Consider the following 211,506-nt stretch of genomic DNA (forward strand, 5'->3'; position numbering starts at 1 on the left):
AGGGGCTTGTTTCTTTGTTTGCAAAATAATTCATCTTCCAGGACCCGCACCCTTGTCCCTGGAGTGTTCGTGTTAAGGACCCTCTTTCTCAGTGGGGACCTCCTCCTCTCCTTACCTGTGTCCCCAGGTATCAAAAGTATGACCAGCCCGCAGATGCTGAAAGCAAAAGTTTGTTTTGTCTAAGTAGGTGGAGGAATTATTCAATTGCAATTGTTTCACCTTTAGTAGACAAGTTTTATTTTGCCAGTACAGCTTTTGTTGTTCAACTCTTTTAAACTGTTGAACTTTGTTACGCTCAGAATTTCTGAGTTGGCTATAGGGAATTCAGTGATGATGCTGTCTCTCATTAGAAGTTTGTGTCACAGAAACTAGTGACCTTCAGTTGTTCATTCAGTCTACGTATTTCTACTGGGCTTATTTGTTTGTCCATCTCTGCCTCGTGCTCAGAACGCAGAGCAGTGAGGCCCAGATTATGTCAGAGAGAAATAGCCTGGTTTCCTTTACTTATTCACAATGTTTTGTTTTAAATTTAAATAACAACCAAAAAAATTTAGGAACTTATTTTTTACATAGTGATTTACTGGCCATAGTTACTTTCCATTTCATCCTGAGGTTAATAAAATGGGAAGTAAAAGAATGGCAAAGGGGTTTCACCTTATTTTCTATGATTTTCAAGACTTGAGATTTTTTGTTTCTCATTTCAACTTTCCTAGAAAGCAAAACTTGAGAGCTGTTTGTGGGCAAAAATAAAACAAAGGTAATTCTGAATGTCATGAAAGTGAAAAAAGAGAAGTGACGTTTCTGCTGACAAAATGGCAAAGTGTAAGTTAAACCTAAAAAAAGCATCAACCAAAGAATAGAAGGAATCATCGTATTTGAAAGATGTTAAGCAGCCACAAAGACAGAGCCAAGTGAGTCCAAAATTGTCCATGTTGTCCTGCCCTGAAATGGGCTCCCAAAGTGGTGAAGGAAGATAGAAAGACAAAGGACAAAAATTATTTAACATGTAAATTAGAGAGCCCTCTCATCGGTCAATTGGTTACGAAGTCTGTAACCTAAAGCAGAGATTTGAGAGATCTAGGCTAAATTGAAGCCCTTCCCTGCTACCTGAGCAATTCACACACACACATACACACACACACACACATGCATGCATGCATGCACACTTCCTGGTTAACTTTGCCAATTACAATATTGGATTACCTTAATAGTTCTCAATTCTATCTAAATAGACTGTCAGTTGGCAACAGTTGTATTCTCTGAAATTCCTTTATGTATGTCTGTGTTCACTCTTACTACTGAGTCAATGTGGAAGGGATGCAAGTGCAGTCATTATTCAAAGGGACATTGAGAATTTTCTCCCAACTGTAAAGTCAAGCAACATGATCTCATACTGGGAATGGATTTGAAAAACTGACAACATACTCTTAAGAAAGAGTTAATGCACCTTCAAACAGGAGCTATTTCCTCTGATTCCCCTTGCAATTTCACACCCAGAATGGCAGGCTCTAAGCCTCCAAGAGTCCTACAGTATGTAAAGCGAATAATGATTCAGGAGGCTGGGCCAGCTGAGCAGCCTGGAGGCAAGGAACACATTCTGACCCTTCTCTCCACACAGCTGCCTTAGCCCAAAGACACGTCCTGCCTGAAGCTGGGAGTATTTTCCCTCTCTAAGATGCAAAGCTAAGGAAGCAGGCTTAGCCAAGTTATTGGTGTCAGTTCTTTCCAGGAAAGAGCCTCTTTTAGCTCCGAAGAAAATGCTAGTGGAAGAAGAGAGACTTCTGCCTAGAACAGAAAGAATTCTGCTCTGCAGACTTGGTCAATATCCTAGTCCATCTTGGCCAGTAAGTGGCACTCTTCCTCCATAAGTGTTTTAACAGCCTCCAGAGTAAAATGGATCCTGCTTTCCAGTTCATTTTTGCTACAGCTGCTGTCACAATATTGTAACAAGGACATCCCCTCATTCCCAAAAATATTCATCAGAAGAAAAACAATAGCCTCTTATATAGGAGTTTCTGAAAAGTCCAGAACTTTCACTCAACTTTTGCTTTTAATTTGTGGCTTTGTACTCTTAAGGGGAAATTGGTGGCCAGAACCACAAAGGAACAGGACACAGCTGTATGAATGGCTGGTGCAGGTGAAGGAGGAGTGAATGAGGGGAGCATACTGCGAATTTCTACATTGGAGAGGAAGTACAGGCATACTTTGCTTTATCGCACTTCACAGATAATTGCACTTTTTACTAATTGACGGTTTATGACAACCCTACGTCAAGCAAGTCTATTGGTGCCATTTTCTAACAGCTTTTGCATACTCCATGTCTCTGTGTCACATCACCTTAATTTTCAGGAGTGTTCAAACCTTCACCGGCAGAAAAATTCTGACTTGCTGAAGGCCCAGATGACCATTAGTAGTTTATAATAATAAAGTCTTTTTAAAATTAACGTATGTATGTGTGGTCAGGCCACTCAAGATGGCTGCTCTCTTGCTCTCTGTACATCCCCTGCCCCACCAGTGCCTGCGTCTTCACCTACACCCTATGCACATGACTGACCTCCTTCTGTACTTGCACCAAGCCCCAGCTAGTTAGTTATCTTATCAAAGGGGCGGTGAGGGGCGTGTCCCTCTAATGGTTTCCCTGGTAACTAATGAGCCCACCTGATGTCAATTCCCCTAGAACTGGCAATCTCCCCTTTGTTAGGGGAACCACTGACCAAAACTGCCCACCCTGGCCAGGCAAGATAGTAGCCACTTGCATGAGTTATCTTACAACAGCAGGTCCTGGTAAGGAACGTGGAACTAACAAGCTACCACCAACCAGAAGATTTCCGGAAAGGTCAAAAAGAGAGAGGAAATGCCAGTCCATATGTCCTACCAACCTCCCAGAATCCTTCTTACTGGAATCCATCTTGGCTGAACGATAGGCGCGCCACCACGAAGGACCCTGAGTCAGAATGATTGCTCAGAGACAACCCAGAAACTAACCCCATTACCATAAAACCTGAGACTGTGAGCCACGTGGCAGTTCTCCTGGGTTCCCTTACCCTGCTGCTCTCCTTTCGAGCACCCCTCCCCAATAAAGTCTCTTGCTTTGTCAGCACATGTGTCTCCTTGGACAATTCACTTACAAGTGTTAGACAAGAGCCCACTCTCAGGCCCTGGAAGGGGTCCCCCTTCCTGCAACACTTTCCCCCCCCCAGGATCGAAGACTGCCACCAAGTCTGGCCCACTGCGCACCGCACACGGTGGGGTGTCACTCCAGGACCTTGCTTCAGACGTGTAAGCTCCCCCGTCCATTAAACCATTGATGTCTCTGTTGCTGACTCTGGGCTCTTCAATTTTGAAGCTGGGCAAGCACAGGACTTGCAGGCCTGTGAGGTGCAGCCCAACAATTGGCGGAGCAGCCAGGAGCCCGAGGAAACTGCCATGAGCACAGAGATGTTGGAAAATATGGGAAGGGTAATGGAAAGTTGCAGAGGCTGTCCACTAGCATGCAGGGCCCGAAAATTGCAGGGGTAATCGTGTGGTGGCTGTCTACTAGTTTGTGGTGGCTGTCCTTGGTTAATGGGGGCTGCCAAGAGATATGGAGAACAATGGTCTCTAATGGCTCTGCTGTTGTCTCAAAGTGAGCCTTTTGTAATTGGTTAAGCCAGCTTTCTAGAAGGAATTGGTATTTCTCTTATGCCTTTGAGATGTAAATGATCTACCTGGGCTCTCTGGAACCTAATCTTATGTGATCTCTAAAAGTAAAGGAGAAAGAAGAGCTTTTAGGTAAACTGTGTAGAAACAAACTATGTTTGGGGAATGTCTATATAAAATAGTCTCTCCAGATTTTGGTAACTTGAAACTAAACGAAGTTAAATGAAGAGAATTCATTGACTATCTGGGTCATTTCAAATAGGATAAAATATTGAAACATTAATTGCTGGGCAGGCCTAAGATTATCTACCCTTGCCTTCTTAGGAGAGAAAGACTAAAGTGTAAGTTTCCAATCAGGAAATGTACAATTACTTGCTTCTTGGTTTTTGCGAGAGATTAAGGTTTTTAAGGGTTAAGATTATAATCGGTTATAATTCTAGTTATTGTAACCAAGTTTATTTATGGATTACATTGTAATCAGGTCCTTAACCATGGCTTTTTAAGTCTTCTGTCATTCATAGACAGTGTTTGTTGTACTCTGATGTGTTTGCAAAAGTGCTTCATCTTCAAGAAGATTCATAGGAAGGACTTTTTGAAAATAACAGGTCTCTGATAAATGTCAGATTATACCGCTGAACAGGGTAAGAAATTAAGGTATCCTAATGGAAAACCTGATGGCTTCATAAAAAGAAAACAAAAAGATTGGTTACTGAGTGAACTGGTGAATATGGTTATAATTTTTATGGATTTTGTCTGGAAAATTACTGGTATTTGTGTTTTCCAGATAGAAGGAAGCCCTTCCCCTCAAGTTGGTTACGATTTACAGCAATTTTGGTAAACTACACCTGTGGGTAGAATTAAAACATTTTTCTTTTCTCTCTGCCTGGTCCCTCCAGAAATTGGAGACTCGGGTTCTGAGCAGACTTATCAGGTGAATGGGAAAGACTGTCTCCGGGCATGTGCAAGAATCTCAATATTATGGGGACTAAGAAATCCACTGAGGCAGAGCCTGATGGCAGGCCTTGGGCATGACTTTCCTGGCCTTGAGAAGCCTGTTGGGAATTCAGTCTGAGACTCCTTCTGAGGAGTTCTACCTCAGCCAGTTTGGAGGAGCCTATTGACCAGACTTGTTTTGCAGACAAATTAGGCTTGATTTGTGGAGATGAGGGTAATTTTAGAGAGAAAAATATATGTTTTAGTGGATGTTAAATTCTAGTTTTGCTAATTGAGGTCTAGATTTATTGTGGTGGTCTGGAACTGAACCTACAATACTCTGAGCTATGCCTGTAAGTAACTGTGGTATGTATGAAAATAAAAGAATGTGATTCAGAAAAGCAAGGAGGGGAGGGCAAAAGGAGCCAGATATCAAAATCTGCAAATTAATACTATACATATTTCACTTCAGTTTAGAAAACTAACTTCTCTTCCAGATGTTTATGCAGGCCGCCATTTTGGAACTGAAAATACACATCAGTTACCTTTGATGTGAAGAGTGACTATATTTCAGCCTTCTCCAGAACACTTCACAGAATTCCATTTTTCAGACTGTCATGTTTTTGCAGGTGTTGAGAAAGAAGTGGGAGACTTCACTATTCTGATAGATATCTATATGAAAAAATAAGAAAATAGTTACCATATTTAAGCCCTAACTCTGTGGAAAATAGCCTAAGTGTTTTAAGATGTTAGTTTAGTACAATAATTCTTAGAATATTTTCACTTTATTGTACATTTGAGAAAATTGAGGCTCAGAGAAGTTAGGATCACACATAATTGCTGGCAGCGTCAAGAGTCACTACAGAACCCTATATTGCATATTATAGGCAATTGAAAAAGTTTCATGTTTTAGAATTCTATTCAGGTTTAAAATATGCTTTGATCCCAAAATTAAATAAACGTCTTGCTCCCTTGTTTTCTTTTTATTGGTGCATACTATTTTATTTCTTTTTTGCTGGTTTCCACCTATTCTTTACCTTAGATATTGTGGAAGAGAACTTCCTTGATCCAGTTTCAGTCTTCCATCTTATGAAGGAATTGTCCCAGGCTATTATACTCATTGCAATTTGGTTATCTGTGCATCCCCAGGAGCCTGTGATTTTCATAAAATTGATGCTCCACATTGAGGAGGAAATATAAATTTAATCAGGAAGAATGCAAATAATGTTAAAGAATAGAAGAATTCTTAGCATACCTATCTTTTCTAGAAAATGAAATGAGATTATAGTAGTAATACTAAAAACTGTGATAAAGGGAGAAATTAGGTAAACAGATTATTAAATTTCAATTCTGAAATTGAATTATCAGTATTAATTAGATTTAAGATAAAAGATATATCTGATGTTAACATGATGGAAAAACATTTCAATAAATGGTTCTAGGTTGATTAGTTAGCAATCTAGGAAGAAATCAAAATAAAATCTCATCTCATACCATATGTGATAGTAAAATCTTGATGGAATGGAGAATTGACAGTAAGATTAGATTTAAAAAGGAGAGAGGAGGCCCACAGTAACCTTGTAAGCTCATGAGAAATAGCTAACCTATTAAAAAAAGTTGGTTATTTTTTAATATATACAAAATTTTAACTTCAGATGAAACAGGACATGGCTACAGAGACTTGCCTGGCAAGATGCCTGAATGAAGCCTGATCTCAGAATTTCCTCACCCTGAAACCAACAAAATAAGGAAAATTAAGTAAAATGTACAAAATACATAAGCAGCCATCAAAGAATGGAAGAGGAATAATATTTGAAAAGTGTTAAGACATGAATTAGGGAGGAACAATGGAATAGCTCATTTTATATGTCAGCTTGGCTAGACCATGGTACCCAGATACTTGGTCAAACACTATTCTAGATGCTTCTGTGAAGGTAGGTTTTACATGAGATTATAGGAATTTGACATTTAAGTCAGTAGACTTTAAGTAAAACATATTACCTTCCATATTACAGGTGGGCCTCATCCAATCAATTGAAGGCCTTAATAGAAAAAGACTGACCCTCCCAGGAATAAGAAGGAATTCTGCCAGATACTGCCTTTGGACTTGAACAGCAACTCTTCCCTGGGTTTCCAGCTTGCAGCCTACCCTGCAGATTTTGGACTTGCCAAGCCTCTACAATCACCTAAGCAAATTCCTTAAAATATCAATCTCTCTCTTTCTCTGGTTCCCGCTGGTTCTGTTTCTGGAAAACCCTGACCAATACAGGCTGGAAGCCAAATGTTTCCAAGCCTTCTCCATCTGCTGAATGTTTCCATCTGCCCCTCCTCCAGAGGGGAGAACAAGATAGCAAAGGACAAAAGTCTGTTGAAATTTTACTAAGGCCCTGGCCAACGCCAAGTTGGAGAACAGCAAATCCAAATGTTGAGTGAGTAACCTCAGGAAAAGATTGGAGACACACACACAGTTGCAGACCCTCCCTGCTACCTTAGCAATTTACACATACTCCCCAGGGAAATACCTCAATGAAGATATTGATTACAGAAATTCCTCTCAACTTATACGAAAATTGATACATTTGAATTTTTAAAAATGTCACTAAGCTCTCAGATACTATTCATTCACGCTTCTTAGTTTCTCTCTTTTGCTACCTAGGCAGAATTTTTACTACTGAGTACAATAGATGTCAAGATTGTTATTCAAAGTGGCAATGAGAATAGTTTTCTATTTAATAATAGTTGAAGTCTCATATTTGGAATAAATCTGTGAAACTAAAATTTTATTTTTGACAGTTGTTTAATGCATTATAAACCTGAGGTTTTCCTGGTTATCATTGAATTCCATGTCCAGGTTGGCAGCTCTGCCTGTTTTGTTGTATGTGGAAGGAGTAATTCAAAGGGAGGCTCTGGTCTGCATAGTGGGCTGTAGGAAGGGAACACATTTTTGTCCCTTTGCCTGATCCCAAAGAGTCCATGCCCTGCCTGAAGCCAGAGACTGGAGACTCTTTCTCTTTATAACAGAGAGTAAAGAAACAAGTTTATGACAGCATTAGAATTAATTGGTGCCAAGAAGAAGCCTTTTTGTAGCATGAAGGGACATCCCCAGGAAGTGGTAGGATTTCTGCATAGATCAGAGGCCTGTCCTCCAGTCTTGGTCGCTGCTGTTGTTGCACTTAGCCACCTGAGGGCTGTCTTCCCTGAGAGGAGCTTCATCTTCCCACCCATAAGCTGGATCCTGCTTTGCTTCCTTTTAGCTACAGCTACTATTACATCATACTCAGCTGAAATTAAGGAAAGCCTCTCTTGCAGATGCTTCTGCAAAACCTAGAAGTTTTATTTAACTTTTGCTTTCCACTTGTGTTGTTCTGCTTTTTAGGAAACCATTAAGCTGAAAAAACAGCAGAAGGGAGTTGTGTGAATGGTGAAGAGTTTAAGTGAATAAGAAGGATGGTGTGGGAATTTCTACCTTGGAGGGGAAGGAAATATTGTGATATGGGAGTGTATCCTGGAATGATGAGAGGGAGGGAGTGTGCCAGGTGCCAGAACCATTAAATAGATAGCATGTTCTTCTGCCATTTATCTAAATATTTATTCCCATCTCTCAGATAGCAATACAAGCCACCATTTCATCTCTGAATGTAAACAAGACACTTCTTTGAAATGAGGGACGAAATGACAATTTTTCAACCTTCTTTAAAATTCACGACAGAATTCTGTTTTTTTTAGGCTGCCTCCTTTGGAGGTCAGTTACTGAAAAGTAGGTCACAGTTCCTGAGAATTTTATAGAAAGAGACATATAATATTCTCATATACAACTGTCTGAAGGAAAACAGGAAAAAACCTAGTATATTTTAATTCCTTACTCTAATATATGATGCTAAATGCTTTAAAAAGCATGAGTTCATTTAATATTCATAAAAAATGTATAAATATTTTGAACCCATTTTATTTATGGAAAAACTGAGGCTTAGATTAAATGGGTTTCGCGACATAACACGTGTACAAGCAGAATGGAATTTCAATGAAAAATTTTTTATTGTGAGTTACGGGTGATTTTTTGAGCTTTGTATTCTGGATTTCTGTTATCATTGTTAAATCTGTTTTTTACTCCTGAATTATACACAACACTCTCTTGCTCTATGGATTTCCATGGTTCGTGTTATATTTTCAGACGGTTTTGACTATTTTTTTTCCTTTACCTTAAGTATTGAGAAAGAGGTTGCCTGATCCAGTTTCCCACTTTCCTTTTTTGAAGGAAGTCTGTCAGTCTTTATGTTCAGTATAATCTTTGTTATTTTGGAATCCACAGAAGATTGTGATATTCATAAAATTAGGAAAAATTACCAAGTAGTAATATAAAAGAATTCTTTTCGTATCTAGCTCTAATATAAAATGAAATGTGTGTAAAGTTGCTGTAGTAACCAGTGTCACAATGATGAAAGTTAAGTAATGTAACTAATAAAGCCAATAATTCCAGGAAACATTACATTATCAGTAGTAATTAGATTTTTTGATGAGGGATTGAATTAGTTATCTATTCCTGCCTAATGAATTTTTTTAAATGATGAGCAGCTTACTGATATACAAAGTAGTATTAACTTAGATAAATTATCATTGTAAGTAATTAAGTCATGATTTAAAATAAATACAATATTAAACACATTAATATGATTTGCCAGTACATCGATTACATAAAATCATTTAGAAAAAAGATATACTACGTAAAAAGGAAAACTATGCACAGAAAAACTAACCGACATTATTTACGAGATCCCATACTATTTCCTTCTCTACCTCAGAGTCACTAACTTCTCTGATTTACGCTTCTACCTACTCCATTGTGGTTTCCGCTTATTCACTCCACCAAGCCAAATCTCATTAAGGTTGCCAATGCCATCTATATTCCTGATGTGGTATGTAGTTTCAATCCACATCTTCCATGAATCCACTGATTTCTTCTAAGCACCTCATTTTCTTAAATACACTCTTATCACTGTTCTGTTATTGTCCTTGTAATGTATGGCCATTCCACCTCTGTTTCCTTTGTGGCTCTTCTCTCCCCTCCCTTTAAAGGTGAAAGATCCTCAGAATCAATTTTAAGTCTTTTTCTCACTCTTCACTATCTCCCCACACAACTGCCTCCATTTCCGGCTTTCATTTGCCAGATAAGGTATCTCCAGCTACAGCATTCCTTTTAAATTATAAACTCACATCTCCAACTTACAAATGACATTTGCACTTAAATGTCTTCCAGTCAACTAAAGAGGATATCTACTGCTTTTATTTTTATTTCCTGACATTCTCCACTCTTGCTTCTGGTGAGAGAATTCATTTGTTTTTCCTTCTTCTCATTATAGCATTAAGTATGATTATTATTTTTAGATTTCTTTCCCTTCAAAAATCAAAGAAACAAGAGGGCAGGAGCTGTATTTGTTGTCTTCACCTTTATATCCTGAGGGCAACATCCAACCTGGCTTACAGAAAGTCAGTTGTTACTTTTAATTTGAATATAATGTGATGGGTAAATGAATTGTGACATCCATTTCTTTAATCAAGTTGCACAATCAGGCTTGGTGTTTCTTTTTAAAGAATAAACAAATACAAGAAGTTTTCTATAATAAAAATTTAATAAACAAGACAAAATAAACTAATTATAAAGAACATATTTTATTATATTACACAATTTAAGGTACACAAAATATTATAAAAATAAAAATAATTTAAATCTTATAAATAGTTAAATAAATAATTAAAATAGATAAATATTTAAGTACATAAATAAATATATCAGCATGGGCATCTGTGAGGGAATAGTACCTGTAGAGTAGAACATCATGTTGCTTAATATTCCTGAAGACATTTGACAAATTAATTCAATTCAGGGCATGATGAGAGCAGAAATGAGAGTCTTTGACATGGCAGCACAGGTGGAAGTGTGGTCTCGTTAGTGAGAATCATTTCGGTGTTGAACCAGGTGTGTGTCATTCCTTCCTCCTGAGTCTTTCTTGCAAGTTTGTTGATGAAGAGAAGGATCTCATGACTTCTGCTCTGACAATCTCCCAGGCACAAGGGCTGTACTTCTTCTCTTGCAGATAGACAGTGATTCTGTGGAAGTATTTCCTCACAGCCAGGATGGAGTCCTCCTTCAGCAGGGGAGTCCCTTCCAGCCCCGCCTCCTGCATCAGGCAGGCTTGCAGGTCAGTGAGCTGCTGATAAAGTGCAGTGCAGAACTTGTCCAGGAGGGTCTCATCCCAAGCGGCAGCCGAGCCCTCTGTGCTGAAGAGCTGGAAGGTCTGCTGGATCATCTCATGGACGACAGCGATGGCTTGAGCCTTCTGGAACTGGTTGCCTCCAAACGCCTCCTGGGGGAATCCAAAGTCATTTCTGTCCTTCAGGCAGGAGAAGGGGGAGATTCTCCTCATCTGTTGCAGGAGCATCAGGGCCCTCGTGTTAGCCAGGCTGTGGGTCTGAGGCAGGTCGCAGCCCAGAGAGCAGTTGGAGTTGCAGCTGAGCAGCACCAGGGCCAGGAGTAAGGACACGGTTGGGGCCATCGGGGACCCTGCAGATGCTGCCGGCCTGGCTGAGGTGGGGTCTCTGTGAACCCTGCTCTCTAGGTTCTCTGAAGACCTTCCTTCAGGCCTGGGTCTTAAATGGGAGCGAATTGGTTTCCATTTTCTGAATGTTCCCTCTTACTTTCTACTTCTGTTTTTGCTTTTCATTTTGCACTCTCCAGATGGGTTAGGACAACATTTCTCAACCTTTTTTTCATTATTGCCTCTCTTTCCTCTGCCCACAGAGCCTTTTTAGATAGTTTTTTCCTAATTGCCCCCAGCATGAAATTTTGATACCACAGATATACTGTGTATCTATTTTTGTACTCCATGTATATCTTTACTTTATACATAGAAAAAGAAAGTGAAAATCTTACTCTTTCTATTCAGTGCAGGGTTAAGAATATGTAAAATTTTAAGCTATAATTTAAATTAAAAGCTATTGAATTTTAATTTAACTTTATAACTAAGTTTTCAAAGTGATTTTAATGTAATATATTTACTTATATAAGTAGGAATGTATCAAATTATATATTCAAATAAAATTTAGATACTTTATAATAATACCAGTGTACAGACATACTTAAAAATCGTTCAAAGCTGTTCAAAATCATAGCAAAACTAAATTATTTCTTTAATATTTATTTTTAGGTACTTAACTTTTAATTTTGCTTCATATCAGAAAATAATTTTTAATTATACTGACTGCTAGATATTCATCTAGGTATTGTCAACATTTTTTTCTGTTTATCACTTGCCATAATTATGGATGTGTTAAACAACTTTAGTAGAATTAAATAATAAAATATCATATTTTTTGTATTTTACTTACAAATACAATTTACGACTTGTATTTAATTTCCCGATCCCAAATCACGCTGACCCTCAAACATAAGCAACATCCACAAGACAGCCAGTGGCTGCTCGTAAGTATGTAAAGGCCACCTCTCACAATATGACTCTGAGATCAAGAAAATGATGACGAGAAAGTCCTCCAATGAACCATCAAGTCACCTTAGGTCGTAACACTGATTTGTATACAGTGTGTTTACCTTCCCTGAAGTCAATGTCAATACTTCTCTTATGTATGATACACACAAAAAAATCCCAAAGACAAAAATGAATACAAAGGAATAAGGTTTTGTAGTATCTGGTTGAGTTTTGGAGTGCCACAAACCATTGTAATAGCAAGATTTTCATACTCCTAAAAACTATGTTTGCACCCATGGAAGCAGTATCATCCCCAGTGAGAAAGCATGATTTAGCAATCATCACCAATTTGAATCTTTCTCTGTATTTTTGCATTAAATTTCAAATTTCCCAAAGACTGTCAAAGGTTCCAATCCAAGTCTATTCAAACAAAAGGAAACCATCTCTGTAATTAATTGAGAACTGGATAAATATTGATTGGTATCATGGAAAGAATTAACTTTCAACTCTGATCATGAATTCTTTTATTTTGCAGTGGATGTTCTGTGACCTCAGCCCTCTCCAATTCCGATCTTTCAATAAATAATAGGTATGTGACCATCTTTGGCAAATCAGCTCTGTAGAAACTGAACTCTGTCATATTCTCTGTGGTATCCTCGGCACCAGGCCCACTGTAATCACGCAACAGGTACTTTTAACTAAAGCAGTTTCTCAGATGTTCTCCTTCCACTGGAAGGCAGTTACGAATGACCAAGCTATTTTCCTTTATCACGGTCATATTTGCTGGGATTATAATAGACAGTGGCTGGTATTCCCACTCTATTCCTACTGGTATCAGTCATGCCTACTGAGTTTGTTGCTAAAACCACTAGGATTCTCTTTCCTTTAAGGTGCCTATGGCTCTGGGGATTCAAGTTGTAAGAGCAGCACAATTTTCAGCCGTTGCCCGGCACTCTATTAAACTCAGGAGGATGGCCTCGTCGCTAATTTGTCCTCTACTTGGTCATGACAGAAAATAACCAGCTTGATGTCACATACAGAGCCATGTATCTGAACTCAGAGTCTCCCTGATTCACACAGGTCACAGCAACCAGACAATTAACCACGTTACTCTTCGGTGGATCTTTACGGATGTGGCAATGACTACCTATATCCTGAGATTCTTTGGAGACTCCTCACAAAGACTGATGAATGATCATTTTCATCCTGTATCTTCATTCCCTTCCATGGGACAATAGGCTCCATTCCTGATTTATTTCCAAAAGTTGACACATAATAATTAAAGCATTACTGCAGGTCGAAAATCAAGAGTTTGGATTCTGAGTCCTTGGCCTACACTTTTGGCCAGATAAATTGCTCATTCTTCTTTATTTACTCAGCATGAATATATTCTCTCTTCCAGATGCCAAGCATGTAGCTTTCAATGACCTTTCTGGTTTGAATATTTCAGTCCCCACAAAATTATTAGTTTGAAGTCCTAACCCCAAAGTGATTGTATCAGGTGGCGGACCCTTTGGGACTTTATTAGGGTGTGGGGATGGAGGCCTCACAAATGGAATTATAGAAGAGGTCTTGATAAATGCCTCCCTCTCCTGCCCTGTGATGAAACAAGAACTCTGCAGTGTGAGACCTGAAGCAGGCTCTTACCAGAACTGGACCACGTGGGCACCCAGATCTTAGATTTCCAAACTCTAGAACTGTGAGCAGTACATTTCTGCTCTTTAGAAACTACCCAGTCTATGCTATTTTGTTGAAGAAGCCCAAATATTAATACATGACCTGATCTAGTATCCTCGGAATACCTCCCAGAAGTCTTTAAAATACCTAAAGGGAGAGACACCATCTTACCCAACCCCGTTTCCTAGACAGCTAGTCCAGTCCCTGTCATTTCAGGAGCTCGATCCATACTCATGATGATAATAATAATAGGAGAAGAAATAATACCAACATATATTAGATAGATATGATGTGAGAGGACAATAATCTACAGAGAATTTGTAAATTCTTCATGGTTCTACAAGGGAAGTGATAATGGAATATTGTGTGAGATATTTTTTGAAGATCGTCTGCAGGAATGTTTTCTTCAAGTTTGTATTTCCAGTATTTAGAAGATCAGGATGAGAATCACAGGCTTGGACACAAATGGAAGACTCGCTCTCCACTTTTTCTTCAGTCATCCTCAAGTACTTGCAAGGAGCTGCCTGATCATACTTTTCTTGTCTCCCTCAGGAAATAAGGAAACAACTTGTAATGTGTCTACACTTGTGGATATTTTCCTTGTAGGCTATGCCTTTGGGCATCAACTTGAATGCTTCTTTCAAATAGTCTATGATGCTGTGAACTCTGAGTGACATCCGTGTTATCTTCTCCAAGCTGAACTTGTGGAATAAGAATTTGAGTCTGATTGCAGTTTTTTTTTTCCTTCTCTTTATTCCAGCCAATGAACAATAAAAATACATGAAATCATAATATCACTAAGTCTGAGAATAAACATCAAAACTTGACTGTTTTATTTCTTTTAAGGCAGAACTAGGGGATGAGATTTTTTTTTATTTAAAAAAACTTTTTATTTTATATTGGAGTATATTTGATTAACAATGCTGTGCTAGCCTCAGGTGTACAGCAAAGTGATTCAGCCACACACATACATGCGTCCATTCTTTCTCAAACTCTCCTCCCATCTAGGTTGCCACATAATATTGAGCAGAGTACATACACAGTATGTTCCTGTTGGCCTCCATCCCAAATATGGCAGTGTGTACATGTCAATCCCAAACTCCCCAACTATCCCTCCCCCTCCCTCTTCCCCCCAGGTAACCATAAGTTTGTCTCTAAGTCTGTGAGTCTGTTTCTGTTTTGTAAGTAAGTTCATTTGTATATCATTCTTGTTTAGATTCCCCATACAAGAGATATCATATATTTCTCTTTCTCTGAGGGTCAGATTTTTCTTATACATCTTTATTGGAGTATAATTGCTTTACAATGTTGTGTTAGTTTATGCTGTACAACAAAGTGAATCAGCTATATGTATACATATATCCCCATATCCCCTCCCTCTTGTGCTTCCCTCCCACCCAGATTGTTTCTTAATGAAGTGTGTGCAAGCAAGAACATTACTTGTTCCCCTCCACCCCACCCAGAACTTCATTAGGACAAATAGTGTAAAGATGAAAAGTGGACTTATGCACTGAACTTGTTTCCTTGACCATTAATCATCCAGTAGTTTCCCAACTTCTTTGCAATTAGTTTCCCACGAGGATAAATCCAGGCCATGTAATATGAGCAGAAGAAGTGCTCTTGCCTTGTATAGCCCTGGCCCTTGAAAACATCCCATGTGATCCACCAGACTTTTTACCTTTACCACCGAGTGGAGTAGACTCAAGTACTACAGGCAAATTTGGAGTCACCTGTTGATGATGGAAAAATCCTCAAAACAGGGGGTACCCATGTCTCCGAATCACTCTTTGGAGGAGAGCAAACCAGAACATCCATGTGATCAGGAATGCCTGCATTGTGCTCTTATACCAGGGAAACATAACATTCTATTATGATCAAATTCCTGACAGCTTTCTGTTTACCTGTTACAGCAGCCAGCATTAAGTTAACTGACAAATATCTCTAACACCACACTATCTGAAAAACCTTTCTATAAAAAAAGAAACTTCATATGTTGAAAATAGCAAATACCAGCCCAAAACTTAAAGTGATCTTTTAAATTACATTATGAAATTATACAAGAAATAATGTGTATAATGTACAATTATTTATACAAGAAAAAATGTCTAGACATTTTTTTAAAATCAAGTTTTTCATTTCAGACATTTTTCAACTTGTGGAGAAACGTAAGTTGAGATTGCTTTGGAGCACTCAGCAAACACTAATGTAATTGAATTAAAAAGTGTCACAAGTATAAAAAATATTCTGTATTTGTTGACATTTCTTTGAGGATTCTTACATGAGGGAAAGGCACTTTTCAATTTCCACTCTGACAACCTCCCGGGCACAGGGGCTGTATTCCTTTGCCTTCAGGTAGACATGGATTCCATGGAAATACTTCCGGGCAGCAAGTCCCAAATCAGGACAATCCAGATTGTCTTCTTCCATCTGCTTTAGTCAGTCCAGCCTCTCTGATCAAGGCTAGGGAAGGGTTTATCGAGGAGGGTGTTGTTCCAAGCAGCACGGCTGTCCTCTGTGTTTAAGAGTTGGAGGATCTGCTTGAGCATCAGATAGTGGTAACAGGAGCCTTGAATCATCTGGATTTGAGTGATACTCTCTTTAAACTTTTTAAATTCGCCAAGCAAATTTGAAGTCGGCTCTGTCCTTTAGGGACCACTGAGAGGGGATCCTTTGCATCTGTTCCAACTGTTGGAAGACTTCCTTGTTGTCCTGACTATGGCTCCTAGGCAAGTTCCAGCCAAGAGAGCAAGCAGGGATGGAGCAGAGCATCATCCTGCTACTAGCAAAAGAACTGGGCCATTGAGAATTTGAGTGATTCACTAGACGGCCGCCAGGGGGCGCGCGGGAACCTCTAAACAATTAGCTGGAAGGTTCCTTCCCGCTAAACAATTAGCTGGAAGGTTCCTTCCCTGGAACTGTGGACAGCGTCCTTCCGTAGGCGGCCGGTAGAGGGCGCAGGGTTTATTTGGGAAAACGCCGACTATTGAGTTTGCCGTCTGCAGCTGTCTCCTGCAGCTCGAGAGACAGGGCGAAACGTAGTCACTGAGGCTACTTTAATAATCAGCATAGTGCGCGAAAAACCTTCGTTTTCTCGGTGCTGAGTGTTGAAGAGGAAGCCTTGTCGCGGCCTCGCCAGAGACATTTTTGTCTGGTTGGGAACCGGAACCTTGCATTTTCGGGGCTTCCCCTGAGTTTTGCGCTTTATTTTCTCACAGAAACTTGAGCGAGGCAATTTTGGGGGAAATAAGCCGTTTTCCGAGCGGTCTGAAGTGGGGAATCAGAGCGATTCCCAACCTCAGAGAAAGGGGAGCCGATTTTTCAGATTGGGGCTCGTTTCTGGCGCGAGACAGCGAAGGCCCAGAGAAAGGGGAACGCGGCGGCGGCGATGGGACGACAGGACGGTGTTGGGGACGCCCTGAGGGGTGAGTCGGAGCGCGGCCACCACCGGGGCCGAGGACGCGGGAGCTGAGCGCCCCTGTAGATGGCTCTGGGACTTTCAAGGGTCTTTCAAGGATACAGCGTTAAAGTGAGGGAGAAAATATTGAATATCTGAAAAGTAGGAATATTAAAAAACACAGCATTTTACTTTTTATATTTTAAAATTAATGTTATATTTAAATTAATTCATATTATATTTAATTTAAATTAAATATTTTAAATGTTTCGTGCTTTTACAATATATTTATATTAAAATATTTTAAATAGTAAGCATAGAATATTAAAATATATTTTAATATTAAAACGTGGGTTATTAAACTTTATTTAAACTATATTTTCGTTATACTAAAACAAGTATTTAATATAGTTTTAGTTTTCTATATTTAATGGAAGCAAAATCAGTGATATTTTCAAGATTACTTCTTCACTTGTTTGTAATTAAGGGAATTACCATGTTTGACAATTTCTAATGACCCCGTGATAGTCTTAACTGATTTGTTGTTTTTTTTTTGAAGAAGATGTTGGGGGTAGGAGTTTATTAATTAATTTATTTATTTTTGCTGTGTTGCGTCTTCGTTTCTGTGCGAGGGCTTTCTCTAGTTGTGGCAAGCGGGGGCCACTCTTCGTCGCGGTGCGCGGGCCTCTCACTGTCGCGGCCTCTCTTGTTGCGGAGCACAGGCTCCAGATGCGCAGGCTCAGCGGCCATGGCTCACGGGCCTAGTTGCTCCGCGGCATGTGGGATCCTCCTAGACCAGGGCTCAAACCCGTGTCTCCTGCATTGGCAGGCAGATTCTTAACCACTGCGCCACCAGGCAAGCCCCTTAACTGATTTTTAACTCATGTTCCTGAAATGTCTTTCCCAGGAGCTCACTTTGACTATATGGTTAGAAAGAAGAGTTGCTGTGTACAAGCAACTGAGGACATTTAGCAGGTCAGACTTTTTCATTTTCTTTAGTAAGAATTTTATAAACTAAATGGAATTTGCCCAAATTTCAGTTGCATCATGAAGGCTTACTTTGTAAGACTTTCAGGGACCTGCAAATGAAGGGTGATTTCATTTGTTTATTTAAATTTAAAATTTTGGTATTTTGTTCCTCGTGCATGTTTTGGTATTAATTTTCATTTTAAAATATTACATTGAAACATTCTTTATCTTGATGACTTAGATTTGGTGCCTCTTTAACATTCCGTTTTTAAGGGAAGTACTAGCTTACTTTACCCTAACACTGACCCAGGAAATAGCTTTTGAATTAGAGTATTGTGCTGTTCCATGGCTGAAAATCTAGGACTGTTTCATTTCTCATCACCCTCTCATCCATAAATATATTTCTTACCATTTTCCTGGTCTCTACAATATTTTAATGTCTTTTTTTTAAGGAAGAAAAAAACCCTTTTACTGCCTTCATCTGATTTCCTCTCCCCCCACCCCCTTGCCTATGGTAACCACAAATCTGATCTCTTTTTTTAATAGGGTTTTTTTTGAAAACATCTTTATTGGAGTATAATTGCTTTACAATGGTGTGTTAGTTTCTGCTTTATAACAAAGTGAATCAGCTATACATAGACATATATCCCCATATCTCCTCCCTCTTGCATCTCCCTCCCACCCTCCCTATCCCACCCCTTTAGGTGGTCACAAAGCACCGACCTGATCTCCCTGTGCTATGTGGCTGCTTCCCACTAGCTATCTATTTTACATTTGGTAGTGTATATATGTCCATGCCACTCTCTCGCTTTGTCACAGCTTACCCTTCCCCCTCCCCATGTCCTCAAGTCCATTCTCTACGTCTGCGTCTTTATTCCTGTTCTGCCCCTAGGTTCTTCAGAAGCATTTTTTTTTTTTTTTAGATTCCATATATATGTGTTAACATACAGTATTTGTTTTTCTCTTTCTGACTTACTTCACTCTGTATGACAGACGCTAGGTCCATCCACCTCACTACAAATAACTCAATTTCGTTTCTTTTATGGCTGAGTAATATTCCACTGTATATATGTGCCACATCTTCTTTATCCATTCATCTGTCGATGGACACTTAGGTTGCTTCCATGTCCTGGCTATTGTAAACAGTGCTGCAGTGAACATTGTGGTACATGACTCTTTTTGAATTATGGTTTTCTCAGGGTATATGCCCGGTAGTGGGATTGCTGGGTCATATGGTAGTTCTATTTTTACTTTTTTAAGGAATCTCCATAGTGACTGTATCAATTTACATTCCCACCAACAGTGCAAGAGGGTTCCCTTTTCTCCACACCCTCTCCAGCATTTATTGTTTGTAGATTTTTTGATGCTGTCCATTCTGACCCATGTGAGGTGATACCTCATTGTAGTTTTGACTTGCATTTCTCTAATAATTAGTGATGTTGAGCATCCTTTCATGTATTTGTTGGCAATCTGTATATCTGCTTTGGAGAAATGTCTATTTAGGTCTTCTGCCCATTTTTGGATTCGGTTGTTTGCTTTTTTGATACTGAGCTGCATGAGCTGATTGTATATTTTGTAGATTAATCCTTTGTCAGTTGCTTCATTTGCAAATATTTTCTCCCATTTTGAGGGTTGTCCTTTTGTCTTGTTTATGATTTCCTTTGCTGTGCAAAAGCTTTTAAGTTTCATTAGGTCCCATTTGTTTATTTTTGATGTTATTTCCCTTTCTCTAGGAGATGGGTCAAAAGCATCTTGCTGTGATTTATGTCATAGAGTGTTCTGCCTATGTTTTCCTCTAAGAGTTTGATAGTGTCTGGCCTTACATTTAGGTCTTTAATCCATTTTGAGTTTATTTTTGTGTATGGTGTTACGGAGTGTTCTAATTTCATTCTTTTGCGTGTTGCTGTCCAGTTTTCCCAGCACCACTTATTAAAGTGGCTGTCTTTTCTCCATTGTATATTCTTGCCTTCTTTATCAAAGATAAGGTGACCATATGTGTGTGGGTTTATTTCCGGGCTTTCTATCCTGTTCCATTGATCTATATTTCTGTTTTTGTGCCAGTACCATACTGTCTTGATTACTGTAGCTTTGTAGTATAGTCTGAAATCAGGGAGCCTGATTCCTCCAGCTCCATTTTTCTTTCTCAAGATTGCTTTGGCTCTTCGGGGTCTTTTGTGTTTCCATACAGATTGTGAAATTTTTTGTTCTAGTTCTGTGAAAAATGCCATTGGTAGTTTGATAGGGGTTGCATTGAATCTGTACATTGCTTTGGGTAGTATAGTCATCTTCACAATGTTGATTCTTCCAATCCAAGAACATGGTATATCTTTCCATATGTTTGTATCATCTTTAATTTCTTTCATCAGTGTCTGATAGTTTTCTGCATACAGGTCTTTTGTCTCCTTAGAAAGGTTTATTCCTAGGTATTTTATTCTTTTTGTTCCAGTGGAAAATGGGAGTGTTTCCTTAATTTCTCTTTCAGATTTTTCACCATTAGTGTATAGGATTGCAAGAGATTTCTGTGCATTAATTTTGTATCCTGCAACTTTACCAAATTCATTGATTAGCTCTAGTAGTTTTCTGGTAGCATCTTTAGGATTCTCTCTATATAGTATCACGTCATCTGCAAACAGTGACAGTTTTACTTCTTCTTTTCTGAATTGGATTCCTTTTCTTTCTTTTTCTTCTCTGATTTCTGTGGCTAAAACTTCCAAAGCTATGTTGAATAATAGTGGTGAGAGTGGGCAACCTTGTCTTGTTCCTGATATTAGAGGATATGGTTTCAGTTTTTCACCATTGAGTACGATGTTGGCTGTGGGTTTGTCATCTATGGCCTTTATTATGTTGAGGTAAGTTCCCTCTATGTCTACTTTTTTGGAGTGTTTTCATCATAATTGGGTGTTGAATTTTGTCGAAAGCTTTTTCTGCATCTGTTGAGATGATCATATAGTTTTTTTTTTTTTTTTTTTTTGAAGTTGGAAAGGAGTATTTTAATGGCTTTTTGAAACAATTTTGGATATTCTTTTTCACTCTATCCCACTTACAAGTGGTCATTTCTTTTTTTTTTTTTTTTTTAACATCTTTATTGGAGTATAATTGCTTTACAATGGTGTGTTAGTTTCTGCTTTTAACAAAGTGAATCAGTCATACATAAACATATGTTCCCATATGTCTTCCCTGTTGCGTCTGCCTCCCTCCCACCCTCCCCATCCCACCCCTCCAGGCTGTCACAAAGCACCGAGCCAATATCCCTGTGCCATGCGGCTGCTTCCCACTAGCTATCTACCTTACTGCGTTTGTTACTGTGTATATGCCCATGACTCTCTCTCGCCCTGTCACAGCTCACCCTTCCCCCTCCCCATAACCTCAAGTCTGTTCTCTAAGAGGTCTGCGTCTTTATTCCTGCTTTACCCCTAGGTTCTTCATGACATTTTTTTCTTAAATTCCATATATATGTGTTAGCATACGGTATTTGTCTTTTTCTTTCTGACTTACTTCACTCTGTATGACAGACTCTAGGTCTATCCACCTCATTACAAATAGCTCAATTTCGTTTCTTTTTATGGCTGAGTAATATTCCATTGTATATATGTGCCACATCTTCTTTATCCATTCATCCGATGATGGGCACTTAGGTTGTTTCCATCTCCGGGCTATTGTAAATAGAGCTGCAATGAACATTTTGGTACATGACTCTTTTTGAATTTTGGTTTTCTCAGGGTATATGCCCAGTAGTGGGATTGCTGGGTCATATGGTAGTTCTATTTGTAGTTTTTTAAGGAACCTCCATACTGTTCTCCATAGTGGCTGAACCAATTCACATTCCCACCAGCAGTGCAAGAGTGTTCCCTTTTCTCCACACCCTCTCCAGCATTTATTGTTTCTAGATTTTTTGATGATGGCCATTCTGACTGGTGTGAGATGATATCTCATTGTAGTTTTGATTTGCATTTCTCTAATGATTAATGATGTTGAGCATTCTTTCATGTGTTTGTTGGCAGTCTGTATATCTTCTTTGGAGAAATGTCTATTTAGGTCTTCTGCCCATTTTTGGATTGGGTTGCTTGTTCTCTTGTTATTGAGCTGCATGAGCTGCTTGTGATCATATAGTTTTTATCCTTCAATTTGTTAATATGGTTTATTGCAATTGATTGATTTGCATATATTGAAGAATCCTTGCATTCCTGGGGTAAATCCCACTTGGTCATGGTGTATGATCCTTTTAATGTGCTGTTGGATTCTCTTTGCTAGTATTTTGTTGAGAATATTTGCGTCTATGTTCATCAGTGATATTAGCCTGTAGTTTTCTTTTTTTGTGACATCTTTGTCTGGTTTTGGTATCAGGGAGATGGTGGCCTTGTAGAATGAGTTTGGGAGTGTTCCTCCCTCTGCTATGTTTTGGAAGAGTTTGAGAAGGATAGGTGTTAGCTCTTCTCTAAATGTTTGATAGAATTCGCCTGTGAAACTCTCTGGTACTGGGCTTTTGTTTGTTGGAAGATTTTAAATCACAGTTTCAATTTCAGTGCTTGTGATTGGTCTGTTCATATTTTCTATTTTTTCCTGGTTCAGTCTCGGAAGGTTGTGCTTTTCTAAGAATTTGTCCATTTCTTCCAGGTTGTCCATTTTTTGGGCATATAGTTGCTTGTAGTAATCAATCATGATCTTTTGTATTTCTGCAGTGTCAGTTGTTACGTCTCCTTTTTCATTTCTAATTCTATTGATTTGAGTCTTTTCCCTTTTTTTTCTTGATGAGTCTGGCTAATGGTTTATCAATTTTGTTTATCTTCTCAAAGAACCAGCTTTTAGTTTTATTTACCTTTGCTATTATTTTCTTCATTTCTTTTTCATTTATTTCTGAACTGATCTTTGTGATTTCTTTCCTTCTGCTAACTTTGGGGGTTTTTTTTGCTCTTCCTTCTCTAATTGCTTTAGGTGTAAGGTTAGGTTGTTTATTTGAGATTTTTCTTGTTCCTTAGGTAGGATTGTATTGCTGTAATTTCCCTTTTTGAACTGCTTTTGCTGCATCCCATTGGTTTTGGGTCATCATGTTTTCATTGTCATTTGTTTCTAGGTATTTTTTGATTTCCTCTTTGATTTCTTCAGTGATCTCTTGGTTATTTAGTAGTGTATTGTTTAGCCTCCTTGTGTTTGTATATTTTACAGTTTTTTCCCTGTAATTGATATCTAGTCTTATGCTGTTGTGGTCGGAAAAGATACTTGATGTGATTTCAATTTTTTAAAATTTACCAAGGCTTGATTTGTGACCGAAGATATGACCTATCTTGGAGAATGTTCCATGAGCAATTGAGAAGAAAGTGTATTCTGTTTTTCTGGGTTGCAATGTCCTGTAAATATCAACTAAGTTCATCTTGTTTAATGTGTCATTTAAAGCTTCTGTTTCCTTATTTACTTTCATTTTGGATGATCTGTCCATTGGTGAAAGTGGGGTGTTAAAGTCTCCTACTATGATTGTGTTACTGTTGATTTCCCCTTTTATGGCTGTTAACATTTGCCTTATGTATTGAGGTGCTCCTATGTTGGGTGCATTAATATTTACAATTGTTATATCTTCTTGAATCGATCCCTTGATCATTATGTAGTGTCCTTCTTTGTCTCTTCTAATAGTCTTTTTTTAAACTAAAGTCTGTTTTGTCTGATATGAGAATTGCTACTCCAGCTTTCTTTTGATTTCCATTTACATGGAATATCTTTTTCCATCCCCTCACTTTCAGTCTGTATGTGTCCCTAGGTCTGAAGTGGGTCTCTTGTAGACAGCATATATATGGGTCTTGTTCTTATATCCATTCAGCCTGTCTATGTGTTTTGGTTGGAGCATTTAATCCATTTACATTTAAGGTAATTATCGATATGTATGTTCTTACTACCATTTTTAAAATTGTTTTTGGTTTGTTATTGTGCTCTTTTCCTTCTCTGTGTTTCCTGCCTAAAGAAGTTCCTTTAGCATTTGTTGTAAAGCTGGTTTGGTGGTGCTGAATTCTCTCAGCTTTTGCTTGTCTGTAAAGGTTTTAATTTCTACGTCAAATCTGAATGAGATCCTTGCTGGGTAGAGTAATCTTCGTTGTAGGTTTTTCCTTTTCATCACTTTAAATATGTCCTGCCACACCCTTCTGGCTTGCAGAGTTTCTGAAAGATCAGCTGTTAACCTTATGGGGATTCCCTTATATGTTATTTGTTGCTTTTCCTTTGCTGCTTTTAATATTTTTTCTTTAATATTTAATTTTTGATAGTTTGATTAATATGTGTCTTGGTGTGTTTCTCCTTGGATTTATCCTGTATGGGACTCTCTGTGCCTCCTGGGCCTGATTGACTATTTTCTTTCTCCTATTAGGGAAGTTTTCAACTATAATCTTTTCAAATATTTTCTCAGTCCCTTTCTTTTACTCTTCTTCTTCTGGGACCCCTATAATTCTAATGTTGGTGCATTTAATGTTGTCCCAGAGGTCTCTGAGACTGTCCTCAATTCTTTTCATTCTTTTTTCTTTATTCTGCTCTGCGGTAGTTATTTCCATTATTTTGTCTTCCAGGTCACTTATCCGTTCTTCTGTCTCAGTTATTCTGCTATTGAGTCCTTGTAGAAAATTTTAAATTTCATTTATTGTGTTGTTCATCATTGTTTGTTTGCTCTTTAGTTCTTCTAGCTCTTATTAAACGTTTCTTGTGTTTTCTCCATTCTATTTCCAAGATTTTGGATCATCTTTACTATCATTATCTGAATTCTTTTTCAGGTAGACTGCCTATTTCCTCTTCATTTGTTTGATCTGGTGGATTTTTACCTTTCTCCTTCATCTGCTGTGTATTTCTCTGTCTTCTCATTTTGCTTAACTTACTGTGTTTGGGGTCTCCTTTTCACAGGCTGCAGGTTTGTAGTTCCAGTTGTTTTGGGGGTCTGCCCCCAGTGGGTGAGGTTGGTTCAGTATGTTGTGTAGGCTTCCTGGTGGAGGGGACTAGTGCCTGTGTTCTGGTGCATGAGGTTGGATCTCGTGTTTCTTGTAGGCAGGACTGCATCCGGTGGTGTGTTTTGGGTATCTGTGAACTTATTATGATTTTAGGCAGCCTCTCTGCTAATGGGTGTGGTTGTGTTCCTGTCTTGCTAGTTGTTTAGCATGGGGTGTCCTTCACTGGAGCTTGCTGGTCATTGAGTGGAGCTGGGTCTTAGCGTTGAGACGGAGATCTCTCGGAGAGCTCTCGCTGACTGATATTACATGTGGCCAGGAGGTCTCTAGTGGTCCAATGTCCTGAATTCGGCTCTCCCACCTCAGAGACTCAGGCCTGACACCCGGCCAGAGTGCCAAGACCCTGTCAGCCACTGCTCAGAAGAAAAGGGAGAAAAGAAAAAGAAAGAAAGAAAGAAAAAATAATAAAATAAATAAAGTTATTAAAATAAACAAATTTTAAAAAGTAATAAAATAAAAGAAGAGAGCAACTAAACCAATAAACAAATCCACCAATGATAATAAGCGCTAAAAACTATGCTAAAAAATAATTGACAGACAGAACCCTAGGACAAATGTTAAAAGCAAATGTATACAGACAAAATCACACAAAGAAGTATACACATTCACAAAAAGAGAAAAAGGAAAAAAATATATATATATATTAAAAAAAGGAAGAGCACAACTAAATCAATAAGCAAATCTACCAATGATAATAAGCTGTAAATACTAAACTAAGATAAACATTAAAGTAGAAACAAATTAGACACAGAAAGGAAACCCCATTTCTACAGTTGCTCCCAAAGTCTACCACCTCAGTTTTGGGGTGATTTGTTGTTTATTCAGGTATTCCACAGATGCAGGGTACATCAAGTTGATTGTGTAGATTTAATCCACTGCTTCTGAGGCTGCTGGGAAAAAATTTCCCTTCCCCTTCTTTGTTCACACAGCTCCTGGGGTTCAGCTTTGGATTTGGCCCCACCTCTGTGTGTAGGTTGCCCTCTGGCATCTGTTCTTTACCCGGACAGGAGGGGGTTAAAGGAACAGCTGATTTGGGGGCTCTGGCTCACTCAGGCCAGGGGGAGGGAGAGGTATGGAATGTGGGGCAAACCTGTAGCGGCAGAGGCCAGTGTGACGTTGCAACAGCCTGAGGTGCACCATGTCTCCTCCTGGGGAAGTTGTCCCTGGATCCCAGGACCCTGGCAGTGGCGGGCTACACAGGCTCCCGGGAGGGGAGGTGTGGATAGTGACCTGTGCTTGCACACAGGTTTCTTGGTGGCTGCAGCAGCAGCATTAGCATTTCATGCCCGTCTCTGGTGTCCACGCTGATAGCCGCAGCTCATGCCCATCTCTGGAGCTTGTTTAGGCAGTGTGCTGAATCCCCTGTCCTCATGCACCCTGAAACAGTTGTCTCTTGACTCTTAGGCAGATCCAGACTTTTTCCCGGACTCCCTCCTGGCTAGCTGTGGCACACTAGCCCCCTTCAGTCTGTGTTCACGCAGCCAACCCCAGTCCTCTCCCTGGGATCCCATCTCCGTACCCTGAGCCTCAGCTCCCAGCCCCCACCTGCCCCGGCGGTTGTGCAGACAAGCCTCTCAGGCTGGTGAGTGCTGGTCAGCACCAATCCTTTGTGCGGGAATCTCTCCACTTTGCCCTCTGCACCCCTGTTGCTGCGCTGTCCTCTGTGGCTCCAAAGCTTCCCCTCTGCCCACCCGCGCCCCCCGGCTCCACCAGTGAAGCGACTTCCTAGTGTGTGGAAACTTTTCCTCCTCCACAGCTCCCTCCCAGAGGTGCAGGTGCTGTCCTTATTCTTTTTTCTCTGTTTTTACATTTTTCTTTTGCCCTACCCAGGTACGTGGGGAGTTTCTTGCCTTTTGGGAAGTCTGAGGTCTTCTGCCAGCGTTCAGTAGGTGTTCTGTAGGAGTTGTTCCACATGTAGATGTATTTTTTGATATATTCGTGGGGAGGAAGGTGATCTTACTCCTCTGCCATCTTGAAGGTCCTCTCTCTATTTGTTTGTTTTTAAAGTATAATTTAATCTGTTTCTTTCTTTTTTTTTTTTTTTTTGTGGTACGCGGGCTTCTCACTGTTGTGGCCTCTCCTGTTGCAGAGCACAGGCTCCAGACACACAGGCTCAGCGGCCATGGCTCACGGGCCCAGTCACTCCGCAGCACATGGGATCTTCCCGGACTGGGGCACGAACCCATGTCCCCTGCATCGGCAGGCGGACTCTCAACCACTGTGCCACCAGGGAAGCCCTAATCTGTTTCTTAAACATTAACATCAAAGGTGGTCTGAAACAAAATCAAGATGAGGAAAAGGACTGTTTATCTCATTTATACTATTCACAGAGCAGTGAATAGTATTTTTTGGTCAGAAAACTTTCTTAGATGCTGGTTGTCTCCAAAGAGCTTCAGGTGCTGTAGGGTTTCTCTCCTTAATGTACCAGGTACTGCTCTAAGGGTGGAAAGGTGGGCTCTGCTCCTTTACAGTTCCACAGGCAATCCCTCAACTACAGTTTGCATTTGGGGGCCTCAAGATGCAGACCCCTGACAGTGTTAAGGGACCTGTAGTCAGAGCTTCTCTTGGCTGGGCCAAGAGTGGACTATACAGGTTACTATTTGTTATATTAATACAAAAGGCTGCTATCATTCAGTCTGTTCAAATTCTCAGCCTGTAATTTGCAGGTTATATCAGCTGGAGCTTTTCTCTTTAACTTATGCTTTCTCAGAGAAAGCATGTCTAATGGTTTTTTTAATTCAGCTTCAGCATTTGCAGGCTCGAGAAACTAAAGTGAAATATATTGTAGAATCATGGAATTTAAACTTCAACAAATAAGTAGTGAATATGTCTTCCATTTGTTGGTACTGTGGTGGGTGCCAGGTACAATGAAAAGAGTAGATGCGTTGCCTGCTGTCACAGAGCTTGCAGTCTGGTGGGGATATGGGTAACTAGGCATTCAATTAAAGCAATGCTAATGCTGTGACAGGGAAAGTACAGGTTCTTGGGAGCATGTGGGCTTGCATGGATCAGGGAAAGCTTCTGCAAGAGCAGTTGGTAAGCTGGCATCCCAGGGGTCTGCAGGAGTTTGCCAGGTAATTGCATCATGGTCAATTTTGGACATGTTGTGGAGAGATAGTCTAGGGAAGCAGGTAGATATAAGGGTTTGGAGCTAATGACATTTGTTTGGAGATGTGACCCTAGGGAAAGACATGCATATGGAGGTCACAGTCATAGAGAGGACATTTGGAACTATTTGGGAGGTTGAGAGTGTATGTGCAGAGAGGATGAAGTGTGGGACTAGCACAGAATTTTGAGGAACACCAATTCCCTAAGATGAGAGGGAGCAGTCAACAAAGGAAGGAGAGGAGGAGGGGCAGAAAAGCAGAGGGTGGTGGTGACACGGAGACCGGATGAGCATCAGACCTTAAGATGGAGGGCGTGGTAACAAGTGTCCAATGCTTCTGAGATGTCAGCTGAGGCTGCCTGACAGCGATCTCTGATCTCAGTAACATGTATTGATAGTTTATTATAAACTTTGGCTGAGCAGTTTTAAGAGAACAGGGAGGTTGAAGCCAAATTATGGCAATTGGAGGAAGGAGGTGCATGTGAAGAAGTAGAGGCAAATATTGCAGAGAACTTTTGTGTATGAACAGAATGACAGAAGCAAGATAATACTTACAGGTGGTCATGTTTAGGATGAAGAAGATGAAAATTAAGCACATTTAATGTTGATCAAAACTAGCCTTTGGGCTTCCCTGGTGGCGCAGTGGTTGAAAGTCTGCCTGCCGATGCAGGGGACACGGGTTTGTGCCCCGGTCCAGGAAGATCCACATGCCGCGGAGTGGCTGGGCCCGTGAGCCATGGCCGCTGAGCCTGTGCGTCCGGAGCCTGTGCTCCGCAATGGGAGAGGCCACAACAGTGAGAGGCCCGCGTACCGCAAAAAAAAACAAAACTAGTCTTTGAAAAGGAAGATGTTGATACAGCAGAGAGAGGAAGTAACTGATAAAGCATAAGCATCTTATTGTACTAAGGCCTTCTCTGCTTTGCATCAAGGGAATCTCTCCCAAAAGCTAAACCTCCTGAAATTATCCCTCTGTGTGGTGACACAGAGTTTTTTCACCCCGGGGCAGTGAACGATGGGGAGGCTTGGGATGAGTAAGAGATACTTTCTTTTATTAAGATATAAGTTCCAAATGTGAGAATGGAAGTGGAAAGGGAGATGCACCAAACGTACATCTCTCTTCTCAGGCAGATGTATTTTATGCAGCATGGTTGTCAGTGTTGACAGTGTTAAAAATCTGCTTAATGAAAAATGTAAATAGACTTTGATAACTTTTTAAATGAATTAACTTCCAAATGATTAAAAAATACAACTATTTGGCTTAGGAGAAATGGAATTTACCTAATCTTATCTGTAAGAACTTACACATAATTGGGGGACAGGATTTAATATTAGCGTCATGTAATAGTAAACTCACACAACAAATTAAGAGAGATTTTTTCTTTGATACCTGTGACAGTTACATATAGATTAAATCTTTATATGGTTGAACATTTATATTAATTTTAATCATATTCAGAAATATATTGTACTAAGAAACAGATCTTCAGTTCAATATATTACAAAGTATAAACTTTTTTTAACGTTTAAATGTTAATGAGTCTGCATTCATCAGGATATCCTTTCTTTATTAATATGCATAGTACATATTACACATCCACTTTTGTTTTTTGGGTTTTTGTAAATGTATTTATTTACTTTTGGCTGTGTTGGGTCTTTGCTGCTGCGTGCGGGCTTTCTCTAGTTGCGGCGAGCGGGGGCTACTCTTAGTTGTGATATGTGGGCTTCTCATTGTGGTGGCTTCTCTTGTTGCAGAGCATGGGCTCTAGGTGTGCAGGCTTCAGTAGTTGTGGCATGCGGGCTCAGTAGTTGTGGCTCACAGGCTCTACAGCACAGGCTTAGTAGTTGTGGCTCATGGGCTTGGTTGCTCCATGGCATCTGGGATCTTTCCGGACCAGGGATTGAACATGTGTCCCCTGCATTGTCAGACGGACTCTTAACCACTGTGCCACCAGGGAAGTCCCTACACACCCACTTTTGGATTAAAGTGTATGTGGGTTTACTAGTAAAAGAGGTAAATTGCCAACTGCCTTAAGAATATTTTTCCCTGAGTGTATTAAATGTAAATGTGATAATGTCTTCTTACTGGCCTATTAAAGAATAACAGGAAAATAGATGAAGATAAGTTAGGTCCTAGAATCAAGTAGGTTAATTTTCTTTACAACAAGTTGAGAGGGGGATCAAGATGGTGGAGGAGTAGGAAGCAGAGTTCAACGTCCTCCACAGGAACATTAAAAATACATCTACAAGTGGAACAATTCACACAAAACAGCTACTGAGCGCTGACAGAAGACCTCAGATATCTGAAAAGACCGGGTAGGACAAGAGGAAAAAGAAAAAGAAAGAATCAGGATGGGGCCTGCGCCCCGGGGAGGGAGCTGTGAAGGAGGAAAGATTCCTGAACCTTGGGAAGGCTCCTCATCAGCGGAGAAACTAGACTGGATGGAGGGGGGAGTTTTGGAGCCTAAAAAGGGTAGAGCAGCAACTGGTTTGTGGAAGGCAAAACAGAGAGTAACCTGCACAGAGAGTCGGCACCGCCACCCTGTGCTCCCCAACCTGAGATACTCCTCTGTTGGTGAGGGTGGGAGTCGGGTGCTGAAGCTCACACTACAAAGCTCAGTCTCAGGGAGAGGACCAGGATTAGGTGCGGAAACAGCCTGAACAGTTCAGGCTGTGGCAACTGAGGGTGTATTAGGAAGAAGCCTGGGCCCTCCAGAGAGGCAAGGCACCATTATTGGGAGAGGCATGAGGAGAGGGGCAGGACCACCATAAAATCTCCTTTCCCTGTGAGCACTCCCAGGCAACAGGACTCCACCTACAGGAGCTCTGGGAATGGGAGCGAACTTCTGCCACCATCTTGGGCTGCAGAGGCTGGCACTGGCTGCCTCTTCCAGGCCCTGCCCCTGCTGACCTGGAAGGGCGCAGACAGTTCCCCAAACTAGAAATTCTGCCAGTGGGTCGCAGGGCCCGCTCCACTGACCCAGAATGGTGCAGACAGATTCCCCTACTGGGAATTTTGCCAGCGGGCCACAGAACCTGTCCCCACTGACAGACAGATCCAGCCACTGGGAATTCTGCCAGTGGGCCCAGGACCTGCCTGCTGTCCTGGAAGGGCACGGATAGTTTTCGTGACTGGGAAATCTATCAGTGGGTGCCAGAACCCACCTAACTGTCCTGGGAGGGGACAGATAGCTTTCCCTGCTAGGAGAGCTGTCAGTGGGCGCCCGGACCTGCCCCGCTGTCCCAGCAAGGTGTAGAAAGCTTCCACAACTGGGAAATCCATCAGTGGGTGCTGGAACCCACCCTGCTGTCCCAGGAGGGCATGGATAGCTCTCCCTACTAGAAAATCTGTCAGTGGGTGCTGGGACCTGCTCCACTGCCCTGGGAGGGTGCAGATAACTCCCCCCACTAGGAAATTCATCAGCAGGTGCCAGGATCTGTCCCGCCATCCCGGGAGCACGCAGAAACCTCTCACTACTCGGAAATCTGCCAGTGGGTGCCGGGACCCACCCTGCTGTCCCAGGAGGGCATAGATAGCTCCTCTCACTAGGAAATTAGCCCAGAGGAGGGACTGAAACCACAGCTGAGCCCCAGGGCTATGTGACTAATGAAGAAGAGCTGAAATCTCTCCTCGTGGCTGTGTGAACTGCAGAGTTACACTTCCACTACCAGCTTCCTAAATTCAGCACCTGCAAAACAGATGAAAGGACAAGTGCTCCTGCAGCTGGGATGGGTCTGGAGTTAGCAGCTGTGGGCTCTGTGGGCATGTACACATTGGGGGTAGGGGCAGACCAGAGTTCAAGCTGCCTCCATAGCTCCCACAGCGGGTCCAGGTGCATGACCACTATAGTACTGGGACCTAACCTCAGTGGACCTGCTCCAGTGGGCAGGTGAAACCAATGCCTAAGAGTCACCAGGGCCAAGTTCTGGCATACTCACGGTTAAGGCGGGACCGAGAGCGGTGCCAACAACAATATACTTTGTGAGCCCGCACAACAGGCAAAAGGGGACACAACAGAGCACATTCACAGGTAAACAGCTCCAAAGGAGGAAAACTCAGTGGCTTCCCTCCAAGTGGGAGTACTCCAGTCCCACCTACCTCATACCACAGATCAGAATCACAGCTAAGAAACAGATCTGGGGACCTCTACTACAACAACTAGGGAGCAGACCTCACCCCTGACAAGGCAGTGACAACCACAAAGCAAAGAGGAGGCCTGCTCCATATCTAGGGTAGGATCTGATCACCACAACACCAATCAAACCCCCATCAAGGGGATAACAGCACAAGCCTCTGGACCAAACTCACCCACCAGGGGGCAGACTCCAGAAGCAAGAGGAACTGCAGTCCTGCAACCTGTGGAAAGGGGACCACAACACAGTAAGTTTGACAGAATGAGGCAACAAAGAAATATGTTGCAGATGAAGGAGCAAGATAAAAACAAGAACAACTAAATGAAGAAGAGATAAGCAATCTATCTGAAAAAGAATTCAGAGTCATGATAGTAAAGATGATCCAAAATCTCTGAAACAGAATGGAGGCACGGATCAAGAACATAAAAGAAAAGTTTAACAAAGACGTAGAAGAACTAAATAACATACAAACAGAGATGAACAAGACAATTACCAAAATGAAAAATACACTAGAAGGAATCAATAGCAGAATAATTGAGGCAGAAGAACAGATAAGTGACCTGGAAGGAAGAATGGTGGTAATCTCTGCCACAGAGCAGAAGATATTCCATGCTAATGGAAATCAAAAGAAAGCTGGAGTAGCAATACTCATATCAGATAAAATAGACTTTAAAATAAAGACTCTTACAAGAGACAAGGAAGGACACTACATAATGATCAATGGATCAATCCAAGAAGAAGATATAACAATTATAAGTATTTATGCACCCAACATAGGAGCACCTCAATACATAAGGCAAATGCTAACAGCCAAAAAAGGGGAAGTTGACAGTAACACAATAATGGTGGGGGACTTTAACACCCCACTTCACCAATGGAAAGATCATCCAGACAGAAAATTAGTAAGGAAACACAAGCCTTAAGTAACACATTAGACCAGATAGAATTAATTTTTATTGGACATTCCATCTGAAAGCAGCAGAATACACTTTCTTCTCAAGTGCTCATGGACCATTCTCCAGGATAGACCACATCTTGGGTCATAAATCAAGCCTTGGTAAATTTAAGAAAATTGAAATCATATCAAGCATCTTTTCTGACCACAATGCTATGAGATTAGAAATAAATTACAGGGGGAACCCTCCTACACTGCTGGTGGGAATGTAAATTGATACAACCACTGTGGAAAACAGTATGTAGGTTCCTAAAAAAACTAAAAATAGAACTACCATATGAGCCAGCAATCCCACTACTGGGCATATACCCTGAGAAAACCATAATTCAAAAAGAGACATGCACCGCAATGTTCATTGCAGCACTGTTTACACTAGCCAGGACATGGAACCAACCTAAATGTCCATCGACAGATGAATGGATAAAGAAGATGTGGCACATATATACAATGGAATATTACTCAGCCATAAAAAGAAATGAAATTGAGTTATTTGTAGTGAGGTGGATGGACCTAGAGTCTGTCATACAGAGTGAAGTAAGTCAGAAAGAGAAAAACAAATACTGTATGCTAACGCATATATATGGAATCTAAAAAAAAAAAAATGGTACTGATGAACCTAGTTGCAGGGCAGGAATAAAGAGGTAGACATAGAGCATGGACTTGATGACACAGGGTGGGAGGGTGAAGCTGGGGCGAAGTGAGAGTAGCATCAACATATATACACTACTGAATATAAAATAGTTGGCTGGTGGGAAACAGCAGCATAGCACAGGGAGATTGGCTTGGTGCTTTGCTATGACCTAGAGGGGTGGGATAGGGAGGATGGGAGGGAGGCTCAAGAGGGAGGGGATATGGGGACATGTGTATGCATATGGCTGAAATGCTTTGTTGTGCAACAGAAACTAACATGGTATTGTGAAGCAATTATACTCCAATAAAGATGTATTTAAAAAAAGAAAGAAAAATCAGTTACAGGAAAAAAGCAGTAAAAAACACGAACACATGGAGGCTAAACAATACACTACTAAATAACCAATGGATCACTGAAGAAATCAAAGAGGAAATCAAAAAATACCTAGAAACAAATGATAATGAAAACATGATGACCCAAAACCAATGGGATGAAGCAAAAGCAGTTCTAAGAGGGAAGTTTATAGCAATACAGTCCCACATCAAGAAATAAGAAATATCTCACATAAACAACCTAACCTTACACCTAAAGCAACTAGAGAAAGAAGAACAAACAAAACCCAAAGCTAGTAGAAGGAAAGATCAGAACAGAAATAAATGAAATAGAAATGAAGGAAACAATAGCAAAGATCAATGAAACTAAAAGCTGGTTCTTAGAGAAGATAAACAAAATTGATAAACCTTTAGCCAGATTCATCAAGAAAAAAAGGGAGAGGACTCAAATCAGTAAAATTAGAAATGAAAAAGAGGTTGCAACTGACACTGCAGGAAGACAAAGGATCATAAGAGAATACTACCAACAGCTATATGCCAATAATATGGACAACCTGGAAGAAATGGATAAATTCTTAGAAAGGTATAACCTTCTAAGACTGAACCAGGAAGAAATAGAAAATCTGAACAGACCAATCACAAGTAATGAAATTGAAACTGTGATTAAAAATCTTTCAACAGGAACTTCCCTGGTGGCACAGTGGTTAAGGATCAGCCTGCCAATGCAGAGGACATGAGTTTAATCCCTGGTCCTGGCAGATTCCACATGCTGTGGAACAACTAAGCTGGTGCGCCACAACTACTGAGCCCGTGCGCCATGACTGCTGAAGACCGCACACCCTAGAGCTCGTGTGCTGCAACTACTGAAGCCTGCGTACTCTACAGCCTGCATGCTGCAACTACTGAAGCCTGCGTGCCTAGAGCCTGTGCTCTGTAACAGGAGAAACCACTGCAATGAGAAGCCCACGTACCTCAAGGCAGAGGAGCCCCCACTTGCCGCGACTAGAGAAAGCCCACGCACAGCAACAAAGACCCAATGCAGCCAAAAAAACAAACAAACAAACAAACAAAATCTTCCAACAAATAAAAGTCTAAGACCAGATGTCTTCACAGGTGAATTCTATGAAACATTTAGAGAAGAGCTAACACCTATCCTTCTCAAACTCTCCCAAAAAATCACAGAGGAAGGAACACTCCCAAGCTCATTCTATGAGGCCATTATCACCTTGATACCAAAACCAGACAAAGATATCACAAAAAAAGAAAATTACAGGCCAATATCACTGATGAACATAGACACAAAAATCCTCAACAAAATACTAGCAAACAGAATCCAACAACAAATTTAAAGGTTCATACACCATGATCAAGTGGGATTTATCCCAGGGATGCAAAAAGGTTCTTCAATATACACAAATCAATCAATGTGATATACCATATTAACAAATTAAAGAATAAAAACCATATGATCATCTAAAGAGATGGAGAAAAAGCTTTTGGCAAAATTCAACACCCATTTATGATAAAAACTCTCCAGAAAGTGGGCATAGAGGGAGCCTACCTCAACATAATAAAGTCCATATATGACAAACCCACAGCAAACATCATTCTCAATGGTGAAAAACTGAAAGCATTTCCTTTCAGATCAGGAACAAGGCAAGGATATCCACTCTTGCCACTGTTATTCCACATAGTTTTAGAAGTCCTAGCCACAGCAATCAGAGAAGAAAAAGAAATAAAAGGAATACAAATTGGAAAAGAAGAACCATATTCCCCAACACCATACACAAAAGTAAACTCAAAATTGATCAAAGACCTAAATGTAAGGCCAGACACTGTAGAACTCTGAGGAAAACATAGGCAGAATACTCTTCAACATAAATCGCAACAAGATCTTTTTTGATCCACCTCCTAGAGTAATGAAAATTAAAACAAAAATAAGCAAATGGGATCTAAGTAAACTTAAAAGCTTTTGCATAGCAAAGGAAAACATAAACAAAACAAAAACCCCTCAGAGTGGGAGAAAATATTTGCAAACGAAGCAACCAACAAGGGATTAATCTCCAAAATATACAAACAGCTCATGCAGCTCAGTGTATCAAAAACAAAACAACCCAATCAAAAAGTGGGAGGAAGATCTAAATAGACATTTCTCCAAAAAACACATACAGATGCCCAACAAACACATGAAAAGATGCTCAACATCATTAATTATTGGAGAAATGCAAATCAAAACTACAATGAGGTATCACATCACACTGGTCACAATGGCCATCATCAAAACATCTACAAACAATAAATGCTGGAGAGGATATGGAGAAAAGGGAACCCTCCTACACTGTTGGTAGGAATGTAAATTGGTACAGCCACTATGGAGAACAGTATGGAGGTTCCATAAAAAACTAAAAATATAACTACCATACATATGACCCAGCAATCCCACTCCTAGGCATATACCCAGAGAAAACCATAATTCCAAAAGATACATGCATCCCAATGTTCATTGCATCACTATTTACAATAACCAGGACATGGAAGCAACCTAAATGTCCATCAACAGAGGAATGGGTAAAGAAGATGTGGTACACATATACAATGGAATATTTACTCAGCCATAAAAAGGAACAAAATAGTGCCATTTGCAGAGGCGTGGATAGATCTAGAGACTGTCATACCGAGTGAAGTAAGTCAGGAGAAAAATATCGTATAATATTGCTTATATGTGGGATCTAGAAAAATGGTACAGATGAACTTATTTGCAAAGCTGAAATAGAGACACAAACTTATGGATACCCAGGGGGGAAGGGGAAGGGGTAAATTGGGAGATTGAGATTGACATATACACACTACTATGTGTAAAATAGATAACTAATGAGAACCTACTGTATAGCACAGGAAACTACTCAATGCTCTGTGGTGACCTTAATGGGAAGGAAATCTAAAAAAGAGGGGATATAATGTATACATATAAATGATTCCCTTTGCTGTACAGCAGAAACTAACAAAACATTGTAAAGCAACTATACTCCAATAAAAATTAATTAAAAAAAACAAGTTGAGAACTTCCCTGGTGGTGCTGTGGTTAAGAATCCGCCTGCCAATGCAGGGGACACGGGTTCAAGCCCTGGTCTGGGAAGATCCCACATGCCATGGAGTAACTAAGTCCATGCACCACAACTACTGAGCCTGTGCTCTAGAGCCTGCAAGCCACAACTACTGAGCCCACATGCCACAACTACTGAAGCCTGCACTCCTAGAACCTGTGCTCCACAACAAGAGAAGCCACCAAAGACCCAATGCAGCCAAAAATAAATAACAAATAAATAAATAAATAAATAAATTTATTTCTAAAAAGTTGAAAGGAAAACTGAGATTATGAAAAATACTTTGACTCTCAAGGTATTGAGCATCACTGACTTTCACTGGTAAATGAAGTTCAGCAAATTGGCAAATTTCATTGCCCCTTTTTCTGACTGTTTACTGATTAAAGGAATGGTTGCTGCAAATATTTACACCAAGACATAGTTAGGGAACAGTTGGTTAAGTGGCCTCCAAAATATTTTCAAAAACTAGAATAAGAATAATTTTACAAACTTATTTGGGATTATGCCTTGGAAGGAACCAAACACCAGTGTACTCTTTCTTGTAGCCTCAGTCTACTTCTTGCCATTTCCTTTCTCGCATTAATACTCATATCTTTTAGATGGGCCATGGTTCCTGTCTCTCTTTGATTAACCTTCTATGATTTTTAACCTGTGAGCACAGATATCAGTTCTTCTTTTCAAGAAAGGGATTGAGAATAACTGTACGTGACAATTTCTCTCGGTCATGTATGATTTAAACTTGAACTATTTAGGCACAACCTCAGCTAGTGTATTCTAGGAGCTAACTGAATGATGCTGTGTGTCTTAGTTCAGGCTGTTCTACCAAGGTACCAGAGACTGGGTGGCTTATAAAGGGCAGAAATTTATTTTCACAGTTCCAGAGCCTGGAAGTCTGAGATCAGCATGCCAGCAAGGTTGAGTTCTGATGAGAGTCCTCTTCTGGGTTGCACACTGCCAGCTTCTCTTTGTATCCTCACATGTTGGAGAGCAGAGAGAGGAAGCAAGCTGTCTTGTGAGTCTCATGAAGGCATTAATTCCATTCATGAGGGCTCCAGCCTCCTAACTTCATCTAACCCTAATGACCTCCCAAACACCCCCACTTCCTAATACCATCACATTGAGGGTTAGAGTTTCCATGTATGAATTTTGGGTACATACAAACATTCAGTCTGGTGATAAGATCCCAAGGTATTGTGGTTATGGCAGGTATTGTGGTCATTAGAATATTTTTCATTCCCAACATTTATTTGAGGATAAAGAACACATTCCTTGTTGCTGCCTTCATTTACTATGGCACATTCATCCTGAATTGATTACTAATTAAGTGTTACAATGCTACTGTGAACAAGATCACCAAGGACCTACCAGACAGATTCCACGGACTTTAGTCTTTATCAAAAATGATGATGATACCAGCTACAAATTCCTTTGCTTTTTCTGAGGGACTCATTTAATCCTTCCAACATAGTTGAAACTGACTTGTTAATATTCTCATTTCCAAAGAGCCACCTGCTAAGGGTTTATATAAATAAAACAATCTAATAAGTAAATGGCAAATCCAGGTTTCAAAACCTAATATGTCAGATTCCAAACTCCACCTCCCTATCCACACCATAGACACCTGTGCAAATCACATGTATTGAACCATCACTTATTTTCTGGAAAGCCCTATACTTTACTTCTAACACACTAATGTTCACTTGTCTCAAACCTCGCTGTTACAAATTCTCTATGTTTTCAGTAATTTATCATCCACTTCCAATGTGGAGATGAGTTGGCCAAATAACAAATATTCTGATTATTTTATACAACAAATAAAATGAAATTATCAACTGGCAATTACTTCTGAGATCCTAGTGATCAATAAAATTAATAACTCTAATAATTATAAAATAAACACATTTAATTATCCCCGGTGATTCATGTAGATTGCTCCATTATTTCTCACCATAAATTTATGAGATGCGTGATAGACAAGACCCTTGAGAGTTATGGCCCCTGCACCAGATAGTGATTGAATTACAAACATTTCAGGGAGTCCTCTGTGGAAAACACAGAGCTAATGGCTCTGTGGATTCAAGGTAACAAAAACCTATCTTATGCTACCAACTTACATGAATATGGGAAATGATTGGAGGAAGAAATTAAGATGACATTCACTAATGGGTAAAATGTGGGGGAACAGAGCAGAGCATCACCAGTGCCATCAGCAGAGAGACCAGAAGTCCAGAAGTTCAGCACTTCACCTGGACCACAGTGAAACTAAGTGCATGCCCTCAACTCAGCAATGTGCTCAGAGCTCCAAAAGATGGGTTTTATTTACTGCCTGATTCACAGCACAGGCTGATTACTATGAGTCCATGAGCTTCTCCCATGTTTCCTTTCCTTCTAGAACATGTTCCTTCATGTCTATGTGGTTATGCTGCAGGGGGACCACAAGGTCAGGACTATTATAGACCTTGCCCTTTCTTTCTGCCATTTTCTTACTGGAGACCTATAGTCCTCCACAGGCTGGTCCAGCATCCCCAGGAATACTGGTTCTTTTCAGGAGAATATGGGTGTGGAGGTCCTAATTCCAAGAGAATTGTATTTTCTCAGCAACACCTCACTCACAAGGGAGAGATCACATCTAGTCACACCCTCTCCTCTAGAGTGACAGAGTCCCCTTCCTAACCTGGACTCCCTGCCTGAGGGCACGCTCACCACATCCCTGCCCCTCAAGAAAAGCTGAAGTCACAGCCCTCGTGCTGTGTGTTATTTTCAGTGGACAGCTTTGGCGAACAAGGAAGGGACCCAGAACAGACTTCTTTCCTTCACCTCAACTCTATGAGGATATGGAGCATTGGTACCAGTAGCGCCTCTTGTGCCCATCCACCTTCCTGGAGAGTCCAGATGAATCTGGGTGAGTGTCTCCTGGTTCTTGAATCTCCCAATTCTTGGTTGATGATCCTGAGTTTTATTTGGCAGTATATACCAGATACCTGCCCCTCAATTGAAGGATCCTCGGGGGGAGTGCCCCCAACTGAAAGAAACTTCAGAGCCTGTTTGAAAGACACTGGGAATAAAGTGCCCCCCTCCCCATTTGAAAGATACTGAGATAGCCCAGGTGAAAGATACCAGGATTTGCTCAGTTGAAAGACACAGAGCCTTCTGGGCTGACTGGTTAGGTAGGAGGCTGACCTGACATCTTTCCTCAATTCAGCTACCCTAACAGAATTGGTCAGGATAAGAGTGAAGATATCACATAATAGCTTTGCTCCTAAGAAGAGGGACTTCTTCTTCAATGCTTTCTGAAGATCGTTCTTCCCTGGTTGACTCCTAAGTGCACTGACTGCTCCATCTCTGTGCCCTTTCCAGGCTTTTCTTCTCTGTCTCAGTCATAAAAGTTGAAGGTTTTCAGAAGCTTAGGTCATCTTCTCATTCTACCCGTCTACTCCTAAGGAAGGACATCTGTTACCATGTCCTGATTTCCAAATAGGCAACAAACAGTTGCAAATTAATATATCCAGGATGTACATTGTTGTAGTTTCCAGATCCACATGTTCATCTATCAATGGGAAGTCTGCTTTTAGATGTTTCTTGGGCACTTTATAGACTACATCTGTTTTTCCCCTTCTTGACATCCCTCCCTTCTGTTTCTGGTGAGAGAATCCCTTGTCCTCTACTTATCGTTGTAACATGAGACATAATTGAAATTCATTGATTATGATTACTATTTTTTCATCTCTTTCTTTTCCAAACTGAAAGCTCCAAAGGAAGAGGCTTTTTATTTTTTCAACTTTTGTATTCAACTTTGTATTCTCAGAACGATCACATAATCTGACATAGAAATATGAAGTTTTAAAACATAACTGACTGGAAAAAATGAATGAGCTAGGTGAATTCATCATAGTTTTTCAATATTGGTTGCATATTTAAGCTATTTCTTTTTTAAGAATAAACAAATCCAAGATGTCTTCTGGGGAAGAATTTCATCAACTAAAGAAGAAAGTAATTTGAGAAAAGATGAAGTTGAATATACTTTGTTACATTTGAGTATATTATGAATGTGAACATGGTATCATATGAACAAAACTATTTTAAACACCATACATAGTATGACTGAGATAAAGTAGATAACTACTACATGAATACATTAGACACCTTAGCATATTAATCACTGTCACTTTAAATTCCTGTCCTGATAATTCCAAAATCTACTATATCTGAGTCTAGGTCTGATGCTTGCTCCTTCTCTTCAAACTGTTATTCACCTTTTGGTAAGACTTGTAAATTTCAATTGAAAGTTGGACGTGATGTACTAGGTAAAAGTAACTGATGTAATCTGGCCTTTAGAATGAGGTTTTATATTTATCTTGCTAGGAGTTGGGATGTGTTTCCCGTTTGCCATAGCTGTAGAAGTCAGAAGCGAAAACTTCCTCTTTTGTCGATGATTTTTTTTCTCCCCTGTTGTCATGTGGTTTCCCTAGAGAATTCTTATATAAAATCATACACGTGCAGTTCTTTTCTGTTGTAATCCCCTGTTATACAGGGATCCTGTTGATGTGATGGTAGGTATGGGGAGGGGAAGTGTTCTATAATCCTATGATTAGGTCTCAGTCTTTTAGTGAGCCTGTGCCCCTGGGCTGTGACTGTCAAAATTTCAGATGTTTCAAAAAGTGGATTCAGTTCTTTCAAATGAGGAAAGTCTTTTTGTTAAAGTCAAACTTAATGTAAATAATGTTCTTTCTAAGAATGGCATTTTAATTATGACCTGGTCTCTGTTTTTGCCCTCTTTGTTTTATACGTCAGCCACGCTGCCTTATCCTTCTGGATTGGTCTTCTTGAAAATCATTCCTTAGACCTACTCAATAAGTAACCACCATGGGAGAAAGGTCTACGTCTTGTTCACTATTGTATCATCATTAGCACAGAGTACATAATAATTACAAAAGGTATAAATAGTAACAAATAATATTTTCAGATTTTCCATTAGACCTCTCTTCAGAAGCTTCTGCTGACCTCCCAAAAGAACCTTATATTAAAGCAATTAATAGGCATCATTAGATTATTTAGTACATTTCTACTGAGCCTCTTGGTTCATTACTCTCCATCTCACAGTGAAGATGCCAAGCAGTGAAGATGTATGGCATATGATGCTAGGTAAAATTAGACTTCTTTGCTTTCCTGATTTGAGTCTTTATAATTGTATAAATTCTTTCTCATTTAGTATTATTCTGGGCAATGGTTGTCCTGCTGCTTCTGAATTATTTTATGTTTCATCTTGAAACAGAAACCAAAGTAGAGAAGTAAAAATAGAAACATAAAGGGGCCATACCATTATTTTCCATAATTTTCGTTACACATTTTTGATTTTCTTTCTCCATTCACCTTTCATAGAAAGCTGTCATTGCATTGGATGCACTGAGGCAAAAGGAAAACAAATGCAACTCTGACTATGATGAGAGTGAAAGAAGTAAAGTGACTCCCCAGGTGAAACAATGACAATGGGAGTTCTTCTCTTCTCTTATTACCCTCCACCTACTCCAGTATGGGTTCTGCTGATTAATCCCACCAAATCAGCTCTCAGTAAGGTCAGTGCCATCTGTTTCCCATGTAGTGGATGATTTCAATCTACAGAGCAGCTTAGTGACATTCAACATCCTATTAATCAAACTGATGGTAAATCATTGTAAGTAATTAAATATGTCATGATTTATAGTATATCAAATATTAAACATGTTGATGTGAGTTGTCAATACATCAAATCCATGGAGTCTCTTCAGAGACAAAAATATTTCAAAAAAGGGAAAACCACGCCAAGAAAAAATAAACCACTTCCATTCTAGGTCCCACCCTATTTCCCTCCTCCACTTCCTAAGGAAAACCTCTCAAACCAATTTTCTATACAAACTGTCATTCGCTTCTCTTATTCATCCTTCCACCTTCTCCATGATGGTTTCTGCTGATTAATTCTACCAAACAGGCTCTCACTAAGGTCGCCAGTGCCACCTATTTTCCAATGTAAGGGACAACTTCCATCCATACTTTTTACAAACGCATTGAGTCTTCTAAGCAGTCTCAGTTTGTAAACATGGTCTTATCACCGTCCTCTCTCCTCTGTTATCATATGGCCACTCCACCTCTGCTTCCTTTGTGGTGTTCCCTCCCTTTTAAGGTTGGAAGTCATAGGACTCATTTTATTTCTTTTTAAAAATTTATTTATTTAGGCTGCATTGGGTCTTTGTTGCTGCGCGCAGGCTTTTCTCTAGTTGCGGCGAGGGGGGGCTACTCTTTGTTGCGGTGCGCAGGCTTCTCACTGCTGTGGCTTCTCATTGCAGAGCACGGACTCTAGGCATGCAGGCTTCAGTAGTTGTGGCTCATGGGCTCTAGAGTGCAGGCTCAGTAGTTGTGGCGCATGGGCTTAGTTGCTCTGCAGCATGTGGGATCTTCCCGGACCAGGGCTTGAACCTGTGTCCCCTGCATTGGCAGACAGATTCTTAACTACTGCACCACCAGGGAAGCCCCATAGGACTCAATTTAAGTCCTTTTCTCATTCTATACTCTCTTCTCATTTGACCTCTTCTGTTCCTATGCCTTCCAATTAATGGAATTGCTTGTAAATTGCAAACTCAAATATCCAACAGACATTTGTAGTTAGATGTCTACCAGCCAACTACAGAGAATATGTACAACTTTTGTGTTTATATCCTCACATGGACTGATGTACCTTCTGCAGAGAGAAGTCAATTTTTTACCTTCTCATTATAGCAGTAAATCTAACTGATATTAATTTCTAACATTAATTAGTATTAATTTTAAATATAATAAATATTATTTATACTGTCTTTAGGTTATTTTCCCTACAAAAATCAAAGATACAAGAGAGCATGAGCTGTATTTGTTGTGTTTACCTCTATATCTGGAGGGATACAACCTGGCTTAGGGGAAGTCTATTTTACTTCTAACTTGAATATAATACTGATGGGTAAATGAATTGTACCATCAATTGTTTAATCAGATTGCACATTCAGCCTTGGTTTTCTTTTTTAAAGATGAAACTAATACCAGAAGTTTTCTATAGAAAGAATTTAATGAACAAAGAAAATAATAAATTGACTAAATACAAAGAATGTATTTTTTCTCTGAAACTACAGTGTAAATGTGCACATAATATTGTATGAACAAAAATAATTGTAATCTTTATAAATAGTTAAATAAATAAATATTTAAATAGATAGATCAGCATGGGCATCTGTGAGGAACAAGTGCCTGTAGAGTAGAACATCATGTTGCTTAATATTCCTGAAAACATTTGACAAATTAATTTAATTCAGGGCATGATGAGAGCAGAAATGAGTCTTTGACATGGCAGCACAGGTGGAAGTGTGGTCTCGTTAGTGAGAATCATTTCTGTGTTGAACCAGGTGTGTGTCGTTCCTTCCTCCTGAATCTTTCTTACAAGTTTGTTGATGAAGAGAAGGATCTCATGACTTCTGCTCTGACAATCTCCCAGGCACAAGGGCTGTACTTCTTCTCTTGCAGATAGACAGTGATTCTGTGGAAGTATTTCCTCACAGCCAGGATGGAGTCCTCCTTGAGCAGGGGAGTCCCTCCCAGCCCTGCCTCCTGCATCAGACAGGCTTGCAGGTCAGTGAGCTGCTGATAAAGTGCAGTGCAGAACTTGTCCAGGAGGGTCTCATCCCAAGCGGCAGCCGAGCCCTCTGTGCTGAAGAGCTGGAAGGTCTGCTGGATCATCTCATGGACGACAGCGATGGCTTGAGCCTTCTGGAACTGGTTGCCTCCAAACGCCTCCTGGGGGAATCCAAAGTCATTTCTGTCCTTCAGGCAGGAGAAGGGGGAGATTCTCCTCATCTGTTGCAGGAGCATCAGGGCCCTCGTGTTAGCCAGGCTGTGGGTCTGAGGCAGGTCGCAGCCCAGAGAGCAGTTGGAGTTGCAGCTGAGCAGCACCAGGGCCAGGAGTAAGGACAAGGTTGGGGCCATCGGGGATCCTGCAGATGCTGCCGGCCTGGCAGAGGTGGGGACTCTGTGAACCTTGCTCTCTAGGTTCTCTGAAGACCTTCCTGCAGGCCTGGGTCTTAAATGGGAACCCATTCGTTTCCATTTTCTAAACGTTAATTTCTACTTCTGTTTTTGATTTTCACTTTGCACTCTCCAAATGGGTTATGGCAACATTTCTCAACCATTATTTTTTCCATTATTGCCTCCTCTTCCCCTGCCCACAGAGCCTTCTTAGATAGCTTTTTCCTAATTGCCCCCCCATGAAAGTTTGAAAACACATAGGTACTGAGTATTTATATACTCCATGAATATCTGCATACATAGAAAAAGAAAGTGAAAATTTTACTGGTTTTATTCAATGCAGGGTTAAGAATGAAAAAAATTTGAGCTAAACATTATATTTAAAAGTTGAGAACTAGGGACTTCCCTGGTGGTCCAGTGGTTAAGAATCCACGCTTCCACTGCAGGGGGCACGGGTTTGATCCCTGGTCGGGGAACTAAGATCCCACATGCTACGCAGTGTGGCCAAAAAGAAAAAATAAAAAGTTATTGACAACTAATTTAACTTTATAACTAAGTTTGCAGAGTAACTTTTTTTTAGTCAAAAGATATATTTGAAGAAGCTTACTGATTTTCTAAATTAAGCTCTATATTATAAACATTTTCTCATGCCATTAAAAATTACTCAGGGACTTCTCCGGTGGCGCAGTGGTTAAGAATCTGCCTGCCAATGCAGGGACACGGGTTCGAGCCCTGGTCTGAGAATATCCCACATGCCGCGGAGCAGCTAAGCCTGTGTGCCACAACTACTGAGCCTGTGGTCTGGAGCCCATGAACCACAACTACTGAACCCCGTGCGCCTAGAACCCATACTCCGCAACAAGAGAAACCACTGCAATGAGAAGCTCGGGCACCGCAACAAAGAGTAGCCCCCGCTCGCCGCAACTAGAGAAAGCCCACACGCAGCAACAAAGACTCAATGCAGCCAAAAATAAATAAATAAATTAATTTTTTAAAAAAAAGACAGATTTAGATAAAAGACAACTTAAAAAAAAAAAGAATCCGCCTGCCAATTCAGGGGACACAAGTTCAAGCCCTGGTCCAGGAAGATCCCACATGCTGCAGAACAACTAAGCCTGTGCACCACAACTACTGAGCCTGTGTGCCACAACTACTGAAGCCCGTGCGCCTAGAGCCCGTGCTCCACAACAAGAGAAGCCACCACACCACAACGAAAAGTAGCCCCCGCTCGCCGCAACTAGAGAAAGCCTGTGCATAGCAACGAAGACCCAATGCAGCCAAAAATAAATAAATAAATAAACTTAAAAATATTACTCAAATAGAACATCTACAATGACTGTATAATGTTCTAGTCTATGGATGTAGCCTTGTTTAACATTTTACTTTTTTTAGATGAAGAATATTTCAAAATTTCATAATTACCAATCATGTTGGGAGAATGTCGTTGGGTATAAAATTGTACCCGATTTGACAAAGTATAATTACGAAATCAAAAGACATCACCTTTTTTAAAGTTCTTGAGACCTAAAACTAATTTGTTTTCCAAGGAGTTGCTGAAATTTATGCTAGGACTGTGGTAATGTCCATTTTATTGCTCACTTGCTAATCTTTTTTCCAGTTAAATAAAAATTTGATACTGGTTTTACTTTGAATTTGTATAGGGTATTTGATATAGAGTGAAATTTACCTAATTATGCAGAGTAACTTTTAATGTAATATATTTCCTTATATAAATAGTAATATATCAAATTATAATTTCAAATAAAAATTTATATAAATATTTCATAATAGTACCAATGTATAGATATATTTTAAATAAAATCATCAGAACTGCTAAAACCACTGAAAATTTAAATTATTTACTTAGCATTTATTTTTAGGTAATTAACTATTAATTTTGATTCATATCATAAAATTTTTAACTTCACTAGCTGCTAGGTATTCATCTAGATATTGTCAACAGTTTTCTGTTTAGAAATAGGCATAATTAGTGATGTGCTAAATAACTTTAGTAGAATTAAATAATAAAATATAACCTATTCGTGCTTAATTCCCAAAGCCCAAATCACACCAAGGCTCGAACATAAGCAGCATCCGCAAGACAGCCAATGGCAGCTCATAAGTAAGTAAAGGACACTTCTCACATTATGACTTTGAGATCAAGCAAATGATGGCGAGAAAGTCCTGTAATGAACAGTTAAGTCACCATAGGTTGTAGCACTGATCCTGCGTGACATTTGTTTATATTCCATGAACTCAGTGTCAATGCTTCTCACATCATATACAAGAAAACCTGAAGAGCAAAATGAATACAAAGGAATAAGACTTTGTTGGATAAGGTTGACCTTTGAACACCAAAGCCATTATAATGGCTGAGATTTGTTCATACCCCAGAAAACTAATGTTTGCACCCATGGGAGCATCCCCAATGAGAATGCGTAATTTAGGCAACATGAAAAATTGAATTGTAGTGATGTGGTTCGAGATTCTCCCCGGAATTGCAGTCATGGCCGCGTGCTTGTTCATCCCGGGAATGGCCACTGCACGCATCCACAGGTTCACTAATGGGGGCAAGGAAAAAAGGGTTGCCCATTATTCATAACAGTGGAATTTGATGGAAAGAAATAGGCGCATCTCTGCAGTTAATCGTTACTATGTGTCAAAGGGTTTGGAGAACATTGATTAAGGAAGCATTTTCCTGATTGATGAAAAATAACTCAGTTATGCTTGTCTACCCCTGCTAGAAGGTTATGTAGTGTATTGTGTAGCATGCAGTGTATCTTGTAGTGTGTACTAAAAATAAAACAAAAAAGTAAAAAAAAAAAATTGAATCATTCTCCATATTTTTTCATTAATGTTCAAATTTCCCTAAGGACCTCCAGAAGTTCCAATCCAAGTCTGTTCTTTTAAACGGAATGAATACATCTTTTTATTTGACTCATAACTGGATAAATATTGATTATTATCATGGAAAGAATTAACTTTCATCTCCCATCTTGAATTCTTTTATTTTGCATAGGAAGTCATGTGGCCTCAGCCCTCTATATTCCTGCTCTTTACATTGTAGTATGTGATAATCTTTGGCAAATTAGCTCATTAGTAACTGGACTCTATCCATTCCCTGTATTATCCCTGGCAGCAAGCCCAGTGTAATCACGCAAGTAATTTTTTTTAATAGACTCATCTATGTATTTTATTTTATTTTCATTGAAGTATAGTTGATTCAAATGTTTGTTAGTTTTTCTGGTGTATAGCAAAGCGATTCAGATATATATATATTCTTTTTCAGATTCTTTTCCATTATAGTTTACTAGAAGATATTGAACATAATTTCCTGTGTTATACAGTAGGACCTTGTTGTTTTTCTATTTTATATATAGTAGTTTGTACCTGCTGATCTCAAACTCCATTTATCCGTCTCCCCCATTTCCTTTTGGTAACCATAAGTTTGTTTTCTATGTCTGTGAATCAGTGTCTGTTTTGTAAATAAGTTCATTTGTATCATTTTTTGATTCCACATATAAGTGATATCATGTGATATTTGTCTTTGTCTTACTTCACTTAGTATGATAATCTCCAGGTCCATCCATGTTGTTGCAAATGGCATTATTTCATCCTTTTATATGGCTGAGTAGTATTCCATTGTATATTTATATACCACATCTTCTCTTTCCATTCATCTGTCGATGAACATTCAGGTTCTTTCCATGTCTTGGCTATTGTGAATAGTTCTGCTATAAACATTGAAGTGCATGTATCTTTTCGAATTAGAGTTTTCTCCAGATATATGCCCAGGAATGGGATTGCTGGATCATATGGTAACTCTAGTTTTCTTTTTTTAAGGAACATCCATCCTGTTTTCCATAGTGGATGCACCAATTTACATTCCCATCAACAGTGTAGGAGGATTCCCTTTTCTCCAAATCCTCTCCAACATTTATTGTTCGTAGACTTTTTTTTTTTTTAACATCTTTATTGGAGTATAATTGCTTTACAATGGTATGTTAGTTTCAGCTTCACAACAAAATGAATCAGTTATATATACACATATATTCCCATATCTCTTCCCGCTTGCGTCTCCCTCCCTCCCACCCTCCCTATCCCACCCCTCCAGGCGGTCACAAAGCACCGAGCTGATCTCCCTGTGCTATGCGGCTGCTTCCCACTAGCTATCTACCTTACGTTTGGTAGTGTATATATGTCCATGCCTCTTTATCGCTTTGTCACCGTTTACACTTCCCCCTCCCCATAGCCTCAAGTCCATTCTCTAGTAAGTCTGTGTCTTTATTCCTGTTTCACCCCTAGGTTTTTCATGACATTTTTTTTTTTTAATTCCATATATATGTGTTAGCATACGGTATTTGTCTCTCTCTTTCTGACTTACTTCACTCTGTATGACAGACTCTAGGTCTATCCACCTCATTACAAATAGCTCAATTTCGTCTCTTTTTATGGCTGAGTAATATTCCATTGTATATATGTGCCACATCTTCTTTATCCATTCATCCGATGCTGGACACTTAGGTTGTTTCCATCTCTGGGCTATTGTAAATAGAGCTGCAATGAACATTTTGGTACATGACTCTTTTTGAATTATGGTTTTCTCAGGGTATATGCCCAGTAGTGGGATTGCTGGGTCATATGGTAGTTCTATTTGTAGTTTTTTAAGGAACCTCCATACTGTTCTCCACAGTGGGGGTATCAATTTACATTCCCACCAACAGTGTAAGAGGGTTCCCTTTTCTCCACACCCTCTCCAGCATTTATTGTTTCTAGATTTTTTGATGATGGCCATTCTGACTGGTGTGAGATGATATCTCATTGTAGTTTTGATTTGCTTTTCTCTAATGATTAGTGATGTTGAGCATTCTTTCATGTGTTTGTTGGAAGTCTGTATATCTTCTTTGGAGAAATGTCTATTTAGGTCTTCTGCCCATTTTTGGATTGGGTTGTTTGTTTTTTTGTTATTAAGCTGCATGAGCTGCTTATAAATTTTGGAGATTAATCCTTTGTCATTTGCTTCATTTGCAAATATTTTCTCCCATTCTGAGGGTTGTCTTTTGGTCTTCTTTATGGTTTCCTTTGCTGCACAAAAGCTTTTAAGTTTCATTAGGTCCCATTTGTTTGTTTTTATTTCCATTTCTCTAGGAGGTGGGTCAAAAAGGACCTTGCTGTGATTTATGTCATAGAGTGTCCTGCCTATGTTTTCCTCTAAGAGTTTGATAGTTTCTGGCCTTACGTTTAGGTCTTTAATCCATTTTGAGCTTATTTTTGTGTATGGTGTTAGGGAGTGATCTAATCACATACTTTTACATGTACCTGTCCAGTTTTCCCAGCACCACTTATTGAAGAGGCTGTCCTTTCTCCACTGTACATTCCTGCCTCCTTTATCAAAGATAAGGTGACCATAGGTGCGTGGGTTTATCTCTGGGCTTTCTATCCTGTTCCATTGATCCATATTTCTGTTTTTGTGCCAGTACCATACTGTCTTGATTACTGTAGCTTTGTAGTATAGTCTGAAGTCTGGGAGCCTGATTCCTCCAGCTCCGTTTTTCATTCTCAAGATTGCTTTGGCTCTTCGGGGTCTTTTGGGTTTCCATACAAATTGTGAAATTTTTTGTTCTAGTTCTGTGAAAAATGCCAGTGGTAGTTTGATAGGGATTGCATTGAATCTGTAGATTGCTTTGGGTAGTATAGTCATTTTCACAATGTTGATTCTTCCAATCCAAGAACATGGTATATCTCTCCATCTATTTGTATCATCTTTAATTTCTTTCATCAGTGTCTTATAATTTTCTGCATACAGGTCTTTTGTCTGCTTAGGTAGGTTTATTCCTAGATATTTTATTCTTTTTGTTGCAATGGTAAATGGGAGTGTTTTCTTGATTTCACTTTCAGATTTTTCATCCTTAGTGTATAGGAATGCCAGAGATTTCTGTGCATTAATTTTGTATCCTGCTACTTTACCAAATTCATTGATTAGCTCTAGTAGTTTTCTGGTAGCATGTTTAGGATTCTGTATGTATAGTATCATGTCATCTGCAAAGAGTGACAGCTTTACTTCTTCTTTTCCGATTTGGATTCCTTTTATTTCCTTTTCTTCTCTGATTGCTGTGGCTAAAACTTCCAAAACTATGTTGAATAAGAGTGGTGAGAGTGGGCAACCTTGTCTTGTTCCTGATCTTAGTGGAAATGCTTTCAGTTTTTCACCATTGAGGACGATGTTGGCTGTGGGTTTGTCATCTATGGCCTTTATTATGTTGAGGAAAGTTCCCTCTATGCCTACTTTCTGCAGAGTTTTTATCATAAATGGGTGTTGAATTTTGTCAAAAGCTTTCTCTGCGTCTATTGAGATGATCATAAGGTTTTTCTCCTTCAATTTGTTAATATGGTGTATCACGTTGATTGATTTGCGTATATTGAAGAATCCTTGCATTCCTGGCATAAACCCCACTTGATCATGGTGTATGATCCATTTAATGTGCTGTTGGATTCTGTTTGCTAGTATTTTGTTGAGGATTTTTGCATCTATGTTCATCAGTGATATTGGCCTGTAGTTTTCTTTCTTCGTGACATCCTTGTCTGGTTTTGGTATCAGGGTGATGGTGGCCTCGTAGAATGAGTTGGGGAGTGTTCCTCCCTCTGCTATGTTTTGGAAGAGTTTGAGAAGGATAGGTGATAGCTCTTCTCTAAATGTTTGATAGAATTCGCCTGTGAAGCAATCTCGTCCTGGGCTTTTGCTTGTTGGAAGATTTTTAATCACAGTTTCAATTTCAGTGCTTGTGATTGGTCTGTTCATATTTTCTATTTCTTCCTGATTCAGTCTTGGCAGGTTGTGCCTTTCTAAGAATTTGTCCATTTCTTCCAGGTTGTCCATTTTATTGGCATAGAGTTGCTTGTAGTAATCTCTCATGATCTTTTGTATTTCTGCAGTGTCAGTTGTTACTTCTCCTTTTTCATTTCTAATTCTATTGATTTGAGTCTTCTCCCTTTTTTTCTTGATGAGTCTGGCTAATGGTTTATCAATTTTGTTTATCTTCTCAAAGAACCAGCTTTTAGTTTTATTGATCTTTGCTATCGTTTCCTTCAGTTCTTTTTCATTTATTTCTGATCTGATTTTTATGATTTCTTTCCTTCTGCTAACTTTGGGGTTTTTTTGTTCTTCTTTCTCTAATTGCTTTAGGTGCAAAGTTAGGTTGTTTATTCGAGATGTTTCCTGTTTCTTAAGGTAGGATTGTATTGCTATAGACTTCCCTCTTAGAACTGCTTTTGCTGCATCCCATAGATTTTGAGTCGTTGTGTCTCCATTGTCATTTGTTTCTAGGTATTTTTTGATTTCCTCTTTGATTTCTTCAGTGATCACTTCGTTATTAAGTAGTGTATTGTTTAGCCTCCATGTGTTTGTATTTTTTACAGATCTTTTCCTGTAATTGATATCTAGTCTCCCAGCGTTGTGGTCGGAAAAGATACTTGATACAATTTCAATTTTCTTAAATTTACCAAGGCTTGATTTGTGACCCAAGATATGATCTATCCTGGAGAATGTTCCATGAGCACTTGAGAAAAATGTGTATTCTGTTGTTTTTGGATGGAATGTCCTATAAATATCAATGAAGTCCATCTTGTTTAATGTATCATTTAAAGCTTGTGTTTCCTTATTTATTTTCATTTTGGATGATCTGTCCATTGGTGAAAGTGGGGTGTTAAAGTCCCCTACTATGAATGTGTTACTGTCGATTTCCCCTTTTATGGCTGTTAGTATTTGCCTTATGTATTGAGGTGCTCCTATGTTGGGTGCATAAATATTTACAATTGTTATATCTTCTTCTTGGATCGATCCCTTGATCATTATGTAGTGTCCTTCTTTGTCTCTTCTAATAATCTTTATTTTAAGGTCTATTTTGTCTGATATGAGAATTGCTACTCCAGCTTTCTTTTGGTTTCCATTTGCATGAAATACCTTTTTCCATCCCCTTACTTTCAGTCTGTATGTGTCTCTAGGTCTGAAGTGGGTCTCTTGTAGACAGCAAATATATGCATCTTGTTTTTGTATCCATTCAGCCAATCTGTGTCTTTTGGTGGGAGCATTTAGTCCATTTACATTTAAGGTAATTATCGATATGTGTGTTCCCATTCCCATTTTCTTAATTGTTTTGGGTTCGTTATTGTAGGTGTTTTCCTTCTTTTGTGTTTCTTGCCTAGAGAAGTTCCTTTAGCAGTTGTTGTAGAGCTGGTTTGGTGATGCTGAACTCTCTCAGCTTTTGCTTGTCTGTAAAGGTTTTAATTTCTCCATCAAATCTGAATGAGATCCTTGCTGGGTAGAGTAATCTTGGTTGCAGGTTTTTCTCCTTCAACACTTTCAATATGTCCTGCCACTCCCTTCTGGCTTGCAGAGTTTCTGCTGAAAGATCAGCTGTTAACCTTATGGGGATTCCCTTGTGTGTTATTTGTTGTTTTTCCCTTGCTGCTTTTAATATGCTTTCTTTGTATTTAATTTTTGACAGTTTGATTAATATGTGTCTTGGTGTATTTCTCCTTGGATTTATCCTGTATGGGACTCTCTGTGCTTCCTGGACTTGATTAACTATTTCCTTTCCCATATTAGGGAAGTTTTCAATTATAATCTCTTCAAATATTTTCTCAGTCCCTTTCTTTTTCTTTTCTTCTTCTGGAACTCCTATAATTCTAATGTTGGTGCGTTTAATGTTGTCCCAGAGGTCTCTGAGACTGTCCTCAGTTCTTTTCATTCTTTTTTCTTTATTCTGCTCTGCATTAGTTATTTCCACTATTTTATCTTCTATGTCACTTATCCGTTCTTCTGCCTCAGTTATTCTGCTATTGATCCCATCTAGAGTATTTTTCATTTCATTTATTGTGTTGTTCATCATTGTTTGTTTCATCTTTAGTTCTTCTAGGTCCTTGTTAACTGTTTCTTGCATTTTGTCTATTCTATTTCCAAGATTTTGGATCATCTTTACTATCATTATTCTGAATTCTTTTTCAGGTAGACTGCCTATTTCCTCTTCATTTGTTAGGTCTGGTGGGTTTTTATCTTGCTCCTTCATCTGCTGTGTGTTTTTCTGTCTTTTCATTTTGCTAGATAAGCAAAATGTGTTTGTGGTCTCCTTTTTGCAGGCTGCAGGTTTGTAGTTCCCGTTGTTTTTGGTGTCTGTCCCCAGTGGCTAAGGTTGGTTCAGTGGGTTGTTTAGGCTTCCTGGTGGAGGGTACTAGTGCCTGTGTTCTGGTGGATGAGGCTGGATCTTGTCTTTCTGGTGGGCAGGTCCACGTCTGGTGGTGTGTTTTGGGGTGTCTGTAGACTTATGATTTTGGGCAGCCTCTCTGCTAATGGGTGGGGTTGTGTTCCTGTCTTGCTAGTTGTTTGGCATAGGATGTCCAGCACTGTATCTTGCTGGTCGTTGAGTGAAGCTGGGTGCTGGTGTTGAGATGGAGATCTCTGGGAGATTTTCGCCATTTGATATTATGTGCAGCTGGGAGGTCTCTTGTGGACCAGTGTCCTGAAGTTGGCTCTCCCACCTCAGAGGCACAGCACTAACTCCTGGCTGCAGCACCAAGAGCCTTTCATCCACACGGCTCCTTAATTTGGGATGATTCGTTGTCTATTCATGTATTCCACAGATGCAGGGTACATCAAGTTGATTGTGGAGCTTTAATCCGCTGCTTCTGAGGCTGCTGGGAGAGATTTCCCTTTCTCTTCTTTGTTCTCACAGCTCCCAGGGGCTCAGCTTTGGATTTGGCCCCACCTCTGCGTGTAGGTCGCCGGAGGGCGTCTGTTCTTTGTTCAGACAGGAGAGGGTTAAAGGAGCCGCTGATTCGGAGGCTCTGGCTCACTCAGGCCAGGGGTAGGGAGGGTCACAGAGTGTGGGGCGGGCCTGCGGCGGCAGAGGCCGGCATGACGCTGCCAGCGTGAGGTGCGCTGTGCGTTCTCCCTGGGGAGTTGTTCCTGGATCCCGGGACCCTGGCAGTGGCGGGCTGCACAGGCTCCCTGGAAGGAGGTGTGGATAGTGACCTGTGTTCGCACACAGGCTTCTTGGTGGCGGCAGCAGCGGCCTTAGCGTCTCATGTCTGTCTCTGGGGTCCGCACTTTTAGCCGCGGCTCGCGCCCGTCTCTGGAGCTCCCTTAAGCAGCGTTCTTAATCCCCTCTCCTCGCACACCAGGAAACAAAGAGGGAAGAAAAAGTCTCTTGCCTCTTCGGCAGGTCCAGACTTTTCCCCGGACTCCCTCCCGGCTAGCCGCGGTGCACTAACGCCCTGCAGGCTGTGTTCACGCTGCCAACCCCAGTCCTCTCCCGGTGCTCCGACCAAGCCGGAGCCTCAGCTCCCAGCCCCGCCCGCCCCGGTGGGTGAGCAGACAAGCTTCTCGGCTGGTGAGTGCCGGTCGGCCCCGATCCTCTGCGCTGGAATCTTCCCGCTTTGCCCTCCGCACCCCTGTTGCTGTGCTCTCCCCCGCGGCTCCGAAGTTCCCCCACTCCGCCACCCGCAGTCTCCGCCCGCGAAGGGGCTTCCTAGTGTGTGGACACTTTTCCTCCTTCACAGCTCCCTCCCGCTGGTGCAGGACCCGTCCCTATCCTTTTGTCTCTGTTTATTTTTTTTCTTTTGCCCTAACCAGGTACGTGGGGGGTTCCTTGCCTTTTGGGAGGTCTGAGGTTTTCTGCCAGCGTTCAGTAGGTGCTCCGCAGGAGTTGTTCCACGCGAAGATGTATTTCTGGTGTATCTGTGGGGAGGAAGGTGATCTCCGCCAATGGTTCATTTCTTATACAACGTTATAGTAGTTTAAAAGTATTGAAAAGTGGGTGTATTAAAACTCAGATTACTGTAGCTGTAAACATTTTACTTATACCAAAACCACAATTTGTTAAAATGTACTGGGCTTTTGAAAGCAAATTCAACAATAATTTTGTCAGAATTACTTCTTATCTCATTTTCAATTGAGAGAATTACCATCTTAATTTAATTTTAGCTTACTGAAACAGTTATTGAGAAACAGCATATAAATTTCTGATTTATATTAATTATTTTCTCCATCTCATCCCTAATGCATTTCCAAATTATAGGGGATATTCTTCCTGTCCCACAGTTTGAAAATAAGATTCTGTGGCAGGCCAATATTTTGATATTTCTTCTTTGATTGACAACAATAATAACCACCTTGTTGGCACATTTTTATGGGGCTACCTCTTTCTCTTTTGACAGAGTCAAAATTTTCATCAAGTGCTTCTGTATGTATTGAGACTGAAAAGTGACCAAAACTTTTCACTATAAAAGCTTCAGTATCACAGGTAAGCACATCACACCCTGTTTTAGCAGTGTTGTCTGAAAGGTGTCCAGATATTTAGCAAGTAAGTACATTTAGGTTTCTTTGGTCACAAATGTATAGAATGCATGGCATTTGTCAAACTTCAACTTTGTGCTAGAAGCCCTCCTCCCTCCCCCACTTGTACAACTCTTAAGCTTTTGTAATTGTGGTGCCAGATTTTGTCTTCATTTATAATTTTTATATGTTCATCAAGGGTTTTTTATCATTAATTCTAATTTTTTAAAACATTGCAATAATATATTACTTTTCCATATTACTAAGTCACTTGGCACCACTTCTCTATTTGTATCTGAGGCAAGTTTCTAGCTTGCCTAAATCTAATCCCTACACTGGAAAGAGTTTTTGAAATGAAGTGTTGTGATTTTCCTTGGGTGAAAATTATGTCTGAAAATCAGGGAGCATCCCTTTCCCCATCCCTCACTTTATTGTTTTTTTTACAAGTTATCTTTGTCTTTATAACATTGTTTTACCTATACCTTAAACACTGTCACCAGAGGTAGTCTGAAACTAAGTGAAATGAGAGTCGCGATTATTTATATCATTTATTTATACATTTCACAGAGTAGCTATGATCTGCCAAACAACTTGCTAAGATTCAGGTGCTCTAGAGAGAGCTTCAGGTGTGCTGTGTGATTTCTCCTCTGTGCTAGGGACAGACTTAGCAACGTAGCCTGGGCTCTGCTCCTTCGCATTTCTGCAGACAACCCTTTGTCCAGGAGTTCCCATTTGGGAGGTGCTAACTTCTCTGATCCTTAAGTTTAAAAACACCTGAAAAAATTGTCAAGTAGTCAGTTAAACTATGTCACACCCCAAATACAAAATTAGGTCAGTCTATGTTAACTGCCCTGGAAAGATTTCCATGATAAATATTATATAGAAATAAACTGTACAGTGATGTCTTTGATATAATTATATAAAAGCATATCCAAAAAGAGCATTGGTCCTGTAGAGAGTTTGAGATACCAACCCCTCAACTTTAGTGGAAAGGGGCCACTTTGAGGTCTCACTGAGGCAGTCTTGATATTTCTAAGGCACTGGGACTCTGGGGGGCTCTGGACAGTGTTATTTGCCAAGTCCATGTGGCAACTCTAACAAGGCCAGGCCTTAAATTTGTATAAAGTGCTTACCTGTTTGTTCTGTTCTTCATGACTATGTTATTAAAATATATGAATATTCTCCAGTTAGTAGATGAGATTTGGGGATTAAATATGCAGTTTTCTGTATTAAATATCATAATCGTTACTACCACTGTTATCTTCATGGAGCTGCAGCAGAGAAGGGAGGTCCTGACTGCAGCAGGCCCAGACCACGAGCAGCCCTTGGAAGACATTCTGAGGCTGAGGCTGTGCCTAGGGGATCTGAGGTTCCAAGCTTCTCCTGGCTGGAGCAGCCTCAGAGGCCCCCAGAGCTGAGCCCTGCCCGCTGAACACTGATAGAGGAGCTGGCAGAAGAGTCCCTTTGGCAGGGGCACTGCAGGGTTCCCAGCATGTCCAGAAAGCTGTGCTAGAACCTCACATGTGAGGCTAAATCTCCAGCTCTTGTCTTCCAGAAGCCACAGGGGCAGAGCAAGTTTCCTGAGGTGAAACCTGTGGTGGCTCCCAATAGACAGCCTAAGGGGGCATCCCTCAGACTCCTGTCCTTTCTGGTGGCTCTGTCCTAGGACATGCTGTGGGTGCCCTCTCTCCAGCTAGCTCTCTCATTTCTCATTCATTTCCCAAATGGCTCTTGAGTACCAACTAAATCCTAAGCCCCTAAGGCTAGTGATAGAGCAGCGAATACCTGTTCTGGAAGAAAATAGATAATTAAGCCAAAAGTCACAACATAGACTAAACTGTATGCCTGGGGAAGTAAAGGCACCTTTCCCAACTGTAAAAGTCCAAGAAGGATTATCCCCTGGGAAACTTTTTTCACTATAACAGGAAGGAAGGAGGAAGGGTGGCAAATGTTTTAGAGTTTGGTAACAAAAAGTTCTCTTCTAATGGCTTTTATGTCCTCTGAAGTGGCATCCAGCACATCTGCTGAGGTTGGGGGACAGAAGTTTGTCAAAGTGGAGAATGTTTGAAATCGTTTCGTTAAGCATAAGAGAGTTGACAGTGGAACCAGTGATATAAGCTCCGAAAAACAGGGAGCTTTGTCACCTTTGTTCACTTATGTATCCTAAGTGCACATAGAAGGAACTTACCAAGTATATAGGATGAATGAAAGTATGAATTCCATGCAGTATTGGAGATGCCCATTAGTTGCAGACCATAGAACTATGGTAGCACAATATAGTCGTTTGTGTAATTTTATCTAGTGGGTCTCCAACACTTACCAGAGGTCAGGCGTGGAAGAGGCAGAGAGTTTGGACTTTAGCCGGACAGGAATGATGAAACAAGAATGATGTGAGGGTGTTTAGAATGTTGCTTAGCTGATGAACCATGAAGACCACTCTGTTAGTTTGCTAGAACTGCCCTAACAAAATGCTGCAGATTGGGTGGCTTAAACAACAGAAATTTATTTTCTCATAGTTCTGGAGGCTAAAAGTCCAAGATCAAGGTGTAGGCAGATTTGGTTTCTCCTGAGGCCTCTCTTCTTGCCTTGCAGATGGCTGCCTTCTTGCTGCGCCTTTCTCCATGTGTGCCCATCCTGGTATCTCTTCCTTTTATAAGGACACCATTGGGACTTCCCTGGTGATCCAGTGGTTAAGACTCCATGCTTCCACTGCAGGGGACATGGGTTCGATCCCTGGTCAGGGAACTAAGATTCCCCATGCCACGGCACGGCAAAAACTAAAAAAGACACCAGTCATACTGGATTAGGACCCCACCCTAAGGGCCTCATTTTAACTTAATCACCTCTTTAAAGACCTTACCTCCAAATACCATTACATTCCTAGGTACTGGGGGTCAGGACTTTCGTATATGAATTTGTGCAGAGGTCACAATGCAGCCCATAACATCTATGGAGAGAGAGAGAGAGAGAGAGAGAGAGAGAAGACCAGAGGCTGTTGATGGAGAAGGAGAAACCGTCAGGACCAACGAACTTTAATTCCTTGACAAATTGGCCAGTGGAGGACAATTTGGAAACTGAAGGTGGAGGTCAGAGGGTGGAATGCTAGACTGTATTGCTTTATTACTTCAGAGTGCAGAGCAGCTCCTAGTGAAAAGCGAAGATCTGTGAATCAGGTGTAACTTGTCATATGACCCATGGCCAGTCATTGGCACTTCTGAGCCACTACCTCTCTGGATGAGTAGTCTTTGTCTATGGGAGCATAAGGAAGGTCACCGTCTTTAGAGTCACCTTCCAACTCTACAGAAATAGAGTTCTCTGGTCCTGGATTTTCTACTTGTGTGGTTACTCATCCTATCTGAACTTCAAGTTAGGAGAATCACATTTTTTAAATGAGTGGGCAGTGTTATTAATTATATAATAAAAAGCAGATAGTAATTTTCCCCAGGCTTTACTTGCTCTGTAAGTGTGGACTTATCTGTAGGAGATAAAGGTTGATTCTCAGGGCCTGGATATGGGAGCCAAGGCAGCTGAAAAACTGGTGTGGCTACATTGACCCCAACCTCCTCTCTCCTCCAGGTGCAAATGGCACAAGGTGGCTCAGTGGCTCCTTTCTCTATTTCATGGGGACTCCTCCTTTTGCGTGACTCCACTTCTTTGTGGCTCTTCTTTTTCAGCCATCACTCCACTCTGCCCTTTATTTATTTATTTTTAAAATTTATTTACTTTATTTATTTTTGGCTGTGTTGGGTCTTTGTTGCTGCGCACGGGCTTTCTCTAGTTGTGGAGAGCTGGAGCTACTCTTCGTTGCGGTGCACGGGCTTCTCTTGTTGCGGAGCACAGGCTCTAGTTACGTGCGCTTCAGTAGTTGTGGCATGCGGGCTCAGTAGTTGTGGCTCGCGGGCTCTAGAGCGCAGGCTCAGTAGTTGTGGTACACGGTATTAGTTGCTCTGCAGCACGTGGGATCTTCCTGGACCAGGACTCTAACCCATGTTCCCTGCATCGACAGGCAGATTCTTAACCACCGCGCCACGAGGGAAGCGCCACAGGGAAGCGCCACTCTGCCCTTTAATGGCGTTAACCAAAGCCATTTGGATGTGGAGGGATACGGAAAGTCTTAAAATGTTTGGCCACCTTGGCTTCAATGGGCTGAGTAGTGGTCCAAAGTGAGCCCAGAAAAACTGCACCCTTGTCATAAATTGCAGAACCACCTGTGGTGCATGCACTTTGTGTATCCTGAAGAAGATATCCCATGACTGTAACTAACGACCACAGAGGACACCTCAACCCTGATAGGCCACCTGCTTGCATTGAGTACAAGATCCTGCACAATGTCAGAAAGAATGGCTGAAAGGAAGGCCAGAAAGGAGTTTGGCAGGCCTCAGAACATCCCTGAAGGCATCATTGTTTTTGTGCTCAAAGACAAGCTCTCCCTCTCCACTACTTGTCCCAAGGACACACATACACACATTCTTGCCAGGATGGCACCAAGTCCATCTTACTTTGTCAGTGTTCTAGTAAGTCACCAGCAGGTGGCGCTCGAGTCAAGTAGTTGGGGAGTGAGGCAGGGAGTGGGAGTAGCTTGATTAGTGATTAGTGATAGACACTCCTGTGCCTTCCCACCCACTGGGTCATTCTTTCCCCTCTGTTAGTTTCCCTCCTTTCCACACATTCAATCCTGACCTTTTCCTCATTGTCTCCTCATTCTTCCGCAGGCCCTGTGTGGCCGCACTGTGAACATTCCCATCATTGAGGGCCATTTGACCCACATGCCTTGCACTGATGTCATTGAGTCAGGCAACATGCAGTCCCAGTGAGGAGTTAAATCCCTGTACAGGGTGACCAGCCAGCAGGGAGAATATATTTATTTTTAGTTCAACGTTTGTTTCAAAACAGATAAATATCACAGCTATAGCAGATGTTTAAGTAGCACCTACCGTAGTATTAGGCCTTAGCATGTCCATCTCAGTATCCAAGCACAGCAACATCCCTGTCCTCCACCCAGTTCTGCATCCACTGTACAATGGATACTTTTCTAATATCTAAAAAAGCCACTTTTAAGAGGGAACTTATCCTGTTTCTGAACCCCTTCAGAGCTGGACTGCCTGGAGGGCAGAAGGTGGGGTGACCCAGCTCACGGGTCCATTTTCAGGTCCCTAGCTTTGAATCCAGTTCCCCTCCAGTGGCTAGAGAGTGATGGGAGTGTTACTTGAACGTACATGGAGATTTCCTCCCCAAACCTGGACACAGTGTATTCTCCTTCCCCTCCAGCTCTGCTGAGGCCTTTCACGGCTCTCCCTTCCCTTTAGCCACCTCCTGTCGGGAGGGGCAAGAGCAGAGGACTCATCTTGCTTTAGCAGCACCACCAGACCCTGGGTCCACAGTGCCCCACAGTCAGAGAGTTGTGGTGACTACACACATCCGTGCCCTTGTACCACCCACTCAGGGCTTCCTACCGCCCCTCTGGGATGGAGGTAGGAAAGAAAGGCAGGTAATCTGTGAACACTTTTCACAGGAGCAGGGAGGTGAGCCAACACCCACGGCAGCCTTGCTGAGAGCTCCAATCCCTGCCAACACCACTTCCCAAAACACAGAGCCAGGGGTTCTGTGTCCCCTACTGGCATGTCCTCCTACATTCCATCCGGCGCAGGTCACATGGGGAGAGGAGAGGAGTTGTGGTGTGATCAGCTGTATGTTTTCCTTAAGGTTGAGAAGGGAGTAAGGGCACCCAGCACTGCAGCTTTCATCAGGAAGGGTGTGGGATCTTTGGTGCAGATGGAATCTATGGCCCACCATAGATTCATGGTCATAGATTTTGTTTTTTCCTCACACTTGTGAACTCAGGGGCTCACTGCTCCAAACTCTTGAGCTCCACTTTGGGGATTTGTGAAGTTTATTTTCTCTTACTATTCCTAGATGCTCAGTGGGGAATCTTTGGCCCCGTGAGGCATGTATAACCTGATTCACTCCATGCCGTTACTACGTAATGCTCAGGGTAATGAGGAAGCAAAGGAGAAGACTGACGGGTCCAGATACTGTGCTGTGGTCTTTGTTACAATTTCTCACTTTTATAAGCATTGAATGATTGCTGAGTAGTTACTTGTTTTTCCAATAAGAGTATTATGGAAAAAGTAATGAATTTTTAAAGTGGGCTATCTTCACAAATACAAATGAAGGAAACCAGGATGGTGGTGTGTCAGCAACGCCATCATCAACTTCTCTCCCTAACCTTTGTCTCATTTTATAAGCCAAAGCCCGCTCTCAATAAAAGCTGAAGGGACCCCTTCCTTTCCCTAAATCCAAGCTCATAGCATATTCTATTTCCCCCTGAACACAACAGAGACAGATGGCACCATCCTCCTTTAGGAAAAAAACAAGCATATATGGGGGAATAATAATTATCCTTGCTGACGAGAAACAGACACCATCCTTACCAGAGGATGTGATATAGGAGCTACCTGATGTTCTCTAAATGTAATAAAACATCTTTGGGAGGGAAAGTTTCCTCTAAGGAGATTATTGAAGAGCAATATCGGGCTAATTGGCAGTGTCACCCCCCCTCCCCCCATAGACAAAGCCTAGGGCAGAGTTAAGGACATCCAGGGACCTGGCATCGTGGCCCAGGCCAGGGATATAGACTCCCTGGGAAGCATTCAAATGCAGATCAGTTAGAGGGGGTGAAGCATAGTACTCGCTTCCACATAGCGCTTTGCAGGTGGTTTCACAGTATTCTTTGAGTCTTATCCACTTTCTTGTAGCTCAGAAAGGTGTGGAGAGGCATGAGGGTCAAGAAGGGAGGGGACTTGCTCAAGGGCCACAGCTGGTAAGGAGCAGAGTCAGACGTGAGCACAAGACAGATTGGGACCATTATTTTCTTCTCCATTTCACAGACAGCAGGAGATAACTGAGGCTGGGTGGGTTGTATAAGTTAGGGTCCCTTCCCTCCAGTGGGTCCTGCTCACCCCTTTGCAGGTGGTTGGCGCTAAACCTGTATGAAGTCCTAGAATGGTCTTGACTCGGCACTGAATATTTAGAGGCTACCTGAACCCTGAGACTCCTCAAGGGAACCTGAGATCTTACTGTACTCATGCTGGTGATAGATTAGCTACTTACCCAGGCAGATAATGTAATAGGATGAGAGGAGAATTAGAAGTGAGACATAGGGTGATCAGGGCAGGGACTGTCTGTGAACCCAGGTTCTAGAAGGGGTGACTTGCTGTTCCTGTGACCCAAACAAAACTCAACTTTCAACAAATATGTGGAATCCCAGAGACTGTCCACCCATATTTTTAAGTGGAGTCCCCAGGATTATGGAGATATAAGCCCTCGGTATTTCACCTTCCACCCCGCTTGGAAAAAATGTTGAGCACACACCTCCAATGTATTTATTTTATTGATAATATACCTAGGTATTACAGTTATAAAATACTGTGCATATTATACAGTATACATTTGTAATAGAAAATTTTAAATGGATAATCTATGATAAAACATTTTAAAATTGTATCTTTTTATTATTAAAGGGACATCATGACGTCCTCAAAAAGTACACACACACTTCTAAGAAGATGTGACAATCTGCATCGATATGAGCTGCAAGGTAACTATTCCAGGAATACTGTGATAGCTCACAGAATTCAAGTAGAAGTTAAACAGTAAAGCCTGAGAAGAGGTAAGAACTGTATAAACTCCAGCAACCTTAGAACATTCTCATTCATGTGACTCTGCTCCTGAGTCTCAGGTTCTGGCTTTCTTTAGTCAGATTCTTAAGATTAGCTTTCTGATTGGCTCACACTGGCTTTATCATTCATAGCTTCCAGGTCCGGATATCAGGGCTGGAGGGCAGTTCTTAGGGAAGGGCTGTGAAGACAGATAACGTATCCTCCTACATTCCATCCTTGGTTTCCCAGTATCTACATCTTTCCCATTCACAGGGAAGGTGCCCAATCCAGTTACCCCATCTGCTACTATAATGCCCTCAGGTAGAGACAACAAATATCACATCCATAAACTGCTTATAATAAACATCAGAGGGCCACTGTTTTCAGAGTATACTTTGTCCATCACACTCTTGTTAGACATTTTTGCAAATTATGGACCCAGCTGAAAGTTTGAGTATGACCATACAAAAGAAGAAAAAGGAAGAGAGAAAACAACAAAGCAAACAAACAAAAAAAACCCCAAAACTTTTTTAAAAAGACATTTATAATAGACATCTGATGCACCATTCACAGCTCCCTTTAAGACTTGAGAACTTACTCCCTTTAGCTGCTGATAGAGCTTCATGCTGAGAGCATGCAGGTCTTCTCTGGAAACTGCTCTTGGCTAAAGTGACTCATTTAGCCCAAAGTTATTTCCCCCTCCTGGGTCAGGCTGCATCCAATTACCTGTCAATGTGGGGATATAAAGGCCTGGCCCCTTCTCTCTACCTCCACAGGGTCATCCCAGAGTCAGAGCTCCCTTGGGATTGGCTAAAGCCCTGCTGTGACTGCACTGCAGCTCAACTTCTGCTCAAATTCTCTTTGCCACAATGACTGATCCACGAATTCTCCAGTAAACTCCTTGCATGCTTATCTCTGTCTCAGAGTCTGCTTTCCCAGGTATCTGACCTACAATAGCATAATATATGAGATCTTCTATTTTAACCCCCCAGACATTAAAAATAATGAATGAACCCTGCTCATATGGCTCTGCTAAGAAATTAAGCTATTTTTTAAATTTTTTAGCCTTTCCACTCTTCCCAGATGGACCATTTGGATCAGCTACTTCTTGGAGTAAAAAATGAAGTATTTCTCTTTCTCTGATGAAAAGTTAGTTTATATCATTAGACAGTAAGGGCACAATAACATAATGATCAGATATATAGGGCAGAAGACCAGGTGGGGTTTCTCTTCTGATTGATTGTTCTGGTCTACTTAGACAACCGTTTCTGAATACACCCTTTTTTTTTGCCTTTGGTCCCAGTCAAGTTTGTGGGGCTGCTCGTGTCTTCAGCTGACGGATAATATAGGCACCACTGGCACTACCTTAAGTGGGAGTGGGACACATTTTAACTTATTAAAAACAGAATCTTTTGAAAAGTATAGAAAAGAAATACATGTATAAGGTGTATATGATTCAATTTATGGTCTTATAAAGTGTAGCACTCTTTCCACTGGTCTAATCCAAGATCACTTGTCTTTTCATTGGGTAGCATGGAAGCTCACTGGACTAGTCTTTCTATGATGAACAGTATTAAATTTTTGTAGCAGTTGTCCTCATTTTTTTTGTATTGTGTACTTGAAACATTGCAGGTTGGTAGAAGACAGCCAGCATGTAGCAAGTGTATTTAAGGTTAAATATAACCAGTATGCAGGGAATCAGCGAAAAGGCAAAAACAGTTCATGAGTCTACCTTCAGTACAAGAAGAATCCAGTTCCTTAGACATGTGGAAGTTTTTAGGCAGCAAAGGTAAAGGTGTGTACCTCTTGGAAAGCATGTAGTGAAGTTTGGGTAGAACAAATGGCATGGATGGTCGGTGTACTTGGGCCCTCACACCTGCTTGAAGGCTGCAGGATGTGACACTCAGCCCTTACCTTTCTTTGGGGGAGGAGGGAAATTCCATCACAGGAATTTCTATCTTTGGACTCTGTTGGTCCTTGAGTTCCTCCATGGGTGGACTGTCTTTTGTTTCCTTAATTCATGCATAAGCCTCAGTTTCTTCTCTAGGATCTGACCAGTATCTGACTTGTTCTTCGGAGTTTCACTACCCACTTGATCCATAAACACTGCTCTAATTTCTAGTAGGTTTAGGCTGTCAACAGAGGCTGACATCACTATGGATTTGTGCTGTGGATCTTCCTGTACCTTCTCAGTTTTCTGTGGATGAAGCATCTGACACAAACATTTCATCCGGTTTTTAAAGTTATTCTTTCATGGAACCTGTAGCACAAACTGAGGAGACTTGCTCACAGGGATCTCTGCTAATTCCCTGTCCTGGGCAAGGTAACTAATCTGTAATGTGGAAGGACCCAAATTCCTACATGCCCTCTTTAATACTGTCCTTCTAAGAGTCTCCTAGGGTATTCTCCATCCTGAGTAGATTATAGATTCTTGTCCTATTTGCGATCCTTCCCACTCTGAGGGACTAATTCTGCAAGCCTATGAGAAGAATTAGAGCAGGCCCCTCTCATGGTCATCTGGCCTTCCTTTGCCACAGGTGAGGGTGAAGGGAAAGAGCTATCCAGGCTGGCGACTGAATTTCTTTTCCCTAATCTGCTTGAGAGTTTCTTCCGAGGAGCTTTGCAACCTTGGCCATGGAGTTAGTCTTTGAAACATGGGTGACGGAAGAGGGAAAGATGGACTTGGGAAGTGTAAAATGATCCTTGAGTATTGTGGCATCCAGTGATAAAAAGGGATTTGGAGGCTGGCATGGAGCAGGACTGCGACCTTTTACTACTGTGTCAGGAGTAGAAGGGGCTGTTGCAGTCCTTATGCAAAGTTACAATGAACGTATTTTTCTAATGATAAAGTTAAAAGGTCCTTAATAAAAAATGAATTTGTGAAACTGGGAATTTACTGTTAATAGAGAAATTTAGTGCACCCTCAAATATGAGATTGTACTCAGATATACTGTTGTGGGTTTTACCCTGAGATTTTCAGGGCCTACCCACCTGCCAGTGTCAGTATGTGGATCAGATCATTAATCAGGAGCCCTGGGTCTGCCCAGCAGGTTGGAGGAAGGAACCTCCTTTTGGCTCCTTTTTCTCTCACCATACCTGCTCCTAGATCAAAGGAGCCATGCCCTGTCTGAAGTTGAAGACTTGTTCTCTTCATAACAAAGACTATGGCAAGAGGCTTATTCCAATATTAGGGTCAGTTCCTGCCAGGAAAGAACCTCTGATCAGCTCTGGAGGAAAATTCCCTAAAAGGAGCACATCTGCACAGGCCAGAAGACTGCCAGACTTGGTCTCTGGCCCTGTTACACTTGACCAGCAGGGGCTTCTTTTCCTGGGAGGGCTTTGTAGCCCACCCAGTTACTGGACCCTGCTTTCTGCTTCCTTTGAACTATGTGGGCCCTCATGTTTCAAAAGTATTCAACATAAAAAAGGAAGACTTCTCTTATATGTGTTCCTATAAAATCTGAAAATATCATTCAACTTTTACTTTCTATTTGTGTTCCTCTGGGAAAACTTAAACCAGAAATCACAACAGAACAGGAGGTAGCTGTGCAAGTAGGAGAGGGCAGTGCAAGGAAAGGGAGTGAAGGAGGAGGGCTCCCTGGAAATTTCAGCCCTGAAGGAAAAGGAAAGTACTGTGAAATGGAAGCCAAAGAATAGATCCAGGAAAGCAGGGAGAGGTGCCAGGCGCCAGAATCAGCAAAACAATACAGTATATTTTTCCCATTCCAGCCTAGGAGATTCCCTTCAATTTCAGATATTGATTTAAGCCATTGTGCTGACTGAATATAAATCAAACATGTCTTTGATATGATCATACCTATCTTTCACTCTTCTAGGTTCTCACCAATTCAGTTGACTTTGTCAGTCAGCTATCAAGAGTGAGATGGTACAGTTTCAAACCAGTTTATAGAAAAAGACACGTAATATTCTCATTTAGGTTTATATGGAGAAAATGAAGAAAAGAGTTACCACTTATGGTTAACCCCGAGGAAGGAGCCATTCTAAAGAGCTTTTTATTTTTGGTTGCACTGCCTCGGCATGTGGGATCTTGGGATCCAACCTGCGCCCGCTACAGTAGTAGCTCAGAGTCTTAACCACTGGACCGCCAGGGAAGTCCCTCTAAGAGCTTTAAAATATATTTACATCAGCTCTACAAATATTTTTCATTCCATTTTCCATTTGAGAAAACTGAGACTCAGGGAAGTTGAGTTGCCTCCGAGCAGAATAAGGGTTCCATGCAGAACCTCACATAGTACATTGTGAGTTATGAGTGATTCTTTAAGCAATATGTTGGATTTCTGTGCGGTTTTTTAAATCTAATTATTTTTACTTGCAGAATTATTCTTTTTCTTTTTCCCTGAGCTTCTCTTTTTGGTGGCTACATTTTTACTTTCTGATGATTTTAATCTATTTTTTGTTCTTTACCTTAGATTTTTGTGGAAGAGAAATTCTCCTATCCAGTTTCATTTTTCCATCTGATGAAGAAAATTCCTCAGAATTTTATATCCACTGCAATGTGGTTATTATTTTTTAAAAATAAATTTATTTATTTATTTAGGGCTGCATTGGGTCTTCGTTGCTGCGTGCGGGCTTTCTCTAGTTGCGGCGAGCGGGGGCTACTCTTCGTTGCGGTGTGCGGGCTTCTCCTTGCGGTGGCTTCTCTTATTGCAGAGCGCAGGTTCTAGGCACATGGGCTTCAGTAGTTGTGGCACACGGGCTCTAGAGTGCAGGCTCAGTAGTTGTGGCGCACGGACGGGCTTAGTTGGTCCACGGCATGCGGGATCTTCCCGGACCAGGGATCGAACCCGTGTCCCCTGCATTGGCAGGCAGATTCTTAAGTATGGTTATTTTTGAGTCCACAAAATTTCATGATTTTTATAAACCCAATGCTGACTTCTGTAGAACAATTCAAAAGTTAATTAAGAAAGATCACCAAGCAAAAATATCAAAGTGTAGAAGAGGAAAAATTCTTACATATATAGCTTTACCAGAAAATGAACTGTATTATAAAGCAGCAACAGTATAAATACAGTGACAGTAAGGAGTTAGGTGAGCAGAGTAATAAAGAAAATAAATCCCAGGAGAGTTACCTGGTGGTCCAGTGGTTAGGACTCCAAGCTTTCACTCCTGTGGCCCGGGTTCAATCCCTGGTCAGGGAACTAAGATCCTGCAAGCCACATTGGTGCAGCAAAAAAAAAAAAAAGAAATCCCAAAAATTGTTATATAATCTGTAGTAATTAAGTAAAGGCTATCTTAGACGTTAATATGGAAGAAAAAAAGTTTCAGTAAATGGTAACAGGATAAATGCCTGGCAACCTAGACAGAAATCAATTTAGATTCTCATCTCGTATTATAGATGAAAAAAAAATCCTAATATACTATAAAAAATAAATGTGAAAGATTTAAAACATAAAAGGGAATTGATAATCCATACGATCAATTGAGGAATGAAAATGGGAGAGGATTGGTTCTACATGTTCAACATTCTGGCATTAGCAGAAAATATAAATAAAATAAGCTATTATTTGTAAACATAAAATTGACAAATAGTTGCATCATAGGAATATAGCTACCATCTGCATAAATGGTTTATATGTACTTTTAAGACTTAAGGATACATAAAGACAATTCACAAGGGCAGTACGAAACTAGTTAATGTCGTAAACTGAAACACAAATAAAAGAACTAAAAATAGCAAACAAAGCATATGAAAAGGCATTCCAGCCTACTAGTATTTAGAAATGATTTAACAATGATGCTTGACATTTTAGGTTGTTATGTAAGCAGTTATTTAAAAAAATAAAATACTGATTTTTATGTGCTTTGTGCTACTACATACATTTCTTGAAATCTGTCCCCAAAAAATGTTTGTAAAAATTTTTTTAAATTATATCCAGTAATATAAACACACACTTTTATTCTCCAGGCGCTACCCTAGTTCTCTTCTTCTTTTCACAGATAAACTTCTCAAAAGAAGTTTCTATTCATTCTGTCTCCAAAACCTTTTCTCTTATTTAACCTTAGTCAGTATATTCCAGTCCGGATTCTGTGGAATTAACTTTGCCAAACCAGCCCTCATTTTCCCTGAATATAAGATATCATGTTTTAAATGTATTTCTTCCTTGAAGCGTCCTCTCATCACCACTGTCTCCTGGTTGTCCTGCTGTTGTGTTGCATACCATTCCAGTGTGCTTTTCAGGCTCCTTATTCTCTTCTCTTCATTAAAATATGAAGGTCCCTAAGGTTTAGTTTTTGGTTCTCCTATTCTCTATTTCTAAAAGACCTCACTCCTTCCTGGGCCTTCAGAGACAAGGATAACCCAGCTTCTAGGTTAACACTTCTAGCCATAGCACTCTGAAAGTTCTAGAACTGTACATCCAGCGTCAAGTCTTAGAATCTCTGCATCCTCCAGTTTCTGGTGACAGAAGCCACTTTTCTTTTGCCTATGGTGTTAGTATATAATGTAGTTGAAATGAATTAATTGATTGATTAATAGTTTTATGTTTCCTTCTGGCAAAAAGGGAAGTTTCAAGAGGGCCGGCACTTCATTTTCTTTCTTCACTTTTTTTTTTTTTTTTGCGGTACGCGGGCCTCTCACTGTTGTGGCCTCTCCCATTGCGGAGCACAGGCTCCGGACGCGCAGGCTCAGCGGCCATGGCTCACGGGCCCAGCGGCTCCGCAGCATGTGGGATCTTCCCGGACCGGGGCACGAACCCGTGTCCCCTGCATCGGCAGGCGGACTCTCAACCACTGCGCCACCAGGGAATTGAGGTTGCAAAATCAGTCTTGGTATTACTTTCTTAAAAATAAACAAATGCAAAAAGATTTGAAAGTAAAACTTTAAATAACTTAAAAATATAAAGATGAACACTTGTGTAATTAGCACAAATACAAGCAAAAATACTGAAATATAATAAATATAGTAAAATAGATATTTAAGTACATAAGTACATTAATAAGGTTATCTGTGATGGTCTGGTGCCCCCTATGAACTAGATGCTTTTACTTATAGTTGCTTAATACTACCAATAAATGTTTTGACAAATTTAATCCGTTTATTTTATGATGAAGGCAGAAAAAAACAAGTCTTTTTAAATTACTAAACATGTGGGAGTACAATGAGTTGTATCTGTCCATAATTGTTTCTTTAAGAGCATACCTCTAGTCCCTTAGTCGGAGGAGAGCTTAAACAAGCTTTATTTGGGAATGCTCCCGGGCGAGGTTGACTGGTCCGAGAGAAAGGGGCCAGAGAAGTCGCGCCCGGGGGAGGGTTTGGGCAGAATTTATAGGGAAAGAAGGGAAAGGGGTGTGGTGAATCCGGGAGGGCGCAGGGTATTCGTTATTTGGTGGTCTTTTCGGGTATCGTGGCAATATCCGGTGCCGGTCGCATCAGTCTTGGGGCCATTAGTCCCACCCCTCGAAAGGCGGGAAGGCTGGGCAGGGTGGAAAGTCTCCAGGTCAGTTCCTGGAACTGGGTGGTCTGGAAAGTCTCCAGGTCAGTTTCTGGAACTGGGTGGTCCGGAAAGTTTCGGTCTGATGCAACCTGTGAGTCTGATTGCGTTCCCCTTGCCTCGGGCCAGTTGGCCTTACACTTAGCTCTTAATCGTTCTTGCAAGCTTGATAATAAAGAGCAGGATTTCATGATTTCTTGCTCTGACAACTACCCAGGTGTAGCAGCTCTGTTCTTTCTTTAACAGAGAAAAATTGTTTCCTTGGAAGTGCTTTTTCACAGCCATTATGGAGTCTTCACAGCTCAGGGGAGTCCTTCCATCCCCAACTACTGCAACAAGCCGGTCTCCAGGACTTGCCAATGCCGATGAAGTCCAGTGAAGAACTTCTCCAGGCCAGTCTCATTCCAACCACCGCTTATGCTGAACAGTTTGAAGATTTGCTGAAGCATCTGATGGAGGAGAGCAGTGATTTGAGCCTTCTGGACCTTGCTGCCATCTACCAGAAACAACAGAAGACCATTGGAACCAGCTAAATGTCCATCGGTAGGGGACTAATCAAATAATGTAGGACACACCCATTCAATGGGAAACAGTACAGCTATTTAAAAAGATAAAGCAGTTATCTATATATGAATGAGAAGATCTCCAAGTTAAAAAAGATAGATGCAGAACAGTGAGTATAGTATGCTATCTTTTATATTAAAAAAGGGGGAGAGTGTAATAAAATAATGTACCTATATTCTGATCAGTTGACATATGCATAAAGAAACTGGAAAGATTTAAAAGACAGTAATAACTTCAAACTGTGGAAAAGGTTGGAAGCAGTTGTGTCAAAGTATACATTTATTCATATGCCCAAATTCCAATTTACTAGTAATTTAAAAAATGTAAGTTAGCAAAATATCCATAAAGGGAAAAGATCAGTAGCAGGGAAATACACACTCAAACATTGCTGGTGACAGTATTTTGGAAAAAAAAATTGTCTTCAATCAGCATTCTGCCCTTAGGATCTATCCAAAAACAGGTAAAGTTTTGTGCTCAGATTTTATAAAACAGTGGAGAACAAGAAAGTATATATTCAGGAACAAATGATGGGCAAGGGAACTATAGTATGTGTAGTTATGAGACAATTGTGTATCCATTTAAAAATTTGTGAGTAGAAAACAAAAGCACGAAAAATTTACTGATGATGGAATTCCATTGAGTGGCAAAAATTCAGGCTAAATTACTTACATAGCATAGTCACAATTTGGTATTTTAAAAGAGGCAAATGACATGTTTTAAATGATTAAAATTTGAAACTATGAACCAAAGTTATAACTGAAGTATCTATTAAATTGTGTGGGATGTTTTTTTTTTTTTTGGGCTGCGTGGCTCGTGGGATCTTGGTTTCCGGATCAGGGATTGAACCCGGGCCACAGCAGTGAAAGCGCCGAGTCCTAACCACTAGACCACCAGGGCATTCCCCTGTGGGATAAGAATTTTAAAGTTTTTTTAATAGAGAAAAAACTTTAAGCATTTTCCCCCATGCTGCCTTTCAATTTCTACAAAAGCCGCATTTCATTGTCACTCAGAAGTAACAAAAGGAAGAAGCCAGGAAGTGTAAATCTCAAAGTATGCATTTAGGGGGACAGCTCAGCTGCCGTGAAAGGTTTAGGTCAAGCATAAGATACATGCACCCATTCCAGCCCATTTAATGCCACATACAAAGTACCCCAAGAGGCCCCGCGGGCCCATCCTGCACAGCCCCGCCTTGCCCAAACCCCGCCCTTCCAGTCCCCCGCCCACTTCCTCCCATCCCCCACACGACCGCCCACTGGCGAGGTCAGGCGGCCGCGCAGCCGCAGTAGCTGCCACGGCCGCTCCTAGCCCGGGGGATCCTGGGAGCAGGCCTTTCCGGAAGGACCGGTTCGGCGTCGGGGCCTCGGCCCGTGTTGCAGCCCAGTGTTCCAGGCCCTTGCTCCACGACGGGCCCGTAGCCGCGGCGACGCTCTAAGGACAGCGGAGGGCGCGGCGGGCCGCTCGCTGAGGTGCCCGGCTTCGCCGCCGAGCGAACCCCGGGGCCGCAGGACGTGGCGGCACCTCCCCCTTGGCCCGGAGCGGAACTGCGGGAGGAGCGGCAACGCAGGCCGGACGCGGTGAACCGGGTCACTAAACTGCCTTCAGGTGATGAATTATCTACATAATAATCAGATTTGAGGTCCACAGCCCTCTGTGGTCCTGCTATAGAACAATTTTCAGAGAGTGACTGGTGTGTTCTGAGGTGTGCCACAGTGACTGTTTGCCCTTGATAAGGAAAGCAAGCTCTCTTGCTCTTGGGACATCCTCATTTCCTTTAAAGCTTTCAGGTCATAACCTCTTTGGCCGGCATACATCTTTGTGCAAGAGGAAGGCTTTCACATGAAAGTGTCTCTTGGTAACGGTGAAATGGGCGTCTCCGCCCATTTACAGCCTTGCAAGGCAGGAACCACACGTTTTTTTACCAGCAATACTCACAGTTCGGTGGTTTTGCAAGGCTTTGATCAGCTTAGAATAGAAGGATTGCTTTGTGACGTGACCCTGGTACCAGGTGATGGAGATGAAATCTTCCCTGTTCATAGAGCTATGATGGCGTCTGCTAGTGATTATTTCAAGGCTATGTTCACAGGTGGAATGAAAGAACAAGATTTAATGTGCATTAAGCTTCATGGGGTGAACAAAGTTGGTCTGAAGAAAATAATTGATTTTATTTATACTGCAAAACTTTCTCTTAATATGGACAATCTTCAGGACACACTTGAAGCAGCCAGCTTTTTACAAATTTTACCTGTTTTAGACTTCTGTAAAGTGTTTCTTATTTCAGGAGTCTCTTTAGATAACTGTGTTGAAGTTGGACGAATTGCTAACACCTACAATCTTATAGAGGTAGATAAATATGTCAATAATTTCATCCTGAAGAATTTTCCTGCATTATTGAGTACTGGGGAGTTTCTAAAACTCCCTTTTGAACGGCTTGCCTTTGTGCTTTCTAGCAATAGTCTTAAGCACTGTACTGAACTTGAGCTTTTCAAGGCTGCCTGTCGCTGGCTAAGGTTGGAAGACCCTCGGATGGATTATGCTGCAAAATTAATGAAGAATATTCGATTTCCACTGATGACACCACAGGATCTCATCAATTATGTGCAGACAGTAGATTTCATGAGAACAGACAATACCTGTGTGAATTTGCTTTTGGAAGCTAGCAATTACCAAATGATGCCATATATGCAGCCAGTGATGCAGTCAGATAGAACTGCCATTAGATCTGACTCAACCCATTTGGTTACATTAGGAGGAGTTTTGAGGCAGCAGCTGGTTGTCAGTAAAGAATTACGGATGTATGATGAAAGGGCGCAAGAGTGGAGATCTTTAGCCCCAATGGATGCTCCTCGTTACCAGCATGGCATTGCTGTCATTGGAAACTTTCTTTATGTAGTTGGTGGTCAAAGTAATTATGATACAAAAGGAAAAACTGCCGTTGATACAGTTTTCAGATTTGACCCTCGGTATAATAAGTGGATGCAGGTTGCTTCGTTAAATGAAAAGCGCACATTTTTCCACTTGAGTGCTCTCAAAGGACATTTGTATGCCGTTGGTGGGCGAAGTGCAGCTGGTGAGCTGGCCACAGTAGAATGTTACAATCCGAGAATGAATGAGTGGAGCTATGTTGCAAAAATGAGTGAACCCCACTATGGCCATGCTGGAACAGTGTATGGAGGCTTAATGTATATTTCAGGAGGAATTACTCATGATACTTTCCAAAACGAGCTCATGTGTTTTGACCCTGATACAGACAAATGGACACAGAAGGCTCCAATGACTACAGTCAGAGGTCTGCATTGCATGTGTACAGTTGGAGACAAGCTCTATGTCATTGGTGGCAATCACTTCAGAGGAACAAGTGATTATGATGATGTTCTAAGCTGTGAATACTATTCACCGACCCTTGACCAGTGGACACCAATTGCTGCCATGTTAAGAGGTCAGAGTGATGTCGGAGTTGCCGTCTTTGAAAATAAAATCTATGTCGTAGGTGGATATTCTTGGAATAATCGTTGTATGGTAGAAATTGTCCAGAAATATGACCCAGAAAAGGATGAGTGGCATAAAGTTTTTGACCTTCCAGAGTCACTTGGTGGCATTCGAGCTTGTACTCTCACAGTTTTTCCACCTGAAGAAAACCCTGGGTCACCTTCCAGAGAATCACCTCTTTCAGCACCTTCAGATCATTCTTAGGACCAAGGTGTAAAATACCTTTGCAGTGCATCATGGATGATCCCATACTTCCCCTTCAGTTGTATCTTCCTACATTGATTGGTACAGTTATTAGATAAAAAGGTAATTGATGTTATTTGTATTGCTTGGCTTAGTATGTTTATCAAATGGTTAACAAATGTATTCTGAAAATGTATTCAACATAGCCATTTTAACAAATGTAAAAAGATAAGTAGAAAAATGTTTGTTAGATGTCTTTTTGTGGTGGTGTGTAAGTCAAAGTGTAGGTGATTGTAGTAAATGTATAATTATATTCATTATGCTTCAAAGTTGAAAGTTTTCATCTTTGACTACAAAACATCAAAGGGAGGCTGCCTGCTCTAACCTAAAATAATAAACAAATAAGGTCTCCAAGCCTTATTAGCTACCTCCCTTTTTTCATAGAGTTTTTGACATAGCTGCCAACTCACCAGATTGTGTGGGTACATTCAGAATATGTGACGATTCTTAGGCAGACCAGAGAAATAATAAATTCAAAAATATTAACTCAAAAAATAGTACAACCCTAAGTCAGGATTTCATATCTTTCTGGGGAGAGGGAGAGAGAAAATACACACACACACACACACACACACACAATGTATATGCATGCATACACATAATTTTTAAATCAATTGGCACTTTAGCTATAGTGAAATTGTTTTTAAATTTAAGTTCTTTTCTGCCTAGCAGCTATTTCTATTCAAACGGGAATTCAGTACTAGAGAATAAATGTCTGTGTTGTCTTACTGAATTGATGTAGATAAGAACTACAACATTAAATTGACAACCAAATTTGTCATTTGACTGAATTGTTACTACAGATGAAACTTGTCACTTTTTCTGCTTGTATATTGTTTTCTGTAGAGTTGCCTTTATACAGGTTATTTAGCAAAGTTCAAGTCTCAGAGAATTGCTTCTTCTCAGTAACTTTAGGCTCTGCTACATTCCACCTTTTTGTTCAGTAAAATTTATGAACAAGACAAAGAAAAACATACTGATCAAAGCTATAGGTTTTAAAGTTCAGTCTCCCAACTTAGTCATTCTAACACGACTGTTTGATTTGAGGTGGTTGCCCTGGTGCTGCTCCAGCCCATGTGCATCCTGAGCTTTGTGTGATCTGCCTCAAGGCTGTAATCTGAGCAAGCAGAAGATGTACTGTTTGGCATCAGGTCAGAAAAATGTCTTTTTGGCTATGTCTAAAGGACAGGACCAACTTCAGATTCCCTAAGAAGCCAGCTGTAGAAAGCCTAGGACACTGCTGTCTTGCATGCAGTACTAAAGTAGATCTTCAGCCTCTTCAATACCAAGGGCATCCCTACTGGTTCAGAACCACATGGGGAGATCTTAATGGGACCTTATCCGCAAATGGAATCATAAGAGTCCTCCGAAGTGAGTGATTCTGAAGAATCTGAAGAGTTACTTCCCTGGAATAATTGTCTACCTGAAGAAAAAATTTACATGTATACATTTACATACATATGTTTATATTTATATCCCTATACTTGGGAGATTGTCATAGTGTAAATCAGGAACAACCTTCTCTTTATTGACAACCTCATAATAAAACTCAGGAACCAAGACAAAAGGAATTGGCTTCAAGGGATCTGAACCTCACTGCCCATACAGGTATTGATTCATTTTAATGCTTTTATGATTTCTGCATTGGCAGAAAATTTCATACTTCCTATTTTTTTTAAATGATTCAATTTTTTATTACTAAAAATAGCACATTTGAGAACATTTAGGAAATAGAAAAAGTAGAAATTGCTAATAACTTTGTACATTGAATAAGCAAGAAATAGCATCCCAATTATTTCCTTAATTATTAATGAAGTTAAATATTTGTGTTTTTTGAGTAGCTGTGTTCCTCTTTAATCGAATGTTAATATCCTTTGCCCTTGTAATACCTATTGGAGTTGCTTCCTTTTTCATATCCAGTTATAGGATCTCTTTATATAATAAATATAATTTAACTGGCATTTGCTTGCATTGACTTTTTTTCTCAATCTGTTAGAGGTTTACAGAGGCAGGGCCGTTTAGTTAATTTTTGAGATCAAATTTGTCCATCTTTTTGCATTTTGACCTTTTGGGTATAATTTTGCTATGGTTCCTTTATTTTTTACATCATTTTGATGTATTACTTTTTTGGTGCTAATTCTGACGTGCTGAGATGGTATTGCCCCATGTCTGCTCTGCATAAGCTTTTCTCTTTCCCTTGTTGAGAAAAGGTTTCTGCCTTCTATTACATTTGACTGTGTTGCTTTGTAATTAACTAAATATTGTTCAGCCAGGTAAGTTAACTGCTCCACCTTTACCCCCTGCCTCCAGCCTCACACATCCCACCTCTCATTCTTTTACTGTATAACTTTCTGCAATTGACAGGACTCTTGATAATCATAAAACAGCTGACTGGTGTTATGCTAATTAAATCTAATTAAATCTGGAATTCCTTCCTTACAGATAAAGAAATTTGAGGTGACTAAAATGATTGGAAAGATATCTTTATTTTACAAGCTGATAGTTTTTTTTACAGAACATTTAGAAAAATATTTAAAAGAGGATAAAAGCTGCAAGCATGTAAAGCATTCTGTTAACATTTTATTTCTTGTTTTAGTTTTTCTGATAGTTTCAAAAATAAGCTTTTGTTAAGTTTCCTGATTATAAAAATAATTCCTATTACAGTAAGTACAGGAAAATGAAAGTGAACAGAGGGTGTAAATTATCAGTGATTCCACATGTCAAAAGTAACATGTTAATACTAGGTATATTATGAATTTATATATGTACAGACATTTGTCAAATACTTTGCAAATATGTCAGAACTTAAGCTAAAATCTGGATGATAAAAGGAAGTAAGTTCAATTTCCAAAGGCACACATTACTTTCATTATGGCTTTCTCCAAGTTTTCTAAAATCTGTATGTATTAGAAAATAATATGTAAGGTGCTTTTTTCCTAATTATCAAATGCATGTGCATTAAGAAAAACATTCCATTTTAAAACCAGATAAAAATCCATATTTAATTTTTTTCCCACTTGCCAAGAGTAGTATTTCTGTAGATTACCTGCAAAGCAAACATATTTAATCATGTTCAAATTTTTCTGGTTTGTAATTAAAATTATCTTGTTCTGATTATAAAGACAAAATATACTCCTACAGAAAATTTCATTCAAAACTACAGAAGCATACTATCAGAAGTAAAACCAACGTTCTATCCGCAGCTCAACGATTGAAAGACCTTAGGGTAAGTTAACCTAAGCTTCATTTTCTCATTTGTCTATGGGATTGGTGGTGGGCATTAATAATTGTTATCTATATCAGAATTGGAAGGAGATAATATTATAAAGTGATTAGCATGAAACATACACAGAGAAGCATTTAGTAAGATATTTGTTACTGTCATTGTATTGCATAATTTTTTACTTTAGTTTTGTCTTAATGATTTTCACAAGTTCTTTTATTTGAAAGTGTTAAATGTCTATACAGTATTTCACCCATGAATGTGCCTTCATATTTTTTTTCCATTTCCCTATGGTTATATATTTAAATATCTACCCCCAATTTTTTATCATAAATTAAGCAAATTTAATATTCTTTCAAAAAATTTTCTCTCTTATTACCCTGTGATAAGTTCTAAGTAAAATCTGAGTCAAATAGTGTAGGCTTTTTTAGGCTTTTGAAAAATATTTCCAGGATTGTGTGACTATGCGTTTCCACCAGAATGTGTTTAGTGACTATTTCAAAGGCAATCTTGGCAGTTCCAGTTATCTTACTGTTTGGATTTATATTTCTTTAATTATTGGAAACACTGAATTTTTTGCTTATTGAGCATGTGCATTTTTTCATATGTGAATCATTTGTTCCTGTCTATTATTTTAAGTATCCTATTAGCTACAAAGCCTTTTTCCTCAATTTATGTCATTTTTGGGGGGGCTGGGCTATTCAATTATTAAAAATTCAGATATAATGATATTTGTTTCAGGCATACAACATAATGATTCTATGTATATATTATGAAATGATAAGTCTAATTAACTTCCATTACCACACATAGTTAATACAATTTTTTTCTTGTGATGAGAACGTTTAAGATCTACTCTTAGCAACTTTCAAATATACAATACAGTATTATTGATAGTCACCATGCTGAACATTATATCCCCAGGACTTATTTGTACCTTTTGACCACCTTGACACATTCAGTTTAATAGTCAAATATGTCTGTCTTTTATTGCATTTTGACCTTTTGGTGATAATTTTTTTTACATAGTACTGATGTCACGTTCCTTGTCCTCTATTGCTTTGTCAGTGCTTATTCTTAACGTGCTAAGGTAGCATTTACTGCTTGTCTCTTGTTCAGATAGCTTTTCTTTTTTCTGGTTGAAATGAAGATGAATTTTTAAAATAAATTTATGAAAATTCCTTTTATATTAAGACTATTAATCTATCTTTACAGCAAGTATTTTCCCATCTTTCTTTGAGTGCATGTCTTAACATACAAGGTATTTTTTTTTTTTTTTGCGGTACGTGGGCCTCTCACTGCTGTGGCCTCTCCCGTTGTGGAGCACAGGCTCAGCGGCCATGGCTCATGGGCCTAGCCACTCTGCGGCACGTGGGATCTTCCCAGGCCGGGGCATGAACCCGTGTCCCCTGCATCGGCAGGCGGACTCCCAACCACTGCACCACCAGGGAAGCCCCCAAGGTATTTTTTGTAATGTAGTGAAATTAGTTTTTCCTTTGTCATTTTTTTAATGCTGTCTTGCACAACTTCCCTCCATCATGTGAAGGTGTAATTACCTTGGTATTTTATGTTATTGTTATGGATACAGCTTTTTACTAGTATTCTGTTTCCAAGTTATTATCCACTTGTTCCATCACAACTTTTTGAATAATCTTTACTTTCTCACTGAATTTTTATGCTTTGTAAACATCATGTAATAAAGGTCTTATTTATAATATGGGCAAACTAGGGTCTTTTTCTTCAGTTATAATGATATTTTATTCAAGTTGTCCTTGGCATGTAGATTGCTGTTTTGAATGGCGTTTTGTTTTCACATTATATTTCAAACTATTGCAGTAGTAGGAAATACATGATTTTACCATGTTTTTGTTATTACTCTCATTGATTCTTAACATTTTGAGGGGATTTTGGGGGATTCTCTTTTTTTACCTTAGAGAGTCATGTTATCTGCATAGTATAAAAACCTTGTTTCATATTATTTGTATCATAATTTAAAGCATTGGTTAATATTTCCAGCCGATTATAGTTGTAACACGAGGCATTGTGCCTTGTAGGTAATTTTAATAGGGATAATTCTAGAATTAGAATTTTAAATTCTTTTGTTAAAGAGAGGTATTCTTTATTTTTTTTTAATTAAAAACAATTTTTTTTATTGGGGTATAGTTGCTTTACAATGTTGTTAGTTTCCACCGTACAGTGGAGTTCCCTGTGTTATGTATATAGCAGGTTCTTATTAGTTATCTATTTTATACATATTAGTGTATATATGTCAAGCCCCATCTCCCAATTCATCCCCTCCCACCCCACCCCCCACTTTCCCCTCTTGGTGTCCATATGTTTGTTCTCTGTATCTGTCTCTATTTCTGCCTTGCAAACCAACTCATCTGTACCATTTTTCTAGATTCCACATACATGTGTTAATAATTTTTGGCTGTGTTGTGTCTTTGTTGCTGTGCATGGGCTTTCTCTAGTTGCGGCGAGCAGGGGCTGCTCTTCATTGTGGACTCAGTAGTTGCAGCACGTGGGCTCTAGAGTGCAGGCTTGGTAGTTGTGGTGCACAGGCTTAGTTGCTCTGTGGCATGTGGGATCTTACCGGACCGGGGATCAAACCCGTGTCCCCTGCATTGGCAGGCAGATTCTTAAACACTGCACCACCAGGGAAATTTCCATACTTTTAAAAATGAATGTTTTGGAATTTCTCCCCCGATTTTGATACCTAATCTGTGTTGGCTAGTATCCATTTTTAAGCATATATTTGAATGGCAGAATGATGGTTGAAAAAAGACTTAGATATTCACTAAAGATGATTGCGTACACTACAGAACTGCTTAAGTTGTGGTCCTTAACCAAATGCACTAATAATAGATAGTTCCTCTATTTTCTTGGTAACAGTCTCTGAACAACTACTTTCTAGGGGTTGATGTTATTCTGCCACCTACTGGTTGTAAGTCAAAATCCTTAGTTAGATGGATTACAAAAAATGGTAGGCTTTTTAAAAAAACAGTAATGACAAAAACCAGCAGAAGTTTTTATTGTGTATGTGAAAGTTCTGTCTTCAGGTGATACTCAAATAAATGAATACAAAATCCCTATGGTAACTCTTAGTGTATAGAGAGGGTCAGATATTCAGAGAAAAAAAATTTTTCCTGTGGTTCCATTAAAGAAATTTTTTAAATTGAAATACAGTTGATGTGTAATATTATATAAGGTGTACAGTATAGTGATTTATAGTTTTAAATGTTATACTCAATTTAGTTATTATAAAATATTGGCTATATTCCCTGTGTTGTACAATATATCCTTGTAGCTTACTTTATACGTAATAGTTTGTACCTCTTAATCTCCTATCCCTTGTATTGCCCCTTCCCCCTTCCCTCTCCCCACTGGTAACCATTAGTTTGTTTTCTATATATGTGAGTCTGCTTGTGTTATATTCTCTAGTTTGTTGTGGTTTTTAGATTCCACACGTAAGTAATACAGTATTTGTCTTTGTCTTATTTCATTTAGTGTAATACCGTCCAAGTCCATCCATGTTGCTACCAATGGCAAAATTTCATTCTTTTTTTTGGCTGAGAGGTATTCCATTGTATATAGATACCACGTCTTTATCCATTTACTTCTGTATATTGGCAATTGTAAATAATGCTGCTATGAACATTGGGGTGCATGTATCTTTTTAAATTATTTGGTTGCATCTTAGTTGCAGCATGTGGGATTTTCGTTGCGGCATGTGGGATCTTTGTTGTGGCATGTGGGATCTTTCATTGCAGCGCGTGGAATCTTTCATTGCAGCGCACGGGCTCTTCATTGCGGCGTGCAGGCTCCAGAGCATGCGGGCTCAGTAGTTGTGGCGTGTGGGCTCTAGAGTGCATGGGCTCAGTAGTTGCGGCATGCAGGCTTAGTTGCCCTGTGGCATGTGGGATCTTAATTCCCTGACCAGGGATCAAACCCATGTCCCCTGCATTGGAAGGTGGATTCTTAACTACTGGACCACCAGTGAAGTCCCACACGTATCTTTCTGAATCGGTGTTTTTGTTTTTTCTGATATGTGTTGCTGGGTCATATGGTAGTTCTATTTGTAGTTTTTTGAGAAACCTCCGTACTGTTCTCCACAGTGGCTGCACCAATCTACATTCCCGCCAACAGTGTACAAGGGTTCCATTTTCTCCACAGCCTCACCAACATTTGTTATTTGTGTTCTTTTTGATGATAGCCATTCTGACAGGGGTGAGGTGACATTTCATTGTGGCTTTGATTTGCATTTCCCTGATGATTAGCAATGTTGAACATCTTTTCCTGTGCCTCTTAGCCATCTGCATTTCCTCTTTGGGAAAATATCTGTTTAGTTCTTCCCATTTTTAATCAGGCTGTTAATTTTTTGATGTTAAGTTGTATGAGCTGTTTATATATGTTAGATATTAACTCCTTATAGGTCATATCATTTGCAAATATCTTCTCCCAATCAATAAATTATCTTTTCATTTTGTTGGTGGTTTCCTTTGCTGTGCAAAATCTTCTCAATTAGGTCACATTTGTTTATTTTTGCTTTTATTTACTTTGTTTTAGGAGACAGATCAAAAAAAAGATTGCTACAATTTATGTCAAAGGGTGTTCTGCCTATGTTTTCCTCTAGGAGTTCTGTGGTATCCAATCTTACATTTAGGTCTTTTTTTTTTTTTTTTTTTTTTTTTTTGCAGTACACGGGCCTCTCACTGTTGTGGCCTCTCCTGTTGCAGATCACAGGCTCCGGACGCACAGGCTCAGCGGCCATGGCTCACAGGCCCAACTGCTCCGCGGCATGTGGGATCTTCCCGGACCGGGGCACGAACCCGCGTCCCCTGCATCAGCAGGCAGACTCTAAACCACTGCGCCACCAGGGAAGCCCCTTACATTTAGCTCTTTAATCCACTTTGAGTTTATTTTTGTATATGGTGTTAGAGGATGTTCTAATTTCATTCTTTTACATGTAGCTGTCCAGTTTTCCCAGCACCACTTATTGAAGAGACTGCCTTTTCTCTATTGTATATTCTTGCCTCCTTTGTCACAGATTAACTGACCATAAATACATCAGTTTATTTCTGGGCTCTATATTTTTCCATTGATCTATGTGTCTGTTTTTGTGCCAGTACATACTGCCTTGATTACTGTAGCTTTGTAATATACCCTGAAGTCAGAGAACATTATTCTTCTAGCTCTATTCTTCTTTCTCAAGATTGTTTTGGCTATTTGGGGTCTTTTGTGTTTCCATACAAATTTTAAAATTATTTGTTCTAGGTTGATGAAAAATGCTCTTGGTATTTTGATAGAGATTGCTTTGAATTGTAGATTGCCTTTGGTAGTTTGGTCATTCTAACTATATTAATTCTTCCAGTCCAAGAACACGGTATTTCTTTCCATCTGTGATGTCTTCAATTTCTTTCATAAGTGTCTTACAGTTTCTGAGTACAGGTCTTTTACCTCCTTAGCTAGGTTTATTCCTAGGTATTTTATTTGTTTTGGTATGATGGTGAATGGGATTGTTTACTTAATTTATTGTTCTGATAGTTCGTTGTTAGTATACAGAAATGTAAGAGATTTCTGTATATTAATTTTGTATCCTGCAACTTTACCGAATTCACTGACTAGCTCTAGTAGTTTTCTGATGGCATCTTTAGGATTTTCTGTGAATAGTATCATGTCATCTGCCAATAGTGACAGTTTTTCTTCTTTTCCAATTCAGATTCCTTTTATTTCTTTTTCCTTTCTGGACTTTTCTAGGACTTCCAAGACTATGTTGAATAAAAGTGGCAAGAGTGGGCATCCTTGTCTTGTTCCTGATCTTAGAGGAAATGCGTTCAACTTCTCACTGAATATGTTAGCTGTGGGCTTGTCATATATAGCCTCTATTACCTTATGTTCCCTTTATGTCCACTTTCTAGAGTTTTATCATAAATGGATGTTGAATTTTGTCAAAAGGTTTTTCTGCATCTACTGAGATGATCATATGGTTTTTATTCTTCAGTTTTAATGTGCTGTATCATGTATCACATTGATTTGTGGATATTGAAAAGTCCTTGCATCCCTGGGATAAATCCTACTTGACCATGATATATGATCCTTTTACTGTATTGTTGGATTCAGTTTGCTAATATTTTTTTGAGTATTTTTGCAACTATCTTCATCAGTGATACTGGCCTGTAATTTTGTGTGTGTGTGTGGTATCTTTGGTTTTGGTTTCAGGGTGATGCTGGCCTCATAAAATGAGTGGAAGTGTTCCTTCCTCTGCAATTTTTGGGACTAATTTGAGGACAGGTGTTAATCCTTCTTTAAATGTTTGGTACAGTTCACCTGTGAAGCCATCTGGTCCTGGACTTTGTTGGGGGTTTTTCAAATTATTGATTCAGTATCACTATTGGTAATTGGTCCGTTCACATTTTCTATTTCTTCCTGATTTGGTCTTGGGAGATGGTACCTTTCTAAGATTTGTCCATTTTACTGGCATATAGTTTTGTAGTAGTCTTTTAGGATCCTTTGTATTTCTGTGATCTGGGTTGTAACATCCCCTTTTTCATTTCTGAGTTTATTGATTTGGGCCCTCTCCCCTTTTTTCTTGATGAGCCTAGCTAAAGTTTTTCAATTTTATTTATCTTTTCAAAGAACCAACTCAGTTTCATTGATCTTTGTTTTTTAGTCTGTATTTCTGCTCTGCTCTTTCTTTTCTTCTACTAACTTTGGGTTTTGTTTGTTTTTTCTCTAGTTCCTTTAGGTGTAAAGAAAGATTGAGACTTTCCTAGTTTCCTGAGGTAAGTTTGTATCACTATAAACTTTCCTCTTAGAACTGCTTTTGCTACATCTTGTAGATTTTGGATTGCATTGTTTTCATTTTCAGTTGCCTTTAAGTATTTTTTGATTTCCTCTTTGATTTCTGCAGTGATCCATTGGTTGTTTAGCAGCATATTGTTTAGCCTCCACGTGTTTGTGTTTTTTTGCACAAAACACAACTTTGTAGTTGACCTGTAGTCTCATAGTGTTGTGGTCAGAAAAGATGCTTGATATGATTTCAGTTTTAAATTTACTGAGGTTTGTTTTGTGCCCTAGCATGTGATCTATACTTGAGAATGGTCCACGTGCACTTGAAAAGAACGTGTATTCTGCTACTTTCGAATGGAATCCTCTCTATATATATCAATTAAGCCCATCTGCTCTAATATGTCACTTAAGACCAGTGTTTCCTTATTGATTTTCTGTCTGGATGATCTGTCCATTGATGTAAATGGGGTTTTAAAGTCCCCTACTATTATTGTGTTACCATCAACTTTTATGTCTGTTAATGTGTGTCATACATGTATATAGGTGCTCCTATGTTGGATGCATATATAGTTACAATTATAATTTATTCTTGGATTGATCCCTTGATCATTATGTAGTGTCCTTCTTTGTCCCTTGTGACAGTCTGTTTTAAAGTCTATTTTGTCTGATAAGTATTGCTACTATGGCTTTCTTTTGACTTCCATTTGTGTGGAATACCTTTATCCATCCTCTCACCTTCACTCTGTGTCTCTAAATCTGTAGTCTCCTGTAGGCTGTGTGTGTGTGTGTGTGTGTGTGTGTGTGTGTGTGTGTGTGTGTATACACACACACACACACACACACACCTGCCTTATTCTTGTGTCCCTTCAGCCACTCTGTGTCTTCTGATTGGAGCATTTAGTCCATTTGCATTTAAGGTAATTATCAACATGATATTCTTATTGCCATTTTGTTAATTGTTTAGGGGTTGTTTTTGTAGGTCTTTTTTCCCCTTTTCTTTTGTTCTCATGATTTGATGGCTATCTTTAATGTTGTTTGGTTTTCCTTTGTGTGTGCATTATAGATTTTTGGTTTTTGGTTCCCATGAGGTTTTTATATAGCAATCTGTATATCTCTCACACACACACACACACACACACACACACACACACACACACACACGATTAAGTTGCTGGTCTCTTAATTTCAAATGCATTGTACTTTCCTCCCCTCACAATTACTGATTTTGATATATTTTACATATAATTGTTTTGTGTATCCCCTAACTGCTTATTGTGGATATAGACGATTTGATTACTTTTGTCTTTTAAGCTTCCTACTAGCTTTGTGCTTGGATGATTTCCTACCTTTACTGTATGTTTGCCTTTACTGGTGAGCTTTTCATTCCATAATTTTGTTTCTAGTTGTCACTTTTTTTTTTTTGCCTAGAAAAGTTCCTTTATCATTTGTAAAGCTGGTTTGGTGGTGCTGTACTCTTTTAGCTTTTGCCTGTACATGAAGCTTTTGATTTTGCCACCAAATCTGAAGGAGAGCCTTGCTAGATAGAGTATTCTTGGCTGGATACACCCTCCTCAAGTACCATAGCAAAGGTTTTTCCTCTAGAGCCTTGCTAGATATTCTTGGCTGCAAACACCCTCCTCAAGTACCATAGCAAAGGTTTTTCCCTTTCATAATTTTAAATATATTGTGCCACTCCCTTCTGGCTTGCAGAGTTTCTGCCGAAAAATCACTTGATAGTCTTATGGGGATTCCCTTGTATGTTTGTTGCTTTTCTTTTGCTGCTTTTAATAGTCTCTTTAATTTTTCTCATTTTAATTACAATGTGTCTTGGTGTGTTCCTCTTGGGGTTAATCCTCTATGGGACTCTGTGCTTCCTGGACTTGGGTGACTGTTTCCTTTCCCAGGTTAGGGAAGTTTTCAAGTATTATGTCTTCAAATGTGTTTTCAGCTCCTTTCCCCCTCTCTCTTCTCATTCTAGGACCCCTATAATGCAAATATTAGTGTGCTTATTGTAGTCCCAGAGGTATCTGTAACTGTCCTCATTTCTTTTCATTCTTTCTTTCCAGTGGCAGTTACTTACATGACTGTCTTCCAGCTCACTGATTCATTTCTCTGTATCATTTAGTCTGCTGTTGATTCCTTCATATATATTTTTCATTTCAGTAATTGTATTCTTCATATCTGTTTGGTGGTTCTGTATATTTTCTAACTCTGTTAAAAACTTCTAACTTCTCGCTCCATTCTTCTCCCAGGTTCTTTGATCATCTGTACCATCATTACCCTGAATTCTTCTCCTCAGGTAAGTTGTGTATCTCCACTTCCTTCTTCCTTCGTCTGGAACATGTTCCTCAGCAACCTCATTTTGTCTGTTTCCTGACCTTGGAGAAGGGGCCTTCTGTAGGAGATGTCTTATGCATCCCAGCAGCACACTCCCATCTCATTTCTCATGCTATATGCTCTAGGCATTTCCCCCATGAGGACTGTGTGGGTCTTTCTGTTGTAGTGGGCTGACTATGTGGGAGGTCTGGTAGGCTTTGTTAGCCCGCAGTGTGGTTGGTTGCCAGGCCCTGCCTGGTGCAGAGGCTGCCAGCTGCTGGTTAGTGGGGCCTTGTCACTGGGAAGCTGACTGCAAGACCCCAGGGGGGACACAGGGCTAGTGCTGGCTCACTGGTAGGTGGAGCCAAGGTCCAGAAGACTCTGGGGCTGTTGCCTGCCCATGTCCCAAGGTTAGTGCTGGACTACTGGCAGGCAGAGCCAGGTCCTGGAGTCTGGCTGCAGGGCCCAGGGATCACACAGCTGGTGTCAGATCATTAGTGGGTGTTGGGGGAGGTGGTTCCTGACACAGTTGGGTACAGGGTCCAGGGTGTCCCCAAGCTTGTTTTGGCCTGCTAGTGGGCAAGGCTGGGGACCAGCTTATCCCAGGGCAGGGTGTAGCTAGCTGTGGGTAGACTGGGTCCATTGGCTGGAGAACTGTGGTTTTGAATCTGGTGTCTGCCTCCCTAATGGGTAAGGCTGGTCTAGAGCACAAGTGCTTGCCCACTGGTGGGTGGAGCCATGTCTAGAGGCCTCTGTGAGCTTAGGAGTTCCTTATACAGCCTGTCTGCTGTGTTCCCACCTAGTAAGTTGCTTGGGCTGAGGTGTCCCAGCACTGGCATCTACAGGCTGTTGGGTGGGGTCAGGTCTTGGCACTGATGAGCTAGAGAGAGGATCCCACAACAGTGCTTGCCCGCACCAGTGTCCACGTTGTAGAGCTCCCAAGTATGGCTGCTGCCAGTGCCCATGTACCCAGGGTGAGCTGCAGCCCCCCGGCCCCCCACTGCCACCTCTCTCAGACTCTCCAGGACCAGCAGGTAGGTCTGGCCCAGGCTTCTGTCAATTTACTGCTTTTTCCCTGGGTCCCACTGCAGGGAGATTCTGTGCCCTTTAAAAGGGGAGTCAATGTTGTGAGCCTCAACTGGTGGGGAAATAAAGCCCCACTGCCCTTCAAAGCCAAATGCTCTGGGGGCTCGACTTCTTGGTGCAGGACCCCCTGGCTGGGGAGCCCAACATGGGGCTCAGAAGTTACTCCTAGGAGAGAACCTCTGCAATACAACTCTTCTCCAGTTTGTGGGTCTCCCATCCCGGGGGGTATGGGACATGGTTATATCTAAGTCTGCCCCTCCTACCCATTCTCATCGTGGTTCCTCTTTTATGTCTTTAGTTGTAGAAGATCTCTTCTGGTTGGTTCTGGTCTTTTTCATTGATGGTTGTTCTGCAAGTACTTGTGATTTTGGTGTGCTCATGAGAGGAGGTAAGCTCAGGGTCTTTCTACTCCACCATCTTGGCCAAAGAGAGTATCTTTGATACAACACAAAAACACAGATTTAAATATCTTTGACCTTTATCTTATTGATAAATTCATATAATTTGAGTTTTATAAAAAATCTGCACCATTTCATCTGGATTCTAAGCATTCACACCCACTACTATGTGGTTTTTTTAATGGATTGTAAACTAAAGAGCTTCAGCTTACAAAGTATCACACTAACAGAGTAAATCTTTTCAGTGGCAGAAAGAATTTAATGTGCAAATATCCAGGTATAAGTAAACTTGATTAACTTATAATATTCTGAGAACTTTTATATATTGGATTGCCCATGCAGATGCTAGGATCAGATCACTGCTCTACCCACAAAGCTTTCATCCACCCCAGACAACACATACATAGCACACGTGTGTGATACAGAGTGGCTTCTGGACCAGCTGATCCAAATTCTTTTTAGTACCATCCCTGGGTTCCAAGAAAGCCTATTTCTTGGCTAGGGAACTACCCATTTCCTCTATCTCCAAAACACTGTCTCAGAGCAGAATATTCTCATACTGAGTATTCTTTCTCCCAGGATGGATATGATTGAAAACAGGTGACCTCTTAATTGTGCCTCCTGAAGCCTGTCAAAATGCACTTTCTATAACCTTCCTTGTTCCTTCTGTTCTATTTAATACAGTATTAGAACAAGATGAATATAAAGCTGCTGATGGCAGTTAAGGTCTGTTACCTGAGCTCAGATGTTTCATTGTGTATACAGCCCTTTCCCAATTTTAAGTTCATGCAGTATTCTAGCTCTTTATTGGCCCATCTTCCAGAAGGCTGTGACTATAGAGGTAGAGGTTTATCATTTTTTGCGTCGTTTCACCTAAGAGCCCATCAGCAGAGTCTATATTTGTGAATGGAGGGCAAGTCTAATTTCTACTGACTGAACTTTTATCTTAGTTCGGAAGGATACTTTATCACTTAGAAGCCAACACATTCCAGCCAGGAATTAGTGATCCATAAAAACAACTCATTTCTTCCTACTAGGCAGAGTGTTTGGTTATTAATCCCTCCATCCTTCTCCAGATAACACAGATTTCACAAACCTTCTATGCATCCTATGTATACAGGCACACTCAAAGGCATCACTTAAGCTCAGAGAATGGGGAAAGAGGGTTTTCTAACTTTCCAGGCTGACTCTCCATTAATGAGCTAACCTGTGCCCTCAACTTTTCCTACTTCATCCTGTAAGGGGAGTGGGTTATGGATTCCATTACATTGTCCACTTAGTTTACTTCTCCATCTTCCATATCTGCATTTCTCATTCACCCCCACCACTTACCTCATAGTGCACTTACCAGCCATGTGCAACACGTTCCTGGCTATCATTTGGGAGGAATACTGCTGTGTGTAGACCAAGCTCAAAGAGATGCCTCTAGTTAGCCCCCAAACTCAGTGTCCAGAAATGGGTTTTTACATATCCTGCTGGGTGCTTGCAGCTGGTCAAAGCTCCCAGTGGACAACCTGCTGATGTGGAGTACCTACTGGGGCACAGTCGAGAAGCCCTATCAAGATCTAGGTAGCCATCAGGATTATAACTTTGAGAATGACCTAAGTCTGCTGAAGCATTGGTTGTGTGCAGAGGCAGGAGCTGCAAGGGGACTTCGTTCAGGACAGTGGTAGAACTGGGGTCATCTCGTTACTGCTACTAACCAGTCTCGAACTACACTCAAGTCACTAGCTGGATGTTTGTTTTGTTAAAAAATCATTAAAACTGATTATTCTCCTATCCATAATCTCACTTCCCTGGGTTAGTTACTACATCAGTGATGTTGCTGGACCAACACCATTCTATTTGGAAAGATGTACAGATGACTGAAGATGGTGGTATCAGGCACAAGAAAAATACATAACCTGCCACTCCAATGCTCTATCCCTGCATAGAAAGAGTGGTTAATTTTTCTCTAGTATCCTTTACTGTCACCATCCCACTGCTGGCTTTCAGAAGAGCATGGTCAAAAGAAAAATCTCAACAGTACTACAATTTAACTCTTAATAGCCTTTGTCCATCCCATAGGAATGACTTTACACCCCAGACCTTACCTCTACCACAGTCTCAACAGTTCTCTTCTACTCAAGGTGACCTATAAAAACGGCTTTTATTAATACCCAGAATATAATGCTGAGAAACACTGTTCTCTCACATCATAGACTATTATCTATTTTCTCATACATCTCTAATCATCATCTTAAAGGATCTGAGCCATGTGGTCACTTTGATACAACAGAGCAGCAACCTGATTCCCAAACCAGATGCAAAGCTTCATACACTGGGTTTTCATACGCTGCAATCCTCATTTATCCTGGCATTATATTTTCCAAAGAAAAACAGGAATGGGATTCTCCTTAGTTCCCTTGCGTGGGGGAACACAAGGTGATCTTCCTAACATTTCTAAAGAAATGTGGCCAACAACACAACCCTCTCAGCTTTAGAGTGACTGTAAGAAAGCAACAAGGGGCTTCCCTGGTGGCGCAGTGGTTGAGAATCTGCCTGCCAATGCAGGGGACACGGGTTCGAACCCTGGTCTGGGAAGATCCCACATGCCACGGAGCAACTAGGCACGTGAGCCACAACTACTGAGCCTGCGCGTCTGGAGCCTGTGCTCCGCAACAAGAGAGGCCACGACAGTGAGAGGCCCGCACACCGCGATGAAGAGTGGCCCCCGCTCGCCGCAACTAGAGAAAGCCCTCACACAGAAACAAAGACCCAACACAGCCAAAAGTAAATTAAAAAAATAAAATAATTTAAAAAAAAAAGGCAGCAAGGACTACCCAAGCTCCACTGTGTTCCTAGAACCTTTAGAAAAAACACTAGTTCACATGAGCTCAAACATTTCAATCCTGAACTGATACCCTCTTCCCTGAGTTCCTTAGAATCAGGTAACCCAAGCTCAAACCATGTACAAATCCCGTTACCCCTCCTTCCTACTGAGCCTCATCATGGTTCTTCATGGTGAGTACTCTCACTTGCTGCAAGTTAGGACACCTGACTTGGGTTAACTGTAGAGCTGATCATGGGGCGTCTAGCTGGGCTTCATTACAACTCCAGCAAAGAAAGTCACGTGAGAGCATCCAGAGAGAACTAGCAGTTTTCCAACTGTGCTGTTAGTGGTCAGAGAGAAGAGAATTTGGTGTTAATTCAGATCCCGCATGCCATGACACAACCAGATCCCGCATGCCATGCCACAACTAAGAAGTTCACATGCAGCAACTAAAAGATCCCGCATGCCGCGACAAAGATCCCACATGCCACGACGAAGATCCCACATGCCATAACTAAGACCCTGTGCAGCCAAAATAAATAAATATTTAAAAAAAATAAAGAATAAAAATTGTTTAAAAAAGCTCTTTTGGACTGACCTCTAGAGGGGAAACAAGGTCTCAATTTTTTCCAAAACCACAAATTTGATTCTATTTGTTTGTGCTCCAAAGAAAAGAGATTCCAGGTGAGTAAGTAAAGACAAGTGAAGCCACTGAATACTGGTATCCATTATATATCAGTGTTCAGGGACTTCCCTTGTGGTCCAGTGGGTAAGACTCTGCACTCCCAATGCAGGGGGCCTGGGTTTGATCCCTGGTCAGGGAGCTAGATCCTGCATGCATGCCACAACTAAGAATCCACATGCCACTACTAAGAAGTCCACATGCCGCAACTAAAGGATCTCGCATGTCGCAGCAAAGATCCCGTGCCACAACTAAGACCCAGCGCAGCCAAAATAAATAAACAAATATTAAAATATATACATATATATATATCAGTGTTCAAACCTAGATACTGGTATCCCTGAGGGTACATGATTATTATCCAGGGGCATGCAAGCACATAGATTTTAAGAACACATTTTTTACATCCTCAGCATCGATAAACATCCGTGATGAAACTGATCAGCCAGAGAAGAGAGACGGAAGTTTGGCCCATCGCCATTCTCACATTTAGACTTTACATCACTTTGTAAAATAAAGTCCTTCTTACCCATTCCAAGCGTCAGCCTGGTGCACTGCCTCAGGGTGCAAAACCTCTGTGACACCAGAGGGACAATTCCAGAAGGCTTAGTTCTTCAGAATGATTCCTTTGATAGAAAAGCAGAGGGGACTTTAATAAGATGTTCATGCTTTATCAGTTACATCCTCTCTCTCCTGTATCAACATCTTTCTTTTTATTGGCTAGTTCTGATCAACGTTAAATGTGCTTAATTTTCATTTTATCCTAAACATGACTATTCCTCAGCCCTATGACCACTTGTTAGTATTATTTTGCTTCTGTCATTCTGTTCACACCCAAACTTCTTCAACGTTCTCTGGATTATCTGTCCCTATTTCTTCACATGCACCTCCTTCCTCCAATTGCCATAATTTGGCTTCAACCTCCCTGTTCTAATAAAACTGCTCAGCCAAAGTTTATAATAAACTATAATACATGTTACTGAGATCAGAGATCGCTGTCAGGCAGCCTCAGCTGACATCTCAGAAGCATCGGACACTTGTTACCACGCCCTCCATCTTAAGGTCTGATGCTCATCTGGTCTCCATGTCACCACCATCCTCTGCTTTTCTGCCTCTCCTCTTCTCCTTTGTTGACTGCTCCCTCTCATCTTAGGGAATTGGTGTTCCTCAAAATTCCGTGCTAGTCCCACACTTCATCCTCTCTGCACATACACTCTCAACCTCCCAAATACTTCCAAATGTCCTCTCTATGACTGTGACCTGCATATGCATGTCTTTCCCCAGAATCTTATCTCCAAACATTAGATCCATATTTCTACATGCTAGAATATCTAGAATATCTCCACTTCACGTGTTCAAAATTGAATACATATTTTCCAAACTTTCTCACCCTTCTATGTTCCTTGTGTGAATGGGCCCCAATCATTCTGCAGCCCAGGATAGAGACATGGACATTATCATTGAGTTCTCAACTTCCTCAAAGCCCATAGCCAATAAATCATCACAGATTCTTCTTCTGACATCATACTCATGGCCACCCATCATCTGTACAACAGCCTTTCTACATGAAGGGATATGCCTACCTTATGAATCCTATTTCTTTCATTGCAGTTGTTTTAAAATATAGTCACAGACTGTCTCATACTCTTTCCTGTCCCTTCCCTTCACTATGTGCTTGATGTAGCAACTTCCCTCTAATCAATACACAACACAGGTTGAAGTGATGGTGTGTAACTTATAAGACTCTGTCATAAAACAATTTACTGCCTTCTCCACTTCTGGTTTTCATCACTCACTTTGGTAGAAGCCAGCTGTTGTGAGGACACATCACAAAGCTTAGTGGAGGGGCTCAGGTGACTGTGATGAGGAACTGAGGCTTCCTGGCAGTGGTCATGTGAATGACCCATGTTAGAAGCAGATCCTCCAACCCAAGTCAAGCCTTCAGGTGACTGCAGGCCAGCTGACATCCTGACCGCCACCTCATGAGAGACCCTGAGCCCACTGAAAGTGCTCTCAAATTCTTGATTCATAAAAACTGTTAGGTAATAGACTAGTGGTTAACGCCACTAAATTTTTAGGTTATTAATTATGCATCAATAGAACACTAATTTACCAATGTAGGAGACCCAATGCAAATTTCTAGCCTCCTTTGCAGATAGAATGCAGGCACTTGAATAAGACTTTGCCAATCTGAAGCACCTGTGTGACATTTTGATCCAGAGTGAAAAATGAGAAGATACAGGCTCTGTGTGGCGATTCCATGTTTGCTGGCTGAAGCAGTGGTTTCCCATGGTGGCAAGTTCAACTTTCCAGGAAAGAAATGGCATCAAAAAATGGCATTTCCTTTCAGTTCCTACTGGGATATCGGCAAAAACATAAACAGAATTGACGAAACTATTTATATGCCTTTTGGATTTTAAGGGTGACTGAAGGTTTAAGGGCACTGTGCACCTCTTTAAAAGCAAAAGAGTGAAGTAAGCCAGAAAGAGAAAAACAAATATCGTATATTAACGCATATATGTGGAATCTAGAAAAATGGTACAGAGGAACCTATTTGCAGGGCAGGAATAGAGACGTAGACATAGAGAACAGAAGTGTGTACATGGTGGAGGGGGAAGGGGAGGGTGGGATAAACTGGGGGATTAGGATTGATGTATATACACTACCAAGTGTAAAACAGATAGCTAGGGGGAACCTGCTGTTTGGCACAGGGAGCTCAGCTCGGTGCTCTGTGATGACCTAGGTGGGATGGGGGATGGGTGGGAGGGAGGTCCAAGAGGGAGGGGATATTTGTAGACATATACCTGATTCACTTCATTGTACAGCAGAAACTAACACAACATTTTAAAGCAATTATACTCCAATAAAAAAATAAGAAAATAAAAGCAAAAGTAAGATTCAGCGGATTTCCCTGGCAGTCCAGCAGTTAAGACTGTGGTTCCACTGCAGCGGGCATGGGTGTGATCCCTGCTCAGGGAACTAAGATCCCACATGCCGCGTGCGGCCAAAAAAAAAAAAAAGTTAAGACTGAGCACTTAATATATAAAGCAGCCCCACAAAGCAAAATAAAACAAAAGGGAAAGCTTGTCATATTATAAAATAAATAGTAAAATTTGCAAATATAGCAATTATCCTAATAAATACTAATTATTACAAATTGAAATTTCTTTCTATTCAAAACTACAGTTTCTTATTATTGATAAAAATCTGCCAAAATGACTCAGTATATTTTTTAACGGAAGCAGACAAAAAAGTCTTTGAACTGAGTAAATATTTACAAGATTGAGGCCACTAATAAGTGCAGTCAGCCCTCCAAATACATGGGTTCAACCACTACAGGTTGAAAATATTTGAAAAAAAAGTTCCAGAAAGTTCCAAAAAACAAAGCTTGAATTTGCCATGTGCCAGCAACTATTTATAGCATTTACATTGTATTAGGTATTATAAGTAATCTAGAGGTGATTTAAAGTATATGGGAGATGTATGTAGGTTATATGCAAATACTATACCAGCTTATATAAGGAACTTGAAGATCCAAGGTATCCGTGGAGGTCCGGGAACCTCTCCCCTTCGGGTACTGAGGGAGGACTGTAGATGAGACATATTGTGGAAGCTAAAGTCTCCTTTTCAACTTCCTGAGTTTTCTGATGAGCTTATTAATGCAAAGAAATCATTTACTAATTTTCATGTCTTAACTTCCAGTATGACAATGTCCCAGGCACAGCAGTTGTGTACTTTGCTTCTCAGATCGACCCTGGTACTTTGCGTTTATTTTGGGTTTTTTTTTTTTTGTCCTTTTTGTTGTTTTTGGCCACGTCCAGCAGCTTGTGGGATCAGGGACTGAATCCGAGGCACAGCAGTGAAGGCGCCGAGTCCAAACCACTGGAGCACCAGGGAATTCCCTGAGCCTGGTACTTTGGAAGGAGTTCTTCAAAGTCTGGCTGGAGTCCTCATTGCTCAGAAAGTCTTTCCATCTCCATTTTCTGCACCAAACAGGTCGCCAACAATTCTAGCTGCTGATCAGTCCAATGAGGATTATCATCCCTCTCTGCTGAAAAAGTTGAAGATCTGCTAGATTACCACATGGAGAAAGAGGTGGCCTGAGCTATTTGCAACTGGCTGCTCCTGGAGGAACCTGAAAACATTCTTGTCCTTCAGGCAGGAAAACAATGGAAAGATTCTTCCATTAGGTGCAGAACTTGTGAGGGTCTCCTGCTTTGGCAGGCCAAGGTTCGGGGCTGGTCACAGCTAAGGGTGCAGACAGGGCTGGAGAACATCATCCTGGGTGTCCTCAGTGAGGAGGGTGGCAGGCCCCGGTGAGCCTGGTGATGCAGGTGTCTGGCTGTGGGAGCCTGTATCCAGCTGCTCTGAGTACCTGCCTGCAAATGAGATTCTTAAATAGTACAAGGTTCTCAATTCTGTACTCATGCCAATGTTCTTTCCACTTTTTCCAATTTCTCTTCCAATTTATCGGCAACAGATAATGTCGCAACTTCAATGCCTTTTTTGTGTATTACACTGGAAATTAAACACATTCATGGAAAAGGACAGAGTATAAATCCAATAGGATGTACTCATCCAAATGAGACCCAAGGTTGAAATAAAATCTGAGTCTCAATCTGTGTCTTTTAAAATTCTAATAAGAGTACTTAGACATTTGACATTTTACTGTACGTTCATGCTTTGTAATGCACCAAAATACAACTAGCCTCGCCTCTCTCCATTTCCCATTTAAGGGGCTAAGACATTAGATTTGAATTCTTCCACATGACTTTATAGGAGTCATAGCTCATGTTTCCAGACATAGTCTATGGATAAGAGTGGCATAAATGTTAACACTAAGGTCTAATTCATACCATTCTCTTCCTTCTGTCACCAAAAGTGTGCTCACCACATATATATGTGACAATGTGCTTGGCAATATGGATTCCAGAAAAGTAAGGCAGGGATGGTGACTGCCCTCCAGGGAGCAGGGAAGACAGACTTTAGAGGCAGGATTAGGATGAGGGAAGCACCACGTGCTCAGTGCAGCTGAGGGCCAGTGCTCAGAGCTGATGAAGAGGAGGGCCTGGGAGCAGCAGAAGGCTCCACTCTGACAAAAATCTGGGGCTCCTCAATTTAAATGACATCAGATTTTGATTTCCTCTTCTAAAAAACTGAGACAACTCAAGTAGTTGTCACACAGGCAAATGTAAAGATTAAATGAAGTTTGCAAATTATAGTCTGAGAATCTGAATTTAGTGAACATAGCTGCCTTTAGCATTAATGTGACATATAGTAACTTGCAGAGTCCATGATCAGCCCCGCCAAGAGAGGCTTTGACTGCCGCTCCCTTAACACTGTCAGGGGTCTGCGTGTTGAGGCCCCAAATGCAAACTGCAGGAGAGGGATTGCCTTCTGGACTGCGAAGGAGCAAACCCCAAGTTTCCAGGCCTAGAGCAGTGCCTGGTACATTAAGGAGAGAAATCCTACAGCACTTGAAACATTTGCAGAGAACCAGCATCGAGGAGAAATGGCTGCTCTGTGAATAGTATAAATGAGATCAACGGTCCCTTCCCTCATCCTCAGTCTCAGGATGAGACTATTTTATTATTATTTTAAGACAAAGGTGTTTTTAAATGTTATGGGGACCAGGAAATGGGTTATAAAATGTACATGGGGCAGAGGGTGACGAGAAATGGGCCATTCCTATATTTTTAGCTATGGAAGATCACAACATTACTTCGAAAGCTATTTCCTGGCTATTTGGGTAAAGAAAGGGAGGGCTTCCCTCAAGCATGGAATGTAAGAAGGCACCAAATCTAAGTGATCAAGATAAATCATATTTTAACGCAATATATAAAAATGGAAACACCACAACATACATGCTGAAGAAAATGTCAAAATTTTAAATAAAGACAGAAATGACCCTGCATTTGGATGACGCTGACAGTCTTACAGAGGAAGGCTTCACATTGCCAGTGAAATTTGGGTAATTTCTGTTTAGTCTATAAAATTCTTACCAGAGAAAATGAGAAGATCAGACCTGGTAAATGTCCTGAGCTTCTTGTCCAGGACACTAATAACTCTTCTTTCTACACTACAGTCAAGCTGGAGTCCTGGGAAAGGGGTTTCAGAAACTCGAGTTAAATAAAAATTATTTAAGACTTCATAGAGTCACAAGAACTTGTCAAACACTGCAGTTCTCTCAAACAAGTAAAGAAGTAGTCTTGAAAATATTAATGAGTTTGCTTCCATTAAAGCTAGGAAAGTAAAATTATATTAAATTCTTGTTTTAGTATAAAGAAACTATAGTTTAAATAGTTTAATAAAATGCTGTTTTAATACCCATATATTTTAATATCCTACCTTCAAGATTTAAATATTTTCAGAAAATATCTTAAAATATAAAAACTTCTAAAATATTTAATTTTAATCACGCAATGTAAGTTTAATTTAAAAATATAAAAAATAAAATGCTGTGAGTTTTTTTTTTTTTTCCTGCGGTACCGGGCCTCTCACTGCTGTGGCCTCTCCCGTCGGGCCTCTCACTGCTGTGGCCTCTCCCGTTGCGGAGCACGGGGTCCGGACGCGCAGGCCCAGTGGCCATGGCCCACGGACCCAGCTGCTCCGCGGCATGTGGGATCCTCCCGGACCGGGGCACGAACCCGTGTCCCCTGCATTGGCAGGCGGACTCTCAACCCCTGCGCCACCAGGGAAGCCCCCTGTGAGTTTTTTAATGTTCCTACCTTTCAGTTATTCAGTACATCCTCCCCCACATTAACGCTGTATCCTTGAAAGACACCATGAAGTCCCAGAGCATCTACAGGCACGCTCAGCTCCCGCGTCCTCGGCCCCGGTGGTGGCCGCGCTCCGACTCACCCCCAGAGCGTCCCCAACACCGTCCGGGCGTCTCATCGCGGCCGCCGCGTTCCCCTTGCTCTGAGCCGTGGCAGCATAGCGCCAGAAACGAGCCCGAATCTGTAAAATCGGCCCCAACTCGCTTCCCAGCTTCAAACCCGTCAGAAAACGGCTTCTTTCCCAAAAATGGCCTCGCTCAAGTTTCTGCGCGAAAATAAAGCACAAAACTCAGGGGAAAGCCCGAAAACGCAAGGTTCCCGCTTCCAACCAGACAAAATTGTCGCTAGCGCGGCCACGACAAGCCTCCCACTTGAGAACTCAGCATCGCGAAGACAAAAGTTTTTTTCTCACTATTAAATCAGTATAAAGTTGCTCCATGAGGATGCAACTCAACCTTCTCTCGGGCTGCCCAAACCGCGGAAACTGCAAACTCTCATAAGTCAGCCTTTCCCTAGCCGAACCCATCAAAAGACATCCGGCGCCCATTAGCCGACGCCTAGAGAAGCGCACTGTTCCGGGGTCCAGGTAAGGAACCTTCCCGCTAATTATTTAGTGGTGCCCGCGCGCCCCTCGCGGCCATCTCGTGAACCACTGAAATTCTCAATGGCCCAGATCTATTTGCTAGTGGCAGGAGTGATACTCTGCTCCATCCCTGCTCGCCCTCTTGGCTGGAACTTGCCTTGGATCCAGAGCCTACAGAACAGGGAACTCTTCATACTTTTGAGACAGATGAAGAAGATCCCGTTTCAGTCATGCCTAGAGGACAGAACCGACTTCAAATTTCCTTGGAAAAGAGGGAATATCACAGAAATCCTGACGACTCAAGGCACCGGCTACCACCATCTGACGCTCCAGCAGATGGTAACTTCTTCAACGAGGAGGAAAGCCAAGCTGCTTGGAACAACACCCTACTCCATAAACTACCCTCTAGCCTTGATCACACCTTGGAACTACTGCATAAGCAAGTGGAAAATGACAATCTGGACTGTCCATATTTGGGAATTGTTGTCCCGAAATATTTCCAAAGAATCCATCTCTATCTGAAGGAAAACGAATACAGCCCCTGTGCCTGGGAGGTTATCAGAGGAGAAATTAAAGTGTTCCTTTCTCTCATGTAATAATTCTCCAATTACTGTCAACAAATAAAGAAGAAAGGTACACCTGTGACACTTCTACTCAAATGATTGTCTGTTTAGTCCTCTAAGATACGTCCACTCATATTTCTGCACATGCTGAAAAATATCTGAAGTATCACGAGTTTACAAAAATATATTTACAAAGAAGAACACAATCTATTTTCTTATACAAGTAATTTTACAATGTGCTTTCTAAAATCTGTGTAACTTCTTGGAGGGTATTTGGATTTCCAACTATGACGTTTATTTTAAAATGGAAAGGTTGTTAGCATAGTATGCTGTTCAACACATTTGTCAGTTAATTTCATGCTAGCTGCTGTCACAGAGAAACAGAAAGATGTCAGTAATTGGGTCAGCATAGAAATTTATCTTTCCATCCTTAAGAGAAAAATGCAGGCATTCCTAATCAGATGAATTTTCTAGCTGGCCTCCTCTAAACAGTGATGTAGGGACATGGGTGCCCTCTATTGTGTGGCGTTGCTCTATTCAACGTGTGATTTCCGATTTGTGGTGTGTGAGTCTATTCCACTCAGTGGTAAAGGAAAAAGTATGGGGATTACATGGGATGTTTTCAAGGGCCAAGACAGTATAGGGCAATATCACCTCTGCTCACATTAGTTGGTCTGAATCTATTACCATGGGAATCTAAGTGCAAAGAAGTTATTGGGTGACTAATGGAAGAGGAGACAAGTTCAATGAATAAGACTACTTTTCAGTTTTATACTATTTGTACTAATGACATTCTAGAGAAAAGAAACCAAAACAATGTTCTTGCTTACACTCACATTATAAAAAAAAGTTGACTTGGGGTCTGACTACACAATTTCAACTTAGGTATGATGACATGGATGTCACTCATCAGAGTTCACAGCGTGATTGACTCTTTGAAAGAAGCATTCAAGTTCATTCCCAAAGGCACAGACTAACAAGGAAAATATCCGCAAGTGTAGACACAAGTTGTTTCCTTTTTGCCTGAGAGAGACAAGAAAAGTAGGGCCACGTAGCTCCTTGAAAGTACTTGAGGATGACTGAACTAAATAAAAGTGGAGAGTGGGTCTTCCATTCATGTCCAGGCCCGTGATTCTCATCCTTATCTGCTAAATACTGAAAATGCTAACTTGAAGAAAATAGTGCTGCAAAGTCTTTTAAAAAATACCTCACACAATATTCCATTGTAACTTCCCTTGTAGAACCATAAAGAATTTTAAAGTATGTGTAGATTACTGTCCTTTCACGTCATATCTATCAAATATATCTATCAAATATATGATTGAGCTCCTGAAATGATAGGGACTGGACTAGCTGTCTAGGAAACGGCGGTTGGGTAAGATGGTGTCTCTCCCTTTAGGTATTTTACACACTCCTGGAAGGTATTCTGAGGATACAATAGGTCAGGACATGTCTTACTATTTGGGCATCTTCAACAAAATAGCATAGACTGGGTAGTTTGTAAAGAGCAGAGATTACTCACAGTTCCATAGTCTGGAAATCCAAGATCTGGGTGTCAGCGTGGTCCAGTTCTGCTGAAAGCCTGCTTCCAGGTCACACACTGTCCACTTCTCCTTGGCAGAGACTGGGGGATTTACCTGAGACCTCTTTTAAAAGGGCACTAATTCCAATTGTGAGGCCTCCATCGTCATGACTTAATCACCTCCCAAAGGGCCCACCACCTAACACCATCACTTTGGGGATTAGGACTTTAATGAATCTTGTGGGGTACCAAACCTTAAGAACATAAAGGTCTTTAAAGGCTACATACCTGTCATTTAGAAGTAAGAATACATTCATGCTGAGTAAATAAAGATGAAAGGGCAGGTTAGCAGAAAAAAAGAGCAGACCAAGGACTCAGAATCCAAACTCATGGTTTGGGACCTGAAGTCATGCTTTAGTTATTACTGGCCAAATTTTGGAAATCAAACTGAAAGGAGCCCACTCTCCCATGGAATGGAATGAAGATACAGGATGCAACAGATCAGTCGTCATTCTCTGTGAAGAGTCTCCAAAGGTTCTCAGGAGAAACGTAGTAATTGCCACATCAATAAAGATCCACTAAGGAGTAATATGCGTCTGGTTACTGTGAGCTGTGAGATTCAGGAAGAGTCTGAGTTCAGATAGGTGCCTCTGTATATGACACCAGGCTAGTTCTTTTCTATTATAACCTAGTAGAGGGCAAATTAGAGATGAGGCCATCTTCATGAGTTTAATATAGTGCCAGGCACAGGCTGAAAATTGTGCTGCAACTTGAATGCCCAGAGCCATATGCACCTTAAAGGAAACATAATCCTAGTGGTTTTAGCAATAAACTCAGTAGGCATGACTGATACCAGTAAGGGAAGAGTGGAAATATTAGCCATTTCGATTATAATCCCAGCAAATATGGCCCTGATGAAGCAAAACAGCTTGGTCATTTGCAAATGACTTCCAGTAGGAGGAGAAAATCTAAGAAATTGCTTTAGTAAAAACTACTTGTTGAGTGATTACACTGCGCCTGGTGCCCATGATACCGCAGAGAATAAGACAGAGTCCAGTCAGTTACTGCAGAGCTGCTTTGCCAAAGATGGTCACATACCTATTGTTTGAAGATGGGAATGTAGAGGGCTGAAGCAACATAACTTCCACTGCAAAATAAAACGTATTAAAGATTGGAGCTGAAAGTTAATTCTTTCCACGACATAATATTTATTCGGTTCTAAATTAATTATGAAGATGGTTTCCTTTGGTTTGAAAAGGATAGACTTGGATTGGCACCTCTAAAAGTCCTTAAGGAAATTTGAAATTTAATGCAAAAATAGAAAGATTCAAATTGATGATGACTGCTAAATCATGCATTCTCACTGGGGATGCTAACTGCTTCCATGGGTACAAACATTAGTTTTTAGGGGTATGACAAATTTTGCTATTACAATGCTGTGGCAGTCCAAAGCTTAACCCTATACAACAAAATCTTATTCCTTAGTATTCATTTTTGTCTTTTCTTGTGTATCATACATCCAAGAAGCCTTGACACTGAGTTCATGGAAGATAAACAAACTGCATACACGATCAGTGCTCCACAGTATGGTGACTTGATGGCTCATTGGAGGACTTTCTCTCCATCATTTGCTTGATCTCAAAGTAATATGTAAGAGGTGGCCTTTACTTACTTCTGAGCTCCCATTGGCTGTCTTGTGGATGTTGCTTATGTTTGAGTCTCAGTATGATTTGCGCTATGGGAATTAAATACAAATAGAAAATTGTATTTGCATATTAAATACGAAAAAGTTTATATTTTATCATTTAATTCTACTGAAGTTGTTCAACACATCCGTAATTACAGCAAGTGCTTAACAGAAAAAAATGTTTACAATATCTAGATGAATATCTAGCAGCAGTGAAATTAAAAATTATTTTCTGAAAAAATTTTATTGTATGATATGAAACAAAATTAAAAGTTAAGTACCTAAAAATAAATATTAAGAAAATAATTTTTTTTTTTTTTTTTTTTTTGCGGTACACGGGCCTCTAGCTGTTGTGGCCTCTCCCGTTGCGGAGCACAGGCTCCGGACGCGCAGGCTCAGCGGCCATGGCTTACGGGCCCAGCCACTCCGTGGCATGTGGGATATTCTGGGACCGGGGCACGAACCCGTGTCCCCTGCATCGGCAGGTGGACTCTTAACCACTGCTCCAGCAGGGAAGCCCAAGAAAATAATTTTAAAATTTCAATGATTTTGAATGATTTTTAAGTGTATCTATACCTTGGCAGTACTATAAAGTTTATAAATTTTATTTGAATATGTAGTTTGCTACATTCCTGTTTATATAAGTAAATATAGTAATTAAAAGTCACTCTGAAAACTTAGTTGTAAAGTTAAATTAAAATTCAATAGCTTATCAATCAGTGTGATACACCACATCAACAAGTTGAAGTATAAAAAGCATATGATCATCTCGATACAGAAAAATCTTTTGCCAAAATTCAACACCCATTTATGAAGAAAACTCTCCAGAAAGTGGGCATAGATGGAACCTACCTCAACATAATAAAGAGCATATACAACAAACCCACAGCAAATATCATTCTCAATGGTGAAAAACTGAAAGCATTTCCTCTAAGATCAGGAACAAGACAAGGAGGTCCACTCTCACCACTATTATTCAACATAACCTTGGAAGTCCTAGCCACAGCAATCAGAGAAGAATAAGAAATAAAAGGAATGCAAATTAGAAAAGAAGTAAAACTGTCACTGTTTGCAGATGACATGATACTATACAGAGAAAATCCTAAAGATGCTACTAGAAAATTACTAGAGCTCATCAATGAATTTGGTAAAGTTGCAGGATACAAACTTAATACACAGAAATCTCTTGCATTCCTATACACTAACAATGAAAGATTAGAAAGAGAAATCAAGAAAACAATCCCATTTACCATCAGATCAAAAACAATAAAACACCTAGGAATAAACCTACCTAAGGAGGCAGAAGATTTGTACTCAGAAAACTATAAGACACTGATGAAAGAAATCAAAGATGACCCAAACAGGAGTTCCCTGGTGGTGCATTGGTTAAGAATCCGCCTACCAATGCAGGGGACATGGGTTCGAGCCGTGGTCCGGGAAGATCCCACGTGCCGTGGAGCAACTAAGCCCATGTGCCACTACTACTGAGCCCGCATGCCACAACTACTGAAGCCTGTGTGCTAGAGCCCGTGCTCTGCAGTGACAGAAGCCACCGCAATGAGAAGCCCACACACTGCACCGAAGAGTCACCCCCGCTCGCCGTAACTAGAGAAAGCCCTTGCACAGAAACAAAGACCCAACACAGCCAAAAATAAATTAAAAAAAAAAAAAAAAAGGCAGCAAGGACTACCCAAGCTCCACTGTGTTCCTAGAACCTCTAGAAAAAACACAAGTTCACATGAGCTCATACATTTTAATCCTGAGCTGATACCCTCTTCCCTGAGTTCCTTAGAATCAGGTAAACCAAGCTCAAACCATGTACAAATCCCGTTACCCCTCCTTCCTACTGAGCCTTGTCACGGTTCTTCATGGTGAGTACTCTCTTGCTGCAAGTTAGGACACCTGACTTGGGTTAACTATAGAGCTGATCCTGGGGCGTCTAGCTGGGCTTCATTACAACTCCAGGAAAGAAAGTCATGTGAGAGCATCCAGAGACAACTAGCACAGTCTTCCAACTGTGCTCTTAGTGGTCAGAGAGAAGAGAATTTGGTGTTAATTTTTTTGGAGGCTACTGATTTTTTTGGAGGGTGAGGGTGGAACATGCTCCCTTTTACTTTATGCATATAAGTAATGTTTTTAACTGTTCAAAAAATATCTGAAAGATTTGAGAAAAGCTCTGTTTCCTTCAACTAATGTGACAAGAAAAAAGGTCCAGAGATTTAGGTCTGTCCATAATATTCTCATAGCTATAGTGTAGACATGTTGTACATTAAAAACTCAGCATTGTTGTGACCACCTAGAGGGGTGGGATACGGAGGGTGGGAGGGAGACTCAAGAGGGAGGAGATATGGGGATATATGTATATGTGTAGCTGATTCATTTTGTTATACAGCAGAAATTAACACAACATTGTAAAGCAATTATACTCCAATAAAGATGTTAAAAAAAAAGAAACACTGGCATCAAAGCATAAAAAAAAGTAAAAAAAAAAAGAAAAACTCAGCAATGTGAACACATCTTGTACCCAAGTCCCTTGAAATAAGATTATCAAAAGCACTGATTCTGAAGACTTCCTGGAAGATAAAAACACATTTCATAGTCTTCGCTCTAAGAGCAGAACGCACAACTTAAAACCGCACAGCAAGAGAAATAGAGCAAGACGCTGACAGATTTTATCTTCCAAGGACAGCAACAATGCTGACTCCCACCCCAGGTGTGCCTTGAAAACTATGCCATTTCTCACCAACTTGAGGTTGGTCTACTTCATCCCTCTTTAAATATGGAAAGGCTTGTATTGGGCTGCACCCCGAAGGCCTCCAAGACCCGTGGCTGCCCAGCCTGAAGACCTAAGAAAGAGCCCACAGACAGCGGAAACATCAATGTCTTACTGGACAGGGAATCTTAAGAAAAAGGTCCTGCAGCGACACCCCGTGGACAGCAAGCAAGACGTGGCAGCAATCTTACCTATTTGAGGGAAGCTACTATTACACAGGCAATTTTCATCAGATTGGCTCATCAGTTACCAAGGAAACCAGTAGCAGGGGCCCTTCCATCACAACCCCTCAGGTTAATGACCAACAGCAGATACTGATAGTTCCCTTTTATGAGCTAGCAGGTGGAGCCGTTTTGGCCTAAGCATTAGAACAATCACTAGGCGGGCCCGGGGCGAGCACGCTGGTGGGCGTGGGGTGTGAGGGAAGTGGGGGCTGGTCTAGCGGGGGATGCACGAAGAGCAAGAGAACAGCCGTCCTGAGTGTCCTGACCACACACCCCACCCCTACGCACCCTACACGACCCTTACAATCTCCGTCCGCCCCTCTTCCGAGACACCCCCGGGGTCAGGTACATAGCAGCGCACCGCAACCAGATACCACAAATGCAATACACACAACAGCTGCTAAGAAGTGTCAAGAGTAAGCTAGGCCCTTGGCACACAGGGCAGGAAGATGGCAAGAGTCTTCAGTTGCCCCCCGTATGGCGGCATGAGCCAGGTGGATTTCCCATGGCATCTCACTGCACACCCAGCCATCAGACTCATTTTGCAGCCTGGCCACCACGGTGGCCCAGTCCACAAGCTGATTCCCTGCCCTCAGGCTAGCGAGGAAGTCTAGCAATACAATACAGGGAGGTCGTGACCAGTAAGCAAAATACAAGCCTTAACAGCATTCTGAGATAATACCACCCCTACCTGTGGTTTCTGTCCTGGCCTGCAGTACCATACTGCCTGTCCACCCTCAGTCCCCACAGCCGGCGCCAAATAATGGAGCCTTTCAATTAGCAAGGCATCAGCAGGGTTGGAAGGCAGGTGGAAATACCGGCACTTATCTTTACCAGCCCATTCCTTAAGTGCATGGCCAAGAAAGTGGGATTCCTTGGTTGATATCGATGTCTATGGTGAGAAAAGAAAACAAGAAAGAGTACAGTCATTCTGAAAAAAAAGGCCACACAACGGGCAAAACAGGTCTTGCAAGCTAGAGAACAAAGGCCAAGGGGTCCTGAGTTCTGGGGGTGGGATAAGAGAGGGGGGGAACAGCCTCCCAGGAATAAATGATCTCTGTTACATTAACGAGTATACCTAGTTGCCACAAGGGAACAAGCTCAACTGCAGATTTCAACCTTACCTGTTCCGGGGCTCTCTTGCAGAAGCTCCTCACGCACCCCTTTCCCCTCCCAGAAGCGTTCCCTAACCTGAGCGCCACCATGGAGCCTCCTGCTGCTGAACGAAGATGTGTGACTATCTCTGGAAACTGTCAGGGATCATGAGACAAACCCTCTCCTTTGTTATAAAAGCAACTCGCCCCTTCCTCTCAGGAAGCTACTTTTTTTCCTCCGCCCCACACCCCAACCTTCTCCCTTGTGCACACGGTGTCTTTTTTTTTTTTTTTTTTTTTTTAACGGTACACGGGCCTCTCACTGCTGTAGCCTCTCCCGCTGCGGAGCACAGGCTCCGGGCCTGCAGGCCCAGCGGCCATGGCCCATGGGCCCAGCCGCTCCATGGCATGTGGGATCCTCCCGGACCGGGGCACGAACCCGTGTCCCCTGCATCGGCAGACGGACTCTCAACCACTGTGCCACCAGGGAAGCCCAAGCTGTATCTTTTAATAAAAATCTTTGCTTGCCTAAGAGTCTTGTGGAAGTGGTATCATTTCTGTGGTACTGCTGCCCAAGAATCTGGAAAGGGCCGGTAACAATGGGAGTCCTGTTTCTCTCCCACAGCTGTTCTAGGTCCTGAAGAGTGGTCCTTTGCGTTGCTCTACGCATCATGGAAGCCTTCTGTAACGGCTTCCACCTGTTGTAAGACACTGCAGACTGCATAGAACTGTCGTTCCAAGGCACTGCATCATGGCTCTGTCCCCTTCCACAGCTGGGCCCAGAAGTGCCAGGGTATTAGTACTTTGCCATCGCCAAAGGCCCAAACCACACCCTGCCGGGGAAGTGGCCACACCCAATTCACAAGCCTGTCCTTAATATCCCTGAAGCCTGTGGCTTTTAACTGTTTAGGGGTTTGGGGTTGGGGGTACACTCCATTACCCAAACAGATAACCCCCAAACCATCTGATAGGAAACCCAGGTCCTCGCGTTTTGCCTTCACCAGCCAGTCCCGGGAAGTCAGATCGCCAACAAGCACAGGGCTGCTACTTTTAAACTGCAAAGAGCCTCTGAGGTTAACAGGATATCATCAGTATAAGGGTCGAGAAAGACATGCCTCATGGTAGACAGCTGCCACAGGTCCCACTTGCCAGTGGATGGCCACCTTGGGATTATCCCCCCACCCTACCCCGTTATCCATCATTATTTCCCGACATCTCAGCACTCACCGGAGTATCCTCGGCCTCTGGGCTTCTTGGCTGGCTCGCCAACTGTTGAGCTGCACCCTGCAGGCCTGCAAGCCTTATAGCTGCCCAATCTCCAGGCCCAAGAAAGAGCCCAGAGACGGTGGCAGAGACATCAGTGGTCTACTGGACAGAGGTCTTACGTGTCTGTATTAAAAGGTCCTCAAAGAACACCCAGCCGTGAAACGCAATCGGCCGGCAGCCATGTTTGCCACTCCCCCCGGACACAGGAGACTACCATTTGTAGGGAGAACTGACCTCTGGTTCGCTCATCAGTTACCAAGGACACCAGCAGCTGGGGCAGGTCTCTCACAACCCCTCAGGTTAATGACCATCACCACCACAGATATTTCCCTTTTATGAACTAGCAGGTCGAGCTGTTTTGGCCTAAGCTTTAGAACAATCACGTGGTGGGGCAGGGGGCAAGCATGTTGGTGTGAGCGGGGTGTGAGTGAAGCAGGGACTGGTCTAGCACGGGATGCACAAAGAGCAAGCGAACACCCATCTTGAATTGACTAACCATACAGAGTGTCAATTTTTTACAAAAAAATTTGTTGGAAATAATATTCTATGACTTCCAAAGGTAGGTTAGGGTTTATCAAGCCTGGCAGTGCACACATTTGAGGCCAGATAATTCTTTGCTGTGGCTGCTGTGCTGTGGGTACTGTAGGGTGTTTAGCAGCATCCCTGGCCTCTATCCATTAGATGCCAGTATCAGCCCTCATCACCGGTTGTAACAACTGAAAACGTCTCCAGACATTGCCAAACGTGCCCTCGGGGACAAAACTGCCCTCACCGAGAACCAATGGATTAGGTCATAATAGCTTGCTTACTGGGCCACTCACTTCTGAGCCCAAGGCGCCTTTTAAAAAGTTCAACTACACTGAGTCTACCACACTCACAGAAAAACCAGACCACAAGGAGAGTCATTGTGAGGTGCTTCTGTACCCAGTACCAGCTGAGGTCCCAGCTGAGATTTATTCGCATCAGACAGGCAAGTGAAAGTGCCTACCACATGCCAGGTCAATCCCAGCCACCCAGTGGAGTGTGCTCCTGACGCCCTAGAGATGGTGAAACACAGACCAGCCCTTCCTTCCGTGCCCTGTGGGAATCCCTGGCTCACAGAATCTGTGAGATGAGACATTGATTATTTTGGGTGATAGACTTTGGAGTCATTTGTTTCAAAGCTATAGTACTGGGGACATTATGTTAGTTTGTATTGTGAGTGGAGGGCTACAACAATAAACAAACAAGCCCTATTTATCAGATCAGACTGAGTATGAATGTAAAATCCTTTAAGACTTCAGAAAGATCTAGGTGGTGTCTCAGAGAGTCTTTCAAACAAAGGGCCTTCTGAGGATCCTAGGGAATGCCTCACAGATTCTCTCCATTAAGTGACAGGGCTCTAAAACACCAACTTGCTGTCTCACTGGAGACTCATGGGTAGCCCAAGGTGAAAAAGGGTATATATCTGAAGAGATTTGTGGGTGTGCCTCTTATCCAATGGCATTCATTATAAACGGATATACAGCAAACCCAGTAAATGGTTACAGTAATTATATCAGTTTAGACTGAAAGTAATAGCATACACAATAAAGAGAGCTTCAGATCCCCAAACTTTTCCAGAAAGGAAGCAGGATGAGAAGTCTACACGATGTAAAACATAAGCACTTCTTGTGGAAAAGGAAGGATAACTTAAAAGGCAGAGCCAAGAAGCCAGAAAGGAGAAAAATCAGCCTTGGAGAAGAACTCCCAGAGACTTAGAACTGAGCCCTAATCCGAACATTGACACCACCTGCCCTAATAGGGAGCCGAATTACAATAGGCCGGTGACTGCTATGGGCTTTCTGCTTTACACCATTTTGAACGGGACTATTATAGTATCTTATGCCTGCCTCACCACTGCATGTTGGGAGTAAAGGAACAAATAACCTCTCTATTTAGATTACAGGGCTTCACATTGAGAAGAATGGCACTCAAGGAGCAGTGCTAGAGGAACTGTGCCTGAGGAACTCCATCCACACCTTGATCTGACGGAGATGGTGAAACTCTGGACCTGGATTTTTGCCATAAGATGAGACTTTGGAAGGTTTTGAGAAGTGATGAATGTATTTTACATGTGAAAGGATGTGACGTTTTATGGACTGTAGCAGATTGTATTTTTAAAAGATGGCAGCAACATTTCCCTCATTTCACATATTTTTCTGGAATGTTGAAAATCCTCCAGTAAGAGATATATTGTCTAATTCCTCTCTCCTTGAATCTGAATGGGTTTGTGACATCTACAATACATCAAAATGATACTGTGATTTCTGAGGCTTGGTCATAAAAGGTAATGCTGCTTCTGCCTTGCTGACCCAGCCTTCATACGAGAAGTGCTATCACTCTGAGTATCACTCTTAGCCACTGAGCCACCAGGGAAGTCCGTGTAGATTACATTTAAAAGAAATATCTTCCTTCTGACCTTTTCAAAGATAACAGGAAAATAAATAATATATAACTTAGACCTTCGAATCAAGTGGGGTCTTTTTCTTCATTAACAACTTGACAGGAAAACTCAGGGATTAAGGGAAAATATTTTGACTCTTGAGATACAGAACTTCACAGACTTTCACTGGTCATGAAGTTCAGCAAGCGGTTATTTTCACTGCCCTCATTAAGACTGGTTATTGATTAAAGGAACTGTTGATGCAAATACTTAGACCAGTCCATGCTTAGGGTACCATTGGTTCAATGGCCTTCAAATTTAAAAAAAAAAAAAAGAATAAGTGGGACTTTCCTGGTGGTCCAGTGGGTAAGACTCTACACCCCCAATGCAGGGGGCCTGGGTTCGATCCCTGGTCAGGGAACTAGATCCCGCATGCCATGCCGCAACTAAGAAATCTGCATGCAGCAACTAAAAGATCCCGTATGCCGTGACGAAGATCCCACATGCCACGACGAAGATCTCACATGCCACAACTAAGACCCTGCGCAGCCAAAATAAATGAAAAAAAAAAAAAGAAAATTGTTTAAAAAAACTATTTTGGACTGACCTCTAGAGGGGAAACAAGGTCTCAATTTCTTCCAAAACCACAAATTTGATTCTATTTGTTTGTGCTCCAAAGGAAAGAGATTCCAGGTGAGTAAGTAAAGACCAGTGAAGCCACTGAATACTGGTATCCATTAATATATCAGTGTTCAGGGACTTCCCTGGTGGTCCAGTGGGTAAGACTCTGCACTCCCAATGCAGGGGGCCTGGGTTTGATCCCTGGTCGGGGAGCTAGATCCTGCATGCATGCCACAACTAAGCATCCACATGCCACTACTAAAGAGTCCACATGCCGCAACTAAAGGATCTCGCATGTCGCAGCAAAGATCCCGTGCCACAACTAAGACCCAGCGCAGCCAAAATAAATAAACAAATATTAAAATATATACATATATATATATATCAGTGTTCAAACCTAGATACTGGTATCCCTGAGGGTACATGATTACTTTCCAGGGGCATGCAAGCACATTGATTTTAAGAACACATTTTTTACATCCTCAGCATCGATAAACATCCTTGATGAAACTGATCAGCCAGAGAAGAGAGATGGAAGTTTGGCCCATCGCCATTCTCACATTTAGACTTTACATCACTTTGTAAAATAAAGTCCTTCTTACCCATTCCAAGCCTCAGCCTGGCGCACTGCCTCAGGGTACAAAACCTCTGTGACACCAGAGGGACAATTCCAGAAGGCTTAGTTCTTCAGAATGATTCCTTTGATAGAAAAGCAGAGGGGACTTTAATAAGATGTTCATGCTTTATCAGTTACATCCTCTCTCTCCTGTATCAACATCTTTCTTTTTATTGGCTAGTTCTGATCAACGTTAAATGTGCTTAATTTTCATTTTATCCTAAACATGACTATTCCTCAGCCCTATGACCACTTGTTAGTATTATTTTGCTTCTGTCATTCTGTTCACACCCAAACTTCTTCAATGTTCTCTGGATTATCTGTCCCTATTTCTTCACATGCACCTCCTTCCTCCAATTGCCATAATTTGGCTTCAACCTCCCTGTTCTAATAAAACTGCTCAAAGTTTATAAAAAACTATCAATACATGTTACTGAGATCAGAGATCGCTGTCAGGCAGCCTCAGCTGACATCTCAGAAGCATTGGACACTTGTTACCACGCCCTCCATCTTAAGGTCTGATGCTCATCTGGTCTCCGTGTCACCACCATCCTCTGCTTTTCTGCCCCTCCTCCTCTCCTTCCTTTGTTGACTGCTCCCTCTCATCTTAGGGAATTGGTGTTCCACAAATTCCACGCTAGTCCCACACTTCATCCTCTCTGCACATACACTCTCAACCTCCCAAATACTTCCAAATGTCCTCTCTATGACTGTGACCTCCATATGCATGTCTTTCCCCAGAATCTTATCTCCAAACATTAGATCCATATTTCTACATGCTAGAATATCTAGAATATCTCCACTTCACGTGTTCAAAATTGAATACATATTTTTCAAACTTTCTCGCCCTTCTATGTTCCTTGTGCGAATGGGCCCCAATCATTCTGCAGCCCAAGATAGAGACATGGACATTATCATTGAGTTCTCAACTTCCTCAAAGCCCATAGCCAATAAATCATCACAGATTCTTCTTCTGACATCATACTCATGGCCACCCATCATCTGTACAACAGCCTTTCCACATGAAGGGATATGCCTACCTTATGAATCCTATTTCTTTCATTGCAGTTGTTTTAAAATATAGTCACAGACTGTCTCATACTCTTTCCTGTCCCTTCCCTTCACTATGTGCTTGATGTAGCAACTTCCCTCTAATCAATACACAACACAGGTTGAAGTGATGGTGTGTAACTTATAAGACTCTGTCATAAAACAATTTACTGCCTTCTCCACTTCTGGTTTTCATCACTCACTTTGGTAGAAGCCAGCTGTTGTGAGGACACATCACAGGGCTTAGTGGAGGGGCTCAGGTGACTGTGATGAGGAACTGAGGCTTCCTGGCAGTGGTCATGTGAATGACCCATGTTAGAAGCAGATCCTCCAACCCAAGTCAAGCCTTCAGGTGACTGCAGGCCAGCTGACATCCTGACCGCCACCTCATGAGAGACCCTGAGCCCACTGAAAGCGCTCTCAAATTCTTGATTCATAAAAACTGTTAGGTAATAGACTAGTGGTTAACGCCACTAAATCTTTAGGTTATTAATTATGCATCAATAGAACACTAATTTACCAATGTAGGAGACCCAATGCAAATTTCTAGCCTCCTTTGCAGATAGAATGCAGGCACTTGAATAAGACTTTGCCAATCTGAAGCACCTGTGTGACATTTTGATCCAGAGTGAAAAATGAGAAGATATAGGCTCTGTGTGGCGATTCCATGTTTGCTGGCTGAAGTAGTGGTTTCCCATGGTGGCAAGTTCAAGTTTCCAGGAAAGAAATGGCATCAAAACATGGCATTTCCTTTCAGTTCCTACTGGGATATCGGCAAAAACATAAACAGAATTAACGAAACTATTTATGTGCCTTTTGGATTTTAAGAGTGACTGAAGGTTTAAGGGCACTCTGTACCTCTTTAAAAGCAAAAGAGTGAAGTAAGCCGGAAAGAGATAAACAAATATCGTATATTAACGCATATATGTGGAAGCTAGAAAAATGGTACAGGTGAACCTATTTGCAGGGCAGGAATAGAGACGCAGACATAGAGAACAGAAGTGTGTACATGGTGGAGGGGGAAGGGGAGGGTGGGATAAACTGGGGGATTAGGATTGATGTATATACACTACCATGTGTAAAACAGATAGCTAGGAGGAACCTGCTGTTTGGCACAGGGAGCTCAGCTTGGTGCTCTGTGATGACCTAGGTGGGATGGGGGAGGGGTGGGAGGGAGGTCCAAGAGGGAGGGGATATTTGTAGACATATACCTGATTCACTTCATTGTACAGCAGAAACTAACACAACATTTTAAAGCAATTATACTCCAATAAAAAAATAAGAAAATAAAAGCAAAAGTAAGATTCAGCGGACTTCCCTAGCAGTCCAGCAGTTAAGACTGTGGTTCCACTGCAGCGGGCATGGGTGTGATCCCTGCTCAGGGAACTAAGACCCCAGGTGTTGTGCACGGCCAAAAAAAAAAAAAGTTAAGACTCAGCACTTAAAATATAGATTAAATCACACCCACAAAGCAAAATAAAACAAAAGGCAAAGCTTGTCATATTATAACATAAATAGTAAAATTTGCAAATATAGCAATTATCCTAAGATAATAAATACTAATTATTGCAAATCAAAATGAAATTTCTTTCTATTCAAAACTACAGTTTCTTATTATTGATAAAAATCTGCCAAAATGACTCAATATATTTTTTAACAGAAGCGGACAAAAAAAGTCTTTGAACTGAGTAAATATTTACAAGATTGAGGCCACTAATAAGTGCAGCCAGCCCTGCAAACACATGGGTTCAACCACTACAGGTTGAAAATACTTGAAGAAAAAATCCAGAAAGTTCCAAAAAGCAAAGCTTGAATTTGCCACGCGCCAGCAACTATTTATAGCAATTACATTGTATTAGGTATTATAAGTAATCTAGAGGTGATTTAAAGTATATGGGAGATGTATGTAGGTTATATTCAAATACTATACCATCTTATATAAGGAACTTGAAGATCCACACGGTATCCGTGGAGGTCCGGGAACCTCTCCCCCTCGGGTACTGAGGGAGGACTGCAGATGAGACATACTGTGGAAGCTTAAGTCTCCTTTTCAACTTCCTGAGTTTTCTGATGAGCTTATTAAGACAAAGAAAGCATTTATTGATTTTCATGTCTTAACTTCCAGTATCACAACGTCCCAGGCACAGCAGTTGTGTACTTTGCTTCTCAGATCGACCCTGGTACTTTGCGTTATTTTGGGGGTTTTTTTTTCCTCCTTTTTGTTGTTTTCGGCCAGGTCCAGCGGCTGTTGGGATCAGGGACTGCATCCGAGTCACAGCAGTGAAGGCGCCGAGTCCAAACCACTGGAGCACCAGGGAATTCCCTGAGCCTGGTACTTTGGAAGGAGTTCTTCAAAGTCTGGCTGGAGTCCTCATTGCTCAGAAAGTCTTTCCATCTCCATTTTCTGCACCAAACAGGTCTCCAAAAATTCTAGCTGCTGAGCAGTCCAATGAGGATTATCATCCCTCTCTGCTGAAAAAGTTGAAGATCTGCTAGATTACCACATGGAGAAAGAGGTGGCCTGAGCTATTTGCAACTGGCTGCTCCTGGAGGAACCTGAAAACCTTCTTGTCCTTCAGGCAGGAAAACAATGGAAAGATTCTTCCATTAGGTGCAGAACTTGTGAGGGTCTCCTGCTTTGGCAGGCCGTGGTTCGGGGCTGGTCACAGCTAAGGGTGCAGACAGGGCTGGAGAACGTCATCCTGGGTGTCCTCAGTGAGGAGGGTGGCAGGCCCCGGTGAGCCTGGTGATGCAGGTGTCTGGCTGTGGGAGCCTGTATCCAGCTGCTCTGAGTACCTGCCTGCAAGTGAGATTCTTAAATAGTACAAGGTTGTCAATTCTGTACTTATGCCAATGTTGTTTCTAAGTTTTTCCAATTTCTATTCAATTTATCGGCAACAGATAATGTCCCAACTTCAACGCTTTTGTTTATTACGCTGGAAATGAAACACATTCATGGAAAAGGACAGAGTATAAATCCAATAGGATGTACTCATCCAAATGAGACTCAAGGTTGAAATAAAATCTGAGTCTCAATCTGTGTCTTTTAAAATTCTAATAAGAGTACTTAGACATTTGACATTTTACTGTACGTTCATGCTTTGTAATGCACCAAAATACAACTAGCCTCGCCTCTCTCCATGTCCCCTTTAAGGAGCTAAGACATTAGATTTGAATTCTTCCACATGACTTTATAGGAGTCATAGCTCATGTTTCCAGACATAGTCTACGGATAAGAGTGGCATAAATGTTAACACCAAGGGCTAATTCATACCATTCTCTTCCTTCTGTCACCAAAAGTGTGCTCACCACATATATATGTGACAATGTGCTTGGCAATATGGATTCCAGAAAAGTAAGGCAGGGATGGTGACTGCCCTCCAGGGAGCAGGGAGGACAGACTTTAGAGGCAGGATTAGGATGAGGGAAGCACCACGTGCTCAGTGCAGCTGAGGGCCAGTGCTCAGAGCTGATGAAGAGGAGGGCCTGGGAGCAGCAGAAGGCTCCACTCTGACAAAAATCTGGGGCTCCTCAATTTAAATGACATCAGATTTTGATTTCCTCTTCTAAAAAACTGAGACAACTCAAGTAGTTGTCACACAGGCAAATGTAAAGATTAAATGAAGTTTGCAAATTATAGTCTGAGAATCTGAATTTAGTGAACATAGCTGCCTTTAGCATTAATGTGACATATAGTAACTCGTAGAGTCCATGATCAGCCCCGCCAAGAAAGGCTTTGACTGCCACTACCTTAACACTGTCAGGGGTCTGCGTGTTGAGGCCCCAAATGCAAACTGCAGGAGAGGGGTTGCCTTCTGGACTGCGAAGGAGCAAAGCCCAAGTTTCCAGGCCTAGAGCAGTGTCTGGTACATTAAGGAGAGAAATCCTACAGCACTTGAAACATTTGCAGAGAACCAGCATCGAGGAGGAATGGCTGCTCTGTGAATAGTATAAATGAGATAAACGGTCCCTTCCCTCATCCTCAGTCTCAGGCCACCTCTGGTGATATTATTTTAAGACAAAGGTGTTTTTAAATGTTATGGGGACCAGGAAATGGGTTATAAAATGTACATGGGGCAGAGGGTGACGAGAAATGGGACATTCCTATATTTTTAGCTATGGAAGATCACAACATTACTTTGAAAGCTATTTCCTGGTTATTTGGGTAAAGAAAGGGAGGGCTTCCCTCAAGCATGGAATGTAAGAAGGCACCAAATCTAAGTGATCAAGATAAATCGTATTTTAACGCAATATATAAAAATGAAAATACCAAAACATACATGCTGAAGAAAATAGCAAAATTTTAAATAAAGACAGAAATGACCCTGCATTTGGATGACGCTGACAGTCTTACAGAGGAAGGCTTCACGTTGCCAGTGAAATTTGGGTAATTTCTGTTTAGTCTATAAAATTCTTACCAGAGAAAATGAGAAGATCAGACCTGGTAAATGTCCTGAGCTTCTTGTCCAGGACACTAATAACTCTTCTTTCTACACTACAGTCAAGCTGGAGTCCTGAGAAAGGGGTTTCAGAAACTCGAGTTAAATAAAAATTATTTAAGACTGTCAGAGTCACAAGAACTTGTCAAACACTGCAGTTCTCTCAAACAGGCAAAGAAGTCATCTTGAAAATATTAATGAGTTTGCTTCCACTAAAACTAGGAAAGTAAAATTATATTAAATTCTTGTTTTAGTATAAAGAAACTATAGTTTAAATAGTTTAATAAAATGCTGTTTTAATACCCATATATTATAATATCCTACCTTCAAGATTTAAATATTTTCAGAAAATATCTTAAAATATAAAAAATTCTAAAATATTTAAGTCAAGCAATATAAGTTTAATTTAAAAATATAAAAAATAAAATGCTGTGAGTTTTTTTTTTTTTTTTCTTTCTGCGGTAGGCGGGCCTCTCACTGCTGTGGCCTCTCCCGTTGCGGAGCAAAAGCTCCGGACGCGCAGGCCCTGCGGCCATGGCTCACAGGCCCAGCTGCTCCGCGGCATGTGGGATCCTCCCGGACCGGGCCACGAACCCGTGTGCCCTGCATCGGCAGACGGACTCTCAACCCCTGCGCCACCAGGGAAGCCCCCTGTGAGTTTTTTAATGTTCCTACTTTTCAGTTATTCAGTACTTCCTCCCCCACGTTAACGCTGTATCCTTGAAAGACACCATGAAGTCCCAGAGCATCTACAGGGGCGCTCAGCTCCCGCGTCCTCGGCCCCGGTAGTGGCCGCGCTCCCACTCACCCCCAGGGCGTCCCCAACACCGTCCGGGCGTCCCATCGCCGCCGCCGCGTTCCCCTTTCTCTGGGCCGTCGCAGCACAGCGCCAGAAACGAGCCCGAATCTGTAAAATCGGCCCCAGCTCGCTCTGATTCCCAGCTTCAAACCTCAGAAAACGGCTTCTTTCTCCAAAATGGACTCGCTCAAGTTCACTATTTCTAAATACTGAAATAGCGCCAGAAATGAGCCCGAATCTGTAAAATCAGCCCCAACTCGCTTCCCAGCTTCAAACCCCTCAGAAAACGGCTTCTTTCCCAAAAATGGCCTCGCTCAAGTTTCTGTGCGAAAATAAAGCACAATACTCAGGGGAAAGCCCGAAAATGCAAGGTTCCAGCTTCCAACCAGACAAAATTGTCGCTGGCGCGGCCGCGACAAGCCTCCCACTGGAGAACTCAGCATCGCGAAGACAAAAGTTTTTTTCTCACTATTAAATCAGTATAAAGTTGCTCCGTGAGGATGTAACTCAACTTTCTCTCGCGCTGCCCAAACCGCGGAAACTGCAAACTCTCATAAGTCAGCCTTTCCCTAGCCGAACCCATCAAAAGACATCCGGCGCTCCGTCGCTGCCGCCTAGAGAAGCGCGCTGTCCCGGGTTCCAGGGAAGGAACCTTCCCGCTAATTATTTAGTGGTGCCCGCGCGCCCCCTCGCGGCCAGCGGGTGAATCACTGAAATTCTCAAAGGCCCAGATCTATTTGTTAGTGGCAGGAGTGATACTCTGCTCCATCCCTGCTCGCCCTCTTGGCTGGAACTTGCCTTGGATCCAGAGCCTACAGAACAGGGAATTCTTCATACTTTTGAGACAGATGAAGAAGATCCCGTTTCAGTCATGCCTAGAGGACAGAACCGACTTCAAATTTCCTTGGAAAAGAGGGAATATCACAGAAATCCTGACGACTCAAGGCACCGGCTACCACCATCTGATGCTCCAGCAGATGGTAACTTCTTCAAAAAGGAGGAAAGCCAAGCTGCTTGGAACAACACCCTACTCCATAAACTACCCTCTAGCCTTGATCACACCTTGGAACTACTGCATAAGCAAGTGGAAAATGACAATCTGGACTGTCCATATTTGGGAATTGTTGTCCCGAAATATTTCCAAAGAATCCATCTCTATCTGAAGGAAAACGAATACAGCCCCTGTGTCTGGGAGGTTATCAGAGGAGAAATTAAAGTGTTCCTTTCTCTCATGTAATAATTCTCCAATTACTGTCAACAAATAAAGAAGAAAGGTACACCTGTGACACTTCTAATCAAATGATTATTGTCTGTTTAGTCCTCTAAGATACGTCCACTCATGTTTCTGCACATGGTGAAAAATATCTGAAGTGTCATGAGTTTACAAAAATATATTTACAAAGAAGAACACAATCTATTTTCTTATACAAGTAATTTTACAATGTGCTTTCTAAAATCTGTGTAACTTCTTGGAGGGTATTTGGATTCCCAACTATGACGTTTATTTTAAAATGGAAAGGTTGTTAGCATAGTATGCTGTTCAACACATTTGTCAGTTAATTTCATGCTAGCTGCTGTCACAGAGAAACAGAAAGATGTCAGTAATTGGGTCATTATAGAAATTTACCTTTCCATCCTTAAGAGAAAAATGCAGGCATTCCTAATGAGATGAATTTTCTAGCTGGCCTCCTCTAAACAGTGATGTAGGGACATGGGTGCCCTCTATTGTGTGGCGTTGCTCTATTCAACGTGTGATTTCCGATTTGTGGTGTGTGAGTCTATTCCACTCAGTGGTAAAGGAAAAAGTATGGGGATTACATGGGATGTTTTCAAGGGCCAAGACAGTATAGGGCAATATCACCTCTGCCCACATTAGTTGGCCTGAATCTATTATCATGGGAATCTAAGTGCAAAGAAGTTATTGGGCGACTAATGGAAGAGGAGACAAGTTCAATGAATAAGACTACTTCTCAGTTTTATACTATTTGTACTAATGACATTCTAGAGAAAAGAAACCAAAACAATGTTCTTGCTTCCACCCACATTATAAAAAAAAGTTGACTTGGGGTCTGACTCCACAATTTCAACTTAGGTATGATGACATGGATGTCACTCATCAGAGTTCACAGCGTGATTGACTCTTTGAAAGAAGCATTCAAGTTCATTCCCAAAGGCACAGACTAACAAGGAAAATATCCACAAGTGTAGACACAAGTTGTTTCCTTTTTGCCTGAGAGAGACAAGAAAAGTAGGGCCACGTAGCTCCTTGAAAGTACTTGAGGATGACTGAACTAAAAGTGGAGAGTGGGTCTTCCATTCATGTCCAGGCCCGTGATTCTCATCCTTATCTGCTAAATACTGAAAATGCGAACTTGAAGAAAATAGTGCTGCAAAGTCTTTTAAAAAATACCTCACACAATATTCCATTGTAACTTCCCTTGTAGAACCACAAAGAATTTTAAAGTATGTGTAGATTATTGTCCTTTCACGTCATATCTATCAAATATATCTATCAAATATATGATTGAGCTCCTGAAATGATAGGGACTGGACTAGCTGTCTAGGAAACGGGGTTGGGTAAGATGGTGTCTCTCCCTTTAGGTATTTTACACACTCCTGGAAGGTATTCTGAGGATACAATAGGTCAGGACATGTCTTACTATTTGGGCATCTTCAACAAAATAGCATAGACTGGGTAGTTTGTAAAGAGCAGAAACTACTCACAGTTCCATAGTCTGGAAATCCAAGATCTGGGTGTCAGCGTGGTCCAGTTCTCCTGAAAGCCTGCTTCCAGGTCACACACTGTCCACTTCTCCTTGGCAGAGATTGGGGGATTTATCTGAGACCTCTTTTAAAAGGGCACTAATTCCAATTGTGAGGCCTCCATCGTCATGACCTAATCACCTCCCAAAGGGCCCACCACCTAACACCATCACTTTGGGGATTAGGACTTTAATGAATCTTGTGGGGTACCAAACCTTAAGAACATAAAGGTCTTTAAAGGCTACATACCTGTCATTTAGAAGTAAGAATACATTCATGCTGAGTAAATAAAGATGAAAGGGCAGGTTAGCAGAAAAAAAGAGCAGACCAAGGACTCAGAATCCAAACTCATGGTTTTGGACCTGAAGTCATGCTTTAGTTATTACTGGCCAAATTTTGGAAATCAAACTGAAAGGAGCCCACTCTCCCATTGAACGGAATGAAGATACAGGATGCAACAGATCACTCATCATTCTTTGTGAAGAGTCTCCAAAGATTCTCAGGAGAAACGTAGTAATTGCCACATCAATAAAGATCCACTAAGGAGTAGTATGTGTCTGGTACTGTGAGCTGTGAGATTCAGGGAGAGTCTGAGTTCAGATAGGTGGCTCTGTATATGACACCAGGCTAGTTCTTTTCTATTATAACCTAGTAGAGGGCAAATTAGAGATGAGGCCATCCTCATGAGTTTAATATAGTGCCAGGCAAAGGCTGAAAACTGTGCTGCAACTTGAATGCCCAGAGCCATATGCACCTTAAAGAAAACATAATCCTAGTGGTTTTAGCAATAAACTCAGTAGGCATGACTGATACCAGTAAGGGAAGAGTGGAAATATTAGCCATTTCGATTATAATCCCAGCAAATATGGCCCTGATGAAGCAAAGGAGCTTGGTCATTTGCAAATGCCTTCCAGTAGGGGGAGAAAATCTAAGAAACTGCTTCAGTTAAAACTACCTGTTGAGTGATTACACTGGGCCTGGTGCCGATGATACCGCAGAGAATAAGACAGAGTCCAGTTACTACAGAGCTGCTTTGCCAAAGATGGTCACATACCTATTGTTTGAAGATGGGAATGTAGAGGGCTGAAGCAACATAACTTCCACTGCAAAATAAAAAGTATTAAAGATTGGAGCTGAAAGTTAATTCTTTCCACGACATAATATTTATTCGGTTCTAAATTAATTATGAAGATGGTTTCCTTTGGTTTGAAAAGGATAGACTTGGATTGGCACCTCTAAAAGACCTTAAGGAAATTTGAAATTTAATGCAAAAATAGAGAGAAAGATTCAAATTGATGATGACTGCTAAATCATGCATTCTCACTGGGGATGCTAACTGCTTCCATGGGTACAAACATTAGTTTTTAGGGGTATGACAAATTTTGCTGTTACAAAGCTGTGGCACTCCAAAGCTTAACCCTACACAACAAAATCTTATTCCTTAGTATTCATTTTTGTCTTTGGGTTTTCTTGTGTATCATAAATACAAGAAGCATTGACACTGAGTTCATGGAAGATAATCAAACTGCATACACGATCAGTGCTCCACACTATGGTGACTTGATTGCTCACCGGAGGACTTTCTCTCCATCATTTGCTTGATCTCAAAGTAATATTGTGAGAGGTGGCCTTCACTTACTTCTGAGCTCCCATTGGCTGTCTTGTGGATGTTGCTTATGTTTGAGTCTCAGTATGATTTGCGCTATGGGAATTAAATACAAATAGAAAATTGTATTTGCATGTTAAATACAAAAAAGGTTATATTTTATCATTTAATTCTACCGAAGTTGTTCAACACATCCATAATTACAGCAAGTGCTTAACAGAAAAAATGTTTACAATATCTAGATGAATATCGAGCAGCAGTGAAATTAAAAATTATTTTCTGAAAAAATTTTATTGTATGATATGAAACAAAATTAAAAGTTAAGTATCTAAAAATAAATACTAAGAAAATAATTTTTTTTTTTTTTTTTTTTTTTTTTTTTTGTGGTACACGGGCCTCTAGCTGTTGTAGCCTCTCTTGTTGCGGAGCACAGGCTCCAGACGCTCAGGCTCAGCGGCCATGGGCTACGGGCTCAGCCACTCCATGGCATGTGGGATCTTCTAGGACCGGGGCACGAACCCGTGTCCCCTGCATCGGCACGCGGACTCTCAACCACTGCGCCACCAGGGAAGCCCAAGAAAATAATTTCAAAATTTCAATGATTTTGAGCAGTTTTGAATGATTTTTAAGTATATCTATACCTTGGTAGTACTATAAAGTTTATAAATTTTATTTGAATATGTAGTTTGCTACATTCCTGTTTATATAAGTAAATATAGTAATTAAAAGTCACTCTGAAAACTTAGTTGTAAAGTTAAATTAAAATTCAATAGCTTATCAATCAGTGTGATACACCACATCAACAAGTTGAAGAATAAAAAGTATATGATCATCTCAATAGATACAGAAAAATCTTTTGCCAAAATTCAACACCCATTTATGAAGAAAACTCTCCACAAAGTGGGCATAGATGGAACCTACCTCAACATAATAAAGACTATATACAACAAACCCACAGCAAATATCACTCTCAATGGTGAAAAACTGAAAGCATTTCCTCTAAGATGAGGAACAAGACAAGGAGGTCCACTCTCACCACTATTATTCAACATAACCTTGGAAGTCCTAGCCACTGGAAGTCCTAGCCACAGCAATCAGAGAAGAATAAGAAATAAAAGGAATCCAAATTGGAAAAGAAGTAAAACTGTCACTGTATGCAGATGACATGATACTATACAGAGAAAATCCTAAAGATGCTACTAGAAAACTACTAGAGCTCATCAATGAATTTGGTAAAGTTGCAGGATACAAACTTAATACACAGAAATCTCTTGCATTCCTATACACTAACAATGAAAGATAAGAGAAATCAAGAAAACAATCCCATTTACCGTCAGATCAAAAACAATAAAACAGCCAGGAATAAACCTACCTAAGGAGGCAGAAGATTTGTACTCAGAAAACTATAAGACGCTGATGAAAGAAATCAAAGATGACCCAAACAGGATTTCCCTGGTGGTGCATTGGTTAAGAATCCGTCTACCAATGCAGGGGACATGGGTTCGAGCCGTGGTCCGGGAAGATCCCACGTGCCGTGGAGCAACTAAGCCCATGTGCCACAACTACTGAGCCCACATGCCACAACTACTGAAGCCCGTGTGCTAGAGCCCGTGCTCTGCAGTGACAAAAGCCACTGCAATGAGCCCACACACTGCACCGAAGAGTCACCCCCGCTTGCCGTAACTAGAGAAAGCCCTTGCACAGAAACAAAGACCCAACACAGACCAAAAAAAAAAAAAAAAAAAAAAAAAAAGGCAGCAAGGACTCCCCAAGCTCCACTGTGTTCCTAGAACCTCTAGAAAAAACACTAGTTCACATGAACTCATACATTTTAATCCTGAGCTGATACCCTCTTCCCTGAGTTCCTTAGAATCAGGTAACCCAAGCTCAAACCATGTACAAATCCCCTTACCCCTCCTTCCTACTGAGCCTCATCATGGTTCTTCATGGTGAGTACTCTCACTTGCTGCAAGTTAGGACACCTGACTTGGGTTAACTATAGAGCTGATCCTGGGGCGTCTAGCTGGGCTTCATTACAACTCCAGGAAAGGAAGTCACGTGAGAGCATCCAGAGAGAACTAGCACAGTCTTCCAACTGTGCTCTTAGTGGTCAGAGAGAAGAGAATTTGGTGTTAATTTTTTTGGAGGCTACTAATTTTTTGGGGGGGTGAGGGTGGAACATGCTCCCTTTTACTTTATGCATATAAGTAATGTTTTTAACTGTTCAAAAAATATCTGCAAGATTTGAGAAAAGCTCTGTTTCCTTCAACTAATGTGACAAGAAAAAAGGTCCAGAGATTTAGGTCTGTCCATAATATTCTCATAGCTATAGTGTATACGTATTGTACATTAAAAACTCAGCATTGTTGTGACCACCTAGAGGGGTGGGATACGGAGGGTGGGAGGGAGACTCAAGAGGGAGGAGATATGAGGGAGGAGATATGGGGATATATGTATATGTGTAGCTGATTCATTTTGTTATACAGCAGAAACTAACACAACATTGTAAAGCAATTATACTCCAATAAAGATGTTAAAAAAAAGAAATACTGGCATCAAAGCATAAAAAAAGTAAATAAAAAAAACCTCAGCAATGTGAAAACATCTTGTACCCAAGTCCCTTGAAATAAGATTATCAAAAGCACTGATTTTGAAGACTTCCTGGAAGATAAAAACATATTTCATAGTCTTCGCTCTAAGAGCAGATCGCACAACTTAAAACCACACAGCAAGAGAAATAGAGCAAGACTCTGACATTTTATCTTCCAAGAACAGCAACAATGCTGACTCCCACCCCATGTGTGCCTTGAAAACTATGCCATTTCTCACCAACTTGAGGTTGGTCTACTTCATCCCTCTTTAAATATGGAAAGGCTTGTATTGGGCTGCACCCCGAAGGCCTCCAAGCCCCGTGGCTGCCCAGCCTGAAGACCTAAGAAAGAGCCCACAGACAGCGGAAACATTAATGTCTTACTGGACAGGGAATCTTAAGAAAAAGGTCCTGCAGCGACACCCCGTGGACAGCAAGCAAGACGTGGCAGCAATCTTACCTATTTCAGGGAAGCTACTATTATACAGGCAATTTTCATCAGATTGGCTCACCAGTTACCAAGGAAAAAAGTAGCAGGGGCTCTTCCATCACAACCCCTCAGGTTAATGACCAACATCAGAGCAGATACTGATATTTCCCTTTTATGAGCTAGCAGGTGGAGCCGTTTTGGCCTAAGCATTAGAACAATCACTAGGCGGGCCCGGGGCGAGCACGCTGGTGGGCGTGGGGTGTGAGGGAAGTGGGGGCTGGTCTAGCGGGGGATGCACGAAGAGCAAGAGAACAGCCGTCCTGAGTGTCCTGACCACACACCCCACCCCTACGCACCCTACACGACCCTTATATCTCCGTCCGCCCCTCTTCCGAGACACCCCCGGGGTCAGGTACATAGCGGCGCACCGCAACCAGATACCACAAATGCAATACACACAACAGCTGCTAAGAAGTGTCAAGAGTAAGCTAGGCCCTTGGCACACAGGGCAGGAAGAAGGCAAGAGTCTTCAGTTGCCCCCCGTATGGCGGCATGAGCCAGGTGGATTTCCCATGGCATCTCGCTGCACACCCAGCCATCAGACTCATTTTGCAGCCTGGCCACCACGGTGGCCCAGTCCACAAGCTGATTCCCTGCCCTCAGGCTAGCGAGGAAGTCTAGCAATACAATACAGGGAGGTCGTGACCAGTAAGCAAAATACAAGCCTTAACAGCATTCTGAGATAATACCACCCCTACCTGTGGTTTCTGTCCTGGCCTGCAGTACCATACCGCCTGTCCACCCTCAGTCCCCACAGCCGGCGCCAAATAATGGAGCCTTTCAATTAGCAAGGCATCAGCAGGGTTGGAAGGCAGGTGGAAATACCAGCACTTATCTTTACCAGGCCATTCCTTAACTGCATGGCCAAGAAAGTGGGATTCCTTGGTTGATATCGATGTCTATGGTGAGAAAAGAAGACAAGAAAGAGTACAGTCATTCTGAAAAAAAGACCACACAACGGGCAAAACAGGTCTTGCAAGCTAGAGAACAAAGGCCAAGGGGTCCTGAGTTTTGGGGGTGGGATAAGAGAGGGGGGGAACAGCCTCCCAGGAATAAATGATCTCTGTTACATTAACGAGTATACCTAGTTGCCACAAGGGAACAAGCTCAACTGCAGATTTCAACCTTACCTGTTCCGGGGCTCTCTTGCAGAAGCTCCTCACGCACCCCTTTCCCCTCCCAGAAGTGTTCCCTAACCTGAGCGCCACCATGGAGCCTCCTGCTTCCGAACGAAGATGTGTGACGATCTCTGGAAACTGTCAGGGATCATGAGACAAACCCTCTCCTTTGTTATAAAAGCAACTCGCCCCTTCCTCTCAGGAAGCTACTTTTTTTCCTCCGCCCCACACCCCAACCTTCTCCCTTGTGCACACGCTGTCTTTTTTTTTTTTTTTTTTTCCACGGTACACGGGCCTCTCACTGCTGTAGCCTCTCCCGCTGCGGAGCACAGGCTCCGGGCCCGCAGGCCCAGCGGCCATGGCCCATGGGCCCAGCCGCTCCATGGCATGTGGGATCCTCCCGGACCGGGGCACGAACCCGTGTCCCCTGCATCGGCAGGCGGACTCTCAACCACTGTGCCACCAGGGAAGCCCAAGCTGTATCTTTTAATAAAAATCTTTGCTTGCCTAAGAGTCTTGTGGAAGTGGTATCATTTCTGTGGTACTGCTGCCCAAGAATCTGGAAAGGGCCCGGTAACAATGGGAGTCCTGTTTCTCTCCCACAGCTGTTCTAGGTCCTGAAGAGTGGTCCTTTGCGTTGCTCTACGCATCATGGAAGCCTTCTGTAACGGCTTCCACCTGTTGTAAGACACTGCAGACTGCATAGGACTGTCGTTCCAACGCAGTGCATCATGGCTCTGTCCCCTTCCACAGCTGGGCCCAGAAGTGCCAGGGTATTAGTACTTTGCCATCGCCAAAGGCCCAAACCACACCCTGCCGGGGAAGTGGCCACACCCAATTCACAAGCCTGTCCTTAATATCCCTGAAGCCTGTGGCTTTTAACTGTTTAGGGGTTTGGGGTTGGGGGTACGCTCCATTACCCAAACAGATAACCCCAGAACCATCTGATAGGAAACCCAGGTCCTCGCGTTTTGCCTTCACCAGCCGGTCCCGGGAAGTCAGATCGGCCACAAGCACAGGGCTGCTACTTTTAAACTGCAAAGAGCCTCTGAGGTTAACAGGATATCATCAGTATAAGGGTCGAGAAAGACATGCCTCATGGTAGACAGCTGCCACAGGTCCCACTTGCCAGTGGATGGCCACCTTGGGATTATCCCCCCACCCTACCCCGTTATCCATCAGTATTTCCCGACATCTCAGCACTCACCGGAGTATCCTCGGCCTCTGGGTTCTTGGCTGGCTCGCCAACTGTTGAGCTGCACCCTGCAGGCCTGCAAGCCTTATAGCTGCCCAATCTCCAGACCCAAGAAAGAGCCCAGAGACGGTGGCAGAGACATCAGTGGTTTACTGGACAGGGGTCTTACGTGTCTGTATTAAAAGGTCCTCAAAGAACACCCAGCCGTGAAACGCAATCGGCCGGCAGCCATGTTTGCCACTCCCCCCGGACACAGGAGACTACCATTTCTAGGGAGAACTGACCTCTGGTTCGCTCATCAGTTACCAAGGACACCAGCAGCTGGGGCAGGTCTCTCACAAGCCCTCAGGTTAATGACCATCACCACCACAGATATTTCCCTTTTATGAACTAGCAGGTCGAGCTGTTTTGGCCTAAGCTTTAGAACAATCACTTGGTGGGGAAGGGGGCAAGCATGTTGGTGTGAGCGGGGTGTGAGTGAAGCAGGGACTGGTCTAGCACGGGATGCACAAAGAGCAAGCGAACAGCCATCTTGAATTGACTAACCATACAGAGTGTCAATTTTTTACAAAAAATTTGTTGGAAATAATATTCTATGACTTCCAAAGGTAGGTTAGGGTTTATCAAGCCTGGCAGTGCACACATTTGAGGCCAGATAATTCTTTGCTGTGGCTGCTGTGCTGTGGGTACTGTAGGGTATTTAGCAGCATCCCTGGCCTCTATCCATTAGATGCCAGTATCAGCCCTCATCACCGGTTGTAACAACTGAAAACGTCTTCAGACATTGCCAAACATGCCCTCGGGGACAAAACTGCTTTCAGAACCAATGGATTAGGTCATAATAGCTTGCTTACTGGGCCACTCACTTCTGAGCCCAAGGTGCCTTTTAAAAAGTTCAACTACACTGAGTCTACCACGCTCACAGAAAAACCAGACCACAAGGAGAGTCACTGTGAGGTGCTTCTGTACCAAGTACCAGCTGAGGTCCCAGCTGAGACTTATTCGCATCAGACAGGCAAGTGAAAGTGCCTACCACATGCCAGGTCAATCCCAGCCACCCAGTGGAGTGTGCTCCTGACGCCCTAGAGATGGTGAAACACAGACCAGCCCTTCCTTCCGTGCCCTGTGGGAATCCCTGGCTCACAGAATCTGTGAGATGAGACATTGATTATTTTGGGTGATAGACTTTGGAGTCATTTGTTTCAAAGCTATAGTACTGGGGACATTGTTTGTTTGTATTGCGAGTGGAGGGCTACAACAATAAACAAACAAGCCCTATTTATCAGATCAGATTGAGTATGAGTGTAAAATCCTTTAAGACTTCAGAAAGATCTAGGTGGTGTCTCAGAGAGTCTTTCAAACAAACAAAGGGCCTTCTGAGGATCCTAGGGAATGCCTCACAGATTCTCTCCATTAAGTGACAGGGCTCTAAAACACCAATTGCTGCCTCACTGGAGACTCATGGGTAGCCCAAGGTGAAAAAGGGTATATATCTGAAGAGATTTGTGGGTGTGCCTCTTATCCAATGGCATTCATTATAAACGGATATACAGCAAACCCAGTAAATGGTTACAGTAATTATATCAGTTTAGACTGAAAGTAATAGCATACACAATAAAGAGAGCTTCAGATCCCCAAACTTTTCCAGAAAGGAAGCAGGATGAGAAGTCTACACGATGTAAAACATAAGCACTTCTTGTGGAAAAGGAAGGATAACTTAAAAGGCAGAGCCAAGAAGCCAGAAAGGAGAAAAATCAGCCTTGGAGAAGAACTCCCAGAGACTTAGAACTGAGCCCTAATCCGAACATTGACACCACCTGCCCTAATAGGGAGCCGAATTACAATAGGCCGGTGACTGCTATGGGCTTTCTGCTTTACCCCATTTTGAACGGGACTATTATAGTATCTTATGCCTGCCTCACCACTGCATGTTGGGAGTAAAGGAACAAATAACCTCTCTATTTAGATTACAGGGCTTCACATTGAGAAGAATGGCACTCAAGGAGCAGTGCTAGAGGAACTGTGCCTGAGGAACTCCATCCACACCTTGATCTGACGGAGATGGTGAAACTCTGGACCTGGATTTTTGCCATAAGATGAGACTTTGGAAGGTTTTGAGAAGTGATGAATGTATTTTACATGTGAAAGGATGTGACGTTTTATGGACTGTAGCAGATTGTATTTTTAAAAGATGGCAGCAACATTTCCCTCATTTCACATATTTTTCTAGAATGTTGAAAATCCTCCAGTAAGAGATATATTGTCTAATTCCTCTCTTCTTGAATATGAATGGGTTTGTGACATCTACAATACATAAAAATGATACTGTGATTTCTGAGGCGTGGTCCTAAAAGGTAATGCTGCTTCCGCCTTGCTGACTGAGCCTTCATACGAGAAGTGCTATCACTCTGAGTATCACTCTTAGCCACTGAGCCACCAGGGAAGTCCGAGCAGATTACATTTAAAAGAAATATCTTCCTTCTGACCTTTTCAAAGATAACAGGAAAATAAATAATATATAACTTAGACCTTCGAATCAAGTGGGATCTTTTTCTTAACAAGTTGTCAGGAAAACTCAGGGATTAAGGAAAAATATTTTGACTCTTGAGATACAGAACTTCACAGACTTTCACTGGTCATGAAGTTCAGCAAGCGGTTATTTTCACTGCCCTCATTAAGACTGGTTATTGATTAAAGGAACTGTTGATGCAAATACTTAGACCAGTCCATGCTTAGGGTACCATTGGTTCAATGGCCTTCAAATTTAAAAAAAAAAAAAGAATAAGTGGGACTTTCCTGGTGGTCCAGTGGGTAAGACTCTACACCCCCAATGCAGGGGGCCTGGGTTCGATCCCTGGTCAGGGAACTAGATCCCGCATGCCATGCCGCAACTAAGAAATCTGCATGCAGCAACTAAAAGATCCCGTATGCCGTGACGAAGATCCCACATGCCACGACGAAGATCTCACATGCCACAACTAAGACCCTGCGCAGCCAAAATAAATGAAAAAAAAAAAGAAAATTGTTTAAAAAAACTATTTTGGACTGACCTCTAGAGGGGAAACAAGGTCTCAATTTCTTCCAAAACCACAAATTTGATTCTATTTGTTTGTGCTCCAAAGGAAAGAGATTCCAGGTGAGTAAGTAAAGACCAGTGAAGCCACTGAATACTGGTATCCATTAATATATCAGTGTTCAGGGACTTCCCTGGTGGTCCAGTGGGTAAGACTCTGCACTCCCAATGCAGGGGGCCTGGGTTTGATCCCTGGTCGGGGAGCTAGATCCTGCATGCATGCCACAACTAAGCATCCACATGCCACTACTAAAGAGTCCACATGCCGCAACTAAAGGATCTCGCATGTCGCAGCAAAGATCCCGTGCCACAACTAAGACCCAGCGCAGCCAAAATAAATAAACAAATATTAAAATATATACATATATATATATATATCAGTGTTCAAACCTAGATACTGGTATCCCTGAGGGTACATGATTACTTTCCAGGGGCATGCAAGCACATTGATTTTAAGAACACATTTTTTACATCCTCAGCATCGATAAACATCCTTGATGAAACTGATCAGCCAGAGAAGAGAGATGGAAGTTTGGCCCATCGCCATTCTCACATTTAGACTTTACATCACTTTGTAAAATAAAGTCCTTCTTACCCATTCCAAGCCTCAGCCTGGCGCACTGCCTCAGGGTACAAAACCTCTGTGACACCAGAGGGACAATTCCAGAAGGCTTAGTTCTTCAGAATGATTCCTTTGATAGAAAAGCAGAGGGGACTTTAATAAGATGTTCATGCTTTATCAGTTACATCCTCTCTCTCCTGTATCAACATCTTTCTTTTTATTGGCTAGTTCTGATCAACGTTAAATGTGCTTAATTTTCATTTTATCCTAAACATGACTATTCCTCAGCCCTATGACCACTTGTTAGTATTATTTTGCTTCTGTCATTCTGTTCACACCCAAACTTCTTCAATGTTCTCTGGATTATCTGTCCCTATTTCTTCACATGCACCTCCTTCCTCCAATTGCCATAATTTGGCTTCAACCTCCCTGTTCTAATAAAACTGCTCAAAGTTTATAAAAAACTATCAATACATGTTACTGAGATCAGAGATCGCTGTCAGGCAGCCTCAGCTGACATCTCAGAAGCATCGGACACTTGTTACCATGCCCTCCATCTTAAGGTCTGATGCTCATCTGGTCTCCGTGTCACCACCATCCTCTGCTTTTCTGCCCCTCCTCCTCTCCTTCCTTTGTTGACTGCTCCCTCTCATCTTAGGGAATTGGTGTTCCACAAATTCCACGCTAGTCCCACACTTCATCCTCTCTGCACATACACTCTCAACCTCCCAAATACTTCCAAATGTCCTATGACTGTGACCTCCATATGCATGTCTTTCCCCAGAATCTTATCTCCAAACATTAGATCCATATTTCTACATGCTAGAATATCTAGAATATCTCCACTTCACGTGTTCAAAATTGAATACATATTTTTCAAACTTTCTCGCCCTTCTATGTTCCTTGTTTGAATGGGCCCCAATCATTCTGCAGCCCAAGATAGAGACATGGACATTATCATTGAGTTCTCAACTTCCTCAAAGCCCATAGCCAATAAATCATCACAGATTCTTCTTCTGACATCATACTCATGGCCACCCATCATCTGTACAACAGCCTTTCCACATGAAGGGATATGCCTACCTTATGAATCCTATTTCTTTCATTGCAGTTGTTTTAAAATATAGTCACAGACTGTCTCATACTCTTTCCTGTCCCTTCCCTTCACTATGTGCTTGATGTAGCAACTTCCCTCTAATCAATACACAACACAGGTTGAAGTGATGGTGTGTAACTTATAAGACTCTGTCATAAAACAATTTACTGCCTTCTCCACTTCTGGTTTTCATTACTCACTTTGGTAGAAGCCAGCTGTTGTGAGGACACATCACAGGGCTTATTGGAGGGGCTCAGGTGACTGTGATGAGGAACTGAGGCTTCCTGGCAGTGGTCATGTGAATGACCCATGTTAGAAGCAGATCCTCCAACCCAAGTCAAGCCTTCAGGTGACTGCAGGCCAGCTGACATCCTGACCGCCACCTCATGAGAGACCCTGAGCCCACTGAAAGCGCTCTCAAATTCTTGATTCATAAAAACTGTTAGGTAATAGACTAGTGGTTAACGCCACTAAATCTTTAGGTTATTAATTATGCATCAATAGAACACTAATTTACCAATGTAGGAGACCCAATGCAAATTTCTAGCCTCCTTTGCAGATAGAATGCAGGCACTTGAATAAGACTTTGCCAATCTGAAGCACCTGTGTGACATTTTGATCCAGAGTGAAAAATGAGAAGATATAGGCTCTGTGTGGCGATTCCATGTTTGCTGGCTGAAGTAGTGGTTTCCCATGGTGGCAAGTTCAAGTTTCCAGGAAAGAAATGGCATCAAAACATGGCATTTCCTTTCAGTTCCTACTGGGATATCGGCAAAAACATAAACAGAATTAACGAAACTATTTATGTGCCTTTTGGATTTTAAGAGTGACTGAAGGTTTAAGGGCACTCTGTACCTCTTTAAAAGCAAAAGAGTGAAGTAAGCCGGAAAGAGATAAACAAATATCGTATATTAACGCATATATGTGGAAGCTAGAAAAATGGTACAGAGGAACCTATTTGCAGGGCAGGAATAGAGACGCAGACATAGAGAACAGAAGTGTGTACATGGTGGAGGGGGAAGGGGAGGGTGGGATAAACTGGGGGATTAGGATTGATGTATATACACTACCATGTGTAAAACAGATAGCTAGGAGGAACCTGCTGTTTGGCACAGGGAGCTCAGCTCGGTGCTCTGTGATGACCTAGGTGGGATGGGGGATGGGTGGGAGGGAGGTCCAAGAGGGAGGGGATATTTGTAGACATATATCTGATTCACTTCATTGTACAGCAGAAACTAACACAACATTTTAAAGCAATTATACTCCAATAAAAAAATAAGAAAATAAAAGCAAAAGTAAGATTCAGCGGACTTCCCTAGCAGTCCAGCAGTTAAGACTGTGGTTCCACTGCAGCGGGCATGGGTGTGATCCCTGCTCAGGGAACTAAGATCCCAGGTGTTGTGCACGGCCAAAAAAAAAAAAGTTAAGACTCAGCACTTAAAATATAGATTAAATCACACCCACAAAGCAAAATAAAACAAAAGGCAAAGCTTGTCATATTATAACATAAATAGTAAAATTTGCAAATATAGCAATTATCCTAAGATAATAAATACTAATTATTGCAAATCAAAATGAAATTTCTTTCTATTCAAAACTACAGTTTCTTATTATTGATAAAAATCTGCCAAAATGACTCAATATATTTTTTAACAGAAGCGGACAAAAAAAGTCTTTGAACTGAGTAAATATTTACAAGATTGAGGCCACTAATAAGTGCAGCCAGCCCTGCAAACACATGGGTTCAACCACTACAGGTTGAAAATACTTGAAGAAAAAATTCCAGAAAGTTCCAAAAAGCAAAGCTTGAATTTGCCACGCGCCAGCAACTATTTATAGCATTTACATTGTATTAGGTATTATAAGTAATCTAGAGGTGATTTAAAGTATATGGGAGATGTATGTAGGTTATATTCAAATACTATACCATCTTATATAAGGAACTTGAAGATCCACACGGTATCCGTGGAGGTCCGGGAACCTCTCCCCCTCGGGTACTGAGGGAGGACTGCAGATGAGACATACTGTGGAAGCTTAAGTCTCCTTTTCAACTTCCTGAGTTTTCTGATGAGCTTATTAAGACAAAGAAAGCATTTATTGATTTTCATGTCTTAACTTCCAGTATCACAACGTCCCAGGCACAGCAGTTGTGTACTTTGCTTCTCAGATCGACCCTGGTACTTTGCGTTATTTTGGGGTTTTTTTTTCCTCCTTTTTGTTGTTTTCGGCCAGGTCCAGCGGCTTGTGGGATCAGGGACTGCATCCGAGTCACAGCAGTGAAGGCGCCGAGTCCAAACCACTGGAGCACCAGGGAATTCCCTGAGGCTGGTACTTTGGAAGGAGTTCTTCAAAGTCTGGCTGGAGTCCTCATTGCTCAGAAAGTCTTTCCATCTCCATTTTCTGCACCAAACAGGTCTCCAAAAATTCTAGCTGCTGAGCAGTCCAATGAGGATTATCATCCCTTCTTGCTGAAAAAGTTGAAGATCTGCTAGATTACCGCATGGAGAAAGAGGTAGCCTGAGCTATTTGCAACTGGCTGCTCCTGGAGGAACCTGAAAACCTTCTTGTCCTTCAGGCAGGAAAACAAGAAAGATTCTTCCATTAGGTGCAGAACTTGTGAGGGTCTCCTGCTTTGGCAGGCCGTGGTTCGGGGCTGGTCACAGCTAAGGGTGCAGACAGGGCTGGAGAACGTCATCCTGGGTGTCCTCAGTGAGGAGGGTGGCAGGCCCCGGTGAGCCTGGTGATGCAGGTGTCTGGCTGTGGGAGCCTGTATCCAGCTGCTCTGAGTACCTGCCTGCAAGTGAGATTCTTAAATAGTACAAGGTTGTCAATTCTGTACTTATGCCAATGTTGTTTCTAAGTTTTTCCAATTTCTATTCAATTTATCGGCAACAGATAATGTCCCAACTTCAACGCTTTTGTTTATTACGCTGGAAATGAAACACATTCATGGAAAAGGACAGAGTATAAATCCAATAGGATGTACTCATCCAAATGAGACTCAAGGTTGAAATAAAATCTGAGTCTCAATCTGTGTCTTTTAAAATTCTAATAAGAGTACTTAGACATTTGACATTTTACTGTACGTTCATGCTTTGTAATGCACCAAAATACAACTAGCCTCGCCTCTCTCCATGTCCCCTTTAAGGAGCTAAGACATTAGATTTGAATTCTTCCACATGACTTTATAGGAGTCATAGCTCATGTTTCCAGACATAGTCTACGGATAAGAGTGGCATAAATGTTAACACCAAGGGCTAATTCATACCATTCTCTTCCTTCTGTCACCAAAAGTGTGCTCACCACATATATATGTGACAATGTGCTTGGCAATATGGATTCCAGAAAAGTAAGGCAGGGATGGTGACTGCCCTCCAGGGAGCAGGGAGGACAGACTTTAGAGGCAGGATTAGGATGAGGGAAGCACCACGTGCTCAGTGCAGCTGAGGGCCAGTGCTCAGAGCTGATGAAGAGGAGGGCCTGGGAGCAGCAGAAGGCTCCACTCTGACAAAAATCTGGGGCTCCTCAATTTAAATGACATCAGATTTTGATTTCCTCTTCTAAAAAACTGAGACAACTCAAGTAGTTGTCACACAGGCAAATGTAAAGATTAAATGAAGTTTGCAAATTATAGTCTGAGAATCTGAATTTAGTGAACATAGCTGCCTTTAGCATTAATGTGACATATAGTAACTCGTAGAGTCCATGATCAGCCCCGCCAAGAAAGGCTTTGACTGCCACTACCTTAACACTGTCAGGGGTCTGCGTGTTGAGGCCCCAAATGCAAACTGCAGGAGAGGGGTTGCCTTCTGGACTGCGAAGGAGCAAAGCCCAAGTTTCCAGGCCTAGAGCAGTGTCTGGTACATTAAGGAGAGAAATCCTACAGCACTTGAAACATTTGCAGAGAACCAGCATCGAGGAGGAATGGCTGCTCTGTGAATAGTATAAATGAGATCAACGGTCCCTTCCCTCATCCTCAGTCTCAGGCCACCTCTGGTGATATTATTTTAAGACAAAGGTGTTTTTAAATGTTATGGGGACCAGGAAATGGGTTATAAAATGTAGATGGGGCAGAGGGTGACGAGAAATGGGCCATTCCTATATTTTTAGCTATGGAAGATCACAACATTACTTTGAAAGCTATTTCCTGGTTATTTGGGTAAAGAAAGGGAGGGCTTCCCTCAAGCATGGAATGTAAGAAGGCACCAAATCTAAGTGATCAAGATAAATCGTATTTTAACGCAATATATAAAAATGAAAATACCAAAACATACATGCTGAAGAAAATAGCAAAATTTTAAATAAAGACAGAAATGACCCTGCATTTGGATGACGCTGACAGTCTTACAGAGGAAGGCTTCACGTTGCCAGTGAAATTTGGGTAATTTCTGTTTAGTCTATAAAATTCTTACCAGAGAAAATGAGAAGATCAGACCTGGTAAATGTCCTGAGCTTCTTGTCCAGGACACTAATAACTCTTCTTTCTACACTACAGTCAAGCTGGAGTCCTGAGAAAGGGGTTTCAGAAACTCGAGTTAAATAAAAATTATTTAAGACTGTCAGAGTCACAAGAACTTGTCAAACACTGCAGTTCTCTCAAACAGGCAAAGAAGTCATCTTGAAAATATTAATGAGTTTGCTTCCACTAAAACTAGGAAAGTAAAATTATATTAAATTCTTGTTTTAGTATAAAGAAACTATAGTTTAAATAGTTTAATAAAATGCTGTTTTAATACCCATATATTATAATATCCTACCTTCAAGATTTAAATATTTTCAGAAAATATCTTAAAATATAAAAAATTCTAAAATATTTAATTTAAGTCAAGCAATATAAGTTTAATTTAAAAATATAAAAAATAAAATGCTGTGAGTTTTTTTTTTTTTTCTTTCTGCGGTAGGCGGGCCTCTCACTGCTGTGGCCTCTCCCGTTGCGGAGCAAAAGCTCCGGACGCGCAGGCCCTGCGGCCATGGCTCACAGGCCCAGCTGCTCCGCGGCATGTGGGATCCTCCCGGACCGGGCCACGAACCCGTGTGCCCTGCATCGGCAGACGGACTCTCAACCCCTGCGCCACCAGGGAAGCCCCCTGTGAGTTTTTTAATGTTCCTACTTTTCAGTTATTCAGTACTTCCTCCCCCACGTTAACGCTGTATCCTTGAAAGACACCATGAAGTCCCAGAGCATCTACAGGGGCGCTCAGCTCCCGCGTCCTCGGCCCCGGTAGTGGCCGCGCTCCCACTCACCCCCAGGGCGTCCCCAACACCGTCCGGGCGTCCCATCGCCGCCGCCGCGTTCCCCTTTCTCTGGGCCGTCGCAGCACAGCGCCAGAAACGAGCCCGAATCTGTAAAATCGGCCCCAGCTCGCTCTGATTCCCAGCTTCAAACCTCAGAAAACGGCTTCTTTCTCCAAAATGGACTCGCTCAAGTTCAGTATTTCTAAATACTGAAATAGCGCCAGAAATGAGCCCGAATCTGTAAAATCAGCCCCAACTCGCTTCCCAGCTTCAAACCCCTCAGAAAACGGCTTCTTTCCCAAAAATGGCCTCGCTCAAGTTTCTGTGCGAAAATAAAGCACAATACTCAGGGGAAAGCCCGAAAATGCAAGGTTCCAGCTTCCAACCAGACAAAATTGTCGCTGGCGCGGCCGCGACAAGCCTCCCACTGGAGAACTCAGCATCGCGAAGACAAAAGTTTTTTTCTCACTATTAAATCAGTATAAAGTTGCTCCGTGAGGATGTAACTCAACTTTCTCTCGCGCTGCCCAAACCGCGGAAACTGCAAACTCTCATAAGTCAGCGTTTCCCTAGCCGAACCCATCAAAAGACATCCGGCGCTCCGTCGCTGCCGCCTAGAGAAGCGCGCTGTCCCGGGTTCCAGGGAAGGAACCTTCCTGCTAATTATTTAGTGGTGCCCGCGCGCCCCCTCGCGGCCATCTCGTGAACCACTGAAATTCTCAAAGGCCCAGATCTATTTGTTAGTGGCAGGAGTGATACTCTGCTCCATCCCTGCTCGCCCTCTTGGCTGGAACTTGCCTTGGATCCAGAGCCTACAGAACAGGGAATTCTTCATACTTTTGAGACAGATGAAGAAGATCCCGTTTCAGTCATGCCTAGAGGACAGAACCGACTTCAAATTTCCTTGGAAAAGAGGGAATATCACAGAAATCCTGACGACTCAAGGCACCGGCTACCACCATCTGATGCTCCAGCAGGTGGTAACTTCTTCAAAAAGGAGGAAAGCGAAGCTGCTTGGAACAACACCCTACTCCATAAACTACCCTCTAGCCTTGATCACACCTTGGAACTACTGCATAAGCAAGTGGAAAATGACAATCTGGACTGTCCATATTTGGGAATTGTTGTCTGGAAATATTTCCAAAGAATCCATCTCTATCTGAAGGAAAACGAATACAGCCCCTGTGTCTGGGAGGTTATCAGAGGAGAAATTAAAGTGTTCCTTTCTCTCATGTAATAATTCTCCAATTACTGTCAACAAATAAAGAAGAAAGGTACACCTGTGACACTTCTAATCAAATGATTATTGTCTGTTTAGTCCTCTAAGATACGTCCACTCATGTTTCTGCACATGGTGAAAAATATCTGAAGTGTCATGAGTTTACAAAAATATATTTACAAAGAAGAACACAATCTATTTTCTTATACAAGTAATTTTACAATGTGCTTTCTAAAATCTGTTTAACTTCTTGGAGGGTATTTGGATTCCCAACTATGACGTTTATTTTAAAATGGAAAGGTTGTTAGCATAGTATGCTGTTCAACACATTTGTCAGTTAATTTCATGCTAGCTGCTGTCACAGAGAAACAGAAAGATGTCAGTAATTGGGTCATTATAGAAATTTACCTTTCCATCCTTAAGAGAAAAATGCAGGCATTCCTAATCAGATGAATTTTCTAGCTGGCCTCCTCTAAACAGTGATGTAGGGACATGGGTGCCCTCTATTGTGTGGCGTTGCTCTATTCAACGTGTGATTTCCGATTTGTGGTGTGTGAGTCTATTCCACTCAGTGGTAAAGGAAAAAGTATGGGGATTACATGGGATGTTTTCAAGGGCCAAGACAGTATAGGGCAATATCACCTCTGCCCACATTAGTTGGCCTGAATCTATTATCATGGGAATCTAAGTGCAAAGAAGTTATTGGGCGACTAATGGAAGAGGAGACAAGTTCAATGAATAAGACTACTTCTCAGTTTTATACTATTTGTACTAATGACATTCTAGAGAAAAGAAACCAAAACAATGTTCTTGCTTCCACCCACATTATAAAAAAAAGTTGACTTGGGGTCTGACTCCACAATTTCAACTTAGGTATGATGACATGGATGTCACTCATCAGAGTTCACAGCGTGATTGACTCTTTGAAAGAAGCATTCAAGTTCATTCCCAAAGGCACAGACTAACAAGGAAAATATCCACAAGTGTAGACACAAGTTGTTTCCTTTTTGCCTGAGAGAGACAAGAAAAGTAGGGCCACGTAGCTCCTTGAAAGTACTTGAGGATGACTGAACTAAAAGTGGAGAGTGGGTCTTCCATTCATGTCCAGGCCCGTGATTCTCATCCTTATCTGCTAAATACTGAAAATGTGAACTTGAAGAAAATAGTGCTGCAAAGTCTTTTAAAAAATACCTCACACAATATTCCATTGTAACTTCCCTTGTAGAACCATAAAGAATTTTAAAGTATGTGTAGATTATTGTCCTTTCACGTCATATCTATCAAATATATCTATCAAATATATGATTGAGCTCCTGAAATGATAGGGACTGGACTAGCTGTCTAGGAAACGGGGTTGGGTAAGATGGTGTCTCTCCCTTTAGGTATTTTACACACTCCTGGAAGGTATTCTGAGGATACAATAGGTCAGGACATGTCTTACTATTTGGGCATCTTCAACAAAATAGCATAGACTGGGTAGTTTGTAAAGAGCAGAAACTACTCACAGTTCCATAGTCTGGAAATCCAAGATCTGGGTGTCAGCGTGGTCCAGTTCTGCTGAAAGCCTGCTTCCAGGTCACACACTGTCCACTTCTCCTTGGCAGAGACTGGGGGATTTACCTGAGACCTCTTTTAAAAGGGCACTAATTCCAATTGTGAGGCCTCCATCGTCATGACCTAATCACCTCCCAAAGGGCCCACCACCTAACACCATCACTTTGGGGATTAGGACTTTAATGAATCTTGTGGGGTACCAAACCTTAAGAACATAAAGGTCTTTAAAGGCTACATACCTGTCATTTAGAAGTAAGAATACATTCATGCTGAGTAAATAAAGATGAAAGGGCAGGTTAGCAGAAAAAAAGAGCAGACCAAGGACTCAGAATCCAAACTCATGGTTTGGGACCTGAAGTCATGCTTTAGTTATTACTGGCCAAATTTTGGAAATCAAACTGAAAGGAGCCCACTCTCCCATGGAACGGAATGAAGATACAGGATGCAACAGATCACTCATCATTCTTTGTGAAGAGTCTCCAAAGATTCTCAGGAGAAACGTAGTAATTGCCACATCAATAAAGATCCACTAAGGAGTAGTATGTGTCTGGTACTGTGAGCTGTGAGATTCAGGAAGAGTCTGAGTTCAGATAGGTGGCTCTGTATATGACACCAGGCTAGTTCTTTTCTATTATAACCTAGTAGAGGGCAAATTAGAGATGAGGCCATCCTCATGAGTTTAATATAGTGCCAGGCAAAGGCTGAAAACTGTGCTGCAACTTGAATGCCCAGAGCCATATGCACCTTAAAGAAAACATAATCCTAGTGGTTTTAGCAATAAACTCAGTAGGCATGACTGATACCAGTAAGGGAAGAGTGGAAATATTAGCCATTTCGATTATAATCCCAGCAAATATGGCCCTGATGAAGCAAAGGAGCTTGGTCATTTGCAAATGCCTTCCAGTAGGGGGAGAAAATCTAAGAAACTGCTTCAGTTAAAACTACCTGTTGAGTGATTACACTGGGCCTGGTGCCGATGATACCGCAGAGAATAAGACAGAGTCCAGTTACTACAGAGCTGCTTTGCCAAAGATGGTCACATACCTATTGTTTGAAGATGGGAATGTAGAGGGCTGAAGCAACATAACTTCCACTGCAAAATAAAAAGTATTAAAGACTGGAGCTGAAAGTTAATTCTTTCCACGACATAATATTTATTCGGTTCTAAATTAATTATGAAGATGGTTTCCTTTGGTTTGAAAAGGATAGACTTGGATTGGCACCTCTAAAAGACCTTAAGGAAATTTGAAATTTAATGCAAAAATAGAGAGAAAGATTCAAATTGATGATGACTGCTAAATCATGCATTCTCACTGGGGATGCTAACTGCTTCCATGGGTACAAACATTAGTTTTTAGGGGTATGACAAATTTTGCTGTTACAATGCTGTGGCACTCCAAAGCTTAACCCTACACAACAAAATCTTATTCCTTAGTATTCATTTTTGTCTTTGGGTTTTCTTGTGTATCATAAATACAAGAAGCATTGACACTGAGTTCATGGAAGATAATCAAACTGCATACACGATCAGTGCTCCACACTATGGTGACTTGATTGCTCACCGGAGGACTTTCTCTCCATCATTTGCTTGATCTCAAAGTAATATTGTGAGAGGTGGCCTTCAGTTACTTCTGAGCTCCCATTGGCTTGTGGATGTTGCTTATGTTTGAGTCTCAGTATGATTTGCGCTATGGGAATTAAATACAAATAGAAAATTGTATTTGCATGTTAAATACAAAAAAGGTTATATTTTATCATTTAATTCTACCGAAGTTGTTCAACACATCCATAATAACAGCAAGTGCTTAACAGAAAAAAATGTTTACAATATCTAGATGAATATCGAGCAGCAGTGAAATTAAAAATTATTTTCTGAAAAAATTTTATTGTATGATATGAAACAAAATTAAAAGTTAAGTATCTAAAAATAAATACTAAGAAAATAATTTTTTTTTTTTTTTTTTTTTTTGTGGTACATGGGCCTCTAGCTGTTGTAGCCTCTCCTGTTGCGGAGCACAGGCTCCAGACGCTCAGGCTCAGCGGCCATGGGCTACGGGCTCAGCCACTCCATGGCATGTGGGATCTTCTAGGACCGGGGCACGAACCCGTGTCCCCTGCATCGGCACGCGGACTCTCAACCACTGCGCCACCAGGGAAGCCCAAGAAAATAATTTCAAAATTTCAATGATTTTGAGCAGTTTTGAATGATTTTTAAGTATATCTATACCTTGGTAGTACTATAAAGTTTATAAATTTTATTTGAATATGTAGTTTGCTACATTCCTGTTTATATAAGTAAATATAGTCATTAAAAGTCACTCTGAAAACTTAGTTGTAAAGTTAAATTAAAATTCAATAGCTTATCAATCAGTGTGATACACCACATCAACAAGTTGAAGAATAAAAAGTATATGATCATCTCAATAGATACAGAAAAATCTTTTGACAAAATTCAACACCCATTTATGAAGAAAACTCTCCACAAAGTGGGCATAGATGGAACCTACCTCAACATAATAAAGACTATATACAACAAACCCACAGCAAATATCACTCTCAATGGTGAAAAACTGAAAGCATTTCCTCTAAGATCAGGAACAAGACAAGGAGGTCCACTCTCACCACTATTATTCAACATAACCTTGGAAGTCCTAGCCACTGGAAGTCCTAGCCACAGCAATCAGAGAAGAATAAGAAATAAAAGGAATCCAAATTGGAAAAGAAGTAAAACTGTCACTGTATGCAGATGACATGATACTATACAGAGAAAATCCTAAAGATGCTACTAGAAAACTACTAGAGCTCATCAATGAATTTGGTAAAGTTGCAGGATACAAACTTAATACACAGAAATCTCTTGCATTCCTATACACTAACAATGAAAGATAAGAGAAATCAAGAAAACAATCCCATTTACCGTCAGATCAAAAACAATAAAACAGCCAGGAATAAACCTACCTAAGGAGGCAGAAGATTTGTACTCAGAAAACTATAAGACGCTGATGAAAGAAATCAAAGATGACCCAAACAGGATTTCCCTGGTGGTGCATTGGTTAAGAATCCGTCTACCAATGCAGGGGACATGGGTTCGAGCCGTGGTCCGGGAAGATCCCACGTGCCGTGGAGCAACTAAGCCCATGTGCCACAACTACTGAGCCCACATGCCACAACTACTGAAGCCCGTGTGCTAGAGCCCGTGCTCTGCAGTGACAAAGCCACTGCAATGAGCCCACACACTGCACCGAAGAGTCACCCCCGCTTGCCGTAACTAGAGAAAGCCCTTGCACAGAAACAAAGACCCAACACAGACCAAAAAAAAAAAAAAAAAAAAAAGGCAGCAAGGACTCCCCAAGCTCCACTGTGTTCCTAGAACCTCTAGAAAAAACACAAGTTCACATGAACTCATACATTTTAATCCTGAGCTGATACCCTCTTCCCTGAGTTCCTTAGAATCAGGTAACCCAAGCTCAAACCATGTACAAATCCCCTTACCCCTCCTTCCTACTGAGCCTCATCATGGTTCTTCATGGTGAGTACTCTCACTTGCTGCAAGTTAGGACACCTGACTTGGGTTAACTATAGAGCTGATCCTGGGGCGTCTAGCTGGGCTTCATTACAACTCCAGGAAAGGAAGTCACGTGAGAGCATCCAGAGAGAACTAGCACAGTCTTCCAACTGTGCTCTTAGTGGTCAGAGAGAAGAGAATTTGGTGTTAATTTTTTTGGAGGCTACTAATTTTTTGGGGGGGTGAGGGTGGAACATGCTCCCTTTTACTTTATGCATATAAGTAATGTTTTTAACTGTTCAAAAAATATCTGCAAGATTTGAGAAAAGCTCTGTTTCCTTCAACTAATGTGACAAGAAAAAAGGTCCAGAGATTTAGGTCTGTCCATAATATTCTCATAGCTATAGTGTATACGTATTGTACATTAAAAACTCAGCATTGTTGTGACCACCTAGAGGGGTGGGATACGGAGGGTGGGAGGGAGACTCAAGAGGGAGGAGATATGAGGGAGGAGATATGGGGATATATGTATATGTGTAGCTGATTCATTTTGTTATACAGCAGAAACTAACACAACATTGTAAAGCAATTATACTCCAATAAAGATGTTAAAAAAAAGAAATACTGGCATCAAAGCATAAAAAAAGTAAATAAAAAAAACCTCAGCAATGTGAAAACATCTTGTACCCAAGTCCCTTGAAATAAGATTATCAAAAGCACTGATTCTGAAGACTTCCTGGAAGATAAAAACACATTTCATAGTCTTCGCTCTAAGAGCAGAACGCACAACTTAAAACCGCACAGCAAGAGAAATAGAGCAAGACGCTGACAGATTTTATCTTCCAAGGACAGCAACAATGCTGACTCCCACCCCAGGTGTGCCTTGAAAACTATGCCATTTCTCACCAACTTGAGGTTGGTCTACTTCATCCCTCTTTAAATATGGAAAGGCTTGTATTGGGCTGCACCCCGAAGGCCTCCAAGCCCCGTGGCTGCCCAGCCTGAAGACCTAAGAAAGAGCCCACAGACAGCGGAAACATTAATGTCTTACTGGACAGGGAATCTTAAGAAAAAGGTCCTGCAGCGACACCCCGTGGACAGCAAGCAAGACGTGGCAGCAATCTTACCTATTTCAGGGAAGCTACTATTATACAGGCAATTTTCATCAGATTGGCTCACCAGTTACCAAGGAAAAAAGTAGCAGGGGCTCTTCCATCACAACCCCTCAGGTTAATGACCAACATCAGAGCAGATACTGATATTTCCCTTTTATGAGCTAGCAGGTGGAGCCGTTTTGGCCTAAGCATTAGAACAATCACTAGGCGGGCCCGGGGCGAGCACGCTGGTGGGCGTGGGGTGTGAGGGAAGTGGGGGCTGGTCTAGCGGGGGATGCACGAAGAGCAAGAGAACAGCCGTCCTGAGTGTCCTGACCACACACCCCACCCCTACACACCCTACACGACCCTTATAATCTCCGTCCGCCCCTCTTCCGAGACACCCCCAGGGTCAGGTACATAGCGGCGCACCGCAACCAGATACCACAAATGCAATACACACAACAGCTGCTAAGAAGTGTCAAGAGTAAGCTAGGCCCTCGGCACACAGGGCAGGAAGAAGGCAAGAGTCTTCAGTTGCCCCCCGTATGGCGGCATGAGCCAGGTGGATTTCCCATGGCATCTCGCTGCACACCCAGCCATCAGACTCATTTTGCAGCCTGGCCACCATGGTGGCCCAGTCCACAAGTTGATTCCCTGCCCTCAGGCTAGCGAGGAAGTCTAGCAATACAATACAGGGAGGTCGTGACCAGTAAGCAAAATACAAGCCTTAACAGCATTCTGAGATAACACCACCCCTACCTGTGGTTTCTGTCCTGGCCTGCAGTACCATACGGCCTGTCCACCCTCAGTCCCCACAGCCGGCGCCAAATAATGGAGCCTTTCAATTAGCAAGGCATCAGCAGGGTTGGAAGGTAGGTGGAAATACCAGCACTTATCTTTACCAGGCCATTCCTGAACTGCATAGCCAAGAAAGTGGGATTCCTTGGTTGATATCGATGTCTATGGTGAGAAAGGAAGACAAGAAAGAGTACAGCCATTTTGAAAAAAAGGCCAGACAACGGTCTTGGGCAAAACAGGTCTTGCAAGCTAGAGAACAAAGGCCAAGGGGTCCTGAGTCCTGGGGGTGGGATCAGAGAGGGGGACAACATCCTCCCAGGAATAAAAGATGATCTCTGTTACATTAACGAGTATACCTAGTTGCCACAAGGGAAGAAGCTCAACTGCAGATTTCAACCTTACCTGTTCCGGGGCTCTCTTGCAGAAGCTCCTCACGCACTCCTTTCCCCTCCCAGGAGAGTTCCCTAACCTGAGAGCCACCATGGAGCCTCCTGCTGCTGAACGAAGAAGTGTGAGGATCTCTGGAAATTGTCAGGGATTATGAGACAAACCCTCCCCTTTGTTATAAAAGCAACTCGCCTCTTCCTCTCAGGAAGCTGCTTTTTTTCCTCCGCCCCCCACCCCAGCCTTCTCCCTTGTGCACAAGCTGTCTCTTTTAATAAAAATCTTTGCTTGCCTAAGAGTCTTGTGGAAGTGGTATCATTTCTGTGGTACTGCCGCCCAAGAATCTGGAAAGGGCCCGGTAACAATGGGAGTCCTGTTTCTCTCCCACAGCTGTTCTAGGTCCTGAAGAGTGGTCCTTTGCGTTGCTCTACGCATCACGGAAGCCTTCTGTAACAGCTTCCATCTGTTGTAAAACACTGCAGACTGCATAGAACTGTTGTTCCAACGCACTGCATCATGGCTCTGTCCCCTTCCACAGCTGGGCCCAGGAGCGCCAGGGTATTAGTACTTTGCCATCGCCAAAGGCCCAAACCACACCCTGCCGGGGAAGTGGCCACACCCAATTCACAAGCCTGTCCTCAGTTAATATCCCTAAAGCCTGGGGCTTTTAACTGTTTAGGGGTTTGGGGTTGGGGGTACGCTCCATTACCCAAACAGATAACTCCAAAAGTATCTGATAGGAAACCCAGGTCCTCGCGTTTTGCCTTCACCAGCCAGTCCCGGGAAGTCAGATCGCCAACAAGCACAGGGCTGCTACTTTTAAACTGCAAAGAGCCTCTGAGGTTAACAGGATATCATCAGTATAAGGGTCGAGAAAGACATGCCTCATGGTAGACAGTTGCCACAGGTCCCACTTGCCAGTGGATGGCCACCTTGGGATTATCCCCCCACCCTACCCCGTTATCCATCATTATTTCCCGACATCTCAGCACTCACCGGAGTATCCTCGGCCTCTGGGCTTCTTGGCTGGCTCGCCAACTGTTGAGCTGCACCCTGCAGGCCTGCAAGCCTTATAGCTGCCCAATCTCCAGGCCCAAGAAAGAGCCCAGAGACGGTGGCAGAGACATCAGTGGTCTACTGGACAGAGGTCTTACGTGTCTGTATGAAAAGGTCCTCAAAGAACACCCAGCCGTGAAAAGCAATCGGCCGGCAGCCATGTTTGCCACGCCTCCCGGGCACAGGAGACTACCATTTCTAGGGAGAACTGACCTCTGGTTCGCTCATCAGTTACCAAGGCCACCAGCAGCTGGGGCAGGTCTCTCACAAGCCCTCAGGTTAATGACCATCACCACCACAGATATTTCCCTTTTATGAACTAGCAGGTCGAGCTGTTTTGGCCTAAGCTTTAGAACAGTCACATGGTGGGGCAGGGGGCAAGCATGTTGGTGTGAGCGGGGTGTGAGTGAAGCAGGGACTGGTCTAGCACGGGATGCACAAGAGCAAGCGAACAGCCATCTTGAATTGACTAACCATACAGAGTGTCAATTTTTTACAAAAAAACTTGTTGGAAATAATATTCTATGACTTCCAAAGGTAGGTTAGGGTTTATCAAGCCTAGCAGTGCACACATTAGAGGCCAGATAATTCTTTGTTGTGGTTGCTGTGCTGTGGGTACTGTAGGGTGTTCAGCAGCATCCCTGGCCTCTATCCATTAGATGCCAGTATCAGCCCTCATCACCAGTTGTAACAACTGAAAACGTCTCCAGACATTGCCAAACGTGCCCTCGGGGACAAAACTGCCCTCACCGAGAACCAATGGATTAGGTCATAATAGCTTGCTTACTGGGCCACTCACTTCTGAGCCCAAGGCGCCTTTTAAAAAGTTCAACTACACTGAGTCTACCACACTCACAGAAAAAGCAGACCACAAGGAGAGTCATCGTGAGGTGCTTCTGTACCCAGTACCAGCTGAGGTCCCAGCTGAGACTTATTCGCATCAGACAGGCAAGTGAAAGTGCCTACCACATGCCAGGTCAATCCCAGCCACCCAGTGGAGTGTGCTCCTGACGCCCTAGAGATGGTGAAACACAGACCAGCCCTTCCTTCCGTGCCCTGTGGGAATCCCTGGCTCACAGAATCTGTGAGATGAGACATTGATTATTTTGGGTGATAGACTTTGGAGTCATTTGTTTCAAAGCTATAGTACTGGGGACATTATGTTAGTTTGTATTGTGAGTGGAGGGCTACAACAATAAACAAACAAGCCCTATTTATCAGATCAGATTGAGTATGAGTGTAAAATCCTTTAAGACTTCAGAAAGATCTAGGTGGTGTCTCAGAGAGTCTTTCAAACAAACAAAGGGCCTTCTGAGGATCCTAGGGAATGCCTCACAGATTCTCTCCATTAAGTGACAGGGCTCTAAAACACCAATTGCTGCCTCACTGGAGACTCATGGGTAGCCCAAGGTGAAAAAGGGTATATATCTGAAGAGATTTGTGGGTGTGCCTCTTATCCAATGGCATTCATTATAAACGGATATACAGCAAACCCAGTAAATGGTTACAGTAATTATATCACTTTAGACTGAAAGTAATAGCATACACAATAAAGAGGGCTTCAGATCCCCAAACTTGTCCAAAAAGGAAGCAGGATGACAAGTCTACATGATGTAAAACATAGGCACTTTTTGTGGGAAAGGAAGGATAACTTAAAAGGCAGAGCCAAGAAGCCAGAAAGGATAAAAATCAACCTTGGAGAAGAACTCCCAGAGACTTAGAACTGAGCCCTAATCTGAACATTGACACCACCTGCCCTAATAGGGAGCCCGTGACTGCTATGTGCTTTCTGCTTTACCCCATTCTGAATGGGACTCTTATAGTATCTTATGCCTGCCTCACCATTTCATGTTGGGAGTAAAGGAACAAATAACCTCTCTATTTAGATTACAGGGCTTCACATTGAGAAGAATGGCACTCAAGGAGCAGTGCTAGAGGAACTGTGCCTGAGGAACTCCATCCACACCTTGATCTGACGGAGATGGTGAAACTCTGGACCTGGATTTTTGCCATAATAAGACGAGACTTTGGAAGGTTTTGAGAAGTGATGAATGTATTTTACATGTGAAAGAATGTGACGTTTTATGGACTGTAGCAGATTGTATTTTTAAAAGATGGCAGCAACATTTCCCTCATTTCACATATTTTTCTGGAATGTTGAAAATCCTCCAGTAAGAGATATATTGTCTAATTCCTCTCTCCTTGAATCTGAATGGGTTTGTGACATCTACAATACATCAAAATGATACTGTGATTTCTGAGGCTTGGTCATAAAAGGTAATGCTGCTTCTGCCTTGCTGACCCAGCTTTCATACGAGAAGTGCTATCACTCTGAGTATCACTCTTAGCTACTGCGCCACCAGGGAAGTCCGAGTAGATTACATTTAAAAGAAATATCTTCCTTCTGACCTTTTCAAAGATAACAGGAAAATAAATAATATATAACTTAGACCTTCGAATCAAGTGGGGTCTTTTTCTTCATTAACAACTTGACAGGAAAACTCAGCGATTAAGGGAAAGTATTTTGGCTCTTGAGATACAGAACTTCACAGACTTTCACTGGTCACGAAGTTCAGCAAGTGGTTATTTTCACTGACCTCATTAACACTAGTTATTGATTAAAGGAATTGTTGATGCAAATACTTAGACCAGTCCATGCTTAGGGTACCATTGGTTCAATGGCCTTCAAATTTAAAAAAAATAAAAGAATAAGTGGGACTTCCCTGGTGGTCCAGTGTGTAAGACTCTACACCCCCAATGCAGGGGGCCTGGGTTCGATCCCTGGTCAGGGAACTAGATCCCGCATACCATGCCGCAACTAAGAAATCTGCATGCAGCAACTAAAAGATCCCGCATGCCGTGACGAAGATCCCACATGCCACGACGAAGATCCCACATGCCACAACTAAGACCCTGCGCAGCCAAAATAAATGAAAAAAAATAAAAGTGTTTAAAAAAACTATTTTGGACTGACCTCTAGAAGGGAAACAAGGTCTCAATTTCTTCCAAAACCACAAATTTGATTCTATTTGTTTGTGCTCCAAAGAAAAGAGATTCCAGGTGAGTAAGTAAAGACCAGTGAAGCCACTGAATACTGGTATCCATTAATATATCAGTGTTCAGGGACTTCCCTGGTGGTCCAGTGGGTAAGACTCTGCACTCCCAATGCAGGGGGCCTGGGTTTGATCCCTGGTCGGGGAGCTAGATCCTGCATGCATGCCACAACTAAGAAGTCCACATGCCGCAACTAAAGGATCTCGCATGTCGCAGCAAAGATCCTGTGCCACAACTAAGACCCAGCGCAGCCAAAATAAATAAACAAATATTAAAATATATACATATATATATATCAGTGTTCAAACCTAGATACTGGTATCCCTGAGGGTACATGATTATTATCCAGGGGCATGCAAGCACATAGATTTTAAGAACACATTTTTTACATCCTCAGCATCGATAAACATCCTTGATGAAACTGATCAGCCAGAGAAGAGAGATGGAAATTTGGCCCAACGCCATTCTCACATTTAGACTTTACATCACTTTGTAAAATAAAGTCCTTCTTACCCATTCCAAGCCTCAGCCTGGCGCACTGCCTCAGGGTGCAAAACCTCTGTGACACCAGAGGGACAATTCCAGAAGGCTTAGTTCTTCAGAACGATTCCTTTGATAGAAAAGCAGAGGGGACTTTAATAAGATGTTTATGCTTTATCAGTTACATCCTCTCTCTCCTGTATCAACATCTTTCTTTTTATTGGCTAGTTCTGATCAACGTTAAATGTGCTTAATTTTCATTTTATCCTAAACATGACTATTCCTCAGCCCTATGACCACTTGTTAGTATTATTTTGCTTCTGTCATTCTGTTCACACCCAATCTTCTTCAATGTTCTCTGGATTATCTGTCCCTATTTCTTCACATGCACCTCATTCCTCCAATTGCCATAATTTGGCTTCAACCTCCCTGTTCTCTTAAAACTGCTCAGCCAAAGTTTATAATAAACTATCAATACATGTTACTGAGATCAGAGATCGCTGTCAGGCAGCCTCAGCTGACATCTCAGAAGCATCGGACACTTGTTACCACGCCCTCCATCTTAAGGTCTGACGCTCATCTGGTCTCCGTGTCACCACCATCCTCTGCTTTTCTGCCCCTCCTCCTCTCCTTCCTTTGTTGACTGCTCCCTCTCATCTTAGGGAATTGGTGTTCCTCAAAATTCCGTGCTAGTCCCGCACTTCATCCTCTCTGCACATACACTCTCAACCTCCCAAATACTTCCAAATGTAGAACTGTGACCTTCATATGCATGTCTTTCCCTAGAATCTGATCTCCAAACATTAGATCCATATTTCTACATGCTAGAAAATGTAGAATATCTCCACTTCACGTGTTCAAATTTGAATACATATTTTTCAAACTTTCTCGCCCTTCTATGTTCCTTGTGCGAATGGGCCCCAATCATTCTGCAGCCCAAGATAGAGACATGGACATTATCATTGAGTTCTCAACTTCCTCAAAGCCCATAGCCAATAAATCATCACAGATTCTTCTTCTGACATCATACTCATGGCCACCCATCATCTGTACAACAGCCTTTCTACATGAAGGGATATGCCTACCTTATGAATCCTATTTCTTTCATTGCAGTTGTTTTAAAATATATTCACAGACTGTCTCATACTCTTTCCTGTCCCTTCCCTTCACTATGTGCTTGATGTAGCAACTTCCCTCTAATCAATACACAACACAGGTTGAAGTGATGGTGTGTAACTTATAAGACTCTGTCATAAAACAATTTACTGCCTTCTCCACTTCTGGTTTTCATCACTCACTTTGTTAGAAGCCAGCTGTTGTGAGGACACATCACAGGGCTTAGTGGAGGGGCTCAGGTGACTGTGATGAGGAACTGAGGCTTCCTGGCAGTGGTCATGTGAATGACCCATGTTAGAAGCAGATCCTCCAACCCAAGTCAAGCCTTCAGGTGACTGCAGGCCAGCTGACATCCTGACCGCCACCTCATGAGAGACCCTGAGCCCACTGAAAGCGCTCTCAAATTCTTGATTCATAAAAACTGTTAGGTTACAGACTAGTAGTTAACGCCACTAAATTTTTAGGTTATTAATTATGCATCAATAGAACACTAATTTACCAATGTAGGAGACCCAATGCAAATTTCTAGCCTCCTTTGCAGATAGAATGCAGGCACTTGAATAAGACTTTGCCAATCTGAAGCACCTGTGTGACATTTTGATCCAGAGTGAAAAATGAGAAGATACAGGCTCTGTGTGGTGATTCCATGTTTGCTGGCTGAAGCAGTGGTTTCCCATGGTGGCAAGTTCAAGTTTCCAGGAAAGAAATGGCATCAAAACATGGCATTTCCTTTCAGTTCCTACTGGGATATCGGCAAAAACATAAACAGAATTAATGAAACTATTTATGTGCCTTTTGGATTTTAAGGGTGACTGAAGGTTTAAGAGCGCTGTGTACCTCTTTAAAAGCAAAAGAGTGAAGTAAGCCGGAAAGAGATAAACAAATATCGTATATTAACGCATATATGTGGAAGCTAGAAAAATGGTACAGGTGAACCTATTTGCAGGGCAGGAGTAGAGACGCAGACATAGAGAACAGATGTGTGGACATGGTGGAGGGGGAAGGGAAGGGTGGGATAAACTGGGGGATTAGGATTGATGTATATACACTACCATGTGTAAAACAGATAGCTAGGGGGAACCTGCTGTTTGGCACAGGGAGCTCAGCTCGGTGCTCTGTGATGACCTAGGTGGGATGGGGGATGGGTGGGAGGGAGGTCCAAGAGGGAGGGGATATTTGTAGACATATACCTGATTCACTTCATTGTACAGCAGAAACTAACACAACATTTTAAAGCAATTATACTCCAATAAAAAAATAAGAAAATAAAAGCAAAAGTAAGATTCAGCGGACTTCCCTGGCGGTCCAGCAGTTAAGATTGTGGTTCCACTGCAGCAGGCATGGCTGTGATCCCTGCTCAGGGAACTAAGATCCCATGTGCTGTGCGCGGCCAAAAAAGAAAGTTAAGACTCAGCACTTAAAATATAGATTAAACTACCCCTACAAAGCAAAATAAAACAAAAGGCAAAGCTTGTTATATTATAACATAAATAGTAAAATTTGCAAATATAGCAATTATCCTAAGATGATAAATACTAACTATTATAAATTAAAATGAAATTTCTTTCTATTCAAAACTAGTTTCTTATTTTTGATAAAAATCTGCCAAAATGACTCAATATATTTTTTAACGGAAGCAGACAAAAAAGTCTTTGAACTGAGTAAATATTTACAAGATTGAGGCCACTAATAAGTGCAGTCAGCCCTCCAAATACATGGGTTCAACCACTACAGGTTGAAAATATTTGAGAAAAAAATTCCAGAAAGTTCCAAAAAACAAAGCTTGAATTTGCCACGCGCCAGCAACTATTTATAGCATTTACATTGTATTAGGTATTATAAGTAATCTAGAGGTGATTTAAAGTATATGGGAGATGTATGTAGGTTATATGCAAATACTATACCAGCTTATATAAGGAACTTGAAGATCCACGGTATCCGTGGAGGTCCTGGAACCTCTCCCCCTCGGGTACTGAGGGAGGACTGTAGATGAGACATACTGTGGAAGCTTAAGTCTCCTTTTCAACTTCCTGAGTTTTCTGATGAGCTTATTAAGACAAAGAAAGCATTTACTGATTTTCATGTCTTAACTTCCAGTATGACAATGACCCAGGCACAGCAGTTGTGTACTTTCCTTCTCATATCGACCCTGGTACTTTGTGTTTATTTTGGGTTTTTTTTTTTCCTCCTTTTCGTTGTTTTTGGCCACGTCCAGCGGTTTGTGGGATCAGGGACTGAATCCGAGTCACAGCAGTGAAGGCGCCGAATCCAAACCACTGGAGCACCAGGGAATTCCCTGAGCCTGGTACTTTGGAAGGAGTTCTTCAAAGTCTGGCTGGAGTCCTCATTGCTCAGAAAGTCTTTCCATCTCCATTTTCTGCACCAAACAGGTCTCCAACAATTCTAGCTGCTGATCAGTCCAATGAGGATTATCATCCCTCTTTGCTGAAAAAGTTGAAGATCTGCTAGATTACCGCATGGAGAAAGAGGTGGCCTGAGCTATTTGCAACTGGCTGCTCCTGGAGGAACCTGAAACCCTTCTTGTCCTTCAGGCAGGAAAACAATGGAAAGATTCTTCCATTAGGTGCAGAACTTGTAAGGATCTCCTGCTTTGGCAGTCCGTGGTTCGGGGCCAGGTGACAGCTAAGGGTGCAGACAGGGCTGGAGAACATCAACCTGGGTGACCTCAGTGAGGAGGGTGGCAGGCCCTGGTGAGCCTGGTGATGCAGGTGTCTGGCTGTGGGAGCCTGTATCCAGCTGCTCTGAGTACCTGCCTGCAAATGAGATTCTTAAATAGTACAAGGTTGTCAATTCTGTACTTATGCCAATTTTTTTTCCTAGTTTTCCCAATTTCTCGGCAACAGATAATGTCGCATCTTCAACGTTTCTTTTATTTATTACGCTGGAAATTAAACATTCATGGAAAAGGACAGAGTATAAATCCAATAGGATGTACTCATCCAAATGAGACCCAAGGTTGAAATAAAATCTGAGTCTCAATCTGTGTCTTTTTAAATTCTAATAAGAGTACTTAGACATTTGACATTTTACTGTATGTTCATGCTTTGTAATGCACCAAAATACAACTAGCCTCGCCTCTCTCCATGTCCCCTTTAAGGGGCTAAGACATTAGATTTGAATTCTTCCACATGACTTTATAGGAGTCATAGCTCATGTTTCCAGACATAGTCTACGGATAAGAGTGGCATAAATGTTAACACCAAGGGCTAATTCATACCATTCTCTTCCTTCTGTCACCAAAAGTGTGCTCAGCACATATATATGTGACAATGTGCTTGGCAATGTGGATTGCAGGAAAGTAAGGCAGGGATGGTGACCGCCCTCCAGGGAGCAGGGAAGACAGACTTTAGAGGCAGGATTAGGATGAGGGAAGCACCACGTGCTCAGTGCAGCTGAGGGCCAGTGCTCAGAGCTGATGAAGAGGAGGGCCTGGGAGCAGCAGAAGGCTCCACTCTGACAAAAATCTGGGGCTCCTCAATTTAAATGACATCAGATTTTGATTTCCTCTTCTAAAAAACTGAGACAACTCAAGTAGTTGTCACACAGGCAAATGTAAAGATTAAATGAAGTTTGCAGATTATAGTCTGAGAATCTGAATTTAGTGAACATAGCTGCCTTTAGCATTAATGTGACATATAGTAACTTGTAGAGTCCATGATCAGCCCCGCCAAGAGAGGCTTTGACTGCCGCTCCCTTAACACTGTCAGGGGTCTGCGTGTTGAGGCCCCAAATGCAAACTGCAGGAGAGGGGTTGCCTTCTGGACTGCGAAGGAGCAAAGCCCAAGTTTCCAGGCCTAGAGCAGTGTCTGGTACATTAAGGAGAGAAATCCTATAGCACTTGAAACATTTGCAGAGAACCAGCATCGAGGAAAAATTGCTGCTCTGTGAATAGTATAAATGAGATAAACGGTCCCTTCCCTCATCCTCAGTTAGTCTCAGACCACCTCTGGTGATATTATTTTAAGACAAAGGTGTTTTTAAATGTTATGGGGACCAGGAAATGGGTTATAAAATGTAGATGGGGCAGAGGGTGACGAGAAATGGGCCATTCCTATATTTTTAGCTATGGAAGGTCACAACGTTACTTCGAAAGCTATTTCCTGGCTATTTGGGTAAAGAAAGGGAGGGCTTCCCTCAAGCATGGAATGTAAGAAGGCACCAAATCTAAGTGATCAAGATAAATCATATTTTAACGCAATATATAAAAATGGAAATGCCACAACATACATGCTGAAGAAAATGTCAAAATTTTAAATAAAGACAGAAATGACCCTGCATTTGGATGACGCTGACAGTCTTACAGAGGAAGGCTTCACGTTGCCAATGAAATTTGGGTAATTTCTGTTTAGACTATAAAATTCTTACCAGAGAAAATGAGAAGATCAGACCTGGTAAATGTCCTCAGCTCCTTGTCCAGGACACTAATAACTCTTCTTTCTACACTACAGTCAAGCTGGAGTTCTGAGAAAGGGGTTTCAGAAACTCGAGTTAAATAAAAATTATTTAAGACTTCACAGAGTCACAAGAACTTGTCAAACACTGCAGTTCTCTCAAACAGGTAAAGAAGTAGTCTTGAAAATATTAATGAGTTTGCTTCCATTAAAGCTAGGAAAGTAAAATTATATTAAATTCTTGTTTTAGTATAAAGAAACTATCCTTTAAATAGTTTAATAAAATGCTGTTTTAATACCCATATATTTTAATATCCTACCTTCAAGATTTAAATATTTTCAGAAAATATAAAAAAATTCTAAAATATTTAAGTCAAGCAATGTAAGTTTAATTTAAAAATATAAAAAATAAAATGCTGTGAGTTTTTGTTTTTTTTAATTCTTTCTGCGGTACGCGGGCCTCTCACTACTGTGGCCTCTCCTGTTGCAGAGCAAAGGCTCCGGACGCGCAGGCCCTGCGGCCATGGCTCACGGGTCTAGCGGCTCCGTGGCATGTGGGATCCTCCCGGACTGGGGCACGAACCCGTGTCCCCTGCATGGGCAGGCGGACTCTCAACCCCTGCGCCACCAGGGAAGCCCCCTCTGAGTTTTTTAATGTTCCTACTTTTCAGTTATACAGTACTTCCTCCCCCACGTTAACGCTGTATCCTTGAAAGACACCATGAAGTCCCAGAGCATCTACAGGCGCGCTCAGCTCCCGCGTCCTCGGCCCCGGTGGTGGCCGTGCTCCGACTCACCTCCAGGGCGTCCCATCGCCGCCGCGTTCCCCTTTCTCTGAGCCGTCGCAGCATAGTGCCAGAAACGAGCCCGAAGCTGTAAAATCGGCCCCAACTCGCTTCCCAGCTTCAAACACCTCAGAAAACGGCTTCTTTCCCAAAAATGGCCTCGCTCAAGTTTCTGTGCGAAAATAAAGCACAAAACTCAGGGGAAGGCCCGAAAATGCAAGGTTCCAGCTTCCAACCAGACAAAATTGTCGCTGGCGCGGCCGCAACAAGCCTCCCACTTGAGAACTCAGCATCGCGAAGACAAAAGTTTTTTTCTCACTATTAAATCAGTATAAAGTTGCTCCGTGAGGATGCAACTCAACTTTCTCTCGCGCTGCCCAAACCGGGAAACTGCAAACTCTCATAAGTCAGCGTTTCCCTAGCCGAACCCATCAAAAGACATCCAGCGCCCTGTCGCTGCCGCCTAGAGAAGCGCGCTGTCCCGGGTTCCAGGGAAGGAACCTTCCGGCTAATTATTTAGTGGTGCCCGCGCGCCCCCTCGCGGCCAGAGGGTGAATCACTGAAATTCTCAAAGGCCCAGATCTATTTGCTAGTGGCAGGAGTGATACTCTGCTCCATCCCTGCTCGCCCTCTTGGCTGGAACTTGCCTTGGATCCAGAGCCTACAGAACAGGGAACTCTTCATACTTTTGAGACAGATGAAGAAGATCCCGTTTCAGTCATGCCTAGAGGACAGAACCGACTTCAAATTTCCTTGGAAAAGAGGGAATATCACAGAAATCCTGACGACTCAAGGCACCGGCTACCACCATCTGACACTCCAGCAGATGGTAACCTCTTCAACAAGGAGGAAAGCCAAGCTGCTTGGAACAACACCCTACTCCATAAAGTACCCTCTAGCCTTGATCACACCTTGGAACTACTGCATAAGCCAGTGGAAAATGACAATCTGGACTGTCCATATTTGAGAATTGTTGTCCCGAAATATTTCCAAAGAATCCATCTCTATCTGAAGGAAAAGGAATACAGCCCCTGTGCCTGGGAGGCTATCAGAGGAGAAATTAAAGTGTTCCTTTCTCTCATGTAATAATTCTCCAATTACTGTCAACAAATAAAGAAGAAAGGTACACTTGTGACACTTCTAATCAAATGATTATTGTCTGTTTAGTCCTCTAAAGGTACGTCCACTCATATTTCTGCACATGTTGAAAAATACCTGAAGTGTCACGAGTTTACAAAAATATATTTACAAAGAAGAACACAATCTATTTTCTTATACAAGTAATTTTACAATGTGCTTTCTAAAATCTGTTTAACTTCTTGGAGGGTATTTGGATTCCCAACTATGACGTTTATTTTAAAATGGAAAGGTTGTTAGCATAGTATGCTGTTCAACACATTTGTCAGTTAATTTCATGATAGCTGCTGTCACAGAGAAACAGAAAGATGTCAGTAATTGGGTCATTATAGAAATTTACCTTTCCATCCTTAAGAGAAAAATGCAGGCATTCCTAATCAGATGAATTTTCTAGCTGGCCTCCTCTAAACAGTGATGTAGGGACATGGGTGCCCTCTATTGTGTGGCGTTGCTCTATTCAACGTGTGATTTCCGATTTGTGGTGTGTGAGTCTATTCCACTCAGTGGTAAAGGAAGAAGTATGGGGATTACATGGAATGTTTTCAAGGGCCAAGACAGTATAGGGCAATATCACCTCTGCCCACATTAGTTGGCCTGAATTTATTATCATGGGAATCTAAGTGCAAAGAAGTTGGGAAGTTATTGGGTGACTAATGGAAGAGGAGACAAGTTCAATGAATAAGACTACTTTTCATTTTTATACTATTTGTACTAATGACATTCTAGAGAAAAGAAACCAAAACAATGTTCTTGCTTCCACCCACATCATAAAAAAAAGTTGACTTGGGGTCTGACTCCACAATTTCAACTTAGGTATGATGACATGGATGTCACTCATTAGAGTTCACAGCGTGATTGACTCTTTGAAAGAAGCATTCAAGTTCATTCCCAAAGGCACAGACTAACAAGGAAAATATCTGCAAGTGTAGACACAAGTTGTTTCCTTTTTGCCTGAGAGAGACAAGAAAAGTAGGGCCACGTAGCTCCTTGAAAGTACTTGAGGATGACTGAACTAAATAAAAGTGGAGAGTGGGTCTTCCATTCATGTCCAGGCCCGTGATTCTCATCCTTATCTGCTAAATACTGAAAATATGAACTTGAAGAAAATAGTGCTGCAAAGTCTTTTAAAAAATACCTCACACAATATTCCATTGTAACTTCCCTTGTAGAACCACAAAGAATTTTAAAGTATCTGTAGATTATTGTCCTTTCACGTCATATCTATCAAATATATCTATCAAATATATGATTGAGCTCCTGAAATGATAGGGACTGGACTAGCTGTGTAGGAAACGGGGTTGGGTAAGATGGTGTCTCTCCCTTTAGGTATTTTACACACGCCTGGAAGGTATTCTGAGGATACAATAGGTCAGGACATGTCTTACTATTTGGGCATCTTCAACAAAATAGCATAGACTGGGTAGTTTGTAAAGAGCAGAAACTACTCACAGTTCCATAGTCTGGAAATCCAAGATCTGGGTGTCAGCGTGGTCCAGTTCTGCTGAAAGCCTGCTTCCAGGTCACACACTGTCCACTTCTCCTTGGCAGAGACTGGGGGATTTATCTGAGACCTCTTTTAAAAGGGCACTAATCTAATTTTGAGGCCTCCATCCTCATGACCTAATCACCTCCCAAAGGGCCCACCACCTAACACCATCACTTTGGGGATTAGGACTTTAATGAATCTTGTGGGGTACCAAACCTTAAGAACATAAAGGTCTTTAAAGGCTACACGCCTGTCATTTAGAAGTAAGAATATATTCATGCTGAGTAAATAAAGATGAAAGGGCAGGTTAGCAGAAAAAAAGAGCAGACCAAGGACTCAGAATCCAAACTCATGGTTTGGGACCTGAAGTCATGCTTTAGTTATTACCGGCCAAATTTTGGAAATCAAACTGAAAGGAGCCCACTCTCCCATGGAATGGAACGAAGATACAGGATGCAACAGATCATTCATCATTCTTTGTGAAAAGTCTCCAAAGATTCTCAGGAGAAACGTAGTAATTGCCACATCAATAAAGATCCACTAAGGAGTAATATGTGTCTGGTACTGTGAGCTGTGAGATTCAGGAAGAGTCTGAGTTCAGATAGGTGGCTCTGTATATGACAACAGGCTAGTTCTTTTCTATTATAACCTAGTAGAGGGCAAGTTAGAGATGAGGCCATCCTCATGAGTTTAATATAGTGCCAGGCAAAGGCTGAAAATTGTGCTGCAACTTGAATGCCCAGAACCATATGCACCTTAAAGGAAACATAATCCTAGTGGTTTTAGCAATAAACTCAGTAGGCATGACTGATACCAGTAAGGGAAGAGTGGAAATATTAGCCATTTCGATTATAATCCCAGCAAATATGGCCCTGATGAAGCAAAACAGCTTGGTCATTTGCAAATGACTTCCAGTAGGAGGAGAAAATCTAAGAAATTGCTTTAGTAAAAACTACTTGTTGAGTGATTACACTGCGCCTGGTGCCCATGATACCACAGAGAATAAGACAGAGTCCAGTTACTGCAGAGCTGATTTGCCAAAGATGGTCACATACCTATTGTTTGAAGATGGGAATGTAGAGGGCTGAAGCAACATAACTTCCACTGCAAAATAAAAAGTATTAAAGATTGGAGCTGAAAGTTAATTCTTTCCAAGACATAATATTTATTCAGTTCTAAATTAATTATGAAGATGGTTTCCTTTGGATTGAAAAGGATAGACTTGGATTGGCACCTCTGAAAATCCTTAGGGAAATTTGAAATTTAAAGCAAAAATAGAGAGAAAGGGCTTCCCTGGTGACGCAGTGGTTGAGAGTCCGCCTGCCAATGCAGGGGACGCGGGTTCGTGCCCCGGTCCGGGAAGATCCCACATGCCGCGGAGCGGCTGCGCCTGTGAGCCATGGCCGCTGAGCCTGCGCGTCCGGAGCCTGTGCTCCGCGACGGGAGAGGCCACAGCGGTGAGAGGCCCGCGTACCGCAAAAAAAAAAAAAAAAAATAGAGAGAAAGATTCAAATTGATGATGACTGCTAAATCATGCATTCTCATTGGGGATGCTAACTGCTTCCATGGGTACAAACATTAGTTTTTAGGCGTATGACAAATTTTGCTATTACAATGCTGTGGCACTCCAAAGCTTAACCCTATACAACAAAATCTTATTCCTTAGTATTCATTTTTGTCTTTGGGTTTTCCTATGTATCATACACATAAGAAGCGTTGACACTGAGTTCATGGACGATAAACAAACTGCATACACGATCAGTGCTCCAAACTATGGTGACTTGATGGCTCATTGGAGGACTTTCTCTCCATCATTTGCTTGATCTCAAAGTAATATTGTGAGACGTGGCCTTCACTTACTTCTGAGCTCCCATTGGCTGTCTTGTGGATGTTGCTTATGTTTGAGTCTCAGTATGATTTGCACTATGGGAATTAAATACAAATAGAAAATTGTATTTGCATATTAAATACAGAAAAGGTTATATTTTATCATTTAATTCTACTGAAGTTGTTCAACACATCCATAATTACAGCAAGTGCTTAACAGAAAAAAATGTTTACAATATCTAGATGAATATCTAGCAGTAGTGAAATTAAAAATTATTTTCTGAAAATAATTATTGTATGATATGAAGGAAAATTAAAAGTTAAGTACCTAAAAATAAATATTAAGAAAATAATTTCAAAATTTCAATGATTTTGAGCAGTTTTGAATGATTTTTAAGTATATCTATACCTTGGTAGTAGTATAATGTTTATAAATTTTATTTGAATATGTAGTTTGCTACATTCCTGTTTATATAAGTAAATATAGTAATTAAAAGTCACTCTGAAAACTTAGTTGTAAAGTTAAATTAAAATTCAATAGCTTATCAATCAGTGTGATACACCACATCAGCAAACTGAAGAATAAAAACCATATGATCATCTCAATAGATACAGAAAAATCTTTTGACAAAATTCAACACCCATTTATGAAGAAAACTCTCCAGAAAGTGGGCATAGATGGAACCTACCTCAACATAATAAAGACCATATACAACAAACCCACAGCAAACATCATTCTCAATGGTGAAAAACTGAAAGCATTTCCTCTAAGATCAGGAACAAGACAACGATGTCCACTCCCACCACTATTATTCAACATAAACCTGGAAGTCCTAGCCACAGCAATCAGAGAAGAAAAAGAAATAAAAGGAATCCAAAGTGGAAAAGAAGTAAAACTGTCACTGTTTGCAGATGACATGATACTATACAGAGAAAATCCTAAAGATGCTACTAGAAAACTACTAGAGCTCATCAATGAATTTGGTAAAGTTGCAGGATACAAACTTAATACACAGAAATCTCTTGCATTCCTATACACTAACAATGAAAGATCAGAAAGAGAAATCAAGAAAACAATCCCATTTACCATCAGATCAAAAACAAAAAATACCTAGGAATAAACCTACGTAAGGAGGCAGAAGATTTGTACTCAGAAAACTATAAGACACTGATGAAAGAAATCAAAGATGACCCAAACAGGACTTCCCTGGTGGTGCACTGGTTAAGAATCCGCCTACCAATGCAGGGGACAAGGGTTCGAGTCGTGGTCCGGGAAGATCCCACGTGCCGTGGAGCAACTAAGCCCATGCGCCACAACAACTGAGCCTGCATGCCACAACTACCGAAGCCCGTGTGCCTAGGGCCCGTGCTCTGCAGTGAGAGAAGCCACCGCAATGAGAAGCCCACACACTGCACCAAAGAGTAGCCCCTGCTCGCCGCAACTACAGAAAGCCCGCGTGCAGCAACCAAGACCCAATGCAGCCATAAATAAATAAATAAATAAATAAATAAATAAATAAATAAGACCCAAACAGATGGAGAGATGTATTGATACCATGTCTTGGATTGGAAGAATCAATATTGTGCTAATGACTATACTACCCAAAGCAATCTACAGATTCAATGCAATCCCTATGAAATTGCCAATGGCATTTATCACAGAGTTAGAACAAAAAATTTTACAATTTATATGGAAACACAAAAGACCATGAAAAGCTAAGCAATACTGAGAAAGAAAAATGGAGCTGGAGGAATCAGGCTCCCTGACTTCAGACTGCACTACAAAGCTATAGTAATCAAAACCGTACGGTACTGGCCCCAAAACAGAAATATAGATCAATGGAACAGGATAGAAAGTCCAGAGTTAAACCCATGCACCTATGGTCACCTAATCTATGAAAAAGGAGGCAACAATATACAATGGAGAAAAGATAGTCTCTTTAATAAGTGGTGCTGGGAAAATTGGACAGCTACATGTAAAAGAATGAAATTAGAACACTCCCTAACACCATACACAAAAAATAAACTCAAAATGGATTAGAGACCTAAATGTAAGACTGGACACTCTAAAACTCTTAGAGGAAAACATAGGCAGAACACTCTATGACATAAGTCACAGCAAGATTCTTTTTGACCCACCTCCTAGAGAAATGGAAATAAAAACAGAAATAAACAAATGGGACCTAATTAAACTTAAAAGCTTTTACACAGCAAAGGAAATCATAAACGAAATGAAAAAATCACCCTCAGAATGGGAGAAAATATTTGTGAACGAGGCAACTGACAAGGGATTAATCTCCAAAATATACAAACAGCTCATGCAGCTCAATAACAAAAAAACAAACAACCCAATCAAAAAATGGGTGGAAGGAACTTCCCTGGTGGCGCAGTGGCTAAGAATCTGCCTGCCAATGCAGGGGACATGGGTTCAATCTCTGGTCTGGGAAGATCCCACATGTCGCAGAGCAACTAAGCCCGTGAGCCACAACTACTGAGCCTGCGTTCCACAACTACGAAAGCCTGTGCGCCTAGATCCCATGCTCCACAACAAGAGAAACCACTGCAATGAGAAGCCCATGCACTGCAACAAAGAATAGCCCCCGCTCACTGCACCTAGAGAAAGCCAGCACACGGCAACAAAGACCCAACACAGCCAAAAAATAAATTAAATAAATTTATATTTTAAGAAAGCTTTAAAAAATGGGCAGAATATCTAAATAGACATTTCTCCAAAGAAGATATGCAGATGGCCAAAGAGCACATGATGCTCAGCATCACTAATTATTAGAGAAATGCAAATCAAAACTACAAAGAAGTATCACTTCACACTGGTCAGAATGGCCTTCATCAAAAAACCTACAATAAATGCTGGAGACAGTGTGGAGAAAAGGGAACCCTCTTGCACTGTTGGTGGGAATGTAAACTGATACAGCCACTAGGGGGAACAGTATGGAGGTTCCTTAAAAAATTAAAAATAGGGACTTCCCTGGTGGTCCAGCAGTTAAGACTCCGCACTCCCAATGCAGGTGGCCTGGGTTCAATCCCTGGTCAGGGAACTAGATCCTGCATACCACAACTAAGAGTCTGCATGGCGCAACAAAAAGATCCCGTATGCTGCAACTAAAGATCCCGCATGCTGCAACTAAGACCCGGCTCAGCCAAATAAATAAATAATTTTTAAAAACCCTAAAAATAGAACTACCATATGACCCAGCAATCCCACTCCTGGGCATATACCCGAAGAAAACCATAATTCAAAAAGATACATGCACCCCAATGTTCACAGCAGCACTATTTACAATAGCCAGGACCTGGAAGCAACCTAAATGTCCATCAACAGATGAATGGATAAAGAAGATGTGGTATATATATACAGTGGAATATTAGCCATAAAAAGGAACAAAATTATGCCATTGGCAGAGATGTGGATGGACCTAGAGACTGTCATACAGAGTGAAGTAAGTCAGAAAGAAAAAAACAAATAGCGTATAATATTGCTCATATGTGGATCTAGAAAAATGGTACAGACGAACTTATCTGTAAAGCAGAAATAGAGACACAGATACAGAGAACAAACTTATGGATACCAAGGGGGGAAAAAGGGGGTAGGATGAATTGGGAGATTGGAATGGATATATATACACTACTACGTATAAAATAGATAAGTAATGAGAAACTACTGTATAGCACAGGGAACTCTACTCAGTGATCTGTGGTGACCTAAATGGGAAGGATACCCAAAAAAGAGAGGATATATGTATAACTGATTCACTTTGCTGTACAGCAGAAACTAACACAACACGGTAAAGCAACTATACTCCAATAAAAAGTAATTAAAAAATAGAGAAAAAAGGGAAGAAAAGATACATGCACCCCAATGTTCATTGTAGCACTATTTCCAATAGCCAGGACATGGAAGCAACCTAAATGTCCATTGACAGAGGAATGGATAAAGAAAATGTAGTACATATATATATAATGGAATATTATTTAGCCATAAAAAAGAACGAAATAATGCCATTTGCAGCAACATGGATGGACCCAGAGATGGTCATACTGAGTGAAATAAGTCAGACAGAGAAAGATAAATATCATATATCGCTTATATGTGGAATCTATAAAAAGGGTACAAATGAACTTATCTACAAAACAGAAACAGAGTGACAGATGAAGAAAACAAACTTATGGGTACCAGGGGGTAAGAGGGGGAGGGATAAACTGGGAGATTGGGATTGACATATACACACTACTATATACAAAATAGATAAATAATAAGGATCTACTTTGTAGCACAGGGAACTCTCCTCAATACTCTATAATGACCTATATGGGAAAAGAATCTAAAAAAGAGTGGATATACGTATGTATAAATGATTCACTTTGCTGTACACCTGAAACTAACACAACACTTTAAACCAACTCTACTCCGACAAAAATTTTTTAAAACTTCAATAGCTTAAAAAAAAAATTCAATAGCTTTAAAACTTTTTGTCATTCTTAATCCTGCAGTGAATACAAAGAGTAAGCTTTGCACTTTTTGTATGTACAGAGTAGAGATATCCATGGAGTACATAAATACATACACAGGACATATGTGTTATCAAAATTTAATGTTGCGGAGGCAATTAGGAAAAACTATCTAAGAAGGCTCTGTGGGCAGGGGCAGAGGCAATAATGGAAAAAAATATTTGCGAAACACTGCCCTAACCCATTTGGAGAGTGCAAAATGAAAAGCAAAAACAGAAGTAGAAAGTCACAAGAAATATTCAGAAAATGGAAATGAATACATTCTTATTAAAGACCCAAGCCTGAAGGAAGGTCTTCAGAGAACCTAGAGAGCAGGGTTCACAGAGTCCCCACCTCAGCCAGGCCGGCAGCATCTGCAGGATCCCCGATGGCCCCAACCTTGTCCTTACTCCTGGCCCTGGTGCTGCTCAGCTGCCACTCCAACTGCTCTCTGGGCTGCGACCTGCCTCAGACCCACAGCCTGGCTAACACGAGGGCCCTGATGCTCCTGCAACAGATGAGGAGAATCTCCCCCTTCTCCTGCCTGAAGGACAGAAATGACTTTGGATTCCCCCAGGAGGAGTTTGGAGGCAACCAGTTCCAGAAGGCTCAAGCCATCGCTGTCATCCATGAGATGATCCAGCAGACCTTCCAGCTCTTCAGCACAGAGGGCTCGGCTGCCGCTTGGGATGAGACCCTCCTGGACAAGTTCTGCACTGCACTTTATCAGCAGCTCACTGACCTGCAAGCCTGTCTGATGCAGGAGGCGGGGCTGGAAGGGACTCCCCTGCTCAAGGAGGACTCCATCCTGGCTGTGAGGAAATACTTCCACAGAATCACTGTCTATCTGCAAGAGAAGAAGTACAGCCCTTGTGCCTGGGAGATTGTCAGAGCAGAAGTCATGAGATCCTTCTCTTCATCAACAAACTTGCAAGAAAGACTCAGGAGGAAGGAATGACACACACCTGGTTCAACACCGAAATGATTCTCACTGCCTAACAAGACCACACTTCCACCTGTGCTGCCATGTCAAAGACTCTCATTTCTGCTCTCATCATGCCCTGAATTGAATTAATTTATCAAGTGTTTTCAGGAATATTAAGCAACATGATGTTCTACTCTACAGGCACTCGTCCCTCATAGATGCCCATGCTGATCTATCTACTTACTTATCTACTTAAATATTTATTTATCTATTTTAATATTTATTTCACTATTTATAAAGATTTAAATTATTTTTATTTACATAATATTATGTGCATGTATACACTGTGGTTAAGAGAAGAAATATATACTTTGTATTAACTCAGTTTATGAGTTTTCTTTGTTCATTAAATTCTTACTAGAGAAAACTTCATTTGTTTATTCTTTAAAAAAGAAACACCAAGCCTGAATGTGCAAAATGATTAAAGAATGTGTTACAATTCCTTGACCATCATTATGATTCTCACATTAGAAATAAAAATAGACTAACTCTAGCCAGGTTTTGTGTTGCCCTCAGGACACAGACATGAACATAACTAATCCAATCTTGCTTTTTATAACTTTGATTTTTTTTAAGGAGAGTAACCTAAAAACAATAATTAATTCATATTTCAATTAAATTTTATTACTTATTTTAAAAATAGTTCTGATTTGTAGTAGAAATGAATATCAGTTAGGTTGAATGCTACAATGAGAGGGAGAAAAATGGAATTCCCCCAGTAGAAGGTGGATCAAGCCATGTGAGGATACAAAAATAAAAGCAGTAGATATTACCTATAGTTAACTAGTAGGCATTTCAGTGCAAATGTCCATTGGATACTGGAGATGGCAATTTACAAGCAATCCCACGAAGTGTAAAGCATGGAACTGAAGAAGTGATCAAATGTGAGGACAGTATAGAATGAGAAAAGGACTTAAAATTGAGTCCTATGACCTTAACTTTAAAAGGGAGGGAACACCACAAAGGAAGCGGACCTGGAATGGCCATATGTTAACAAGAGAGAATGGTGAGAAGACCGTGTTTGAAAAGACTGAAACTGCTTAGAAGACTCAATGCATTCATGAAATCATAGATGGAAAATGCTCCCTACATTGGGAAAAGAGATGGCATTGGCCACTTAGTGAGAGCTTGTTTGGTAGACTTAATCAGCAGAAGGTGAAGAGAAGGTGGAAGGATGAGTAAAAGAAGGTAATGACAATATACATAGAAAACAGGTTTGAGATATTTGCCATCTGAATTGGAGGAGAGAAAGGAGGTCCTACGCAAGGCTGGGACCTAGAGTAGAAGGTGGCTCATTTTATTCTCTGCATGGTTTTACCTTTCTGAAACATTTTTGCCTCAGAAGAAATTTCATGGATTTGATGTATTGTAACTCATAATCATATTTAATATTTTATTTACTTTAAAACATGACATATTTAATTATTCACAAGGATAATTTATCATCATTTTGATTAACATTATATTGATTGTCAGTAAGCTGCTCTGTAGATTGAAATCATCCACTACATGGGAAACAGATGGCACTGACCTTAGTGAGAGCTGATTTGGTGGGATTAATCAGCAGAAACCATACTGGAGTAGGTGGAAGAGTGACAAGAGAAGAGAAGAACTCCCACTGTCATTGTTTCACCTGGGGAGTCACTTTACTTCTTTCACTCTCATCATAGTCAGGTTTGTATCTGTTTTCACTTTACTTCAGTGCATCAAATGCAATGACGCTTCCCAAGAAAGTTGAATGGAGAAGGAAATTAGTGATGTATTGAACATTATGGAAAATCATAATGTTTCCGTTTATGTTTCCGTTTTTACTTTCCTATTAAGCAACTAACCTCAAGTTGAAACAGGAAGTAATTCAGTAGTAGCAAGACAACCTTTGCCAAGAAAAATATGAACTGAAAAAGAATGTATAACATTACAAAGACTCTGACACCAGGAAAGCAAAGAAGGCTAACTTTATCTAGCATCCTAGGCCCTAAATTTTCACCACCCTACATCTTCATTGTGAGATGGAGAATGATGAACCAAGAGGCTCAGTAGAAATCTACTGAGTCATCTAATGATGGTTACTAATTACTTCAATATAAGGTTCTGATGTGAGGTCAACAGAAGCTTCTAATGGGAGGTCTGATGGAAAATCCAATACTCTGTTAATAATTATTTGGAGTAACTGTTATGAACTCTGTGCTAATGATACAATGGTGAACAAGATGCAGACCTGTCTCCTATAGTGGTTATTTGCCAAACAGGTCTAATAAATCTATTTTCAAGAAAACCAATCCTGGGCTGCCCTGCTGATGCAGTGGTTAAGAATCTGCCTGCCAATGCAGGGCACACGGTTCAAGCCCTGGTCCAGGAAGATCCCACATGCTGCGGAGCAACTAAGCCCGTATGCCACAACTGCTGAGCCTGTGCTCTAGAGCCTGCATGCCACAATTACTGAAGCCTGTGCACCTAGAGCCTGTTCTCCGCAACAAGAGAAGCCACCGCAATGAGAAGCCCGCGCACCGCAAAGAAGAGTAGCCCCCGCTCGCCGCAACTAAAGAAAGCCCATGCACAGCAACGAAGACCCAAGGCAACCAAACATAAAGAAATAAATAAATTAATTAAAAAAAAAAAAGAAGCCCAATCCTGAAGGATAAGCCAGCTTGGCCGATATGGAAAATAAAGACGGTAGAAACAGAGTCCAGGACTAGAAGTAAACACAGCCAACCTCTTAGCAAGATAAATGTAAATACTCATCTAATGGTCAATTTACCTCAGTTCCTTTTATCCTGTACATCACGTTCAACTTTTAAAGAAACTTACCATACTAAAAGGTGAAAAACACAGTTTGAAGTGATAGGGCAAATATCAGAAACAGTCTCAGATACAGTAGAAATTTAGGAATTATCAGACCAGGAGTTCAAAATAACAGTGATTAAAGTGCGAAAGGCTCTAATGTATTCACCTATTTTATTCTACTTTATCTCAGTCAAACTATGTATGGTACTTAAAATAGTTTTGCTTGTATAATATCACGTTCAACTTTATAATGTATTCAAATATAATAAAATATGCTTACCTTTATCTTTTTTCAAATTATTTTCTTGTTTAATTTATGAAAATCTTCCCCAGATGACAGCCTGCATTGGTTTATTCTTACAAAAAGAAATAGCTTAAATTCTCAAAGCATAGTGAAAAATGGATGATGAATTTTTTTTTTTTTTTTTTGCTGTGTTGGGTCTTCATTGGTATGCACAGGCTTTCTCTAGTTACGGCGAGCGGGGGCTACCCTTCGTTGTGGTGCGCAGGCTTCTCATTGCAGTGGCTTCTCTTGTTGCGGAGCACAGGCTCTCGGCACGCAGGCTTCAGCAGTTGCAGCGAGTGGGCTCCACAGTTGCGGTGCGCGGGTTCTAGGGTGCACAGGCTTCAGTAGTTGTGGCTCGCAGGCTCAGTATTTGTGCCTTGTGGGCTCTAGAACTCAGGTTCAGTAGCTGTGGCACACGGGCTTAGTTGCTCCATGGCATGTGGGATCTTCCTGGACCAGGGATCAAACCCGTGTCCCCTGTATTGGCAGGCAGATTCTTAACCACTGCGCCACCAGGGAAGTCCTGTATGATGAATTCTACTCATCATTCACTTGTTTCAGTAGGTTATATTTTACAACTTCATATTTCTATATCAGATATATAATAGTTCCACGAATAAAGAGGTGAAAAAAGCAAATGCCAAAGAGTTCTGTTTGGAAAAGAAAGAGGTATAAAAACAGTAATCATGCTAAAATTATTTCAATTAAGTTTCCTGTTACAATGAGAGATAACGGAAACGGGATTCTCTCACTAGCATCTGGAATGAGGCTTTTCAAGAAGGCAGATGTATTCTATAAAGTGCTCTACAAACATCTAAAGACAGATTTCCCATTGGTGGATGCATATGCAGATCTGGAATCTACAACAACGTACATCATGGAGATATTAATTTGTGTTTGTTGCATATTTGAAAATCAAGATATGGTAAGGATGTCATTACTTATGAGTAGGATGTAGAATGAGAAGAGGACCTAAAGCTTATGAGGACCTTCAACTTTTAAGACTGAGAAAGAGAAGGAGAGGCTGCCAAGGACACAGAGATGGAGTAGCGAGTGCAGTTAGGAGTCAGCGAGGGAACAACGATCTTCAGGAAACACTGAAGAAGGAAACCAAGGGTTTGAGAATTAAACAGGATGAAATTTAAATAATTATTTATATGTGAGATAGGATTCTGCATTGAATGTAGATTCTGCCAGGACATGTGTGTGATCCTGGAGAATCACGTAACTTCCCTGAGCCTCAGTTTCCTCAAATATAAAGTAAATGAAAATATTCCTAGAGTTGTTGTGGTATTAGACAAACTGGAACATTAAAGAGCCTTTAGCAGAATATCATCCACTGAGTGAAGGCTAACAGGTAGTGCCTATCTTCTTATTTTTTCATACAGATCTAAATGGGAATAATGAATTCTCCTCTCCCTCTCTCTGTCACTGACTGCAAAACACTGACAGCCTAAAAAACAGAACTGGGAAAAACTGTTTCATCAATTGTATGTAATTTTATGCATAATAATATAATAATACATATCTATGCTACATACTTATGAATATATAGTATAAGGTATACGATATATATAAAATTCTATTTATCTATCTGCTGATTCTGATACATGGCATAACTCTCCTTCATCTCTGCTTTCCTGGATCCCATTTTTTCATTTTTCAAATACCATAATCATTTACTTTCTCCCAGTGTAGAAATCCAGTGTACTCTCCCCATTCACTCTGCATTCAGCTGTACTGCCCATTCATACAGCTGTTTCTTTCTCCATTAGGGTTTCTGGCTGTCAATTTCCCCTTAAGACTACAAAGCCACCAATGGAAAGCAGAAGCTGAGTGAAAGTTCTAGGTTTGTCAGAAACTCTCATATGACTCCACACTCTCCGCCTGCCAAGCACTGCAGGTCCAGACTGTCCAGACTCCCAGAGAAACACAGTAAATAGATGGCACCCTGCCCAACACTGAACAGTGGTGGAGAATCCAGGAGCTCACCTGTGCCTCTATTTGCACACTTCCACGTGCTGACTGCACTAGGAGGAACTCACCTGGTTCAGGACTCTTATTTGCTCAAAAAGCCCAAAGCGCAGGAAACATGGAGTTGAAAGGCAGCAGCAGCTTGAGAACTTGGAAGGAGAACAGAGATGTTTAAAGCGTTCACTGGAACAGCGGCAGGTCCTCAGGACATGGAAGAACACAGATGAGATGCACTGAGGCAAGTGCTTCTCCAGAACATTCCTTTTCAGAGAAGAAAAGAATGAGGTGCATGAGATAGCACAGAGTTCTCCCATAAGGATGTGGCCACTAGCAGTGTCCCCAGCACTGATACCACAGCAGCCTGCGGAGTCTTGGAAGGGACGAGGGTTACCTCAGTGCCAGCTGCAAACTTGTTTTGTCCTTAGGACCCAGCAAGTAATCACAGAGCAGGGAAGGATATTCCTGGGGACAATGCAATCCAAGGAATTTCTTACATTCCATCATGATGTCTTTGCCCCTTTGAAAGACAAACAAAACAAAATATGCTTGAATAGAAGGGACACAGGCAGGGATTTTAATATATTTAGCAACAACTGGGGTAGAGCCTTTCCAGCAGGGCAGGTATCAGTAACATGCACACTGGAATGTCACAATTTCTAAAAGCAACAAAGAGCTAAGTGGAAATTCATTTATTTAATTTAGGCACTTTGGAAAGAGGACACTGATGGATCATCTTTCTGTTCTTTCCAGTTGGTGCATACAGCACTGAATAGGTACTTCTAAAGTCAGAAGGACATTTAGAGGTTTGGGAAACTTCCTAAGGATTAGGGTCCTAAAACAAGCAGAAACCATTCCTATATTACTGCTAAAAATATCATTTTATTAACAAATGATTTTTAAAATATTTTTATTTCAATTCTTCAGTATTATGATGTTTTAATGGGCTGAGGCTAGAAATTTAAATAAAGACAACTATACAAGGCCATGAGGGTGACTCTGGAGTTCAAGCCAGACTCTCCCTGCTAAGGAGCCCATTAAAAACCTTCACTGCTTCTGTCTAAGAAGCGCATATGCGCTTCTGTCTTGGTCATACCCATATCTTAACCAATAGTTGGAACAATAGAGTAGAGATCCTTCCCTGGACTCTATCAGTAGACAAACGGATGTCCAGCCTGGACTGTAGGTGAGAAATGGAGGTGTCTTCATTGAGAATGAGAACAGGCTGACCTGAGGAGGTCTCCTGGGAAATCAGTGAGGTCCTTGTCGACTGAAAACAAACCACAACATGAGAGCTGAGAGTTCATTTTTTTTGAGGACTTACTGAGGACTATAGCCTGGAGGACAGCCTTTCAGCTCTGACGAACTGCCCCAAGGACGTAAGGGCGACGTCAGTATATACTGGTGATTTTGGTGAGGGAGGTACATGCAATCAAGGACACAACTTGGTAGAAGTTTGCTGCTAGTTATGAGGAACAGATGTCTCTGTTAATGATTTTAGGGCTTTTTACATACGGAGAACATGCAAGAAATTGCGTTTATTAAATTTTCTTGGGAAATTATTTAACGACCTACTGGCCTGTTCTGTCAGTTTTCCCAGAGCACAGCGTGCCTCGTTCTTCATCTCCACCCTGAACTCCTAACAGGGCACGCTGGGGTCAGGGACTACAGTGACTAGTGACTTCATTCTTGTAGAGCCGGATGGCGAGTGACTTTTTAGTTGTTATCCTGAAGAAGAAATGTCAGAGCTCATATGGATAGAAATCGTTAGGTGCTTTTACTTTGTTCTTAAACTCACAAGAAAACTCAAGAGTTAAAAATACATAGATTCCAGAAGTCTGCTGTTCTTGGATTAATAAAGCTATTTACTGTATTTCGTTGAAGAAATAACTCATAAAATCTTAGACTTGTTCCTTCAATTGGCAGAAAAATCCACTCCTTTCTAACTGTTTAATAAGGATTTTGCCTATTTTTGCTTAGAACTTAAAGTCAGCTCGGTTGACAGACCACACCCTGTGTAGCCCTCCAAAACAAGCGACAGCAATCCTTTGGCATCTGAAGTGGAATTAAGGGTACTTTGTCATCTCGCTATCTTCCCTCTGATGATTTAGTTGGTTCTTAAATATCATGTTCTTTTCCACCCTTCACTTTCTTTACTGGGCTCTTTCAGACAAATCACAGAAAAGCCCCTCACTAAGGTTTGCCCTTGTATCTATGGTACGTTTGGAATAGTTCATCCGTCCAGATTGATATTTGTCTCCAGCTGTATAAGTGAGTGTGATCGAAATAGGGTTACTGAGAGGACCAAGTTAACAGAACTTAGAAAGTGGCTAGTTCCTTATAAGCAAGCAATAAAATTCGGTTGTTACTTTTTTTTTTTTCAACATATTCCCTACATCTCTCAGCAAAGACTCTGTTTCTCCCTTTTTTTTTCTTAATATTTATTTATTTTGGCTGCACCAGGTCTTAGTTGCAACATGCGGGATCTTTTTTGAGGCATGCAGGATCTTTAGTTGTGGTATGTGGACTCTTAGTTGTGGCATGCATGTGGGATCTACTTCCCCAATCAGGGATTGAACCCGGGCCCCCTGCACTGGAAGCTCGGAGTCTTACCCACTGGACCATCAGGGAAGTCCCCAGTTGCTACTTTTATATGACGATTACTATCCAGATTAAGATCAGTATCATTTGGCATCATCTAATTCCCTTCCTTTTAATTCTAGTGTTCTCAAAGCACTCTTCGTATTACCTGAATGGATTCATCAACTAGACAGATGCTCAGCAAGGCTGATCTCCACGATCCTGCCACAGAGGGTTAGTGTTCTAGCCATTGGGTTCTGGTTGCCAGTTGCTTGTGAGCTGATCGGTGTGACTTCTTCCCTCTTTCTTCAAAAATAATCACATATCGATTAAATGAAAGAAAAATCAGGTGCCTGGTCTTGCAAAGCTGAAGGCAGTCCGTTAACCCAGGACTCGGTCTTCTTTGAGTTTCTGGCAGAAGCAGCCATTTTCCAGACTTTCTGTTATTCATATTGGCTTTTATCCTGCCCCAACAATGCTGTATTAAATTTTGCTAACTTAGAATATGTCATTGTGTCTGTGGAAAATCACTTCCCTTCTTTCACATTCGTGAATTTCACCTTACATTAGTTTCCTTTTCACCCACAAAATAATTGTGGAATTTTACTTTCTAAGAAAGTAGCAATGAGAAACAAAAAATTTAAAGCATTGAAAGAGATAGAGACCGCAGCCCCTCTGCCTTTTTTACTTCCCTGTATTGCTCTTACCTCACCATGAATTAGAACTAACGAGGAGCAGCAAGACAAATTTTGCCCAATAAGTCACTAAGTGAATATAATTTATAAAAAACTTTAAAACTTTAAATGTAGAATCGCACACAAGTAGAGGAAAGAAGGCGATTTCTCTCTGACCTAATCCTGGGCCTCGCTGCCCTGCATTCTCAGAGGGAGACAGAGACAGAGGAAGGGAGAAGCCCACTGGCATCAACTGACTGAATGAACAACTGAACCTCACTGGTTTCTGTGACATAAGCTTTAATGAGAGACAACACCATCGTTGAATTCTCTGCCCCCAGCTCAGAAATTCTGAATGTAACAAGTGTTCACTAGTTTTAGTAAAAGAGTTGAATAATAAAATTTGTATTTGGTAAAATAAAAATTATTTGTTTACTCAGGGTGAAATGATTAGAATTGGGTAACTCCTCCACCTCCTTAGAGAAAACACACTTTTGCTCTTAGCATCTGAGGGCTGCTGACACTTCTGATACGGGTCAGGAGAAGAGGAGGTCACCACTGAGGACTAAGGTCCTTCACAAAAACACTCCAGGGGCAAGGGTGAGGGTCCTGGAAGATGAATTATTTTCCCAACAATAAACAAATCCCTCCACAGAAAGGAGATTTTAAAGTCCTCGGGATGTGGTGAGCCTGCCCTCAGGCAGGGAGTCCAGGTTAGGAAGGGGACTCTGTCACTCTAGAGGAGAGGGTGTGACTAGATGTGATCTCTCCCTTGTGACTGAGGTGCTGCTGGGGAAATACAATTTTCTTGGAATTAGGACCTCAACACCCATATTCTCTGAAAAGAACCAGTATTCCCGGTGGGAGTATTGGCCCAGCCTGTGGAGGACTAGGTCTCCAGTAAGAAAATGGTGGAAAGAAAGGGTACTAGTACTAACCTTGTGGTCCCCTGAAGCATAACTACATGGACATGTATGAATGTGAAGGAAGAGAAACATTAAAAAGCTCATTCACTTATAATCATCAGCCTCTGCTATGAAACCGCTCTTTGGCTTCAAAGAGCTTAAATGCCAGAGGTGGTCTAGTAAATCCCTAAAAAAGTACAGAAACCATAGGGCTGAGGAAGCCTGCCTTTCTATATAAAGTAAGGCAGTAAAAATGGAGACTAAGGTCATGGCTAAAAATTTGTTCCTGGAACAGAGAAAAGCAATATTTATGCATGAGAAGGAGAGAGAGAATGTACTTACATACCTGTAGCATTTCTGACTTTAACACAAAGACATTTCTCATTTGATTAATAAATATCCATTTGGATGGGCACATCAGAAGTTATTGGGAAAAGTGCAAAATTAATAGTTTAGATTGATAACATCTTAGACACTGAGAATACATAAATGAAACCCAAAAAAGGAAGTAAAAGTGACAGAAATGTTTAGAAAATGAAAATTACTGTGTTCCCTATTTAATGGCCTTGCTTAGAAAGAATGTCACCAGAGAACCTACCCCCAAGGCTCCCCCAGACGCCCGTCTCAGCCAGGCCAGCAGCAGCCTCATTTGCCCCATGGCCTTCGTGCTCTCTCTACTGACCGCCCTGGTGATGTTCAGCTACGGCCCTGGTGGATCTCTGGGCTGCGACCTGTCTCACAACCACGTGCGGATTAGCAGGAAGAACTTCATGCTTCTGGGCCAGATGCGGAGAATCTCCCCTCGCTTCTGTCTGAAGGACAGAAAAGACTTCGGTTTCCCCCAGGACATGGTGGATGGCAGCCAGCTCCCGAAGGCCCAGGCCACCTCTGTCCTCCACGAGATGCTCCAGCAGGTCTTCCGCCTCTTCCACACAGAGCGCTCCTCTGCCGCCTGGGACACCTCCCTCCTGGACAAACTCTGCACTGGACTCCATCAGCAGCTGGAGGACCTGGACGCCTGCTTGGTGCAGGCGATGGAAGATGAAGAAACTGCCCTGGGAGTGATGGGCCCTACACTGGCTGTGAAGAGGTACTTCCAGGGAATCCATCTCTACCTGAAAGAGAAGAAATACAGTGACTGTGCCTGGGAAATTGTCAGAGTGGAAATCATGAGATCCTTGTATTCATCAACCAACTTGCAAGAAAGGATAAGAATTATGGATGGAGACCTGGGGTCACCTTGAAATGTTTCTCATTGGCTAAGATGCCATATCACCCTTGCACATACGTGTTTGGTCATTTCAGAAGGCTCTTATTTCAACTTTAATCACAGAATTTATTGTATTAATTCAGCTGATACTTTGTCAGCAATAATACACAAGTATATGTTAAAATTATTAAGCCCTAAGGGCATCAGTCCTTAAGAGATGACTGCCCTGATGTTATTTATTGTTTACTTACTTATATTTATATATTTATTCTTGTATCTTATTTATATTTTAATGTAAAAGATATTTTTATGTGTACACTGTATTAAAATTTAGAAAATATATTCACCTATTTTACTAAATTTGCATTTTGTTTTATTTTTTTCAATTCTTATGAAAGAAAACATGAGTTTTTTTTTTTATTCTGAAAACCTAAATCCTTATTTTTTCTATATGAATCGATCTCCAAATAGTATTTGTCCATTTTGTCCTTTGAAACAGTCCTACCACTATCAGGAAATGCTTGTCAAAAGGTGGCATTCCATGGAATTGAGGGAAGTCCTGGAAATTATGGAGAATGGTTAGTCCTGATGTCATAGGTGTAACTGATCTATACCACCAGGAAAGAGTGGTCGGTGCAAATACCTGTGGGAAGGAGTCATCTCCACGAGGGAAGTTGGTGACATATGGTGTTGACTGGCCAATCCTGGCACCTTCCTCTCACCTTCTCCTCGGTCCTGCTTTACTGAACCATTCATCCCTTATACATAACTTCAGTCCCTCCAACTCACTGACCAGCCACACAGCTGCTCTGGTTCTGTGCAGGTTTCCAGCTTCAAGGTTTCTGTTAGAGTGAAAGCCACAGGAAGAGAGCACAGTTAAAGGAGAGTTCTAGGATTTTCAAAACGTCTGTGAGAAGGAGCCAGGGTTCATGGCACTGGATCCCAGCTCTTCTATTAATAGAAGTGTGACCTTGACAAATAACACAAACACTAAGCTCCCTAGTTTTCTCATCTTTAATATGGGGACAATAGTAATATTTTTTCATAGGATTATTCTCAGGATTCAATGAGTAAATATACACAAGAGGCATAAAAGTGTGTCTGTCAGAAATAATCAGGACTGTTAGAGTCACAGAGTGGCTACCATCAGGGAGGTGAAGGAGAGCTGCTCTGAGGTAGCAACTGGAAGGCAACATAAGAAACATGCTAGGTCCTGGGCAAAATCTATTACTTTTAACTTGGGTGCTAGTTTCACAGTGTATTCAGTGTGTGAAATTTCCTTGTGCTGTATGCTGAAGATACTTGCATTTTCTGTGTATTATACTTCTAAAAGATTTCCTAGGAATTAGTAAACCTTTTTTAAGAAAGAACGATCAGTAGAAGATACTTTGATTTACCTTAAAAGTGAGTAAAATGGAAACAATAGAGATCTCATATCAATGCAGATAGTCACATGCATTTTTCATTAATACTGTTTGTTGCTTTTTTAGTATGAGAAAGATAAAAAATAGCTTCTGAACTGGTTTTGGTTTTTGGTCTTTCAGCAGCAATGCAGAGGCAGGAAGAAAAAAGCAGGAGTTATGAAATGTAAAGTTTTGCTCTCCAATCCTGGGCTCTCCCAGGTTTAATCTTAGTCTCTTTTCCATAAAGTCCCAGGTCCATAATTGCTGGCAATGTCACATCCTAGAGCCGGTCCTTCCCAGGATTTAGTGCTTTCAGAGGAGAGACTTCTACAAGTGTCATGCAGGTGTCTTATACCCAAGTAAGAGTCTTTCTCTGAAGAAGGTGCCATCAGTCAACTATATTGCTCAAAATACATACACATTGCAAATACATACCGCCAATTCTCCACGATAAAATGGCTATGTTGATCCATATTCAAGAGCATATAAGTTTATATGTGCTCCCACACATTATCCAAAACACAATCTTATCATTCTTTTCAGTTTTTGCCAACCTGATAGGTGACAGATAGCATCTAGTAGCAACCATTAGTTGTCGTTTTCCTAACTGATGGTCGCTGTTATCAGTCACAGTCTAGTCAGAAAAACAGAAAAATTTCCTCCAGCCTTCTAGTCCATCTCTTGCAACTTGTATGGAAGAACTTTAGAAGAAAAAAATCTGCTGGCAAAGGAGAAATGTAGTCAAAAGAACTGGAGCCCCAGCATCACAGAGCAGAGTTGAGAAGGATAGCTGTGGAGCTGAGGCTTTAGCTTCAAGACCAGCACACTAAGATAGGTGACAGTGTCCACTGGAAATTCAAGTTTCCTCCGTGAATTTCCTTTTTTTAAAAAAAAATTTTATTCATTTATTTATTTTTGGCTGCGTTGGGTCTCCGTTGCTGCACGTGGGCCTTCTCTAGTTGTGGCGAGCGGGGGCTATTCTTCGTTGCGGTGCGCGGGCTTCTCCTTGCAGTGGCTTCTCTTGTTGCAGAGCACGGGCTCTGGTGTGCGGGCTTCAGTAGTTGTGGCACATGGGCTCGGTAGCGTGGCTTGTGGGCTCTAGAGCGCAGGCTCAGTAGTTGTGGTGCACGGGCTTAGTTGCTCCGTGGCGTGTGGGATCTTCCCGGACCAGGGCTTGAACCCGTGTCCCCTGCACTGGCAGGCGGATTCTTAACCACTGCACCACCAGGGAAGTCCCCATGAGTTTCCTATCCATACACAATGCACCTACTGCTCTTGCATTGACACTTTTTCACCTCTTTAAAGAAATTCATTATTCATTTTTTATACAAACTTTGTGTTATAAAAGTAGAAGACACATAGTCTGTCATGCCCTAAACTGGATCCCAGAAGCCACACTCACATTGTGCTCCTCCCATTTCACTGGCTGCCCATTCTGAGTTTCATTCGTGACACAAACATTGGTGCCTTTCCTGTGTTCTGTGCCCAGAATTCTTTCCAGTTTAAACTCATGAAATAAGTCCTGATCTAATCTAGTTTCAGGGATTGAAAAACAATCGTGATACTCACGTCTTCCAAAGCTAAGTTCTGGAATGACATACCCAACTGCCTATTTGACAGCTGGTATCTAGTAATCATCTCACATTTACGTTATTCAAAATTAACTCTCCTTAAAAAATAAATAAATAAAATAATAACAAGAACCCGTCCTTTCTCATTGTTCTCTAATCAGTTAATGGCAACTCTGCATTTCCAGGTTCTCAGGTTAAAGTACATGACATCATTCTCTGCTCCTCTCTCACAACCAGTCTGAGTGCAATCAAAGTTTTACACCACTGAGGTTTTTCATCCAAGAACTTGGTAAAGCTCTGCATTCTGAACACAAGACTTCTTCAATCTACTGAATTATATTAATAGCTATGCTGTAATCATCCTTGAATTATTAAATCCTACTTATATGATTTATTAATCATTAACATGCCTATTTATTTTACTGATATTTTATTTGTTATGCATCCATAGTTGTTTTTTTAATCTGAATTTCTTTTCTTATTGAACCCATTTAAAATCCTTGAACCAGGAGTTTATTTCTCTTGAAAAAGAAGGTGGATGACTTTTCACTTTATCCCATGATGTGTTAAAAATATTCTAACATATTTATAGGTGTTTTCTGACAAAAATATTTTAACACATTTATTGGTGTTTTCTGACATGCTTGCTATTCTACCAGTTCTTTAAGATACTTCCCTGAAGAATTTGCCTGCTAATTCTAAAAGCTAAAGGCTGAAAGTGACCCTAAGAAAGAGTGGGAAGGCCTTTAATTATTGTGAAAACTCCTCCCTGCACCTTTTCAGGTTATTTATCTCTGTAAATATTACCTTTAAATCCAGCCTACATTCCTCTGTCTCCCTTGACTATTAAGACACTTACATGCACGTCACTCACATTTTATAAATCAAACATAATAAATCAAATGTCAATATGCAGATATAAGCTAGAAGCTTGATATTTGACTATTTGCAACGTGTCAAAGCATCTCATCTAATCCCAGCACATCATTTATTTACCACCATAGACTGAGGTTTGGCTGAGATTTGAACATGGGGTTACAAACCCTACTGTAATGAGCCAGAGTTAATTAATTAAAATTGACTCCCCAAAATCCTACCATGGTTTCTACGTTTCATGTAAGACATTTAAGCTTTTATTACTCTAATAATTTCCTATGCTCCTGTACTTTTCAGGATCAAGGTCTTGCCCTTTACTTTCAACCCCTCTCCCCACCCTTCCCTGTGCACATACTCACCCAAGGCCTTGTAACTGAGAGTCACTTAAATGTTTGTGATTTACTCCCCAGAGTAGAAGCACTTCTACACTTCTTATTCCCACCCAGTATCCTGCACAATGTTAGGGATATTACTGGTCCTCAGGGTTGTTCATAAAAGTGATAAATGTAATAAGCTTAACATAGTTGTGCCAGTAAATCTGTTTGAAAACTATAGTTTTCCTCCATTTTCTCTTGTGGGTTACTCTTGTCTTCTCAGGTGACCAGTAAATTTGTTAGCCAGGCATCTCCTTAGTCTTCCTTCAACCTCCTGCATGATTTAGATCAACTGTTTCCTTTTTCCTATTGTACAGTTTTTCTCAGCTTTAAAATAGGGATAATGAGAATACCATACTCCATTGAACGTACCATCTTATGTTATATGCTCTATTTAATGAGAATACAACTCATAACTGTTATCATAACTGAGTACATTTTATAACCAGAGACATATACACATAGTTATGATAGTTGTTACTGTGACGGGTGTACACAAGGTGTAAAAACCATTATTTCATGCTCACCCAAAAGATGATTATGGCACATTTGTGCCTTGCTCAGCTCATAACCTGGTTATGCAAAAATTCTACCTCTGTGAATTAAAATAGGGTTATCTTTTTTAGCATTGTACAAAGCATACACACAAATTTTTAAATTCTACTCGCAAATGAAATATCCTCATGGCTGTACCAAACACTCGATTAAAAATACCTATGGATCTCTAGTGGGCATCAAAACAAAATGCAATCAGTGCATTGGCACAGAAGTTATGTATTTAGTAGAAAATGTTATATTAAGTTTAAATCTACACTATGCCGAAATTAAAAGCATCTTGATACAGATTACAAAGTTTTATGTAACGTATCCATATGAGATGACATTCTGAAGAAGTTAATAAAATTCTACAATGAAAAACCGTGACTATAATAAAGCTGAATGTTTAATAGAAGACACTTGCTTAAAACAAATGAGAGGGGACTTCCCTGGTGGTGCAGTGGTTAAGAATCCGCCTGCCAATGCAGGAGACGTGGGTTTGATCTCTGGTCCGGGAAGATCCCACATGCCACGGAACAACTAAGTCCGTGCATGCACCACAACTACTGAAGCCTGTGAGCCCTAGAGCCTGTGTGCCGCAATACTGAGCCCACGCACCACAACTACTGAAGCCTGCTAGATTTAGGGCCCGTGTGTGGCAACTACTGAGCCCGCATGCTGCAATTACTGAAGCCTATGCACCTAGCCGTGCTCTGCCAACAAAAGAAGCCACCACAATGAGAAGCCCGTTCGCTGCAACTAGAGAAAGCCTGTGCACAGCAAGAAGACCCAATGCAGCCAAAAAACAAAAAAGAAACAAACAAAAAAACCCCAAGTAAAACAAATGAGAGGACCAAAAGATTCTGTAACTTTAGATTAATTATTAAAGACAGTTACTGGGTCATAAGAGATTGCCAAATACGGCCTTCTCTCAATTGAAATGAGATAAGCAAAGAAGTAATTCTGAAAATATTACTGATGATTTTGCTTCCATTGAAGCCAGGAACTTATAATAAAGTCTTCTTTTGGCATAAATAAAATATTTAGACAGTGTGAGTTTAATACTTTTAAATTTAAAAATATTTTTTCAACAACATAAACATTGGACGAGAAATTAACCATTTACATTAAAGGTTAATTAATTTCACATTCTCCCTTTCCCACGAGGCTCCTTTAAGTCTCAGCCTTGTCCCCAAGTCTTCCCACTGGAGGGTCCCAATATCTAGTAGCTTCCCTTCCAGAATGTAGATGCGTTTACCCTTTCCCCGATTTCCTTTCTCCCTAGAAAAGTGTGTTAATCTGAACACATACCACGACATGCTCTGATTTCGAGCCGTCAATCCCTGCATAAATGGGCACCGGCGTCAACCGGTCTGGCTAAAAGCTCCTACCAGGAAGGGAAGGATGGACGCAGAGGCAGGTGCAGAAAATGAAGACTGCGAAGCCGCGGCAAAGCTCCCCTCCGCAGTCAGGCCCGAAAAGGAAGTTTCCTCTCTGCTCTCGCGGCCCCACGCGCTCCCTGGGCCCCGGCGGCGCCTTTCCGGGGCCGGGGCTCCTGCAGACGGCGACTCGCCGGTTCTTCCCGCGGGCGCTGCGCCGGAGTTAGCGGAGCTGGATCCGGAAGCGGGTCCCGCTGGGTGGGCGGTGCCCGTCGGTCCTTTGGGGCGAGTTCGGGCGCCCCATCCCGGCCGCTGCGGCGCAGCGAAGGCAGCTTTGAGGGCTTTGCCTTGCGGAGGACCTGAGCTCCCTTTCACGGTGGTCCAGGTGAAGCGCTGAATTTCTGGACTCCTGATCTCGCTGCTGATGGCCGTGGGGATGCTCTGCTCCATCCCTCACATTTTACCCGTTAGTATACATCGTCTTATATTCTTCCAATCATTTCCCATATTCATGTAAGTTGGTAGCGTTAAGTATTTGTTGCCTGAATCCACTAGAGCTTTGGTGTTGTCTACAGAGGACTCGTTGAAATGTTTGTAATCCAATCTGGTGCAGGGGTCAAAACTCTCAAGGGTCTTGTCTAGCACGCAGCTCATAAATTTATGGTGAGAATTAACTGAACAATCTATATGAATCATCCTTGGACAATTAAATATGATTTTTAAAAAATTTTTATTATAGTTGATTTACAATATAGTGTTAGTTTCAGGTATAGAGCAAAGTGATTCAGTTATACACGTACATATATTCATTCTTTTTCAGATTCTTATATAGGTTATTACAGAATATTGAGTAGAGTTCCCTGTGCTAAATATGATTATTTTAAAATAATTAGAATTATTAATTTTGTTGATCACATTTAAGGCTATCAGAAATAATTACCAGTTGATAATTTCATTTTGTTTATTATGTAAAATAATCAGGACACTTTGTAATTTGGTCAACGCATCTACAAATTTGTAGGTGGACGATAAACTTATGAAAATATAGAGAATTTGTAACAGCGAAGTATGAGACGACAAAGGAATATCAATGTTATGAGAAAAGTATAGGGCTTTCCCGAAAATAAGTTATGGTTCAATACATGCCGTTTGCACAGATGTCTAAGGTGTGGATAGGGAGGTGGAATTTGGAATATGACCTACTAGGTTGTGAAACCTGGACTTACCATTTACTTATTAGATTGTTTTATACACATAAACTCTTAGCAGGTGACTCTTGGAAACGAGAATATTAGAATATTAACAACTCAGTTTCAACTATGTTGGAAAGATTAAGTGAGTCCTCTATAAGGGCTAAGGAATTTGTAGTTGCTGTCATCATCATTTTTGATAAAGACTGAAAGTCTGTAGAATTTGTCTGGCAGGTCCTTGGTAATCATGTTCACAGTAGCATTGTAACATTTAATTAATAATCAGTACAGGTTTTAATGTGCCATTAAAAGTAAGGGCAGCATCAAGGAAGGTGTTCTTTATCCTCAAATAAATGTCAAGATGAAATACATTCTAATGAATCCTTGCCATAAACACAATACCTTCAGATCTTCTTATCACCGCTTTACAGACTGAATGTGTGTGTGTATCCAAAATTCATATACGGAAACCCTACCCCTCAATGTGATGGTATTACGAGATGGGATATTTAGGAGGTTATTAGGAGTAGATGAGGTTATGAGGGTGAACCCTCATGAATGGGATTAATGCCTTCATGAGACTCACAAGACAGTTTGCTTCCTCTCTTTGCTCTCCACCATGTGAGCATACAAAGAGAAGCTGGCAGTATGCAACCTAGAAGAGGGCTCTCACCAGAACTCAACAGTGCTGGCATGCTGATCTCAGACTTCCAGGCGACAGACTTTGACAAATAAAACTCTGCCATTTATAAGCCACCCAGTCTCTGGTACCTTTTTAGAGCAGCCTGAACTAAGATGCACGACATCAGTCATTTAGCTCATATAATACACTAGTTAGATTGTGTCTAAATAGTTCAAGTTCAAATCATACCTGACAGGGAGTATTGATGAGAGAAAGGAAACAGCAAGAAGTAAAATGAGGCTACAAGAAAGAATACGCTTTGTCTGGTTCCTCCCAAGGGATAATCCCAAATAAATATCTAAAATAATTTTTACTGTAATTTATTATTTGAAAAAAGTTTGGATTTTTTTAAAACCATTTAACCAATTGTTCCCTAACCATGGCTTGGTCTTAATATTTGCATCAACCATTCCTTTAATTAGTAACCAGTCAGAAAGGGGGCAGTGAAATTAGCCAATTTGCTTAACTTCAAGTACCAGTGAAAGTCAGTGAACTTCAGTATCTTGAGAATCAAAATATTTTTTCTTTAATTCCTGAGTTTTCCTGTCAACTTGTTAATGAAGAAGAGAACCTACTTGTTTCCAGGTTCTGAATTGTTTTTCTTTTATTTTCTTATTATCTTTGAATATGCCAGGAAAAAGATATTTTAAAAATTTAATCTGCTCAGGGACAAATATTAAGGCAGGAAGTCATTTTGCCTGGTTTCTTAGTAAACCGATATATAATTGAATCCAAAAGTGGATGTGTAATATCTATCAGACAGGGGCTAATAAGGAAAGACAGGATTTACTGGTGAATCCAAATTCATTAAATGTTTAAACATTTTTTGATTTTATACTTTGTAATATACTGGTTTGAAGATCTGTAGTACAATATATTTCTATACAAGTTTAAAATTATTATAAATGTTTAGACATATATAATATTTAATCAATATATGATTGTCATAAGTATCAAACAAAATGTTTCTCTGAGTTTATTAATTCATGGTGTTAATAATAAATCCTAGCTACTAATTATCCAAATGCTCTTATTGACATGACAAGGAAAATTTTGTTTTTCCTGTATCAAACAGCTGTATTTTAAAAAATTATTCAGAAGATAATATTTTTTTAAAAGTGTTCAAATTTATTTAAATATTTCATTAAGCAGATTTTTAACACCATCATGCTTGGCATAGAACTGATTGGCCTGAGAAGAGAGATGGACATTTAGCCTATCTCCATTCCCACTTCCATTCTCACATTTAGACCACATATCACTTCATAAAAGAAAAAAGAAAGTACCTCTTACTCATCCCAAGCCTCACCACGGTTCACTGAACCAGGGTGAAAAACCTCTGTGAGAGCAAACAGAGTGAGAATTCCAGAAGGTTTAGCTTTTGGGAGAGATTCCCTTGATGCAAAGCAGAGAAGGCCTTAGTACAATAAGATGCTTATGCTTTATCAGTTACCTCCTCTCTCTGCTGTATCAACATTTTCCTTTTTACTGTCTAGTTTTGATCAATATTAATATGCTTAATTTTTATCTTCTTCATCCTAAATATGCCCATTTCTTAATAACCACCTGTAGGTTATTATCTTGCTTCTGTCATTCTGTTCACATCCAAACATCTTGAGCATTCTCTGCAATATCCGTCCCTAACTTCACATGCACCTCATTTTTCCAGTTGTTATAATTTGGCTTCAGCCTCCCTGTTCTCCCTGTTCTCCTGCTCAGCCAAGATTTATAATAAGCTACATGTTACTGAGATCAGAGATCGCTGTCAGGCAGCCTCAGCTGACATCTCAGAAGCATTGGACACTTGTTACCACACCCTCCATCTTAAGGTCTGATGCTCATCTGGTCTCCGTGTCACCACCATCCTCTGCTTTTCTGCCCCTCCTCCTCTCCTTCCTTTGTTGACTGCTCCCTCTCATCTTAGGGAATTGGTGTTCCTCAAAATTCCGTGCTAGTCCCACACTTCATCCTCTCTGCACATACACTCTCAACCTCCCAAATAGTTCCAAATGTCCTCTCTATGATTGTGACCTCCATATGCATGTCTTTCCCCAGGGTCACATCTCCAAACACTTGTTCCTCTCCAAGCACTTATATGTACCTGCTACCCTAGAATATTTCCACATAATATGTCCAAAATTGACCATTAGTTAATTACCTGGCTAACTCCTACAGACCCTTGAGATGCCAGATCACCAACTGCTTCCTCTGGAAGCTTTCCTTGACCCATGCAATCCCACATGCTCCCAGTATCCTATTTTCTCCCTGTCACCGTATTAGCATTCCTTTAATTGAATCTCCACTGCTATAACCTGTCATAGTGCCTTATGCGTCTCCTTCACAGCCCTGAAAAGGGTTCCTACCTAATTTCTTACTGTTTAATGCCTGTCTTCTCTGACAGAATGCTCCACTAGGAAAGTAATATCTTTCTTTTATTGGCCAATAGATTCACAAACACAAGAAAATTACTGGGAGCAGAGATACTTCAAAATATTTTCAAAATCAATGAAACGAACAAAACTATTTACATTCCTTTTGGATTTTAAGGCAGATTAAAGGTTTAAGGACACTTCCTATCTCTTTAAGAGTATGAGAAGACCTAACATTTAAAACACACCATTTGTGGTAAAGATGATCTTATTTGCAAAGCAGAAGTAGAGACACAGATGCAGAGAAAATGTATGGATACCAAGGGGGGAGGGGAAGTAGGAGGAATTGGGAGTTGGGATTGACATATATACACTATTGATACTATGTATAAAATAGATAACTAATGAGAACCTACTGTATAGCACAGGGAACTCTACTGGATGCTCTGTGGTAACCTAAAATGGGAAGGAAATCCAAAAAAGAGGGGCTATAAGTATATGTATAGCTGATTCACTTTGCTGTACAGTAGAAACTAACACAACATTGTAAAGCAACCATACTCCAATAAAAATTAATTTTAAAAAATTGAAAAATAAAACACACCATTTAAATACTACTCAGCCACGAAAAACTATGAAATAATGCCATTTGCAGCAACATGGATGGAAGTAGAGATTATCACACTCAATCAAGTAAGTCAGAAAGAGAAAGACAAACACCATAATGGTATCACTTATATGTAGAATCTAAAATATGACACAAATGAACTTATCTACAAAACAGAAACAGACTCAAAGACATAGAGACAGACTTGTGGTTGCCGAGGGGGAGGGTTGGATTGGCAGTTTGGGATTAGTGGATGCAAATATTATATAGAGAATGGATAAACAACAGGTCCTACTGTGTAGCACAGGGAACTACATTCCATATCCTGTGATAAACCATAATGGAAAAGAATAAGTATGTATATATATTTATAACAGAATCAGGTTGCTGTTCAGTAGAAATTAACACAACACTGTAAATCAACTATACTTCAATAAAATAAATTTAAAAGTAAAATAAAATACACCATTTGCACCCAAAAGCAAAGCAGAACAAGACACAAAGGACCACATAATAATATGAAGAATAAATTTTGTAAGTAAAAAAATACCATAGAGAAATAAATTCTAATTATTACAAATAAAAACTCAAAACTATACTTTCCTCTTACTATTGTAAAACAATCTGCTGAGATGACTCAATGCAGTTAACAACTGAAGCAAAGAAAAAGTTCTGAACTCAGTGAATATTGACATGCTTGAGGCTACCTATAAGTAGATAAGATCCCATTGTGGAAGACTGGGTCCAAATCTCCTTTCCCACTCCTGGGTTCTCTCTGAGGTCGAACATACGAGGAAAGCACACACTGACTTTCACAGCTTCCAGTCTGATAGTGTCCCGGTCACAGCAGCTGTGGACTTTCTTTTCAGATCAAGCCTGGTCCTTTGGAAGGAGTACTTCAAAATCTGGCTGGAGTCCTCATTGCCCAACAGAGTCTTTTCCTCTCCATCTCCTGCACCAAACTGGTCTCTAGATCTTCCCAGTGGCGATCAAGCCTAATAGGAATTTCAGCTCTTTGGGCTGAAGAGACTGAAGATCTGCTGGATTATTTCATAAAGAATGAGGCAGCCTGAGCATTTTGGAACCAACTGTCATCCAGCTTGTCCTAAGGGAACCTGAAAACATTCTTGTCCTTCAGGCAGGAAAACAAGGAAGATTCTCCCCCTTAGGTGTAGAACTGTGAAGGTCTCCTGCTTTGGCCGGCCATGGTTTGGGGCTGGTCACAGCTAAGGGTGCAGACAGGGCTGGAGAACATCATCCTGGGTGTCCTCAGTGAGGAGGGTGGCAGGCCCCGGTGAGCCTGGTGATGCAGGTGTCTGGCTGTGGGAGCCTGTATCCAGCTGCTCTGACTACCTGCCTGCAAATGAGATTCTTAAATAGGCCAGGAATGTCATTTCTCTACTTATCCCACTGTTGTTTCCACGTTTTTGCAATTTGTCTTCCATTTATGGGCAACATAAAATGTCGCAACTTCAATTCCTTTATTACACTGGAAATTACACTCCTGGAACATGAAAGAGTATCAATCCAATGGATGTATTCATCTAAATGAGACCCAAGGTTGTAATAAAAACCTGAGTCTCAATCTATCTCTTTTTGAATTCTAATAAGAGTACTTAGAGATTTGATATTTTACTCTATTTTCACGCTTTGTAATGCACCAAAATACAACTAGCCTCACCTCTCTCCATTTCTCCTTTAAGGGGTTAAGACATTAGATTTGAATTCCTCTACATGACTTTACAGGAGTCATAGCTCATGTTTTCAGACATAGTCTACGGATAAGAGTGGCATAAAGGTTAACACCAAGGGCTAATTCATACCATTCTCTTCCTTCTGTCACCAAAAGTGTACTCACTGCATATATGTGTAACAATGTGCTTGGCAATGTGGATTGTTAGGAAAGTAAGGCAGGGATGGTGACTGCCCTCCAGGGAGCAGGGAGGACAGACACTAGAGGCAGGATTAGGATGAGGGAAGCACCACGTGCTCAGTGCAGCTGAGGGCCAGTGCTCAGAGCTGATGAAGAGGAGGGCCTGGGAGCAGCAGAAGGCTCCACTCTGACAAAAATCTGGGGCTCCTCAATTTAAATGACATCAGATTTTGATTTCCTCTTCTAAAAAACTGAGACAACTCAAGTAGTTGTCACACAGGCAAATGTAAAGATTAAATGAAGTTTGCAAATTATAGTCTGAGAATCTGAATTTAGTGAACATAGCTGCCTTTAGCATTAATGTGACATATAGTAACTTGTAGAGTTCATGATCAGCCCCGCCAAGAGAGGCTTTGACTGCCGCTCCCTTAACAGTGTCAGGGGTCTGCGTGTTGAGGCCCCAAATGCAAACTCTAGGAGAGGGGTTGCCTGCAGGACTGTGAAGGAGCAAAGCCCAAGTTTCCAGGCCTAGAGCAGTGTCTGGTACATTAAGGAGAGAAATCCTACAGCACTTGAAACATTTGCAGAGAACCAGCATCGAGGAAAAATGGCTGCTCTGTATAAATGTATAGTATAAATGAGATAAACGGTCCCTTCCCTCATCCTCAGTTAGTCTCAGACCACCTCTGGTGATATTATTTTAAGACAAAGATGTTTTTAAAAGCTATAGAGGGACGTCCCGGGTGGCGCAGTGGTTAAGAAACCACCTGCCGACTCAGGGGACACGGGTTCAATCCCTGTCCGGAAAGATCCCATATGCTGTGGAGCAACTAAGCCCACGTGCCACAACTACTGAGCCCGCGCGCCTGGAGCCCGTGCTCCGCAACAAGAGAGGCCACCGCAATGAGAAGCCTGTGCACCGCAAGGAAGAGTAACCCCTGCTCGCCGCAAGTAGAGAAAGCCCGCACACAGCAGTGAAGACCCAACGCAGCCAAAAATAAACAAATAAATAAATAAACGAAATAAAAAAATAAAAGTTATAGAGACCAGGATATAGGTTATAAAATGTAGATGGGGCAGAGGGTGATGAAAAATGGGACATTCCTATATTTTTAGCTATGGAAGGTCACAACGTTACTTCGAAAGCTATTTCCTGGCTATGTGGGTAAAGAAAGGGAGGGCTTCCCTCAAGCATGGAATGTAAGAAGGCACCAAATCTAAGTGATCAAGATAAATCATATTTTAAGGCAATATATAAAAATGGAAATTCCACAACATACATGCTGAAGAAAATAGCAAAATTTTAAATAAAGACAGAAATGACCCTGCATTTGGATGACGCTGACAGTCTTACAGAGGAAGGCTTCACGTTGCCAATGAAATTTGGGCAATTTCTGTTCAGTCTCTAAAATTCTTACCAAAGAAAATGAGAAGCTCAGACCCGGTCAATGTCCTCAACTGCTTGAACAGGACACTAACTCTTCTTTCTACACTACAGTCGAGCTGGGGTCCTGAGAAAGGTGTTTCAGAAACTCGAGTTAAATAAAAATTATTTAAGACTGTCACAGAGTCACAAGAAATTGTCAAACACTGCAGTTCTCTCAAACAGGTAAAGAAGTAGTCTTGAAAATATTAATGAGTTTGCTTCCATTAAAGCTAGGAAAGTAAAATTATATTAAATTCTTGTTTTAGTATGAAGAAACTATAGTTTAAACAGTTTAATAAAATGCTGTGTTTTAACAACCATATATTTTAATACCCTACCTTCAATATTTAAAATATTTTCAGAAAATATATTAAAATGTAAAAAATTCTAAAATATTTAATTTAAATAAAACAATATAAATTTAATTTAAAAATATTAAAAAATACTGTGAGTTTTAAAATATTCCCACTTTTCAGTTATTCAGTACTTCCTCCCCCACTTTAACGCTGTATCCTTGAAAGACACCATGAAGTCCCAGAGCATCTACAGGCGCGCTCAGCTCCCGCGTCCTCAGCCCCGGTGGTGGCCGCGCTCCGACTCACCCCCAAGGCGTCCCCGACACTGTCCTGTCGTCCCATCGCCGCCGCGTTCCCCTCTCTCTGAGCCTTCGCAGCACAGCGCCAGAAACGAGCCCGAATCTGTAAAATCGGCCCCAACTCGCTTCCCAGCTTCAAACCCCTCAGAAAACGGCTTCTTTCCCAAAAATGGCCTCGCTCAAGTTTCTGTGCCAAAATAAAGCACAAAACTCAGGGGAAGCCCAGAAAATGCAAGGTTCCGGGCTTGCTACCAGACAAAAATATCGCTGGAGAGGCCGCATTAAGGTTCCCTCTGCAGCACTCAGCACCGTGAAAATGAAGGGGGTTTTTCGCACTACTATATCAGTATAAAATTGCTCCGTGAGAACCCGACCCACTCCCTCTCGTGCTGCCCAAACCGCGGAACCTGCAACTCTCCGACGTGGGCGTTTCCCTAACACATCCGATCAAAAGACATCCTGTGCCCTCTTGCGACCGCGTAGAGAAGCGTGCTGTTCCCGGTTCCAGGGAAGGTTCTATGATATTTTATTGTTTAATTCTACTAAAGTTGTTCAACACATCCATAATTATGGCAAGTGATAAACAAAAAAAAAATGTTGATAATATCTGATGAATATCTAGCAGCCAGTGAAATTAAAAATTATTTTCTGATATGAAGCAAAATTTAAATTACCGAAAAATAAATATTAAGAAAATAATTTAAGATTTTCAATGATTTTGAGCAATTTTAAATTATTTTTAAGTATATCTATACTTTGGTATTATTATAAAGTATTTATATAAAACTTATATGGATATGTAATTTGATATATTACTATTTATATAAGTAAATATCCTACCTCAAAAATCATTCTGCAAACTTAGTCATAAGTTATAACAAAATTCAATAGCTTTTCCACTTAATTTATAGCTTTCAATTTTATGTCATTCTTAACCCTGCATAGAATACAAACAGTAAGCTTTGCACTTTCTCTGTCTACATATAAAGTAAATATACCCATGAAGTACAAAACTAGACACACAGTATATCTGTGTTATCAAAATTTCATGCTGGGGGCAATTAGGAAAAAACCTATCTAAAAAAGATCTGTGGGCAGGAGAAGAGGCAATAATGGGGAAAAAAAAGGTTGAGAAATGTTGTCCTAACCCATCTGGAGAGTGCAAAATGAAAAGCAAAAACAGAAGTAGAAAGTTAGAGGGAACATTCAGAAAATGGAAACCAATTCGCTCCCATTTAAGACCCAGGCCTGAAGGAAGGTCTTCAGAGAACCTAGAGAGCAGGGTTCACAGAGTCCCCACCTCAGCCAGGCCGGCAGCATCTGCAGGGTCCCCGATGGCCCCAACCTTGTCCTTACTCCTGGCCCTGGTGCTGCTCAGCTGCAACTCCAACTGCTCTCTGGGCTGCGACCTGCCTCAGACCCACAGCCTGGCTAACACGAGGGCCCTGATGCTCCTGCAACAGATGAGGAGAATCTCCCCCTTCTCCTGCCTGAAGGACAGAAATGACTTTGGATTCCCCCAGGAGGCGTTTGGAGGCAACCAGTTCCAGAAGGCTCAAGCCATCGCTGTCGTCCATGAGATGATCCAGCAGACCTTCCAGCTCTTCAGCACAGAGGGCTCGGCTGCCGCTTGGGATGAGACCCTCCTGGACAAGTTCTGCACTGCACTTTATCAGCAGCTCACTGACCTGCAAGCCTGTCTGATGCAGGAGGCGGGGCTGGAAGGGACTCCCCTGCTCAAGGAGGACTCCATCCTGGCTGTGAGGAAATACTTCCACAGAATCACTGTCTATCTGCAAGAGAAGAAGTACAGCCCTTGTGCCTGGGAGATTGTCAGAGCAGAAGTCATGAGATCCTTCTCTTCATCAAGGAACTTGTAAGAAAGACTCAGGAGGAAGGAATGACACACACCTCGTTCAACCTGAGAAATGATTCTCACTAACAAGACCACACTTCCACCTGTGCTGCCATGTCAAAGACTCTCATTTCTGCTCTCATCATGCCCTGAATTGAGTTAATTTGTCCAGTGTTTTCAGGAATATTAAGCAACATGATGTTCTACTCTACAGGCACTCATCCCTCATAGATGCCCATGCTGATTTATCTACTTACTTATCTACTTAAATATTTATTTATCTATTTTAATATTTATTTCACTATTTATAAAGATTTAAATTATTTTTATTTACATAATATTATGTGCATGTATACATTGTGGTTAAGAGAAAAAATATATACTTTGTATTAACTCAGTTTAGGAGTTTTCTTTGTGCATTAAATTCTTACTAGAGAAAACTTCCTGTTTTGTTTTTTTTCTTTAAAAAAGAAACACCAAGGGGCTTCCCTGGTGGCGCAGTGGTTGAGAGTCCGCCTGCAGATGCAGGGGACACAGGTTCGTGCCCCAGTCTGGGAAGATACCACATGCTACGGAGCAGCTGGGCCCGTGAGCCATGGCCGCTGAGCCTGCGCGTCCGGAGCCTGTGCTCCGCAATGGGAGAGGCCAAAACAGTGAGAGGCCCGCGTACCACTACAAAAAAAAAAAAAAAAGAAAGAAACACCAAGCCTGAATGTGCAACCTGATGAAAGCATGTATGTTACAATTCCTTGACCCATCATTACGATTTTCACGTTAGAAATAAAAATAGACTGCTTCCAGCCAGGTCGTGGGTTGCCCTCAGGACCTAGAGGTGAACATAACTAATCCAATTCTGCTTTGGGTAACTTTGATTTTTTTTTTTAAGGAAAGTAACCTAAAAACAATAATCAGTTAATACAGGGACTTCCATGGTGGTGCAGTGTTTAAGACTCTGCTCTCCCAATACAGGGGGCCCGGATTCCATCCCTGGTCAGGGAACTAGATCCTGCATGCCACAAGTAAGAGCCCACATGCCACAAACAACTAAAAGATCCTGAATGCTGCAACCAAAGATCCCGAATGTCGCGATGAAGATCCTGCACGCAGCAATGAAGATCCCGTGTACCACAACTAACACCTGGCACAGCCAAATAAATAAATTTTAAAAATCCGTTAACTCACAATTAAATTTAATTATTTTTAAAATAGTACTAATTTGTAGTAGAAATTAATATCGGTTAAATTTAGTGCTACAGTGAGAAGGTGGGAAAATGGAATTCCCCCAGCAGAAGGTGGATCATGTCATGCGAGGATATAGAAATTAAAGCAGTAGATATTACCCATAGTTAACTAGTAGATATTTCAGTGCAAATGTCCATTGGATACTGGAGATGGCAATTTATAAGCAATTCCATGAAGTGTAAAGCATGGAACAGAAGAAGTGATCAAACAGGAGGAGAGTATCACATGAGAAAAGGACTGAAAATTGAATCCTATGACCTTAACGTTAAAAGTGAGGGAACGCTACAAAGGAAAGCAAGGGGAATGGCCATATGTTAACAGGACAAGAGAGAAAAGTGAGAACACCATGTCTGAAAGACTGGAACTGCTTAGAAGATTCAATGCATTCGTGAAAACGTAGATGGAAAGTTCTCCTACATTGGGAAAGAGATGGCATTGGCCACTTAGTGACAGCTTGTTTGGTAGAATTAATCAGCAGAAACCATAGTGGAGAAGGTGGAAGGATGAATAATAGAAGGGAATGACAATATATACAGAAAATAGGTTTGAGATAGTTGCCGTCTGAATTGGAGGAGAGACATAGGGTGGAACCTAGAATGGATGTGGATTATTTTTTTCTCTGCATTGTTTTCCTTTTTTGAACTATTTTTTGCTTCTGAAGAGATTTCATGGATTTGATGTACTGAAAACTCGTATCAATGTTCAAGATTTGATTTACTTTAAATCCTGACATTTAATCACTTACAGTGATAATGTATCATTATTTTGATGAATATGATGTTGAATGTCAGTAAGCTGCTCTGCGCTTGAAACCATCCACTACAAGGGAAACAGATAGAACTGACCTTAGTGAGAGCTGATTTGCTGAAATTAATCAGCAGAACCCATACTGGAGCAAGTGGAAGGGTAACAAGAGAAGAACTCCCATTGTCATTATTTCACCTGGGGAGTCACTTTACTTCTTTCACTCTCATCATAGTCAGATTTGCATTTGTTTTCCTTTTACCTAAGTACATCAAATGCGAGGACAGCTTTCCAAGAAAGTTGAATGGAGAAGCAAATCAATGATGTATTGCACATTATGGAAAATCATGGTATGGGCCCTTTATGTTTCCATTTCTGCTTCCCTCTTAAGATACTCAACTCAAGATGATAAAGGAAGTAATTCAGTAGTAGCAAGACAACCCCTGCCCAGAAAAATACTAAATGAAAAAGAACGTATAACATTACAAAGACTCTGACACCAGGAAAGCAGAGAAGGCTAATTTTATCTAGCATCCTATGCCCTACATTTTCACCACCCTACGTCTTCACTGTGAGATGGAGAATGATGAACCAAGAGGCTCAGTAGAAATGTACTGAATCATCTAATGATGCTTAATAATTACTTCAATATAAGGTTCTGACGTGAGGTCAGTAGAAGCTTCTGATGGGAGGTCTAATGGAAAATCTAAGAATACTCTTTGTTAATAATTATTTGGAATAATTATTATGAACTCTGTACTAATGATAAAATGGTGAACAAGATATAGACCTGTCACCTATGGTGGTTACTTGTCAAACAGGTCTAATAAATCTATTTTCAAGAAGACCAATCCCAAAGGATAAGCCAGCTTCGCTGATATGGAAAATAAAGAGGGCAGAAACAGAGCCCAGGACTTGAAGTAAACATAGTCAACCTCTAAGCAAGAGAATTGTAACTCCTCACCCTAAAGGCCAATTTACCTCAGTTCCTTTTACCCCATACATCATGTTCAACTTTCAACAGAAACTTACCATACTAAAAGGTGAAAAACACAGTTTGAAGAGATAGAGCAAGTATCACAACTAGACTCATATACAGTAGAGATTTAGAAATGATCAGACCAGGAGTCAAAATGATAGTGATTAAAGTGCAAAGGGCTCTAATGTAGTCATCTATTTATTCTTCTACTTTATCTCAGTCATACTATGTATGGTATTTAAAATAGTTTTGTTCATATAATATCATGTTCACCTTTATAGTGTTTTCAATATAATAAAATATGCTTACCTCTATATTGTTTCAAATTATTTTCTTGTTTAATTTATGAAACTCTCCCCCAGATGACATTTGGATTTTTTTATTCTTACAAAAAGAAGTAGCTTTAATTCGCAAGGCATACTGAAACATGGATGATAAATTCTACTCATCATTCTCATCATTCATTTATTTCAGTGGTTTATATTTTATTTTATTTTTTTAAATTTTATTTATTGTTCACCGTGCTGGGTCTATGTTGCTGTGCGCAGGCTTTCTCTAGTTGTGGCGAGCAGGGGCTACTCTTCGTTGTGATGCGCGGGCTTCTCATTGCGATGGCTTCTCTTGTGGAGCACGGGCTCTACGCGTGCAGGTTTCAGTAGTTGCTGCACGTGGGCTCAGTAGTTGTGGCTCGCGGGCTGTACAGCACAGGCTCAGTAGTTGTGGCCCACAAGCTTAGTGGCTCCGCGGCATGTGGGATCTTCCCGGACCAGGGATCGAACCTGTTTCCCCTGCAATGGCAGGCGGATTCTTAACCACTGCACCAGCAGGGAAGTTCCAGGTTATATTTTAAAACTTCATATTTCTATATCGGATATTTGATAGTTCTGAGAATACAGAGGTGAAAAAAGAGAATGCCAAACCTATTCTTCTGGAGAGTTCAGTTTGCAAGAGATAAAAGATATAAACACAGTATTCATGCTAAATTATTTCAATTAAGTTTCCTATTACAATGAGAGATAGGGAAAAGGGGATTCTCTCACCAGAATCTGGAATGAGGCATCTCAAGAAGGGGAGAAAGCACATGGACTCCATAAACTGGCCAAGAAACATCTAAAGACAGACTTCCCATTGGAAGCAGCATATGTGGATGTCATTCCTTAGGAGTAGAGTGTAGAACGAGATGATAACCGAAAGCTCATGAGGACCTTCAACTTTTAAGAGTGAGAAAGAGAAGGAGAGTCTGGAGGGCACAAAGATGGAGTAGCTAGTGCACTTAGGAGTCAAGCAGGGGAAAATGATCTTCAGAAAGCACCAAAGAAGAAAACAAAGAGCTTGAGAATTACAGAGGATGGAAGTTAAATAATTATTTATATGTGATATGGGTTTCTGCATTGAGTCTAGATTCTGCCAGGACACACGTGTGATGCTGGGGAATCACTTAACTTCCCTGAGCCTCAGTTTCCTCAAATATAAAGTCGGGAAAATATTCCTAGAGTTGTATTGAATATTAGACCAACCAGAATATTTAAGAACACTTAGCAGAGTATCATCCACAGAGTGAGGGCTAAACAGGTAGTGTGTTGTTTCCTATATTTTTCATATAGGTCTAAATGGGAATAATGAATTCTCCTCCCCCTCTCTCTGTCACTGACTGCAGAACAATGACAGCCTAAAAAACAGAACTGGGAGAAAGTGTGTCATCAATTGTATGTAATTTTACATACAATAATATACATATATGGTACATATATATGAATACATAGTATACAATATACCATATATCTATCTGCTGATTCTGATACATGGCACAATTCCCCTTCCTCTCTGCTTTCCTGGATTCCATTCTTTCACTAAAATATCACAATCATTCAGTTCCACCCAGTGTAGAAATCCATAGTGTACTTTCCCCATTCACTCTGCATTCAGCTGTACTGCCCATTCATACCGCTGTTTCTTTCTCCATTAGGGTTTCTGGCTGTCAATTTCCCCTTAAGACTACAAAGCCACCAATGGAAAGCAGAAGCTGAGTGAAAGTTCTAGGTTTGTCAGAAACTCTCATATGACTCCACGCTCTCTGCCTGCCAAGCACTGCAGGTCCAGACTGTCCAGACTCCCAGAGAAACACAGTAAATAGATGGCACCCTGCCCAACACTGAACAGTGGTGGAGAATCCAGGAGCTCACCTGTGCCTCTATTTGCACACTTCCACGTGCTGACTGCACTAGGAGGAACTCACCTGGTTCAGGACTCTTATTTGCTCAAAAAGCCCAAAGCGCAGGAAACATGGAGTTGAAAGGCAGCAGCAGCTTGAGAACTTGGAAGGAGAACAGAGATGTTTAAAGCGTTCACTGGAACAGCGGCAGGTCCTCAGGACATGGAAGAACACAGATCAGCTGCACCGAGGCAAGTGCTTCTCCAGAACATTCCTTTTCAGAGAAGAAAAGAATGAGGTGCATGCGATAGCACAGAGTTCTCCCATAAGGATGTGGCCACTAGCAGTGTCCCCAGCACTGATACCACAGCAGCCTGCGGAGTCTTGGAAGGGACGAGGGTTACCTCAGTGCCAGCTGCAAACTTGTTTTGTCCTTAGGACCCAGCAAGTAATCACAGAGCAGGGAAGGATATTCCTGGGGACAATGCAATCCAAGGAATTTCTTACATTCCATCATGACGTCTTTGCCCCTTTGAAAGACAAACAAAATAAAACATGCTTGAATAGAAGGGACACAGGCAGGGATTTTAATATATTTAGCAACAACTGGGGTAGAGCCTTTCCAGCAGGGCAGGTATCAGTAACATGCACACTGGAAGGTCACAATTTCTAAAAGCAACAAAGAGCTAAGTGGAAATTCATTTATTTAATTTAGGCACTTTGGAAAGAGGACACTGATGGATCAATCATCTTTCTATCCTTTCCAGTTGGTGCATACAGCACTGAGTAGGTACTTTTAAAGTCAGAAGGACATTTAAAGTACATTTAGAGGTTTGGGAAACTTCCTAAGGATTAGGGTCCTAAAACAAGCAGAAACCATTCCTATATTACTGCTAAAAATATCATTTTATTAACAAATGATTTTTTTAAATAATATTTTTATTTCAATTCTTCAGTATTATGATGTTTTAATGGGCTGAGGCTAGAAATTTAAATAAAGACAACTATACAAGGCCATGAGGGTGACTCTGGAGTTCAAGCCAGACTCTTCCTGCTAAGGAGCCCATTAAAAACCTTCACTGCTTCTGTCTAAGAAGCGCGTATGCTCTTCCGTCTTGGTGATACCCATATCTTAACCAAGAGTTGGAACAATGGCGTAGAGATACTTCCCTGGACTCTATCAGTAGACAAACGATGTCCAGCCTAGACTGTAGGTGAGAAATGAAGGTGTCTTCATTGAGAATGAGAACAGGCTGACCTGAGGAGGTCTCCTGGGAAATCAGTGAGGTCCTTGTTGACTGGAAACAAACGACAACATAAGAGCTGGGAGTTCAGTTTTTTGGGAGGACTCACTGGACTATAGCCTGGAGGACAGCCTCTCAGTCAGCTCTGACGAACTGCTCCAAGGACATAATGGGGACGTCAGTATATAGGTGATTGTGGTGAAGGGGATACGTGCAATCAAGGACACATCTTGGGAGAAGGTTGCTGCTAGTCATGAGGAGCATTTGTCACTATTAATGATTTTAGTGCTTTTCTAAGTATGAGAAGTTGCAAAAAATTGAATTCATAGAATTTTCTCAGGAAATTATCTAACTACCTGCAGGCCTATTCTGTCAGTTTTCCCAGAGCAGAGAGTGCCCCATTCCTGATCTCCACCCTGAACTCCTGTCAGGGCGTGTTGGGGTAAGGGACTGCTGTGGCTAATGACTTTATTCTTGTAGAACCAGATGGTGAGTGACTTTTTAGTTGTCATCCTGAAGGAGAAATGTCAGAGCTCACATGGCTAGAAATTGTTAGGTGCTTTTTTTTTTTCTTAAACTCACAAGAAAACTCAATCGTTAAAAATACATAGATTCCAGGGGTCAGCTCTTCTAGGGTTAATAAAGTTATTTTACCATATTTCATTGAAGAAATCACTCACGAAATCTTACACTTGGCATTGCGTGGCTTGAGTGATCTCAGTTCCCTCACCGGGGATTGAATCACGGCCACGGCAGTGAGAGTGCCGGATCGTAACCACTAGGCCACTAGGAAACTTACTTTTTTTTCAATAGGCAGAAAAATCTATTCCCTTCTAACTACTTAATAGTGATTTTGTCTATTTTGATTAGAACTTAAAGTCAGTTCAGTGGACTCAGACCACACCTCATGTAGCCCTACAAAACCACAGACAGTAACCCTTTGGCATCTTAAGTGGAATAAGGGTCCTTTGTCATCTCACTGTCCTCTGTCTGCTTATTTCGTTGGTTCCTAAATATCATGTTCATGTGCAGTCTTCACTTTCTTTAATGGATGCTTTCAGACAAATCATTGTAAGCACCCTAAGGTTTGCCCTTGTATCTTGGGTACATTTGGAACAGTTCATTCGTCCAGATTTATATTTCTCTCCAGTTGTATAAGTGAATTGGATCCAATAGGGTTATTGAGAGTGTTGAGTTAATTTCTTTTTCTATTTTCTGGCTGTGCCATGGGACATGCGAGATCTTAGTTCCCCGACCAGGGATCGAACCTGTGCCCCCAGAAGTGGAAGCTCGGTGTCTTAACTACTGGACTGCCAGGGAAGTCCCTAAATTTTAAAGAACTTAGAAAGTGGCTAGTCCATTAGTAGCAAGCAATAAAATTCAGTTCTTACTTTTTAATATCACGATTCCTATTAACCAGATAAGATCAGGATCTTTTGGAATCATCTAATTCCCTTCCTTTAATTCTAGTTTTCTTAAAGTACCCTTCTCATTGCCTGAATGCATTTATCACCTAGACGGATGCTCAGCAAGACGGATCTTGCTGATCCTCCCAGACAGGGTTAGTGTTCTAGCAACTGGGGTTCTGGTTGCCAGTCACTTGTGAGCTGGTGGGTGTGACTTCTTCCTTCTCTCCTCAAAACTGATCATTCATGGATTAAATGAAAGAAAAACGAGGGAGCTGGTCTTGCGAAGCTGCAGGCCGTCAACTGACCCAGGACTTGGTCTTTTCTGAGCTTCTGGCAGAAGCAACCATGTTCCTGTCTTTCTGTTTTTCACATTGGCCTCATTCTTCCCGTCTGACGTAGCCTCATCCCCAACTCTGCTGCACTCAAGTTAGCTAAGTTAGAATCTGGCATTGTGTCAGGGGGAAATCACTTCCCTTCTTTCACATTCATGACATTCAGACTCACATTTGTTTTCTTTATGCCCACAAGACAGCTGTCGACTTTTACTTTCTAGGACAGTTGCAGTGATAAACAAAAAATCTAAAGTTTGAAAATGATAGAGACTGGAGCCCCTTTGCCTTTCTTTACCTCCCTTTATTGTTCTTACCTCATCATGAATTAGAACTAATGCAGGAGCAGCGAGGCAAATCCTGTCCAATAAGTCACTATGTGAATATAAGTTACAAAAACTTTAAATGAAAAATTACACACAAGTAAAGGAAAGAAGGCGATTTCTCTCTGACCTAATCCTGGGCCTCGCTGCCCTGCATTCTCAGAGGGAGACAGAGACAGAGGAAGGGAGAAGCCCACTGGCATCAACTGACTGAATGAACAACTGAACCTCACTGGTTTCTGTGACATAAGCTTTATCGAGAGACAACACCGTCGCTGAATTCTCTGCCCCCAGCTCAGAAACTTTGAGCATAACAAGTGTTGACTAGTTTTAGTAAAAGAGTTGAATAATAAAATTTGTATTTGGCAAAATAAAAATTATGTGTCTACTCAGGGTAAAATGATTAGAATTGGGTAACTCCTCCACCACCTTAGAGAAAACACACTTTTGCTCTCAACATCTGAGGGCTGCTGACACTTCTGATACCTGAGGACATGGGTCAGGAGGGGAGGAGGTCACCACTGAGGACTAGGGTCCTTCACACAAACACTCCGGGGGCAAGCGTGAGGGTCCTGGAAGATGAATTATTTCCCCAACAAATAAACAAGCCCCTCCACAGATAGGAGATTGTAAAGTCCTCGGGATGTGGTGAGCCTGCCCTCAGGGTGGGAGTCCAGGTTAGGAAGGGGACTCTGTCACTCTAGAGGAGAGGGTGTAACTAGATGTGATCTCTCCCTTGTGACTGAGGTGCTGCTGGGGAAATACAATTGTCTTGGAATTAGGATCTCCACACCCGTATTCTCCTGAAAAGAACCAGGATTCCTGGTGGGGGTACTGGCTCAGCCTGTGGAGGACTATAGGTCTCCAGTAAGAAAATGGTGGAAAGAAAGGACAATATCTATAATAGTCCTCACCTCGTGGTCCCCTGAAGCATGACCACATGGATGTGAAGGAACATGTTCTAGAAGGAAAGGAAACATGGGAGAAGCTCATGGACTCATAATAATCAGCCTCTTCTCTAAATCAAACACTAAACAAAACCCATCTTTTGTTTCAAACAGCTTATGCCAGAGTGATCTGGTAAATCCCTAAGCAAATACAGAAAGCATACGGCTGAGAGAGCCTGCCTTCCTAGGTAAACTAAGAGGTAAAAATGGAACCTAAGATCAGGGCTAAAAATTTCTTCCTGGAACAGAGAAGACCAACATTTATGCATGAAAGAGATATAGAATGTGCGTATTTACAAACCTACATCACTTCTGACTTTAAGACGAAAACTTTTCTCATTTCATTAATAAATATCCATTTGGATGGGCACATCTGAAATTACTGGGAAAATTAAACTTCTTGCAAAATTAATAGTTTAGAATGATGACATCTTCATAGACCATACTGAGAAGATCTAAGTGAAAATCAAAAAAAGGAAGTAAAAGTGTATAGAAATGTTTAGAAAATGAAAATTACTGTGTTCCCTATTTAATGGCCTTGCTTAGAAAGAATGTCATCACAGAACCTACCCCCAAGGTTCCCCCGGACGCCCGTCTCAGCCAGGCCAGCAGCAGCCTCATTTGCCCCATGGCCTTCGTGCTCTCTCTACTGACCGCCCTGGTGGTGTTCAGCTACGGCCCTGGTGGATCTCTGGGCTGCGACCTGTCTCAGAACCACGTGAGGATTAGCAGGAAGAACTTCATGCTTCTGGGCCAGGTGCGGAGAATCTCCCCTCGCTTCTGTCTGAAGGACAGAAAAGACTTCGGTTTCCCCCAGGACATGGTGGATGGCAGCCAGCTCCCGAAGGCCCAGGCCACCTCTGTCCTCCACGAGATGCTCCAGCAGGTCTTCCGCCTCTTCCACACAGAGCGCTCCCCTGCCGCCTGGGACACCTCCCTCCTGGACAAACTCCGCACTGGACTCCATCAGCAGCTGGAGGACCTGGACGCCTGCTTGGTGCAGGCGATGGGAGATGAAGAAACTGCCCTGGGAGTGACGGGCCCTACACTGGCCGTGAAGAGGTACTTCCAGGGAATCCACCTCTACCTGAAAGAGAAGAAATACAGTGACTGTGCCTGGGAAATTGTCAGAGTGGAAATCGTGAGATCCTTATCTTCATCAACCAACTTGCAAGAAAGGATAAGAATTATGCATGGAGACCTGGGGTCACCTTGAAATGATTCTCATTGACTAAGATGCCCTATCACCCTTGCACACATGTCTTTAGTCATTTCAGAAGGCTCTTATTTCAACTTTAATCACAGAATTTATTGTATTAATTCAGCTACTACTTTGTCAGTAGTGATAAGCAAGTGTATGTTAAAATTATTCAGCTTCAGGGGCATCAGTCCCTAAGCAATGACTACCCTGTTATTTATTTATTCTGTTTATTTGTTTATTTATTTATTTATGTATCTTATTTTTATATTTTCATATCAATATATTTATACTTACATTGTATTAAAATTTAGAAAATATTCACCTTTCCATTTCATTAAATTTGCATTTTGTTTTATTTATTAAATTCTTATGAGAGAAAACTTCTTGAGTTTTTTAAGTTCTGAAACCTACATTCTTATCTTTTTCAGTGTAAATTTATTTCAGACTAGTATTGGTCCATTTTGTCCTTTGGAACAGTCCTACCACTTTCATTTCAGGAAATGCTTGTCAAAAGGTGGAATTCCATGGAATTGAGGGAAGTCCTGGAAATTATGGAGAATGGTTAGTCCTGATGTCATAGGTGTAACTGATTTATACCACCAGGAAAGAGTGGTCGGTGCAAATACCTGTGGGAAGGAGTCATCTCCTCGAGGGAAGCTGGTGACATATGGTGTTGACTGGCCAATCCTGGCACCTTCCTCCCACCTTCTCCCGGTCCTGCTTTACTCCGCCATTCATCTCTTACACATAACTTCAGTCCCTCCACCTCACTGACCAGCTACACAGCTGCTCTGGTTCTGTGCAGGTTTCCAGCTTCAAGGTTTCTGTTAGAGTGAAAGCCACAGGAAGAGAGCACAAGTGAAAGGAGAGTTCTAGGATTTTCAAAACCTCTATGAGAAGGAGCCATACTTCATGGCACTGGATCCCAGCTCTGCTATTAATAGCAGTGTGACCTTGACAAATAACACAATCACTAAGCTCCCTAGTTTCCTCATCTTTAATATGGGGACAGTAGTAGTATTTTTTCATAGGATTATTCTCAGGATTCAATGAGTAAATATACACAAGAGGCATAAAAGTGTGTCTGTCAGAAATAATCAGGACTGTTAGAGTCACAGAGTGGCTACCATCGGGGAGGAGAAGGAGAGCTGCTCTGAGGTAGCAACTGGAAAGCAACATAAGAAACATGCTAGGTCCTGGGCAAAATGTATTACGTTTAACTTGGGTGCTAGTTTCACAGTGTATTCAGTGTGTGAAATTTCCCTGTGCTGCATGTTGAAGATACTTGCAATTTCTGTGTATTATACTTCTTTTTTTTCAATACAATTTATTTATTTATTTATTTACATTTTATTTTTGGCTGCATTGGGTCTTCGTGCGGCGAGTGGGGGCTACTCTTCCTTGCGGTGCGCAGGCTTCTCATTGCGGTGGCTTCTCTTGTCACGAAGCATGGACTCTAGGCACGTGGGCTTCAGTAGTTGTGGCACACAGGCTTAGTTGCTCCGCGGGATGTGGGATCTTCCTGGACCACGGCTTGAACTCGTGTCCCCTGCATTGGCAGGCGGATTCTTAACCACTCTGCCACCAGGGAAGTCCTTGTGTATTCTACTTCTGAAAGATATTCTGGGAATTAGTAAAAATTCTTTGAGAAAGAAGGATCAGTAGAAAATACTTGGATCTACTTTAAAAATGAATAATATGGAAATAACAGAGACCTCAAATAATGCAAAAAGTCACAAACATTTTTCATTGATAACGTTTGTTGCTTCTTTAGTATGAGAAAGGCACAAAATAGCTTGTGAACTCTTTCATTTTGGGGGCTTTCAGCAGCAACGCAGAAGCAGGAAGAAAAAAGCAGGAGCTATGAAAGGTAAGGTTCTGCTCTCCAATCCTGGGCTCTCCCGGGTTTGATCTTAGTTCTCTTCTCCATACAGTCCCAGGTCTATAATTGCTGGCAATGTCACCTCCTAGAGCCTGTACTCTCAGAAAATAATGGCCCCCCAGAGGAGAGACTCAGAGCTAGAAAGCAAAGAAGTCAGGACCTGGGACACTTCTAACCCAGGCTCTGCTCGTCCATGTGAAAGCTGGGCCATGGCGCTTACCCATCAAGTGACACTGTGAGACGTGGTGGAACAATGACTGTTTTGGGGGCAAAATTTTGGGTAATGACTCAGACAACTTAACCTCCCTAAGTTTCATAGTCTGTGTCTGGGAGAGTCCCAGGATTGTTGTGATGATTGCCTGGGACAATGCGTGTGAAAGAGCTTTGAAATGACACCGCTCTACACACATGGACCTTACTATAAGTGTCATTGAACCTACCTCGAATTCTAGTTCCTGGGCATTAATCTTGAAAGAATCTCTTCCCAGTAGAACAGTCTGCTCAGCATGTTCCACTCTCTCTTTGCTTCCACCCTCCCTAGACACACCCAGGCTCCTATTTTTGGTTTGCAGAGCTCACCTGAAAGGCACTCATGTGACACCAGCCCCACCCTCTCTTCAGAAAGGTGATTCATATCTTCTGTCATCTCAGGCATCCCTCTTGCTAGCTGGCCCTGTGGAATTCCAGGGTCCTAGTCCAGCAAGAGGTTGACACGAGGGAGTCCCACTGGGAACAGATTATGGAAGGAAGTCTTGGGGTGAGGCATCTTCTGAAAACAAAATGGTCTCTCTCAAAAACAGCAAAGTTCATTCTTCACAAGTAAATTATTTCTTCTAAAAAAGAGTGTTTTCTTTTGTCTCTACTGCATTTGGGGGGAGGATGCAGTAGCCCAGGAACTGGGTTTAGGGAAAAGAAAAGGTTCTCCAGTTCTGATTGAGAGCTGACTTTGAGTGTTTGAGGCAGAGGAAGGTTAGGGAGAGAGTCTGACAGTGGCCTTGCACACCCTCTACCATCTCAGCCACCTTCATTTGTGTCATGATGAATACAGCCCTTCACAAAGCAAATACAAAAGCATAGGAATTTGACAAATGCTGAGGGGCTTTACAAATTGAGAAAATCCATTAAAGAACGAGTCTAAGGAACTGGACTTTCCAGTTCTTCCCCTTCTCCATCATGATACTGATCTGTAAACAGCCGTGGGTTGGAATGTTTCAGGTTACACAGGCACATAGATTCCCAAATGTCCCAATCAGCCTCTAGGAACAGAGACAAGAAACTTCACATATTCCCCAAAACAGCACTGGAATTTGGCATTCCTGAGGTCTCAAGTTCAGAAGGAAATGGAACAAACCAGAGGACCCCAAATATTTTGATGGAGAATAACTTTCATCTAACTCCAAGGCCTTCTTGCGTCCTGATGAAGGCTGGGCAAAGCAGCTCAGCTCCCCAGTTCTCAATTTAGCCTTAATGAAAGTGTACAGCTGAGGACTTTTCGCCTTTCCTTTCTCATGGGACAGGCTCTGCAGCAGCAGGGATGCAGAACTCCTGGCCATGTTTGTGGTTGAGCAAGCAGGGACAAGAGGAGGCCAAAGGGGAGGCAGAGCAGTATAGGGTCTTAGCAAACCTGGGAGTGGAACTGCATAGTCTTATCAGGCTTAGGAAAGAGATCTCCATCTACATCAGGTACCGTAGCACTCAGCTCACTTTCCAACTACACTTCTTATTCCCACCCAGTAACCTGCACACTGTTAGGGACATCATTGGTCCTCAGAGTTGTTAATAAAAGCGATAAGTGTAATAAGCTGAACATAGTTGTGTCAGTAAAAGTGTTTGAAAATGACAGTCTTGCTGCATCTTCTCTTGGGGGTTACTCTTGTCTTCTCAGGTGACCAGTAAATTCGTTAGCTCGGCATCTCCTTAGTCTTCCTTCGGCTTCATGCATGATTTAGGGCAATTGTTTTCTTTTTCCTACAGTACAGTTTTCTCAGCTTTAGAATAGGGATAATGAGACTACTATATTCCATTCAACATACCATCACATGTTATATGCTCTATATCATGAGAATATAACAAGTCATAAACTTATCTTAAGTGAGCAGATTATTTTAAGCACCAGGGACATATTAAACATAGCAATGATAGTTGTTATTGTGACAGGTATGTACAAAGGAGTAAAAGCCATTATTTCATGTCCACTCAAAAGATACATATTTTTTTAAGATTTTTTTTGATGTGGACAATTTTTAAAGTCTTTCTTGAAGTTGTTACAATATTGCTTGTTTTTTTTTTATGTTTGGGTTTTGTGGCCCTGAGGCATGTGGGATCTTAGCTCCCCAACGAGGGATCGAACTCACGCCCCCTGCATTGGAAGGAGAAGTCTTAACCACTGGACCGCCAGGGAAGTCCCCAGAAGATATTGATATAATGCCATATTTGTGCCTTACTGAGCTCATAATTTTGTTATGCAAAAATTCTACCTCTGTGAATTAAAATAGGATCATCTTTTTAAGTATTGTGCAAAGCATACAAACACATTTTTAAATTCTACGAGCAAATGCAATATTCTCACAGATGTACCGAACACTAGATTGCAAATACCCATGGATCTCTAGTGGGCATCAAAACAAAATGCAGTCAGTGCATTGGCACAGAAGATATTTATCAATATTAAGTAGAAAGTAATATATTAAATTTAAATTTACATCATGCTGAAATTAAAAGCATTTTGATGCAGATTACAAATTTTTATGCAATTTATCCATATAAGATGACATTTTGAAGTAGTGAATAAAACTCTCCAATGAAAAACCCTGATTATATATATAAAGCTGAATGCTTTATCGATGAAGCCTTAAGGGTCTTCTAAGACCCTTGCTTAAAACAAATGAGAGGAAAAAAATATCTTGAAAATTGAGATTAATTTCTTAACATACTTACTAGGTCATAAGATATTGCCAATAAGCTACAATTTAC

The 211,506-nt window shown here is 41.3% G+C and overlaps 8 protein-coding genes, 1 long non-coding RNA gene and 7 pseudogenes across 20 annotated transcripts; 11 read left to right on the forward strand and 5 right to left on the reverse strand.

Annotated features, from left to right (window-relative positions):
- Positions 1-10,553: 10,553 nt before the first annotated feature.
- Positions 10,554-11,157, reverse strand: LOC307189413 (interferon alpha-1-like; the record flags this gene model as incomplete). The annotated part of the gene is made up of 1 exon (XM_079927463.1): positions 10,554-11,157. The coding sequence occupies exon 1, from the start codon at positions 11,121-11,123 to the stop codon at positions 10,554-10,556; it is 570 nt and encodes a 189-aa protein (XP_079783589.1). The 5' UTR covers positions 11,124-11,157.
- A 4,609-nt stretch (positions 11,158-15,766) lies between these two features.
- On the reverse strand, positions 15,767-16,872 carry LOC307188890 (interferon alpha-13-like; annotated as a pseudogene). Its single transcript has 2 exons — positions 16,812-16,872; positions 15,767-16,521 (listed from the first exon to the last, which is right to left on the reverse strand). The product of its transcript is annotated as an interferon alpha-13-like (transcript).
- Positions 16,873-44,763: 27,891 nt separating this feature from the next.
- LOC307189048 (interferon alpha-4-like) lies at positions 44,764-45,602 on the reverse strand (the record flags this gene model as incomplete). The annotated part of the gene is made up of 1 exon (XM_079926767.1): positions 44,764-45,602. Exon 1 carries the CDS (start codon positions 45,418-45,420, stop codon positions 44,764-44,766), a length of 657 nt encoding a protein of 218 aa, XP_079782893.1. The 5' UTR covers positions 45,421-45,602.
- A 2,009-nt stretch (positions 45,603-47,611) lies between these two features.
- On the forward strand, positions 47,612-48,335 carry LOC307189164 (NADH dehydrogenase [ubiquinone] 1 alpha subcomplex subunit 1-like; annotated as a pseudogene). Its single transcript has one exon. The product of its transcript is annotated as an NADH dehydrogenase [ubiquinone] 1 alpha subcomplex subunit 1-like (transcript).
- Positions 48,336-55,005: 6,670 nt separating this feature from the next.
- Positions 55,006-64,289, forward strand: LOC307189049. The gene is made up of 3 exons (XR_013829100.1): positions 55,006-55,733; positions 56,560-56,645; positions 64,198-64,289. It is a non-coding gene; the product is annotated as an uncharacterized lncRNA (long non-coding RNA).
- A 9,329-nt stretch (positions 64,290-73,618) lies between these two features.
- On the forward strand, positions 73,619-89,912 carry KLHL9 (kelch like family member 9). Of its 3 annotated transcripts, XM_079926167.1 has the most exons (6): positions 73,619-76,142; positions 79,202-79,305; positions 82,810-82,878; positions 86,039-86,084; positions 88,344-88,390; positions 89,792-89,912. In XM_079926167.1, exon 1 carries the CDS (start codon positions 74,187-74,189, stop codon positions 76,038-76,040), a length of 1,854 nt encoding a protein of 617 aa, XP_079782293.1. In that variant the 5' UTR covers positions 73,619-74,186; the 3' UTR covers positions 76,041-76,142; positions 79,202-79,305; positions 82,810-82,878; positions 86,039-86,084; positions 88,344-88,390; positions 89,792-89,912. The 3 variants fall into 3 exon arrangements, with proteins under 3 accessions (XP_079782293.1, XP_079782292.1, XP_079782294.1); XM_079926166.1 differs by lacking the exon at positions 82,810-82,878; XM_079926168.1 differs by lacking the exons at positions 82,810-82,878; positions 86,039-86,084; positions 88,344-88,390; positions 89,792-89,912 and adding an exon at positions 84,000-85,207.
- A 3,196-nt stretch (positions 89,913-93,108) lies between these two features.
- LOC307188701 (uncharacterized protein) lies at positions 93,109-178,209 on the reverse strand. 2 transcript variants are annotated; one of them, XM_079926182.1, is made up of 25 exons: positions 176,725-178,209; positions 174,370-174,495; positions 174,050-174,239; positions 171,999-172,654; positions 163,477-163,539; positions 161,580-162,720; positions 159,641-159,717; positions 159,006-159,165; positions 155,701-156,570; positions 154,296-154,535; positions 152,714-152,810; positions 136,226-138,806; positions 133,236-133,332; positions 124,141-124,270; positions 122,530-123,671; positions 118,986-119,081; positions 116,498-117,367; positions 113,504-113,600; positions 104,505-104,567; positions 102,147-103,979; positions 100,114-100,429; positions 99,388-99,483; positions 96,895-97,764; positions 93,915-94,011; positions 93,109-93,225 (listed from the first exon to the last, which is right to left on the reverse strand). In XM_079926182.1, exons 1-4 carry the CDS (start codon positions 176,736-176,738, stop codon positions 172,598-172,600), a joined length of 387 nt encoding a protein of 128 aa, XP_079782308.1. In that variant the 5' UTR covers positions 176,739-178,209; the 3' UTR covers positions 93,109-93,225; positions 93,915-94,011; positions 96,895-97,764; positions 99,388-99,483; positions 100,114-100,429; positions 102,147-103,979; positions 104,505-104,567; positions 113,504-113,600; positions 116,498-117,367; positions 118,986-119,081; positions 122,530-123,671; positions 124,141-124,270; positions 133,236-133,332; positions 136,226-138,806; positions 152,714-152,810; positions 154,296-154,535; positions 155,701-156,570; positions 159,006-159,165; positions 159,641-159,717; positions 161,580-162,720; positions 163,477-163,539; positions 171,999-172,597. The 2 variants fall into 2 exon arrangements, with proteins under 2 accessions (XP_079782308.1, XP_079782309.1); XM_079926183.1 differs by lacking the exons at positions 159,641-159,717; positions 163,477-163,539; positions 171,999-172,654 and having other exon boundaries at positions 162,672-162,720.
- LOC307188696 (interferon alpha-8-like) lies at positions 100,426-102,160 on the forward strand (annotated as a pseudogene). The gene has a single exon. The product of its transcript is annotated as an interferon alpha-8-like (transcript).
- On the forward strand, positions 107,741-122,535 carry LOC307188891 (interferon alpha-8-like; annotated as a pseudogene). Its single transcript has 3 exons — positions 107,741-107,861; positions 109,236-109,294; positions 120,477-122,535. The product of its transcript is annotated as an interferon alpha-8-like (transcript).
- On the forward strand, positions 127,487-143,398 carry LOC307188892 (interferon alpha-8-like; annotated as a pseudogene). The gene is made up of 2 exons: positions 127,487-127,606; positions 140,259-143,398. The product of its transcript is annotated as an interferon alpha-8-like (transcript).
- Positions 159,208-161,255, forward strand: LOC307189553 (interferon alpha-8-like; annotated as a pseudogene). The gene is made up of 2 exons: positions 159,208-159,240; positions 159,514-161,255. The product of its transcript is annotated as an interferon alpha-8-like (transcript).
- LOC307188704 (interferon alpha-1-like) lies at positions 168,314-168,907 on the forward strand (the record flags this gene model as incomplete). Its single annotated transcript, XM_079926186.1, has 1 exon — positions 168,314-168,907. Exon 1 carries the CDS (start codon positions 168,338-168,340, stop codon positions 168,905-168,907), a length of 570 nt encoding a protein of 189 aa, XP_079782312.1. The 5' UTR covers positions 168,314-168,337.
- Positions 178,209-179,991, forward strand: LOC307188692 (interferon omega-1-like; annotated as a pseudogene). Its single transcript has one exon. The product of its transcript is annotated as an interferon omega-1-like (transcript).
- Positions 179,992-180,069: 78 nt separating this feature from the next.
- LOC307188700 (uncharacterized protein) lies at positions 180,070-186,115 on the reverse strand. 2 transcript variants are annotated; one of them, XM_079926181.1, is made up of 2 exons: positions 185,497-186,115; positions 180,070-180,186 (listed from the first exon to the last, which is right to left on the reverse strand). In XM_079926181.1, exons 1-2 carry the CDS (start codon positions 185,932-185,934, stop codon positions 180,178-180,180), a joined length of 447 nt encoding a protein of 148 aa, XP_079782307.1. In that variant the 5' UTR covers positions 185,935-186,115; the 3' UTR covers positions 180,070-180,177. The 2 variants fall into 2 exon arrangements, with proteins under 2 accessions (XP_079782307.1, XP_079782306.1); XM_079926180.1 differs by lacking the exon at positions 180,070-180,186 and adding an exon at positions 181,361-181,465.
- Positions 186,116-195,240: 9,125 nt separating this feature from the next.
- On the forward strand, positions 195,241-196,244 carry LOC307188687 (interferon alpha-1-like). Its single transcript, XM_079926169.1, has one exon. It carries the CDS (start codon positions 195,339-195,341, stop codon positions 196,104-196,106), a length of 768 nt encoding a protein of 255 aa, XP_079782295.1. The 5' UTR covers positions 195,241-195,338; the 3' UTR covers positions 196,107-196,244.
- A 9,190-nt stretch (positions 196,245-205,434) lies between these two features.
- LOC307188690 (interferon omega-1-like) lies at positions 205,435-206,758 on the forward strand. The gene has a single exon (XM_079926172.1). The coding sequence runs from the start codon at positions 205,983-205,985 to the stop codon at positions 206,664-206,666; it is 684 nt and encodes a 227-aa protein (XP_079782298.1). The 5' UTR covers positions 205,435-205,982; the 3' UTR covers positions 206,667-206,758.
- Positions 206,759-211,506: the final 4,748 nt, after the last annotated feature.

Source organism: Stenella coeruleoalba (genome assembly GCF_951394435.1).
Source record: "Stenella coeruleoalba genome assembly, chromosome: 7".
NCBI classification, from domain to species: Eukaryota; Metazoa; Chordata; class Mammalia; order Artiodactyla; family Delphinidae; genus Stenella; species Stenella coeruleoalba.

Bases quoted from the DNA above. Each gene is read 5' to 3' on its own strand.
- KLHL9 (XM_079926167.1), top strand. From the start codon at position 74,187: ATGAAAGTGTCTCTTGGTAACGGTGAAATGGGCGTCTCCGCCCATTTA.
- LOC307188701 (XM_079926183.1), bottom strand. The intron at 174,240-174,369 runs GTAACCCTCGTC...TTCTCTGAAAAG, and splicing joins AGTTTGCAGCTGGCACTGAG to GAATGTTCTGGAGAAGCACT. The intron at 162,721-174,049 runs GTGAGTTCCTCC...TTTATTTTGCAG, and splicing joins AAATAAGAGTCCTGAACCAG to TGGAAGTTATGTTGCTTCAG.
- LOC307188700 (XM_079926180.1), bottom strand. From the start codon at position 185,934: ATGGAGCAGAGCATCCCCACGGCCATCAGCAGCGAGATCAGGAGTCCA.
- LOC307188687 (XM_079926169.1), top strand. From the start codon at position 195,339: ATGGGGAAAAAAAAGGTTGAGAAATGTTGTCCTAACCCATCTGGAGAG.
- LOC307188690 (XM_079926172.1), top strand. From the start codon at position 205,983: ATGGCCTTGCTTAGAAAGAATGTCATCACAGAACCTACCCCCAAGGTT.